This window comes from Oncorhynchus mykiss, chromosome 5, assembly GCF_057628025.1.
Source record: "Oncorhynchus mykiss isolate SJ-2025 chromosome 5, ASM5762802v1, whole genome shotgun sequence".
Lineage (NCBI taxonomy): Eukaryota > Metazoa > Chordata > Actinopteri > Salmoniformes > Salmonidae > Oncorhynchus > Oncorhynchus mykiss.
In genome coordinates this window covers 42,803,225-43,059,634 of record NC_143026.1, presented here as the reverse complement: position 1 = coordinate 43,059,634, position 256,410 = coordinate 42,803,225, and the positions used below count along the sequence as shown (strand labels likewise).

At 41.8% G+C, this 256,410-nt stretch overlaps 8 protein-coding genes and 1 long non-coding RNA gene across 17 annotated transcripts; 4 read left to right on the top strand and 5 right to left on the bottom strand.

Annotated features, from left to right (window-relative positions):
- Positions 1–975: 975 nt before the first annotated feature.
- On the bottom strand, positions 976–16,624 carry wdr36 (WD repeat domain 36). Of its 2 annotated transcripts, XM_090234922.1 has the most exons (24): positions 16,440–16,545; positions 16,237–16,352; positions 15,695–15,722; positions 15,257–15,357; positions 14,926–15,043; positions 14,593–14,725; positions 14,314–14,368; positions 12,212–12,344; positions 11,876–12,051; positions 11,177–11,297; positions 11,020–11,085; positions 10,805–10,888; positions 10,528–10,682; positions 10,260–10,374; positions 10,000–10,165; positions 9,754–9,862; positions 9,550–9,629; positions 9,203–9,310; positions 7,933–8,030; positions 7,485–7,627; positions 7,096–7,215; positions 3,012–3,093; positions 2,559–2,746; positions 976–1,306 (listed from the first exon to the last, which is right to left on the bottom strand). In XM_090234922.1, the coding sequence occupies exons 4-24, from the start codon at positions 15,311–15,313 to the stop codon at positions 1,157–1,159; spliced, it is 2,457 nt and encodes an 818-aa protein (XP_090091048.1). In that variant the 5' UTR covers positions 15,314–15,357; positions 15,695–15,722; positions 16,237–16,352; positions 16,440–16,545; the 3' UTR covers positions 976–1,156. The 2 variants fall into 2 exon arrangements, with proteins under 2 accessions (XP_090091048.1, XP_021458663.2); XM_021602988.3 differs by having other exon boundaries at positions 16,237–16,624.
- Positions 16,625–21,751: 5,127 nt separating this feature from the next.
- On the bottom strand, positions 21,752–27,531 carry LOC110523880 (mitochondrial outer membrane protein SLC25A46). Its single transcript, XM_021602987.3, has 8 exons — positions 27,023–27,531; positions 25,794–25,836; positions 25,549–25,606; positions 25,261–25,338; positions 25,001–25,101; positions 24,339–24,395; positions 24,025–24,082; positions 21,752–23,139 (listed from the first exon to the last, which is right to left on the bottom strand). Exons 1-8 carry the CDS (start codon positions 27,270–27,272, stop codon positions 22,564–22,566), a joined length of 1,221 nt encoding a protein of 406 aa, XP_021458662.2. The 5' UTR covers positions 27,273–27,531; the 3' UTR covers positions 21,752–22,563.
- On the top strand, positions 27,491–41,944 carry tmem232 (transmembrane protein 232). The gene is made up of 13 exons (XM_021602985.3): positions 27,491–27,849; positions 28,181–28,292; positions 28,864–28,969; positions 29,272–29,429; positions 29,591–29,690; positions 29,852–29,973; positions 37,101–37,249; positions 37,469–37,595; positions 37,833–38,010; positions 38,345–38,523; positions 39,142–39,461; positions 39,574–39,652; positions 41,686–41,944. The coding sequence occupies exons 1-13, from the start codon at positions 27,719–27,721 to the stop codon at positions 41,869–41,871; spliced, it is 1,947 nt and encodes a 648-aa protein (XP_021458660.3). The 5' UTR covers positions 27,491–27,718; the 3' UTR covers positions 41,872–41,944.
- Positions 41,945–42,003: 59 nt separating this feature from the next.
- On the bottom strand, positions 42,004–115,994 carry LOC110523878 (alpha-mannosidase 2). 2 transcript variants are annotated; one of them, XM_036977591.2, is made up of 22 exons: positions 114,805–115,994; positions 113,689–113,949; positions 103,311–103,455; positions 101,487–101,658; positions 98,847–98,974; positions 97,627–97,800; positions 91,713–91,899; positions 90,806–90,983; positions 88,157–88,356; positions 62,448–62,633; positions 62,084–62,198; positions 61,464–61,531; positions 61,064–61,229; positions 60,595–60,825; positions 55,181–55,303; positions 54,716–54,830; positions 51,200–51,333; positions 47,621–47,762; positions 47,182–47,315; positions 46,763–46,954; positions 45,348–45,461; positions 42,004–44,729 (listed from the first exon to the last, which is right to left on the bottom strand). In XM_036977591.2, the coding sequence occupies exons 1-22, from the start codon at positions 114,946–114,948 to the stop codon at positions 44,577–44,579; spliced, it is 3,462 nt and encodes a 1,153-aa protein (XP_036833486.2). In that variant the 5' UTR covers positions 114,949–115,994; the 3' UTR covers positions 42,004–44,576. The 2 variants fall into 2 exon arrangements, with proteins under 2 accessions (XP_036833486.2, XP_036833487.2); XM_036977592.2 differs by having other exon boundaries at positions 115,146–115,486.
- Positions 115,995–117,477: 1,483 nt separating this feature from the next.
- Positions 117,478–131,428, top strand: pja2 (praja ring finger ubiquitin ligase 2). The gene is made up of 9 exons (XM_021602982.3): positions 117,478–117,820; positions 120,682–120,876; positions 121,441–122,482; positions 122,941–123,102; positions 123,790–123,975; positions 126,803–126,914; positions 128,669–128,783; positions 130,713–130,828; positions 130,964–131,428. The coding sequence occupies exons 1-9, from the start codon at positions 117,763–117,765 to the stop codon at positions 131,087–131,089; spliced, it is 2,112 nt and encodes a 703-aa protein (XP_021458657.3). The 5' UTR covers positions 117,478–117,762; the 3' UTR covers positions 131,090–131,428.
- Positions 131,429–131,956: 528 nt separating this feature from the next.
- fer (fer tyrosine kinase) lies at positions 131,957–167,753 on the bottom strand. Of its 2 annotated transcripts, none has more exons than XM_021602980.3 (19): positions 167,459–167,753; positions 162,302–162,610; positions 161,605–161,778; positions 161,312–161,411; positions 160,658–160,841; positions 154,228–154,365; positions 152,392–152,511; positions 152,129–152,251; positions 148,465–148,654; positions 143,653–143,748; positions 143,163–143,369; positions 142,519–142,641; positions 140,707–140,763; positions 140,456–140,571; positions 140,166–140,260; positions 139,918–140,041; positions 136,963–137,117; positions 136,011–136,133; positions 131,957–135,440 (listed from the first exon to the last, which is right to left on the bottom strand). In XM_021602980.3, the coding sequence occupies exons 2-19, from the start codon at positions 162,509–162,511 to the stop codon at positions 135,304–135,306; spliced, it is 2,472 nt and encodes an 823-aa protein (XP_021458655.1). In that variant the 5' UTR covers positions 162,512–162,610; positions 167,459–167,753; the 3' UTR covers positions 131,957–135,303. The 2 variants fall into 2 exon arrangements, with proteins under 2 accessions (XP_021458655.1, XP_021458656.1); XM_021602981.3 differs by having other exon boundaries at positions 143,163–143,366.
- A 17,493-nt stretch (positions 167,754–185,246) lies between these two features.
- Positions 185,247–193,204, top strand: LOC149983287 (uncharacterized). The gene is made up of 2 exons (XR_016496060.1): positions 185,247–185,655; positions 190,954–193,204. It is a non-coding gene; the product is annotated as an uncharacterized LOC149983287 (long non-coding RNA).
- LOC149983286 (uncharacterized) lies at positions 186,042–201,656 on the bottom strand. Of its 4 annotated transcripts, none has more exons than XM_090234918.1 (4): positions 201,265–201,656; positions 189,265–189,538; positions 188,976–189,169; positions 186,042–187,831 (listed from the first exon to the last, which is right to left on the bottom strand). In XM_090234918.1, exons 2-4 carry the CDS (start codon positions 189,362–189,364, stop codon positions 187,571–187,573), a joined length of 555 nt encoding a protein of 184 aa, XP_090091044.1. In that variant the 5' UTR covers positions 189,365–189,538; positions 201,265–201,656; the 3' UTR covers positions 186,042–187,570. The 4 variants fall into 4 exon arrangements, 3 of the variants coding, with proteins under 3 accessions (XP_090091044.1, XP_090091046.1, XP_090091045.1); XM_090234920.1 differs by having other exon boundaries at positions 188,976–189,166; XM_090234919.1 differs by having other exon boundaries at positions 193,424–201,341.
- Positions 201,657–224,676: 23,020 nt separating this feature from the next.
- On the top strand, positions 224,677–230,363 carry LOC118964609 (beta-1,3-galactosyl-O-glycosyl-glycoprotein beta-1,6-N-acetylglucosaminyltransferase 4-like). 3 transcript variants are annotated; one of them, XM_036977587.2, is made up of 3 exons: positions 224,677–225,106; positions 227,579–227,645; positions 227,852–230,363. In XM_036977587.2, the coding sequence occupies exon 3, from the start codon at positions 227,853–227,855 to the stop codon at positions 229,203–229,205; it is 1,353 nt and encodes a 450-aa protein (XP_036833482.2). In that variant the 5' UTR covers positions 224,677–225,106; positions 227,579–227,645; position 227,852; the 3' UTR covers positions 229,206–230,363. The 3 variants fall into 3 exon arrangements, with proteins under 3 accessions (XP_036833482.2, XP_036833483.2, XP_036833484.2); XM_036977588.2 differs by having other exon boundaries at positions 224,701–225,090; XM_036977589.2 differs by having other exon boundaries at positions 224,705–225,061.
- Positions 230,364–256,410: the final 26,047 nt, after the last annotated feature.

Sequence of the window (256,410 nt, the reverse complement as noted above, 5' to 3'; positions counted from 1 at the left end):
CAGGCCTTTATGATAGTGGCCAGACGGAAGACACTGCTCAATAAAAGACACATGACAGCCAACATGTTAGCAAAAGGCACCGAAAGACTCAGACCATGAGAAAAAATATTCTCTGGTCTGATGAAACCAAGATTGAACTCTTTGGCCTGAATGCCAAGCGTCACGTCTGGAGGAAACCTGGCACCATCCCTACGGTGAAGCATGGTGGGGGCGGCATCATGCTGTGGGGATGTTTTTCAGCGGCAGGTACTGGGAAACTAGTCAGGATCGAGGGAAAGATGAACGGAGCAAAGTACAGAGAGATCCGTGATGAAAACCTGCTCCAGAGTGCTCAGGACCTCCAACTGGGGTGAAGGTTTACCTTTGAACAGGACAACAATCCTAAGCACACAGCCAAGACAACACAAAAGTGGCTTCGGGACAAGTCTCTGAAAGTCTTTAAGTGTCCGAGCCAGAGCCCGGACTTGAACCTGATCGAATATCTCTGGGGAAATCTGAAAATTGCCGTGCAGCAACGCTCCCAATCAAACCTGACAGAGCTTGAGAGGATCTGCTCTGAAGAGAAACTCCCCAAAAACAGGTGTGCCGAGCTTGTAGCATCATACCCAAGACTCGAGGCTGTAATCGCTGCCAAAGTTGCTTCAACAAAGTACTGAGTAAAGGGTCTGAATACTTATGTAAATGTTTTTCATTTATTATTATTTTTTTAATCTAAAAAACCTTTTGCTTTGTCATTATGGGGTATTATGTATAGATTGATGATGGGGAAACTCTAGTATAGACAAGTGTGTGCCTTTCCAAATCATGTCTAATCAATTGAATGTACCACAGGTGGACTCCAATCAAGATGTAGAAACGTCTCAAGAATGATCAATGGAAACAGGATGCACCTGAGCTTTATCCTCTTATCTATTGAGACCGCAGGGAACAAAGCAAACTAAAGCAGACCAAAGGAACAAACAAAGTGAACAAATACAATGATAACAATCCATGTTTATTTGAAACGGTTACATCAGGTTTTCAACCATTATGAGAGCACTTCATATAAAATGTGACCAATTTGTCTTGCATCAACTGTGATACTTGCGCCGAGAACACTGTATAGAGATTTATACGTCACTTTTATGGTGAAAAACAACACTGGGAGAGGTACGCTTCAAAGCAGTGCACTCTTGGTGTATGACAGCAAACACAGGCTCTGATTGAAAAGTGTCTGCATGGATGTCCACGTCTCCTCCAGTTTCTCTGATACTTTAGATGCCTCCTCCATCAGCCCTGGTTCCTGGGAGATCAGTCTAAGATGCAGCTAGAGAGAGAGACGAACCAGGGTTAGCGATGGATGTAAGTCTAGCCATACATGAACACACACTTGTTATTTGCCCTCAGAACATGCCTGTGGTGCTGTGAAGACAAACATCATTCTTCATGTTCTGTAGAGATGCAATTTGAATGAAGGTACTCAACTAAATATATTGTATTTTAAGAGGGAAACAATAGAACTGCGTATCAAGTCAAACATGTTTTCTTGTTACATTTTTTATTGGACTTCTTCTACAGGGAATCTGGGTATTAGTTTTGATCGAATAGGGCGTTGTGTATCAGAGAATTTGTACGTTTCTGTTTTTTTCTTTCCAATCATAATGTTCTGATGCCATCTGCTGGCTGCAGATGTAAGTGGATGACAGTCAATGCAACAGAAAACAACTTTCCCCTTCATCTAGTGGCATCTGTTGATACCATTAAGCTGCTCTTATACCTTTGTAACAACGATACAATTACTGTAGGAATAACATTGGACGAAAACGTAACAATAAAAACAACAAAATCAATCAAATGTAGATTAAATTAAAAAATAAACTGTTTTTACACAGGTATACAGTGGTTGCATTAACGCAGAACTCTGTATTTTTCACCCAGAAAAATAGATCAAACGCAAAAAGAAATATCTTGCTGTGTTTTGTAAACCAGATCTAAAATGCTCCTTATTGTAATTTCTGCTCGGCATCAGACTGATTTTGTGCTTCAGTTGCACTTCTCCACTCAGATGAGAATTCACGAATGGGAATTCTATCAGCAGACAGCGCTCTGACTGATGTGTAGCTATTTTCTCTGGTACTTTTCTCAGTTTCTCCTGTAAAATTAAGATTCACTTCAGGCAAAACATTAGGAAATGTAGCTGGCTACATTCTTTCTATGATAAATATGATGGCCATGTATAATTTTTTTGCAAAAAATACCTTTCTCATTTACGACTAGCCAAATAGCATTGCACTTCTGTAGTCATCTGATGAAAATGAAGCTATTTTCCACGGAATATGTCCCACTAATGTATTTTCTGTGATGGTAAACTATAATTGCACGGCCTTGATCACTATGTGAAGCAAAAAAAAAACAAACAAAAAAAAAAAAAACTTTCAATATTAAACACAGGCATTTAAAAAATTAAAATAAATGAAATACAGCATTTTGAAAATACAGTTGTGAACTAACGCGACCCCTGGTATAACAGCAGCTGATTAAACGTGCAGTGTTAGTGACTTTGATATTTATGTGGTTACCTTTAGGAAGAGAGCCAGGTAGGCCTGTGCCAGATCAAAGTCTCTCTTGGAGTCCAGCATGCTGGCCACCATCTTCAGGAAACCTTGTAAGACGGAGACATCTCCACCCATATCAGGGGCCAGGCCTCGGAGTTCAGCATCAATCCCAGACGGACCCATCTCTTTCAGCAACCCCACAGGGTCATTATCTGGAGGAAACGATGACGAGGAGGGGTTATTCATTGTATTGGCCTGAGGTACATGCCATTTTCAAATGGCAAAGTCTTGCCAAATAATACTTTAGTTAGTGCGCATGCTAATGCCTTGACTTCATAGCAGTAGGCCCAAGTATTGTGATTCCAAAAGATATTCTTGAGTTTTTATGGCCTCAGAATTGATTTGGGGTTAGAGGAATTGCTATGCTTGCAAAGAGGTGCGGTGAGTAATAGCTAGGTAAGTGAGATTCAGACTTACATTTGTTGCTGAGCATAGCAGATTCTAGCTGTTGGTAGAAATGGGACTTCTGTGCCAGGACTCCAAAATTCACAATCTTTGACTGTGAAAAAAGAAAACTCGACCACTTTTACTCCACACACAGAGAAGCATAGAGTACACCACATCAGTCACTGGCTTCATCAATAAGTGCATCGATGACATCGTCCCTTCAGTGACCGTAAGTACATACCCCAACCAGAAGCCATGGATTACAGACAACATCCGCATTGAGCTAAAGGGTAGAGCTGCCGCTTTCAAGGAGCGGGACTCTAACCCGGAAGCTTATAAGAAATCCTGCTATGCCCTCCAACGAACTATCAAACTGTAAAAGCATCAATAAAGGACTAAGATCGAATCATATTACATCGGCTCCGATGCTCGTCAGATGTGGCAGGGCTTGCAAACTATTAGACTACAAAGGGAAGCACAGCCGCGAGCTGCCCATTAACACGAGCTTACCAGACAAGCTAAATTACTTCTATGCTCGCTTCGAGGCAAGTAACACTGAAACATGCATGACAGCATCAGCTGTTCCGGACGGCTGTGTGATGACGCTCTCCGTAGCTGATGTGAGTAAGACCTTTAAACAGGTCAACATTCACAAGGCCGCAGGGCCAGACAGATTACCATTACGTGAACTCCGAGCATGCACTTACCAACAGGCAAGGGTCTTCACTGACAGTTTCAACCTCTCCCTGCCTGAGTCTGTAATACCCACATGTTTCAAGCAGACCACCATAGTCCCTGTGCCCAAGAACACGAAGGTAACCTGCCTAAATGACTACCGACCTATAGCACTCACATCTGTAGCCATGAAGTGCTTTGAAAGGCTGGTCATGGCTCACATCAACACCATTATCCCAGAAACCCTAGACCCACTCCAATTTGCATACCGCCCAAACAGATCCACAGATGATGCAATCTTTTTGCACTCCACACTGACCTTTCACACCTGGACAAAAGGAACACCTACGTGAGAATGCTATTTATTGACTACAGCTCAGCGTTCAACACCATAGTGCCCTCAAAGCCAATCACTAAGCTAAGGACCCTGGGAAGGTAACAACACATCCGCCACGCTGATCCTCAATACGGGGGCCCCTCAGTCCCCTCCTGTACTGCCTGTTCACTCATGACCGCATGGCAAGGCATAACTCCAACACCATCATTAAGTTTGCCGATGACACAACAGTGGTAGGCCTGATCACCGACAATGACAAGACAGCCTACAGGGAGGAGGTAAGCAACCTGGCCGTGTGGTGCCAGGACAACAACCTCTCCCTCAACATGATCAAGACAAACGAGATGATTGTGGACTACAGGAAAAGGAGGACCGAGCACGCCCACATTCTCATCGACGGGGGTTGTAGTGGAGCTTCAAGTTCCTTGTTGTCCACATCACCAACAAACTAACATGTTCCAAGCACACCAAGACAATCGTGAAGGGCAGGGCACGACAAAACACGAGACTGAAAAGATTTGGCATGGGTCCTCAGATCCTCAAAAGGTTCTACACCTGCACCAAAGAGCATGGTTGCATCACTGCCTAGTATGGCAACAGCTTGGCCTCCGACCGCAAGGCACTACAGAGGGTAGTGCGTATGGCCCTGTACATCCCTGGGGCCAAGCTTCCTGCCATCCAGGACCTCTACACCAGGCGGTGTCAGAGGAAGGCCCTAAAAATTATCAAAGACCCCAGCCACCCTAGTCATAGACTGTTCTCTCTGCTACCGCATGGGAAGCGGTACCGGAGCACCAAGTCTAGGTCCAAGAGGCATCTAAACAGCTTATACCCTCAAGCCATAAGACTCCTGAACAGAACTAATTAAATGGCTACCCGGACTATTTGCATTTTACCCCCACTTTACACTGCTGCTACTCTGTTTATTATCTATGCATATTAACTCTACCTACATGTACATTACCTCGACTAACCGGTGCCCTCGCACATAGACTCTGTACCAGTACCCCATGTATTTTTTCTTAAAACTGCATTGTTGGTTAAGGGCTTGTAAGTAAGCATTTCACTGTACGGTCTACACCTATTGCAGACCTGCCAAACCTGTCCAACTTTTTAGAGTACCAGACGCACGCGGCAAATTGGAAATTCAACTTGCGCTCGTAGCACTCCCCGAATTGGGGTTCCTTCCCCCGCACGTGTGCGCGCTGTTCGTGAGTCTGATCGCAATTATAGAGTTGTTCCAAAATCAAGTCGATAAAAAGGTTGGAATACTTTGACAGCATTCCAGTTACACATATGGTAAAAGTCACTAACAAAATGTAATTAGAAAAAACACAAAGGGCTTTTATTCTTGGAGTTAAAAAAAATAATTAAGCATATAATAACAAGTTATTTGTTTAAGTACAAAATGTACAAACGTCTTATCCATGGGAATACATTTTAAAAAAAAAACTCTGATAAGAACAACAAATGTTTGAAGCAGAGAATCAGTATGAAATAAACATGTAAAAGGAAAAGGCTATGATAGGAAGCAGTGAACAAATCTTCTGGAGAGCTTCAAAATGTTCAGGAAATCATTTCCTAGACAGATTTGCCTGGCAGCTAGCAGACTTAGCCTCACGCAGCAGGGCACCAGGATAGACTTCTCCGTGGCAAACAGTTCCTCTGGCAATCATTGAAACCTTGGTAACGAGGGCACTCAGCATGTCTGTACTGGGGGAGGCTCTGTACTGGGTTTTGTCCTTGGAAATGAGACTGAATATTTGTTTGCAGTCTGCATTGCAGTGGAATATGACCAATATGCACAGCATCACAGTCGAAAGGTGGGAATAGACCAGGCTGCCCCGCCTTTTCATTGTGCAGATTTCTCTCCAGGCCTGATCCGTGCGCATGTTGACCAGCCTCTGCTCAAAAGGTTGCTGCCTGAACTCATCTTCCACCAGATCAACAGAGGCTCCCTCAGAAATAATGCAGGGATAGCATGAAAAAGTTGAGGGATGGGATCTTGGCAGTCTTGGCAGTGTTTCAGCCTATGTGAAGGTTCCCATTGGATTTCTTTGCAGCACATACATCATTTCAGATTTTCGAAATGGATCAAATCTCAAATCTAGTGCAAAGACCTTTTAGAAGCATTGCCTCTATAGCTAATACAGGACACTCATTCATTCTTCATCGCGCCGTCTTCTAAACTCCCGACTCCCATTTAATGCCAAGATGTTTATATTTATTTGGGATTATACTTTTGTAAATGCTTTTTCTGACATGGATCATCATTTCAGTCACAGTCCATCAGGTTGCGTGATCCTCGTAATGTTACGTGGAAAATGCAACTAATGGGACGCAGAATTGAATGTCTATCACTCTCACAACAAATGCGACCAGTTCCTTTTCGCATTTGCATTTCATTTCTTTCGCAAGAAAATGCGAGTGAACTGCTGGCACTTTAGAGCCCACTGAATGTCCATCCTATGTTTGCTAATGTTAGCTTGAAACAATTAGTGTTTACCTTTCCACAACAACACAGAGTCGAAAAGGGACTTGCCCGTGTGTTTACGTACAGCTGACAGTCGGCAAACTCAGCATCCCATCAAACAGGAGGAGGGGCAGACACGGGGTAGCTACGTCCAATAATGATTTTATTCATCTCCGCGTCCGTTGACACAAACTCCGTAGACACCTGGGTGTTGCAGCTCAAGAATAGGTTAGATTTACTCAGCGGGTTTATTTGTTATTCAAATGTTGTTTTAAAAAAATCAATATATATATATATAATAATCAGTCCCTATTCATTTCTGCGTACTTTTAACTCGGATCTCGTACATGGACAGAGAATTGCGCAGCTGGTAAGCAAAATGCGTGCATGTTGGCAGGTCCTGCTATTGTATACGGCGCATGTGACAAATACAATTGGACTTGACTTTTGATTTCAACATCGCAAACAGACATGGCAGTTTCAACATTAAGGATTCCAGCTCCTGTAATTTACATTCATGTTTAAAAAAAGAAAATGTTTATAAAAATGGATTTTACAGTGTGGTTTCAGGGTCATTCATGGAGTTCTGTTTATTATCAGAACTTGAAGAAGTAGCTAACTTCTCTCACCTGTTCCCCCTGGTTGGAGCCTTCAGAGGGGGCGAACTGTGGTATTAGTCCTGGGATGGTGGGCATAAAGAAGGGGGCAGCCTTTGGAACCTTGGGGGGCTCCATGGGTTTGTTCCGTTTCTATATGTGAAAGGGGAAAACACCAATCTCATTTCAGTCCGACATAACGAAAGCAAAATATATGAGCACTGTGAAAGTCTGTCTTATGAAGCGATGATAATGATATTACCACACGTGTCGTCAGTCACTGCAAGTGTAAGGAGAAATGTGTTGCCTTGGGTTTAGCTCAGAGGGCTAAGACAGTCTTGAGTCGCACAGACAACCTGGGCTTGAGACCCTGTAGCTGACCCGTTTTCCCTCCGCAGACAACCACAGTGTGACATGCTCACCTTGATGATGTCGAGGTGCAGCAGGTTCTTCCAGCGAGAGTCGGCCAGCAGAGAGAGGGTGACCAGCTGCTCGTCCAGTTGCTCAGGAGACTCATATTCTATCATCTCAGTGTTGAGATCAGCATCTCCCTCTCCCTCTTCATCTACAGAAGAAAACTAATGTTTCTTTGGCAACGGATACCATCAACTACCATCTAATATTGCTTAAGCTCCAGAAAGGCTATTTCAAGCATTTGAATGTTTGAATGTACAGTACTCTGCCACACACATTACGGCACAGTATTGTTTTTCTCCACCAATATCTAGAAAATATTCAAAAGGACCGCTTGAATAATTGGCTGGTACCACTGTTACATGTGCCAGTCCAGATGGTGTGGGGGACTTTCGAGCTCCCCGTGCCCGGTACAGAGTAAGTGCTACATGGGTACAGTGGCTGTTCAGTAGGTACCTTGGCTGGAACAGGTTCCTGGCAGCATGATCCCGGTGGGCTCGTAATCTGCAGGCAGGGGGCGCAGCGACACCATACTGCACAGCGTGTTGTTGGACCTGGAAACACAACCATATGGAATTCACTCAACATGGGATGCTCACTCAACAATAACACTAATGTAGTAATGTTCAAAATCAGGAAGCCTGGTCATATATACGTCATCCAGTAAACAGAAGTCACTTTATTTCCTATCCTAGGGGCATAGTGGGAATGAATACAAAACTAATCAGCATCAGCATAGTGTCCCGTTTCTCCTCTTCCCTGTTAGCCATTAGTGGAATGTCAATCACCTCCTGACCGTAGAGCCTAGGACCACGGCACAATGATGCACATTCCTCACACGTGCCGTCTAACCTGTGGGCTCAATCTCGCACGTATCACCTTCCTCTCTCTCAACCAATGGGTGCAAATGTTGGGATGTATTTATATATGTCAACTTAATCCCGTTCGCTCACGTGCAGTTTTCAACAACCATCCGCCACCAATGGCTATTATAACCTTAAGGCCCGTCACGGGAACTCCTTTCCTCCAGCGGGAGAGGGCTTCGATGCCAGCAGCCCCGCATAGGGCAACCCGTCATCATGTCATCTAGCTCCGAGGATCTTCCCTCGGAGAAGAAACCATTCCCCCAAAACTATTTCAGAAAATGTCATATTGCTTTCGGTCTTTGTTGTTCATTCAGCTGGGCCTGTACTCAATTGAATTACTAATACTGAATACTACTATGATGTTGTGCTCTGTAGCTCTGTTGGTAGAGCATGGCGCTTGCAATGCCAGGATAGTGGGTTCAATTCCCGGGACCTGCCGTACGTAAAATGTATGCACACATGACTAAGTCACTTTGGGTAAAAGCGCCTGGTAAATGTCATACATTATTAATATTATTGCTGAATACTACGAGTTACTATCCTGAATAGTATTATACTGGATGTGATACTACTACTCAATATACATGCAACACACTGTGTCACAGAAAACTACTTGAATACAAGGAAATAACTAAAATCCTTCATAAATAACTATTCAATTGAATAGATGCTGTAACAATTGACCATGTTACTACTAAAGACTAAGCAAATCAAGATTGTTCCTTTATCATCTAATGCTTGGTTCACTGTTAGTGTGAACATTAACCAGCAGGTTAGGTTCCGTAATAATGACATAACCTCAGATAATCATTGACTCCACCCACCACACAGTCTTTCTTTGATGTGGTGGTGAGTCTTACCATAAGTAGATCCCCAAGTTGTCGACATGGGAGGAGGCTAGAAAGTCCCCTGTGGGTGACATGGTCAGACTGACTGCAGCAAAGTCGACCAAGAAGCAGTCCACCAGGCTAGGAAAGAAAGTTAACAGTGACAGAAAAAAAGAAAGAGAATAAATCAAGTCAATTACTGAAGGCTGAGAGGGAAATTCCCCTGCAGAGCACTTGAAGGAGATTCATTGATAAACTACATTTTTGATAAAGCCCCCCTTTTTTTTAAAGAATCTGAACAAAAGTAATCTTAACGATTTCAGGTTATGGCAAGAGGAAATGACGAGAAGCTGCTCCAGAAGAGGAAGGATTAGTCTTACCAGCCAGAGGGAAGGTCCCATGTCCTGATAGTACAGTCCATGGCTGCCGTTATCAACCAGCGACCATCTGGACTGAAAGCCTGAGGAGAAACGTCAGACGAGAAAAATAATCAGTACTCAAAAAGATATGAAGGAAAGAGGGGGTGAGATCAAAATCGAGAGTAAAAAAAACAGAAAGGGAGATCAAGAAAGATAACGACCCACCATGTCATTGACCTGTCCTCGATGGCCAGAGAACTTGCGGACAATCCTCTTGGTCTCCATGTCTAGAACATTGAGAGTGAAGTCGTCCAGCGCGATGGCAAACATCCCACTTTACCAGGGACAGAAAAGACTACAATCAGACACTTTCCTTCAGCTATGTTATAACCACGTGAAAACTAAAAATCAGTTGGAAGACGTGCAGTCGTGTCAGTGCTATTCCTCCCTGTGGTGTTATCTGTCCCGTACCTGTCCCGGTGCAAGTGTGTGGTGGCGGGCGAGGTGCCCAGGTCAATGGAGAGGACCAGCTTCCTAGATTTGAACTTCCAGATGTTGACCAGTTTGTCAGCTCCGGCACTCACGGTCAGCTGGTTGAGCCCATCCACCGACACACCGCGCACCGCCCCGCTGTGAGCTACAGGGTCAGAGATGGGACGAATGAAGCTGAATCTTTCACGGAAAGCACGAGCCAAATATACATCGGTAATTGTTTTTCTGGGGGTACTTACCTTCGTCCTCTCCATATTGACCTCTATGCATGCCAGACTGCATGTTGTAAACGTCAATATGTCCAGATGAGAGTCCTATCACCACGAAGTTACCACAAGATGTGATATCTACCGCCTGAGGCGAAAGTGCACATTTTAACAACATAAATAGCGCATACATTATGTTTGTTTCAAAATGTGTAATAAACTTTGTGTTATAAACTAACTCATCAAATAATTTGGGTTCATTTGACACTAAAAACAACACATTTTACACATATTTAGCTACCGTAGCATGGACGCTGAGAGCGCGGTTCTTGTTGAAGCGTTTCGGCTCCAGCTTGTGTGCTCCCATGCCGCCCTTCTGATAGTTCCAGGTGGTCGTCATGAGGTACCCTCGATGACACGCCACTATACTGTCCCAATCACTCTGGCGGGCACTTTCTACATCCCACATAGAATCCGAAAAAACAAACGTTTTAACAAATTAAATCCCATTCAATGATAAAAGTTCTACAGGAAAAACTGACTTGTTTAGAGTTTTTTGTTGTTGTTGCTAAACATACCTGAGGCGAAAGTGGTGATGGCAGGAAGCTTTAGTTTGTCATACCTCAAGCTTTTCTTTTTGGATTTCTTCTTGTTGATGGAACCTAGTTACCAATTGGTTTATTGTCATGAAGAATAGAGCAAACAAGGATTCATGCAGGTAAACAGTACTCAAATTGACAGCTCATAGTCCATAACAACAATTTTTCCTACAACAGAAAACATTTAATTGTACCATGTCCTAAACTCCTGTTGAACCTCTCATGAACAGTGGAGAACGACTGCAGAGTACCATCTTGACCTTAGAAAAAGAAAGAGTACAGCGGATTAGAGAGAAGAAAAAAACCCATAGATGCCTTATACAACTGCCTGATAAAGCAAGTCACACATACCAGCACTGAGAATGTGATGTCCGTTCAGGCCGTGGTGCCGGACCTTAGTGGGCGGGGCGCTGTGTCCCAGACGACTCCTGAGTAGACGGCCTCCTCCCCCCGCCGTGTCAAAGATCCACACCTGAGGAATATGACTGATCATTCAAAACTCTATGGTTGAAGACCAAATCTTGAGGGCTCCCGAGTAACGCAGCAGTCTAAGGCTCTGCATCTCAGTGAAAGAAGGCGTCACTACAGTCCCTGGATGGAATCCAGGACAATCACATCCGGCCGTGATTGGGAGTCCCATAGGGTGGCGCACAATTGGCCCAGCGTCGTCCGGGTTTGGCCGTCATTGTAAATAAGAATTGTTCTTAACTGACTTGCCTAGTTAAATATGTTGGTACGAGAATGTGTTAGCAGAGCTGAATTTGCAACTTGAGATTTGCAAATACAAGCTTTAAGACAGGGGTGTCAAACAAATTTTACCCGGGGGCCGCATTCGGTCTATAGCCGGGGGGCTATTAGCAAGCTGGACAGTCAAGAAATTAACGTAGACACAATAATTTCCACACAGTTTCAAGTGAAAATGTGGCAGTATGTTTGACACCCCTTCTTTAAGATGTGTAGTAAAAAATAAAACTTTTGTAAAAAAAATTTTTTTGCAGCAATTGTACAGTGCCGCCCTCTAGTGAATGACACAATTTAAGTAACACTAACCCGAATGCCGTTATCAGCCCCATTGGTGATGAGAAGAGGCTCGCCATGGAGGAATGTTAGTCCAGCGATAGCTGTGTTGTGGGCATCTCTCATCTGACAAACAAGCTTCTTCTCCTCCAGATCCCACAGCCCAATATGTCCAATAGGACTACCAGCCGCCATTACTGGATGGCCATCTAGAAGACAATCACATCCAAGTGTTAAGAGGTGAGTAAACATTTTATTTATTATATTGGACGCAAAGCAGTGACACACCAGACACAAAATGAAGCCACACAATGTTGTGTTTATCATTATAATCATAAAGACAACACCTCGTTCAATTGGGGATGTCACCTGTTCTGAAGGAAAGGGAAGTGACTGGGCCCCAGTCTTGCTGGAACTTCATCAGTGACTCATCAAACTTGATGTTGTGGATGATGATCTGACCCGATGATAGGCCAACTCCTACAACGTCCACAGCTGGGGTCTGAGGGGGGGGGGGGGGGTTAGAGGAAATGGGTGAGAGAGAGCTAAGCTCGACAGGAAACACATTGATTTTTTCATTTAAAAAAAACATTTACCCCTTTCCTCCCCAATTTTGTGGTATCCAATTGGTTGTTATAGTCTTGTCTCATCTCTGCAACTCCCGCAGACTCGGGAGAGGCGAAGGTCGAGAGCCGTGCGTCCTCCAAAACACAACCCAACCAAGCCGCACTGCTTCTTGACACAGTGCCCACTTAACCCGGAAGCCAACCGCACCAATGTGTTGGAGGAAACACCGTGCACCCGGCGACCGTGTCAGCGTGCACTGCGGCAGGCACGCCACCAGGAGTCGCTAGTGCGCGATGGGACAAGGATATCCCTGCAGGCCAAACCCTCCCCTAACGACGCTGGGCCAATTGTGCGCCGCCCCATGGGTCTCCTGGTCACGGCCGGCTGCGGCAGAGTCTTAGAACACTGCGAAACTCAGGAGGCCCACACATTGAATTTCTGATTGCACACTAGCCAACTTTTCTACACAGTAGATCCCAAACAGTGTATACCAGGGATCATCAACTAGATTCAGCCGCAGGCTGATCTTTTCTTGAGAGGATGGTTGGATGGGGGACAATTAAAAGTAATTTTAAGACTGCAAATTGACCGCAAGAAGTCAAAACCAATATAATATTTGACTGACACATAATAATTTCAAACCTTGCTTACATTGTATACAATCACTTCTTTCAATTATGCGTGGGAATACTTGGGAACAGATTTCCCAAATAAAAATCACCTGGAGCTGATTTTCTGGTGTTTTAAAATGTTATAAAAATGTTTTGCTCATTAAACTTAGGAGGCCAAATAAAGCCACCCGCGGAACAATGGTGTCACATCGCTCCCATACAGTTCCAGACAGATGTAGAATCTATGCCAAGGTGCATTGAAGCTGTACTGGCTCGTGGTGGCCGTTGGGGTTTCCTTTATTTTGGCAGTTACCTGTATGCGGGGGCTCAGGCACAGCACCCACTGGGGAGCCAGGCCCACCCAATCAGATAAATAATGTCTTTGAGCGAAATGCTCTGTCTTTAAACTTAAGCACAGTACTCGACTTAGTCAGGGGCTCACAGGAAATATATATCAGCACCTCAAATTTTCTTCTGCTTGAGTTCCTGCACCTTTTATAGAATATTATCTCAAAAGTACTGAGGAGTACCTGCACCGAAATATAATATAAATATATAGAAGAGGACGTTGGAGCATTTTCCAAGTCATTTGATATAAGTATTTTGCCTATAAGGGCCTCAAGTTCCCCTCTATATCAATCACATTGCATTGATCTAATCAAGGGCCTTAAAGACAGTTTGAGTACAATCAGAGACAATGATCAGCACTAAAATGCTGTTTTTATTCAACACTTTTAGAAATCATGAAACACCTCACTTCGCACTCTAACTCCGCTAAGACATTTTTTATTTATTTCTTTATTTAACTAGGCAAGTCAGTTAAGAACAATTTCTTATTTACAATGACGGCCTATGAACAGTGCCTTGTTCAGGGGCAGAAGGACAGATTTTTACTTGTCCGCTGTTCTAGTCTACGGCTGCCTATTGTGATTATTAACGCTACATAGGCCTACGGTTTATTATGTGTAGAGTCGCATGGTAAAATGCAAGAGTCGTGGATTTCCGTAGGTCTACAAGACTATTTGGTCTGTAATGTCGAAATCACATTAGATGGTTTGTTATGGGTGACTGAATACAGCAGGGTATAGCGTAGGCTATGCTTTATTGATAATTTAATTATGGTCAATAACCTACGCCTACACCTCTGCCTGCATGTCTTCCCGAGTCAGAATGTAGGCTACACAGTACCTTCATTCTATACAGTATTTGAAAGGAGTTGAATGTGTTTGCTTGACTGTTCCTCAACCTAAAAACTTTCAGCTTTGAGAAAAGTAAAATGGTATTTTAACCAACCTGCTGAAGCACTGTAACTCCTGATGGCCACCCAGTGAAGGTGTACAGAAGCTTGCTAAGACACAAAAGAAATGCACCTAATGAGCACAGAGAACATGGCAAACATTCCTACATTTAAGACCAAACTTTGACAAAGCACACTATAACAATTGCATTAATGCAGATCGTTGGTTGTTCTGTCCTTCATTCAGTTTTATGATTTCACAAACAAATTATAATTCAATTATCAACCAATACTTTTTAGTTCAAAATATTTTAAAACTACATTAATGACCATACTTGGATTTGACATTCCAGAGCTGGAGACCTCCTTGGCTACTCCCAAACAGGATCTTGTTCAGGTAAGTGCTTGGGTGCATTACAGCAGACACCTCAAATGACACTTTGTCAAATGTTATCTGCAGGTACTCCTCTGTGGGACAAACAAGCACAAGAGAACAAAACTATTTAATTGACTTCACAAAAACTGGTTTGACTGGAAAATGAAAAACTACTGATCTTCATTTCAAAACAATCAATTTACCAAAACATGTTCAACTCTAGGTTCATTGAAACAGATAAACTCAACAATGATCCTAATGATCAGTTCTGCATTATTTTTGCAACACAAACCCTCTGACTCCACGTCCCAAACAATGACAGTACTGTCTCGGTCTACAGAAATGATGTGATCCCCAAAAGGCAGCAGGAGGTGAACATCAGCTCCATGGCCTGTGTACATGTGAACGACCTGGATAGACGCAAGAATCTCACAGTCAGTTTACTATAAGCAATGGCATTCACTCTAAGTCAACGTAACATTTAAGCTAAAGCGAGTGTGTGCCCTCAGCTAGCCTCGTGTCATGACAAGTAGGTGGCCTAAATAGATTGATATCATTGTCTTAAAAAAAAAAAAAAATCATATAATATATTCATTATATAAGTGATGGAATGGATACTTCACCTCTTTGTTCCTGGCAAATGCTGATACTTTTCCCCCAATTGCAACATAAACCAGCATCCGATCAGCCGCTAGGCATGATATGTCCTCTGGAAGTGCATTACCTTGGGAAAATTCATACATTCCTTAATCTACAGTAAAATTGTTTGAAACTGTAACACCGGTGAATTAATAAGGGAGCTAGACTTAGTGATATGAGTGATCGTAATACACAGTCAGGAAACTCTTACAGACATCAACAGAATCCAATCTTCCCGATGTATGCCCTCCCTTGACACAAGCCCACATTAGGAAGAGCAAACAGTGGCTCTTTTGGCAGATATGCATTTGATTGCTGTTGATTTCTGTAGGGAGGATGTCCCACTGTGTAAGATGATGTCATCATATCTCAAAGACTACCTTTAAATTAAACTACATAAATATACATGGAGTCCTACTTACTGACAGCAACGATTCCAAGTTTCTTGACCTGTAACATTGCAAATGGTTACCAAACAAAACAATGGACAATGGAACGTGCAAAAAGGTGAACTGATGATAACTTGTCTTTTTAGTCACTGTTATGGCTACAGAACTAATGATGATCACCAATAGGACCACTGAATAACCACTCCGATTATAATATGAGAATTAGCGAGCTATCAAATAACTAAATGTACTCTTACAAAAACATCTAGCAGTTTTGAAACTACAGTAACTGTGCAGTAACTGAAGTCTACTGTGGTATTTTGGGCGCAGTATTTGCAGCATACTGTGCACTCTGACTGCAATCTTCTTTCGTAAGGGTAGATAACGTTATTTTAGAAAAGGCTGCCCTCAAAATCTGGCATTGCATTCGTGGCACATCCTTTAGCTATGTTGTTTCATCGATCTAGTTGACATCAGGAAATGGCAAAGACACTATCATCATATGTTTTAAATGATTGCTATGTGACAAGTAAATAGCTAACTTTATCGTTACATTTATCAACATAAGTACTTACATTGTACGTGTGGAAACAGTTTCCCACGGCTGTTACAATGTAGAATTCTCGATGTTTCTTATGATACCGTACCACGTGTGAGAGGTGATTCGAATACAGTCCCAATTTTCTGAAGCCTGAAAATATAACGCTTCCCTTTTTACTACCCACAGGCATGTTTTAGGTTGATGTATATCAAGTAATGCTTTATCAAATGTAGAGACCTTTTTCGTAATCTATTTAAAAACGGCAGGCAGAATAACGTTGTTCCTGTGGTTCTTCAATGTTTTCAAAGCGTGAACACATCTTGTGTAACACTGAAATGTGTCCGATAGACTGGATTTAAGAGAATTATAACTTCCGCGTGATAAATTCCCTGATATTCCCTCCATAAATATCTACCCCTCTCAATCTCTATTATATTGCAAATAAAAGTATCAACAAAATCTTGAAAACGGTCTGATAAATTATTAGTATAGTAAAGAATATATTGCCGTGTGTGTCTATTGAGAATAAAATAATGAATTAATCCACCACCCCATATTTTGTGTTGTAGCTAAATCAAAATACGGTATTACAGTGTTTATTATCAAACGTTTATTATTTATTGTTTAAATACAGAAATAAGACATCATTAAGCAAACCTGAAATAACCAAATAAAAAATACGTTGAAATGAAAAATGTAATATCTGAAAATAAGCAATCATATAGAACATAGGTAGATTTAACCAAAGAAGGTTGCATAAGTACTTTTACAGAAAATGCTTGATAAACAATTGATTGATATTTGATTTATTTTTTTTGCTGCTGGTTTTAAATGTGGCTATGATTAAAAAAAAATATCAATCAGGTTTGCAGATACAAAAATTTGCCAGCATTCCAAGAACTTGCATGGAACTTGTGCATGTTTACATGGCCGTTTCGGAATGAAGTTCAGATTCCCACACTCTTCACCCTGTGAAAATCAAACATACAATCAAAGACAATACTATTTGTACCTTTGATTTCAGAGAAACCCCATGTGATTACTGTCTGTCATAACAATAACAATGACAGACAAATATGGAAAATATGACAGATAAGAATGTTCAAAATACTCACCTTTGCAGAAGATGCCAAACTACATTGTATCATCCTCAATTCCTCCATATTCATCTGTGAGTAATTAACGCATTTTCCACTGGGCAGTGGGCAGTGAGACCATTTGAAAATGCAATTAGGCAGGATTGTCTGCAAAGTGAAATGAAATGTATAATATGATGGCTTTAAGTCATTGAAAAAAAACCATTTGGTCTAAGTCAAATCCAACCGATAGGATATTAAGAGTTTACCTTGTTATAATGCTTCGGTCTCCAACTTCCACAGTGCGTTTTCCACATTGCCTGCAAATGAAACCACGTAGGTGTTTCAAACCTCATGGAATCTCAGAATGTACAAACCTAATATCAACAAGATAATTAATACACTCAAAGAAACAAACTTTTAGAAATCTGACTTACATCCATGTTATATTTTGGTATGATATCATTTATAGCCTCATCCTGCATTTTTTGGAGACATCCCTTATGCATTGTTGAAATGCTGTCAGCAAGGTACACTGCAAAAGCCAGTGTGACATAACCTGCAAAAAATGAATTCGACACACAGACCAATACCACAATTACATCATGTCAGAAAGAAGCCAGGAAAGCTGTCAAAGTCAACATGTGTTCAATTGAATCAGTTACCAATCAATTGTCAAATTCAGTCATTTACCAATCAGTGCCTTGCTCATCTTTGTGTTAATTTGAGAACTGAACATTTCAGTGATCGGGCATCTTTTATACTCTCTCAAATCCCCTTAATTCAAATCCCCTTAATCACTCCATAAATGAAAAATGATCACGTGAACAAAATAAACTGTGACTCACAGTATGAATCATCTAGGCATGTACTTTAAACTAATGGTCAATTCATCTAACATTGAAGAAATCTCAACCCACTCACCACATTCCATAAAATCTCTGATCTCAGTTTGAATAACTCAGATTGTACTCAGATTGAAAAGGGTACACCTCTGATTGACAACACACCAAAGAGTTATCATACAAATTGATAAAATCAAATAGATAATTTCACTTTTCTCAAAAATGGAGTTCCCACAACTGTGGCCATTGCTGACATTTGAGCTGAGTCAGACCACTTTATCATAATGAAGACATTGGTCTGTGTGTGAGGGTATATTCTGCACTGGGCAGACTAACACATGCAGCCTGAAGCATACCTTACACTTGACCACCATACAGTCCCCTCATCTAGCCTCCCCTGGAGAGAGAGCAGCTCGTGTGGTCACCTGATATCTACAATGAACAAAAATATAAACGCAACATGTAAAGTGTTGGTCCCATGTTTTATGAGCTGAAATAAAAGACACTAGACATTTCCCATACGTAGAAAAATATTATTTCTCTAAAATGTTGTGCAAATGTTTTTTACATTCCTATTTGTGAGCATTTCTCCTTTGCAAAAATAATCTACCTGACAGGTGTGGCATATCAAGAAGCGGATTAAACAGCATGATCATTAAACAGGTGCACCTTGTGCTGGGGACAATAAAAGGCCACTCTAAAATGTGCCGTTTTGTCACACAACACATTGCCAAAGTCGTCTCAAGTTTTGTGGGAGTGTGCAATTGGCATGCTGACTGCTGGAATGTCCACCAGAGCTGTTGCCAGAGAACCGAATGTTAATTTCTCTACCATAAGCCCCATCCAACATAGTTTTAGACAATTTGGCAGTCCTTCCAACCCAGCCTCACAACCGTAGACCAGACCCCGTGTAACCACACCAGCCCTCCACATCCGGCTTCTTCACCTGTGGGATCGTCTGAGACCAGCCACTCGGGTAGCTGATGAAACTGTGAGTATTCACAACAGAGGAATTTCTGCACAAACTGTCAGAAACCGTCTCAGTGAAGCTCATCTGCGTGCTCGTCGTCCTCACCAGGGTCTTGACCTGACTGCAGTTTGTCAATGTAACCCACTTCAGTGGGCAAATGCTCAACTTTGATGGCGACTAACACACTGGAGGAGTTTGCTCTTCATGGATAAATCCCGGTTTCAACTGTACCGGGAAGATGGCAGCCATATTGCTGTATGGTATCATGTGGGTGAGAGGTTTGCTGATGTCAATTTGTGAACAGAGTTACGACGTAATCCTCCTGAGGCCCATTGTAGTGCCATTCATCCACCGCCATCACCTCATGTTTCAGCATAATGCATAGTCGCAAGGATCTGTACACAATTCCTGGAAGCTGAAAATGTCCCAGTTCTTCCGTGCCCTGCATACTCACCAGACATGTCACCTATTGAGCACATTTGGGATGTTCTGAATCTACGTGTACAACAGCGTATTCCAGTTCATGCCAGCGTGGGACATTATTCCACAGGCCACAATCAACAGCCTGATCAACTCTATGCGAAAGAGATGTGTAGTGCTGCATGAGGCAAATGGTGTTCACACACTAGTGCTCTGGCGGTCCTGACAATTTATCAGCTGGCTCTTGTCATGCAAGACTTTTGGTCTCATGGTAATTGACCAATAATTAACATAAACACATTTAGCGTCTCCAATAAATCCAATTTAATAATACATCAATTTAATATATAACAATCCATGATCTATTTTAGATCAGTGTGGCAGGGTAGCCTAGTGGTTAGAGCGTTGGACTAGTAACCGGAAGGTTGCAAGTTCAAATCCCTGAGCTGACAGTTAACCCACTGTTCCTAGGCTGTCATTGAAAATAAGAATTTGTTCTTAACTGACTTGCCTAGTAAAATAAAAAAACTATATTTCACATCAACAGAATATGAGTTGGGCTATTGTTGTATGTTATCTGGCTACATAGCGTAGGCTTGTTCATTTAGCAGAGAAGATATGCATATATTGCTATATGATTTTATAGTAAGAAGAATATAATTAAATTTAGCTGAATAAAAAAAATATATATTTTTTCCCATTCCTGAGTTACGCTAGATTTAGATTTATTTGGCAACTTTAGTTGTGTTGATTCAAACCTTAGAATGTCTTAGAAATCAATACATAAATAGGCTGCATGATGCGACTATAGGCTATTGATGACTTGAGAAAGTCACAAAAAAAAGCTTGCCCCCTGTTCCTTGCTTCAGGCTGCACACACTGTTCTCTCATAAAGTGATCATATTATCACCCATCAGACTATTCTCAATGTAATATTGTCTTTACTAATACTGTGTTAAATTCGTTTTGATGTCGAATGGCCCATTATCAAATAGCAAATGGAAGGCGCTTTCCCGCCTTTTGGGTAGAATACTCTTATTTCACTCCAAGCACCCACCACTGTTTGAGGAGCATGCGGCCTCTTGCTGCGAAAGGTGATACTGCAGTCATGACTCATGACTGCCAGTGGCGGTAACACGTCACCGCAATAGCCCCAGTCACACCTGAGACTGGTTTTCTGATCCACCCCTAACTTTATTATTATTGCATCTGTGACCAACAGATGCATATCTGTATTCCCAGTTGTGAAATCCATAGATTAGGGCCTAATGAACTTATTTTAACTGGCTGATATCCTTATATGAACTGTAACTCAGTAAAATCTTTGAAATTGTTGCATGTTGCGTTTATATTTTTGTTCAGTGTAACTGCCCCAGGTAAATCCCTTGGTACCTAGAGCAGAATTCTTCATACCTCCCTTATGATGGCTGATACAGTACTTTTGGCCTACCTATGATTTGCACTATAATTATTAGTTGAATTCCAAAAAGCTTTTTATTGGGAATATACAGGTGTGACCTGTGTGTAGAGCTGGCTGGTAGACGAGACTAGTGTGGGTGGATGGAACGTTGTATATAACAATTAACAGCCCTATACTGAGGTCCAGTACATGTAAATCAGAGACATATTTAAATATACATTGAGTGTACAACACCTTAGGAACACCTTCCCAATATTGAGTTGCACCTCCTTTTGCCCTCAGAACAGCCTCACTTCATCGGGGGGATGGGACTCTACAAGGTGTTGAAAGCGTTCCACAGGGATGCTGGCCCATGCTGACTCAAATTCTTCCCACAGTTGTGTCAAGGTGGCTGGATGTCCTTTGGGTGATGGACAATTCTTGATACACACGGGAAACTGTTGAGTGTGGAAAAACCCAGCAACGTTGCCATTCTTGACCCACTCAAACCGGTGTGCCTGGCACCTACTACCATACCCCGTTCAAAGGCACTCAAAACTGTGATCCTTTTAATGGAATGGAAGGTGATGCCAAAGAAAATCCTGGATGGATTTAACAGGCGAAATCAATAAGGAATAATAGCTTTCACCTGGTCAGTCTGTAATGGAAAGAGCAGGTGTTCCTAATGTTTTGAACAATTGGTGTATGTCTCCGAGGTAAACTATCTGAATGCTGGTTGGTATCCTACTGCATTTGGAGTCAATGATGTAGCTACTTTATCGCGGTCAGTCCTTGGCATTGGAGAACTCATTGTTCAAATTACACAAACGCACACCAAATATAAGTCAGCCATTTAATTTTAGCAAGGTTCTCAAGCGAGCTTATACATTTCCCTACTCTGAAAGTAAAGTCCTTAAACACTTAGAGGCAGTTCAATAATTTAAAATCCCTGAACTCAATCATCCATCTGCACAAATGATACATTATCTGCTCATGTTCCTAGTCTCGTACTAAATATCTTTAAATTGTTCCTAAATTTACAATGTACTGTACTCTGTGGATGCCAAAATGTGAACAACTTGATACATACCTACACACACAACATTATCACTCCTAAAGCAAAGAATAATTTAAAGACATTCTGTACATACAATTCTGGCACAATCCATCATCTGCTAGTGCTAACACAAACCCAAAACCAACAGATTGTCACATTCATACAAAGCAGAAAAGCGCAAAGAAAGCGTGCGTCAACATGATTTGCAGAAAAGACTACTGACTGATACTTCACATAAATGATGCCAGGATGAGTTTGTTTGACAGATAGAAGGAAATATACACTTAACTTCCATGACTATTTGGGGATATTTGTTGATGCCATACCTTATAGAACATATTAAGTGCTTTGTGACACAGTGGAAGTGGTGACAATTACATGAGGAACACCACTCTCGGCAAACACTTGAAATGTGCTTCTGGACAGAAAAAAACAAGTCATCTTTTGGTATTTTCCTTTTTTCCTCCATTTTTTTTTTAGGACAACATCCTCTGCAGTGAGCACAACCCTGACTCACGTGAGAAAAAAAACAGGTTTCAAAGGGGGGAACAACCGGCCCAAAAAACATTTAGGAATATATTCCATTGTTTAGCTTTAAGCGTTTTTCAGCAAGGTGGAATAGATCACCTTGGTGATCTGCAGCACGGCGGCGTGTAGCGAGTACTGCACCACGATGGAGCCAAAGCCTTTGTAGAATCCCAGGGCTCCCTCCTCTCGCCGGATCACATTCACACAGTCCCTGATACCCTCATACTGCGTGTTGATGGGCAGGACCTCAAAGCCCAGGTCCGTGTTGTCGATGATGGTGCGCGTGCCCTGGATGTGGAGCCTGTGCATCACCGTCTCCAGCGGATAGAGGAGGACGTCGGCACACAGACTGGCCACGAAACTGGCCATGAGTTCAGGGAAGTAGGCGTCCAGCATGGTCTGGACGGTCTCCGAGCCATCCACGGGCTGTTTGGCCGGGCTCCTCCGGCGCAGGAGGAAGAGCACTAGCTTCTGCACGGTGGAGCTCACCACATAGTGGAGGACCCCGTGGAGCACGGTGGGGAGCATGAGGCCCCACAGGGGCAGCAGGCGCTTGCTGTGGGGGATGCCCATGCCCATGACCCGGCCCACACCCTCCTTCACACAGTCCAGGATGCCAGGGTTGTCCCGGATGATCTCACTCTGGGGACACAACAAGGGACAGCATTGGTATGGTATGGCAGAATAGTTAAGAACGGCCTGAAATTACATTTGCTTGTGTGTTTGGATTGGAATGACCAGATCTGCGAAGGATTCGTAAAATGTACTGATTATTTGATACTGACAAAGGTGGAGTTTCCCAAAAACATAAAGATCATATTTATCTTTGGTAGACAATGGAAGAACGATGATCTTCACACAGTGGTAGGAAATTACCTAATTGTCATACTTGAGTAAGAGTATAGATACCTTAATAGAAAGTTACTCAAGTAAAAGTGAAAGTCACCCAGTAAAATACTACTTGAGTAAGTCTAAAAGTATTTGTTTTAAAATATACTTAAGTATCAAAAGTAAAAATCATTTCAAATTCCTTATATTAAGCTTTCTTGTTTTTAAAATGTACCGATATCCAGGGGCACACTCATACATAATTTACAAGCAAAGCATTTGTGTTTAGTGAGTCCGCCAGATCAGAGGCAATAGGGATGACCAGGGATGTTCTCTTGATAAGTGCATGAATTGGACCATTTTCCTGTCCTGCTATGCATTTTGGGTGTAAGGGAAAATGTATGGAGTAAAAAGTACATTATTTTCTTTAGTAAACGTAGAAGTAAAATTTGTCAAAAATATAAATAATAAAGTAAAGATACCACAAAAAAAACTACATAAGCAGTACTTTAAATTATTTTTTATTTAAGTACTTTACACCACTGTCTTCACGCTCACGATGATCTTTATGTTTTAGGGGAAAGTCAGTTAGAAAGTGGAGGGGAGTTATAGATGTGATACCGATGGACAAGATAAGGGTGGCCAAAATACAACCGACCTCAAACGGATCATCATTCATATAAGTATGGACTCACTGACCTGCACAGTTTCAATGAGACTAGCTGAGTAAAATGGCATGGCAACCACATAGGTCAAACTGTAAGAAAGAGAGATACACAATGACTGTTCAAGAGATCAAAGCATTCTACCGAAATAAAGATATTATCAACACCATCTGATACCAGCATTTACTAAGGGTAAAGTCCCTTCAATTACACTGCACCGTTTTGAGAAATATATCCATTGGCAATCAATACTTATGCAACTGAATCCCCACTTTCACCAAACATACTTTGTCACTACTTTTTACAGTATGAAAACCATTATAAAACAAAGCAAATAAATGTCATTACCCTTTCAGAACCAAATGCCCAATAACTTGCTTTGGGTTCCATTTGTGGGAGAGTTCCCTGAGGAAACAAACATAGTCAGACCTCTATCCGTGGTACCAGTTCATATTTGTTTATTGCATATGTTCAAATAAGGAGATTCAACAGGATTGTGATTTTTAAGAAGTTAAAAAGATTGGTTGAAACTAGTTTTTGTGTTGCTTGAACAGTTACTGTTGAAGTATGTGCTATAGTTTTGTATTATGTTGTTGTCGTTTCCCCCCCCCCTTAGTGGTCTTTGATTTTGGTACTGGGACGTCTTGCTCATCTCACTGGAAACCTTGGAAGCTGATATATATGGCCCCTCTGAGTAGAATCGGCCACTTCAGCATGTTCTGGTAGACGCTACATTACAACGTGAATGCAAGTTTGACACTTAACGGCATCTAAAATGACTCGCAGTAGATGTGCTCGATTTTTATCAACAGCATTAAAAAAAACATTTAAAAAATGTGCTCATTGAAGTCTTGTCAAAGCTAATCCATAAGGAATAGGATATGGTGGGCGATCAGGCGATGACTAAGGGCAATATTTGTTCAGACCCGTTAGCTAGGTTTCTTGCGACCTGTAAGCTAGGATTCTTGCGACCTGTTAGCTAGGTTTCTTCTCTAAAATATAATCCATACCGTGGTAGTGGAGTACATTCACTAATGATGCCTTCTGTGCCCAATGTGACTCCTTGTACCACAAAGGTGCTGCCCATTCCTTTCCATAAGGCCTTAGGACCCTGCGAGCAGAGAATTCACAAATATATACCGGCATAAAAACAAAATGCCAGCCCCGAATTCACATTTTCAATATCCTTTGAACGTTTTCTTGCGATACACTGTCTGTTAGGACTAATTGTGAATGTTGAGTTTTTGGGATCATGAAAAACATGTATTACCTGACTCTTGGTGACATTATACATCACACTAACAGCAGTCAATGGGGACAGATGGTAGCACCTGGCATGATAATTGACCTGGAAGCCACAAAAAAACAAAACAGAATTAGGAATCATGAACATTTAATATTACTACTTACTTCATTCATACTTACTTCAAGCGCACTGGAGCATTCTAATGGACAACTGCGATATACCCAGGAAGATTGATATATTGTATGGTAGAAAAGTCTACAGACTACACCTGAGGTGGAACACATACAGTATCTAACCTGACCGTATGCTTACCTGGCACTGACGACGGAACACAATGCAAGGGTGAGCCAGGACATTTTCAGTAAAGAGACTGGAAGAAGAAGTCATGGTGTGAATAAATGAATATTACACTTCTACTGTATATGGAATGTTCAATGACGTAAATATATTTTCGTAGAAACGTTTTTTCTCTTTCTTATGAATTCAATGTTGGATTATAGTCATCCTTTGACATTACTGGTGAACTACCGCCGTGGATAGGCCAAACACTGAATTACCTTGCAAGCCCGATACCAAATCCAGCAAATCTGTTCAACTGCTCTGAAAGAGAAAGAACAAATACATGTGAATATCAAACAGCAACATTTAAATCGCAAACCTATAGTCACTCAATAAGTAATAGTTTCTTATAACTATTTTGAGCGTCACAGATTGAGTAGCGTAGCAGCAGACTATTTTAATTGTGTTTGTTGTTTACAAACCGGGTATCTGGCACACGTATTAGTCAGATGTGGGCAATTCCACAGTATGGGAATTGCGCTGAGACTCCGAATTGTTCACTTGAAATCAATGCCAAACAAAAAGCATTTACACTGAACATTTTTCAAAAACACATTTACTGGAAGAACTGCGCAGATGCAAAATTTGGTAGCAGAATTTCGGTAAAATCTCCCTCAGTTTTCTCAACAACAAAAAATATAGACACTTAGCTTTCATCTGACATGCTCCTATGAACTTCATATGTTGTTGCTCATGGGCAGTTTTACATGGAAATGACCATTGTTAAAGACACCCACAATATACTCCCCCCTGAGCTGTGTCAACAATATGCCATTAGCTGTAGTGTAAGCCTAATTGACAATCAATCAATGTTCACAAATCCACAACTAACCTAAAAGGTACAAATAACCAGAAAAGTGACTTTATAATATATGAATGATAGGCATTTAGATTTCTGTTGCACTCTACCGATGTTCCAGTAGGCCATGTTGCCTACTTGAGAACTGCACCTTGGTCTACTCTAGCCTCCCTCTCTCTTGGTCTTATCTGACAACATAAATGGCTGTCAGCCATCTTTCTCTGGACTTGGTTGGACACTAACGGCCCAATTGTACATGCAATAAAGAACAATGCCTCAGCCATAAAACTGTTTTGTTTTGTGTGTGTATATATATATATATATATATAAATAAACGTTATAGGCCTAGTTTGTTCTCTGTACTTCAATTTTTTTGTACTTCAATGTCACTGAATCCCTATATTGCACACACATCAGCTGTGACTGATAAATTATTGTAAATATAGATTTCAAGGCGAAGAAGCAAAACGTCTTCTACTGACATGGACTCTGCTAACATTTAAAAGCTAACGTTAGCTAGCCAGCTGAAATGTGTGAATGCTTTCACTTTCGAAACACTCATGACCCAGGGATGATACTGTGTCGTTGTCGTTGCTGTTAATGAAAAGGGCCAGCATTGCTGGAATGATCATGATGTCGATCCCCTACCGGATGGAGGAGCCGTGGGCAGGGTATCTTGAGCACCAGGCGCTGCAGGGGCCGCCTCAAATGGGGGCGTGCGGTCATCAAAATGCAAATTTCGGCTACCTGGAATATCTGGCGGTGTTGTTACCCAATTCTGTAGGTCAACACTAGAGGAATTATTAAATGACCTTCCACTGTAACCCCCACTGAAAGCCGTATCCTCCCTACCCCTGTAACCTAAGCCATCGAAATTGTCCGGACGCCGAGAAGTCATGCTGCCTGAGAGCTAAATAGGAGTGACAGCTCCCTGGTATCACGATTGGTCAAATGTGTGTAACTATGTCGCTCTCAAAATCTACGAGGAACACATTAAATATAAAACTAAACCACTGTATAACATCAATTTCGCAAGCTAGCCACTCTAAATGACGTCGTTAGATAGCTAGCTATATAGCTAGCAAAACAACGCGAATGAACTGTCAACTGATCAACCGGAAGTGGTTTCGTTCTATTCCGCGTCCAAATTGCATTGTGGGATATGCATTTTTTGTGCACTTATTTGACATCGCTGTCATGCGTCCATGGAAACACAGCAAACAAACGAGACAGATGTACACGAGATGAGAGTGAAATTCCATAGACGTAGGCGAGGAAAACAGGTGTCTACAAAATGATGAAAGCTGCCAATGTTGTAATTTTGTATTTATAAAACTGTGCAAAATGCCTATAATTAAAGTTCCAGTTGTCCATAATTTGGGTATAATTTCCCAAACACACAAAGAGGATTTGCAAAAAAGACTTTTCAAAAAAGCTCAGGAAATAACAATCACAACCAATTCAAAGGCTACCAGGTAAGGACTGAGTTTACTGCACTGTCCCTTTTTGATCTTAATTAAGTAATGTAGCCTATATGTGTGTAAAGGTCTGGACCATATGGCACAGGTGGTGGTGCCCAAAACCTCAGAGTTGCTGGTTCAAGCTCTGTCTCTGCAAAATGAGCTAGATTGGGGGAGCTCAATTTAGGCGACTGCCAAAATTTTGTTTTACTGTTTCAATCTCGATATATTTTTCTAAAATGTATATACCCATACCCCTTCGTAAAAAAAAAATGCATAGCCTACTACTGTAAGTTTGTTGTCTTCACATATGCCTACTGTATGGCAAAATGTATCTATTTTACAGAAACCCATTTGAAATAACAGAGGAGTTTATCAGAAAGTACAACAATTCCCATGGCTCTGAGGAACAAGAAAAGTATAATGAGCTGGCACGACAACTACTTAGCCGAAGCAAGGTGTTTACCTGGACTTATCTAATAATACATGCTCATATTTTAATTTTCAAAATATCCAGGGGTGCGTTCAGTTCGTTTAAACGTTTGTTACATTACATAACGGCTTGTACTGAACAACACATTTCTCCAAAACGTTCTTCAAATGTCTTGAACAGACTTTGAAGGTACGTATTTAATAAAGGGCAGCGGCCATGCTGGCAGCGTTCCCCAACCCTCCCCCTTTCCCGTTTAATTGAACGTGCCATAATGTTTTTCGTACTGAACGCAGCCCAGGTGTCAATGTCCCGCATTAATTTCTCAACCATTTTCCGTGACAGTTCACAGAATTCCCAGCAGATGGTGACAAAATCAAATATGTGTGGTTATTTAACTGGACACTACGGTTGGGGCCAATTCCATTTAAATTACAGTCAATTCAGGAAGTACATTGAAATTCCAATTCTCTTTTTGCGTTTCAATTAGGAAAATTTGGCATAGGAATTTGGTTTACTTTCTGAATTTACTGGAATTTAAATGGAATTGACCCCAACCGTGCTGTACACCTCACGGTAATCATATTTTTCCTCAACAGCGCAGAGCTGGACTGAAATGCATGGGTGAGGGCTACCACGTTCAGCTTCCTCTGGCATGGGCAGAGATGCTGTTGCTTGGTTTGTGCCATGGTAAAATTCAAAATGGTAGGTTATTATTGAGAGACCTAATGTGCATAGAGTGCACTTTTCAATAACTGTACTGTAATGATTGGGCCGGGCCCTGATTTCTTTCCTGACCATTTGACCTGACCATTAAAAACCCAGGGCCCTATAGATTACTATAACTATGTAATTAGAGCCTAGAGGATTTCCTGGTCAAGTCACATGGTCAGGAAAGATTTAGGGCCTTGGTAATTATAATGATTATGAATAATATGTTAATGCCATAGCAGTTAACACATACTGTTTTTGTTTAAATCAAGACAAACATTGTGTTACCTCTTTAGATTCCCTGGATTCCCTTCTGATGTCACTGGACCATGCCCCAGTGCATGCAGAACAGATTCCCGCCCTCTTTTACCTGGGAGAGTCAGTCTTGTACTGGGTCTGTACTGATACGTCCCAGAAGCCCAATTTGTACACCTGCGAAGTGAAGATATTGAAGGTAGAGTGGACAGATCTAGGTTTCTTTTAAGTACGTGTCACTGTGTGGGAAAAAATACCTTATGTAACAAGTTTACAGAACAGCCATACTCCTAAAACAGGGTAAGAACTTGAATTGTATTATATTTAGTTCACCTTTGCAACTTTATTGTGCTCTTTTAGCTGGGATATTTGGTCTTCTTGAGACTATTTCTCTTTCACATCTCTGGAAACCTGAGTGGATACCAAAGAAGCAAATCCCATCTTCACGTTTTTTTAAAAGGTAGAGTACTAGATGGATAAATAGTGATTCATTCTACTTTTGCATAGCAATATCCTGTAATAGTGTAATTATTGTGTGTGTTCCCATGCAGGTTCTACTAATTGATGTGAACTGTGTTGTTGAAAAACACAACTAATGGCTGTAAACTGTTTCCCTTTTAGCTCTGTCTCAGTGTGAGCCATGCTACCAACCGTATCCAAACATCTTGCTCTCAGTGCACTTCATGTTACGTTCAGGGGAGATCATTTGTGGACTGGAACCTTTTGAAGATGATTCAGCATCAGTAAGAGTTACATACAAATTCTAACAAATCTCCTAAAATATTTATTTTGGTCCTGATGGAACAGTTATTAAGAGCGCTGCCCATAGTATATACCCTTAATCAAGTAAAAGTACTTTAAAGTACTACTTAGGTCGTTGTATCTGTACTTTATTTTACTATTTATATTTTTGGACAAGTTATACTTTTACTTCACGACATTCCGAAAGAAAATCATGCACTTTTTACTCCATACATTTTCCCTGACATCCAAAAGTACTCGTGACATTTTGAATGCTTAGCAGTACTGAAAAATGGTCCAATTCACACACTTCTCAAGAGAACATCCCTGGTCATCCCTACTGCCTATGATCTCACTAAACAGACGTGCTTCGTTTATAAATTATGTCTGAGTGTTTGAGTGTGCTCCTGGCTATTGGTAAATTTTAAATAAAAAACAAGAAAATGGTTCCATCTAGTTTGCTTAATATAAGGAATTTGAAATTAATTATACTTTACTTTTGATACTGAAGTACATTTTAGCAATTACATTTAAGATGATATACAGTGCCTTGCGAAAGTATTCGGCCCACTTGAACTTTGCGACCTTTTGCCACATTTCAGGCTTCAAACATAAAGATATTAAACTGTATTGTTTTGTGAAGAATCAACAACAAGTGGGACACAATCATGAAGTGGAACGACATTTATTGGATATTTCAATTTTTTTTAACAAATCAAAAACTGAAAAATTGGGCGTGCAAAATTATTCAGCCCCCTTAAGTTAATACTTTGTAGCGCCACCTTTTGCTGCGATTACAGCTGTAAGTCGCTTGGGGTATGTCTCTATCAGTTTTGCACATCGAGAGACTGAAATTTTTTCCCATTCCTCCTTGCAAAACAGCTCGAGCTCAGTGAGGTTGGATGGAGAGCATTTGTGAACAGCAGTTTTCAGTTCTTTCCACAGATTCTCGATTGGATTCAGGTCTGGACTTTGACTTGGCCATTCTAACACCTGGATATGTTTATTTTTGAACCATTCCATTGTAGATTTTGCTTTATGTTTTGGATCATTGTCTTGTTGGAAGACAAATCTCCGTCCCAGTCTCAGGTCTTTTGCAGACTCCATCAGGTTTTCTTCCAGAATGGTCCTGTCTTTGGCTCCATCCATCTTCCCATCAATTTTAACCATCTTCCCTGTCCCTGCTGAAGAAAAGCAGGCCCAAACCATGATGCTGCCACCACCATGTTTGACAGTGGGTATGGTGTGTTCAGGGTGATGAGCTGTGTTGCTTTTACGCCAAACATAACGTTTTGCATTGTTGCCAAAAAGTTCAATTTGGATTTCATCTGACCAGAGCACCTTCTTCCACATGTTTGGTGTGTCTCCCAGGTGGCTTGTGGCAAACTTTAAACGACACTTTTTATGGATATCTTTAAGAAATGGCTTTCTTCTTGCCACTCTTCCATAAAGGCCAGATTTGTGCAATATACGACTGATTGTTGTCCTATGGACAGAGTCTCCCACCTCAGCTGTAGATCTCTGCAGTCCATCCAGAGTGATCATGGGCCTCTTGGCTGCATCTCTGATCAGTCTTCTCCTTGTATGAGCTGAAAGTTTAGAGGGACGGCCAGGTCTTGGTAGATTTGCAGTGGTCTGATACTCCTTCCATTTCAATATTATCGCTTGCACAGTGCTACTTGGGATGTTTAAAGCTTGGGAAATCTTTTTGTATCCAAATCCGGCTTTAAACTTCTTCACAACAGTATCTCGGACCTGCCTGGTGTGTTCCTTGTTCTTCATGATGCTCTCTGCGCTTTTAACGGACCTCTGAGACTATCACAGTGCAGGTGCATTTATACGGAGACTTGATTACACACAGGTGGATTGTATTTATCATCATTAGTCATTTAGGTCAACATTGGATCATTCAGAGATCCTCACTGAACTTCTGGAGAGTTTGCTGCACTGAAAGTAAAGGGGCTGAATAATTTTGCACGCCCAATTTTTCAGTTTTTGATTTGTTAAAAAAGTTTAAAATATCCAATAAATGTTGTTCCACTTCATGATTGTGTCACACTTGTTGTTGATTCTTCACAAAAAAATACAGTTTTATATCTTTATGTTTGAAGCCTGAAATGTGGCAAAAGGTCGCAAAGTTCAAGGGGGCCGAATACTTTCGCAAGGCACTGTATCTTAACTTTTACTCAAGTATGACAATTGGGTACTTTTTCTACCAGTGCTGCTGGTAGAAAAAGTTGCTTTGGATAATACTCTTCTAAGTGGCATATATTCATTTAAATCCAGTCTATCCCAAAAATGAATTTGGTTTAAGATTAGTGTAAGATTAACATTGGAAAAGTGTATTCACGTTCACTCAAATGCATGTCAATATGTGTAATTCTGCACTGTGTCATAACACAACATGACTTATCTAGGTGACTAATTAAGCGATAATGCCCTCGAAACCGGTATTTGGAAGAAATATTGGCACGGGTTCAAGATTCTTGTGGACCTTTGGAAGAAGATAATACTTTTTAAAAACTCATTGTCTGAAATGTAGCCATTCTCCTTAGCTTCTGTGAGGATCCCTTTCAATTCAGCTTTGAGATCCTCTGTAGGGTTGGAGGTCGGTAGAATTCATCATTGTATAATTGACGGTAGGCTTCTGTCACATTTGTCTTCACTCCACACTACGGTAGCGCCACCTTTTGTCTGCTTTTTTAACCACAACCCGTCCTTTTTTGGACAATGATTCAACTGCATCCCCCTCTGTCTTAGAAAAGTTATGTCATGTTTGGTTAGAGTAAATTTGACCTTTTAGTGTGGTATTCTGGACAATGGGACAAAAGGTGAACTTGGGCTTGAAAGGTGTTTTTGAGGGCACAGAAACTGCCTGACCTGAAACACCGGTGTCTGTAGTTGGAGAAATGTTTTGCTCGTACCAGGCCTTCAGATGTAGAAACAAAATAGGTCAATCTTTGTATTGAATTCATTAGTTGAGTATGTGGCTGCAAAGGACAGTCCTTTAGACAAGACCCTTACACAACCAGCATAAAGGGGTTCTCCAGAAATGTTGATCACAGCCTTGTTCTGGTCCTGCTTTGTGTGGTTGGATAGTCTTGATTTCTTCCTCCGTGTTGGCCTCTTCCACGTCCTCTCCCTCTCTTGTTGGGGAACCTGCGTGGCTCCTCTTCCTGGTCTAAAAAATCTTGGGAGGAGCCAGCCTTTGAGCGTCTGGGGTGATCCTCATCATTGCTGCTTGTAAATTTGATCTAGGCTTCCTCCTCTGTGGTGTGATTCTGAATTCTTGCGGGTTGCGGATTCTCCAGGTCAATGGGATGGTATTCTTCGGCTTGCAAGCCTCCCCTTTTTCCTCCAAATATAATGATGGTCATTATGGCCAAACAGTTCTATTCAGACCAGAGGACATTTCTCCAAAAAGTACGATCTTTGTCCCCAGGTGCAGTTGCAAACCGTAGTCTGGCTTTTTTTATGGTGTGGTTGGAGCAGTGGCTTCTTCCTTGCTGAGCGGCCTTTCAGGTTATGTCGATATAGGACTCGTTTTACTGTGGATATAGATACTTTTGTACCTTTTTCCTTCACACGGTCCTTTGCTGTTGTTCTGGGATTGATTTGCACTTTTCGCACCAAAGTATGTTCATCTCTAGGAGGCAGAACACGTATCCTTCCTGATTGGTATGAAGGCTGCGTGGTACCATGGTATTTATACTTGCGTACTATTGTTTGTACAGAGGAACATGGTACCTTCAGGAATTTGGAAATTGCTCCCATGGATGAACCAGACTTGTGGAGGTCTAAAAAAAAGAATCTGAGGTCTTGGCTGATTTCTTTTGATTTTCCCATGATGTCAAGCAAAGAGTCACTGAGTGTGAAGGTAGGCCTTGAAATACATCCACAGGTACACCTCCAGTTGACTCAAATGATTCCAATTAGCCTATCAGAAGCTTCTAAAGCAATGACATTGTTTTCTGGAATTTTCCAAGGCACAGTCAACTTAGTGTACGTAAACTTCTGACCCACTGGAATTGTGATATGATGAATTTTAAGTGAAATAATCTGTCTGTAAAATTACTTGTCATGCACAAAGTAGATGTCCTAACCGACTTGCCAAAACTATAGTTTGTTAACAAGAAATTTGTGAAGTGGTTGAAAAACAAGTTTTAATGACTCCAATCTAATTGTATGTAAACTTCTGACTTCAAATGTAGGTGGTAAGGCCCTGCAATAGACTTGCGTCCTGTCCAGGGGGTGTACTTTACATCAAGATGCCTCACGCTACAGAAACAGGAGATCGGCTCCTGCCCAATGAGCCGTTCCGGCTCTCACAAGCCAAAGCTCTTACATTGCTACTTCCTTACTACTTATGCCTACTATATTGTTGAAGATCCTTTCCATCATCTTACTCTAAATAGACAAAATATGTGTTTATGAGTTGTGAGACCCCTACCATCTCTGCCTAGCTTGCGCACGTTACTAAAATATCAAAAATTATTTTGGATTCCTGGAGCATTTAATATCTAATGCTTATTTGTATGACTTATTCAAAACTGTCCCAAGAATGGCTGCAATAGTAATACAAATATCATACTTTTTCAGAGACACAAGTACGCATATCAGATATGTGATTACACTGGCAAAATTGGGAAGAAGTGGAATAATAGAATAAGTGTGGGGAGTAACGGTAGTGTTCTTGGTGACAAGCACAGTAACTACCCTCTATTTTAGCCCATTGTTAAGAATGAGAATTGTTCCACTGATCAGACTAAATAAAGTAAATAGATAATAATAACATGAACTGACATGTTGTCCACCTAATCAAAGGATCAGAGAATGAATCTAGTACTGAAAGCATGAGCTACAGCTAGCTAGCACTGCAGTGCATAAAATGTGGTGAGTAGTTGACTCCAAGAGAAAGACAATAGTTGAACAGTTTTCAACATATGAATTTATTCAAAAATGAAGGAGAAGCGAGAGAGGGCGTGACAGTGTCATTTTTTCCTCACTTTTAGTTTCACTTACTTAGCTAGCAAATGTAGCTGGCTTGTTTAGTTACTCAACACCTGGCTAAAACAGAGGAATGCTATGTTAGCTAGCTGGCTATGACTATCCAACACATCACTGGAACTCTTCCATGTCAAGGTACGCTTTTTGTTTAATTAATTTATTGCCACCGGCACCTGCCGGTGTAACTGCTTACTGACTGTACACTGTGATCTTACTGCATGATTGTAGTGAGTTCACTAATGTATTTGTTTTATTAGCTATGTTGACTAGAATGTTACTTTAGCTAATATAGGTACAACGATGTATGCTGTGTGTAGCGGTTATGACATAGTTTGGCTTGGAAAGGTTTTTTCGCCTGGTCACATAGAGCTGATGTGTTGTTTATTGAAGTCCACAAACAAAGGGAAAAGGTGAGAGGAGGAGAGTGCATAGAGGCGAGAAGGAATACAACGTGGCTGCTATGAAAGTGAACTGTGTTTATGCATGATCAGGTGGGTATTCATTCCACCGATTCTGTTTTAAAAAATGTCTTAAACGAAACAGGGAAAAATTACCAGAATTTGTCCAATAGAAACTCGTTTGCAACTGTTGGACGAATGATTACACCCTAGATAACGTAGGAGCAGGCAAGCATGTGCAAGGCGGTATTGAATGGGTCACTCTCTGTCCATGCGTCTGTCATCTCAAATTTTTCTCTCAACCTGTGTGCACCTACGTTGTAAACTTTCATTCAGGCTAGGTTGCAGCAACCACGTGATGGGTATAGGGAAAATTTGATCATGCAGTAGCCTAAACCTATCGATGTTACATTGAATTGGGTGAATGGAATTTGAATGACAGTCATCAAACATGCTGTAATAGAAAAAATAAAATCTTCACCCCTCATCATAAACGGCAGTGACCGCCACTGCTGTAAATCTGTCTTTGTCACAGCCTAAATGCCAAACGAGGGGACTAATGTGAGTGTGGATTAAATCGACTTTAGTACATGCTGTCAAAAGGCTGCATTCTGCAATAATAGGGACGGGAGTAACAGCAATTTTTGTTTTTACCGTGCTGCTCTTTTTACAGTTTTATAAACTCAGCGGATAACATTCTCGCTCTGCATTCAGCTACACTCTAATTTTGAGGGGCGTTTCTTTAAAACATGCATTCAATCCCCTTGATCCCTTACATAACTAGACCAATCATATGCTTCAATGTGCCGTTGTTCACTGTGCTGTTGCAAAACAGGACAGTGGTAGAGGTTCCGCTCGTAATGTTAAATTGCAGGCTCAGATGCTCCGATTTCAAAACGATTTGGAGCACAGTTGAAAAGTTAACGCGCTGACTATACAATTAACTAATTCGAAAAATAAAAACAGTACTTTTCAATGCGTGAGAAGAGGGTCAAATGTGTGTGTCCCTCTGCCAATGTGTGAGAGTTGGCAGATCTGCATCCACAACAATGAGCTTATGATGGGCGATTTCGCCTGGCATAGAAAATGTGCTCTCTCATCAGAACACTATTGTTCAGATGAGCTAGCCAACAACACAGCAAACACAATCACTTCAAACTGAAGCTGCAAACGAGCTGCATTTTGTTTCGTTCGACCTGTTTTCTATCGACCATTCTTTCCCTATAGCCATACAAATTATGCCAGCTGATTCATGATTTCGCCTGGCTGAGAAAAGCTGCCCGCCTGTCATTCTCATCCCGACCCTTACACCGTTTATTACTATGGGACAGCTAGAGGTCGAATTTCAATACTGAAACAATGTTGCAAATGTCAGTGAGACAGAGTAAGGTTTATACAAACATCCACTATTGAAAACCAGTTGCTAGTCTAAGAGAAACAGGAGATAATGTCAAGATGCTTTGTACAGCGGAGATCAAGTTGAACAATTCATATAAATTGCCTGGCTGGGTTGACGAGACAGTGGATTGCGCAGTGAGATGTAACAGAGTAAATAGGCATTTCAAAGTCATAGCTTTAGCCGGTGGTAATTTGTGGAATAGACACAGGCTGGAATACGGTTTCAACCAATAAACGTCCAAGATTAGACCCACCCACATATGCTGTTTGCATATCCCGTAGCTACGTCCTGATGCTTTCCATATGTGATCTGTTGTGTACTGTAGGCTCAGGCAGACTGTCAGGAGTATGACATGAACCAGGTGCTCTGGCATTGTCTTCTCAGTTGGTACTGCGTACAAAACAATGTCCGCCAGCTCTCCCAAGTGGCACAGCACCTCATCATGCTGAGAGAGGAGCTGCAGAAAGACAACTGGTTGGTTTGGGCTGGGTATTGTAATCTTGTTCTCTCCAACAGTCAAACGTTTTCATTAGTGCAACATTAGTTCCTACATTACTCCTGACGCATCATTCTTCATAAATATATGAATGTTTATTTTATACCAGTATCAAGTCATAAATACTTGTGTAATCATCCAAATCAAAGTGTTTTATTGTAAATGAATACATTTTATTTCATCTTTTTTAAATCCAGGGTGGACTGTGCTTTGGGATTAATGGTTCTGGGTGAGGCTGCAAAGTCCAGCTTGTTGTGCCTTCAGATGTTGATGAGTCTCCACATCAACCCAAAGACAGAGCAGGATGGGATTATAGAAGAAAACGTAAAGCTATTAACTGCCATACATATTATGGGCTGGTTACCCAGACCAAGATTAAGCCTAGTCCTGGACTAAAAGTTATTTTAAGTGGAGATTCTCCATTGAGCATGCTTTTTTTTAGCCCAGGTCTAGGCTAAATCTGGTTCTGGTAAAGCCGGCCCATAATCCACACACTAAATTAACTTCTCTCTCTTTTAATTTCTTTCATTCGTGCTAAAAGTATGTCATTCTCTTTTCCAGGAAGGTATGTCTCAGAGTGGTTGCTGGCCATGGCAGTTGGAACACATCTATACCACTGTGTTAGCAGACATATGCCAGCATAGCAGCAATGCAGAGATACAGAAAACAGCTCTGCTGGGCAGTCAAACCCCTCCAGGATATCACAATACTGATGGACTGCTTAAACTTCTGAACCACTGTAAGTCCAGGAAGTCGCATGACGGATGGAGATAGTGGAAAAACAAGCAAACAAACACTGAAGCATGAGCATTGTACAAAAATAGCCACATTTGTTTTGGTTTTGGTTTGTGGGAGTTATAGAGTTTTCATCATCTTCAGATTTTATGCCTATATGATTTATTAGCCTAAACTTCCATTGCATACATTACAGTTTAAAGCAAGAGTACGATCCAATGAAACAGCTTGCATTAACCATTATCTTTACACCAAAAGTCTAAAGCAGTAATTCCCTATCCTGGTCTCCAGTTTGTCAGGGTTTTCACTGAGTGTGGTGTCATCTGTTCATTCGCTAGCTGGCGCCGAGGCCTGGCAGCTGCGCTACAGTGCTGTTCAGGCTTTGGTGTGCGTATGCCGAGGGCTCAGCGGAGCTGTGTTGCAGGAGGGGCTGAGGAATGTGGCCTGGATCACTCTGCAGGAACACCTGTGCCAAGAGACTGACCAGAGAGTCGGAGATGCCGCCCGGGTTATAGAGGTGCCGAGTTGTTTTTGATATCTCTTAAGGTCCAGATCTTTTCCTAGTCAACTTACTCTCAAAGAAAAGAGATGTCTTTGACTTTTCATATACAACTGCTGTGTTGTCACAACTGCTTTTCCCTTTACAAAGTATTGTTTAAAGCACAAACATATCTGCTTACCAGGTTGGAGCTGAATAACATCATTAGGAAAATCCTGAAAGTCCTGAAATTTGTCACAGTCTATATATAGTATGGAAGATTCTGAAAACGAATATCAATTACCTGTAAACTGAGAGGATTCAGTCTTAAAATCCAAACAGAATCAGCAACTTGGCTTCTTATTCACACATTTATTGTTAGCTGAAATATAATTTGCATCAGAAAAAATGTAAAACTGGTTCTTACTTGTGATCGAAACGAAGGGAACAAAGGCAGTTTTTGGTGATTTATGGATCCAATTAAAGATTAGCATATTTTATCATTACTGTGGTTATTACCATGGCATTGTTTAATACTCTGTCCAAGTTTTTGCAAATGAAATGCATAACTACTAAATTACTTAACTTATTATTATTATTTTTTAAACATAAGTTAAGGCATTGCAATATATATGTGCTCTTTTATTTGTTTCCTAGGCTGAAATGAATGTTTCAGAGAGCAGTCTTCTCAGTGAGGGAGGGAAGCCATCATCATCTACCTCTGCTTCTAGCGTACCTGCTTGTCTACCTGGCCAACTGATCACTTGGAGGTTAGCATGTACCCTCTCTCAGCTCTACCTTCCCCCCACGCCTCTCCAGCTCACCCCCCACACCAAGGCCAAGAAGGAACCACCACCTCCCTCCAACAGGCCTAGGCTGGAAGCCTGTCCTCCACTGCCTAAAGAAACAGTCCCTGGCCCTGCCAGTAAGACGCAGCATCCAACCAGACATCCAGAGGAATATCACAGTGCCCCGGGGTACAGTAAACAGATTTTGGCTAAATTGTTCTACGTTTGACTACAATACTTGATGTAACTATGGAAAAGAAGTGACATGTAATTGAACATGATGTCATTACATTTATCCTAGAAAAAGTAAGAAACATCAAACCTACATGGACTTCAATGCACGTACAGATGTTGACTTGATGAGAGTTGTGGAGGACCAGGTGAGAGCATTACATTAAGACATACATAAAAAGTGATTCACGCAAGGTATTACAAACCTGATACACGCAGATTACAATTATGAATGTCAATTTTGTATTGATAATGTCCCTTGCATAAATAGAGATGTGCCAAAAACAAATCATAGAGTGTAATAAGAAATGAATGTCCTTTTCCAGTGTGTGTGATGTGTTCCTTATGGTGGCATTGTGCCTGGGGATATACTGTACCCTGATTGCTTTTTGAGGATGTTCTCTTGCTAAAAGTGTATTAGCCAACCCTTACTGTGCATGGTTTAGGACAGTGCCTTGCGAAAGTATTCGGCCACCTTGAACTTTGCGACCTTTTGCCACATTTCAGGCTTCAAACATAAAGATATAAAACTGTCTTTTTTTTGTGAAGAATCAACAACAAGTGGGACACAATCATGAAGTGGAACGACATTTATTGGATATTTCAAATTTTTTTAACAAATCAAAAACTGAAAAATTGGGCGTGCAAAATTATTCAGCCCCCTTAAGTTAATACTTTGTAGCGCCACCTTTTGCTGCGATTACAGCTGTAAGTCGCTTGGGGTATGTCTCTATCAGTTTTGCACATCGAGAGACTGAAATTTCTTCCCATTCCTCCTTGCAAAACAGCTCGAGCTCAGTGAGGTTGGATGGAGAGCATTTGTGAACAGCAGTTTTCAGTTCTTTCCACAGATTCTCGATTGGATTCAGGTCTGGACTTTGACTTGGCCATTCTAACACCTGGATATGTTTATTTTTGAACCATTCCATTGTAGATTTTGCTTTATGTTTTGGATCATTGTCTTGTTGGAAGACAAATCTCCGTCCCAGTCTCAGGTCTTTTGCAGACTCCATCAGGTTTTCTTCCAGAATGGTCCTGTATTTGGCTCCTTCTATCTTCCCATCAATTTTAACCATCTTCCCTGTCCCTGCTGAAGAAAAGCAGGCCCAAACCATGATGCTGCCACCACCATGTTTGACAGTGGGGATGGTGTGTTCAGCTGTGTTGCTTTTACGCCAAACATAACGTTTTGCATTGTTGCCAAAAAGTTCAATTTTGGTTTCATCTGACCAGAGCACCTTCTTCCACATGTTTGGTGTGTCTCCCAGGTGGCTTGTGGCAAACTTTAAACAACACTTTTTATGGATATCTTTAAGAAATGGCTTTCTTCTTGCCACTCTTCCATAAAGGCCAGATTTGTGCAATATACGACTGATTGTTGTCCTATGGACAGAGTCTCCCACCTCAGCTGTAGATCTCTGCAGTTCATCCAGAGTGATCATGGGCCTCTTGGCTGCATCTCTGATCAGTCTTCTCCTTGTATGAGCTGAAAGTAGTTTAGAGGGACGGCCAGGTCTTGGTAGATTTGCAGTGGTCTGATACTCCTTCCATTTCAATATTATCGCCTGCACAGTGCTCCTTGGGATGTTTAAAGCTTGGGAAATCTTTTTGTATCCAAATCCAGCTTTAAACTTCTTCACAACAGTATCGTGGACCTGCCTGGTGTGTTCCTTGTTCTTCATGATGCTCTCTGCGCTTTTAACGGACCTCTGAGACTATCACAGTGCAGGTGCATTTATACAGAGACTTGATTACACACAGGTGGATTGTATTTATCATCATTAGTCATTTAGGTCAACATTGGATCATTCAGAGATCCTCACTGAACTTCTGGAGAGAGTTTGCTGCACTGAAAGTAAAGGGGCTGAATAATTTTGCACGCCCAATTTTTCAGTTTTTGATTTGTTAAAAAAGTTTTAAATATCCAATAAATGTCATTCCACTTCATGATTGTGTCCCACTTGTTGTTGATTCTTCACAAAAAAATACAGTTTTATATCTTTATGTTTGAAGCCTGAAATGTGGCAAAAGGTCGCAAAGGTCAAGGGGGCGAATACTTTCGCAAGGCACTGTATATTAGCAGTGATAACTTAATCAAAGTCACTGTAATTTCTGATGATGGTTGAAAGTAACTATGGTTGGGACGGAAATTCAAGTCAAATGTATTTTCATTTCACTACAGTGGCAAAAAGAACTACAGATCAAAATGGCAGAGGAGGAAGATGCTGAACAAAATGAATTAGAGAAAGTACAAAAGGAAAAAGAGGAACAATTCAAAGAGATTATGAGGAGGCGGGTGGAGAAAGTCAAGAAGGACACCAAACCATATGAGCTGCCTGAATATCAACAAACGGGAGGTCAAATCTGAATCTGAAAGAGACATACATGACTTGTGCCATGCTCTTTGTTATAATACTGATCCAAAAACATTTTTACCATGGTGATTGCATCTAGCATTATTTTGGGAGGGAATAGTGTCTTGCATACAACAAGTGCAAAATTGTTTTATGCACTTTATTTCATTTAATTGGCCAACGTAACTTGGGTTTCATCCTTTTTTAATCTCACATTATATTTACAGAAAGATAGAAAAAAAATTGACAAAATGTGACTCTTAGCGAGCAACATTGGTAGAAATTTGTGTGAACATTCCAAGTGAACTCGCAGTGCAGTTTCCCTTTACCTGCAAGTGATTGAATGGAACAAAACATCCGACGTGTGTGCTCTACCAAGAGGAGCTTCACAAAACGACAGTAGAGGACGTTGCACATCTCTGTTGAAGCAGTAGATATACTGCACTGAGGTTATCATAAGATGTGATTTAAAAAATGAAAAAAATGTGATAGCTGTGTAAAGCAACAAAAAATGTTTTATCACTCACCACAGTACATATACAGTGGGGAGAACAAGTATTTGATACACTGCCGCCGATTTTGCAGGTTTTCCTACTTACAAAGCATGTAGAGGTCTGTAATTTTTATCATAGGTACACTTCAACTGTGAGAGAAGGAATCTAAAACAAAAATCCAGAAAATCACATTGTATGATTATTAAGTAAATAATTTGCATTTTATTGCATGACATAAGTATTTGATCACCTACCAACCAGTAAGAATTCCGGCTCTCACAAACCTGTTCGTTTTTCTTTAAGAAGCCCTCCTGTTCTGCACTCATTACCTGTATTAACTGCATCTGTTTGAACTCGTTACCTGTATAAAAGACACCTGTCCACACACTCAATCAAACAGACTCCAACCTCTCCACAGTGCCCAAGACCAGAGAGCTGTGTAAGGACATCAAGAATAAATTGTAGACCTGCACAAGGCTGGGATGGGCTACAGGACAATAGGCAAGCAGCTTGGTGAGAAGGCAACAACTGTTGCTGCAATTATTAGAAAATGGAAGAAGTTCAAGATGACAGTCAATCACCCTCGGTCTGGGGCTCCATGCAAGATCTCACCTCGTGGGGCATCAATGATCATGAGGAAGGTGAGGGATCAGCCCAGAACTACACAGCAGGACTTGGTCAATGAGCACGCAAGGTCCCCCTGCTCAAGCCAGTGCATGTCCAGGCCTGTCTGATGTTTGCCAATGACCATCTGGATGATCCAGAGGAGGAATGGGAGAAGGTCATGTGGTCTGATGAGACAAAAATAGAGCCTTTTGGTCTAAACTCCACTCACCGTGTTTGGAGGAAGAAAAAGGATGAGTACAACCCCAAGAACACCATCCCAACCGTGAAGCATGGAGGTGGAAACATCATTCTTTGGGGATGCTTTTCTGCAAAGGGCACAGGACGACTGCACCGTATTGAGGGGAGGATGGATGGGGCCATGTATCGCGAGATCTTGGCCAACAACCTCCTTCCCTCAGTAAGAGCATTGAATATGGGTTGTGGCTGGGTCTTCCAGCATGACAACGACCCGAAACACACAGCCAGGGCAACTAAGGAGTGGCTCTGTAAGAAGCATCTCAAGGTCCTGGAGTGGCCTAGCCAGTCTCCAGACCCGAACCCAATAGAAAATCTTTGGAGGGAGCTGAAAGTCTGTATTGCCCAGCGACAGCCCCGAAACCTGAAGGATCTGTATGGAGGAGTGGGCCAAAATCCCTGGTGCAGTGTTTGTAAACCTGGTTCAAGAACTACATGAAACGTATGATCTCTGTGATTTCAAACAAACGTTTCTGTACCAAATATTAAGTTCTGCTTTTCTGATGTTTCAAATACTTAAAAATTACAGACCTCTACATGCTTTGTAAGTAGGAAAAACTGCTAAATCGGCAGTGTATCAAATACTTGTTCTCCCCACTGTGTGAAGGTCACAATAACAGACCCATATCAATTAATGTAATACCACATGTCAATCTTGTGACATCAACTATGAAATGCATTCATTTTGCATCGATAGCAAATTGTAAGTGACAATTTTCTCCCAAGACCAACATACAAAGATATGTACATAAGGCTCATTATAAAACTGTGAAATAAGGCACATTTCTTGCTCTTTGGAACGAACAACAAAACAAGATCTCACTTGCAATTAACAATTTATCACATATAAATGTTGACCGCTAAAAAAATATTGAATTAATATTTAGAATCAGTTGGCCTTCAAATATTTTTTCAGGCACGCCAAGGACATGAAGCAATATTCACTATGATTGAAGCCATACCTCAGTATAAAGAAAACAAAGAATCACATTGTACAAAATCATATCTGTGGAAAAAGGAAATCTGAACATGTGGTCATCCCAATAGATGTGAAATTGCAACACAAACGTTCCCAACACATACAGAACCTGAGACTGCAGCATAACTAGGTATACTGGACTCAAACAATATAATATTGCACTTGTAGAATTAAGCTTAAGCAAGTTCCATTTACTTCTCCTCCTGCCTCTCTTTCCTTCTCGTCCTCCCTCTCTTCTTCCTCTTTCCCTCCTTCTGTCTCTTCCAAGGATGTCCTATGCATTTCAGGCTTCTGCATAGCCTCGCTGACTATGTTTTTTCGGCACAGGAACAGAGGCCGGATGTTGGGCATGTTCCGTGGCGATCACCGACTCTCTGGCCAGCGCTCATGTCAGCTGCACACGGTATGTGCTGATCTCCATTGGCTTAAGGCTGATTTCCTCTTGGTTCGACCCTTTATCAGGCGTGTGCATCAGAGTAAGAGACGCAGGGGTGATGCTCTGGAATTTCAGTTCAGAAAACAGCTTCTCCATGCGGATCTGTGAGAAAACCAATCCAAACATGAACAATGGCATTATACCCGCATGTTTGAATAGGAAAACCCATTATGAAAGGCGTTGATGGATAGGTTCAATAAAAAAAATTGACACCGATGATCACGATGAAATACCATTTCCTTTTAGAAGCTATTAATATAACTGGACACTTAACAGGCTTATTAAATATATTAAGATTAAGTGCCTGGGTCAACAGAGATTTCACCATCTACTCTGGCCATTTTCTAATGAACACACTCTTGGTCATAACAGCCTTGATTTTCCTCTTGGAGAGAGATAAGTATTCACTTAAACTGATTATGGTTGCATTGTTACAGTTGTCATGACATTGGAAAAGGAGGAAATGTAATGAAAGGAATTTCCTTCCTCACTGCACATTTTCTGTGGCAAGTGACTCTTGAGCTTTTTTTGCTGGAGGGGAAGTTCATTTCTGTAACACTACTAGCTGCTTGAATAAAGAGCATCGCGTGCAACCCTCAGGTTAAAATTCCCTTTAATCACTAATTAATAAAGTGTTTGATCACAACTTTCATTTGTGTGTGTATAACGTGTGTGTTCCTGTGTGTGCTAGTGTGCCGGCATGTGTGTGGCAGGCCTTACCTTCCCCTGCGTGGTGGCACACAGTAGCCCTGTGTTCCTATTCGAGAGGGCGCAGTCAAAGCCTTTTCTGTGCAGAATCAAAGCCGCCTCGTCCGACGGCCCACCCCCTTCCTCCTGTAGGACCAGTGAGAAACTTCAGTCCCCATAAAGACCCCTCCTGTTCTCCCCCCCCCCCCCCTTCAGTCTAAACACTGGATCAATTATAGATACCACCCTTTCACAGGTCAGCTGCATTTCCACAGCCATGTTCGAGGTGCTGCTTCTGCAACAGACCTGGGTTCAAATACTGTTCTACATAATTTCAAACACTTTATCAGTGCTTTATTGAGCTAGTCTGGATGAATGGACCAATAGAATAGTCTCAATACCGCAAACCCCACCCCACCTATCTGGAATACCAGGCAAGAAAGATCGAAAGATTTTAAATAGTATTTGAACCCAGGTTCGGACTCTGAAACAGGGTTACTGCAGTCAATTTCATCCCCCTTTCAGAAACAGTTTTTTTTTGTTTTTACATCCACAGTTCCTGGCTGAGTATATGGAGATGCCACAGTGCATACTAAGTGTGTTAGTAGTAGGTAGTAGCGGCAGTGGTGTCATCATGTGAGTATTTGTATAAATGAGTACAAAGCCCTCGTCGAACACACATTCAACGATTCTGCCCGTCTCCTCTTTTGATTTGTTCTCAGAGTCAAATTGGATGTCCGAGCGTGCCTGTACAATCGATAATCGAGCAAATTGGTCGGCAGATCCCCGGAACAATTAGCTCGATCTTTGACATGATAGACGGCGGTGTCATCAGAGTTGATGGGCCATGCAACAACAAAGAGGAGATCATAGAAGACTTACAACATACAGATGTAGTGTTTATTTACAGAGATTATATAAGGAAATGAATGGAGAGCCCCTTGGAGGAGTGCTGAGTGTGTGTTTTGTCCTAACAAGCAATTAAGCCAGTATTCCATACAGCCAGGGTAATCCATACAGTCAGGGATGCCCTTAATCATATTAAAGACAATGACTATGAGAACACAGCGGTGCACTCATCACTTTAGAAAACCTGGTGACTCTTTGTAAGGAGTTGCTCCTATGTAGTACCACTGTAAGTACTGTGGCAACAGCATTGTATTAACATGTTACATAGTAATTCATCGTTTGAATACAGTAGCAAATGACGCGAGCGTTTCTTTTTTGGGGGAATAAGGAACGGGTTCATTCGAAAAATGTCCCGAACGCCATGAATATGCAAGTACAACGCAACGATTAAATCACTAGGGAACAACCTGTTAACGCAAGGTAAATGAAAACATTACTACACAGGTAAAAGAGCAACGGGATGTACGGCTTGTTGTGGCCTTATGCTCCACAGAGAGAAAAGAGAAGAAAGTATTATGTAGCAATACGAAAACCTTCACCTTGGACTGGATGGTGCGTAGGTTGACCAAGTGGACGTCACAGGGCAGTGATGAGGCCAGAGGGCTTAAGGGGGATAGAGACCGGGACTCTGCCTCCGTGCTCACAGCCATGGGGATCAGAGGGTGGTTCAGGTACAGCGACGACACGTGACTCAGCAGAGACGGGTAGCTGAGGGTAGAGAGTTTCTCCCCCTGGAAATATCAAAGCAGGGACATGGACGGGTTAGGGCAATACTCTGGTGCAAAAGTAACTGGGAAAAGAGAGGATTGATCATAATGTACTATAATGACAATGTTTGAACCTTAATCGTCTTAATCAAGTCTCCATTGTCAGTGAACCTCAGTAAACCTACAATAGAACTACACTCTACAGTAACTACGAAAATGACAAAATTGCTTCAAATTCCTGGTATTAGTACCCCATCGGTCTTGGCCCTCTTCTCCAGTAGCAGGCGGAAGGAGCTGGCAGTAACTTTGTTGTCCAGGACGCCCTGTCCCATCCCGCGGTTATCATCCTGGTTCAGCCGACGGTCCATGATCACCTCCAATTGGCCTGGAGGGGAAAAGGTCAAAGTTGATCTATTTCAATATCACATTGCCTTCTGTTTACATAACATAAATGTGTATATACATGTATTGCTTGGCAAGAAACAGCACGATAGAAATTGCACTCATTTTAAATCAAGTCATATCTCTCCTTCTTTTCACATCCTGGTGCCAAAATAGCAGATGACACTATGTACTGTACAGATGGTAATCTTAGAACCGAGCAGGGATGTCATCTTTCCTGGACAATTAAAGTACTGATGCCCTCCTTCCAATAGACAACAGAAAACAAATCCCCAGGCCTGCACTCACCACTCTTGAGGCTGGCGGAGCCCAGGGACTGTGCGGTGAGGAGGGTCAGTCTGGTGCCGGGGTCCTGAAGGTAGGCCATACTGGTCATGGGGTAAAAGTTTGCCTGGAGGGGAAGTTTGGCCATGGTTTTTCTAGACTGGATCTGCAAGAAAATCACATCAAAGATGGTGGATAAATGAAGATGTCCCACTCATGCGCTGACCAGCTGGCAAGTATCTTCACTGACATTTTCAACCTCTCCCTGATCCAGTCGGTAATACCTACATGTTTCAAGCAGACCACCATAGTCCCTTTGCCCAAGAAAGCAAAGGTAACCTGCCTAAATTACTATCGCCCCGTAGTACCCACATCTTTATTCATGCAATGCTTTGAAAGGCTGGTCATGGCAGTCATCAGCACCATCATCCCAGACACCCTGGACCCACTCCGAATCACATAACGCCCCAACAAATCCACAGATTATGCAATCTTTATTGAGCTCCACACTGCCCTTTCCCACCTGGACAAAAGGAACACCTATGTGAGAATGCTGTTCATTGAAGACAGCTCAGCGTTCAATACCATAGTGCCCTCCAAGCTCATCCCTAAGCTCACAACCCTGGGACTGAACAACTTCCTCTGCAACTGGATCCTAGACTTCCTAACGGGCCGCCCCCAGTTGGTGAGGGTAGGCCACAACACATCCGCCACGCTGACCCTCAAGACGGGAGCCCCCAGGGGTGCATGCTTAGTCCCCTCCTGTACTCCCTGTTCACCCATGACTGCGCAGCCGCGCACGACTCCAACGCCATCATTAAGTTTCCTGACGACACGACAGTGCCTGATCACCGACGACAATGAGACAGCCTATAATGAGGATGTCAGTGTGTCAGTGACCTGGCAGTGTGGTGCCAGGACAATAACTTTTCCCTCAACGTCAGCAAGACAAAGGAGCTGATCGTGGACTACAGGAAACAGAGGGCTGAGAACGCCCCCATCCACATCGACTGGGCTATAGTGGAGCAGGTCCAGACCTTCAAATTCCTCGGTGTCAACATCACTAAAGAATTAACATGGTCCACACACACTAACACAGTCGTGAAGAAAGCACGACAATGCCTTTCCCCCTCAAAAGGCTGAAAAGATTTGGATCGGCCCTAAGATCTGGAAAAAGTTCTACAGCTGCACCATTGAAAGCATCTTGACTGGCTGCATTATCGCTTGGTATGTCAACTGCTTGGCATTCGACAGCAAGGCGCTACAGAGGGTAGTGTGTACAGCCCAGCACATCACTGGGGCCGAGCTCCCTGCCATTCAGGACGTCTATACCAGGCGGTGTTAGAGGAAGGCCCAAAAAATTGTCAAAGACTCCAGCCACCCAAGTCATAGACTGTTCTCTCTGCTACTGCACGGCAAACGGTACCGATGCACCAAGTTTGGAACCGAAAGGACCCTGAACAGCTTCTACCCCCAAGCCATAAGACTGCGAAATGGTTAGATAAATAGTTAACCAAATAGCTACCTGGACTATCTGCATTGACCCTTTTTGCACTAAGTCTTTTGACTCATTACATACGCTGTTGCTACTGTTTATTATCTGTCCCATTGCCTAGTCACTTTAACCCTACCTATATGTACATGTTTACCTCAATTAATTTGTACCCCTGCACATCGAATCGATACTGGTACTCTGTGTATATAGCCAAGTTTTCGTTACTCATTGTGTATTTATTTATTGTGTTATCATTTTTTCCCCTGTCATTTTTATTTTTTCTCTCTGCATTGTTGGGAAGGGTCTGTAAGTAAGCATTTCACTGTTAGTCTACACCTGTTGTTTACGAAGTATGTGACAAATAAAATTAGATTTGATGACTTTTACCATTGAAAAAAAAAAATGTCACAGTTCCGGTCTGCTTAAGGGGTGACTCTCCCATAGGCACCATTGCGATAGCAGCTGGGTCTGGTCTGCTTAGTTCATTGATTAACCAGAAAAAAAGCTGTCTCACTTCCTCTTCCGTCTCTGGTCACATATCAAGGTGATGTTGAGGAACCACGTGACCTGACTAGGAAAACCTTAAGGCCCTAGTTAGGGCTAGTCCATTTCCGCCTGAATGACGTGCCCAAAGTAAACTGCCTGTTGCTCAGGCCAGGATATGCATATAGTTAGTACCATTGGAAAGAAAACACTTTGAAGTTTGTAGAAATGTTAAAATAATGTAGGAGAATATAACACAATCGATATGGTAGGAGAAAATCTAAAGAAAAACCAACCAAAGGTCATATTGAAAATTAGCTCCCTGGATGCAATTCATATGGCTTCCACAGGGTGTCAGTAGTCTTTGTTCAATGTTTCAGACTTGTAACTTCAAAAACGAATAAGAAATATCAGTTGTCGTACAGGGACACAGTCTTGGAAATTCGTGTTTGCGCGCCCCATGAAGACAATACCCCACTGCTAAAATCGGTTTCCTATTGAACATACTTATTTCCGTAAGAAGTATTATAGTTTGATTACAATTTTAGGGTATCTGAGGAATAAATAGAAATGTATTTTGACTTGTTGAAACAAAGTTTAGAGGTAGATTTTCTCTGCACAGTGAATGACTAAACATACTTTTTGGGATGTAAAGTAGGTTGAGTGGGATCTTAAGCCGACCGTCTTTGTTTTGACTACAATGGGTATGGGAAGCTGTTCAGCTGGGTTGTCTGTTGTTTGTTTGCATGAAGCGTTGCATGTCGGAGAAAAATATATTTAATCTCTGATGGCAGTAAATCCCTCTTAATCACTGAAAGTAAGGTCCGACTGCCAAAACCATGCAAATTGAGATTTTGAGGGAAAACACTGCCTCTCACTAGAATTACACCAGAGTGTCTAATTGGCAAAGGAGCTCAGACACTGATCTGTCAAAAGATTCTCCCCTGAACAAAATGTAATCGTTTAAATCTGCATTTCTGACGTCGTTTTCAATTCAAAACTTTGTCATGACAAAATGGAAGATGTCCAAGAAGTCATTTATACGAATTTGGACATCTAATATACCCCCATTCAGCCAGTTCTATGTACATTTGATGTCAAGCTAATGCTACTAGCCATTTGTATCATAGTGAATTACTCTTGTCGTAACTGTTGACATGCTCAATGTCCATGCACAGTCTCGCATAGAAATCTCCAGTTCAGAAGCAAGAAAAGCAGTATTTGCTCTGGTATATGTGGCTCCGTTATATTGTGGAGTGCTTTCTCACAACTGGATAGCTAGGGACTGGGCTGTAATTATGCATTCCTACTAGAAATGAAAATGAAAATGTTCCACCGTGTATAACTTGTGTACGGTTGCTCTTTGTCCGTGTTTTCTTCACTCAATGCATGTGTCTGTGATATCTTAAATATCAGGGGTGACTGCAGGGCTACATTTCCTTTCAAAGTGGCCCTCGAAGAGCTGTGACCGTTTTCCCTGTACACGCATCCTTCAGTGTGTACAAAATACAATTCTCATTCACTCATTGAATGATCTGGGGGCAGTGCCTGAGTAGGGAGGGGAGGGGGTGAGAGGGCGAGTGAAAGGGAGAGAGAGAGAGAGCCAGGTCATACAGTAACAGTACCTGGAATCCGTTGAGGTCTGTGAAGAATCGATCCTTGCTGTCCACATCTGACGTTAACCTCATTGTAATTTCACGGTTGAACTCCCCCCTTATATCTACCGAGTTACAGATCTCCACTGCCTGGCCCTCCACACCTAGAGAGAGAGAGAGAGAGAGAGAGAGAGAGAGAAAGAAAGAGAACACTAACACAATCACAGAGCATATTCACAGCACATATTTATAAGCTTCCTTCCTCTTTTGGCTTGATTTTGATGTATTAATTATACTCCTAGTGAGTCTCCGAATACATACAGTACCAGTCAAAGGTTTGGACACACCTACTCATTCAAGGGTTTTTCTTTATTTGTACTACTTACTACATTGTAGAATGATAGTGAAAACATCAAAACTATGAATAAAACACATATGGAATCATGCACTACAGTCATGGCCAAAAGTTTTGAGAATGACACAAATATTAATTTCCACAAAGTTTGCTGCTTCAGTGTTTTTAGATATTTTTGTCAGATGTTACTATGGAATACTGAAGTATAATTACAAGCATTTCATACGTGTCAAAGGCTTTTATTGACAATTACATGAAGTTGATGCAAAGAGTCAATATTTGCAGTGTTGACCCTTCTTTTTCAAGACCTCTGCAATCCTCCCTGGCATGCTGTCAATTAACTTCTGGGCCACATCCTGACTGATGGCAGCCCATTCTTGCATAATCAATGCTTGAAGTTTGTCAGAATTTGTGGGGTTTTGTTTGTCCACCCGCCTCTTGAGGATTGAGCACAAGTTCTCAATGAGATTAAGGTCTGGGGAGTTTCCTGGCCATGGTCCCAAAATATTGATGTTTTGTTCCCCGAGCCATTTAGTTATCACTTTTGCCTTGTGGCAAGGTGCTCCATTATGCTGGAAAAGGCATTGTTCGTCACCAAACTGTTACTGGATGGTTGGGAGAAGTTGCTCTCGGAGGATGTGTGGGTACCATTCTTTATTCATGGCTGTGTTCTTAGGCAAAATTGTGAGTGAGCCCACTCCCTTGGCTGAGAAGCAACCCCACACATGAATGGTCTCAGGATGCTTTACTATTGGCATGGCACAGGACTGATGGTAGCGCTCACCTTGTCTTCTCCGGACAAGCTTTTTTCTGGATGCCTCAAACAATCGGAAAGGGGATTCATCAGAGAAAATGACTTTACCCCCATTCTTAGCAGTCCAATCCCTGTATCCTTTGCAGAATATCAGTCTGTCCCTGATGTTTTTCCTGGAGATAATTGGCTTCTTTGCTGCCCTTCTTGACACCAGGCCATCCTCCAAAAGTCTTCGACTCACTGTGTGTAACGGATGTGAAACGGCTAGCTTAGTTAGCGTGGGCGCTAAATAGCGTTTCAATCAGTGACGTCACTTGCTCTGAGACCTTGAAGTAGTAGTTCCCCTTGCTCTGCAAAGGCCGCGGCTTTTGTGGAGCGATGGGTAACGATGCTTCGAGGGTGACTGTTGATGTGTGCAGAAGGTCCCTGGTTCGCGCCCGGGTATGGGCGAGGGACGGTCTAAATTTGTACTGTTACATTGATGCTGTTGACCCGGATTACTGGTTGCTGCGGAAAAAGGAGGAAGGTCAAAAGGGGGGTGAGTGTAACGGATGTGAAACGGCTAGCTTAGTTAGCGTGGGCGCTAAATAGCGTTTCAATCAGTGACGTCACTTGCTCTGAGACCTTGAAGTAGTAGTTCCCCTTGCTCTGCAAAGGCCGCGGCTTTTGTGGAGCGATGGGTAACGATGCTTCGAGGGTGACTGTTGATGTGTGCAGAAGGTCCCTGGTTCGCGCCCGGGTATGGGCGAGGGACGGTCTAAATTTGTACTGTTACATGTGCGTGCAGATGCACTCACACCTGCCTGCTGCCATTCCTGAGAAAGCTCTGTACTGGTGGTGCCCCAATCCCGCAGCTGAATCAACTTTAGGAGATGGTCCTGGCGCTTGCTGGACTTTCTTGGGCGCCCTGAAACCTTCTTCACAACAATTGAACTGCCCTCCTTGAAGTTCTTGATGATCTGATAAATGGTTGATTAAGGTGCAATCTTACTGGCAGCAATATCCTTGCCTGTGAAGCCCTTTTTGTGCAAAGCAATGATGAAGGCACGTGTTTCCTTTCAGGTAACCATGGTTAACAGAGGAAGAAAAAAGATTCCAAGCACCACTCAGCATCAGCATGACAGAGTGATCTCCATCCTTGTCCTCGTCAACACTCACACCTGTGTTAACGAGAGAATCACTGACATGATTTCAGCTGGTCCTTTTGTGGCAGGGCTGAAATGCAGTGGAATTTTTGGGGGGGGATTCAGTTCATTTGCATGGCAAAGAGGGACTTTGCAATTAATTGCAATTCATCTGATCACTCTTCATAACATTCTGAAGTATATGCAAATTGCCATCATACAAATTGAGGCAGCAGACTTTGTGAAAATTAATATTTATGTCATTCTCAAAACTTTTGGCCACGACTGTACATGATTCCATATGTGTTATTTCATAGTTGTGATGTCTTCACTATTATTCTACAATGTAGAAAACAGTAAAAAATAAAAAAATAAACCTTGAATGAGTAGGTGTGTCCAAACTTTTGACTGGTACTGTACATTTTTTGGGAATACATCTTGCATTGTTTGATATCATTTTACATACCTAACTTAATTAATCCACCGAGAGGAGAAATAACAAAACAGTTGAAAAAAATGTTGCCCCAGTTCTTCAGATGAAAAAAATAAAATAAACATAACCCCAGAAATAATGCAAAACATGAATAAATATATCTAAGAAGAAAAAATCCACAGTTACAGTACATAGACTTTGGGTGAATGCAAAAGCAGTAAAAAGTAAATTGGGTCTCAACATTGAGCCATTAAATATCGTAAATACATTAATAGAGGACCAATGTCACAGTGAAAAATTCCAAATGGGTAAATTACAACTATAGTGATACGTCTCGCAACATGTAGACTGTATCTTTACATACTGTACCCTCAGGTCAAAATATGCAATGAAACCATTCTTCAGTAAGAAATCTGCATGCTGGGTCCAATTAAGGCCTGTTTGGCTGTGTGATGACATGCAGCCCTTCAGGGGCTCCCTGGGTAGCATGACTGCAGCTTCCTTTTTATCGACGAGCACGCAAACAAAACAACACACATTTTCTCTTCGAAAGCAAGCCATTCAAAAGGTTTTTGCACTGACTAAACCGTCTCCCTCCCTCTCTCTCGACTATCCTAGTAAGCTCACTGAGTGAGTCTTCGCAGGGCTCATCTACAGACAGAGTTTTGGATCTTCTCCCATTTCAAAGACAAAACATTACGTTTCAGGGTGTTTTTGATATTTCAACGTTCTGTTTTTCTGATTTTGATACATGCAGGCTACGAAGGTCGTATGCATGTTTGTACAACTGCTTTCAGTTGATCACTGATCAGGTGTAACAGTGTATGGAGTCAATTGTAGATTGGCCACACATGCGCACGCACACACATTCCATCATTACCTTGAACATGATAGAGGCGTAGAGTGTGCGTCACATGATCAAAGGTAGTGGTGATCTCAGAGAACACAGATCCCTTGGTAACCCTTATCACTGGAGGCCGAGCGGGAGAGTACATCTGGAGGAGCACAGAAAACCAATGGGGATCAAATCACTCATAACACCCTCTCCCATCCATCCTCTGCCAATATTACCTCCTACAGAGAGTGTGCCGGCAAGGGAGCACAAATAAGGGAGAAAGGAGAGGGAAACTGGGGTAACAGAACTACTCTCTGATTCAGTGGTTTGGTTAAATGCAGAAGACACATTTCGGGATGAATGCATTCCGTTGTGCAGCTGACTTGGTATCTCCTTTCCCTTTACTGTAAGAGCTGAAAGCACTCTCCTCTTTACAAGGTTTCAGTGCCGCTGTAATGCTACACGTTGACAAAGGAGAATCAATCACGTTTAATAAAGTTGCCGAGTTACCTTGGCTTCCCCGTCAGGCAGGAACAAGTAGGCTCCGCTTTTATCTCGGTTGCTGGTTGTGCCGTACCACGCAAACTCCACCTTGATCTGGTGTTCTGAGCCGTCCTCTTTCAGCTTCAATCTCTGCGGATGTCAGTCAGAAGAAGGTCGGATTCAACACTTGCATCATCACCATTACATTGGCAGCTTGACATGAATAAAGAGAGCTAACGGATATGCTGTAATACTACACAGACTGTATCCTGTGTTGTTGTAGTTGAGGTGGTTTGGTGAACAATGTGATGAGCTTGTGTGACGACTAATCTCGCCTGAAGACCTGAAGACTTGTTTTGTTTCCGAGAACTCATGCCTATGCTTTAGCTCAGAGGAATAATGTAGTCTTCTGTCACACAGACGACCCTGGTTTGATACCACGTCAGTACCATTAACAGTCTAGAAGTGTGATACATTCCTTGCGACCTTTCAGTGCAGGTCACAGTCACTAAACACTTCATGACTCTGGTTCAGTGCTAATATTAGAATAGGCTTGAATTATAGTCGTGCCGGTCACCACGACTATAGTATGGGATTGATTGAAGCTCAATGTAAATTAAAATCTCTCTAGCATCCTATCTAAGCCAATATGACACCAATGAATGAAAATTCTAAACCAATTTGATTGGAGGTACAACACACTCTCCCCGCCTCTCGTCATGACCCGTCCGGCCGTTACCTGAGAACCACTATACCGGATTTCTGACAGGGTTGTCAGACAATTTTTTCCCCAAACCTAGCTCAGTCTTTAGACGTCGATTAAAACGAGGCTACAGCGCCCATAAGGTGACCATTAGACTTAAATCCATTTGGATTGAATATGTTTGTAGGTGTAACAGTTTTTATTGAATTCACAATTTACCGCTCTCGCATGCACATTTTATTTTTATTTAACCTTTATTTAACTAGGCAAGTCAGTTACAAACAAATTATTATTTACAATGACATCCTACCAGGTACTAGTGGGTTAACTGCTTTGTTCAGGGGCTTAACGACATATTTTTACCTTGTCAGCTCGGGGATTCAAGCCAGGAACCTTTCGGTTACTGGCCCAACACTCTAACCACTAGGCTACCTGCCGATTCACATTTCGGCCCAATAAAAACCAATAATGTGCTACTTTTTTGTAGCGTTTCTGACAATGCTAACATCTTTTCAGCCAAATCTCAGAGATCTAAAACTAGGTTGAGCAACTCGGCTGCTGCGCAACAGTAATAGCTAACTAGTAGAAGGCTAGCAGCTGAAGCTAGCTTAGCTAACACCAGTTGGATGAAAAGCAAAAAGAGGGTGCTAGGTATATTTTGCTATGGAAGGTTTTTCATATTGACTGAAGTCATCTGTGTAAACTTCTGACCTGGACACTTGTGTGTAATCAGAGCACAAACAAATAAGCTAGCTAACAGGGATCGTAGTGTACAGGTTAGCGTCTCCGCCCTGATATTTGGACCATTCTCTTTCGTGTATAGTTTTTGACATTCCCCTCCCTTTCCCGACATACACACTAGTGCTAATTTTGATTTATTAGGGGTCTCTTAAAAATAAGATTTTGGGTTTGTTGGACATTTTTGAGTGGCAAGGGACAGGGAGTGTGACGTGTATGTAGTACTAGTGTGTGCATCATTGCTACTACGGTGGAGAGACCAGCTCTCAATCTCTCAAGGAGGACGTCGTTGCCCTCATCCGTCAGATGCATGCCATCCCTACGGTACATCCCAGGGACACACTGCTTAAATGGCAGACTTACCAGCTCTGCAGTTGAATTGTTAAACAAGCATTTGATTACCCCCTCTCCTGACGTGCACACAAGAGCAGTGGACCTCTACACCAATCTTCGTGCTGCAGGGAATGCCCCAGCCTGCTTAATGGCCAGGATAGATGCCATTTATAAATGTGGGGAATCTGTTCTCTTTTACTGGGGTTGGACTACTGTGTACAGCGTTACTAAGAACATTTGTAGCTAAAGGATTTCGACCGCCTATCCAACGTCAGATTTCTAAATATGTATTCTTTAAAAAATATTTTGTACAGGTGTGGTAGAACTGTGCTTGAACAAGAAAGCCTGCATAACCTTGTAGCTCTTCAAGAGCAATTGTGGCCATCCCTGAACTGTATGTACAACGTTGACTATATCTGATGAATGTACGTTTGATTGTAAATCTTACATCTTGCAATAACTCATTATTGTTTACAGGTAATGTAGTACTATGCACTTCTTCAGTAGTTGTCACCTTCCGGTGTAAAAACCATGGAAATTAAAAACAAAAAAAATGTGTTTTAGGTGAGAAGTCGGCATTGATCTGAAATTCACCTGAGCACCACAAAGCGTACTTCACCCATGCTCTACCAAGGTTTTGCAGCACACATCTTTGACCTACTACGGTGGCTAGGTTTGTCTATTTGACTTCCAGCAGTGTGTGGGCAGGTTACTCTGGATTCAGACCTTTGTCAAACAGCCTAATTCATACTATTCAGAGTGATAATGGACTTTGCAGTGTCCTGCTATTAAAATAATATATATATATATATATATCATCAGTATGTATGTATTTTTCAGATCCAGGCCTATTGTAAATGTGTATTATTGTAGCGTCATCATCTGTATTGCAAAAATAAATACAAATACACATATAACCTTAAGCTACATAGTCTTTTGACAAAGGCGATAAACTGCCCATTGATCACCACAGCAGTTGATAAAACAGGGCCATGTTTGAAATACAAGTGGTTCTGAGCTTATGTAAATACAACGCAGGTAAGCTAACGGTGACAGAAATCAGGAATGCAGACGTGCTCTATAGACCTCTATATCTATATGAGTGACTGAGTCGAACACACCACCACCTCCTGTTCTTATGTTGGGTACCTACTGACCCAAAAATAGGTATTTTTCAATGACATGTATTGTTAAAATAAAGGTTTAAGGAAATACAGGCAGGAACCACATTACTACAAGACAAAATAGCTCAATCAAGCCTGATGGTCTTGTAGGTATAAAAACAAAGCTTGCTTTCATATAATAAAACCTCCTCTAAGAGTATGAATTAGGCTGTTTGAGAAGGTTTGAAGTAACCTGCCGACACATTGTGGTAAGTACCATAAACCAACATAGCTACTGTAGTAGGTCAAAGCTGTGTGCTGGAAAACCTTGGTAGAGCATGGGTGAAGTACGCATTGTGGTGCTTGTGTGAATTTCCTTTCTTTTTCGGCTTCAGACCAATGCCTACTTCTCACTTAAAACGTAGTTTTTGGTTTTTAATTATATAACACTTTTTCAGGAGTTCTGCGTTGTGCCCTGCTGTGTTGTGAAGTGCTATGCTTTACTAAGCTATGCTTTACTAAGCTATGCTTTACTTTACTAAGCTATGCTATAAGCTATATTTTACTAAGCTATGCTTTACTTTACTAAGCTATGCTATAAGCTATGCTTTACCAAGCTATGCTTTACTTTACTAAGCTATGCTATAAGCTATGCTTTACTAAGCTATGCTTTACTTTACTAAGCTATGCTTTACTAAGCTACGCTATACTTTACTAAGCTATGCTATAAGCTATGCTTTACTAAGCTATGTTTTACTAAGCTATGCTATAAGCTATGCTTTACTAAGCTATGCTTTACTAAGCTATGCTTTACTTTACTAAGCTATGCTTTACTAAGCTACGCTATACTTTACTAAGCTATTCTTTACTAAGCTACGCTATACTTTACTAAGCTATTCTTTACTAAGCTATGCTTTACTTTACTAAGCTATGCTATAAGCTATGCTTTACTAAACTATGCTATACTTTACTAAGCTATTCTTTACTAAGCTATGCTTTACTTTACTAAGCTATGCTATAAGCTATGCTTTACTTTACTAAGCTATTCTTTACTAAGCTATGCTTTACTTTACTAAGCTATGCTATAAGCTATGCTTTACTAAACTATGCTTTACTAAACTATGCTATACTTTACTAAGCTATTCTTTACTAAGCTATGCTTTACTTTACTAAGCTATGCTATAAGCTATGCTTTACTAAACTATGCTTTACTTTACTAAGCTATGCTTTACTAAGCTATGCTTTACTAAACTATGCTTTACTAAACTATTCTTTACTTTACTAAACTATGCTTTACTAAACTATGCTTTACTTTACTAAGCTATGCTTTACTAAACTATGCTTTACTTTACTAAGCTATGCTATAAGCTATGCTTTACTAAGCTATGCTTTACTAAACTATGCTTTACTTTACTAAGCTATGCTTTACTAAACTATGCTTTACTTTGCTAAGCTATGCTATAAGCTATGCTTTACTAAGCTATGCTTTACTAATCTATGCTTTACTAAACTATGCTATACTAAACTATGCTTTACTAAGCTATGCTATACTTTACTAAGCTATTCTTTACTAAGCTATGCTTTACTAAGCTATGCTATAAGCTATGCTTTACTAAGCTATGCTTTACTAAGCTATGCTTTACTAAACTGTGCTTTACTAAACTATGCTTTACTAAACTATGCTATACTAAACTATGCTTTACTAAGCTATGCTATACTTTACTAAGCTATTCTTTACTAAGCTATGCTTTACTAAGCTATGCTATAAGCTATGCTTTACTAAACTATGCTTTACTAAACTATGCTTTACTAAACTATGCTATACTAAACTATGCTTTACTAAGCTATGCTATACTTTACTAAGCTATTCTTTACTAAACTAAGCTATGCTTTACTAAACGATGCTTTACTAAACTATGCTTTACTAAACTATGCTTTACTAAACTATGCTTTACTAAACTATGCTTTACTAAGCTATGCTATACTTTACTAAGCTATTCTTTACTATGCTATTCTTTACTAAACTATGCTTTACTAAGCTATGCTATACTTTACTAAGCTATTCTTTACTATGCTATTCTTTACTAAACTATGCTTTACTAAACTATGCTTTACTAAACTATGCTTTACTAAGCTATTCATTACTATGCTATACTTTACTAAGCTATTCATTACTATGCTATACTAAGCTATACTTTACTAAACTATTCTTTACTAAACTATGCTTTACTAAGCTATTCATTACTATGCTATACTTTACTAAACTATGCTTTACTAAGCTATGCTATACTTTACTAAGCTATTCTTTACTTTACTAAGCTATGCTTTACTAAACTATGCTTTACTAAACTATGCTTTACTAAACTATGCTTTACTAAGCTATTCATTACTATGCTATGCTTTACTAAACTATGCTTTACTAAACTATGCTTTACTAAACTATGCTTTACTAAACTATGCTTTACTAAGCTATTCATTACTTTGCTATGCTTTACTAAACTATGCCATGTTATACTTTACCGTGCAATGGTATGCTTTGTTATGCTATGCTGTGCATGTCTCACCTCCATCAGGCCGGTGATGGGGGAGCTCCAGACCTGGAGGTGGGGGTTGTGGATGCTGAGGGGGGTGGAGGCGTCCTGGGGGATGTTAACTGTGAAGTGCTTCACGTTGACGGAAAGCTCGCCGCTCTGCCTGAAGAAGACGTATTCTGCAGTCTCCGCTCTGCCGCTCGCAGCCTCACCTAACTGGTACACCCCAAGACCCAGCGCTGGCACCTGCGCTATGAATGACAACTGACCCCAAGAGAAAACACCATAACATGAGATAATGTGGTGGAAAGCATACATGAACATAAAAGATAAAATCACAATGAACTGGTAACACATTGGTAATCAATCTCCAGTTAATCTCCGTGGTAACCTCATAGTCCTACCTGATTCTGCCATTATAAAAAACGATCGATAAATAACATTCACATGGATAAATAAAGGCTAAATACAAACACAAACGACAAAAAATTGACAATTGTACCTGGAAGGCCTCTGTGGAGGCTGTGGTGGGTTCGTTCCACACCGCGCTGACTTGAGCGGGGACGGGACGACCGTGGTCTGTGACCACACGTACGTGGGGAGTGTTCACATACACAGTCACCACTGACGTGCGGTCCTGCTCCGTGGGGTTGTAGACGACCACAGACCTGTTGGAAAATAGACAGGTTGGTGCGAGTTGCTAACGCTTTGAAAAGTCTGAAAGGCAAATTGGTCATAAAGAAAAGATTCCACAGCTGTTGTCATCAGGTTTAACATTGTTCAACCTGACCAGACTATTACTTCCTGTATTTATTCTAAATCATGTTTGCAATGTGAAAGGGGTCATAATATCAGGCAGAATGTGTAAGGGAAAAGGGAGGAAGATTTGTACGGTGCCTTACCTAGGCTGTGAGCTGATTTTCAGAACTGTTTTTCGAGGCAGGGCATCTTGAGCAGGCTGAATATCATCCTGAGAGAAATGAGATTAGAGTTGATTTGCAAAAGAACACCAATCTGGTATAGCTACACCAACACACAGTCCACGGGCTATATCCAGTCCTTATAGACTAGTTTTCAAAAAAATATATTTAATTTGAGTTTTTCTGGTATTGGTAATGCTTTTCAAAACGGAAAAGCTATTTAAACATCTAAGGCTCATTCACTTGAACACAATTTTCATTAGGTTTGGGTGAGTGAGATGCATATTGAGCGTCTTTTCAGCTGCTGTAGCGAAACCAGGAAGTGGAAGAGGATACTTTACTCTGAAAATTGATGTTGACTTCCTGCCCGGGCAATTTGCATATTCAAATCCTGATGTTGTGCCTCCTTCAGGGATTTGGCCGAAAGTAGAGTCTGGTAAACACTTCAAATGTAGCTATGGCACACATTTCACTCCCTGCACCACCACCATAAACTGTCACCCTTTGAAAATCACTATACTAATCTGAAATGTTGCTATGTACAATCAACTACCTTGTGTTTCAACACTAAAATTAAAATGCCAACGTTTTTTTTTACTCACCATTTGAAGGAAGGCCTTTGAGGGATTGTAACTGTATGCACTTTTGTCCTTCAGCACCAGCCAGTGAGCGGAATTGACGATCACTTGTTTCAAATTCAAAATGGAATGAAACAATCTGAGAAGGGAGATTTGTTCTAATGAAATGCCCAGAGGAAAGCAGTCAAAGTTCTTAGTCAAATATATAGTGTTTCACTTTAATTTAACCAACGTCTACAGCACAATGCTGGTAATAATCACAAAACCATGTCAGTGCCAATCCATTAAATTATTGATTAATCCTCGTGTTCACGTTTGAACTGCATCTCTCCCCATCAATTAAGACAATGAAAACTAATAAAGAAAGCAATAAAAAAAAAAGTGATACCTGATACCGTAGTCGATCACTACCAATTCCTTGCCGGTGCCTGTGATGGCGTCATGGTGCTGGAACAGGCCCAGGTTCCTCCTGGCTTCAGTGAGCAGTCTGTAATTCTCCATTGCTGGAAAATCATTCCGCTTCCCAGACCTCCTAATATTGGCCAGGGTGAGGGAGTAGATGATTTCAGCAGCCCTGAAGGACAGACAGAGAGAAGAGTTATTTTCTTCAGTATGCCTTTCCATGACACGAAGATAAGACATGGGTCGTGTTCATTAGGGAGGAAACGTTTTGAACAGGGAGATGCTACAGTGCCTTCAGAAAGTATTCAGACCCCTTGAATTTTTCCACATTTTGTTACGTTACAGCCTTATTCTAAAATGTATTTATTTTTTAAATACTCAGCAATCAACAGCAATCCCCATAATTCCAAAGGTTTTTAGGAATGTTTGGAAATGTATTAAAAATAAAAAACAGAAATCCAATATTTACATAAGTATTCAGACCTTTTGCTATGAGACTCGAAATTGAGCTCAGGTACATCCTGTTTCCGTTGATCATCCTTGAGATGTGTATACAACTTGGAGTCCACCTGTGGTACATTCAATTGATTGGACATGATTTGAAAAGGCTGTTTATATAAGGTCCCCCAGTTGACAGTGCCTGTCAGAGCAAAAACCAAGCCATGAGGTTGAAGGAATTGTCCGTAGAGCTCCAAGACGGGATTGTGTCGAAGCACACATCTGGGAAATGGTACCGAATAATTTCTGCTGAATTGAAGGTCCCCAAGAACACAGTGGCAAACATCATGGAAGAAGTTGCACGCATGACAAAACTGAGCAATCGGGGTAGTAGGGCCTTGGTCAGGAAGGTGACCAAGAACCCGATGGTCACAATGACAGAGCTCTAGAGTTCCTCTGTGGAGATGGGAGAACCTTCCAGAAGGACAACCATCTCTGCAGCACTCCACCAATCAGGCCTTTATGGTAGAGTGACCTGATGGAATCCACCCATCAGTAAAAGGCCCATGACAGCCCGCATGGTGTTTGCTAAAAGGCACCTAAAGGACTCCAAGACCATTAGAAACAAGATTCTCTGGTCTAATGAAACGAAGATTGAACTCTTTGGCCTGAATGGCAAGCGTCACTTCTGGAGGGAACCTGGCACCATCCCTATGGTGAAGTATGGTGGTTTCAGCATCAGACTGTGGAGATGTTTTTCAGCGGCAGGGACTGGGGGACTAGTCAGGACCGAGGCAAAGATGAACGGAGTAAAGTACAGAGAGATCCTTAATGAAAACCTGCTCTAGAGTGCACAGGACCACAGATTGGGGTGAAGGTTCACCTTCTAACAGGACAACAACCCTAAGCACACAGCCAAGACAACGCAGGAGTGGCTTTGAGGCAAAGCATGGAGCATGGACATCTCTGGAGAGACCTGAAAATAGCTGTGTAGCAGCGCTCCAACCTGACAGAGCTTGAGAGGATCTGCCGAGAAGAATGGGAGACACTCCCCAAATACAGGTGTGCCAAGCTTGTAGCATCATACCCAAGAAGACTCGAGGCTGTAATTGCAGCCAAAGTTGCTTCAACAAAGTACTGAGTAAAGGGTCTGAATACTTATGTAAATGTGATATTTCAGTTTTACATTTTTTTTTATAAATGAGCAAAAATGTCTAAATCCTGTTTTTGCTATTTCATTATTGGATATTGTGGGCAGATTGATGAGATAAAAACAACAACAATTTAATCAATTTTAGAATAAGGCTGTAACCTAACAAAATGTGGAAAAAGTCAAGGGGTCGGACTACTTTCCAAAGGCACTGTATATGATTTGTCCAATAAGACTGCAGATTTTTGTTTTCCATTGCAAAAAGTTTTGCTTTGTTCACTCATGTCAGTGAAGTGAAAAATAGTTGTTGATATATGGGTCATCATGGGCCAAGAGCGTAAGAAAAGTACTCCAAATTGACCACAGTTGGAAATCTCCCGTATTTGATTGCAATCAGAGTCTCAGCTTGTGTTATGGAACCCATTTAACCCCCGAGCCACAACAATGAAAACTGAGCTGCTCTTCTCCCAAAATAGAGGTCTTTTCATTTTCCCTAGATAGGGCTGTGGCGGTAATGACATTTTGTCAATTGGTGATTATCAAGCAAATAACTGCCGTTCTCATGGTAATTGACCGTTAATGAACATAAACACATTTAGCATTTCCTGGCTTCCACGCATAGTGACATGACTGCCCTGTGAGGATCAGAATGGGTCAGATCAGCTCGGCGGTGGATGACAGTAGCCAGGCCCTCTCTCACCCACAGAAGGGGGGAGGGAGCTGCTGGGGGGTTGACAGTTCACACCCTCTTGTAAATTACTGGAGAAGAGGACTCTCTTTTGTCCCCTCCAATATTAACCAAAGGTGTCCCTTTGTTAACAGACAGTCTTCCCGCCGAAACTCTAACAGTTTCTAAAGCAAATACTGGAACAATATTTCTAACATAAGAACGTGGGGAATGGTCAGTGGGGAATAATCATTTCAAATGGATTGTTATTTTGTGGTGTCATTAAAAATGGTATAAAGGAAATACTGTAACTTGGAAAGTACAGTGCCTTGCGAAAGTATTCGGCCCCCTTGAACTTTGCGACCTTTTGCCATATTTCAGGCTTCAAACATAAAGATATAAAACTGTATTTTTTTGTGAAGAATCAACGACAAGTGGGACACAATCATGAAGTGGAACGACATTTATTGGATATTTCAAACTTTTTTAACAAATCAAAAACTGAAAAATTGGGCGTGCAAAATGATTCAGCCCCTTTACTTTCAGTGCAGCAAACTCTCTCCAGAAGTTCAGTGAGGATCTCTGAATGATCCAATGTTGACCTAAATGACTAATGATGATAAATACAATCCACCTGTGTGTAATTAAGTCTCCGTATAAATGCACCTGCACTGTGATAGTCTCAGAGGTCCGTTAAAAGCGCAGAGAGCATCATGAAGAACAAGGAACACACCAGGCAGGTCCGAGATACTGTTGTGAAGAAGTTTAAAGCCGGATTTGGATACAAAAAGATTTCCCAAGCTTTAAACATCCCAAGGAGCACTGTGCAAGCGATAATATTGAAATGGAAGGAGTATCAGACCACTGCAAATCTACCAAGACCTGGCCGTCCCTCTAAACTTTCAGCTCATACAAGGAGAAGACTGATCAGAGATGCAGCCAAGAGGCCCATGATCACTCTGGATGAACTGCAGAGATCTACAGCTGAGGTGGGAGACTCTGTCCATAGGACAACAATCAGTCGTATATTGCACAAATCTGGCCTTTATGGAAGAGTGGCAAGAAGAAAGCCATTTCTTAAAGATATACATAAAAAGTGTTGTTTAAAGTTTGCCACAAGCCACCTGGGAGACACACCAAACATGAGGAAGAAGGTGCTCTGGTCAGATGAATCCAAAATTGAACTTTTTGGCAACAATGCAAAACGTTATGTTTGGCGTAAAAGCAACACAGCTCATCACCCTGAACACACCATACCCACTGTCAAACATGGTGGTGGCAGCATCATGGTTTGGGCCTGCTTTTCTTCAGCAGGGACAGGGAAGATGGTTACAATTGTTGGGAAGATGGATGGAGCCAAATACAGGACCATTCTGGAAGAAAACCTGATGGAGTCTGCAAAAGACCTGAGACTGGGACGGAGATTTGTCTTCCAACAAGACAATGATCCAAAACATAAAGCAAAATCTACAATGGAATGGTTCAAAAATAAACATATCCAGGTGTTGGAATGGCCAAGTCAAAGTCCAGACCTGAATCCAATCGAGAATCTGTGGAAAGAACTGAAAACTGCTGTTCACAAATGCTCTCCATCCAACCTCACTGAGCTCGAGCAGTTTTGCAAGGAGGAATGGGAAAAAATGTCAGTCTCTCGATGTGCAAAACTGATAGAGACATACCCCAAGCGACTTACAGCTGTAATCGCAGCAAAAGGTGGCGCTACAAAGTATTAACTTAAGGGGGCTGAATAATTTTGCACGCCCCAATTTTTCAGTTTTTGATTTGTTAAAAAAGTTTGAAATATCCAATAAATGTCGTTCCACTTCATGATTGTGTCCCACTTGTTGTTGATTCTTCACAAAAAAATACAGTTTTATATCTTTATGTTTGAAGCCTGAAATGTGGCAAAAGGTCGCAAAGTTCAAGGGGGCCGAATACTTTCGCAAGGCACTGTATATCCCCTTTGTCTGTCAAGTTTCCATCAAATACATGTATATAATATGAAAAATGATGAAAGTATTAAGTAGGAATGTGATTTTAGGAGCCATAAGAGAATCTACCTCCTATAAACTGTGCATAAGTAGACACCCCCCGAGTGAGGTCAGAGAGCGTGTCAGTGTCACGTGTGCTCCCTCTCCAGTCTCTAGGTCACCAGGCTGCTTGTTATGGCGCACACCTGTCACCATCGTTACGCGCACCTGTGCTTCATCAGACTCACCTGGACTCCATCACCTCCTTAATTACCTGCCCTATTTATGTCACTCCATTTGGTTCCTTCTCCGAGCGTTATTGTAACGAAATGAACATTAGACCAGAAAAACGGTAGCCTACACGGTTGAAATGGTTGGAACTTTGAACCTCAACATGAGGTAAAGAAAAAATAAACTCACCTCCCAGACTAGACCAGAACATCGCCAGGCTGCAGCTGTGCATGTAAAGTGGTTGAAACTCTGACTATTAACACGAGGTGGAGAGAGGAGAAAACTCCCCTCTAGGACAATCACTGGTACGGCTGATTAGCTGTCCTAAGTCAAATATCTAGAAATGTTCATTTAAGTGGGACCATGCTATTACTCTTCAAATCATCCAACTGTACTATTCTCCTCAAACCATCGTATTACACTACTCTCATCACCCCACTAGGAACCATCGACACGGCTGGCTAGCCTATCTTCAAAGAAGCAGCTTCAGGAGCGAATGGAACAGAGTGAACTCTTTAGTTCTGTTCAGGACGGACAAAGACATTCACACATAAATACAATCATGATTTATTTTTTCAAAAGGGTGGTGGTTTGTGTGCAAAGTATATGATTACTGTGAGAATAGTTTTGTAAATGTATCAATGATAAGTGTCTTTTTCTCTCTCTCCCTCTCCATGTTGTTATGTAAAAAGCCACCATATTGTGTCAGTCCACTAGGGACCTTTAATTATGTATGAAGTGTGTATGTTTAATCTGTGTTATTATTTAGTTGGCTAGTAAATAAATAATGAAACCAATTTATGTAGTACTGAATCATAAGTAAGGCTGGAGGTTTTGCAGATTCAAGAAGGTTACGACTGTTCAGAATGACGATATGATAAAAGGTTATCATTAATGTGTTGACTGTTTTATGGATGTGATACGTAAAGATCCTTCAGAGTTTAATATGGGAGATGGTAACTCTTTAAACAGTTGTCCTTATGTTAGGCCCTGATCTGGCTATGGCTGTGGGCTACATATGGCTGTGGGCTACATTAGTTAATTTAGCAGAAAAGATTTGCTAAGAATTCCGTGGCACTATTTTATATGATTTTATAGAATGAAGAATACAATTGAACATTGATGAATAAAATAGAAAGGGTATTTTCTCCAAATGATTTGAGGGAGTGCTCACATGCAGCTATTCTGTGTTGAGGGGTTAACAAAGAAACAGGTCCTCCTATTTGCTTAATTTAGAGTTATTTAAGCAACTGTAGTTGTGATACAAACGTTGGGCTATATGTTTAGATGTTGTATACTCCATGATGCAACTCTAATGATGATTTGAAAAAAAAAGGCATGAGCTATGCTTTGTTTTTTGAGCAGTACACACACTTAATCAGTCTCTCATTCACAATTTGACAAGCACTTGATAATGCCTCAAACTTCTCGGCGGCATCCCCATTGTGTGGCAGTAATGCCCCCTAAAGAAATCCATGCCTTTTGCGGCCAGTGACTGTTGAGCCCTAGGGCCGAATATATTAAATATAATTCCATTCTCCTGGCTGTGGGCTCCGAAGCACCTTTCACTCACATGGCTCTCTCAGATAGCTCAATTCTTAGTAGCCAATGCCCGTCACGTGATCAGGTCTTTTTCACAGGCTACACGTGAAGACGGACACATCAGGGACGGAACGGCCCGTGTCCTTATCCAATTCCGAGGCGTATATTAACAATATTGAAAGAATTGTCCACATTTACTTTTCGTCAGCCAACAAGATGAGTAGGCCTAACGAATAGCAAAAGAACTAGCCTATGTCAATCTACTATCCAGCAAAAGAACTAGCCTATGTCAATTTACTATCCCAATAGTACAAAAGTTGACCTATTATATTCTGTGAGAGAAAGAAATATTCAAAACATAGTCTGAGACAGTTGTGGGATGCGATAGATCCCAAATTAATACAACCATTAGCATCCAAAAAACGTGTGAGGCTGACGCAACAGATCAGAACGTTTAGCTTAAATGTTGATCAACTATTAGGCTATTTCTTCACATCATAAGTGCAAATGTTCCAAAATGCAATCAATTAGCGGGGAAAGTGACCGCAAATGCTATTCTGCATGTAATGCTTTTATTATAAAGGTTAGCATTTTCATGGTGAAAATGATCTTCCCTAAACTTGATACTCACGCGCTGCGTATGTATGCCAGTTAGGCCTCCCGAGTGGGGCAGCGGTCTAAGGCAATGTTAGGGGAGGGTTTGGACAACTGGGATGTCCTTGTCACATCGCACTCTAGCGACTCCTTGTGGCGGCCTGGCGCATGCACGCTGACTTCAGTCGCTAGCTGTATGGTGTTTCATTTTAAGAAGTTATTTGGCCACTTTAGTCGTGATATAAACCTTACCATAACTACATGAGGTGTGTGATTATGATTTGAAAACGTTGCAAAAAAAACTTACTGAGCACAAGCTGGGCATCATTCACAAGTGATAATATATAATTCACAAGTGATAGGCTAATATTGTCACCCATTAAACTATTCTTGATTTAATCTTGTCTTTACATGTACAAAAACATACATGTGTGAAATTTGTTTTGATTTAGAATGGACCATTATCATGCACCTGTCTAGAAACGGGCAGGGGATAAAAAAATAAAAAAACTTAAATAGCGAAAGGAGGACGCTTTTCCTGTGGTTCATTTCATGACAGCCAGATAGGCTACACTCCTGTTGTAAAGAGAAGCAATGTGCTTAATATTAGTCAAGTTTAAAAATAAATATAGTAGGCCTAGCCTATAGAAAGCTGATAGGATCCTCCTCTTTTTAATTGAGACCATCAAAACTCAGTTTTCTCACGAAATTGCATACCCTACAGAAATGTTGCGCAACATGAACTCATGGGCTCTCATGAAGTGTTTGACTAGATTCTTGAATTTGCATTGATGTCAGAGTGATTAGAGGGACAATAGAGTGCTTGAGTACCAGGCAGTTAGCAAGTTTGGTAGGCTACTAATGACCATCAGCAGCATCAGAGCTTGGAGAAGCCTAATTATTGTGACAAAACCGTTCACATGGAATTTGACTGCCGTCATGACTCGTGTCCGCCGGTGCGGCGGTAATACGGAACACCCTAACAGCCCTAGATAGTATCAAGGAAAACAGCTGATGGAAGAGTGTTCTCTTTAACTGCTTAAGCCCTGTAAGTGCTGTCAGGGAATCAGACACTATCAGTGTTACAGTTCTAAAGGTTCAATGCAGCTGTTTTTATCTTAATATCAAATACTTTCTGGGTAACAATTCAGTACTTTACTATGATGGTTTTCAATGAAAATGGTCAAAAAGAAACATAGCTTCGTAGCAAGAGCAATTTCTCCAGCAAGATGTTTGCCAGGAATGTCTGGGAGTGGTCTGAGTGGGGAGGGGAAAACTGAAAACGAGTTGGTATTGGCAGAGAGGTTTGGAACTCTTTCTTATTGGACTAATAACTCATTTTACCGCATGGTGATGTCACCATGGAAGACTAAAACTCCAACCCACCAAAAACAGACAGACATTTCAGGCAGTCTTTTCAAACAGCTCTTACACTAAAAGGGCATTATTATTATTTTCACAATATTATTCCAAACTCATGGTGCGGAAATATACTGTATATATTAAAACCCAGGAACTGCACTGGGCCTTCAAAATCACAATTCTGAGTTTGTGTTTCAGCTAGGGCTGTTAATGGTGACTGTATTACCGCCGCACCTACGGTCACACAGTCAAATTCCACGTGACCGTTTAGTCATGGTAACTAGGCTTCTCCAAATCTGTGCTCTGATGCTGCTGAAGGTCATTAGCTAATGTGCTAACTGCCAGTGCTAATGTCCTAGTACTCATCAATCTATTGCCCCTCTAATCACTCTAAAATCAATGCAAATGCATTCAAAAATCGAATTAAACACTTAATGAGAGCCCATGAGCACGTCACACAACATTTCTGTAGGCTATGCAATTGCGTGAGAAAACTGAGTTTTTATGGCCTCTATTGAAAAGAGGAGGATCCCATCAGCTTTCTATAATATTCAAATCAAATCAAACGTTATTTGTCGCATGCGCCGAATACAACAGGTGTCGGTAGACCTTACTGTGGAATGCTTACTTACAAGCCCCTAACCAACAGTGCAGTTCAAGAAAGAGTTAAGAAAATAATGACCAAATAAACTAAAGTAAAAAATTATTAAAAAGTAACACAATAAAATAACAATAACGAGGCTATATACAGGAGGGTACCGGTACTGAGTCAATGGGGCGGCAGGGTAGCCTAGTGGTTAGAGCGTTGGACTAGTAACCGAAAGGTTGCAAGTTCAAAACCCCGAGCTGTCGTTCTGCCCCTGAACAGGCAGTTAACCCACAGTTCCTAGGCCGTCATTGAAAATAAGAATTTGTTCTTAACTGACTTGCCTAGTTGAATAAATAAAAAAAATGTGCGGGGGTACAGGTTAGTTGAGGTAATTTGTACATGTAGGTAGGGGTGAAGTGACTATGCATAGATAATGAACAGCGAGTAGCAGCAGAGTAAAAAAAAAACAAATAGAGTGGCGGGGGGTTGATGTAAATAGGTCTGGTGTCCATTTGATGAATTGTTCAGCAGTCTTATGGCTTGGGGGTAGAATCAGTTAAGGAGCTTGCTGTGCGGTAGCAGAGAGAACAGTCTGTGACTGGAGTTTGACAATCTTTGGGGGCTTCCTCTGACACCGCCTAGTATATAGATCCTGGAGCTTGTGATAGCCCCGCACTAGCCTCTATAGCCCCTTACGGTCAGATGCCGAGCAGTTGCTATACCAGGCGGTGATGCAACCGATCAGGATACTCTAGATGGTGCAGCAGAACTTTTTCAGGATCTGGGGACCAAACGTTGTTTGTCAGCGTTGTTTGTCAGTGTCAGCAGAGTACCCTGTAATTTGGCGTAATAAGAACGATTCTGCTAATGTCTCCAGTCATATAAAGAGTTGTACAATTGCATGAAATGTGTTTATAGAAGGCCATATTTTTCCCATGCAAAAAGGGAAGAAATTTATCTGATATCGCCTAGGAATATACTCGCTCAGCCATGCATTGAACTGCAGACATACGTCTGCAAATAGAATGATGCATGAAGTGCTTTATTATAAAGGTGCATTTTTATGGTGAAAATGACTTTGCCCAAACTTGAAGCTCACACACCACCTATGTGTGCCAGGTTGTAAAGTGGATTCATGTGCTTAAAGTTAAGAATTGAGCAATAAATATAGCAGCACGAGAAAGCTGGGATCCTTTCTTTAAATAGTTGCCAGTCAAATCTCTGTTGTCACATGCTTATAAGAACACGTGTTTTGCTAGGCTCTGTGGGCATGTGACAACAGAGTTTTTGACTGGCAACTATTTAAAGAAAGGATCCCAGCTTTCTCGTGCCAAATCTTTTCAGTCTGCTGAGGGGGAAAAGGAGTTGTTGTGCCCTCTTCACGACTGTCTTGGTAATATTAAGCCCATTGCGTTGCTTTACAGCAGGAGTATAGCCTACCTGGCTGGCATGAAAATGAACCACAGGAAAAGCGTCCTTCATTTGCTAATCAAGTGCAGAGATGACATGTATTTTATTCCCCTGCTACTGTTCCGACAGGTGCATAATAACGGTTACATTCTAAATGTAAATGATGCCCAGCATGTGCAGTAAGACAAGAAACACCACATGCCTTTTTTTTGTTGTGACTTTTTCTAATCATAGTCACACACATCATGTAGCCTAGCGCACGGGCTTATAATTTGATTGTATCACAACTAAAGTGACCAAATAACTCCATACGTATCCTATAGGCTTTAGGACCCCCTGGAACATGGTTGGAGAGCACAGAGCCCACAGAGCCTAGCAAAACACGTGTTCTTATAAGCATGTGGCAACAGAGATTTGACTGGCAACTATTTAAAGAAAGGATCCCAGCTTTCTCGTGCTGCTATATTTATTGCTCAATTCTTAACTTTAAGCACATAAATCCACTTTACAACCTGGCACACATGTGAGCTTCAAGTTTGGGCAAAGTCATTTTCGCCATAAAAATGCACCTTTATAATAAAGCACTTCATGCATCATTCTATTTGCAGACGTATGTAAGATAGTCTACTATTCCTAATGTGATGAGTAGATTGGATAGTCATCATTGAGGCTAATAATATAACTCAATCACTGTTCGCAAAAATAAATACAGTTCAATGCATGGCTGAGCGAGTATATTCCTAGGCGATATCAGATACATTTCTTCCCTCTTTGCATGGGAAAAAATATGGCCTTTTATAAACACATTTCATGCAATTGTACTACTCTTTATATGACTGGAGACATTAGCAGAATCGTTCTTAATACGCCAAATTACAGGGCACTACTCTGCTGACACTGGCAAACAACGTTGTCCATGTAATAGGTCTACAAGAAGGAGAGACACAAATTGAATATGCCGTCCATCAAAACTGGAGGAAATTATTGTCCAAAAAACAAACTTTTAAGTAACACGGACCCAATAATGATAAATAGTGAATATGCGCACCGGGGATATTGCCGATTCTCTCCACTGGTGCCAATAAGACAGGCTCTACTATTGTCCACTAAATTAAGTTGAGAATTTGAAATGATTAGTATTTTCATTGTCTTCTCTTTACAGCTATAAACATTTGCTTTCCAAACTATGTTTTCCTGTGATTGTATTTTGAAATATTGCGGTATGCCTGGCTTGGCCTCTCTACTCTTCACAGTCACAACACAACAATCATCTGCTCAAATTGCTTGCGCTACCTTTCCTTCTGACTGTAGGCAATACGATTTAAAGAAGGTAATGCTCCTCGGTGGCCAAATCATGCTTTAGTAGCCTATTATGAATAATTGTATTTATTTCTGTATAGATGGGAGTAGTTAGCCTATATCATTTGGGTAATTTAATTTAGGAATAGCTTCCCCTAGCCTTATGGATATGCTGCCTATGCTTGCATATTTAAAAACATAACCTGCCAAAATCTAAAAATATAGTATTTGTAATACAGCTAAAGTTGCATAAATATCTCAAAATGAAGCATATAGTAGGACCTCACTCCCTCAGAAATCGTTTGGAGAAAATATCCTTACTAATTTATTCAGCTATGTTCAATTGTATTCATGCTTTAAGATAATATAAAATAATGCCACAGAATTCTAAGCAAATCTTGTCTGCTAATGTCACGTTCGTCATAATGATCGGACCAAGGCGCAGAGTGGTAAGCGTACATTCTTATTTATTTAACGAATGAACACTGAACAAAATAACAATACGAACCGTGAAGCTAATATGAGTAGTGCAGACAGGCAACTAAACATAGAACAAGAACCCACAAACACAAAAGGTGAAATAGCTACCTAAATATGATCCCCAATCAGAGACAACGATAAACAGCTGCCTCTGATTGGGAACCATATCAGGCCACCATAGACATACATACTACCTAGACCTACAAAACCCCTACACATACAAAACCCATAGACAATACAAAAACTAGCATACCTACCCTAGTCACACCCTGAACTAACCAAAATAATAAAGAAAACAGAGATATCTCAGGTCAGGGCGTGACAGCTAAGCAAAGCCCACAGCCATATGGCATAGCCAGATCAGGGCCTAACCAGTGGAGGCTCCTCAGAGGAGGAAGGGGAGGACCATCCTCTTCAGGGAAATTTCATTTAAAAAAAAATAGTGAAACATTAACTTCTCTAGGGTAGGGGCAGCATTGGGGTTTTGGATGAAAAGCGTGCCCAAATTAAACTGCCTGCTACTCAGCCATAAAATAATATGCATATACTTAGTAGATTTGGATAGAAAACACTCTGAAGTTTCTAAAACAGCTTAAATGATGTCTGTGAGTATAACAGAAACCATATGGCAGGCAAAAACCTGATCCAACCAGGAAGTGGGAAATCTGAGGTTTGTAGTCTTTCAACTCATTGCCTATCGAATATACAGTGTCTATGGGGTCAAATGGCACTTCCTAAAGCTTCCACTAGATGTCACCAGTCTTTAGAACCTTATTTGAGGCTTCTACTGTGAAGTGGGGGCGAATGAGAGGGGAAGGAGTCAGAGGCCTGCCAGAGAGCCACGAGCTCAGTCTCGTGCGCTCACGTGAGAGCGAGCTCTGTTCCATTGCATTTCTACAGACAAAGGAATTCTCCGGTTGGAACATGTTACGGATACAAGTATCCTCTGTGTATCCTGTGAGTGTGTTTCTTTTCTCTCCTTCTCCCCTCACAGGTGAAAATCATCACTCCCCAATCAGTCACCAATCATCAATCAGAAGACACACCTCCTCCTGTTTCCTACCCAATCACCGTTCCTTTCCCTTTGTTTAAAAACCCTGTCAGTTGTTTGCTGTAGAGCTCAATCTCTCTGTAAATGCCATGTCTGTAGATCTCTCTGTTTCACTCTCTTTATGTATTGAGCTATCTTTTGTTTGAGCACCTCAATATCACTTTGTCCTCACCTGTGAGTATTGTTTTTGGTTATGGTGTTTGTGTTTGTTTGCTGGTGGGAAAAGGGGGAACCAAGACAAGTCGCCCATGAGCATACACTACCCGTAGGTAAACTTTGTTAAATACCCTAGTTAGAACTGGGCGGACCACCCACTGTATTTTTGGTTAGTTAGTTAGCTGTTGTTGAAATAGGCTAGTCTAGCTTAGGGGTGTTTTTGAATACTTATTATTTCTTTCCTTGGGTCCAGCTCAGCCCCTTTTCCTGCTCCCCCCATTACCGTGTGTTTTCCAATAAACCCTGAGTTTGATGGTAGATTTCAGTTGTCGTGGTTATTTCGTTCTCACTTTTACTTTGTCACTATTAGAATTTGTATGAGTTATGTTACGGGTCTCATTACCATCCCCCCTAGACTGTCGGGCCAAAAGGGATTCGTAACAGAACATTATTGAAGATTTATGTTAACATCGTAAAGATTGATTCTATACATCGTTTGACATGTTCCTACGAACTGTAATATGACTTTTCTTCTGACCTTTCGCCTGGACTTGCCCGCGCGTCGTGAGTTTGGATTTGTGAACTGAACGCGCTAACAAAAGGAGGTATTTGGACATAAAAGATGGACATTATCAAACAAAACAAACATTTATTGTGGAACTGGGATTCCTGGGAGTGCATTCTGATGAAGATCATCAAAGGTAAGTGAATATTTCTAATGTTATTTCTGACTTCTGTTAACTCCAACATGGCGGATATCTGTTTGACTTGATTTGTCTGAGCACCGTACTCAGATTATTGCATGGTGTGCTTTTTCCGTAAAGTTTAAAAAAAATCTGACATAGCGGTTGCATTAAGGAGAGGTAGATCTAAAATTCCATGCATAACAATTGTATCTTTAAGCAATGTTGATTATGAGTATTTCTGTAAATTGATGTGGCCCTCTGCAAAATCACTGGATGTTTTGGAACTACTGAACATAATGCGCCAATGTAAACTCAGATTTTTGGATATAAATATGAACTTTACAGAACAAAACATACACGTATTGTGTAACATGAAGTCCTTTGAGTGTCATCTGATGAAGATCATCAAAGGTTAGTGATTCATTTTATCTATATTTCTGCTTTTTGTGACTCCTCTCTTTGGCTGGAAAATGGCTGTGTTTTTCTGTGACTTGGCTCTGACCTAACATAATCGTTTGGTTTGCTTTTGTAGTAAAGCCTTTTTGAAATCGGATTTACAACAAGTGTATCTTTAAAATGGTGTAAAATACATGTATGTTTGAGGAATTTTAGTTATGGGATTTCTGTTTTGAATTTGGCGCCCTGCAGTTTCACTGGCTGTTGACGAGGTGGGACGCTACCGTCCCACGTACCCTAGAGAAATTAAAAAAGTTATCCTTTTTAGATTAAACTCTACTAAATATTCTCATATGTCACCAAATAATTGATTAAAATACACTGTTTTGCAATGAAGGTCTACAGTAACTTCAACAGCCCTGTCTGGGGTAGCACCATGGTATAACCGGAGGACAGCTAGCTTCCGTCTTCCTCTGGCTACATTGACTTCAATACAAAACCCAGGAGGCTCCTAGGACTTTCCCCCTTCCATTGACATACATGGTAATTATGACCACTCCCGGAGGATGTTCTCCAACCAATCAAAGCTTTTGCAGTATGAAATGACATGTTGTCCATCCAGAGAATTAACCTAGTGAGTTGTATTGGGATTGTGCCACAGAGCATTATGGGGGTTCTATGTGTTGAGAGGCTTGGTGACATTGTTGGATAGAGATTTTGGGGATATTATTCAATTCAAATTAGTTTTTTCAAATTACAAATTATTGTTTTCTTGGTTTTAGAACTTTATTTTTGTGCCCAGTTGGTTAAATTTGCCTTGCTAACTTCCATATCAGCACGAGTGTGCAGATTTCTCTGCCAGAATGAGTGAATGGCCAACGCTGACAAATGTTGTGGACTTTTTGTTGAAGAACCCCTTTCATTCTCTGGGGTACATGGGAAAGGTGTGAATTAAAAGCGAGGGTCGACCTCTGCCTGAGATTAGTTTCATGAATAAGGATGAAAAGATGAGGGCGTTCAGTACCACCTGACGTCAAAAGTATAGCTGGTTAACGGGGAGCTTTTCATCAAGCCGTCTGTATTGCTGGCCATGCCTGCTTTTGGAAAGTCTGAGCCTTGGTCGAAAGATGGGTACAGTGACCTGAAGAACATCGATTGTGTTCAGCTTAACGAAAAAACAAAAGCAGGGTATGCTCAGGTAGGCTTTCCACTTTCCTCCGGTATTTATTTAGCAAAGATGTTAACACATAATCACTCTGGACAGACACAAGCAAAAACTCCCGACAGAAATGTTGCCGCAGCCTAGGCTACACCTAAACACCTGACACGCTGTATTGGATAAAAACGAGACAATTTGAAAATTGCCCCACCGCTCTAAGACCAATGGTGTCACCAGTCTGCGTGCAGTTGTCAGTTATTGTCAGATATGTGGATGAAACAGGGTTTTATTCAGGAATGTTTCTTGGGATACTTTAAGAGGGCGAGGTGCGCAGTCTGTTTGACTTTATGAATTTTGAGATGTCTGAGTTTAACTTCATAGAGAAACTCGTTGTCCAAACCTACGATGGCGCAGCTGAAATGGAATGTATCTGCTATTTGTATTTACAGCTGTTTGTATTAAGTCCCCTCCTGTTCCCTGATTAAGAGGTGATGATCACACCACTTTACCTGCCATTGTCAACTCTCTCCTGACATGAACTGAAGCTACTCATCCACTGGCACAATGAACGCTTCCCCTCAAAGAACTGTGAGTACCCCTATCAATTTTCTCTCATTCCTGTATGTAGAGTCAATCACATACACAATCACATTATTACACATCAATGATTTTACTCCTTGCTTGGACTAACTCATTCTTAGCTCTTTTGTCTAACTGTGTAGTGTGTTGTGTTATTGTTTTTTGTCTTCCCTGTCAAATCCTATCCTGCACTGGTCAAGTCTCTGAACACCTCAACTCATGCCTCATACATACCCTCATTCAATCACTGCTGTGATCCCTTTCCAACACAGTTTAAGTAGCCCCCTCATTCCCTTCCCATAATAGTTTGCTATAAATGTCTTTATTAAATGCTTTAGGTTAACATAAATAGTCTTTGACGATTTTTGAAACACACTTTGTCGTCTATATTCATCCTCCTCAATTTTTCAGGTCACCAGCCGCCACTGGGCCTAACACAAGGACAACTAAGAATATACTATGTTGTTTTTCTGAAATAAGCTACATGTTTCTTTAGACCTGTCTAAAATAAATAGACCTGTCTAAAATAAATGCCGTAGGCTATATTAAATTGATTTATTAGACTTTTTAAAATGTAGATGTTCAAATGGTCTGCATCAGGGGCTTGTAGGTTAGGAGATCCTGAACGTGTTTATGGTAATATATCATGGTAATTAACGGTCAATTACCATGAGACTGGCAGTTATTTGCATGACAATCACGGGCTGACAAAATGTCATGACCACCACAGCCCTAGTTTCAGCCCAATGGCAGCCCTGCCACTTGGTTTGGTATAAAGCTGAGGGATGGAGAACTGGGAGAATATAAGCACTCTTAAAGTCATAGGATAGTTTTTTACTAATGTATAACTTGATTACTGCTTTTACTCTACCGTATCTCAATATTTTATTGCGCATCCTGATAATCTTGCTATGTTTTATGTCTTTCTGTGTCTTTCTAGATTGTTACAATGGTGGAGCAACACCTCTCGTTTGTGGTAGTATCTCTAAGGAAATCATTGGTTTTAATGCAATGACTGCATCTTGAGAGCTTCTAACATAATACAACACACCGAGGCAACTGACCCAAATGCACCGTGTAAAAAGCCAATAGCTCTACCTCCGTCCAAGGAGAAAAACACATGTACAGAACGAGACAATGACTTAAGGGAACATCTCTTTCAGATGAATGAGGATGAGAGCAGGCACACATACACCACATACTGTGCACAGTCTTGTTTGCAGCTTGAAAGGAGCCGCCGGTTGAGTGCCAAGACTAATTTAACGACTGTATTCTGATAAGCCATCTCCCGTCCTATATTTAGACACCATCAAATGCAAAACGGTCCTGTGTTTAATGAAAATCCACAAATCCATCCCTACTGTATTTGTTGGTGGACTGAATCTAACAAACTCCTTCCTGTTATGAAGTTGAACCATCCATGCATAACAATAGATGTGTACGCAGTCTTGAGACCTCAGCAGGACAGAAGAGGTTCGAAGTTCAAACGGATTCACACTCTCTGTGTGCTTAGTTCTTTCACTGACCACTTTGACGGCCTCACACAAGGGAGCCTGTAAGATTAGACCCTTATCTCAAAAGACAAAGCAAAGGAAATCAATATGTGCTGAGAACACAGTTTTAAACACTCTGAGTAAGGGTCTTTGTCCTGTTATCGGTAGAAAGTAGCCAAACTTTTGGTCAGAAGTTTGGGTACATGGTACTTTGAGGTGTATCTCAAGTGTATTCATAGAAGAAGCACTAGATTAGAAGGCCCGGATAATCAAGAGCTGCCGGGATTTCCCATGCATAGTCAGGAACAGAGAAGCTACTTCTGGAAAGTGTCTACAGTATTTGTCAATAACAGCTGGTGTGCGATGTCAAATAATAAAGAAGTCTTGAGGTATTGCTCGCCTGAGGTTGAGTACCTTACGATAAGCTGTAGACCACACTATCTACCAAGAGAGTTCTCATCTATATTATTCCTAGCCAACTATTTACCACGACAAACCGATGCTGTCACTAAGACCGCAACTCAACCACCTGTACAAGGCCATAAGAAAACAAGAAAATGCCTATCCAGAAGCTCCTAGTGGTCGAGGACTTTAATGCAGGCAAACTTAAATCCGTTACCTAATTTCTACCAGCATGTCTCATGTGCAACCAGATTAAAAAAACTCTATCAATACGGAAGTGGTCAGATGACACGGATGCTACGCTACAGGACTGTTCCTGCTAGCACAGACTGGAATATGTTCTGGGATTCATCTAATGGTATTTAAAAAAAAATAAAACAATTTCACTTTTATTTAACCAGGTAGGCCAGTTGAGAACAACAAGTTCTCATTTACAACTGCGACCTGGCCAAGATAAAGCACAGCAGTGCGACACAAACAACACAGAGTTAGTTACACATGGAATAAACAAACGTACAGTCAATAACACAATAGAAAAGTCTATATAAGAAATAGGCCATAGTGGCAAAATAATGACAATTTAGCAATTAATCACTGGAGTGATATATGTGCAGAATATGAATGTGCAAGTAGAGACACGGGTGCAAAGGAGCAAAAACACAGTTGGTTGGGCTATTTACAGATGGGCTATGTACTGATCTGTAAGCTGCTCTAACAGCTGATGCTTAAAGTTAGTGAGGGAGATATGAGTCCCCAGCTTCAGTGAATTTTGCAATTCGTTGCAGTCATTGGCAGCAGAGAACTGGAAGGAAAGGCGGCCAAAGGAGGAGTTGGCTTTGGGGGTGACCAGTGAAATATACCTGCTGGAGCGCGTGCTACGGGTGGGTGCTGCTATGGTGACGAGTGAGCTAAGATAAGGCGGGGCTTTACTTTGCAAAGACTTATAGATGACCTGGAGCCAGTGTGTTTGGCGACGAATCTGAAGCGAGGGCCAGCCAACGAGAGCATACAGGTCGCAGTGGTGGGAAGTATATGGGGCTTTGGTGACAAAACGGATGCACTGTGATAGACTGCATATAGTTTTCTGAGTAGAGCGTTGGAGGCTATTTTGTAAATGACATCGCCGAAGTCAAGGATCGGTAGGATAGTCAGTTTTACGAGGGTATGTTTGACAGCATGAGTGAAGGATGCTTTGTTGCGAAATAGGAAGCTGATTCTAGATTTAATTTTGGATTGGACATGCTTAACTTCTTGACGCTACCCATCCCTTAAGCGGGATAATTGTCATCAGCAACCGCTGAATAGCATAGCGCCTCAGTCAAATAATATTACTAAAAATATTCATATTCATGAAATCACAAGTGCAATATTGCAAAACACAGCTTAGCCTTTTGGTAATCCACCTGTCGTCTCAGATCTTGAAATTATGCTTTACAGCGAAAGCAATCCAAGCGTTTGTGTAAGTTTATCGATCGCATGACAAAACATTAAGTACACTTAGCATCAGGTAGCTTTGTCACAAATCAGAAAAGCAATCAAATTAATTGTTTACCTTTGATGATCTTCGGATGTTTTCACTCACGAGACTCACAGTTAACACAACAAATGTTCCTTTTGTTCCATAAAGATGATTTTTATAACCAAAATACCTCCGTTTGTTTGGCGCATTATGTTCAGAAATCCACAGGAAGGAGCAGTCACGACAACGCAGACAAATTCCAAATAATATCCGTAATGTCCACAGAAACATGTAAAATGTTTTTTATAATCAATCCGCAGGTTGTTTTTAAGATATATAATCAATAATATATCAACCGCAAATGTCTTTCACAGTAGGAGAGGGAAAAGCAATATCTATCCAAACTCTGTTGAGCAAGCAAAACTCATGTGACCACTTGACGCGATGCTATCGTTCTGGCTCATTTTTCAAAATAAAACCCTGAAACTATGTCTGAAGACTGACACCTTGACACCTCCCTTTAAATGGAGCAATGGGAGGCTATGGAACATGGAGTTTTCAAAATAGAAGCCACTTCCTGGTTGGATTTTTCTCTGGTGTCGCCTGCTGTTTTGGAAACTTTTGAGTGTTTTCTATTCTAATCTGTCAATGATATGCATATTCTAGCATCTGGTCCTGGGAAATAGGCCATTTACTTTGGGAACGTTATTTTTCCAACATAAAAATAGTGCTCCCTAGCTTCAAGAGGTTAATGTGAGTCTGAAAGGAGAGTTTACAGTCAAACCAACCTAGGTATTTGTAGTTGTCCACATAAGTCATAACCGTCCAGAGTAGTGATGCTAGATGGGCGGGCAGGTGCAGGCAGCGATCGGTTGAAGAGCATGCATTTAGTTTTACTTGCATTTAAGAGCAGTTGGAGGCCACGGAAGGAGAGTTGTATAGCATTGAAGCTCATCTGGAGGTTTGTTAACACAGTGTCCAAAGAAGGTCCAGAAGTATACAGAATGGTGTCTTCTGTGTAGAGGTGGATCAGAGAATCACCAGCAGCAAGAGCGACATCATTGAGGTATACAGAGAAAAGAGTCGGCCTGAGAATTGAACCCTGTGGCAACCCCATAGAGACAGCCAGTGGTCCGGACAACAGGCCCTCCGATTTGACACACTGAACTCTGTCTGAGAAGTAGTTGGTGAACCAGGCGAGGCAGTCATTTGAGAAACCAAGGCTGTTGGGGTCTGCGATAAGAATGCGGTGATTGACAGTCGAAAGCCTTGGCCAGGTCGACGAATACGGCTGCACAGTATTGTCTTTTATCGATGGCGGTTATGATATAGTTTAGGACCTTGAGTGTGGCCGAGGTGCACCCATGACCAGCTCGGAAACCAGATTGCATAGTGGAGAAGGTACGGTGGGATTCAAAATGGTCGGTGATCTGTTTGTTAACTTTGCTTTCAAAGACCTTGGAAAGGCAGGGTGGGATAGATATAGGTCTGAAACCGTTTGGGTCTAGAGTGTCTCCCCCTTTGAAGAGTGGGATGACTGCGGCAGATTTCCAATCTTTGGGGATCTCAGACGATACGAAAGAGAGGTTGAACAGGCTAGTAATAGGGGTTGAACAATTGCGGCAGATAATTCTAGAGAGGGTCCAGTTGAAAGGGGAAGGTGTAGCCAGGCGGAAAGCATGGCCAACCGGAGAAAAATGCTTATTGAAATTCTCAATTATCGTAGATTTATCAGTGGTGTTTCCACAGTGTTCCCTAGCCTCAGCTCAGTGGGCAGCTGGGAGGAGGTGCTCTTATTCTCCATGGACTTTACAGTGTCCCAGAACTTTTTGGAGTTTGTGCTACAGGATAAACATTTCTGTTTGAAAAAGCTAGCCTTTGCTTTCCTAACTGCCTGTGTATATTGGTGCCTAACTTCACTGAAAAGTTGCATATCGCGGGGGCTATTCGAGGCTAATGCAGAACGCCACAGGATGTTTTTTTGCTGGTCAAGGGTGTGAAACAAGGGCTATGCAGGCGAGCAGGGGACAGCGCATTCAGAAAAGCTAGTGGGCCGGGGCTAGTAGATGGTTCTTTGGCGATATCGTAACAGAATAGCCTGTTGAGACCACATCGGGCGATCACGTCGGCAGTACAGTCGTGATGGATCGGCGGGGCTCCGTGTCGACAATAAAGGGTCCAGGCCAATTGGCAAAGGAGGTATTGTAGCCCTAGAATTAGCTGGTATATGGACCTAGCTCGAGGCTAGCTCAAGGCTAGCTGGTGCTTGCTTCGGGACAGAGGCGTTAGCTAACAGTAGCCACTCGTTTGCAGCTAGCTAATTGCGATGATCCGGAACAATGATCCTGTGTAATGATCTAGAGCGGCAGGAATCCGGAATATACCACCTCAGTCATCGGCTTCATCAATAAGTGCAGCGCCGACGTCGTCCCCACAGTGGCCATACGTACACATCTCAACCAGAAATCATGGATTACAGGCAACATCCGCATCGAGTTAAAGGCTAGAGCTACCGTTTTCAAGGAGCAGGACACTAATCCGGACACTTATAAGAAATCCTGCTACGCCCTCAGACGAACCATAACAGGCAAAGCGTCAATACAGGATGAAGATTGAATCCTACTACACCGGCTCTGACACTCATCGGATGTGGCGGGGCTTGAAAACTATTACGGACTACAAAGGGAAACCTAGCCGCGACGCAATCTCAATCGCACTCCCTTCATTGCCCTTTCCCACCTGGACAAAATAAACAATTATTTGATGAATTGTTCAGCAGTCTTATGGCTTGAGGGTAGAAGCTGTTTAGGAACCTTTTGGTCCTAGACTTGGCGCTCCGGTACTGCTTGCCGTGCGGTAGCAGAAAGAAAAGTCTATTGTCTGACAATTTTTGGGGGTTTCCTCTTACACCACCTAGTGTATAGGTCCTGGATGTCAGGAAGCTTGGCCCCAGTGATGTACTGGGCCGTACGCACTTTCCCTCTGTAGATGCATATCAGTTGCCAGCGGTGATGCTTCCAGTCAGAATGCTCTTGATGGTGCATCTGTAGAACTTTTTAAATTTTTTTATATTTTTTTTACTACCCCCTTTTCTCCACAATTTCATGGTATCCAAGTGTTAGTAGTTACTATCTTGTCTCATCGCTACAACTCCCGTACGGGCGCGGGAGAGACGAAGGTCGAAAGCCATGCATCCTCCGAAACACAACCCAACCAAGCCGCACTGCTTCTTAACACAGCGCGCATCCAACCCGGAAGCCAGCTGCACCAATGTGTCAGAGGAAACACTGTGCACCTGGCGACCTGGTTAGCGTGCACTGCACCCGGCCCGCCACAGGAGTCGCTAGTGCGCGATGAAACAAGGATATCCCTACTGGCCAAGCCCTCCCTAACACGGACGACGCTAGGCCAATTGTGCGTCGCCCCATGGACCTCCCGGTCGCGACCAGCTGCGACAGAGCCTGGGCTCGATCCCAGAGTCTCTGGTGGCACAGCATCCGTGGTGGGTCAATGCAACTATTTAAATTGACCCACCCCCGCACATTGACTCGGAACTGGTACTGGTATTGTTATTTTATTGTTAATTTTTATATTTTTTTACTTGAGTTTATTTGGTAAATATTTTCTTAACTATTTCTTGAACTGCATTGTTGGTTAAAGAACCTCGTACGGATCTGCCACTTTTTTCAAATTTTCATCTAAAATGGCCTACCTAATTCTATCTGCCTGTAGCTCAGGCCCTGAAGCAAGGATATGCATATTCTTGGTACCATTTGAAAGGAAACACTTTGATGTTTGTGGAAATGTGAAAGGAATGTAGGAGAATTTAACACAATAGATCTGGTAAAAGATAATACGAAGAAAAAAACAACCGTTCTTTTGTATTTTTTTGTACCATCATCTTTGAAATGCAAGAGAAAGGCCATAATGTATTATTCCAGCCCAGGTGCAATTTAGATTTTGGCCACTAGATGGCAGTAGTGTATGTGCAGCATTTTAGACTGCTCCAATGAACCATTGTATTTATGTTCAAACTGTTGTATCAAGACTGCCCAAATGTGCCTAATTTGTTTATTTATAACTTTTCCTGTTCAAAATTTAGCACTCTCCTTAAACAATAGCATGGTATTCCTTCACTGTAATAGCTACTGTAAATTGGAAGTTGCAGTTAGATTAACAAGAATTTAAGCTTTCTGCCAATATCAGATATGTCTATGTCCTGGGAAATGTTCTTGTTACTTACAACCTCATGCTAATCGCATGAGCCTACGTTAGCTCAACCGTCCCGTGGAAGGGGCACCGACTCCCGAAACCAAATCTAAACAAGGCCAAATCAGAAAGTCGCCTTTTAAGCTTGCAGTGTACATGAGGAAATGCCAAGTTGGCTGTCAATTAGCCAAACAATAGACCAAACGACATTGATTATTTATCTAGTTGCTGGGGAACAGCCCAAACCACAAGGCTCACTTGTGTAGAAACTATAGTATACTAATGAATGAATTAACATTTCTGTAAATGTGAATTTACACCACAGTGTAAACAGTGAAGTAAATTCAGTGAAGTATATTAAAATCTGCTAAATGGTACTACATACAAGTAAAATCAACATCAACTGTCGGTTTCCTGCATGTCTTCATTTATGCCCTGGCGACCCTAAAGTTGTGGCTCTATGCCTAGAAGACGCAGGCAGAAAAATATCCCACAAGTGTTACAGACCCTTTCTATAATCATGACTAACCTTCCCAACACCACACTCAACACAGGCTCTAACTGACCGTGCTGATGATGGGAAGAGATTGTCCTTTGCACTAATTTGGGAGAGACTGTCCATTGTACTAATTAAGGGTAACTACTAATTAAGGCTATTAATTAGTCTACTGGACTGTCTCCTTGCCGGAGAGGGTGTCTACCCCCGGCAGGTCCAACCAAGCCAGACAGGTCGAAGGGTAGCAGGCGGACAAAGCACCACCTACAACAAAATCCCCCACCACCTAAAAAAAAATGACGTGTTACATGAACCTTTACTAAAGAAAGAAACAGACTGGATCAAAGGCCATCAAACGACCTGGTGGAGATCTTCTCAAGCCTGTGAATTAAGGTTAAAGTCTACAAGTACTAAATGCATTAAAGTCAAGTCTGTCTGGTCAGTGTTTAAGGTGATTAGATGGTGGACCATTAGATTGGCTTTCCATTCTTTCAACACTTTGGGAGTGAGAAGACTGAATTAGAATATTTGATTGGATTTATATTCATCAATATGCAAGAGGTTGGTAAAAAAAAAACGTCATTACGAATGCAACAAATAATATCAAACAAGCATATTATTTCAATCAAAAAGGCTTGTAATAATTGTAATAGGCTTAGTTTGAGATGTGGGTTATTATTCACAGTTTATTTTGGGGCTGTCTCAGAGCTTCAAATGTAAAAATAACAATTTCTCCAATCAATTATGTGTTTATAATACTGTGCATTTTTACATTGCACAGTGGATTAGTTTCACCATGTCTTTGATTGAGTTACAGAATTCTTTATTTGAATTGGATCTCCATAAGCTGACACCTTGGCAACCACTAGGCTTCCTGGTAAATCAAATCAAACTTTATTTGTCACACGCGCCGAATACAACAGGTGTAGTACTATCAAGCCCGTTTAAGAAATGCTAGCGGCCAAGACTGAATTCAAACACGAGTTGGTTTCGGTGTGTGGTTTGATGTGGGTGTCTCTTGTGGGTTCGCAGGTGGGGAGAGCTATCCAAATTATTTAGCCAATTAGCTTCAAGCTAGCTGGTGTGCGACTATGGCAAAATTATTTTCATGTTGCACACCTTTTAGTTTTCTCATTAAATGCTTTCAATATTTGTATATGAATTTCTACAATTTATAGTTGGTTTAAGGTTTTTAAGTAATTGAAATTTGGAGCACTTGGAATTTTTATATTGTCCCATGTACATTGTGTAATTTAACGATGGTCCCTAACTAGCCCCATAGAGATATTCAAATTCAACCCTAATTTACCACAGACATTACGATTAGGTCACGTGCAGCTGCACTCTGAATTGATAATTACTTGTGTGCTGCCAGCTGTGGGCAGAATTGAAACAAACCCAACCTTAATTTACGTTGAGGCAGTCACGACCAAAAGTCTCACAAAACTCTTGTTTTGGACGAGACTGACTTCATGACCAAAATGATCCTATTTACATTTAGTAGTACATTTTGACACTAGAATAAATGTTTCGGCATCATATTGATGCCACATAGGTTGTTTTCTAAATGCGAAGGTCATTTTTTTAGGGGCAGTTGCTCTTTAACCAGTCATCCAATACATGCACTTACAGTGATTCACTTTCTATGTTGAAATTGTACTGCTTGTAAAAAATAATCTATGTAATCTGTTTTGGTTGACGGATGACGATTTGAAATTTAGCAATATATATATACATTTTTTTTTAAATGTATATGACGTAGAAAAAGAAATTAGAATACGTTGTAAAAAAAAAAGAAACAGAGAAAAAAGAAACAGAGAAAAAAGAAACAGAGAAAGAGAAACAGGTTGCCACAAAATAACGGTCTGTGCTCCCACCTGAGGTGTGACTCCAGCACGCGGTCCAGGCGTTTGTAGAAGGGTCGGGAGGTGAAGTAGCCGCTCCAGTAGTGGTCATCTCTGTCTGCGTAAGTGAAGAAGTCTCCGCTGACCACAGGTAAAGAGGGAACAGTGTGACCGGGGTCTGTGGCCAATTTACGAAGAGCATTGAAGTAATCCGTGATGGTGCCGAACTGAGCCTAGAACAGAATACGCCAGTTAGAAGAGATCAACTTAAAATAGCTCTATCGTTAATGCTGCAGGGTAGTTTACTCTTCTGCTTTATTGAGAGCACTGTACCATTAAAATAGGTGGACACAAAAACAATATTTCAAGAAGGGTGGGAAGCCAACGAAACACACCATTTCACTATCGACCATCCGTCATTCCAATGAGGTGTTGCATCAAAACCTTAAACCCCACCATTTTCCACTATTGCAAACCTAATAGAGACAAAGTAGAATCTCAATTCAACGGCTCAGACACAAGAGGTATGTGGCAGGGTCTACAGTCAATCACGGATTACAAAAAGAAAACCAGCCCCGTCACGGACCAGGATGTCTTGCTCCCAGGCAGACTAAATAACTTTTTTGCCCGCTTTGAGGACAATACAGTGCCACTGACACGGCCTGCAACCAAAACATGCGGCCTCTCCTTCACTGCAGCCGAGGTGAGTAAAACATTTAAACGTGTTAACCCTCGCAAGGCTGCAGGCCCAGACGGCATCCCCAGCCGCGCCCTCAGAGCATGCGCAGACCAGCTGGCTGGTGTGTTTACGGACATATTCAATCAATCCCTATCCCAGTCTGCTGTTCCCACATGCTTCAAGAGGGCCACCATTGTTCCTGTTCCCAAGAAAGCTAAGGTAACTGAGCTAAACGACTACCGCCCCGTAGCACTGACTTCCATCATCATGAAGTGCTTTGAGAGACTATCAAGGACCATATCACCTCCACCCTACCTGACACCCTAGACCCACTCCAATTTGCTTACCGCCAAAATAGGTCCACAGACGATGCAATCTCAACCACACTGCACACTGCCCTAACCCATCTGGACAAGAGGAATACCTATGGGAGAATGCTGTTCATCGACTACAGCTCGGCATTTAACACCATAGTACCCTTCAAGCTCGTCCTCAAGCTCGAGACCCTGGGTCTCGACCCCGCCCTGTGCAACTGGGTACTGGACTTCCTGACGGGCCGCTCCCAAGTGGTGAGGGTAGGCAACAACATCTCCACCCTGCTGATCCTCAACACTGGGGCCCCACAAGGGTGCGTTCTGAGCCCTCTCCTGTACTCCCTGTTCACCCACGACTGTGTGGCCACGCACGCCTCCAACTCAATCATCAAGTTTGCGGACGACACAACAGTGGTAGGCTTGATTACCAACAACGACGAGACGGCCTACAGGGAGGAGGTGAGGGCCCTCGGAGTGTGGTGTCAGGAAAATAACCTCACACTCAACGTCAACAAAACTAAGGAGATGATTGTGGACTTCAGGAAACAGCAGAGGGAACACCCCCCTATCCACATCGATGGAACAGTAGTGGAGAGGGTAGCAAGTTTTAAGTTCCTCGGCATACACATCACAGACAAACTGAATTGGTCCACCCACACAGACAGCATCGTGAAGAAGGCGCAGCAGCGCCTCTTCAACCTCAGGAGGCTGAAGAAATTCGGCTTGTCACCAAAAGCCCTCACAAACTTCTACAGATGCACAATCGAGAGCATCCTGGCGGGCTGTATCACCGCCTGGTACGGCAACTGCTCCACCCACAACCGTAAGGCTCTCCAGAGGGTAGTGAGGTCTGCACAACGCATCACCGGGGGCAAACTACCTGCCCTCCAGGACACCTACACCACCCGATGTTACAGGAAGGCCATAAAGATCATCAAGGACAACAACCACCCGAGCCACTGCCTGTTCACCCCGCTATCATCCAGAAGGCGAGGTCAGTACAGGTGCATCAAAGCTGGGACCGAGAGACTGAAAAACAGCTTCTATCTCAAGGCCATCAGACTGTTAAACAGCCACCACTAACATTGAGTGGCTGCTGCCAACACACTGACTCAACTCCAGCCACTTTAATAATGGGAATTGATGGGAAATTATGTAAAATATATCACTAGCCACTTTAAACATTGCTACCTAATATAATGTTTACATACCCTACATTATTAATCTCATATGTATACGTATATACTGTACTCTATATCATCTACTGCATCTTTATGTAATACATGTATCACTAGCCACTTTAACTATGCCACTTTGTTTACATACTCATCTCATATGTATATACTGTACTCAATACCATCTACTGTATCTTGCCTATGCCGCTCTGTACCATTACTCATTCATTTATCTTTATGTACATATTCTTTATCCCCTTACACTTGTGTGTATAAGACAGTAGTTTTGGAATTGTTAGTTAGATTACTTGTTGGTTATTACTGCATTGTCGGAACTAGAAGCACAAGCATTTCGCTACACTCACATTAACATCTGCTAACCATGTGTATGTGACAAACAATTTGATTTGATTTGATTTAATAAACATGAAATAAACCTGGCTGATTGAAAAGGAAATAAAAAATAAAAAACTTCCTGCATATTCACGCAACATTCCAGCTCCCAAAGTCAGACCTTGACGTGTAGTTCTGGATGAGAGTTCATGTAGTCAAAGAGCTTCTGGTAGTTCTGGAACTGCTGGTCCCACTCCAAGGCCTCTGTGTAGCGGAAGTCGTCCCCCAGGGGGACCATCACCACCTTGGTTCGGAACAGCTTGGACTTCTTCCTGTACTGGTCCAGCAGCATCTGAACCCTAGGGATCATGGGAAAAAGAGTTCACTATACTACAACGGATTCACAGTTTTCATGACATATTAAGCTGTAATCGTGCTTCTACACCTGCATTACTTGCTGTTTGGGGGTTTTAGGCTGGGTTTCTGTACAGCACTTTGTGACATCAGCTGATGTAAGACGGGCTTTATAAATACATTTGATTGATTGATTGATAATTGTCAATGAATTATCTGTGTGTGTGTGTTCGTGCATTCACGTGTGTGGTCAATTCTCTAGTCTCTAATGGATTTGCTACTGTGTCAGAAAGTCTATCCAGAGACTATCTTGTGTTAGAAAAACAAAGGCCATCTGAAATTCCTATTACCACAAAATATTATCGTACAGTAGCTTCGATGTCTCATCTTATTCATACGAAGTGTTTGACCCTTGTCCATAACATTAGCAAACGGTGGAGAGAATGTGGACTGTCTGTCTACCCCATAAACCAGTGTTTCTAATACTTGTCTGTACTAGGGAGAGGAAAGCTACAGGACAGACCACCGATTAAGAAACACTTTACACAGAGGACCCAAAGCCTTTGTGACCAGCTTTGCTTTTGTCGTGTTTGAATGTCAAGTGTTGTTAGTAACTGTGAGCCTCAAGCCAAAGACAATTTCCTGTTTCATGTAAATTCGATAGAACAATAAAGATTGGTTTCTTATAGAGACACAGTATATCCCTCTCATTCCATTTCTATGTGATTGGTCACCTCTGTTGTACATTTCCATCCGTGATTGGCTGAGGGGGGACCCTCCAGGGACAGCTGACCCGCCCACCAGGAAGTCTCTTGAAGTCAAACTGGCAGCAGATCTTGGGGTCGGGGCCACACGTGTGGGGAACATCGTAACTGTAGAAGGGCATCATGTGACATAGAATGTCCGTGCTGGAGGCTGGGTCTGCACACAGATAGAATAGAACATGAAATAGAATAGAGAATTAGAATAGAACATAGAAAATTCTTAGGCATTCTTATTCTTATGACAACATTTCAGAATGTGGACTGTAAACATATAGCTAGCATGCAATGTCTAAAAACTGTTTGAAAGAAAAACTGTTTACATTTCTATCTGAAAGAGACTGGCCGCTGTGTGCACGCAGTATTCAAAAGTACGGTACTAACATTTATCCCTTATTAGAAATAACAACTAATTCCTGGTCGCTTGTATGATGATATAAAATGATATAAGACAAAATTGGATGATATAATCTGATCTGGCACTGAACCGATGACTAATTTGCTACGACCAAGCAGTTGTGGGTAAAATCACTGGGGAAGCCCCCCCCAAAAAAATAATGATGCTTGTAACCTGTTAATTCATATGCCGTGCCAATATAAAGGCCTAAAGGTTGATACAATAAGAAGACACAGCAGCATAATAAATTAAACCACACCTTTGTTTTATCACAAAACCAGATGGCAACCTCTGTCCAGTGAAGTCCACAAAGCATATTGCATGTAACAAACAGTTGCATGGTCAAGCAAGTTAATGTTTCTGACATTTAAAGACCACTAAAAAACTTTGAACCACAGAGAGTTACCGCAAGTCGCAAAGAAAACAAGAGCTGCCTCTACTATTCCAGAACCATTTGAACATCAAATCACCTATGCTTTTCCAATACAGTGACAACTAACAGATACCAAAAACTATTTAGTCCAATCAACGTAAGCTGAATATGATGTGGCTGTCCATGGTTCTGATTTGTGTGTGTGTGTGCGTGCGTACGCATTTCTTGCAAGTAGAAAAACACGTTGACCTACTTTTAGAGAAACGCCAATGCCATTCTCCTCTCTTTCATGTTGACAAAACGGTCTACCACTCATATAGTAGACACTTATTTTTTGTTGTCCTAGGCTACTTGGCTAAAATGCTTGCTCGCGAGCCTAACTTCCATTCATGGGTAACGTTAGCTAGTTAGCATTAGCCTTCTACATCTAGCTACATGTTGAACTTCCATCCTCTCAGGCCAGGGGCACAACAATGTATGAATTAATGGTTGGTTCACAATTGCCGTTATAATCATTTGCCAGTATGACGAATTAAGTAAAACCACAAGTTCAAATCCCTTTGTCCATCCATGGCTAAATTTAGTTTTAGCTAGCTAACAACAGGAAGGACAACAACACGAGATGCAACAATTAAAGTTTTTCTGTCAATAACATATGCTCTCAATGGGATTTGATAGGAGTGATTCCAAAATCCAAGGTGGCTTCCCTTAACACATTGTTTTGGTGTGCCAGGACCATTCACAGATGAGCTTTCTCAGTTACTCGCAACTCTGATTGGCAAATTTTTTATACTTTTTTTTTTATCAAGGGAGGCCAAATGCTCGCTGGCTTCCTTTGCCTTCAATGCTACGGGTGGCAACAGTGTCATACTCGTTTGGACCAGACAGCATCAGATAGATGGCATTCACATTGAGAGACAGAGGGGCGCTGTTTTGCTCGCTTATATGCTTTCTCCTGGGAGATACTCTTGTGAATTGAAGGAAAATTATGAAACACAGAGAGACGAAAGATAAATAATTTATGTTTTTAAATGTTAATTGGTAAAATTTTTGGGGAAGCCTGGTTTCCCTTGGCATCTATGAATACACACCACTGCGGCCAAGTGAGATTAAATCCTATTTGTCCTGCAGTGGAAGTGGCCTGCTTCCTGAGCTGGAGCACGCTGTCACCTCCCATATGGATCTGCCAGTGTGACATTGCACATTTCAAACCATGCACTCTATTATGCCACAGGATGTCTGTCTCTCAAAACAATAGCAGAGTGATGTTTCCAAACCCTACATCAGTGTTGGTTTTCCATGACATGTATTTGACCCCGCGTTTGTTATTGAGTAGAGGGAACAGTGTCACGTGTGCTCCCTCTCCAGCCTCTAGGTCACCAGGCTGCTCAGTATGGCGCACACCTGTCACCATCGTTACGCGCACCTGCGTGTCATCAGACTCACCTGGACTCCATCACCTCCTTAATTACCTGCCCTATTTATGTCACTCCCTTTGGTTCCTTCCCTGGGCGTTATTGTTTCTGTTCCAGTGTATTGTCTGTGCGTCGTTTGTGGTTCTTATGTTGTATTGTGTTGTGTTTATTAAAACACTCACTCCCCGAACCTGCTTCCCGACTCTCAGCGCACATGGTTACACATACAGAGAAGGTAAGCAGCATACACACTAGCTTTAGAAAGCTTAATAATATACTGTATTCTACTGTTATTTGACCAGTAAGTTGCAGGTAAAACAACATTCTCAGACCAACCGACTGTCATTCGACTATTCATTCGACATTCATTTCATTCAAGTCTTCAAGGCTAAAAAACACGACTTAAAAAAAAATCTCATGTATATAATGTAGGTCCACTTTTATTTGTATGTTTCAAAACATTGTCCAGAGACTAAGCTATATAATTAGGGAGTGTGTCCCCTGGCAGAATGGCACCACATAGCCAAACAAACTAATCTACTCAAATCAAATTGTATTTATCACATGCGCCAAATACAACTGGTATAAACTTTACAGTGAAATTCTGGCTTACGAACCTTTCATAACGATGCAGTTGAAAAAAATTAAACACTAGCTGACAAAAATGAATATAATAAAGTACACAAGAATGAAGCTATATACTGGTAGTACCAGTATCAGATCAATGTGCAGAGGTACGAGGTACTTGAGGTATATACAGTGCCTTGCGAAAGTATTCGGCCCCCTTGAACTTTGCGACCTTTTGCCACATTTCAGGCTTCAAACATAAAGATATAAAACTGTATTTTTTTGTGAAGAATCAACAACAAGTGGGACACAATCATGAAGTGGAACGACATTTATTGGATATTTCAAACTTTTTTAACAAATCAAAAACTGAAAAATTGGGCGTGCAAAATTATTCAGCCCCTTTACTTTCAGTGCAGCAAACTCTCTCCAGAAGTTCAGTGAGGATCTCTGAATGATCCAATGTTGACCTAAATGACTAATGATGATAAATACAATCCACCTGTGTGTAATCAAGTCTCCGTATAAATGCACCTGCACTGTGATAGTCTCAGAGGTCCGTTAAAAGCGCAGAGAGCATCATGAAGAACAAGGAACACACCAGGCAGGTCCGAGATACTGTTGTGAAGAAGTTTAAAGCCGGATTTGGATACAAAAAGATTTCCCAAGCTTTAAACATCCCAAGGAGCACTGTGCAAGCGATAATATTGAAATGGAAGGAGTATCAGACCACTGCAAATCTACCAAGACCTGGCCGTCCCTCTAAACTTTCAGCTCATACAAGGAGAAGACTGATCAGAGATGCAGCCAAGAGGCCCATGAGCAAAATCTACAATGGAATGGTTCAAAAATAAACATATCCAGGTGTTAGAATGGCCAAGTCAAAGTCCAGACCTGAATCCAATCGAGAATCTGTGGAAAGAACTGAAAACTGCTGTTCACAAATGCTCTCCATCCAACCTCACTGAGCTCGAGCTGTTTTGCAAGGAGGAATGGGAAAACATTTCAGTCTCTCGATGTGCAAAACTGATAGAGACATACCCCAAGTGACTTACAGCTGTAATCGCAGCAAAAGGTGGCTCTACAAAGTATTAACTTAAGGGGGCTGAATAATTTTGCACGCCCAATTTTTCAGTTTTTGATTTGTTAAAAAAGTTTGAAATATCCAATAAATGTCGTTCCACTTCATGATTGTGTCACACTTGTTGTTGATTCTTCACAAAAAAATACAGTTTTATATCTTTATGTTTGAAGCCTGAAATGTGGCAAAAGGTCGCAAAGTTCAAGGGGGCCGAATACTTTCGCAAGGCACTGTATGAACACGAAGGCAGGGTAAAGTGACTAGGCATCAGGCTAGATAATAATAAAAACAGAGTAGCAGCAGCAAATGATGAGTGTAAAAGTATGTGTGTTTGTGTGAGTGTACGTGTGCATATGTATGTTTGTGTTGTGTCGGTATGAGTGTGTGTGTACTATGTATTTGAATATGTGAGGGATTTGCGTGGGAGAGACAATGTAGGGTGTGTGAGTGAGTATTTAAAGTCTAGTGAGTGTGCAAGGTCAATGCACGGTAGAGTCAGTGTAGATAGTTTGGGTACCATTGGTTGACTATTGGTTGACTACTAGTCTTTGGCCATTTTTGGGGTCTTCCTCTGACACCGCCTGATATAGAGGTCCTGTGGCAGGGAGCTCAGCCCCAGTGATGTATTGGGCTGTTCACACCACCCTTTGTAGCGCTTTACGGTCAAGGGCGGTGCTATCGCCATACCAAGCGGTGATGCAGCCAGTCAAGATGCTCTCGATGGTGCAGCTGTCAAACTTTATAAGGATTTGAGGGCCCATGCCAAATCTTTTCAGCCTCCCGAGGGGCATCAACAAGTATTCAATTCTAACATAAAACACTTCGATAAAAGTGAACCATAAGAACAGAGCAGAAACTGATCTGCTCTTTCATCATTGTCTACTATTAAATAACCATAACAGTATTTGATCATTCTCATGACGTAAATAAAAAAATTGTACAGACAGATGCTCTGGCATTGCAGACGATTTCAGCATCTGTCTACCCAGTGAGAATCATTAATGAGTACTGTATCATTTGGCTTAGGGGTTTGAGTAATCACCCGTTTTTGGACAGAGCGTCTGGGGGACGGTTGGTTCCAACATGGCTGCATGGACCCACTAACTAACAACGCCCGTTCTGTTACCAACTGATCGCTGTCACATGCGCGCGCAGGCACACACAGACACACAAAGCAGATGGTTCACGGCAAATGTGAAACCACTTATGTTGGTCATGAGGATGTGGTCTCCATTGTTCTTATCAATCAGCGTGCTCATCATCAGACCTGGGTTCAAATAGTACTTATCTTCTTTCAAATGCTTCAGCTGTACTCGATTGAGCTTGCCTGGTGCAATGGAACCAACGTAATTGTTTCAAAAGTGAAAACCCTGCCCATCTGGCACTACGTTCAAGCTCAAACACAAATTGAAAGAAATCAAATACTATTTGAACCGAGATCTGTTCATCGCATAAAAGGCCTGCCAGACATTTTTAAGCCAGGCCTCAGGCCATACAAGGAGACAATCCCCTATACCACAGATGCTATAAGATGACGCCAAACAAAATCGGAGCCTTGAGAGACAAGCATGCTCTTGCATGTGATACGCATGAGAAATCCCTCTGCGCTGGTCTGAGCGAGTCAATACCGTCCACAGCAGATGCTACTGTCGCCTATCCTAGCGCTTTTAGTTACACAAGCTGATTGTCCAGAGTTCAACACTGGGCATCAAACCATCCACAGCATCTGCCACAGCAAATATGTAAAGGAAATGGAAGTAGCTGGAAGCATGCGTTTTCTACCGAGTATAAAGTAGTCACTCTGAGGTCATGTTCTTTTGTTTCTGCCGATATAATTAAAACTAGGACTTTGAATATGCTAAATTCAATGGGTGAGCTAGCGCCTGAAACACCGAACGACTGAGAATAGAGGCATGAGGAGCAGATCTCTAAGGCAGAGGTCCGAAAGAGGGCCTTAGCGCCCCGCCTAGAAAACAATCTAGCTAGGGGAAACACTGGCTCTGGGAAAGCACCCTGAGAGAGCCACAGGGGACACAGTCAGTCTGCATACTTGCCCCAGTTCTGTCTCCAGAAGAACTCCAGGGTCTTCTGACTGGCAAAGTGTTTCTTGATGGAGTAGTGCACCCTCTGGATAAGCATGTTGGCCAGGCCAGCCTGTTTCAGCAGGTACGCGTTGGTAGGGGAGTAGCCAAACGGGTCCACAGCCCAGCCCGTCTCGGGTTTCACGCCTAACAGGGAAAACCAGAAGGAAGATTCAGGTTCATGCAAACAACTCTCCTCAAAATGTTGAGGAAAAATGGATAAACAATAGAAAACAATGAAACATCACCTAAAAATCTTTTGCGATAAACTTATGTTACACAGGTCATCCCGTTCAATCAACCCGTCTTCATTTATCATCCTCCCTAACTTTTTAACTCACCAGCTGCCACTGGGTTAATGTGTTCATGTGTAAACAGTAAACAAAAGTATGCCAATCATTTTGTGTCAATCATGCAAAATAACATATGTTGAGCAGAATACACTGAGAGTACAAAACATTATGAGAGCGTTTATTCAAGACAAATCACTGGCATGTAGCTATCATTTGTGACTGGATGCGTGTGTAAACACACCTCTCTCTCCAGCACAGGGAAACAAACAGCTTCACAGTGAGTGTACAAAATAATATGAACACCTGCTCTTTCCATGGCATAGCCTGACCAGGTGAAACCAGCTGAAAGCTATGATCCCTTATTGATGTCACTTGTTAAATCCAATTCAATCACTGTAGATGAAGGGGTGGAGACCTGTTAAATACAGATTTTTAAGCCTCAAAGCAATTGAGACCTGGATTGTGTATGCGTGCCAATCAGAGGGTGAATGGTCAAGACAAAATATTTAAGTGCCTTTGAACGGGGTTTGGTGGTAGGTGCCAGGCGCACCGGTTTGTGTCAAGAACTGCAACACTGCTGGGTTTTTAACGCTCAACAGTTTCCAGTGTGTATCAAGAACGATCCACCAGCCAAAGGACATCCAGCCAAATTGACACAACTGTGGGAAACATTGGAGTCAACATGGGCCAGCATCCCTGTGGAACACTTTCGACACCTTGTAGAGTCCCACCCCCCTGAAGAATTGAGGTTGTTCTGAGGGGAAAAAGGGGGAGCAACAAAATATTAGGAAGATGTTCCAAATGTTTTGTACACTCAGTGTATGTTGTTTGCCAACAACATTTATTTTTTACGATCTCTTTCCAGATAACAAATGCCTGATATATTTATTATGTACTCACCCAAATTTCTCTCCAACCACTGGTGTCCCTCCAATAGCTGGTCAATTAATGCAAAGTAGTGCGAGTTGGCTTCATCAGGCATCACCCAGCCTCCAGTTGTAATCTCCAACTGGCCTCGCTCAACCAGACTAAACAACACCGAGCAAAAGGATCCGGATTTCAGATTGTCAACTCACTCAATTACCGTCTCATAGCTCACAAAACAAAATATAAACAAACAAATCGTGAAGCGATCCAAAAACCCTGCAGCTTCATGAATTTGAGCTTATTTTTTTCCGTTCAACAGACAGGTATAATGTTTATTACTTGTTTAAAAAGAAAAAAAATGTTTAAAAAAAACTGGATTAAAAAGAGACGCTTTCGGTCACAAACATTATGACATGGATAATATGACAATCTGAGGGTGTCAAACATGCATCTTAGTTGCAGGAGAAATCAAGGCCTCTACATATTGCAATAATCAGATCCATCTCCTCCTCCGTTGCTGTTTAATTATCTTACTCCTATGTCCTAAGAGTGAAACCAACCACTTTAGTAGATACTCCCCCCCCCCCCCCCTTACTAGAAACCTCTTGCATTGACTTTGAGTCAGCATCGTTCCCCTGTTCGCAGAGCATATTTCAACTGCAGACCTCTTTAACGTGTCCCTGGCAAGTCCCTATAATATGTTGCTGCATGGAGCAGCAACACAAAGTACGACGACTCAGCCCTTTTTGGAATAGGAATAGCTCTTTATTTTCTCTCCTTGGAAACCGGATTTTCCTCTGGGATCATTCAATCACCGGTGGGTTTCTTTCACTGTTCTATGATTGGACGGGCGGGAGCGGGGTGTAGTGTAGGTCTGTCCGGGCGTTGAAGAGTTGGAGTGAGGAAAGCAGGTGCCATCTTCACTGAGCCGATAGCAACACTGCATTCTAACGAGGACGGATGGATGTGGCTGTCCTACAAATCCCAAACATGCTGCTCAAAAACAAGTTCCTCTCAAATCCTAAAGGTGTTTTCCCGAAGAAATAATGAAGTTGTTTGTTTGAATTTCTTGAGCGATAGTTCTCCGTGTACTGTAACGGGGGACATTTTATCATTAAGCGCCAGACCTTGAATTTGCTGACATCAAATGAAAACCTGCAAAGAAAATAAGTTATTAAATGAGCAACACCACCCTTCAAAAAAAGAGCAAACACGGAATATTCTCCAACAAAAAAAAAGGAATGGATCTGGTTCGCTTTGAACTCCCTGCGCATCAAATCAATAGTGAATAAATATTAGTGTTGGATTTTTCATCTTCCTCCATCCTTCACCTTAAGGCTGTTTTTGCTTGTGCTCCTAATTGGAATTCTAACCTGCAGCTGAAATGTTTATTGCATTTCATACACCGTTTTGTAATCTCCCAAGGCTTAGTGCTGAAACCTTACCCGCCAGTAGCTCATCGTGAGCATGGCCAATGCACACAGCATTTGTGATACCCTCTTTGCCTTTGGGGCTGTTTTCTGAAGCGGAAAACCCTATCCCCCCCTCTCCATGTCGTTCGCAGAGAACCCCCTGACTCCTGACAACTGTTACATCCTCAAGGGGACATTAGCAACAGCAAAGAGACTGAGGCAGAGAGAGAGAGCATGTGTGAGCCCATGTGCCTCTCACAAGCACAATTGATTTTATGACCTCACGACCATTTGGAGTCAGTTTGGCTTGTTAAGGCAATTCAAACCAATGAACTCCTGCTACCAGGTAAAGAATAGTTGTACTGTAAACTGGGACGCGGCCATTGATTTACCTGTACATACTGTATAATGACAATCTCAGGCTGTGAGGTTGAGTTAATTTATCTACAACTTCTTCACTTCTAATGTCATTGCATTTTTAATAAACCCTATAAAACCGCTAGCCCTAAGCAAGGTATAACCTTGCTTTAATTAAAATGGGAATAACAGGAGCATCGGAATGTTATTGCAAATCCACTAAGGAATTAGCTTCCATGTTTACAGCAGCCAAGCTAAATCAAGAATACACTAACAGAATCCATAAGTGAATTGCAGTGGTGTACAGTACTTAAGTAAAAAATACTTAAGTACTAATTAAGTTGTTTTATTCCTGTACTTTACTTTACTATTCATATTTTTGGAAACTTTTACTTTTACTTGACTACATTCCAAAAGAAAAGTATGTACTTTTTACTCCATACATTTTCCTTGACACCCAAAATAACTTGTTACATTTTGAATGCTAAGCAGGACAGGAAAATGGTCTAATTCACACACTTATCAAGAGAACATTCCTGGACGTCCCTACTGCGTCTGATCTGGCGGACTCACTAAACACATGCTTTGTTTGTAAATGATGTCTGATTGTTGGAGCGTGCCCCTGGCTATCCGTAAAGAAATGATAAAATGATGCTGTCTGGTTTGCTTTATATAAGGATTTTTTTTACTTTTCATACTTAAGTATATTTAAATACATTTAGACTTTTACTCAAGTAGGATTTTACTGGCCGATTTTCACTTTTACTTGACTCATTTTCTTTTAAGTTATCTTTACTTTTACTCAAGTATGACAACTGGGAACTTTTTTCACCACTGGTTATTTGCTGCTCGTATTGATTTCAGTCTCAACTTGAAGCTAGAATGACACAGACAGAACTCCTACCTCTTGACAGCGTCTCTCTTCTGGCCGTCGATGTTGTCCCACCACTTGGAGAAGTAGGAGATCTCGGACCAGATCATTTTCCTGCGGCTGTCCTCGTGGAGTTTCACCACCATGTTGTTCAGGATGTGCTGGGTCTGGTCCCGGTAGTAGTCGTCAAACGTCTTCAGCCATCCTGAAAATGAACAAATGGACAACTATGACAAAGTGGTTGAGCATACATTACGACTGTAGAGTGATGTGTAAAGGAACAATCTATGTATGCTCAGTTCTACATAAAATGCTATGTGATCTATCTGTCTGCCATAGATTAAATTAACGGATTCAATAAAGCCATCATTATCATCATCAGGTGAATGAGCAGAACATGTGGTTCAATCAATTTGCCACATCCATTGATTTCACATGTTATCATATTTCCAATGAAAATCAATGCATTAAAAAAAAAAAAACGGAAAATTGCATTGTTCTTTCCACTGCAAGACAAAATAGGGTAAATCATCCAGTGAACGGCAAACAGGCCTGAGTGCTTTTAATCTATGCAAGGGTGTGAATAGTCATGAGCTACAGTATACAGCTGTAAGGGGAAGACCAACCCAGTTAAATCAGAAAGACAGATCAGGTTACTAACGAGTTAACCAATCTCAGGAACAAAGAATAGACTGGACCTGGCTGTTACTGAGCTGCAGATGCTGCTACTGAGCATACACAAGATGTGACAAGCGCCCGGAACTACCAGCACTCTTATTGCCTGCACTGACGCCTTAGTCTCTAGAATGCTTGTGGGGGACTACGCCTTCACACTGGAATACATAGTTCAAATGTTCTGTTTCTGTGGAAAATGTAACAGTGAGGAAATGTATAGAAAACAGGCTTCTTATACGTCTGATCAATTGTTTTTGTTTTCTGATCAATTGTTTTAGTGGTAACAGGACAAGACTTTCATCAATTGCTCTACAACCTTTATGTTGTATAATTAAGCAATAAGGCCCGATGGGGTGTGGTATAAAGCCATTATACCGCGGCTAAAGACCGTTCTTAAGCACGACACACCGCGGAGTGCCTGGATACAGCCCTTAGCCGTGGTATTATGGCCATATACCACAAGCCCCTGAGGTGCCTTATTGCTATTATAAACTAGTTACCAATGTAATTAGAGCAGTAAAAATACATGTTTTGTCATACCTGTAGTATATGGTCTGATATACAACGACTGTCAGAATTTAGGGTTCGAACCACCCAGTTTATAATGTGGTATAATGTAGTCTTTACGTTGTATGCTGTGGTATAATGCTTGTCTTTAGGTTGTATACTACGTTATAACGCTTGTCTTTACGTTGTATACTGTGGTATAATGCTTGTCTTTAGGTTGGATACTACATTATAATGCTTGTCTTTAGGTTGTATACTGTGGTATAACGCTTGTCTTTACGTTGTATACTGTGGTATAATGCTTGTCTTTACAATGTATACTGTGGTATAATGCTTGCTCCCTTGGCAGACCATGAAACACAATTAACCTAGAAATATGATTCCTGACTGCTGAGGAGCTGCCTACGCCTTGCTTCCTGTCTACACGAGGTGTGACTGTATTAAGTAGAGAAAACAAAGCGGTGAAGAAGTCACAGAGGAAAGTACAGTGTTTCTAGGTTAGCTTCTAAGGGACAATATACTCCAAAATGAAATGTGAGCGGATGTTTTTTAAACCTCAAAGGTAGTCTTATGTCAAGACAAATCCATGTCCCACGCCATCGGCTGTGAAGAACCACAACTTGGTTTTGGAGTGTGGTGTCCCTTTAATGCTCTCTGAAGTAGTGCACTGCTTACCAGGATCATTGTGTGAGTGGGGCACAACAAAGACTTGCAGTGGCTCGCTGTCCCATTCATTCTCCCGGTAGGTGATGTCAAATCCTTGTTTCCACACTCCCCCATCAGGATTGTCAAAGGTCAGAAGGTCATAAACATCCAGCAACTGAAAAAGACACACAAAAAACAAACACTCCAACCCCTGTTTCTGTTTTCTCCCCTGAGAAAAATAGTGGGATATTCTTTGAGGTAAACGACTACCGTGAAGAAGGTATGTTTCACCTGTTTATTGTCAACAATGTATGATTAGTAGTATTGAAAGTATTGAACAATATGGCCACAAATAGTCTTGTGTCACTGGTTTGCAGCAAAGCGTCACTTTATTAGGCAATGTTGCCTACTCTAGAATGTGTTCTAAGGAAGTTTAATGTATTTGCTTCAGCTTCAGTTTTGTGTTCACTTTATGTGAACAGCAGTCAAATTAAGTGCCCTACTCCACCACAGTGGAAAGAAAGAAAAGAAAACAACGCATCTGTCCCTGGAAATCGGTGTATGATAACATTCACATCTGTGATATCGGCAGGTCAGAAGAATGCAAACGAGAGATGGAACTTCTAATGCAACAGAGGCTGCTTGGGGTTTCTCTGGGACTCGCGCCAACTTAAATATCTGTCTTTGTTTTACGGCCAAATAAAATAACTGAATAATTGGAATGTGATACCGAGAGGACAAGATGATAAAATGTGTTGTCTGTCATGGGTTTATATGTCCAGTATGGAATGGTACAAGAACCCTTACTAAAGCCATGGTTTTAATAACAGGAACATGAAACGCAGGAAATAGCTTGTTATCATGATTGGTGTCAAGAAGAAACATGATGACACACAGTGCATTCGGAAAGTATGCAGACCCCTTGACTTTTTCCACATTTTGTTATGTTACAGCCTGATTCTAAAAATATATATATATTGAATAATCGTCAACAATCTACACACAATACCCCATAACGACAAAAGTGGAAAAGGGTTTGTAGACGTTTTTGCACAATTATTAAAAATGAAAAACATAACCTACGTTATTTATATAAGCATTCAGACCCTTTGCTATGAGACTCGAAATTGACCTCAGGTGCATCCTGTTTCCATTGATCATCCTTGAAATGTTTCTACAACTTGATTGGAGTTCACCTGTGGTAAATTTAATTGATTGGACATGATTTGGAAAGGCACACACCTGTCTATATAAGGTCCCACAATTGACAGTGCATGTCAGAGCAAAAACCAAGCCATAATGTCGAAGGAAATGTCCGTAGAGCTCTGAGACAGGATTGTGTTGAGGCACAGATCTGGGGAAGGGTACCAAAACATTTATGCAGCATTGAAGGTCCCCAAGAACACAGTGGCCTCCATCATTCTTAAATTGAATAACTTTGGAACTACCAAGACTCTTCCTAGAGCTGGCCACCCGGCCAAACTGAGCAATCGGGGGAGAAGGGCCTTGGTCAGGGAGGAGACCAAGAACCCGATGGTCACTCTGACAGAGCTCCAGAGTTCATCTGTGGAGATGGGAGAATCTTCCAGAAGGACAATCATCTCTGCAGCACTCCACTAATCAGGCCTTTATGGTAAAGTGATCAGACGGAAGCCACTCCTCAGTAAAAGGCACATGACAGCCCACTTGGAGTCTGCCAAAAGGCACCAAAATGACTCAGACCATGAGAAACAATATTCTCTGGTCTGATGAAACCAAGATTGAACTCTTTGGCCTGAATGCCAAGCAGCACATCTGGAGGAAACCTGGCACCATCCCTATGTGAAGCATGTTGGTGGCAGCATCATGCTGTTGGGATGTCTTTCAGCGGCATGGACTGGGAGACTAGTCAGGACCGAGGGAAAGATGAACGGAGCAAAGTGCAGAGAGATCCTTGATGAAACCTGCTCCAGAGTGCTCAGTTCGCCATCCAACAGGACAACAACCCATAAGCACACAGTCAAGACAATGCAGGAGTGCCTTCGGGACAAGTCTCTGAATGTCCTCGAGCGGCCCCGCCAGAGCCTGGACTTGAACCCGATCAAACATCTCTGGAGAGACCTGAAACAATCTGTGCAGCGACGCTCCCCATACAACCTGACAGAGCTTTAGAGGATCTGCAGAGAAGAATGGGAGAAACTCCACAACTACAAGTGTGCCAAGTTTGTATCGTCATACCCAAGAAGACTCGAGGCTGTTATCGCTGTCAATGGTGCATCAACAAAGTACTGAGTAAAGGGTCTGAATTCTTAGAATTGAAGTCGGAAGTTTACATACACCTTAGCCAAATACATTTAAACTCAGTTTTTCACAATTCCTGACAATTAAAAAAAATCCCTGTCTTAGGTCACTTAGGATCACCACTTTATTTTAAGAATGTGAAATGTCAGAATAACAGTAGAAAGAATTATTTATTTCAGCTTTTATTTCTTTCATCACATTCCAAGTGGGTCAGAAGTTTATGTACACTCAATTTGTATTTGGTAGCATTGCCTTTAAATTGTTTAACTTGGGTCAAATGTTTTGGGTAGCCTTCCACAAGCGTCCCACAATAAGTTGGGTGAATTTTGGCCCATTCCTCCTGACAGAGCTGGGTTAACAGAGTCAGGTTTGTAGGCCTCCTTGCTCGAAACGATTTTTCAGTTCTGCCCACAAATTTTCTATAGGCTTGAGGTCAGGGCTTTGTGATGGCCACTCCAATACCTTGACTTTGTTATCTTTAAGACATTTTGCCACAACTTTAGAAGTATGCCTGGGGTCATTATTCACTTGGAGGACCCATTTGCGATCAAGCTTCCTGACTGACGGATGTTTCCTGACTGATGTCTTGAGATGATGCTTCAATATATCCACATAATTTTCCTCCCTCATGATGTCATCTATTTTGTGAAGTGCACCAGTCCCTCCTGCAGCAAAGCACCCCCACAACATGATGCTGCCACCCCTGTGCTTTACGGTTGGGATGGTGTTCTTCGGCTTGCAAGTATCCCCATTTTTCCTCCAAACATAATGATGGTCATTATGGCCAAACAGTTCTATTTTTGTTTAATCAGACCAGAGGACATTTCTCCAAAAAGTACGATCTTTGTCCCCATGTGCAGTTGCAAACCGTAGTCTGGCTTTTTTATGGCGTTATTGGAGCAGTGGCTTCTTCCTTGCTGAACGGCCTTTCAGGTTATGTCGATATAGGACTCGTTTTATTGTGGATATAGATACCCATTTCCTCCAGCATCTTCATAAGGTCCTTTGCTGTTGTTCTGGGATTGATTTGCACTTTTTGCACCAAAGTACGTTCATCTCTAGGTGACAGAACGTGTCTCCTTCCTGAGCGGTATGATGGCTGCGTGGTCCCATGGTGTTTATACTTGCGTACTATTGTTTGTACAGATGAACGTGGTACCTTCAGGCGTTTGGAAATTGCTCTCAGGGGTGAATCAGACTTGTGGAGGTCTACCATTTTTTTTCTGAGGTCTTGGCTGATTTCTTTTGATTTTCCCATGATGTCAAGCAAAGAGGCACTGAGTTTGAAGGTAGGTCTTGAAATACATCGGGGTGGCAGGGTAGCCTAGTGGTTAGAGTGTTGGACTAGTAACCAGAAGGTTGCAAGTTCAAACCCCTGAGCTGACAAAGTACAAAGCTGACGTTCTGCCCCTGAATAGGCAGTTAGCCTAGGAACAGAGAGTTGTCATTGAAAATAAGAATTTGTTCTTAACTGACTTGCCTAGTTAAATAAAGGTAAAATAAGTAAACATCCACTGTTACACCTCAAATGATGTCAATTAGCCTATCAGAAGCTTCAAATGACATAATTTTCTGGAATTTTCCAAGCTGTTTAAAGGCACAGTCAGCTTAGAGTATGTAAACTTCTGACCCATTGGAATTGTGATATAATGATTTATAAGTGAAATAATCTGTCCGTAAACAATTTTTGGAAAAATTACTTGTGTTGTGCACAAAGTAGATGTCCTGACCGACTTGCCAAAACTATAGTTTGTTAACAAGAAATTTGTGAAGTGGTTGAAAAAAGTTTTAATGACTCCAACCTAAGTGTATGTATACTTCCGACTTCAACTGTATGTAAATGTGATACTTCAGTTTGAATTTTTAATAAACGTACAAAAATGTCTAAAAACCTGTTTTGGCTTTGTCATTATGGGGTATTGTGTGTAGATGGATGAGGGGGGGAAATAACTATTTAATATATTTTAGAATAAGGCTGTAAAGTAACAAAATGTGGAAAAAGTCAAGAGGTCTGAATACTTTCCGAATGCTCCTTCTCTGGTTCAGGCTGTTGAAGAGCTCCAGACTGCTTTTCAGTCATTGCAGGCCTCCCTTTATGGTCTCAAACTGGTCTTGAATATACAAAAAACTAAATTCATGACCTTTACCAGAGCTAGAACTCTGCCAGAGAACGTTAGCATTGTCACATCAGGTGGCTAATTCATAGAAAAAGTGTCATCCTACAAATACCTAGGTTTTTGGTTGGATAACAAGTTGTCCTTTAAAGTTCATGTGAATAATCTTGAGACAAAGCTTAAATTGAAATTGGGTTTTTATTTTCGTAATAAGGCTTGCTTCCAGCTTACGGCTAGAAAAAAAGCTTGTTCAGGCCACTTTTCTCTCTGTAATTGATTATGGTGACTTGTTAAATACGCATGCAACCTCCTCCGTCTTACAGAGACTGGACTCTGTTATCATGCATCCATTCGCTTTATTACAAATGCCAAGTCACTCACCCACCATTGCACCGTGTACCAAATGGAAGGTTGGACCTCACTTTATATCCGCAGAAAGATACATTTGTATGTGTTCATCTACAAAACCCTTTTGGGTAAACTCCCTCTTTACCTGTGTAGTCTGGTCTGCTTTTATTTTTATTTTATTTTATTTTGCCTTTAATTAACCAGGTAGGCCAGTTGAGAACATGTTCTCATATACAACTGCCAAGATAAAGCAAAGCAGTGCGACAAAAAACAACAACACAGAGTTACACATGGGATAAACAAACGTACCGTCAATAACACAATAGAAATATCTGTATACAGTGTGAACAAATGAAGTAAGGAGGTAAGGCAATAAATATGCCAATAGTGGCAAAGTAATTACAGTGCCTTGCGAAAGTATTCGGCCCCCTTGAACTTTGCGACCTTTTGCCACATTTCAGGCTTCAAACATAAAGATATAAAACTGTATTTTTTTGTGAAGAATCAACAACAAGTGGGACACAATCATGAAGTGGAACGACATTTATTGAATATTTCAAACTTTTTTAACAAATCAAAAACTGAAAAATTGGGCGTGCAAAATTATTCAGCCCCTTTACTTTCAGTGCAGCAAACTCTCTCCAGAAGTTCAGTGAGGATCTCTGAATGATCCAATGTTGACCTAAATGACTAATGATGATAAATACAATCCACCTGTGTGTAATCAAGTCTCCGTATAAATGCACCTGCACTGTGATAGTCTCAGAGGTCCGTTAAAAGCACAGAGAGCATCATAAAGAACAAGGAACACACCAGGCAGGTCCGAGATACTGTTGTGAAGAAGTTTAAAGCCGGCTTTGGATACAAAAAGATTTCCCAAGCTTTAAACATCCCAAGGAGCACTGTGCAAGCGATAATATTGAAATGGAAGGAGTATCAGACCACTGCAAATCTACCAAGACCTGGCCGTCCCTCTAAACTTTTAGCTCATACAAGGAGAAGACTGATCAGAGATGCAGCCAAGAGGCCCATGATCACTCTGGATGAACTGCAGAGATCTACAGCTGAGGTGGGAGACTCTGTCCATAGAGACACACCAAACATGTGGAAGAAGGTGCTCTGGTCAGATGAAACCAAAATTGAACTTTTTGGCAACAATGCAAAACGTTATGTTTGGCGTAAAAGCAACACAGCTGAACACACCATCCCCACTGTCAAACATGGTGGTGGCAGCATCATGGTTTGGGCCTGCTTTTCTTCAGCAGGGACAGGGAAGATGGTTAAAATTGATGGGAAGATGGATGGAGCCAAATACAGGACCATTCTGGAAGAAAACCTGATGGAGTCTGCAAAAGACCTGAGACTGGGACGGAGATTTGTCTTCCAACAAGACAATGATCCAAAACATAAAGCAAAATCTACAATGGAATGGTTCAAAAATAAACATATCCAGGTGTTAGAATGGCCAAGTCAAAGTCCAGACCTGAATCCAATCGAGAATCTGTGGAAAGAACTGAAAACTGCTGTTCACAAATGCTCTCCATCCAACCTCACTGAGCTCTAGCTGTTTTGCAAGGAGGAATGGGAAAAAATGTCAGTCTCTCGATGTGCAAAACTGATAGAGACATACCCCAAGCGACTTACAGCTGTAATCGCAGCAAAAGGTGGCGCTACAAAGTATTAACTTAAGGGGGCTGAATAATTTTGCACGCCCAATTTTTCAGTTTTTGATTTGTTAAAAAAGTTTGAAATATCCAATAATTGTCGTTCCACTTCATGATTGTGTCCCACTTGTTGTTGATTCTTCACAAAAAAATACAGTTTTATATCTTTATGTTTGAAGCCTGAAATGTGGCAAAAGGTCGCAAAGTTCAAGGGGGCCGAATACTTTCGCAAGGCACTGTACAATTTAGCAATTTACACTGGAGTGATGTATGTGCAGGTGAGGATGTGCAAGTAGAAATACTGGTGTGCAAAAGAGCAGAAAAACAAAAACAAATATGGGGATGAGGTAGGTAGTTGGTTGGGTGGGCTATTTACAGATGGGCTGTGTACAGCTGCAGCGATCGGTAAGCTGCTCAGACAGCTGATGCTTAAAGTTAGTGAGGGAGATATAAGTCTCCAACTTCAGTGAATTTTGCAATTCGTTCCAGTCATTGGCAGCAGAGAACTGGAAGGAAAGGCGGCCAAAGGGAGTGTTGGCATTGGGGATGACCAGTGAGATATACCTGCTGGATCACGTGCTACGGGTGGGTGTTGCTATGGTGACCAGTGAGCTGAGATAAGGAGGAGCTTTACCTAGCAAAGACTTATAGATGACTTGGAGCCAGTGGGTTTGGTGACATATGTAGCGAGAACCAGCCAACGAGAGCATACAGGTCGCAGTGGTGGGAAGTATATGGGGCTTTGGTGACAAAATGGATGGCACTGTGATAGACTGCATCCAATTTGCTGAGTAGAGTGTTGGAGGCTATTTTGTAAATGACATCGCCAAAGTCAAGGATCGGTAGGATAGTCAGTTTTACGAGGGTATGTTTGGCAGCATGAGTGAAGTAGGCTTTGTTGCGAAATAGGAAGCTGATTCTAGATTTAACTTTGGATTGGAGATGCTTAATGTGAGTCTGGAAGGAGAGTTTACAGTCTAGCCAGACACCTAGGTATTTATAGTTGTCCACAGATTCTAAGTCATAACCGTCCAGAGTAGTGATGCTAGACGGCCGGGCAGGTGCGGGCAGCGATCGGTTAAAGAGCATGCAATTCGTTTTACTTGCATTTTAAGAGCAGTTGGAGGCCACGGAAGGAGTGTTGTATGGCGTTGAAGCTCGTTTTGAGGTTTGTTAACACAGTGTCCAAAGATGGACCAGATGTATTCAGAATGGAGTCGTCTGCGTAGAGGTGGATCAAAGAGTCACCACCAGCAGTTACCGTACCCGGTCTGCTAGGTGGTTGCTACTTAAAGTCCCCAGGACATTCACAGTATTAGGCAAGACTGCCTTCTCTTCTTGTGCACCAGACGCATGGAATCATCTACAATCCATGCTTCATCTAGATATGTTAGTGCCCCTGAATGAATTTAATATATTGATGGGAGACTCTGTTACGAAGGAGTGTAAATGCTTTTTTTTAGGCTGGATCATGTTGTGTTGTATTGTTGTATGTTTTAATTATGAAATGTATTGATTGTTGCTGCCTTCTTGGCCAGGTCTCCCTTGAAAAAGAGACTCTGGGTCTCAATGGGCTTTTCTTAGTTAAATAAAGGTCAAATCGGGGCGTTGGACTAGTAACTGAAAGGTTGCAAGTTCGAATCCCCGAGCTGACAAGGTACAAATCTGTCGTTCTGCCCCTGAACAGGCAGTTAACCCACTGTTCCTAGGCCGTCATTGAAAAGAAGAATTTGTTCTTAACTGACTTGCCTAGTAAAATAAAGGTAAAATAAAAAAAAATAATAAAACATGTAAAATATACACACACGGTGGCTATATACACTCATTCTGTCTATTTAAGCACAGGGGTGGCAGGTTTCTTTTTAATCCGTAACATTCTTGAGTATTGACTGACATAATTGTACCTAAAGGTACAATTATTCCATTCTCTACTGAAAGAAACCTGTATTTCAAGTTAAACTGCAGTCTCCTCCTCAACACTAGCTGCCCTCTTACATGTTACATGCATTTTTTTTGTGTATCCTATTTGTGAGATGTTTTACTAGGGTTGGGATGTATCCAGATGTCACAGCATTTCTGTACAATACCAATGTGTACTGTATTACCAGAAGTGCACACTGCTATCCAGAGCAAATTATAGTATCAATTAGGGTTAAGTGCCTTGCTCAAGGGCACATCCACAGATTATTCACCTAGACGGCTCAGGGATTTGAACCATTGACCTTTCGGTTACTGGCCCAACGCTCTTAACCGCTAGACTACCTGACACACAAAACAATTTTAGGTAACAGGGATCTTGATCCAGGAGGGGATTGAATGTCTCTGCTGTAACCAAGAAGCTTGATCTTGACATCTAGCCACTTACCTAGCAAGTTAGCAAACCAAATGCATAGCTGGCTAGAGCCCTGAGCTGGATATAATAGATTTTACACAGCTTAGATTTCTGATAGTTATACTTAAAGACACACTATGCATAAATTGTTCCGCCATTTCCTGGTTGCTAAAATTGAAATAGTTCCCCAAATTTCAGTTTGTGACAAAACAAGCAGTCATTGTACCATCTAAACCACTGTCAAATATCTTTTCCATAACTAAAAATATTGTATTTTCAGCTGTTTGAAGGTGGTGTACAAAACCAACAGCAAAAGACACAAAAGCAAAACTTAAGAACAGGAAGCATAGAACAGATCTACCACTTCTTAGACTTGCTTTCAATGAGACTGAAATATCTATGACTCACATTTCTATGTGAATTTGGTCGGGCCATTCAAAACATGACATATCGTAGCTTTAACTCATAGTTAGTTATAGGCAGTGGCATAGCACGCACCCCACATGCTCATGATATAGGTGCTGAGCAATTAAACAACATTTTGGTAATTATTTCGTTTTTAAGCAACTAATTGACCAATGTTGGTTCCATTATTTTAATTCCATTTAATGTTTTATTTTATTTTGCTCAAATACATAGTTTCTCTAGAGGTAAATCAGATCAAGCCCAAACTATGTGAGGTAGTAGGGAGTTTTAGTTTCCAAGAGGCCAATCTTCTACATGGTTTATCGCAGAAAACATGGCAATTAACTACAATGACCATAATCCATTGCGTGCCTACTTGTCTGGTGTGTTTCTTTTACGCCTGCTGCAATAGGTTAGTGTGGGGCAGACATGGCGTGGGAGACAAAATAATACACGATCGAGAGGGATAGAGAGCAGTTGCAGTTCCTGAAAATACATGAGCTAAGTGATTGATAGTTGGTGTTCAGCAGTCATAAAAGTAAACATTATTTACTTTGAAGAACTACTAAAATTGTGATTTTGTCAGACAGCATAGGCAGCAGCTCTACAGAGATGAGATGATGACTTGCACAACAACTGAAATATTTTAAAGTAAAGTCATGTGAATAAATGATGGTTAATAAGTGATAAGCAGTAATGGACAGTCACTACCATCATGGGACTTTTATTCATTGTTTTATTCTGTGTTGTTAAAGCATTCAACCCACGTATTGTATTTAATATTTATAAAATAATAAAAACCGAAAAAGTTTATATTTTTTTTAGAATCGGACCGAAACCAAACCAACCTCAAAAAGCACTAATCACTCAGCACTATCATGTTATTAATTATGAAAAATATTCATGACACATAGTGTAATGGTTTTTACATTTGTCCTTCATTTTAACACCATAGTCACGTCACACTGTAACAAGGATTTTCCCCATGGCTATTGCAAGGCTTCATATTTCACACTGATGGTAGGAGCAATTCAGCGTGGTAATGAGACCACGATGATGTCTCTCCGTATAACAAATTAATCTTATCAAATTAGGTTAGAGTTCAGTAAAAATAACACTGGCAGTTATAACGCTGTCCATTGAAGTTTTGTCCACTTCAAACGTTCACTGGAGGATGCTTTACAGCTCAAATTGATGTTCAAGCCTACAACAGCATTGCATCTACAAATACCTGAGCTGTTTCTGATTTTCTATAAAAGTCTTACCTGCACCCCCCCATCTGCTGGCTCAGAGAACTCCCTTGCTGCAAACTGACAGTCTTGGGAGTCAATAGGGAGGACCAGTGGAGGTGAAGCCAGCAGTTCTGGGTAGGGTCCTTGGCTCATGTTCCCTCCACCAGGAACCCCATCCTTGACCGACTCCTTCAGGTTGATCACAGAGTCCCTGATGTTGGTTATGATCTCGTTGTTCTCTGCCAGTAGTCTTTCCAAGCGGTCAATCTTGCCCTGCAGGATTGACAACTGGCCCTGGTCAAGGAAAATAAGGGATGGAGGAAAACAAGTTCACTGGCTTTATACAATACAGTATGCATCTAATTATTATGCAATAACCGTTGATAAATGAGTTATGACAGTCAATTGACAGTCAATAAACTAATTATAAACCCTTAATAAAAGTAACCTTATTATACTGTTACCAAAACGAGGACCTATGGGTATGTCCTCCATGGTGACAAATATAGCATACTATATTACACACAAATCCAAAGTGTCAACGCATATATAGGGTTAATTGTTAACCCCTCAATGAAAGGAAGTGGAAATGACGAATAAAGAGATAACAAGAGGTCAGTCACCTTCTTGTTGCACAAACATGTCCACTTTTACCAGTTTCACTTAGTCTCGATATCCCATACCTTGGGCAATAGCACTAGGCGCAAAATAGGTGTATAATAAGAGGGTGTAGGTTATGCTGGAACATTGTTATTGTGGGAGGCAACCCGATTGCCTAGAAATACACAACCCCACGATATCAAAATCTCAAAATGAAAATGGCCCTAGGATTTCCAAGAAAAGTCATACACTTGTGTTTATTGGAACCATTTCTGTTTCAAGACGATAACTATATCATGGCTACAGTTGCAAATGTGTTTCCTGTCGGGAAGCGAAAACTGTTAAACATTGTCTACATTGTTGGTACATTGTAACAATGAAAAAACTACTAGTTGGCCTACTAACCGTGACCATGCCTACAGCAGCCAATCAACACCAGTTATCTACACAGTAGCAGTTGATACGATTTTGAGGAAATAGGCTACTTTACAAATTCATTAATATTTGTGCAACTATGTAAAAACAAGGTTCATCATAAGTCAGACTTACATTTTGCAATCTATCCCCACCGTTGTTTGGACTTTTGGTATTGTCTAATTGCAGGTGATCCAGCATCAGGTACAATGAGAAGACCACTACACAAAATATGGCACTGCCAAAAACAGTGACTTGCCGATTGAGCCTTATCATCATTTACAATCGATACTGCCAGATGAATCGAAGTTGATCGCATTGAGTGACAGCAATAACCTATAGTCATGTAAATGCCCCTCTGCGAATGGTCGATGTCTTGACTCCGCGGCGAGGATCGGAAAATGTCTATGCTATTCCTAAAACTCTTTTATAAAATAGTAATACATTCTGCTTTAATGTGTTACGACGGAACTTACATAATTGTTGACATTCCCTCCTATGTACAATAAACTTTAAAAAGCTGGATCTGTCACCCAAAGGTAGCTTGAACCACAGACTGCGTCGTCAGTCGCAAAGTTTTAGTGTGAAAGATTAGTGTGATTCAGCAGATCGACCCCGTCTCCTTCCTGTATTTGTTTTCTGTTCAAATTAAGCGAGGAAGTGAAAAGCATATGGTATGAACGTGCGCCGCCTACCGACTCACAACTTTAATTTGTGGCGCACAGGTAAACTCGTGCGTTACTGCGTTTTTAGTCTAGCGCACAATGCGTAAACGTTTCCATCTCCATCGTTTTGCGATCATTGCCCTTATCCCACTGTAGTATCTTCCAGAAAACACGCCTCCAATGATTCATTTGTGATGCCACAACTTGGTCATTAACTCCAGAAAACACCAGAGACCTCATGAAAACAGCTGCATGGGCATGTTCAGCGCGCGCCACTGATGATTCCAGGCTGTCCAAATGCCAGCTTCTACTTGATCGCGTTTATATTTTCAACATTTGGAATAGAAAAAGAGAGAAAGATGTGACGCTATTTCATTGCAAATGTCAACAGCATCTGCGGAAATAGACAAGCCACCGACAAAAAAAAAAAATTCTTACTCCATTCTGATTGTAAGATTGAGATAAGCAAATAAAATTGAAAACGCCACACATTTCACTCAGCATTAATCGATTGAGTAAAGCGAGAGGAACGTGCAATTCTTTGCGTTACAAGTTTCCTTTGTGAATGTAATCTCACAGCTGAGAAACGTCTCCCTTCTCTCTCTCCGGGCCATAGTAGTAGCCCAGTAGGGCACAGGAGAACCGAAACTTGCATACGCCTCCTCTGACATCATTTGGTGACGAAAAATATAATTTGGATCAAATTTAACAGGTACAAAAAGATATGGATAGATTAATGGGGTAATTCGGAGTGTAAATTATCAACTATTTATATTAGGCTAATACTACTACTAATACTATTATTAATACAACTACTAGTATTAATAATAATATACATACTTGTTTTTTAAAGAAATGTAATTATATCATCAAGATCAAATCATCTAGATTTGTCAGTCAATCATTTATTCGTTTAAATAACTTAATGAATTTTGCTGCAATGTCAGATTACATTCACAAAGGAAACTTGTAACGCAAAGAATTGCACGTTCCTCTCGCTTTACTCAATCGATTAACGCTGCAATGTCGGATTTTTTTGTAAAGCGAGCTTCTAGGATCCCCATCCCTTGTTTGGCTTGGAACTCAAGCTGAGTTGGGAACAGATTTCTATGCAACCTCTTTAGCCTTCATTCATCCACCTTGGCCCCCACACCGGCCCATTTTTTCCCCCTTGAGGCTCCCATTATTAGCCAGCTCATTCCCACCCCCATAAAAAAAGTTGACACTATCTAAACATTTTGAGATAAGTAAGTCCAAATTTCGAGATAGTATATCAGAATGTTTGGATAGTATGTAAAAAAAATAAAAAAATGTTGTATCAAATTGTATCAATTTTCTTTAGATACTATCTAAAAAATGTTATTGAGCATTCGGAATTGTACATAACTGCCTGTTCAGGGATAGAACAACAGATTTGTAGCTTGTCAGCTCGGGGGTTTGAACTTACAACCTTCCGGTTACTAGTCCAACGCTCTAACCACTAGGCTACCCTGCCGCCCCGATGTATTTCAGTTTTGTTGTTGTCTGGAAAATATTGTATATCTAATAAGTATCACGCAAACTCATTCATAGATTCTACCCTGTAAAGACCTTTATTATACATAGATTTAAAATAGCTATTGATAACAAATGTGTATTTTGTGGTTGTGACCCAGAAACTCTTGACCATTTATTTTGGGACTGTTCTTATGTCAGAAGATTTTGGAGTGAGTTAGAAGATTTGATTTGAAAAGAAACAACTATTAATGGTAATCTGAGAGACTCTGATATTATGCTTTATTTTTATCCAAATGATATGGACCCTGACTTAACTTTCATGGTTAATTTGTTTATCTTTCATGGAAGATTCTTTATCCATAAAATGAAGTGGGCAGAGAACAAACCCCTTTTCACATTATTTAAGATAAAATGTAAATATTATTTTGAAATGATCAGTAAATGTAAAAACAAAAAAGCAATACGCACCCACCATAAAAGTATTTAACAAATTGAAAATGAATCTTGATATGTAATACCCCTCCTGTCTGTTAGGTTTATGTACTCTTGTTTGTATATTTCAGTTTTTTGTATTTATTGTGTTCATAATAAAAATAATATATATTTAAAAAAACATGGAAAACGAGCTCCGGACTGGATATACTTCTGGGCGCACATGCGCACTAGGCAAATTCAGGAAATGCCCTGATATCAGGAGCTGTTATATAAAAGTTATATTAAGCAATTCAGAGACTGAAACGAATACACCGGATGACAAATATTTAAGGATCGAATCGATATACATTCCCGGAATCAGCTGTAAATGTAAATAGTAAAACAAAGCTTAAAACGATGTTTGAAAAGGCGTACTCCTACTCCTCACTACTGATGTTGCAAATGCAGTCTCGGACATTCTGATTGGAGAGAGCCAGTCAGATGACACTCTTTGCGGATGACGTTGGCTTATAGGTTTGTTCGCAGTTTCGGACGGAGAGGAAGTGTCGGGACAGGTAATACGACCATTATTTTGTATTTGATATTGGTTAAAATAAGCAAGCTAGTTGAAAATAAGGTGATCGATAATGTTTGATTGATAACATCTGAAATGTTTTGTCCCTTGCCGTTTGAAAATTGCTACAGTAGCCAACTAGTTTACTGCATGCCTTGTTGACAACCAGAAGAGGGAAGCTTTTTTTTTTTGTTGACAAGCTAACGTTAGCTAGCTTAACACAACACAGTTAGTTAGCCAACGTTAGGCCAGGGCCAAGCGTTTTTCCAAGTTCCATCTACAAATAAAAATGTTATCTTGTGAAAATACACGCACTAATAATCAGCTATATTGACTAACGTTACTGTTATCGTATCGGGACCAATCGTTTCTACCTTCAGACCATCACATCAGGCTGCTGAATAGCCACCACTAACGTTAGTCAGCTAAGTTAGCTAACGCGTTACCTGCTCTCCCCTGCTATTCCCCCACAACGGATTTTTACTCTGCCCGTACCCAAACGACATTCATCAATGTTGCAGTTATTAATATGTGTATTATTGATATTTATTTATTTTTATTTATTTTTTTCACTTGGCCCTTACAAGTACAACCCCTCAAGGGTCACTCTGCCCCCCCCCCCCCCCCTATTATCAGCAATTTCCACCTCATCAAGTCTTTACTCTGCCTCCATCCCCAATGGACATGCTTATTTATTCGTCACTGCCACAGTTATGATGTGTGTAGTTATATTTCTCTCTTTACCGTTTTCATGATTTGATTTCACTTGTTGGAGCGCTACCCTGCAATCACACCTGGAACCCTGTACATGTGACTATTAAACAACGAATCTGAATCGTAAGTTAGCTAAATTTTTGCTTGGGTGCAATTAGCTAGCAAGCTAATGACGTCATGAAAATAACTTTGTAACCAAGCAAGACAACATTGGGAAGCCGGTTGCAGTAATTATTCAGCTTGCTAGCTAACAAGCAACAGTATTGCTTATTCCGTTTCAATCAGGGCCGTCTAGTTAGCGCCATAATCTAGCTAAATGTTTGTTTACCATTAGCTGGCTATTAAATCATGTTGCACCTTAACGCAAGTAATGTTGCTGGTTACCTCCACAAGGCATGCATGATGATGATGATAATAATAATGCATGTTCTGTTATGCAACGATATGTTAACAAACTTAACCACTGGAAGGCCCAGAAAATTGTCAGCCAAGTCATAGACTGTTCTCTCTGCTACTGCACGGCAAGCAGTATCGGAGTGCCAAGTCTAGGTGAAAGGCTCCTTAAACGCTTCTACCCCCCCCCCCCCCCCCCCCCCCCAAGCCATAAGACTGCAGAACAATTAATCAAATGGCCACCTGGACTATTTACATTGAACCCCCTCTCCCTATTTACACTGCTGCTACTTGCTGTTTACTATCTATTTACCCCTACCTGCATGCAGTGGTGTAAAGAATACTTTAAAGTACTACTTAAGTCGTTTTTTTTTGTTATCTGTACTTTTAAGTTACTGTTTTTTGACTACTTTTACTTCACTTATTTCCTAAAGAAAATAATGTACTTATTACTCCATACATTTTCTGACATCCAAAAGTACTTGTTACATTTTTAATGCTTAGCAGGACAGGAAAGTGATCCAATTCACACACCTATCAAGAGAACATCCCTGGTAATCCCTACTGGCTCTGAAGTGGAGGACTCAATAAACACATACTTCATTTGTAAATTATGTCTGCGTGTTGTAGTCTACCACTGGCTATTTTGTAAATAATACAAATAAAAAAAGAAAATTGTCCCGTCTGATCTTAAGCAATTTGAAATGATTTATACTTTTGATACTTAAGTATATTTAAAACCAAATACTTTTAGATGTTTACTCAAGTAGTATTTTACTGGGTGACTTTCACTTGTCATTTTCTATGAATGTATCTTTACTTTTACACAAGTATGACATTTGGGTACTTTTTCCACCACTGCCTACATGTACATGGGGCGGCAGGGTAGCCTAGTGGTTAGAGCGTTGGACTAGTAACCAAGTTCAAATCTCCGAGCTGACAAGGTACAAATCTGTCTTTCTGACCCTGAACAGACAGTTAACCCACTGTTCCTAGGCTGTCATTGAAAATAAGAATTTGTTCTTGACTGACTTGCCTAGTTAAATAAAGGTAAAATAAATGTACAAATTACCTTGACTAACCTGTACCCCCCCCGCACATTGACTCGGTACCGGTACCCCCTGTATAGAGCCTCGGTATCACTTATTTTATTTTTGTACTTTATTTAAAAACATTTTGTTACCCCTTTTCTTGAACTGCATTGTTGGTTAAGGGCTTGTAAGTAAGCATTTCACAGGAAGGTACCTGTTGTATTCGGCACATGTGACAAAACATTTTATTTGAACCCAGCCAGAGATATATCATAATTTCTTTGGATAATTTCGTAGCACTGCTGGTAGTACTGAATTTTATGGTGTATATACATTTATTATATTATATACCTTTTCCATTTATCTCCAATTTTGGTCACATTTGTAGATGAACAAGAATTTTAGCAAGACCATGACGGTTTACTTTTCTTTCATGCCATGTTAATCATATTTGAGTGTTTTCGCTTTCCTTTGACAACATTTCCAGACAGATTTTAAGTGTAAAGAAGCCCACCACAACCGTAATGGCTTGCAGCAATGTTTCTTGTATCTTTACTGTGCTGTATTTTGTATGGATCAAAGCTCAAAGTTGCAGTTACTCACCCTCCCCTCTTTTCACACAATTTGTCTACTTTCAGGTTTCGATTAAACCATCAGTCACTCTGTTTGCAGCTTTTAGTTTTGAAGCTGTGTATTTCAATGTTGTTATTTCCTCTCTCTCTAGTGATGGGTCAGGAAGCTGGCAAGCCAGCCTGGCCCAAACCGGCTGTTGGATATCACACAATAACAGGAAGGAGATACGGCAGGAGGCATGCATACGTTAGCTTCCGTCCAACCTCTGCCAAGCACAGGAACCCAGCCAGTGTGGAGGATTGGCCAGCTACGGAAATGGACGGTGTTCACAGAGCGCATTCCATACGTACGTTCACGGTGCAAATACATCTATTATGCTCCATCTCAAGTCCCATTTGCAGTGCATTGATTAGCCAAGGGACAAGATGTAGGCTATTTGAGTCTGAAGAGCATATTTTTCTCTTTCAAGCAATGATACAGGTCTATATTTCTGCATGTTAGCAATGATAACAAGGTCGGCAAATCAATGAAAGTTGTGTTTATTGTTTTTGTGACATCATCCATGGCAGACCATTAAGCCGATTGTGTAGGGTATTCGGCAGCATGTGAGTGAGTACTGCATAGCTTGAGGTTTGGATTGATTTATCCTGTGACATGGAATGCAGTGTGAGCAAGCAGCTAAGCCTATGAATCCCTTATTCTGCTTTTTAATAAAATATGTCTGCTTGGAGCTGCTGCACGCTATATCTGTATTCAGAAAACAAGGACTGCTCTTTTCTGTCTTTGCTCTATTGTTTCTCTCTTCCTTTCTCTTTCAACAAGTGTAATCATTGTGTATTGACAAGTCATGGTAGATGTTTTGGTTGTGTTTTATTTAGCTGTGACTAAATGCCTCCCTCTCCTCCTCTAGCTTCAAAAGGGAACATGTCCTCGACGCTTCACACCAGCTTTCCTGTGTCATCGAGTTCGGTTCGCCCAGAAGTAAAAGCTAAATCTGGCAAAGATCCTCCCCACAAGAAACAGTTAACTTCTAGGAAGCCATCGGAAGCCCTCTCCGTCCATTACAAGAAACTAAAGAGTGACCAACCTGTAGCCTGTGACCAGGACCAAAATGTCTTGAAGAAAAGTGCTGAGGCCAGTGCGTGGCCTATCTCCGAGGACAGTAACCCATCTAATTCTAGCGTATTGAGCTTTGTAAATATTGATGCTTATGAGCCGGACAGTAGTGGAGGCGAGGAGGAGGGGCAGAGCTCCGACCTGTCTCATGGTCTCCAGAAAAGACTGGATGACATGATCTTCGAGCTGGGCAAGGAGTTTGACTATCTCAGCGGTTTGCACTCGTATTTGTATACAAAATCGTGTGAAGGGACGGACTGTTCCCTCAGAGACTCTGAGTCAGTGAAAGATTCTAGAACGGATCCTAAATCCGACTCAAACACAGAGGAACCCCCTCCTGATAGGAATATATTGGAACACAACGCAACAGATCACATGGAAAACGGCACTGAGGACCACCATATACCAGATGACCTAGCAGCCGGTGGCTCTCCCATCGGTCCCAAAGGTCCTGCTGAGCCGGGGAACGACAACCAGAGAGGGACACAGTCGGAGATGGTGGTGAGGCCCAAAATTCGTAAGCAAACGAGTGAAACACACCTGGAGAAGAGGAAGAGTTCTCACCGCGAGGAGGTAGACTCTGGCTTAGCCAAGCAGGCCAGCAAGACCAAGTGTGTGTCTGCACCTCCTTTCTTTCTGACGCAAACAGAAAGGCCAAACCAGGAGATGCTCTTTGATTTTCCTCAGACTGAGTCGAATGGGTTTAGCCCTATAGAGAGGTGGCGTGAACATGGAGATGCTGGTAGCAAAATTCATTCAGATGAGGAAGATGAGATCTGGGAAGATCTGGAGGATTTCAATGAGACGTGTGCTCCTTTCATGAAGGCTGAGGAAAGGTATTGTAATACACATTTTGTTTTACGTAGTACATTTTTGTTATTGGTCTTGGAGCCTAGTAAAATATGACAAAACTCACAGTGAGTGTGTGTGTATACGGTCAGTGAAATCTAATCATAAGGATTGGATTGCGGTGATGGGGAAACGTCAGTTAAACATTAGCAGTATAGATTGTCTGCACTTGGGAGTTATTCATAAAAGTAGACCGGTCATTTTCGAGATCTCTGAGCCATGACATTGCAACTCGCAATATTATTAAGCCTTTCTGGGAAAGTGTGTGAATACGAAGCTCTCTGTTGTCCTGATAAAGTATTAACTGGAGATTGAGGAAGCAAAGGTTGCTCGCGAAGGTCTTGTGTTTACTGCTAAGACCTCTGCTAGCGGATTGGTTGGTGTTTACTAGGAGGAAGTGTGTGTGCGTGCGTGTTTACACATCCGTGCGCGTGTGTATCTGCAGCTCGGAGTGCAGCGAGGGGGAGTGGGCAGCCTCGTGGACGTCGGACTCTGGCCTGGAGACGGAGCGTCAGAAAAGCTGGGAGACTCTGCCCGGCCTGGACGAGCTGCACATCAGCAACAGCAGCAGTCTGGAGGACGTACCCGAGCTCAGCCTGCCCCCTGCGTAAGCGCCATAACACATGCCTTATATACAGTTTACTCCTGATAAATACACCATGATGATACAGGCCTTGTACACAGTTCACTCCTGATAAATCCTGATAAATCAATTGCTTGAGACTGGTCTAAATGCATATGCACTAACCTGGAGCAAGGCAGACATGAGTAATTATCTGGAGTAGTTAAATAGAAACTATTCAAATTGAGACTGGGGACCACTGCACTTAGACTTTGCATTCATCAGTCAACTGTATGTATATAGAATTTCATTGGTAAGCACCGCCAGCCCTCAGATGCACATCTCCATGTGTGACTGCTGTGATGTTGAACCAGGGTGTGGACTGGAATGACGATTAAGCTAAGTGCCACAGCAGCACACTGTGTCCAAGCAAGGTCTTACATTAAATCCGTTGAGGCAGGCTGAATCATTCCCGTGGATATTGATTTTGATGAGTTAAGTAGCTAAGATGTACAGTAGCTCTGGCTTGTTTGCATATGTGTGTAGCTTGATAAATAGCGAGTTGCATAGCCTATGTTTTCTAGTACATACACTTTTTATTATTTTCAGTTGCAAGGTGAAAACTTGGTTTGCCACAATGAAAATCAGTGTTCCTTATTGGACAAGTTCCTCCCCGTTTCAGCCCCTTCTCTTCTGTCTGGCGCCCAATGAACATAGCCCTTATGTGTGCAGGGAGCCTCCACCTTTGGAGGAGGGGGAGATTCCTTGGTTGATGTACAACGGAGAGGCGGGCAGCAGTAGTGACGAAGACCCCGATGGCATGAGTCACTTTGTCCACCCGGGCCTCTTCATCCTTGACGGCAACAACAACCTGGAGGATGACTCCAGCATGAGCGAGGACCTGGACGCTGAGTGGAGGTGGGGGGAAACATGAAGCTTTCTACTCCAAATTGTGAGAGTTGCACTGTGTGTCCAAAACATTAGGAGCACCTTCCATGACAGACTTTCCAGGGGGTATGGTAAGTGCCAGGCGCACCGGTTAGAGTGGGTCAAGAACTGTAACACTGCTGGGTTTTGTCACGCTCAACAGTTTCCCGTGTGTATCAAGAATGGTCCCCCACCCAAAGGACATCCAGCCTGTTTGACACAACTGTGGGAAACATGGGACTCAACCATGACTCTTTCGACACCCTGTAGAGTTCATGCCCCGGCGAATTGAGGCTGTTCTGAGGTCAATATTAGGAAGGTGTTCCTAATGTTTTCTACACGGCGTGTATAATTTAAGGCTCTTTTGTAGTTCGAGGCTATTCTCATTGACAAATATTTTAAGGGGAGGCAGCTTGACAGGTTTCTAATTTACATACTTTGGAACACTTTTCAATTTCCAGTACATCCTTGCCTAACCTTTGGTTGTGGCTGGCAGTAAGCTTGCAAACTATTCAACGAATGTGAGCAACTTTTCCTCAAAAACATATTGGGTTCACATTAATAATGCTACCAAACCATATTACAGCCTTGAATAATGTGCAGACAATGACAGTTTATATTTTCTTGTTCGTACAAGCGTTAGCTAAATGTAGCTTGCAAGACAATAACACTGCTAGCTAGCAATGTTAGCATTACCCCTCTCACATGAATATACATGTACGGTTTCAGCGTATTAAAGTTACCCGAGAACAAACCCAGCTTTATTTAATCAATATCGTGGAAGTTATTGTATGAGGTAAATGCAAAATTGTGACTGAGAATGTTGATGATTCCCCTGGAGTTCTTGCCTGGGCAGTGGGTCAGAGCAGCCAGTGGGGGAACACTGTTGAGCGTCCCTTAGGGATACGGTGGCAATTTCAGAATGTAATTCAATAAAACAAGCAGTGGCAATTTTTTTTTTTAGCATGTAAATCTTGGTGGGGAAAACTCCCCATTATTATTTAGTTTTTTTAGATGGGTGCTATTTGTTCAGCACTTTTTGAAATCCACAGCGACAGAATTTAGAACATGGGCTGTTCTGAATTCTGGGGGCTCCTGAATGGCGCTGCGGTCTAAGGCCCTGCATCTCAGTGCTAGAGGTGTCATTACAGACCCTGGTTCGATTCCAGGCTGTATCACAGCCAGCCGTGATTGGGAGACCCATAGGGCGGCACACAATTAACCCAGCGCCGTCCGGGTTTGGCCGGAGTAGGCGGTCATTGTAAATAATAATTTATTTTCAACTGACTTACCTAGTTAAATAAATACAAAAAATGCCAGAAAAGCCATAACACAACACTAAACAATACATTCATTGCACAATAACGGTGACAAACGGTGCCCACCAAACTGTTAGGACCTACATAAAGCTGTCCCAACAGAGGAGCTTTATTTTCAGCACCATGGAGTGAATCCTTACCACTACTACATCAGTGGAGCCTTGTCTGGCAGCAGAACCGTTCATTCAGCCTCATTAAAATGTGGTTTCTCCTGACAATTGATCTGTACCAACTATGTCATAAGGGGACACCGAGCGGATAAGAGGCAATCCAGAATTTCGATTAAGACATTAATGAGCGAAGTACAGTACACATTTCCCTGGCACATTACATTTATGCAGTAGCATATAAGTCATTTTTGGACTCGCCTTACTGTGCTCACTTGAACAGTAAGGTGGTGCGGCGGTCCTTCTTGTGGGCAAATCGTGTCATCAAAGTCTGGCATTCTCTGGATTCATGTTGCGTTCAAGACAACTGGGAAATCGGAAAAAAACAAGGTTGAATCATGACGCCGGGGATCTTCAGGTCGAAGCTCTAGAAAGTGGCCCGAGTTCCCAACTTGGAATTCCAAGTTGGTTGACCGTTTTTAAGCGTCCCCCCCCCCCCCCTTTTTTTTACATATTTTTTTATTTCCCAGTTGTTTTAAACTCATTGAAGTCTAAGACTTACAAGTTTCCAGGAGTTTTGAACGCGGCAGAAGTCATGCTGGATTGACAACATGGTATTCAATGTATTCAACCTTTTCTGGCCCATGGTGTCGACTGTTTTTATACTTTTTAAGCTTTGAAAAGAGACACTTAAACCAAGACTTGGACCACAAGCGCTATGCACCGAATAGCAGGCTAGTGATTGCTTTGCCACGCTTGTAGTTAGCTACTGATTCCTTCCAAACTACTCATTGTTGAATATTCGACTTCTAACTTGTAATGTTTATGTCCAATGGCCGACGAGCACCGATACATTTTATCTCTAATTTCTCTGCCCCACCTGCCCTGAATGATGGGTTGCCACTGGAAACCAGTCTCAAATATAGTGATAATGTCTATATTACATTTCAGCTGTTTCAAAAACATTGCTATGCTATTAGTATTTCTACTGTATGAATTTTGGACTCAGCTAGACAATTCTGTTTCTACTGCCCTGCTTAGAGGGGGGCAAATGTCCAGCGAGTGTCTTGCGCATCCCTCCAGAGGCAGTGTTCAAGACCTGAGAATTTCTCAAGTTTGAATTATAGCCATGTCTGTCGAGAAGCAATGCATCTCGAATTTCTTGAAATTCTCATCATAGAAAATGGATGCTTTGTTTCCCGGAGGTGGGAATATTTGCCTGTACTCTGTTGACTTTCACAACATGGTAGTTTCACTTCCTAAATGTAAGCTGTATGTAAAGCCAGGAGTTTTCTCTGACCCTGTGAACTGACCAGGAAGAATTGACATGGTATGCTATTGTTATGAGAGAAATCAGCACAATTCAATGCATTTTGTTTGGCTTCATCTTAGGTTGCTAGATGACTTTGGAGAGGGCTTTGGGATGGCTCAGGCTATTTCCTATGTGGATCCTCAGCTCCTCACATACATGGCTCTTGAAGAGCGCCTTGCCCAAGCTATGGAGGTAAGGCCCAAGTCCTAGACTCTTCAAGGGACAGCGACTGCACTGCTGCGTAGTCACAATGGGATCTCATTCTAGAGCACCTGGTTAAATTCTGCATGATATATATATATATACATATTTTTTAAATGATGATCGTCTCTAAATGGTGAAACTAGTGAAAATACAGTGTGGTTACTGTAACATTTTTGCAAGTTTGTTTCACTTACGGTCATCCTAAAATGAAATATGGAATTATTTTTTCCATTTGTATGTTCTGCTACTGTCCTTGATTTGGACAATATGTGTTACTACATTAGACAAGCTCACGTTTTGAACACATTGAATTGGGGGGAATTACACATTATTTTTGTTAGTATAAAAGTTTAATAATCATGATGTATTGCTTAAAACAGATCAATGTCTTTGATTTTGTACCTTTTTTATTTAATTTGTCATTTTCTAATTTAAAAGGACAGACTAGAGAACAATTCTGGGCGGCCTCTATAAAAGTGACACACCAATACACGGATTTGACAAACTATCACTGAGATAGCAGCCAACCGTTGTCACTGTTGATATCCTGTTGCGGGTTGTGATTCATTGAGTGGTTTGTTCCATTTTCTGTGATGGCAGCCTCCCAAAATGTACGTCTGCCATTCCAAAATATAGATGGAACCCTTTTGTATAATGCATGTTTAAACAGCACATACAACCCAAACGTTTTGCCCCCCGCTCTATTGGTTTTCATGTGTAATTGATATGAGTGATTTAACAAAAGTATTGCGTTGGCATCAGTTCAGCTGGCTGTTTTCTACCAGTGAATTATACATTTTTCAAACCGTGTGTTTTTTGTTGTTGAGCTGTGCTAGTTTTTATAGGACGTGCAACCGGATTTTCCCCTCTCCACTCGCTCTATTGATTTCAATGTGATATCGATACGAGTAATCGACAAAAGTATTTCCCTTCATTTATTTGCAACACCCTTATCAAAATCTAACACTTTAAAATGTAGCCGACAGTCTTCTGCAGGTTGTTCTCTAACCAGTGATGTAAAAAAATATCTCCAGTTTCCATTTTTTTGGGGAGGGGGGGTTAGTTTCAACTTTGCATACAATCTGATTTCCCCCCTAATCGACATTTGATTTTATTGCCACATCAATTTTTTTCATTTTTTGCATATGCAGTTTATGGGGCTAGTTTTAATAAAATATGAGTAATCTGATTACTGTTGTGGCACATGTATGGGTAGGTTGTACGTTTTTATGTTTAGGTTTTCAATATATCACAAACTGTTTCTGTGTATTGACTATTGATTTGGACACTTCAAAACAGTGTTTTGACTTTGGGCTATTTATCAAAAGTTCTTGTCAACAGGAAGCAGAACGGGTTAATTTTCACCTTGTTTCAGAAATATGAATGGAACTTTCACCATTCATTTCCAATGGGATTCTACCTAATCAGGTAAAAACTGCTGAATGAGTCGATGTGCTGTGATTTTTATTTATTTTGATCATTGGGAAATCATGATAACTGGTTTGCTTTGCCTACAATGACCCGAGTCACTTAAGTGCAGACGGAAGCATCTTAGGACCATATCTGTTAAACACCATTCCATCTCTCAAAAGGTTTGCGTCAAATGTGCATTTCAAGATGGTGCCACCCTACGTTGACAGACCGTGTTGCGGTCTTGTACAACATCGAGACACATTCCTAAAAAAATGTGTAACTACCGCGTAGGGACGTTGGCACCTAATGTTCTTCTGTTTGGTTCACAGGCGGCTTTAGCCCACCTTGAGTCTCTGTCCATCGACGTGGAGCAGGCTCACCCTCCTGCTACAGAACAGATCATCGAGTGTCTGCCTCAGATCACCATATTGGAGGACCACAGTGGTAAGTTCACAGTGGTAGGGCCACATCTTGTCCTAACAGACTAGCCCTTCCCTTCGCTCCTTTTTGAATTGGCTGTATTGTTAATGCGTGCAATTGCCCACTTTGCATTGGGGGGGGGGGGGGGGATGGAGATTGTCACTCTTTCTGGGTGTAAAGTAGCTAAATACGGCTGAAGGTGCAATACTGTAAAGAATTCCATTCATTGGTCAATGTTGAAATTCCGAATGACCTTTGAAAATGCTCAAGCAAAGCCATATTTTCAGTGGTGGAACGAGTAAGATTAGTTGTTTTAATTTGGCATGCACTAATTACTGTAATAGGCCTAGGTAATGCTGTGCTTAATACCAACACGATGAGTGCCTTTTGTATCAGAATAAAAATAAAACATGTAGCCTAATTAGTGGGACTATCCACTCTGTAAATCCCCAACCTCTGTCTTTAGTCAGTTTTACCATTAGCCAACCAGCAGTCCAGTCCAGACTAACTGTCTGAAAGTCAGAAATTAGCTACTAATATATTATATATACAAAGTATGTGGACACCTTCAAATTAGTGGATTCTGCTATTTTAGCCACACCCGTTGCTATAGGTGTATAAAATCGAGCATACAGCCATGCAATCTCATTGGGAGCTTCATGAAATGGGTTTCCATGGTCGAGCAGCCTAAGATCACCATGTGCAATGCCTAGTGTCGGCTGGAGTTGTGTAAAGCTCGCCGCCATTGGACTCTGGAGCATTGGAAACACGGTCTCTGGAGTGATAACGCTCCACCATCTAGCAGATTGATGGAGGAATCTGGGTTTGACGAATGCCAGTAGAACACTACCTGCCCCAATGCATAGTGCCAGTTTGGGGAGGAGGAATAATGGTCTGGGGCTGTTTTTCATGGTTCGGTCTAGGCCCCTTAGTTCCAGTGTAGGGAAATCATAACGCTAGAGCATACAATGACATTCTAGACGATTCTGTGCTTCCAACTTTGTGGCAACCGTTTGGGGTAGGCCCTTCCTATTTCAACATGACAGTGGCCCTGTGAACAAAGCACAGAAATGGTTTGTCGATCATTGTGAAGAACTTGACTGGCCTGTACAGAGCCCTGATCTCAACCCCATCGAACACCTTTGGGATGAATTGGAACGCCGACTGCGAGTCAGGCCTAATCTCCCAACATCAGTGTCCGACCTTACTAATGCAAGTCCCTGCAGCAATGTTCCAACATCTAGTGGAAAGCCTTCCCAGAAGAGTGGAGGCTGTTATAGCAGCATAGGGGGGAGCAACTCTATATTAATCCCCATGATTTTGGAATGAGATCTTTGAGGAGCAGGTATCCACATACTCTTGGCCACGTAGTGGTATAAAGACTTTAAGCTCTGTTTATTAGTCTGTGAACTCTGCCAGAAAATGGATCATAAAAAAAGGTGTCACAATCTCTCAACACATCAACGCGTTCCCCATGGCAGTATCCCGCTGCTACAGAGCCGATGTGGTGCCACGACAGGAAGTAACTGTAAAGCAATGCATAATGAAACTGGGAGAGGGGGAAAGAACATTTTCATGCACTGGCGCCGCGTCAAGTTTATGACACGCCAGGCGTCCTCGGGAATAAATCACGGAATGCAGGCGTTGAGGGAAGATGGCCGCCATTCGTCATGCCATGTGTCGGAGCGTACAATTCCATCTGTGTGCACGTGGATCTAGCGATTCGAACGTGAATGCTTGGGGCTGTGAATACAAAACAGTGTGGTTGAGGCTGGGGATGTAGAACATGAAGTGATCGATGACGCGGCGCCGTTCTCTGACACTGACAATTAGTACTTCCTGTGTGTCTCCGTGTCAGTATGACTGGGCCTTTCTCGGCGTCTCTTTTTATAGCCTTTGTCCTTTCGCTATGCATCCCTCAATCTTTATCCTTGCCTTTCTCTCTCCCTCTAGGGCAGGAACAGTGCTGTGCCATCTGCTGTTGTGAGTACGTCAAAGATGAGATTGCAACCCAGTTGCCGTGCCACCACATGTTCCACAAGATCTGCGTGACTCTCTGGCTCCAGAAGGTGTGTGTGTGTGGATAATTACTTATTTTGAAGTCTTAAAAAAAAAAAAGTAAACTAACCTTGCATGTAATTTAAATGATGGTGGCAGTCTAGCACCTGGTCTGTGATTTGACTTATGGTATCTTCTCTCTCTAGTCTGGGACTTGCCCTGTCTGTCGTCACGTCCTGTTGCCTGTTGTCGCTGAGACCCCTGCACCCACCTCGTTTGTGTCGGATCAGTACACCCCTCCGTCCAATCACAGCGCAGCCGGAACACGGTGAATCCACAGCCATAAGAGGCCTCTAACGCTTAAATTAAAATTATTACTTTTTCTGTCACTGCCTCTCTGCAATTTAGCACTTCATGAGGTTTATTTAGTTCTGCACATGTTAACAAGTTCCATGTCTGAGAGTGACAGTTCAGGCTTATTTTCTGAGAAAATATTATGTGTAATCAAGTTGTTTTAATGAAGGATAGGAAATTGCAATTTGTTTAGCCCAGATTTTTGTTAATGCATTTTACATGCACTTTTTTTTTATACAGATGAAAGCACTGCTTATTATGCACCTTATTGTACTCATTTTGTTTCCCGTGTTCAATAAAGGCTGTAGTGTGGGCAAGGCTTTGTCTTCAAGAAGTCTATCAAAATAATAACTTCCTTACTCAGTTTGTATAAAAGCCATTTATACGAGGGAAAGATTAGGCACCACACCATCTCTCATACAATTTACCCACTTGTAAGCCTCAGGTTGCCTGTTGAATGAAAAAATCAGGATCAAATATTTGTATTCTGAAAATGGACTTAAAAGATTATGGTTTGTTGAAATTCATCTCTGCACCTCCCCAAACAGAACACTTCAGAGATTGAATTCAAAGAGCCAAGAGAGATTTATTGCAAGTACACAGTATTAAAAAAAAAACAGGACATGAGATTTGATTATTAACAAGGGGAAAACAGTTAAGCACATTTTTCAATTCTTACTCTGAAGTGGGGTAACCGTGTAACATTAATTTGAGAATTACTTAAATCCAGTGCATTGTCCACTTTTTTTTATATATATATATATATATATATATATATATATATATATATATATATATATATATATATATATATATATATATATATATATATATATATATATATATTTTAAACTTTAGTGTCTTTATTAAAAGGGAAGCATGTTGAGCTAAACAATGAACACAACAGGTACTAGTGTGCCTTTTCTGATAGTGTCTTTAACATGGCCAAAGGTGCAATCAAAATATATAAAAGGTCTCTATTGTGGCAATAAATATCCCAGCCCTTTAAATTAGTCTGACACAGACTCAAATATTAGCAATATACTTTAGGAAAAGCGCTCAATAACGCACATACTTTGGAATGCTGTAAAGTTGGCCTTGGAGTAAATAAACGATGATACAGCACGAGGCATTCACATTGAATTGTGAAGCAGAATTACAGTCACTAAAAAAAACATGAGTAACAAAAGAAATTACAATTCCATTCAACACCGATGTAATAATGGTTTGCATATCATGCATTGGCCAGTAGTGTAGAGGTGAATCTCCAACTACGCATGGGAAAATCTAGACTTGGTCACTTTGCATGAGAATAATACAAATAGAAAACAAATTCTATAAAAACAAAACACTGGAAAATATCTTAATACACTAACGAGATACAAAATGCTGAGGATACTATTTTAGTGTCTCAAATAAATAAAAGGGTTACTAAAAAGGTGTATGCCTTAAATTTGTTGAAACAGAAATATATTGAGCTCAACCAGTAGTTATGATGTAAGCACCCATTTCATTCTACAACTTTTTTGTTATTAAAGACCATGTTAATATAAAAAATAAACGTACAAATCAATGTTTTTTTGGGGGGGTTTACAACTAAAGCTGTAACGCAAGAAAACCAATCTGGAGGTAATTTGACTGGAGAAACCACTGAATAACTGTTACTCCAGTCTACAAACGGCAACTTTGTGCACTACATGGTAAATAGGATGTCATTGGAGAGACAACAGACGAGGTCATGACAGTTTGACATTGAAACGGGAGGATCTTTCCAAATATCTTTTATACATACTAAAAATGTACAAATGAATCATGCAGACGCAAAACAGACAACGTTTTCTTTATCAAAATAAACCATTGGAAGAAACAATCCTAAAGAGTGACCTACATTTGCATGATTGCATTTTTTTCTCAGATTAGTATTTTAAAAAAACTATGTAGAAAAAGGTTATAGCATCTACAAGTATTTACAAAATACAGGAAGAGGAATGTTTGTAAAATTCGAAAGACAAGAAGTGAGATGGATGGATGTGATGTTTAATTCACAGAAGATGCTTTTAAAAAGACACACACCTGGACTGTCAGCACAAAATGGCAAGGAGCTTGGCTACATGAAGTCAAGATGGCAGCCTTAGAGGAATGACCGAATACAGAAGCGACTGGAATAGCTAATTCACTAAAGAGCCAGGAAAAACTGGAGCCCATAGTTATTGACTAGGCCTAGGGGCTGAATTCAATCTGTGTTGCGGTAAAGCATGTTTTAAATTTAAAAGGCAACATTCCTGGTAAACGCTGCATATGTCGGCTCAATTAAAAATGATCTTTACATTTCAATCACGCCATACCGCCGATCTTCTGCGAATCAGATTGATTCGAGCCCTAGGTCCCAGAGTTTTATCTTGTCATGATGCATGGTCAGATAAAACTGGCCCTAAGTATACTTAATAAACTAGTTCACTGTACATTACTGAATGCAATGTCTTTCAACGATTTACAATTGTGTTTCACCAAAAATAATTGTCTGTTTGAAGTAGAAAATACCACAAATGAATGCATGGAGTTCCTTAACTGTCATGGCTAATGTAACAGCGGACTGTTTTTGACACAAAATGCGAAACGTCAGATAGTACAGTTACGACACATTCTAATTTTCAGATCATACAAAACTATTGAGGTTGTAACAACTGACCGAGACCAATACTTAGAAATGAGGCAGCAATCTGGAGGGTCTTTAAATTAAATAATTAAAAGTAAAATTGTATTAATTACAAAACTTAGACATTCATTCACTTTATAATTAAGGCAGTATTATTGCAATATTTCTGCATTATATAGCCTGAATAATTATAGGAAAGTGGTGTAACAAATTGCACTCATCCTTATGTTAAACTGAAAAGGTTTCTGAGATTGAATGGTGTGAGTGAAGAGAATACTTGCTCTTTGGAAAGACATTGTAGCTGATCTCAAAATCATCACAAACAAGACTTTCAGCTAGAAGTATTTCTCTTCCTGGAAAGTCGAAAAGTCAAGCTTGAGACATACAATAATAACCCCCTAGGTATGATCTGCTGGTAAAGAGAACAACAGAACACTCATATGCAATCTGTCTAAAGACTGAAATGAGCTACAGAGTGCATCTACCTTTTCTGTCTGTTTTGGAGGTTGCACAGCTACACGGAACCTTGCTACCTTAACAGGACCAAACTCAGGGCCCTAAAAAAAAACACAAAAAAAACATTTGGAAAACGTTCATTATTGTGGCTATGAATGAATGATGAGCAACAGCAGAAGTCATACAGTAAACTCAAAGTATTGGGACAGTGACACATTTGTTGTTGTTTTGGCTCTGTACTCCTGCACTTTGGGTTTTAAATGATACAATGACTGAGGTTAAAGTGCAGACTGTCAGCTTTAATTTGAGGGTATTTTTTTTAATCCAAATTGAGAGAATCGAAAATACAGTACTTTTTGTACATAGTCGCCCCATTTTAGGGCACCAAAAGAATTAAGACAGTAAAAAGTTAAGTATTTTGTCCCATATTCATAGCACACAATGTCTACATCAAGTTTGTGGACGCATTTGCTGTTTAATGTGGTTGTTTCAGATTATTTTGGGCCCAATAGAAATGAATGGTAAATAATGTATTGCGCCATTTTGGAGTCACTTTTATTGTAAATATGAATATAATTTGCTTCTCAACACTTCTGTATTAATGTGGATGGTACCACGATTACAGATAATCCTGAAGGCACAAATATAATTTGTATCATTTGTCACTGTCCCAGTACGGTTGGAGCTCACTGTACGCGCAACGGAGCATGATCGTGTTATGTATTTTACACATAATCTTTCCAAGTTTGCATGGTTTTGCTCCAAAATACCTGAAGTTTACTGTGGTTCAGTAAGCGGTGAAAGAAAGGAACAGGAATAAAAGAACACCAGGTTTAAAAAGAAATACGGTCGTATTTTGACAATGATCCAAGCGAAGCAGAGACCTCTCTCCTCGATAATGGCTCAAAACAGTTGCATAGGCAAATAACACAGTGATTTTGTGACAAAGTATAAACCGTAAATACAATCAAGACAAGTAGCATCAAGGACGTAACGTTCTGTGGTGTTTACTTGGGGTTGTAAGGGGATGATTCCCTGGAGGTGATGCATGACTTGGTCCCCCCTTCCCCTACCTGGGTGCTATTTTTTCTTGACCGAGGCCAGTTCTTTCTGAAGGTCGGCAAACTTTGGCCGGATTTCAGGCTTGTACTCCCAGCACTTCTGCATGACTTTGTAAACCTCATCAGGGCACTTTTGTGGACAGGACATTCTGTAGCCTAAGATGGGTGTGAAAGACAGACAGACACACTTTCAGTGAACTTCCTAGGATGGATCGAGGCAGGATAATCAGGGGTATAAGGTTGGAAAACAAATTACCAACCAATGCGGTTCTCTTCACGACTGGCCAAATCCAATGCATGAGGACTCACTCGATGGTCAATGCATAATTATGGTGGCGTAGTCTTTTGAATTCCCTCATTACCTTCAGTTTTATACCTAATTAGTACACCGTTCATTCATTCTTAAAGACTGTTACCAGTCAGAAATGCCTTCATCAGACCACTAATGGTCATATGTGGTGTCCGATATCATTAGCAAATCTCTAGAAACAGGCAAAATCATAAGATACAATCGGTTAAACGATCTTGTCGAGATAAAAAATAAATAAAAAGAGGCTCCAACAAAATACTGGAGCACATACTCCTCTGGCCACTGGCCTAAAAAAATCAACAACAGAGGAGTTGGCTAAAGCACAAACGGATCCGGCTACCAAGCTAACACAGATATTCTGTCAGACAAGGAAATCAAGACGACACTCTGAACCTTTCGGAGGGACGTCTCCTTACCTTTCTCCACTTGCTCTCTGGCCTGCTGGTTGGTCATCCCAGGGTAAGGACACACTCCGAGACTAAACGTTTCCCATAAGAGGATCCCATAGCTCCACACGTCACTCTCCGAGCTGTATCTCCCTGGAACAACAACAACACTCTCAGCCACCATGTATTGGAGAAGAAATGTGGTGACATGTTGGGGATGTTGTGTCATCAAAAAGCTATGCTACCTTCTGCAGACTTCAAATCATATACTCCAAAAAAACACAACAGCTGTTTTTGTCCCTAAATACCAACTACTGTAGTTGCATTTAGCTGGGTTAGGCCAGTGTAATGGGGTTAGGCCAGTGTAATGGGGTTAGGCCAGTGTAATGGGGCTAGGCCAGTGTTATGGGGCTAGGCCAGTGTTATGGGGTTAGGCCAGTGTTATGGGGTTAGGCCAGTGTTATGGGGCTAGGCCAGTGTTATGGGGCTAGGCCAGTGTTATGGGGCTAGGCCAGTGTTATGGGGCTAGGCCAGTGTTATGGGGTTATGGCCAGTGTTATGGGGTTATGGCCAGTGTTATGGGGCTAGGCCAGTGTTATGGGGCTAGGCCAGTGTTATGGGGCTAGGCCAGTGTTATGGGGCTAGGCCAGTGTTATGGGGCTAGGCCAGTGTTATGGGGCTAGGCCAGTGTTATGGGGCTAGGCCAGTGTTATGGGGCTAGGCCAGTGTTATGGGGTTATGGCCAGTGTTATGGGGTTATGGCCAGTGTTATGGGGTTAGGCCAGTGTTATGGGGTTAGGCCAGTGTTATGGGGTTAGGCCAGTGTTATGGGGTTAGGCCAGTGTTATGGGGTTAGGCCAGTGTTATGCGGTTAGGCCAGTGTTATGCGGTTAGGCCAGTGTTGCAGTTAAGCACATAATGACAAATCTATTTGGAGGTTTGATAACGAAATTGGTGAAAAAGTAAAGCCACGCAGTTTTACCATAATTTAATGCCTCTGGAGCCGTCCACTTGATGGGGATCTGTTTGAGGCCGGACGACGAGTATATCCCATCATCCTCTTGTCTCGACATCCCAAAGTCGCTGATCTTCAGCAGGTTGCTCTCTCCCACCAGACAGTTCCTGGCAGCCAGATCCCTGTGGGAGACAGACGGAGCTACAATATCACTTTACGTGAACGAACAGTCACTCATGACCACAACATTTAACAGGCATTTCAACGGAAACCATTGCTCTCAGAGAAGTATTAGTCAATAGTTTCTATACCATGACAAGACTGGCAACATAGCGTTCAGCTAGATAGCCGTTCTCGCCGTTATTTGCTGCCCGCCTCAACATCTCCATCAAACAAGCAATTTATGCGCACGCACAGACACCGTACAGACACCGCACAGACACACTGGGTGCAGTAGCTAGATCAGAATATTTACAGAACAAAGTGAATGGATGTAGTGGTAGAGCCTGCTGATAGTGACAGATGCTAGCCATATGAATAACCATTTTAATGTACATATTAACAATGGGCCATTCAATAAATGACTTAAATAGTAGGCAAATCAGGACACCTAAAAACACATGTACATGAGTCGGGACAGACGGGGATCTCAACTACTACGGTACATGTAGGTTAAAGGTCACCATACTGTCTGTAAATCAGATGATGTGAACATTTATAATCTACAAAGAGAAAACTCATCCAACAGATAGTTTGGGCCCTGCTGCAGGTGGATGGGATGGCCCTGTACCATCTCTGTGTGTGTGTGTATACACAAATCACAGGTTTGTGTGTAAGTATGCGCAAGAGTGTGTGCATGCGGCATGTTCAAATTGAGCCCTGTATCCCCCCCGTTTCAATTGCACAGCCCCTCTGTGAGGAGGACTACAGATACTCAATATAAACTCAGCAAAAAAAGAAAAATCCCTTTTGTAGGACCCTGTCTTCCAAAGATCATTCGTAAAAATCCAAATAACTTCACAGATCTTCATGGTAAAAGGGTTTAAACACGGTTTCCCATTCTTGTGGAACGGTCGTTAAGACACTAACAGCTTACAGACGGTAGGCAATTAAGGTCACAGTTATGAAAACTTAGGACACTAAAGAGGCCTTCCTACCGACTCTGAAAAACACCAAAAGAAAGATGCCCAGGGTCCCTGCTCATCTGCGTGAACGTGCCTTAGGCATGCTGCAAGGAGGCATGAGGACTGGAGATGTGGCCAGGGCAATATCTTGCAATGTCTGTGCTGTGAGACGTCTAAGACAGTGTACAGAGAGACAGGACGGACAGCTGTGGCAGACAACGTGTAACAACACCTGCACAGGATCGGTACATCCGAACATCACACCTGCGGGACAGGTACAGGATGGCAACAACAACTGCTCGAATTACACCAGGAACGCACAATCCCTCCATCAGTGCTCAGACTGTCCGCAATAGGCTGAGAGAGGCTGGACTGAGGGCTTGTAGGCCTGTTGTAAGGCAGGTCCTCACCAGACATCACAGGCAACAACGTTGCCTATGGGCACAAACCCACCGTCGCTGGACCAGACAGGACTGGCAAAAAGTGCTCTTCACTGACGAGACGTGGTTTTGTCTCACCAGGGGTGATGGTCGGATTCGCGTTTATCCTCGAAGGAATGAGCGTTACACCGAGGCCTGTACTCTGGAGCGGGATCGATTTGGAGGTGGAGAGTCCGTCATGGTCTGGGGCATCATCGAACTGAGCTTGTTGCAATTTCCATGCTGTGCGTTACAGGGAAGACATCCTCCTCCCTCGTGTGGTACCCTTCCTGCAGGCTCATCCTGACATGACCCTCCAGCATGACAATGCCACCAGCCATACTGCTCATTCTGTGCATGATTTCCTGCAAGACAGGAATGTCAGTGTTCTGTCATAGCCAGCGAAGAGCCCGGATCTCAAACCCATTGAGCATGTCTGGGACCTGTTGGATAGGAGGGTGAGGGCTAGGGCCATTCCCCCCCCGAAATGTCCGGGAACATGCAGGTGCCTTGGTAGAAGAGTGGGGTAACATCTCACAGCAAGAACTGGCAAATCTGGTGTAGTCCATGAGGAGGAGATGCACTGCAGTACTTAATGCAGCTGGTGGCCACACCAGATACTGACTGTTACTTTTGATTTTGACCCCCCTTTGTTCAGAGACACATTATTTCATTTCTGTTAGTCACATGTCTGTGGTACTTATTCAGTTTATGTCTCAGTTGTTGAATCTTGTTATGTTCATACAAATATTTACACATGTTAAGTTTGCTGAATATAAACGCAGTTGACAGTGAGAGGACGTTTCTTTTTTTGCTGAGTTTATTTTTCAAAGAACTTCTCCTGGCGTTTCTGCTGACTGCCAGCACTAAGCCGCGGAGTTGGGCCAAATTAGGCTGTCACTCAGGGGCACTGGTCCCGGTGAGATAAGTAAGAGCAATGCACCGGAGATGATTTGATAGACCCGCTGTGCTAAGAGAAATGTAAGACTGATTGCAGCAGCAGCAGCAGCACCTCACTTTCTCTTGCTATCACTATCTGGCTTGGTGGAAATAGTTTTCACCTGAAAACACAATCTCAAATTAGCCAGCATAGAGAAATGGCTCAGAGCTCAAGGTGTTACTATCAAAGCTGATAGTGTTGTAAACCATGTTAAGCAGCGAGAGATCCATGTTGTCCTCTCACATATCTTACTTCGGGGGGAGGGGGGGGATCATGGAATTGTAGTTAGGTTTGAAAATGGAGTGGGCTTGCTGCTAGGGCAAGAGGTTTCATGTATAAAATGTTGTACCATTAACAGGACCCATGAGTAAAAATAAGAACAGCTGAACTGAAATTCTGTTCAACGCATGGACAATCTCTTGAACGTTAGACAGATAGGTCTATTTGGTTGGAATACTCGATGCAGAATAATGAACATACAGCACACGTAAACCAATACCTGTGGATGCAGTTTTTGAGCTCGAGGTAAGCCATTCCTGCAGCAGCATCTAAAGAAAACTTCACCAGCTGTTTGGTCTTCAGGTCTTCCTTCTTCTTCCGGAGGAACGACAAGAAGTCCCCTCCTTCCAATAAGATATCAAAATCTATGTTCAGAATTGTAACATTCGGGGGGGGGGGGACATCAACGGAGTTATGTCCCAAAAAAGTTTGTTTCTGTATGGCAGTACTGTACGCTACTGGACTTACCTGACACGAGCTCCATCACAATGTAAATAGGCTGCCGTTGTGTGCAGACGCCTATCAGCTTCACAATGTTGGCGTGGTCATACTGCTTCAGGATCCTGTAGCAGCAACATTTGACAGTACGAGACAGTTACACATTTGTCAGAACTCTAAAACACCAGACTAAAAGTTTGTTCAGGTAAATAAATGTCAAATATGAGTGAACAGATGTTTCTAGGCACTTAAAAAAGGGACCTGCGACTGATGGCGGACATTTCCCTCCACTATATTGCAGGATATATTGCTCCTCTCACCTGGCTTCTGATAGGAACTTAATCTTCAGCTCCTGTGGAAGATCCTCTTTACATGTCTTGACTGCAACAGGAGTCTTGTCCCGCAATGTTCCTTTGAATACCTCACCAAAGTTGCCCTAAGAACAAAGAAAAAAAAACAGAGATACAGTAACAAAAGTTTGTTTAGTATATATTAATTTAACAACCAAAAAACAACCACCTCTGTCCTACAGGTGTGGGGAACACAAAGAGGATATCCAAAACCCACTAACTTTGCCAAGGAGCTCTCCAAGAAGAACATCCTCATGGTTGAGTATCCATTTTTTATCCTACGAAAGATGGAACAAAACACAGGCAATGTAAACACCAAATACAAAACATCCACACACACACACACACACACACACACACACACACACACACACACACACACACACACACACACACACGCTACTGTGTAACAAAGCATCGACTGACTATTGTATGATCAAAATTCCTATAAAACCGAGAAACAATTACTTCAGCCACAAAAACCTTGATGCCTCAAAAACATTTTCACGGAGCAAGAAAATAATGGCCCAGCTAAACATAACACATTCCAATGGCCAGTCTCATTGAATAAAAATAATGATCCAATCTTCCAAGTGCGATGTGGTGCCTAATGGGAAAATGTCACCGCTTTGCCATGAAGTGCTCACAAAAAGACTATTTAAAAACACTTAGTGTTCGGCGGCTTCAGCAGACCCAATACAGTAGTAATGACAACAACCATTAACCCTGTGTTCGTAATGGCTGGGGCAATTAAAACACCATTATGTTCAACACCAACCGGGTAGCTTAGGAGGACTCTAACACTTCTTTATGATTAAACCTGGCTATTGAAAGTGTTGACTTATTTCCCTCTATCGAGAAAACGCCAGGCATATTGGATCCAGTTGCAGCACATAGCGGATATTAAAATACATTTGCACTACGAGCCTATACATGAGAAATGTGCCGTGAAAGATGTCATACAGGTCAGGAAACCAGAGGTTAACAGCGTCCATGGCTAAAATAGCCAAGGAATCTTTTGGAGCACATTATGATCACTGTCATTTAATACAGAGGACTGAAAAGCCCGATTGGAGTATGTTTCATTAAATTGTGGCAAGTGTAGTTAGAACTTAACCTCCAGAAAGATGTTCAACTGTGATCACAGCACAGTACTTATTAAAACTGAAATATTTACTTGATGTCAGATTCTCACTATATTTCAGGATATGGCCATAACCTGCGGAACAAAACATCAAATAACGCTGAGATGATGCGGTATGTCAGAACGTCGGAAAATCAATCAATTAAAAGTTGCGAGTACCAGCGGTAGATAGTGGATGTGTACATAATGAGTCTCAGTGAGAGAGCCTGTAAAAAAGTAATGCATCTCAAATGAAGGACTTGGTGAAAACTGACTGAAATGAGAGCCGAGTACAAAAGCACCACGGCAGTCATACAAACCGATGTATGTTTATTCCGTGACTCAGTTTGGTAGAGCGTGGCGCTCGCAACGCCAGGGTTGTGGGTCTGATTCCCACGAGGGACCAGTATGAAAATGCATGCATGCACTCACTACCGTTAGTCGCTCTGGATAAGAGCATCTGCTAAATGACAAAAACTTTATGAAAATGTAAATAAGAACTTCAGAACCTTTAATATCATGATTTAGGGCCAAGAGTCGGGGCCCTATTCGTAAGGTACAACTAGGACTAATAGTTATAGAGCCTAGACCACTGATGTCGCTGAAAACGACTTGAGACGTGGGTGTTGCTTGCTATCCTTTTCCTGTTTTGGAAGCATCAAATGTAAATGTGAATGCTCATTTTGAAATTGACGGGGCTTATTTCTGAACGTCTATTAGTCTAACACCAGACGCTTCTGGACAACCTGAGCATATTAACGAGTTTTACAGTGTGCCATTAAAAGGCCTCCAAGACAGCTTGATGGTTGTTGTAATAATTACATTTCCCATCCCTGTTGGGACAACTCCCACTGACTTCTGATCTACATCACATGGTGAATGAACATGGATATGAGAGAAAATGTTTTACCTTGACGACTGGGTTTAAAAGCACCACCCCTGACTTCTTGGTAATGACTTGCTTTGTGGTGTAATGGTGTTCAATTAACTGAGGAATGGTCGGGAAGCCAGTGCCTTCAAAACGATACTGGTTCTGCGGACAAAGAGCAGAAAGTAGGTAAAAAAAAAGAAAGACTTGTGCAAAGCCAGAACAGCTCATTGGCCTTACCTCCAATCCATCTCCGTAATGCTGAGTACCATTTTGGTACGACTCGGCTGGGGATTAAACTCCCAATCTTCCAATCTCAGGGAAGACTAACTGCAAGGCTACTGACTTAGTCATTAATGCATTCAAAATATTTGCTAATCATCATCTTTCGTTTTTACGGAAATCTTATAACTTCACAAGCAATTACTAACAGCATTACTTGTGACTGCCATCGGAATCAATGAACCGTAGAATTCCTTGTCAAATAGTTTCAGTTCGTACCAAGTTGCCTGTGAACTTGTATCTCTGTATATGTAACAGACACAAAGTAATCATTGGCTGACGCACATCATCGCATCAAATATACCCGAAGACATCCTTTTTTTTTGTCTCTTATACTGCCGAAACCCAATTGCTCTGCAGGGAGACAAACAGCTTTTATTCACAACTGAACGCGTAGAACTCACGTCTGCAAACTGGATGATGAAGTGTCTCCGTTGTCCGTCGGAGAAGACAGACAGGACATACTCGCCAGGCTTGCCATGGCTCTCCCGGACCAGGAAGTCGCCTTGCTGTTTGAGCAGCTCCTGGGCCTCGGTCCTGGGGATGGCCCCGTGGTACCACTCCTGGTCCCCCAGGGGCTTCTCACTGGTCGGGATCACGTCAAAAAACTGCTGGACACGTACGACGGAATGAAATATGATATTATGATGATATGATAATGACAGTTAGGGATCAATTGTGAATTACTCTTCAATTGTCAGTCAAGACAGCTGGAGGATCTGTGTCACTCCACTCAGAAAAGGACATGTTGTTGACGAGACGTGATAAAACAGATCATTCACAATTGGAATGCAATGTGTACGATACACAACATATTTTCCACACTCACTACACAAGGCAACACAAACAATGGTTTTAAAAACAATTTTTGAAATAACAGACTTCAGAACCTACAGATGATGAGCCAAGGACAGATTTCGGAGAGCGGATGATACCGGCGATGGAATGACGCAAGGTGTCAAACTTTGATATCTTGTCTTTGCCTTTGTCCTAAAAATGACAGAGAAATATGTTAGACTGATAAGCAGTCAAGCATTAACAATTGAACAAGCCCAATATAGAAAACCTGACTGTACTGTATGTTCGGGAGGGTTAGAGTGATCCCTATGTGCTCACACTGCCCTCCTCTGTTCACCCAGCTATCTGCAGAGAGAGCTGAAGCCCAAAAGGAGGCTCAACAGCACTAAATCATCTCACATACCAGTCAACACAAGGCTTTGTATGTCGCGCTCATACGTTGCCCCATTCAAAGTCAAACATCTCAATGTCAATGAAATATGTTTCCCATTTCACTAAAAGGACTAAGTCAATGGAAAACTAGTACGCAACATCATTCTGAACTGGTTTTCTATGACACCATCGTCTTTTAAACAGAAACCTGATTGACACACAGACACACTGTCACATTTCATCTCCCCAGATGGGCAGGCACAGCATTGTCCTTAAGAAAAAAACAAAAAAACATTTCAGTAGTCTGAATGAATATGTCCTTGGAGACAGCAGAAGACAAAAAAAAAAAAAAAACATACTGACCTACACAATACAATGAAAATGTACAGGACCATGCACAGAATGAATAGAACGGTCATAGAAGCTCTAACCCTGACAATTTGACTGCTAAACTCATAAGTACACTCGCAATGGCTGCCGAGTATTGTGATGTAATCATTTTCATGGTCATTTGGAATGTTCTATCAACTGATACGATATTCACGTGATAAGGACGAATTCCCCTCGACCACAACTTGGGGAAACCAACAAAAAAATCACCATTGAAACAGAGCAAACTCACTTAAACAGAAATAACAAAACATGCCAAAAAGCTACGTTGTTCAATGTACATTTAACCAGGTCAAAAATCCCGACCTACGATTCGCAATGCTCTCCCGTAGGGAAATATGAGCCTGCGATAAGTCCTGTGGCTTAGGCTATTTGTGGGAGAATGGGAAAAGTGGGGATCCGTTGTCCAAGTAGGCTACACATACAGTGCCTTCAGAAAGTATTCATACACTTTGACTTATTCCACATTTGTTGTGTTACAGCCTGATACATTTTTTCTCTCTCACCCATCTTCACACAATACCTGATAATGACAAAGTGAAAACATGTTTTTCGAAATGCTTACAAATTGATTGAAAATGAAATACAGAAATGTCTCATTTACATAAGTATTCAATACATGTTAGCATCACCCTTGGCAGCAATTATGGCTATGCGTCTTCATGGGTAACCATTTAAGTCTTGCCATAGATTTTCAAGCAGATTTAAGTCAAAACTAACTTGGCCACTCACTGTCTTCTTGGTAAGCAATTCCAGTGTAGATTTGGTCTTGTGTTTTAGTTTATTGTCCTGCTGAAATGTGAATTCATCTCCTAGTGTCTGGTGGAAAGCAGTCTGAACCAGAGTTTCCTCTACGATTTTGCCTGTGCTCAGCTCCATTCCGTTTATTTTTTATTATGGAAAAACTCCCCAGTCCTAAACGATTACAAGCATACCCATAACATGATGCAGCCACCACTATGCTTGAAAATCTGGAGTGTGGTACTCAGTAATGTGTTGTACTGGATTTGCCCCAAACTTAGCACTTTGTATTTAGGACAAAAAGTCAATTGCTCTGCCACATTTTTTGCATTATTACTTTAGTGCCTTGTTGCAAAAAGGATGAATATTTTAGAATATTTTTATTCTGTACAGGTGTCCTTTTCACTCTGTCAACTAGGTTAGTATTGAGCGGTTTCCTTCCTCTCCAGGAGCTGAGTTAGGAAGGACGCCTGTATCTAGTGACTGGGTGTATTGATACACCATCCAAAGTGCAATTAGTAATTTCGCCATGCTCAAAGGAATATTCCTTATCCTTTTTTTTAATGTTTATATACCCATCTATCAATAGGTGCCCTTCTTTGTGAGGAATTGGATTACCTCCCTGGTTTTTGTGCTTGAACTTCACTGCTTGACTGATACAGATAATTGTATGTGTGGGGTACAGAGATGAGGTACTCATTCAAAAATCATGTTAAACACTATATTGCACACAGAGTGAGTCAATGCAGCTTATTATGAGACTTGTTAAGCACACACATGCAACAATTTGAACAATTTTACCAAGTTACAGTTCATACAAGGAAATCAATTCATTAGGCCCTAATCTATGGATTTCACATCTAGGCATAGGCCCACCCACTGGGGAGGCATAGGCCTACCTACTGGGGAGGCATAGGCCCACCCACTGGGGAGCCAGGCCCAGCCAATCAGAATGAGTTTTCCCCCACAAAAAGGCGTTATTACAGACAGAAATGTTCCTAAATTTCATCAGCTGTTCGGGTGGCTGGTCTCAGACGCTCAGATCCCGCAGGTAATGAAGCCGGATGTGAAGGTCCTGGGCTGGCGTGGTTACACGTCATCTACGATTGTGAGGCCGGTTGGATGTACTGCCAAATTCTCTAAAACGACATTGGAGGCAGCTTATGGTAGAGAAATTAACATTAAATGATCTGGAAACAGCTCTTGTGGACATTCCTGCAGTCAGCATGCCAATCGCACGCTCCTTCAATACTTGAGACATCTGTGGCATTGTGTTGTGTGACAAAACTGCACATTTTAGAGTGTCCTTTTATTGTCCCCAGCACAAGGCGCACCTATGTAATGTTTATGCTGTTTAATGCGCTTCTTGATATGCCACACCTGCCAGGTGGATGGATTATCTTGGCAAAGGATAAATGCTCAAACAGGGATGTAAACAAATTTGTGCACAAAATTTGAGTGAATGTATACATTTCGAAAAACATAATTCCACTTCGACATTATGGGGTATTGTGTGTAGGCCAGTGATATTTTTTTTAATCTGTTTTTCAATTTTAAATTCAGGCTGTAACATAATGTGGAAAAAGTCAAGGGGTGTGAATACTTTCTGAAGGCACTGTAGCTAGCTATGTGTGTGGAAAACATTTAATCAGAGGTTTAGACATTTAACTTGTTTGGTAGTCTAACTGTAGCTGGCAAATGTCCCATCGCTGGAGAATAAACTGGACGAGCTCCGTTTGAGACTATCCTATCAACGGGACATTAAGAACTGTAATATACTATGCTTCTCGGGAGTCGTGGCTAAACAAAGACCTGGATAATATACATCTAGCTTGCTTTTCTATGCATCGGCAGGACAGAACGGCAGAGTCCCGTAAGATCAGGGTTGGTGGTTTTGTCTCTCTTTATTATGTGTACATTGTCCCTTATAAATAAATAAAAATGAACAACCGCTGGTGCGCGATGAGTTAGAATACCCAATTATTAAATGTAGACCATACAATTTAGAAAGAGTTTTCACCTGTATTTTTCGTAGCTGTCTAGTTACCATTACAAACCGATGCTGGCACGAAGACCACACTCAATGAGCTGTATAGGGCTATAAGCAAACAAGAAAATGCTCATCCAGATGCGGCGCTCCCAGTGGCCGTGATTATAATGCAGGGACACTGAAATCTGTTTTACAGGAAATGGAGGGCTGAACATGACCCCATTCAAATCGACGGGGTTGTAGTAGAGCGGGTTGAGAGCTTCAAGTTTCTTGGTGTCCACATCACTAAGGACCTATCATGGTCCAAACACACCAACACAGGCGTTAAGATTTGGCATGGGCCCTCAGATCTTCAAGAAGTTCTACAGCTGCGCCACTGAGAACATCTTGACTGGCTGCATCACCGCTTGGTATGCAAACTGCTCGGCATCCGACCACAAGGCGCTCCAGAGGGTAGTGCATACGGCCCAGTACATCACTGGGGCCGAACTCCCTGCCATCCAGGACCTCTATAACAGGCGGTATCAGAGGAAGGCCCTAAAAACTGTCGAAGACTCCAGCCACCCAAGTCATAGGCTGTTCTCTCTGCAAGTGCTACCGGAGCACCGAATCTGTGACCGAAATGCAGCTGAACAGCTTCCACCCCCAAGCCATAAGACTACTGAACAGTTAATCAAATTTACATTGACCCCCTCTATTATTTATGTATCTTAATTGTTTTTCACTGACTCCCTTGCACACTCACTAAACTCTACGCACACACACACACACACACACTACATACACACATGCATATTGACGCCATACACACACCGACACACTTACACATATGCTGCCGATACTCTGTTTATTATATATCCTGATTGCCTAGTCACTTCAACCCCTACCCACATGTACATACTGTGTTACCTCAATTACCTCGTACCCCTGCACATTGACTCGGTACTGGTACTCCTTGTATACAGCCTTGTTATTGTGTTACTATTTCCTTTTTAATTTCGTTAATATTTGTTTTACTTTTTAACTCTGCACTGTTGAGAATGGGCTCGTGAGTAAGCATTTGTCTGTAAAGTCGACACCTTTTTATTTGACCTAATCAATAGATGCCTTCAGAACGATATACAGCATCTCTCTGGGGAATGCATTTAAATAACACGGCAAAGACGACCGTTTGGCTCGACACAAAACGGTCTAAGACAGGACAGAAGTTCATACCGTGGGTCAGTCCGAGTGGAAAGTGCTGCATTCCTTCTTATTACAAAGCTGTGTCTGAGTGACAAGTAATAGCCTGAAATGCACACTGATAGGCTCTGTTTCACCATGGTTCACCATCGATATATCAGCTTGGATTCCAGGCTAGACAAGTAAGTTCTTCCCAATTAAAAACCAACAACAAATCAACAACACTGACGCACCATGGAGTTGACTGAGCGCGCGTCGTCCTCGTAGTTGACCATGGGGGGCAGCTCCTTGCCCTCATTCTCCTGCATCTTGTGGTCGAGCAGGTCCTTCTGGGCGCCCAGCTTGGCCACGGTGCAGCGCAGCAACTGGACAGTCTGCCTCAGATCCTCCAGAGACTGCTTCTGACTGAGCAGCAGAACCGCACTGATGGGGAGAGGGAGAATGAGTTAGGGAGTGAATGAGTGTGTTGTGAGAGAAACAAAGAGAGAGGGGCAGTGAGATGGAGAGAGAAAATGGGAGTATGTGTATGTGAGAGTGAAAAGATAGGGATAGATATGAGGAGGGGGAGGGGGGGGTCACACTCTGGCGCTTCTCTGAATTCAAACAGAATTACGGCTTAATCTGCCTCTCGGAACGAGGAAAATTATTTTGGGGTTTGCTTTCTCCCAGAGTGATATATAGCCTACAGTGCAACAGCTCCAACTGCTAAGCTTTATCTGTGCTCTGATTAATGGGTGTGAAGACCAATGTTCCCGGCACTGAGCAAATTTTACTGTGAACACTGAGGCAATACCTGCTTTAAGTTACAGTTTTAACAGCGGCCGTGTAGCCTAGTGTGACTATTTGACTACAAGAGTGGCCTACCATCAAAAACAATGGAGAAAATGCATCCCAAAACATTTTAACATGGAACTAGCTGTTCTATCATTCAGCCTACAGTAACAGCCTTTTGAAGAAAAAAAAACATGCAGGGCTTAACATTAAACTAAAATAACACATCCTAGATCTGAATGAATTAAATATTCTTATTAAATACTTTTTTCTTTACATAGTTGAATGTGCTGACAACAAAATCATACAAAAATGATCAATGGAAATCAAATTTATCAACCCATGGAGGTCTGGATTTGGAGTGACACTCAAAATTAAAGTGGAAAACCACACTACAGGCTGATACAACTTTGATGTAATGTCCTTAAAACAAGTCAAAATGAGGCTCAGTAGTGTGTGTGGCCTCCACGTGCCTGTATGATCTCCCTACAAGCCTGGGCATGCTCCTGATGAGGTGGCGGATGGTCTCCTGAAGGATCTCCTCCCAGACCTGGACTAAAGCATCCGCCAACTCCTGGACAGTCTGTGGTGCAACGTGGCATGGTGGATGGAGCGAGACATGATGCCCCAAATGTGCTCAATTGGATTCAGGTCTGGGGAACGGGCAGGCCAGTCCATAGCATCAATGCCTTCCTCTTGCAGGAACTGCTGACACACTCCAGCCACATGAGGTCTAGCATTGTCTTGCATTAGGAGGAACCCAGGGCCAACCGCACCAGCATATGGTCTCAGAAGGGGTCTGAGGATCTCATCTCGGTACCTAATGGCAGTCAGGCTACCTCTGGCGAGCACATGGAGGGCTGTGCGGCCCCCCAAAGAAATGCCACCCCACACCATGACTGATGACATGACCATGACTCCACGGCTTCTCCAGACTCTGTCACGTCTGTCACGTGCTCAGTGTGAACCTGCTTTCATCTGTGAAGAGCACAGGGCGCCAGAGGTGAATTTGCCAATCTTGGTGTTCTCTGGCAAATGCCAAACGTCCCGCACGATGTTGGGCTGTAAGCACAACCCCAACCTGTGGACGTCGGGCCCTCGTACCACCCTCATGGAGTCTGTTTCTGACCGTTTGAGCAGACACATGCACATTTGTGGCCTGCTGGAGGTCATTTTGCAGGGCTCTGGCAGTGCTCCTCCTGCTCCTCTTTGCACAAAGGCGGAGGTAGCGGTCCTGCTGCTGGGTTGTTGCCCTCCTACGGCCTCCTCCACGGCTCCTGATGTACTGGCCTGTCTCATGGTAGCGCCTCCATGCTCTGGACACTACCCTGACAGACACAGCAAACCTTCTTGCCACAGCTCGCATTGATGTGCCATCCTGGATGAGCTGCACTACCTGAGCCACTTATGTGGGTTGTAGACTCCGTCTCATGCTATTCAAAAGTGACCAAAACATCAGCCAGGAAGCATAGGAACTGAGAAGTGGTCTGTTGTTACCACATGCAGAACCACTCCTTTATTGGGGGTGTCTTGCTAATTGCCTATAATTTACACCTGTTGTCTATAGGTACACTTCAACTCTGACAGACAAAATGAGAGAAAAAATCCAGAAATTTTTTAATGAATTTCTTTGCAAATTATGGTGTAAAATAAGTATTTGGTCACCTACAAACAAGCAAGATTTCTGGCTTTCACAGACCTGTAACTTCTTCTTTAAGAGGCTCCTCTGTCCTCCACTCGTTACCTGTATTAATGGCACCTGTTTGAACTTGTTATCAGTATAAAAGACACCTGTCCACAACCTCAAACAGTCACACTCCAAACTCCACTATGGCCAAGACCAAAGAGCTGTCAAAGGACACCAGAAACAAAATTGCAGACCTGCACCAGGCTGGGAAGACTGAATCTGCAATAGGTAAGCAGCTTGGTTTGAAGAAATCGACTGTGGGAGCAATTATTAGGAAATGGAAAACATACAAGACCACTGATAATCTCCCTCGATCTGGGGCTCCACCCCAAGATCTCACCCCGTGGGGTCAAAATGATCACAAGAACGGTGAGCAAAAATCCCAGAACCACACGGGGGGACCTAGTGAATGACCTGCAGAGAGCTGGGACCAAAGTAACAAAGCCTACCATCAGTAACTCACTACGCCGCAAGGGACTCATATCCTGCAGTGCCAGGTGTGTCCCCCTGCTTAAGCCAGTACATGTCCAGGCCCGTCTGAAGTTTGCTAGAGAGCATTTGGATGATCCAGAAGAAGATTGGGAGAATGTCATATGGTCAGATGAAACCAAAATATAACTTTTTGGTAAAAACTCAACTCGTCGTGTTTGGAGGACAAAGAATGCTGAGTTGCATCCAAAGAACACCATACCTACTGTGAAGCATGGGGGTGGAAACATCATGCTTTGGGGCTGTTTTTCTGCAAAGGGACCAGGACGACTGATCTGTGTAAAGGAAAGAATGAATGGGGCCATGTATCGTGAGATTTTGAGTGAAAACCTCCTTCCATCAGCAAGGGCATGGAAGATGAAACGTGGCTGGGTCTTTCAGCATGACAATGATCCCAAACACACCGCCCGGGCAACGAAGGAGTGGCTTCGTAAGAAGCATTTCAAGGTCCTGGAGTGGCCTAGCCAGTCTCCAGATCTCAACCCCATAGAACATCTTTGGAGGGAGTTGAAAGTCCGTGTTGCCCAGCGACAGCCCCAAAACATCACTGCTCTAGAGGAGATCTGCATGGAGGAATGGGCCAAAATACCAGCAACACTGTGTGAAAACCTTGTGAAGACTTACAGAAAATGTTTGACCTCTGTCATTGCCAACAAAGGGTATATAACAAAGTATTGAGAAACTTTTGTTATTGACCAAATACTTATTTTCCACCATAATTTTAAAATAAATTCATTAAAAATCCTACAATGTGATTTTCAGGATTTTTTTTCTCATTTTGTTTGTCATAGTTGAAGTGTACCTATGATGAAAATTACAGGCCTCTCTCATCTTTTTAAGTGGGAGAACTTACATAATTGGTGGCTGACTAAATACTTTTTTGCCCCACTGTATATACAACAATTAATTGTGTATTATAGCCTGATTAATCAGACAAGGTAGCAACGTACTCAGATTTCCTTTCACATGTTCTGGTGGACTCCTCGATCTTGTTCTCCAGGTCCTGCATAAGATCCTCCTTGCTGCGTAGGCTCTGCTGAGTGAGGACCAGCTCATCTGATGTGGATTTTAGCCTGTGGAAGAAGATGGATGGATCTCAAAAGTCCTTCCTTGATTCCTCACAACATCCTCCCACCTTCTTTTCAAAACATCAGCGCGAGACAGGGTCAATGACCGCAATTACTCTCCTCCCTTCATAAATTGTTTTACTCACATCGCTTGTAAACTGTCTGCAGTCAAATTGTTCCATAGGATCTCGTTTGCTTGAAGATTCTCTGTTTCCTCCAACAGTGAAATGTCAAATTCTACATTCGGTTCTTTGGTTTCTGGAGACCTGGAAGATGACATCTCATGTTAACCAAAATCATTTAAAATGGGGACAAAAATACTGTTACTTCAAGGAAAACACCCCAAAACTATTTTGGGGCATTTGTTTTATTAGTCCATTGATGATATAGTCCCAAAATGTTTTGCATGTCAGCAATCAAGTTTTCAAAATATTTAACTTAAAAAATACAGCAAGCTGTCCCATATGATGCAAAAATAAGCATCATATGATGGATGCTAAGTGCATCATACAGGCCAGATTTGGGTATTTTGAAAGTTATGCATCTTGAAAACATGATTGCCGACATGCAAAACATTGAGACTATATCAACAATGGAATAATGAAACAAGTACCAAAAGATCATTTTGGGGTGGAATTTTCCTTTAAAGATGGGCTGAACTGACTGATTTAGCCTCTAGGTCAATCCTCCTCATTAGGAAATGTAACTGAGAAAGAGATTTGGGTCTTGGAGGCATGCTTTGATGTGGTTGTCTCGTGTGTGTGTGTGTGTGTGTGTGTGTGTGTGTGTGTGTGTGTGTGTGTGTGTGTGTGTTCGCACGTGGGAAGCGTTTGTACACACTGCCAAAACAGTACACAATTAGTCACTCACCCTTCTAGATAACTTGAAACAGTCTAATCAGGTCGAGTCTGGAAGTAGCTTCCTTCGCCAATTAGCTTCAGCCGGCTGGTGTGTGACCGTGGCAAAGTTGGTTTGACTTTGGATAGCCTATCTGTGGGGCTAGTTAGGGACCGCCAATTAATTACACAATGTAAATGGGACAATATTTTCATGTTGAACACCTTTTAGTTGTATCATTAAATGCTTTCAATATTTGTATATGAATTTCTACAATATATAGTGGTTTTGAGGTTTATAATTAATTGAAACTTGGAGCTATTGAAATGTTAAAATATTGTCCCAATATTGAGTGTACAAAACATTAGGAATACCTTCGTAATTTTGAGCCCCCCCCCCCTGCTCTCAGAACAACCTCAAGTTGACTGGATGTCCTTTGGGTGTACACAAAGGAAACTTTTGAGTGTGAAAAACCCAGCAGCGTTGCAGTTCTTGACACAAACCGGTGCGCCTGGCACCTATCATACCCCGTTCAAAGGCACTTACATCTTTTGTCTTGCCCATTCACCCTCTGAATGGCACACATACACACTCCATGTCTCAATTGTCTCAAGGCTTAAAAATCCTTCTTTAACCCGTCTCATCCCCTTCATCTACACTGAATAAAGTGGTTTTAACAAGTGACATCAATAAGGGATCATAGCTTTCACCTGGTCAGTCTATGTCATGGAAAGAGCAGGTGTTCATAATGTTTGGTACACTCATTGTACATTGTGTAATTTACTGTTAGTCCTTCACTAGCACCATAGGGATATCCAAAGTCAAACCAAATTGACCATGTGCATTACGATTGGGTCTTGATGATTACTTGGGTGCTGCCAAATGTGGGCAGGATTGAAATAACCCCAACCCAAAGAAAACGGTGGCGTTCCCTTAATTCTGTGACATTTTTCCCCCTAATCATCTCACAAATCTCCGATTTTGGACGAGACTGACTTTATGACCAAATTTGATCCTATTTACCCTTTGTAGTAAATTTTGACACTAGAATAAATGTTTATGACTCATCAATGCCACATGGCTGTTTTCAACCAGAGAAGTTGTTTTTTCAGTTCAGTCTCTAAGGCAAAATCACTAAAACCTACCTGTAGACCTCAATGAAGTGTTCATATTCTGACACAGGGTCAATTTGGTCGATGGACGTGTGTATTTCTTTGTGGACCTTCACTATTTCATCAGTTAAGAGACTGGTAATTTCACTGTATTCCTCCAAAATCCCCTTCCTGAAAATGACAAAACAGTTGGAAAATCATAAAACACAGTTAGAATACGCTCAATTTATCTATTAGTATAAATCTCTATGAAATATATTATCCAATAACTAAAAATATTGAATACATATTTCTTTGAAGTTGGTGGACCAAACTGAAAGCCAAAGACTCAAGTGCAACTCTCCACCGTGGTGCGGGAAATGGAATGCAGGGGAGGGGGATAGTTGTTTCGAATACAGCCTAAGTGTCGTTGCAATTTGCCAAACTTTCACAAGGGGGAACGTTAGAAATAGTTGCTTAAAGTAAAACAGCACCCCAAAACCACCTTTTGTTATTCGGTAAATTAGCCCATTGCTGATATAGTTACAAATTCTTTGCATGTCAGCAATCAAGTTTAAGATACATAGGTTTTCAAATACATAAATACAGCTGGTATGATGCATTCAGCATCATATGTTGCCGGCTGTAAACAAATACCAAAAGATAGCTTTTGGGTGCAATTTTATTCAGTGTTGTAGTACTCGAGTCCGGTCTCGAGTACTACAAAAATCTAAAAGTACTACAAGTACTCAAGTACTACAAAAATTCCCATTTTATGCTAGCTAGCTGCTAGTAGGATGTCATGTTATGCCATTGGAGTGGGTGAGTGACTGACGTTTGTTTATATTGTTTCTCAGAGTCTATACACAGCTAGAGATGCAGGTGTGATTTGGTAAGCTGGCAAGAACTTGAACCCCTGTCATCCAGTTAGCACATATCTTGCGTTTGCAAATTCCCTCTGGCGATCTACTCCGATATCAGAGCACTCTCATCTGAGTGTGCCAGAGCACAGAACTGATACATTTATGAACACACAACACCCGCTGAATATGACAGGTGTCAGTAAACGTAGGCAGTGGTGGAAAAAGTACTTGAGCAAAAGTTAAGATGCCTCAATAGAAAATGACTCAAGTAAAAGTAACCCAGTAAAATTCTGCTTGAGTAAAAGTATAAAAGTATTTGGTTTAAAATATACTTAAGTATCAAAAGTATAAATAATTTCAAATTCCTTATATTAAGCAAACCAGATGGCACCATTTTCTAGTTTTTTAATCCAACATTCAGATATAATTTACTAACAAAGCATTTGTGTTTAGTGTGTCCGCCAGATCAGAGGCAGTAGGGATGACCAGGGATGTTCAGTTGATAAGTGCATGAATTTGACTATTTTCCTGTCCTGCTAAGCATTCAAAATGTAACGAGTACTTTTGGGTGTCAAGGAAAATGTATGGAGTAAAAAGTACTATATTTTCTTAAGGAATGTAGTCAAGTAAAAGTAAAAGTAGTCAAAAATATAAATAGTAGACCTCCCGAGTGGCGCAGTGGTCTAAGGAACCACATCGCAGTGCTAGCTGTGCCACTAGAGATTCTGGGTTCGAGTTCAGGCTCTGTCGTTCTTTCATTAGATTAGATTTTAGCTCATCTTGCTCTGGCTAGCATTACTTGTTGATGTGCATAACTGAGGGAGAGAGAGCCTACCTTGTCATGGTTGTTTGATCAATAGGACTGTAAAGTTCTCAAATGTAAGAGGACTCCCGTGGTGTTTACATAATTGCAGAAATCCATTCAGGTGTATTTTGTGGCTTTTGGCAAATGCGTTCTAATGATCTAAAAGTCACGCTGTTGCAACTGCCTGTAAACACACAGTCCAGTTCAAAGTGAATAATGGCAGGCCCTTGTGGCAAATGGCTTGTTTGTATAAAGGCCTACTGTAGCTCTGATTGGCTATGGCACATCGGTCTGTGTAGACTCCGGTCCTAGACAAAACAGATGTTTTTATTCGGGTTTTATTAATTGCAGTGTCTATTAATTGTCCAAACGCACAGCCTCTTTCCCGGTGTATATTACTATAGAATTTTCACAAATGCCTTAGTATACCTAATTACCAAACATTCTAAGTGGTCGCTTGCCAGATTTTGTATTTTTTTTTTTTTTTGTACCATTTTTTATTTTTTTAAGTGTCATTCCTCCTGTGGGTGTATATGAACAGATTTTAATAAGATTTCATGGTCGGTAAAATGCTCTCAGTTCCACTTTAAATGCAACAATGTTTCACGCACATAAGTTATTTTCAAAGATATGGCTAACAGCAAGCGTGCTGCAATAAAAAATAAAAAACACAGTTCCAATCACCAGATGATGATCATTTAAAACTTAACTTCTTGTTGAAAGTTATTCTTGATAAGGGAGAAGCTAACAAATTAGCAACAACATCCTCTTTGATAACACCTGCTGCAGCCGCTACAAACTAGACGACAACAAACGCTAGCTAAGCTAGACCGTGGGGAAACTACTGCTTGCTATTGCGCGATGACCTGTTGCCTTCAAGGCAGAAGTTTCCATACATTTTTGCAAAAACGGTCTCACCCATTAAATCAAAATGTGATTGGTCACTCCAAAACGCTGCCCTAATACAGTTGAATGGCAGATGCCTTTATCTAGCGTCTGATGGCCTAACCAAGGGCTGACTAAACTAGCTAGATTTATCTCTTCAGAAACAAGCAAAAAAAATCCTGATTGGATCTTTTTTCCCCCTTCAGTGTTAACCCTTTCCAACAAAAACTGAAGAGATGAAATCAGATCATCATTGAAAATAATAATTATCATTACAATCATTATTTTATAAATCCTTCGCCCTTCTCTGAAGGCGTAGTCGGCCCTCATTGTTCCCCACTGTGTTTGGGTTAGTAATAATTTGTAGTGTGGCTCTATTTTCACTATTCTGAATGTCTAAAGAATCCATATGTTGTCCTGAAATATGAACACAGAAATACTGGACATTTTGGACTCTTATTATGGTGGTGATTTGACAAAATTAAAATCATGGTCTTGAACTGGACTCGCATTTTTCATTTAACCCTGTCTCGGTCTTGACTCGGTCTCACCCCCCCCCCCCCCCCCCAGTCTTGGTCTTGACTCGGACTTGATTTTCTTCTGTCTTGGTCTTGAATCGGTCTCACTTTAGGTGGTCTCGAAAACTGGTTTTACATTAAAGCAACTATTTCTAACTTACTCCTTGTGGATTGCTGACATGCAAAACATTTTGGGACTATGTCAATAATGGACTAATATAATTTTCCTTTAACCTGTTTAGTGTAGGGGTCAGTATTTTGATGTATGGATGAAAAACGTACCCAAATGATACTGCCTATTTCTCAGGCCCAGAATCTAGAATATGCATATAGTTGTCAGATTAGGATAGAAAACACTCTAAAGTTCCCAAAACTGTGACAATATTGTCTGTGAGTATATCAGAACTGATATTGCAGGCGAAAACCTGAGGAAAATCCATTGCCTGCCTTCGCTCCATTTAAAGGGATATCAACCAGATTCATTTTCATATGGCTTCCCCATGGTGTGAACAGTCTTTAGACATAGTTTCAGGCTTTTACTTTGAAAAATCAGCGAGAAAGATCACATCGCGTCATTGTATGGCTGGGTGCCAGCAGCGTTTTGCATACGCAACAGCTTGGAGCAGACATTTTATCTCTCTCTCCTATTGAAGATGCTACTGTCCCGGATGAAATATTTTGATTATATATTGTAAAAACAACCTGAGGATTGATTATAAAAACGTTTGACATGTTTCTACGAACTTTACGGATACTATTTGGAATTTTCGTCTGCCTGGTCGTGACCGCTCGAGCCTGTGGATTTCTGAACATAACTCGCCAAACAAATGGAGGTATTTTGGATATAAAAATAATCTTTATGGAACAAAAGGAACATTTATTGTGTAACTGGGAGTCTTGTGAGTGCAAACATTCAAAGATCATTCATTTTTATTGCTTTTCTGACTTTCGTGACCAATCCACTTGGCTGCTAGCTGTTTGTAATGTTTTGTCTGCTGAGAGAGATGTCCTTACATAAACTATTCATTGACCTGGCCAAGGCTTTCGACTCTGTCAATCACCACATCCTCATCGGCAGACTCGATAGCCTTGGTTTCTCAAATGATTGCCTCGCCTGGTTCACCAACTATTTCTCTGATAGAGTTCAGTGTGTCAAATCGGAGGGCCTGTTGTCCGGGCCTCTGGCAGTCTCTATTGGGGGTGCCACAGGGTTCAATTCTTGGACCGACTCTCTTCTCTGTATACATCAATGATGTCGCTCTTGCTGCTGGTGAGTCTCTGATCCATCTCTATGCAGACGACACCATTCTGTATACTTCTGGCCCTTCTTTGGACACTGTGTTAACAACCCTCCAGACGAGCTTCAATGCCATACAACACTCCTTCCGTGGCCTCCAATTGCTCTTAATTACAAGTAAAACTAAATGCATGCTCTTCAACCGATCGCTGCCTGCACCTGCCTGCCCGTCCAACATCACTACTCTGGACGGGTCTGTCTTTGAATATGTGGACAACTACAATACCTAGGTGTCTGGTTAGACTGTAAACTCTCCTTCCAGACTCACAACAAACATCTCCAATCCAAAGTTAAATCTAGAATTGGCTTCCTATTTCGCAACAAAGCATCCTTCACTCATGCTGCCAAACATACCCTTGTAAAACTGACCATCCTACCGATCCTCGACTTCGGCGACGTCATTTACAAAATAGCCTCCAATATCCTACTCAATAAATTGGATGCAGTCTATCACAGTGCCATCCGTTTTGTCACCAAAGCCCCACATACTACCCACCACTGCGACCTGTACGCTCTCGTTGGCTGGCCCTCGCTTCATACTCGTCGCCAAACCCACTGGCTCCAGGTCATCTACAAGACCCTGCTAGGTAAAGCCCCAACCTTATCTCACCTCGCTGGTCACCTTAGCAGCACCCACCTGTAGCACGTGCTCCAGCAGGTATATCTCTCTGGTCACCCCCAAAACCAATTCTTACTTTGGCCGCCTCGCCTTCCAGTTCTCTGTTGCCAATGACTGGAACGAACTGCAAAAATCTCTGAAACTAGAAACACTTATCCCCCTCACTAGCTTTAAGCACCAGCTGTCAGAGAAGCTCACAGATTACTGCACCTGTACATAGCCCATCTATAATTTAACCCAAAACAACTACCTCTCCCCCTACTGTATTTATTTTGCTCCTTTGCACCCCCATTATTTATATCTCTACTTTGCACATTTTTCCATTGCAAATCTACCATTCCAGTGTTTATTTTTTATATATATATTTTTTTTTTACTTGCTATATTGTATTTACTTCGCCACCATGGCCTTTTTTGCCTTTACCTCCTTATCTCACCTCATTTGCTCACATTGTATATAGACTCATTTTTCTACTGTATTATTGACTGTATGTTTGTTTTACTCCATGTGTAACTCTGTGTTGTTGTACGTGTCGAACTGCTTTGCTTTATCTTGGCCAGGTCGCAATTGTAAATGAGAACTTGTTCTCAACTTGCCTACCTGGTTAAATAAAGGTGAAATAAATAAATAAATGCTTGGTATGCTTTCGCCGAAAAGCTTTTTTGAAATCTGACACGCCAGGTGGATTAACAACAAGCTAAACTGTGTTTTGCTATATTGCACTTGTGATTTCATGAAAATTAAATAATTGTAGTAATTTAATTTGAATTTGGCGCTCTGCAGTTCAGCGGATGTTGACAAAAATGATCCTGCTAATGGGATGGGTGCATCAAGAAGTTAAACAGGACATCTGAAAATGCCTCTGCCTCCTAGTAATCCCTTGACAGCTATGAAATTATGTGATTAAGCCTCATCTGGGATTGTCCCACATGAAAACAATAACTCCTAACTCGCTATACTAAACTTATTCTGGATTTACGTAATTCCGAAGAACGTTTAAATTGCCTGACATGTTAGGGTGTTACAGATATGGTAATCTGCAGTGTGCTGCTGGACGTCTAGGTTGGACATTGCAGAAAAGGAGCACTTTGCACACAGTGACATATGCACCCAAGTGTGTTAACCAACAACATTTCAGCCCATAGACCTTCATCAGTTGTTAACCTAAGAGTCGGGACCAGTGGTGTAGTGGAGGGTAAACACCTTTGTGGGAAAAATGCAAAGTATAAGGACTTTTAATTTACTCACTGCGAACAGCGTTGTTTACCTACCTTATTTTTCAATACTACATCACTGGTAACAAGACGTAACAAAGTAGCATGACTTAAAGTAACACATCATATAGAATTTAAACAAAGTAACCTAACATAAAGTAACCTAACATAAACACACTTGGAGCATACATCGCAGTACATTGACCTCCAGCATCTTTTCAAAGCCATTCGATATCATGAGTATGTTGTAATCCCTTCCCGAATCTCCACTTGACACACTCACAGTGCACTGATCATCTCCTCCTGCATCTTCTGCAGGGAGTCGAGGAGGAGGGGCAGCGTGGTGTCGTGGTAGTGCTCCTGGTGGAGCTGGGCGCTCCGCACCGCCAGCACGTACTGGTTGTGGAGGTTGTGCAACTTCATAGTGGTCTTATCGTAGCGCTCCCTCGCCTTCTCTGGCTCCTTGCCTGAAATCAAAACAAGAAGACATTATTAATTTGTTTTATTTAACCTTTAACCAGGCAAGTCAGTTAAGAACAAATCCTTATTTACAATGACGGCCTAGTGGGTTAACTGCCTTGTTTGGGGGCAGAAGGACAGATTTTTACCTTGTCAGCTCGGGGATTCGATCCAGCAACCTCTCGGTTACTGGCCCAACGCTCTAACCACTAGTCTGCCGCCCCAAAGAAATGCTGTGCTGCTGGTTTGTACGGAGGTTTAATTTGGGTGTGCCTCATCATTCGAGGGACATCATTGGGTGTGCCTCATCATTCGCCTCCCATGTCAGTCATACGATCTGCCTCCAAAGGTTTGGTGCGGTAGGTATTGATGCACTTCAGATGGTTTCTACTAAGACTTCATGCATTTCTAAGGAAAACTCCACTACGAAAACATATTCAACTTGAGTTTTTTGTCAATGTTCAGTAGAAATGTTTACCTTTCACCATTGCTTCTCTGTATTTTTCTTTGGCACTGTGGGCATCCTTTGTCAATTGTCTATAGGTGCCCTTTAACTTTTCTAGGTCACTTGTCGTCACCTAGAAGAGATAATGTCAGAAACATCACATTGTCAACAAAAGCATCTTTGACATAAAGTTCACCTCATTTATACTCAGACTACACGTGAAACACCCTGTCAACAAACGCCCCATAACCGTAAATAAGGTAATGCACAGGGAGGATAGTGTATGAAGAAACGGTAAATGTGTGTAAGGTGAGTGCATACAATACCTTGTTCATCTCGAACTCGATCTGTGTGTGGATGCTCTGGTAGCTCTTCTTGACCTGCTGCTTGTCTTTGATCATCATGGTGAGTCTGTGCAGAGGGCCCGAGTTCAGCTCCTCCGCGTGACACTTCATGATCTTACTCAGCTGTTCCGTCTGCTGGACCATGTGGGCCCAAGACTGGAGAGATGGAGGTGGAAGAAGATAGATGAGAGGGAGAAGAAGAGGGATATAGGAGATCGCAATGTCACGCCTGATTTCAGTATATAGGAAAATCAACTGGAACTTTAAGGCATGATGTATTGTGCAAATGTTTTCTTCTTCGAAGCAAAAGCATTTAACGCCTCCTGTAGAAAACTTTCTACACAACGCTGTGACTGATATCCCACTATAACCAACCCAGTTCCACACTCCCCTTCCAACATCCTGCTCAACAGCAGAAAAACAACCCACATTCATCAGTGTGGGATCCCCACTGGTAAAAACATCAGATAAAAAGGGAGATATGGTCTTAAATGAATCTACATGTTCACTGGTGTGTGGTGTCTGTAATAATATAGCATATCATTTTGGCTTCGGCGGTCAACAAACCACCATCTTATCATCTCCTATCTTGCCTTAGGTTGCTGTAGTCGGTGTTCACTGTTGGGTCTGTATTGTACCGGTCTTTACTGTGTATTGATATGTTTGAATAGGTTGATACCTTGGAGACGTTGCTGATGTAGTCCATCTGGGAGGAGTTGTCGTGCTTTTCCACCTGCTGGCTGATATTGAGGAGAAGTGATGCGTACTCCTTGTCGCTCTTCACCCGTAGCGTCATGAAGCGCTTTACCGTCTCCAGCAGCTTCAGCTCCCAGTCCTGCAGCTTCAACAGCCCGTCGTGGGAGTTCCGCAGGTCCCGTCCGAACCCCATCGTCCCTCTTCCCTTCAGTCTTCCTCAAGGCACGCTGTTTAGTCTCACACTTCGCTGGGCCGAGAGGACGGGGAAATCACCCTCAGGTCTGCATCTTTCCTGGAAGGAGGATTGAGAGGGACAGAAAACTAAGCATTGATATTTGCACATACAGAAGCTATAGTACATGGGTGAAACCTATTTTTCTACAAAGTACAGCAAACAGTTTGTGGATGGTTTTCTATGACATAGCCTAAATAAAAAGGCACTCCTTTCATTAGCCAAACCCTTTATAGACTGCAACAGCCTGTTAATGGAAGAGGCAGAGTTCCCTGAAATAATGAATAAGGAGGGGAGGACGACCAGCTTAGCTCAGGAAGTGGGTGTGAGAACAGTGAACAGCACAAAACTGAAGCGTAACAAGAGACGCAACACATAGACTAGCCCTAGCCGCATCACACCACAGCTCATCAGCTCTCAGGTAGGTAGCCTGTTAAACCACATGGAGACATTAAAACAAAGTTGATAGAGAGGCCAGAAACCATTGTTTGATATACTGTATCTACAACAACAGGATGTAGGCTAGTGAGTTCTCTAACATGAGACATAAGGGTCAACCTTTATAGATAGGGCAGCTTATACACATACAGACATGTGTATTCACTCTACCTCTGCTACTACTAGATATTTAATCTGTCTTTAAACCTCAGGGGGGGAAAGGGCATTATCTCCGAGCCTTCTGTTCTGTTCCATTGTCTCACAAGGGAGTACTAAAAAAAATAAGGTACCAAGAACATATCTTGAACTATCAGTTTTGGAAGATAAAAAGTTTGGCAAATACAATTTGTCAAAGATATACCAAGCATCCCAGAGGGTAGAAAAATGTGGTTTACTTTTTGGGAATGTGCTTGTGTGTGTCCCAGTAAGATCACACGTGCCACCCACTGTAGACTAATTGGAAAGGAACGTCTTCAAATAGTGTGCCTTAGTCTAATATTTGAAAACGTGCAATCTCCCTTATGAGAATGGAGCGGCTGAAATTCAGAGATGTAGAAACTTAACAAGAACCGCCTCATTCGTCAAGCAGACTTGTCTAACCTGTGTCATCAATGGGTCATAGCATAAATACCAGGACAAGCACAACAAGAGGCTACTAAGCAAACACAAAATGTCCTCCACATTCAGGAAACCTTTTTTAGTCTTGAATTGTAACAATTTAATGATACAGAAGATCATGTGAATTGTATTTAGGCTGTCCATGCAAAATCAAGTGGACGGAGTGGAGTTTCAGGTTTTCGGTCACGGATCCCAGTGAAATATTCAGGCTTGTTGCACATTCTTGGCATGATGATGTGAGCACTGCCTGAAATGAATTCAAAAGGCGTAATTTTACCACCCACAAGTCACAGGCTAACAAGGATGAGGTACATGACTCCACTCTACAGCGCGAGTACTGAAACTATACAGTTTATAGCTAATGTCTCTGGTTTACTTAAAAACAAGCTTTAAAATACCATTACAGAAGCTGGATCAGAAGCAAATCTTTCACAGCAGAAGACAAAAGCATAACCGAACCTCAAAATGATAACATAGGCCTTTTATCATTGAGGAAACCCCATAAACTGACATACACTAGGCTACTAAAAGTTAACTAGCTAAACAGGGACTTTGCCATTCTAGAAAAGCTTCTGTATTAGCCTAGGCCTAACAACCATGCATTTTTGTGAAACTTGATCTACTGGCTACCACTTGCCCCTTACATTACTGTGAACAGTTAACATCCCCTTTACAAGGTGGCTTTGATCACTTACCTGTAGCCACAGGCAACACCACACGTTTGACCTCAACAAAGACCATTTTCTAGAACACCTACCTTTAGTCAGATAAGATCAAGGGAGCATCTTCAGGAACACAGACTACAGTGCATGTTCAAGTCATCAGTCGCCTACCAAATGTAAAAGCCACCAGCAAGCATCCAGAGAAAAAGTATGAAAGAAAACCACAAAGTGGTTATAATGCAATTGATGTAGGCCGTGGGACACCAACAAGAGAACGCAAGGGGGGCCGCAACTCCCTATTCTCAAACATCGTAGGCTATATGACAAAAAAAAAATGATTGTTTTGTATGTTTCAATGTGAGTTTTATCAAACTATAGGCCTAACTATGACCAGACTGATTTATCCCACTAAACTAAAGCCACAAAATGTCAGTGTCTGACTGATAGGGAGACAAAAGTGGTTAAGGCAAACACCAACTAGGGATGGGGTAAGATCGATACAGTAGAGTATACTGTGACTACAAGTATCGATAAAAATGATAAAATAGATAGGTAGTTATGTTAGCTAGCACTATACAGTTGTACCTGTGCCGAAACTCCAGTATCTCATCCTATAGTCATTTTTACATGTTTTAAAATGGTGTGCCAACATCTTTGAGTACTTTTTTCTTCCTAAACTCGTTTTCTAATGGCTCTCTCTTGTTCCTCTGCAGCAGACATAGTGAGCAATATGTTTGGAACATCAAATTGAATAAAATCGCAGAATCTAAATCGCAAAAGCCAAACATAAAGAATTGAGATAAATATAGAATCGCAAAACGTATCACATCATATTGTTGGATGTCCCTGGCAATTCCCAGCACTACCACAAACTTACAAAAACAATGGAGTTGACTGCGAGAACACGTTTCAGCATTTGACATCCTGATAAACAAAGACCATTGAATAGGTCTGTGTTAGTAGACATTTAACACCTTTCAAGGCGTTTTTTCTCTCCATGCTTCCTAATGCAAGAGAGCCGCAAAGCTGCGGACTTGGAGCTTCAGTAACAGGAAGCTGTAAACTGTGGTACACCTTCACCTTTTTCCCCTGACACAAAATGGCTGTTGGTTCCTCCATCATCAGGCTGGCAACATCTCAATACTTAGCCTTTAGGGTCTATAAAGACAACATTGAAAATCAAGCTTGCATAACATACTGAGTCATCCACAATACAGAAATAGCCTCTGACTGGCCATCTAGTGAAAGTACAAGAGGGAGTTTGTTGTGTCACTTACGAGACAGATCACTTTGACCTGACAGTGTATCGTGACAACAACAAACCCTGGGTACAAAAAAGGAAATTCAACCAAAGCCAGCACATTTCATGAGCACATTTCATAAGCCCAGATGTGAAAAACTTGTCAAACAATAAGTTAATGATAAAGATGAACAGCTCTCAATTTCAAACGACTCTTTGTAGTAAAAGATATAGGCTCTTTCCGTCCGAGCTTCATCAAGAGCTAATAAAGTTTCTATTGAGAGTTTCAGGACAAAGCTAGTCCCCTGTATATAGCCTTGTTATTGTCATTTTATTGTGTTACTTTTCATTATTTGTTACTTTAGTTTATTTGTATACATATTTTCTTAACTCTTTCTTGAACTGCATTGTTGGTTAAGGGCTTGTAAGTAAGATTTTCACAGTAACACCGCTTGTATTAGGCACATATGACAACTAAAGTTTGATTTGACCTAAATGAGGGACAACGAGCAAGGTGCAATGCCCAGACTATTTTCATGATTTACTGTAGCTGTTCCAGGCTGCATTAAATGGGTGTCAAATGGGCCACAATGTTGTTGTTGTTTTTTTTTGTCACATTTGGGTTATTTTCCTCCCTAATGTGTGCAACAAATGACAAGTCAAACAGTGTGGTTGTACACTTGCACACAGGAGTATGACAGTGAAATGTCTTCATGTGATGTTGTTACAATCCTCTCTCACCAGCAATAACACAATTAGAGTGGGTGGTGGTGGGCTGCTGAAGGAGATCATCAGTGGGAGTTAGCTAAGCTCAACAAGGATTTGCTGTGTGCTACAGAACAGAGTCTGTAGGGAGGGTACTGCTACTTGAATACCCCATCTGAGCGAGCAGTCTAGTAAAGGAATGTCCTCATTCTTCTCACTGGTGTGGCATGAAAAGGTCATGGAACTCAAGGCTGACAGACAAACAGTGTCCCTGACATGAAACAACTGATGATGATATATTGTTTTCTGGATTTGCATTTCTAACCTGTGTTTATTAATGTAGGTGTATGCAAACACTGTTGCTAGCTAATATATTTCATTTGGCCAACGAGTAGCCTATCTATGATGGGAGAGAATATTGGACACAGCTGGTTGAGTGTGACAAAAGGTTTTGTCAAGTCCTATTGGACCAGTTGGCTGTGATAAGGTTTGCTGTAACTGCATCCGTTCCCTCCGCCCATTTTGTAGCAATTCATAATACAGTACTTCACAGCAGCATTGAACTTTTACCCAATAATACTGGTTATACTGCAAACAAGTTGTCATATGTCAAAACCAGTTCTGCTAAAACAATAACAATCATGATTAACTATTTGAAAGCTGACATAATTTGAACCGTTTCACCTAAAATGGCTATTTGACGTTACATGTTTCCCATCCCGAGGAAAGTTTTTGTTAACAATTATGCAGCAAAGCAAAGGCATTCGCTAGCTAGCAAGCTAGAACAACACAACAGCCAAATCTCCTTACAGTGTGGCGGTGCCTCTTCTTACCAAGTACAGTCCAGTAGTTAATTAGCAAGAGTAGGCTAACTAGCTAAATCTAAACATAATCTGATTCACATTGGCTAACTAGCAAACTATTTTAGCGGTAGCGTGCTAGGTAACGTTACCCACAGTGACTATTTCACGGGCGATAAACAGCTATGTATTATAAAAGATCGCTATAATAATATCATGGCTAATTAAGTTATCCGTATTTTGATTAGCTTGCTAGCTAGCCCGCTAGGTAAACTTAGCTATTCCTGCTATTAATGTCGGGTGCCTGGCTGGACGTTTTTTTTTTCTGTAGGAAAAAAAACTCCTAAACCATTTCTCGAGTGTTCGTTCTCTAGCAAATATCACATCTACATGTCGATTCCGTTCAAATAGACAGTTGATACAATCAATGGCAGATTGCACTCACTTTATACTGATAGTTTCTTTTCTCTTCTACTATTTCTCAGTGTTTCCTGATTCCTTGGAATTCTTCTTTTCTTTTGCTCCGCTGCCCGAGTTGGGATTCGGGAGGGGTTTCCGCTTCGAGCTCTGTACTGGTACCATAGGATTATGACGTGTGTGTAAAATATTGTGTTTTAGAAAGAAAGATAAAATTTTAAATTACACAGCTCTGATCCTGATATACAGTGCCTTCAGAAAGTATTCATACCCCTTGACTTATTCCACATTTTGCTGTGTTACAGCCTGAATTCAAAATGGATGAAATGTATGTTTTTCTCTCACCCATCTATACATAATACCCCATATTGACCAAGTGAAAACGTGTTTTTAGAAATGTTAGCAAATTTATTGAAAGTGAAATACAGAAATATCTCATTTACGTAAGTATTCACACCCCTGAGTGAATACACGTTAGAATCACTGTTGGCAGCAATTACAGCTGTGAGTGTTTCTGGGTAAGTCTCTAAGAGTTTTGCACACCTGAATTGTACAATATTTGGATGAACCAGGTTTTCCTCTGTGATTTTGCCTGTGCTATTCTGTTTGTTTTTATCCTAAAAACTCCCTTTTCCTTGCTGATGGCAAGCATACCCATAACATGATGTAGCCACCACCATGCTTGAAAATATGAAGAGTGGTACTCAGTGATGTGTTGTGTTTGCCCCAAAACATAACACTTTGTATTCAGGACATAAAGTTAATTTCTTTGCCACATGTTTTGCAGTTTCACTTTAGTGCCTTATGGCAAACAGGATGCATGTTTTGGAATGGTTAAAAACAATTCTGTACAGACTTCCTTCTTTTTACTCTGTCAATTAGGTTAATATTGTGGAGTAACTACAATGTTGTTGATCCATGCTCAGTTTTCTCCCATTACAGCCATTAAACTCTGTAACTGTTTTAAAGTCACCCTGGACCTCATGGTGAAATCCCTGGGCAGTTTCCTTCCTCTCCAGCAACTGAGTTACAGTAGGAAGGACGCCTGTATCTTTGTAGTGACTGGGTGTATTGGTAAACCATCCAAAGTGTAATTAATAACTTCACCATGCTCAAAGGGATATTTAATGTCTTTATTTATTTAATTTATTTGTTATTTTACCAGGTAAGTTGACTGAGAACACGTTCTCATTTGCAGCAACGATTTGCAGCAACGAACAATTGTAAACTGTTGTCTGTTTTTTTTTTAATTAAAACCTTCTTATGGATCAAATCCCGTTAGCGGGATCGATTAGGCAACAGCCGGTGAAATGGCAGAGCGCCAAATTCAAATTAAATTATTAGAAATATTTAACTTTCATAATATCAAAAGTGCAATACACCAAAATAAAGCTTAACTTCTTGTTAATCCAGCCACCGTGTCAGATTTCAAAAAGGCTTTAAGGCGAAAGCAAACCATGCTATTATCTGAGGACAGCACCCCATCAAACAAACACATGACAATCATATTTCAACCCGCCAGGCGCAACACAAAACTTAGAAATAACGATATAATTCATGCCTTACCTTTGAAGATCTTCTTCTGTTGGCACTCCAATATGTCCCATAAACATCACAAATAGTCATTTTGTTCGATTAATTCCATCGTTATATCCCCAAAATGTCCATTTATTTGGTGCGTTTGATTCAGAAAAACACTGGTTCCAACTCGCCCAACATGACTACTAAGTATCTAATAAGTTACCTGTAATCTTGGTCCAAACATTTCAAACAACTTTCCTAATCCAACTTTAGGTATTTTAAAACATAAATAATCAATACAATTTAAGACGGGATAAACTGTGTTCAATAGTGGATAAAATGAAAGTGGAGCGAGCTCCAGGTCACGTGCACCAAACAAAACAGTCCACTTGGCTGTACACCCAGAAAGGAAAGGGCTACTTCTTCATTACTCAAAGAAAAACATCAACCAATTTCTAAAGACTGTTGACATCTAGTGGATGCCATAGGAACTGCAAGCATATTTCTATTAAAACGGGCTTGCCATAGAAAACTAATGGAAAACAGATTGACCCCAAAAAAAGTTTTATTTGGATGGATTGTGCCTGGGGTTTTGCCTGCCAAATCAGTTCTGTTATACTCACAGACATTATTCAAACAGTTTAAGAAATTCAGTGTGTTTTCTATCCAAATCTACTAATAATATGCATATCCTAGCTTCTGGGCCTGAGTAGCAGGCAGTTTACTTTGGGAACACTTTTCATCCGGATGTGAAAATACTGACTCCTATCCCAGAGAGGTTTTAATTAACTAATCTACCAGTAAGTGTCCTTCTTTGCAAGGTATTGGAAAACGTCCCTGGTCTTTGTGCTTGAATCTGTGTTTGAAATTCACTGCTCGACTTAGATACCTTACAGATAATAATTGTATGTGTGGGATACAGAGATGACGTAGTCATTCAAAAATCATGTTAAACATTATTATTGCACACAGTGGTCAATCATCTCCACTGATTGAAGTGTGTTTAACAAGTGAAGTCAATAAGGTTGTGTCCATGCAACTTATTATGTGACTTGTTAAGCAAATATTTACTCCTGAACTTATTTAGGCTTGCCATAACAAAGGGGTTGAAAACTTATCGACTCAAGACATTTCAGGTTTTCCTTTTTAATTCATCTGTAAACAATTCTAAAAACATAATTCCACTTTGACATTGTGGGGTATTACAGTGCCTTGCGAAAGTATTCGGCCCCCTTGAACTTTGCGACCTTTTGCCACATTTCAGGCTTCAAACATAAAGATATAAAACTGTATTTTTTTGTGAAGAATCAACAACAAGTGGGACACAATCGTGAAGTGGAACGACATTTATTGGATATTTCAAACTTTTTTAACAAATCAAAAACTGAAAAATTGGGCGTGCAAAATTATTCAGCCCCCTTAAGTTAATACTTTGTAGCGCCACCTTCTGCTGCGATTACAGCTGTAAGTCGCTTGGGGTATGTCTCTACCAGTTTTGCACATCCTTGGGATGTTTAAAGCTTGGGAAATCTTTTTGTATCCAAATCCGGCTTTAAACTTCTTCACAACAGTGTCTCGGACCTGCCTGGTGTGTTCCTTGTTCTTCATGATGCTCTCTGCGCTTTTAACGGACCTCTGAGACTATCACAGTGCAGGTGCATTTATACGGAGACTTGATTACACACAGGTGGATTGTATTTATCATCATTAGTCATTTAGGTCAACATTGGATCATTCAGAGATCCTCACTGAACTTCTGGAGAGAGTTTGCTGCACTGAAAGTAAAGGGGCTGAATAATTTTGCACGCCCAATTTTTCAGTTTTTGATTTGTTAAAAAAGTTTGAAATATCCAATAAATGTCGTTCCACTTCATGATTGTGTCCCACTTGTTGTTGATTCTTCACAAAAAAATACAGTTTTATATCTTTATGTTTGAAGCCTGAAATGTGGCAAAAGGTCGCAAAGTTCAAGGGGGCCGAATACTTTCGCAAGGCACTGTATGTGTAGGCCAGTGATACAACATCTCAATTTAATCCATTATAAATTCCGGCTGTAACACAACACAATGTGGAATAAGTCGAGGGGTGTGAATACTTTCTGCAAGCCCCAATGTTCATCAAATCTTACTACTTGCAAGGTGTATGACAATATTCTAAGGAGGCATTTGTAAAGTAGGCAGGCGCACTGTAAGGATTTCCTATTAATTATAATTGACAAGGAACAAACTGATAACTCTCTTGGCCTTTTGCTTGGTGTGAGAGTGTTATCAGCTACATGTTTCTTATCAATTATAATATTATATTATATTTTTACACTATCAGTTGAAAGAGACTACAATAGTAATGTTGCCTACTACATACTCCATAAGTTCCCAGGGGTGGGACTGGGACCATGTACACTACATGACCAAAAATATGTGGACACCTGCTCTTCGAACATCTCATTCCAAAAATCACGGGCATTAATATGGGGTTGGTTCCTCCCTTTGCTGCTATAACAGCCTCCACTCTTCTGGGAAGGCTTTCCACTAGATGTTGAAACATTGCTGCGGGGACTTGCTTCCATTCAGCCACAAGAAAATGAGTGAGGTCGGGCACTGATGTTGGGCGATTAGGCCTGGCTCACAGTCGGCGTTCCAATTCATCCCAAAGGTATTAGATGAGGTTGAGGTCAGGGCTCTGTGCAGGCCAGTCAAGTTCTTTCACACCAATCTCAACAAATCATTTCTGTATGTACTTCACTTTGTGCATGGGGGCATTGTCATGCTGAAACATGAAAGGGCCTACCCCAAACTGTTGCCACAAAGTTGGAAGCACAGAATCGTCTAGAATGTTATTGTATGCTGTAGCGTTAAGACTGCCCTTCACTGGAATTAAGGGGCCAAGACCGAACCATGAAAAACAGCCCCAGACCATTATTCCTCCTCCACAAAACTTTACAGTTGGCACTATGCATTCGGGCAGGAAGCATTCTCCTGGCATCCGACAAACCCAGATTCTTCCATTGGATTGCCAGATGGTGAAGAGTGATACATCACTCCAGAGAACACGTTTCCATTGCTCCAGAGTTTAATGCGGCGAGCTTTACACCACTCTAGCTGACTCTTGGCATTGTGCATGGTGACCTTAGGCTTGTGTGTGGCTGATCAGCCATGCAAACTCGTTTCATGAAGCTCCCGAGGGACAGTTATTTTGCTGACATTGCTTCCAGAGGCAGTTTGGAACTCGGTAGTGAGTGTTGCAACAGAGGACAGATGATTTTTATGAGCTACGTGCTTCAGCACTCGGCGGTCCTGTTCTGTGAGTTTGTGTGGCCTACCACTTCGCGGGTGAGCAGTTGTTGCTCCCAGATGTTTCCCCTTCACAATAACAGCACTTACAGTTGACTGAGATCTTCAACTGTAAGTGATGTTATTGTGAAGGCTGGGCAGTTGTTGCTCCCAGATGTTTCCCCTTCACAATAACAGCACTTACAGTTGACTGAGATCTTCAACTGTAAGTGCTGTTATTGTGAAGGGGAAACATCTGGGAGCAACAACTGCTCAGCCGCGAAGTGGTAGGCCACACAAACTCACAGAACAGGACCGCCGAGTGCTGAAGCACGTAGCTCGTAAAAACCCTCTGTCCTCTGTTGCAACACTCACTACCGAGTTCCAAACTGCTCTAGCAGGGCAGAAATTTGACCAACTCACTTGTTGGAAAGGCAGCATCCTATAACGGTGCCACATTGAAAGTCACTGAGATCTTCAGTAAGGCCATCCTACTGTCAATGTTTTCCAATAGAGATGGCATGGCTGTGTGCTCGATTTTATACACCTGTCAGCTACAGGTGTGGCTGAAATAGCAAACTCCAATAAGTTGAATTGGTGTCCACATACTTTTGTAGATACTGTATGGTGTAAATATTAACTGGTTATAGCTCTAATCTCAACTTTGAACAATCATTTCTTATGTTGAGCAGATCATCCACAAAATGATTTAACAACTCATATTATACATTTAAAGCCCCCATGCAGTCTTTCTAATTGTATGTTTAATAAATCACTGTCAGACTGATTTGTAATAGATTGTCATAACCCCAATTCAAAAATTAAACATTGACCTTTGATTAAATGACTTGTTTTACATGGTGGGGTCCTGGTACATTTTTAAAATCAAAATCGGGTCACGGTCTCCAAAAAGTTTGAGAACCCCTGCTCTAAAGCCTACCCCACTTAATAGTATGAGGATAAAAAGATGACTGGTCATTAACTAGTCTCGAAAACCTAGGCAACACATGCCGCATTCAATACAACTGGGCACTCCGAACTCGGAAAACTCTGACTTCTGACTTTAGTGTGTTCAAGACAACTGCAAACTCTGTAGAAAAAAATTGCACTGACTGGGAAAAATTGTTTTGAACGGTCATCCAACTTTGAAATCCATCGCGGGAACTCTGGCCTCTTTCTAGAGTTCTGACTTTCCGGCCATGAAGACCCCTGACATCATGATTTGACCTCTTTTTTTTTTTTAGTTCCCAGTTGTTTTGAACACGACAACAGTGACACGAAGAACAACTTCATTGCCTACGTCACTACTTTATCTGCTTGAATAAAATACTAAATAGTAGCTAGCAAGATGGAGATCACGGAGGTTGTTTTTAATCAGTGCAAGTGTCTATTCTGCATTAACTACCTTAAACTAAAATGACTGCAAAGGTTTTGCCTGCAAACCTTGGTTTTGAATTGCGACGTTCTGTCATGTCTACCTCCTGATTTGTTGGTAGAGTCCTCAGATTTGTTTTCCCCTTATCGACGTGACATAGTTCCTCTATGCCAACAGAGTAGAGCCCTGCACTATATACTATGGAACGCCGTTTGGGTCTTTGCTGTCAAGAAGATACACGTCAAATAACACTATTTTATGCGTCAAATAAGTTTATTGACCAATCAGGACCTGAATATGACTTCAAGTCACATAATAATTGAACACGTTCATATTTTTTTTTTTACATAGTTATTACACGTTGATTACACTCTCACTCGTATTTCATATGTATGGATACACAAGCATGAATTTTAAGCCTTTTGAATTTTAAGCCGTTTTTAGTATAAGGCCTACTCAGACCCAATTGCTTCTGAGAAATGAAAGGCCCAAAACCCGAAATCAGAAATAACTTCCTCCATTAGTAAATCCATTAGCTCATCCTCTCTTGTTTGTTATGGCTCTGCTCATGGTGCTCTGAGTCCGTCAATAAAGCAACTGCTCCGCTTGTGCTGCCTCTGCTCAATTAAGAGACACGAGAGAGCTGTTAGCTACTTTTTGTCACTCTAAACTAAGACAAAACCATTCAGGGACCATTATTATTTTCTGTGAAACAATAACCCCTGTCTTATATTTGACATGGTTGAAGCACTTCTAACACTATGTTATGACCTTAGTCAGATACTGCTGTACTGCGCAGCAGAGCATGCGCAAATGGCTCAGCTTCAATGTGTTAGTGATCAATTGAGTTATATCTGAGCCCTGCCCGTACTCTAGTTATTGATGAAAATAGAGGCCCTATCCCGTCCTAACCTGATGCATAATGTCGGTGCTATCAAGTCGGGCCCGTCGGGCTCAGGTCAGGTAGCAGAGCTCAACAAAAGAGTCCATCATCGAACCAGACCCTAGTCACTGTGTTGCCTAGGGTCCGGTTTTCAAGACTAGTCATTGCTCAGAATAATCAGGTCAGATTGTAATGTCATGGTGTTGGCCAACAACTACATCCCAACTGAACAGGCTGAAATTCACTTACACTAAAAGGGTATTATCATCATTTTCACAATTTCAGAGTGTTATTTCGACCTCATAGTGTGGAAATATAATTAAAGAAAACTTGAAATCACGTTTGTGACTGCACTGCGCCTTTAAAGCACTGCACATTGATTAACACATATTCCTGCATGAAGGTAATAGCACCCTCTAGTGGCTTACAATATCATGTATCATTTCCTAGTTCAGTCAAGCAAAACCTGTGCCTAGTCTTTGTTTTACTACTTTTTTCCAATAAATACTAATTCAGAGTTTGTGACTATTACCCATGCAAAATAATTTGGCATTGATCATTTTCATGTTTTCTGGCAAGGTGATCATCAGAGCCTTTGACACTGACAAAGTCCCTGAGGTGTGAAGTTTTGTAAACCTTACTCTTTTTGGAAACATTACTTTTTTAAAATGTTAAATCACTTGATGCCTGTTGAAACTCTATTTGCTCTTAGTATTAAGATATAGGTCAAATAATATGTAAAATGCTTGAAAGTATTTGAGATGGCTTGACTGACATTGGAGTTTGCACTTTTCGGACGTGGTTCCATTATACATGGCACAGCTAAATCAAGTGCAGCTCAAATTATTGCTATTGATACCATGGCACTGTTGAATAGTTGTTTCTGATTGGATTGAAGGGCATTCAAAATCGTGCATTATTTTCCTATAATGCATGCTATAAACTGGGTGGTTCGAGCACTGAATGCTGATTGGCTGACAGCCGTGGTATATTAGACAAATATACCACGGGTATGAGAAAACATTTATTTTTACTGCTCTAATTATAGTGGTAACCAGTTTATAATAGTAATAAGGCACCTCAGAGGTTTGTGGTATATAGCCAATATACCACGGCTAAGGTCTGTATCCAGGCACTCTGCGTTGCGTCGTGTGGTATATTGGCCATATACCACACCCCCTCAGGCCTTATTGCTTAATTATGGCTTAGATCCCGCTAACGGGATCGATATGACAACAGCCAGTGAAAGTGCAGGGCGCCAAATTCAAAACAACACAAATCTCAAAATTAAAATTCCTCAAACATTGAAGTATTTTACACCATTTTAAAGATAAACTTGTTGTTAATCCCACCACAGTGTCCGATTTCAAAAAGGCTTTACGACGAAAGCATACCAAACGATTATGTTAGGTCTGCACCTAGTCACAGAAAAACACAGCCATTTTTCCAGCCAAAGAGAGGAGTCACAAAAAGCAGAAAGAGATACAATTAATCACTAATCTTTGATGATCTTCATCAGATGACACTTATAGGACTTCATGTTACACAATACATGTACGTTTTGTTCGATAAAGTTCATATTTATATCCAAAGATCTGAGTTTACGTTGGCGCGTTATGTTCAGTAGTTCCAAAACATCTGGTGATTTTGCAGAGCCACATCAATTTACAGAAATACTCATCATAAATGTTGATGAAAATACAAGTGTTATGGATGGAACTTTAGATAAACTTCTCCTTAATGCAACAGCTGTGTCAGATTTCAAAAAAGCTTTACAGAAAAAGCACACCATGCAATAATCTGAGTACAGCGCTCAGACAACAAAACAAGCCATACAGATATCCGCCATGTTGTGGAGTGAACAGAAGTCAGAAATAGCATTATAAATATTCACTTACCGTTGATGATCTTCATCAGAATGCACTCCCAGTTCCACAATAAATGTTTGATTTGTTCGATAAAGTCCATAATTTATGTCCAAATACCTTCTTTTTGTTTGTGTGTTTAGTACACAATCCAAACTCACGACGCACGGGCAAGTCCAGGCGAAAGTTCAGACAAAAAGTCATAAACATGTCAAACGAAGTATAGAATCAATCTTTAGGATGTTTTTATCATAAATCTTCAATATTGTTTCAACCGGAGAATTCCTTTCTGTAGAAATGCAAGAAATGCAAACTAACTCTCACGTGAGCGCGTGTGATAAGCTCATGCCACTCTGGCAGACCTCTGACTCATTCAGCGCCCATTCCCCCCTCCTTCACAGTAGAAGCATCAAACAAGGTTCTAAAGACTGTTGACATCTAGTGGAAGCCTTAGGAAGTGCAATATGACCCCATAGACACTGTATATTCGATAGGCAATGGGTTGAAAAACTACAAACCTCAGAATTCTCACTTCCTGGTTGGATTTTTTCTCAGGTTTTTGCCTGCCATATGAGTTCTGTTATACTCACAGACATCATTCAAACAGTTTTAGAAACGTCAGAGTGTTTTCTATCCAAATCTACTGATAACATGCAGTAGATGGCAGTTTACTCTGGGCACCTTATTCATCCAAGCTACTATTAGGGCATGAGCATTTCACTGTACCCTGCAAGCAATTACATCTGCAACCCTGTGCATATGACTAATAAACAAATCTAATATTTTATAATTCACAGGGTTGGGTAGGTTACATTCTAAATGTAATCTGTTACAGTTACTAGTTACTTGTCCAAAATTGTAATCAGTAACGTAACTTTTTGTCACGCCCGGACCTTAGAGAGCCTTTTTTTATTCTCTATTTGGTTATGTCAGGGTGTGACTTGGGTCGGCAAATCTATGTTTCTATTTCTTTGTTGGCCTAGTATGGTTCCCAATCAGAGGCAGCTGTTTATCGTTGTCTCTGATTGGGGATCATACTTAGGCAGACCTTATTCCCACCTTAGATTGTGGGATCTTGTTTTTGTGTAGCTGCCTGTGAGCAGCCAAGAACGTCACTTTTCGTTTGTGCTTGTTTGTTTGTGTTTGGTGAGTTTTGATTTATTAAAATATGTGGAACTCTATGCACGCTGCGCCTTGGTCTACTCACTCCAACAACGAACCTGACACTTTTGGATTACCTAAACTCAGTAACGTAATCTGATTAAAGTTACTTTTAGATGACTTTCCCCTTAAGAGGCATTAGAAGAAGACAAAAATGTATGTTACCAATTGAACGACATCTATTGCAGGATAAATCAATGTTCAAGTTTACATAGCTGGCCATATATGGGATGTTAAATTTTACTTTATGGGTTGGTTGTGTATGCTTCTTCTTCTAACCCATCACTTTCTACTACATATAATAATATGATTCAATTATATCTTTACATTAATATATATATAATTTATAAGTCCAAAAATGGATGTAACAACTACAGATTGCCCCTTTAAGACTATCAAAAGTGTGCGAGTTTGAGCACGTATCCATTAGGCCTCTGGATAATTATTTTTATCAGCATGAATTAGATTGAGCAATAAAAGCCACACTTTTATTCCATAGGCCGGGATCCACACTATGCAGCTGTTGCAAGAGTGCCTTTTTCACTAGCTATCCACTGGTTTCAAATGTTTTTTGATAGGCAGCTTAAACTTCCTGAATTCAACCATTAATTGTTTATGGTTCATTGAACACGCATGGGAAACCGTTTTTAAACCCTTTACAATGAAGATCTGTGAAGTTAATTGGATTTTTACAAATGACCTTTGAAAGACAGGGTCCTGAAAAAGGAACTATTCTTTTTTTGCTGAGTTTATTACAATGCTGTAACTGTAATCAATTATGTTCCAAGCAAAACATATTGTAATCAGATTACAGATACTGAAAACTAGATGATTACTTCTTGGAATACTTTTAAATTCAGAAATTATGTTTGTGGAAAAAATACATTATGAAACATTACGGATTTCTCAACAACATTCAATTCAGCAAAAAAAAAAGGCAAAGTTGAAGTTTGTTCCACCTGAACTAGTCTGACCACAAATCAGAGACCACTATCATGACACACCAAATGCATTTGATGGATCCTTTTTGTCTTCTTCGAATGCTGCTTTAAGGGGAAAGTAATCAGATTACATAACTGGGTTTGGGTAATCCAAAAGTTACAATTTTGGACAGGTAACAAGTAACTGTAACGGATTACATTAGAAAGAGTTACCTACCCAACCCTGACTAGTCTGCTTTTTCAGGCTGCAATAAATTATGCATCCTCCAGATGAGGCTGTTTAATATCATTTTTTTTAATCACCTTGGCACATTTTTCAGATGTAAGTGGTATATTAAAAACATTCTAAGTACCAAACTCTAAACTGATAACACTTGTAATGCCCCCTATTTTTTGTTCAGAACTTTGTGTATTCATTGAGGTTTCACAAAGAGAACATTTTGTTTCGTTACCAGAAATGGTAGGCTCATGATTTAGTCATTTTAACTACTCTTTAATCCAATAGAAAAAAATACAAGACACACATTTCAAAACTCTTCTTTTTGAAGTGCTGAATAGAAAGATGGTAATAATAATAGATGGTAAGTATAAGTTTCCATACAGTCTTTGACTACATCTTCCCTATATCTCATAAAGAGACAGGCGATACTGTATCAGTTGACAAGTCATGCAGGAAAGGTGATCTTGTACAATGTTGCATGAGGCCTCCCACTCTTTCTATTCTGGTTAGAGCCACTTTGCGCTGTTCTGTGAAGGGAGTAGTACACAGCATTGTACGAGAACTTCAGTTTCTTGGCAATTTCTCACATGGAATAACCTTCATTTTTCAGAACAAGAATATACTGCCGAGTTTCAGAAGAAAGGTCTTTCTTTCTGGCCATTTTGCGCCTGTAATTGAACCCACAAACGCTGATGCTCCAGATACTCAACTAGTCTAAAAAAGGCCAGTTTTATTGCTTCTTTAATCAGAACAACAGTTTTCAGCTGTTCTAACATAATTGCAAAAGGGTTTTCTAATGATCAATTAGCCTCTTAAAATGATAAACTTGGATTAGCTAACACAACAATGGGCCGCTGTACGCCTATGTAGATATTCCATTAAAAAAAATAATCAGCCGTTTCCAGCTACAATAGTTATTTACAACATTAACAATGTCTACACTGTATTTCTGATTCATATTATGTTATTTTAATGGACAGAAAATGTGCTTTTCTTTCAAAAACAAGGAAATTTCTAAGTGACCCCAAACATTTGAACGGTAGTGTGTATATATATATATATGTGTGTGTGTGTGTGTATGTATATATATATATATACAGTGCCTTGCGAAAGTATTCGGCCCCCTTGAACTTTACGACCTTTTGCCACATTTCAGGCTTCAAACATAAAGATATAAAACTGTATTTTTTTGTGAAGAATCAACAACAAGTGGGACACAATCATGAAGTGGAACGACATTTATTGGATATTTCTAACTTTTTTAACAAATCAAAAACTGAAAAATTGGGCGTGCAAAATTATTCAGCCCCCTTAAGTTAATACTTTGTAGCGCCACCTTTTGCTGCGATTACAGCTGTAAGTCGCTTGGGGTATGTCTCTATCAGTTTTGCACATCGAGAGACTGAAATTTTTTCCCATTCCTCCTTGCAAAACAGCTAGAGCTCAGTGAGGTTGGATGGAGAGCATTTGTGAACAGCAGTTTTCAGTTCTTTCCACAGATTCTCGATTGGATTCAGGTCTGGACTTTGACTTGGCCATTCTAACACCTGGATATGTTTATTTTTGAACCATTCCATTGTAGATTTTGCTTTATGTTTTGGATAATTGTCTTGTTGGAAGACAAATCTCCGTCCCAGTCTCAGGTCTTTTGCAGACTCCATCAGGTTTTCTTCCAGAATGGTCCTGTATTTGGCTCCATCCATCTTCCCATCAATTTTAACCATCTTCCCTGTCCCTGCTGAAGAAAAGCAGGCCCAAACCATGATGCTGCCACCACCATGTTTGACAGTGGGGATGGTGTGTTCAGCTGTGTTGCTTTTACGCCAAACATAACGTTTTGCATTGTTGCCAAAAAGTTCAATTTTGGTTTCATCTGACCAGAGCACCTTCTTCCACATGTTTGGTGTGTCTCCCAGGTGGCTTGTGGCAAACTTTAAACAACACTTTTTATGGATATCTTTAAGAAATGGCTTTCTTCCATAAAGGCCAGATTTGTGCAATATACGACTGATTGTTGTCCTATGGACAGAGTCTCCCACCTCAGCTGTAGATCTCTGCAGTCCATCCAGAGTGATCATGGGCCTCTTGGCTGCATCTCTGATCAGTCTTCTCCTTGTATGAGCTGAAAGTTTAGAGGGACGGCCAGGTCTTGGTAGATTTGCAGTGGTCTGATACTCCTTCCATTTCAATATTATCGCTTGCACAGTGCTCCTTGGGATGTTTAAAGCTTGGGAAATCTTTTTGTATCCAAATCCGGCTTTAAACTTCTTCACAACAGTATCTCGGACCTGCCTGGTGTGTTCCTTGTTCTTCATGATGCTCTCTGCGCTTTTAACGGACCTCTGAGACTATCACAGTGCAGGTGCATTTATACGGAGACTTGATTACACACAGGTGGATTGTATTTATCATCATTAGTCATTTAGGTCAACATTGGATCATTCAGAGATCCTCACTGAACTTCTGGAGAGAGTTTGCTGCACTGAAAGTAAAGGGGCTGAATAATTTTGCACGGCCAATTTTTCAGTTTTTGATTTGTTAAAAAAGTTTGAAATATGAATTCCACTTCATAATCATCATAAAATAATGAATTCCACTTCATGATTGTGTCCCACTTGTTGTTGATTCTTCACAAAAAAATACAGTTTTATATCTTTATGTTTGAAGCCTGAAATGTGGCAAAAGGTCGTAAAGTTCAAGGGGGCCGAATACTTTCGCAAGGCACTGTATATATATATATATATATATATATATATATATATACACAAGAAACAAAAGTGTGTTTTATCTCAAATGTAATTGTTGACAGCCAGTAGACACCATGTTTATACTTGACAAGGTGGCACATTTAAGTTGGTTATGTTGTGCAATGGAAGTTGTTTTCTGTTGGTGGTGAGCAAACATGTCCAACAAAAATATACAATATGACACCGATTGGTGTCACCGCCTTAGTCAGTATGTGTTACACCTGTGCTGGTTGCCATCTTGTTAGTGGGAAGGGGTTTCACCTGGTGCTGGCCCAGGTGCTATTTAAGAGTGGCTGGCCTAATACTTCAGCTGTCTTGAAAGGAGTTTAGTGTGACTTTTTATTTTGTTTGCCTCTTTTTGGACACATTTAGTAGGTATCTGTTTGTTGTTGCTTGACAACTTTTAGTGAACATCCTCATGAATATCTTTCAGAACCCCTCATAAAACACCACCTGTTTTGTTTTGGTTGTTCAGTGACTTTGATAATTCCCCTTCTGTTTGAGTGACATTTTTGGTGTTCTTGCTGAGGACCGTAACAATTCACACCCCTGAGTCAATGCATGTTGGACTCAAATTTGGCAGAAATTCCAGTTCTGAGTCTTTCTTAATAGGTCTCTAAGAACTTTGCTCACCTGGATTGTACAATATTTTCACATTTTGAATACTGTCGAGCTCTGTTGGTTGTTGTTCATTGCTAGTCAGCCATTTAAGTCTGCCATACATTTTCAAGATGTTTCAAGTCAATACTGTAACTAGGCCACTCGGGAACAGTCAATGTTTTCTTGGTAATCAACTTGTGTAATTTGGCTGTGATTGAGGTTACTGTCTTGCTGAAAGGTGAATTTGTCTCCCCGTGTCTGGTTAAAAGCAGATAAGCACAGGCAAAATCCTAGAGGAAAAGCTGGTTAACTCATTCAGCTTTTTTTTATCCTGAAAGACTCCAGTCCTTAACGATTACAAGCATGCCCATAACATGATGAAACCACCAGTATGTTTGAAAATGGAGTGGTACTCAGTAATGTATTAGATTTGCCCCAAACATAACACTTTGTATTCAGGACAAAAAGTGAATTGCCTTGACACATTTGTTGCAGTATTGCTTTAGTCCCTTGTTGCACTGTCTATTAGGTTAATATTGTGGCAAAACGACAACATTGTGGATACATCCTCAGTTTTCTCCTATCACAGCCACTAACTGTTTTAAAGTCACCATTGGCCTCCTGATGAAATCCCTGAGCGGTTTACTTTTTCTCCGGCAACTGAGTTAGGAAAGATGCCTGTATCTTTAATGAATGGTGTATTGATACACCATCCAATTAAGTGATAATTCCCTCAAAGTCGGTGTTTTGAGGATATATTGGCACGGGTGTTAGGTCCGAAACAGTGCCAATATATCCTCCTAACACCAGCTTCGAGAACATTATCACTTTTATACAACGGGGTACCAACGATTGACATATTTTCATGACGTTATTTTGATGAATGCATTCATACTATTTCATTCTTCCACAAGATATAGTCCTCACACAAATCTAGGGTTACTACCCAAGCCGACGGGTTGTTCGTTCTATCGTTTCGGTTGCTACAGACGCGACCCAGTCAAAGTATTTTTGTTCAGTATCTATGGACGTGACCCAGTCGTTTGTTCTAAATGTTCCATTGCCGTACTCGCTGATTACATTCATATCCCTTGCTTGCTAACTTACAGTCACGTGTGACGACCCTCCCACTCTGTCTGCCGAATTCTTTCTCTTTGGTCTTGTTTTCCTTAATAGGATGTCGATGGGTGGAGCTGGGAGGGTTGTCAAGGAAATGGGACACATCTGGGCTCTGGTGTGTCCCGGGAATAAATGCACCTTTCCCCCCCATACATTGAAGAGACTCTCTCCACACATGCACACTGTTTTTGGTTGTGGCATTTTGGGTCTTTGTGTGCATTTTGTTTTGACCTCTCATTATCAGCATCTATGCGTGCATCCACTGAACACTACTGACTACACACACACACACCATTGTTATTGAAAATGAGACAGTCGAATGTGCAGTCAGATGGAACAAAGAAATATACATTTTAACATCATAGATTTAGCCGGAGGTAACTTGTGGAATAGACACCGGCTGGAAAGTGGTTTAAACCATTCAGGATTAGACCCACCCGTTGTAAAAAAAAAAATTAAAAAGTGTAACTTCACCATGCTCAAAGAGATATTTTACCCATCGACCACTAGGTGCCCTCTATGAGCCACTGGAAAACATCCCTGGTCTTGGTGGTTGAATCTGAAATTCACTGCTTGACTGAAGGACCTTACAGCGATGAGGTAGTCATTCAAAAATCATGTTAAACACTATTGAACACAGTGAGTCCATGCAACTTATTACGTCACTTTTTAAGCAAAGTTTTACTCCTGAATTTATTTAGGCTTGCCTTAACAAAGTTGAATACTTATTTACTCGAGATTTCAGCTTTTCATTTTTAAATTTGTGAACAGTTCTAAAAACAACTCCACTTTGATATTGCTGTATTGTGTGTCGGCCAGTGTCAAATCTCAATTGAATCCATTTTAAATTCCGCCTATAATGCAAAATGTGGAAAAAGTCCAGGGGTGTGAATACTCTCTGAAGGAACTGTACATGCAAGCGCCAATGTCCAACAAATCACACACATCTTACATCCACTGTGCTCCATAAATACCCCTCTTTCTTCCTTGTGTTTGGTGAGAAAGCAAACATCAATAGGCTACAGTGTATGACAACATTGACTATATTTATTGAACAAAAATATGAAGTACAGGTACACCTTGTGCTGGGGACAACAAAAGGCCACTAAAATGTGCAGTTTTGTGTCACAATGCCACAGATGTCTGAAGTTTTGACATAGCGTGCAATTGGCATGGTGAATGCAGGAATGTACACCAGAGCTGTTGACAGAGAATTGAATGTTAATTTTAATACCATAAGTTGCATCCAAAGTCGTTTTAGAGAATTTGGCAGTACATCCAACTGGCCTCACAACCGCAGACCACGTGTAACTACGCCAGATCCGGCTTCTCCAAATCCGGCTTCTTCACCTGTGGGATTGTCTGAGACCAGCCACCTGGAGAGCTGATGAAACAGGAGTACTCTATTTCTGTCTGTAATGAAGCCCTTTTGTGGGGGAAAACTCATTCTGATTGGCTGGGCCTAGAGCCTGAGTGGGTGGGCCTATTTCACATGACTGGACAGGGGCGCAGCCATGGGTGGGCCTGGGCCTATGCCTATGCCCTCCTAGGCCCACCCATGGCTGCGCCCCTGTTCAGTCATGTGAAATTCAGATTAAGGTCTTATGAATGATTTCCTTTTATGAACTGTAAGTCAGTAAAATTGTTGATTGTTGCATGTTGGGTTTATATTTTTGAATTCGTAAAGTATTCACACCCCTTGATTTTTTATATCCACATTTTATTTTACAGCCTTATTCTACAATTGATTCAACTGACCCCCCGCCTCATTCTACACACAATACCCCATAATGACAAAGCAAAAACAGTTTTTTTAGATCTTTTTTGAAAAAAAGTGTTCAGACCCTTTAGTCAGTACTTTATTGAAGCACCCTTTGTAGTGATTATTTAATGCAGCTGACAGTGAGAGGACATTTCTTTTTTTGCTGAGTTTACATATTGGGAACAGCCGCTCGTGAAAGAATGCTCTCGATGGTAACTCATACTGATTGTTCATTTCCAGCAATAATTATTTAAACGATTGCTTTTCAAATGTATGAAAAGGAACCACTTCCCTTACCAAGTAGTGAGTCATAAAGTCAGTTATTCTCTGCCATCTGTTGTGGTCTCTTTTGTATTTCTACACCCAGGAGAACGCCTAAGCAACAACTCAGCTGTCCCTTGCCCCGTGTTTTGCTGCCACCTGTTGAATCTGTTGTGGCAGAGGTTCCTCTGAGTTCAGCTAATTTTGCACGGTGGTTCATTCGAAGGTGGCTTCTCAGATTCGAGGTGTTTGCGAGTTTAACAAATATTTTCCTCTCACATATTCGGCAAATGGCTTCATCCAGGTTTATTAGCTGACCTTTCACAGTTGACTTGAATTCAAAATGTGCCCAAATGGCTGCAGTTGTGTTTGGTTTTGAAACAATATCCATGACAGTTTTTTAGAATCAGTTTCCACCTGTTATTGACAAACTGGGCCTGATGGGACTGCTCAGATCTTCTGCTCTTTTCTGTCCATATGGGAAGCCATGGTTAAATCAAGGTAAGTCAATACACCAGATTTTTCAAATATGTTTGTTTCTGCTATTGCTATCTCTGCAGATTATTCAAATTCAATCATGAAGTGTTTGATTTTCGACTGCATTTACATTGACCTCAGATTGATTAGAAGGACAATAGAGCCCTGAGTACCAGGCCATTAGTGACTTGATGGCTGTTAAGCCTAGTTACGGTGAATTTGGATCACGTGGAATTTTACAGCAGTCATGATTTACTGCTGGTATGGCATTAATCTGGCGTTAACAGCCCTAACCACAACTGGCACAGCTTCTTTCATGTGTCCAATGTTGGTCTTTGATTTAGCCCACAGTTCTTCAGGTACATCTTTTAGCCAATCAATGTGTGAATTATCTTGTAATACTACAGGCATGGTTTCAATTGTTTATTTTCATGGTATTGTCATTGCAGTAGCCCAGTATGGGGGATAGAAAGTTGCTGTTGGAAGTTGACCACTTTCCCTCTCCCTTCCAGGCCACCCAATCAATCAATCAAATGCATTGATAAAGTCCTTTTTACATCAGCAGATGTCACAAAGTGCTATAAAGAAACCTGTCTAAAACCCCAAACAGCATGGTGGCTAGGAAAAACTCCCTAGAAAGGCAGGAACCTAGGAAGAAACCTAGAAAGGAACCAGGCTTTGAGGGGTGGCCATCTCTCTTCTGGCTGTGATGGGTGGAGATTATAAGAGTGCATGGAAATTAAGGCCAGATTGTTTTTCAAGATGTTTAAACGTTCGTAGAGGACCAGCAGGATTAAATAATAATCACAGTGGTTGTAGATGTTGCAACAGTTCAGTCCCTCGGGAGTAAATGTCAGTTACTTCCATTACTTTCTTCATCCAAACACCCACATCTTTCCATTGAGTGTCAGGAGCTTTTGATAAACTACAATGGGGAACAGAGCCAGGGGCTTCAAACAGACTCGTCTCAGTCAGCAGCACTCCAGCTGCTACGAAGTCTTCTCCTCTGTATATCCCATTCATGGTCATCTCAACTTTCTCTTTTTGTTTTGACCATCTCTGTTGGGTCCTCTTCGCATGAGGGAACAGCAGCAGTACAATGCAGGTGTTCAGACACTTCTCAGTTAGCATGCAACGGGGAAGAGAGGGACTGCTCCCTCAGCTCTCCCTCAACATGTTGATCATTCCGGTGGCAAACATAGTAACAGTTCATCAGGCACGGAAATTTTCAATTTTCTCTCGATCCTAATGACAATCCTTCAGGGAATTCCATATGCTCATACTGTGTGCATTGTTTTCTTTGAGGGAGGGGGGGCAGACAGGGCAGATATTTTCAACACTGAAACCGCGGCCCCAGTGCCAACCAAAAATGGAATTCTATGTTTACCAACTAAAATGTCAATAAGGGGGTTTTGGGGTTTGACAGGTTTCTCCTGGTTCTTAATTTTCTTCTGTTACCGCCTCATCCTATATTTAGTAGTCCCTTCGTCCACCTCTTTCAAATGGGTTATCCACATGCATGCCAACAGGTGGGAGACGGCCACTCTCCTTTGCCTTCTCCAGCTCTAGGACAGTGTCTAGAGAAATGCCCAAACTGCCCACAGTTGTAGCAGCTCCAGTCTCCCCCTCTGTCAGTTCCAGAAGGGGCCCCTCATCCTCTACCTCTTCATCTGCCTCTTTTTATATGGTTCTTGTCTTGGCTGGTTGCTTTCTGTCTTCAGCTCCAGCTCCTTCTGCAGCTCCTCCAACAGTTCCTGATCCCACGGTTCCTCCACCGGGCACAGGCCCACCCCCAAGTGGGTTATGAGGGGGTGGAAGGCCACCATCTCCATCTGCTGGTGGAGGATTTGGCAGTGGCGGATATAAAGGGGGGCCCTATGAAAGGGTTCCCCTCAGAGAAAGGCCAGCCAGGCTTCCTCTTTTTCTTGAATCTTTCTCTTCAAGTTGGCCTCTTACAGATACCAGTTTTTCTGTGCTCAGTGTCCCATCCGCAGGGAAATTTCCATCCGTCTATCTTGTCCAGTCTTCTGTTTGGCAAAATAAATTCACTACACGGCCCTTTTGGTTCCCAGCACGGATCCTCCATCCTATTCTTACAATTTCCCTTTCCTATACTAAATCCGTTGTTGAACTGTTTATGTTTCCCTTCAGACTCTGGTGTTCGTGGCTGTACTTCCTCCCTCATATGGGCCTCAGTCACCTGGGGCACAGAGAGGGGAGAAGTCAGGCTTGTCTATCACATGTCCCTGTTGCTGTGCAGAATATCAGAAAGAGAATAGAGCAAATGAGGTCAGAAGGGAACATTGTTTCCATATGTGACTGTGACTCACCACCTGGATTCTGTGTAGCAATTTTTTTTTTTTTTTACATTGGTAAAAAGTAAAATGGTATATCATACACTACATTTTGAGGAACAATGGGAAAGTCATTCTGCTTTGAAAGTTGATAAACTTGTAAACTTACTTTTGAGAAAAGGGCCTTGAATGTTTTGGTACCTACTGGAGAGATCTCCTTTACACCCATTCAGCATTTTTCACACCCTCTTAAGCCAGCCCCACCCATCTCTTTAAGGATTCACAGGTGAGGTCTAACAGTGAGTAGTGTAGTAAAGATAGACTAAAAGTGGTAGTAGTCTAGAATAAGGAAAAATTCCAGGTAAATAGAAAATAAAATACATTTATAAAAATATTTTATAAATATTAGATGGCACTTACCCAGACACACTTGTCTAAATTGATGGGTCATATGAAAGAAATGCTATAACCCCCAGCCACATCCAGTGGTGGAAAAAGTACAACAATTGTCATAGAGTAAAAGTAACTTAATAGAAAATGACTCAAGTAAAAGTAGGCCAGTAAAATACTACTTGAGTTAAAGTATTTGGTTTTAAATATACTTAAGTGTAAACAGTAAATGGAATTGCTAAAATGTGCTTAAGTATCAAAAGTAAAAGTATAAATCATTTCAAATTCCTTGTATTAAACCAGACGGCCCAACTGTACTATATTTTTATTGACGGATAGCCAGGGGCACACTCCAGCACTCAGACATAATTTACAAACGAAGCATGTGTTTAGTGAGTCCGCCAGATCAAGTGCAGTAGGGATTACCTGGGATGTTCTCTTGATAAGTGTGTGAATTGGAGAATTCTCCTGTCAAAATGGGTGTCAGGGAAAATGTATGGAGTAAAAAGTCCATTATTTTATTTTGGGAATGTCGTGAAGTAAAAGTTGCCAAAAATATAAATATATAGATATATAAAAATATATATTTTGGTGTATGCTCTATCAATCTATCTATCCGCGTATGTCCGTAATCAGTATAAAGGATGAAATGTTGCTTACTTGTTGAGCAAAATCAAAGCTGTAATGCATCCTAATGTCTTTGCTTGTTGGTTTAGTAGGGGTCCCCAGAGACAGCTGCAGGTCTTGACAGGTGGTCTTACAGTCAGCAACCATCTTCTCATAGAAAGACTGCTCACTCTGAACAAGCAGGAGATGCTGCTCTTGCTTCTTCAGCTTGGCTGACTTAACAGCTTCTGGAAAATACAGCAATAATGTGAGATCAATACAAGTAGGGCCAATCATGTTGGAGGTCAATTAAATAATCAAAATGTGTTTATGCTTTACATACCAATTGTTGTCATCGATTCCTTGTAGAGACACCACACTGCTGTTTTGTCACTTGGGATGGCAGCAGCAATCCACCAGAGTGTTTGTGGCCTGGGTGGCATTCTGGTAATACAATATCCTCTGAGTAGTTGTTGACTTAGTTCACTACTCGCTGCAAGTCTTCATACTTCAGGTTAAACCTGTGTTTGCTTTTGCCAGCTCTCTTTTTGATGGGAGGCATTAGACCATTATCCTTGTATGACTGGTGGAGGAGAGTCAGGCATGTTCTACTGATTCTAAAAGACAAATTTCAGAAACAAATATTTTAGCATTATTATACAATAGATGTGAAATGGCATTCTGAGATATCACTACACACAGTTAATCTTAACGTCAGCTAGCTATCTAACAGCAAGCTTTAACTTGGTATTTTGTTTAGACATGTAGCTAGCTAGCTAGCTAGCTAAACAATTAACCATCATTCCAAACCATAGAGTGCTAGCAATACAAATCGAATGTCACAGCTAGCTAAAGTTAACAATATAGGGTCAATGTTAGCTAGCTAACATTAGGCTGTAACTAGCAATGCGAAATGGCTTTCTGAGAAAATAGCATTATGGTCACGTTACACAAAGTCCATACACGTAAATGAATGTTAGCTAGCTAACAGCAAGCTTTAACTTGGGGTCTTTTGTTTAGACATGTAACGTTAATGTTAGCTCGCTAAACAATTAACTATAATCCCAAACCATAGCGTACTAGCAATACAAAAAAAATTGTCGTAGCTAGCTAAAGTTAACCAAATATAGTAGGTTCAATGTTAGCTAGCAATCCAGCCATCCATCAAACATCAGCTATTTAACAGCAAGCTTGAACTTGCAATGAAAACTACTTTATGACAAAAGTAGAAATGTATAATATCAAACTGTAACTAGACTATTTATTACCCCTTGTGACAAACCTCTTCAAGATTAGGAGAGTTTGTCACAAATTAAGCGGGAAACTGTCCCCAAAATCACCCCAGAATGAGAGTTCTTTCAAACAGGATAGTGTAAGGAAGTGCTATTTCTTATGCAGGTGACCAGCCTACTGCTATTACATTGCTATAACTGAGACAACGTATTTTCACAGTAAAACATGTTAGGTCCCATACAGGATAGCTCCCACACCCACACACACAGCACACACACATTACACACACTAACTGCCGAGGACACACAGATAAGACATACACCCACACATTGGGAGGAAGAGACAGCCTTGACTTGCAGAAACCAGCGCACACACCTAATCTCCTTTCTAGCCGAACATTGTGTGACTGAGGACAGCGCACACACCTAATCTCCTTTCTAGCCGAACATTGTGTGACAAAGAACGGGACTCAGAGGGATGACGGACGGCCCAACAGGGCCAATCCAAGAAGACTACACCTCAGCCTGAACCAACCCGAAGACCCGATCTTCTAGAATCAACCTACTTTCTGTTCTGTATATGAGACATGTGCAAACTGTTAGCGGGGCTTCTTTTCTGCTGGTTCCTTAAGAACCGAATGAAATGGGCCCGTATACGTTGTACCAGATATCTTTACTCATAATTAAACTGTCACTTGTCATACAATAGACCACCTTGTCTGAATCGATCCTTGACCGGCTCACCCTCCTACATATCCCATTATCAACAATAGTACCTGTGTGTTTGTTTCTCCATCCAGGTCCACCCAGGCCTCAGGCGAGGTCAAGGATAGCAGGGTTCGGTACACAAACTGGGTTCTCGGTAGGTCCAGGTCCAAACGCCAACAGGTAAGTCCAAACAGTCCAGCTCATACACGGTAAATCCAGACGATATATACTGTCTCTTTTTCTATGGTTTACAGATCCTTTCAGCCCCTCCTCTCTCTCTTCCTGGTTTGTCTTGACCCCTTATTTGTGGGTCGGCCCCACCTTCTGAGCGTTCCCCTTGCTTCTGGGAATGGTAGTTTTGGTGGTCAGCCATTTTGTGATCTGTAGTTCTGATCGGGGTGGCCATTTTAGTGAGAGGGCAGAGCCAGTTTATTAGTTCTGCTCTCACATATCTACCATTTATCACTCGACCCCCTTCTTTGCCACACATCTCCCACCCTAGATACGACCAAGTCAAAGTGAAACTGTTGGAGACTCAAAAACCACCACATCACCCGAGCGTTTTTCTCTTTTGCCCTCTGCATCCAAGTGAGTGGGGCATGGTCACTGATGAGGGTGAAGTGGCACCCTAGCAAGTAGTATTTCAGGTTTTCTAGATCCCACTTTACTGCCAGCGCCTCTTTCTCAACGACTGAGTAGTTGCCTCCCGTGGTTCCAGAATCCTGCTTAAAAACAGGATGGGGTGTTCCACTCCTTCTACCTCTTGGGATAGCATGGCTCTGAGCTCTGAGCTCTGAGGCATCTGTCTGAACCACGAACTCTCACTCAAAGTCTGGTACCACCAGCACCGGATTATAGCAGAGAGCCTCCTGTAATGTTCTAAATGCTTTGGTGGCCCTTTTCATCCCATTTTACCATGTTTGGCCCTCTGGCTCTAGTCATGTCGGTGAGTGGGGCGGCCACTGTGGCATAACTTGGGATGAACTTCCGGTAGTCAACTCTAGGAAGGCTCGAACCTGCTTCTTATTTACTGGTTTCGGCCATCCTCCAATGGCCTCCACAATCTTACGTTGGGGTTTGATTAACCCTCATCCCACGGTGTATCCCAGATACTCTGTTTCCTCTAACCCCACGTAACACTTGGCAGGGTTCACCGTGATGGCATGACGGTGTATTGAAACAAACCGTCAGGGGTGGCAAAGGCTGTCTTTTCTCTGGCTCTGGGGGTCAGAGGAATTTGCCAGTAACCTTTGGTTACATCTCCTAACTTCTTCTATTCTCTCCAGTACTTCATATGGTTCTTTCCATGTGGCTAGTAGTTTGCACTAACACCTTATCTCCTGGTTGAAATTCCCTCAGGGTAGCCTGCTGGTGCTCTTGTGGTTGTCTCATGTGCTCTCTGACGATGGGCATGACTGTGGCTATCCTGTCTTGCATTGCTGTGACGTGCTCTATAGCACTAGTATACGGGGTGGATTGGTGTTCCCGGGCGATGTCTAAGATTCCCCGGGGGTGCCTCCCATATACCAGCTCAAAGGGGGAAAACACCAGCGAGGCTTGGGGAACCTCTCTAATGGCAAACATCAGATACGGCAACATGCAATGCCAGTTTTTCCCATTCTTATCGATTACCTTCCTGGGTATTGACTTCAGGGTGCGATTGAATCTCTCAACCAGCCCGTCCGTCTGAGGATGGTAAACCAATGTCCTCAACTGTTTCACCTGCTACAATTTACAAAGTTCTGCCATAGGGCTGGACATAAAGGGGGTCCCTGGTCAGTAAGGATCTCCTTTGGAACCCCTACCCTGGTGAACCGCAGCATTAATTCCTTGGCAATAATTTTGGGAATGGCTTCTTGGTAGAGAGTGGCATAATCTACGTAGAATGACCAGAATGTATTGGTGCCCTCTGGCGGATTTGGGTAGTGAGGCCACTATATCCATCGCTATCCTCTCAAATGCCGTTTTGATTATGGGGAGTGGCACTAACATACTTCTAACAGCTGGTCGGGGAGCTGTTACCTGGCACTTGGGGCACTCTCCACAATGCCGAGCCACTTCAACCTGAATTCCTGGCCAGTAAAACCTCCTTACAATCCGGTCTCGGGTTTTATCGATACCAAGGTGTCATCCCAGAATGTGCCCATGAGCTAGATCCAGTACTGTCCTCCAGTACCGGGTTGGGACCAACAACTGTTCCACCACATCAACCCCTATTTTTGAGACTCTGTACACCAAACCCTTTTTCATGATTAACCTCTCTGATCTCCCAAACCCGGATCCGGTATCGTGACTACAGCCTCAAGCTCATTACCATAACGCAACGTTAACTATTCATGAAAATCGCAAATGAAATGAAATAAATATGCCATCTCGCAAGCTTAGCCTTTTGTAAACAACACTGTCATCTCAGATTTTCAAAATATGCTTCTCAACCATAGGAAAACAATAATTTGTGTAAAAGTAGCTAGCTAGCAAAGCATTTAGCGTTAGCATTAGCGTTAGCATCCAGCACGCAACATTTCAACAAAAACATAAAAGCCTTCAAATAAAATAATTTACCTTTGAAGAACTTCTGTTTTCAATGAGGATACTCTCAGTTAGATAGCAGATGCTCAGTTTTTCCAAAAAGATTCTTTGTGTATTAGAAATAGCTCCGTTTTATACATCACATTTGGCTACCAAAAAAAAAACGAAAATTCAGTCCTCAAAACGCGAACTTTTTTCCAAATTAACTCCATAATATCGACTGAAAACATGGCAAACGTTGTTTAGAATCAATCATCAAGGTGTTTTTTACATATCTCTTCATTGATACATCGTTCTTGGACACATGGTTTCTCCCCTGAATCAAATGGTAAAGTACAAGCAGCTGGCAATTGCGCACCGAATTCCACGCAGGACACCAGGCGGACACTTGGAAAATGTAGTCTCTTATGGTCAATCTTCCAATGATATGCCTACAAATACGTCACAATGCTGCTAAGACCTTGGGCGAACGACAGAAAGTGTAGGCTCATTCCTTGCGCAATCACAGCCATATAAGGAGACAATGGAAAACAGAGCTTCAGAAATTCTGCTAATTCCTGGGTGATGCATCATCTTGGTTTCGCCTGTAGAATGAGTTCTGGGGCACTTACAGACAAAATCTTTGCAGATTCTGAAACTTCAGAGTGTTTTCTTTCCAAAACTGTCAAGAATATGCATAGTCGAGCATCTACAAAATATTGCGCTTAAAACGGGAACGTTTTTTATCCAAAAATGAAATAGCGCCCCTAGAGATCTAACAGGTTAAGTGGGGAAAGCTATTAGGCATCGTCCCATCATTTATGGGAGTACCATCTACGACCTGCACTTCTGCTCGGGCTCGCTACAGGGTTGGATCCTGGTTTAGGGCTGTCCCGAAAATAGTCAGGGATCCTGCCAGGTCTGTTGGTTCTAGATAGTTGTCTTCTGGATCCAGATTGACCCGGCCCCACTAGTACCAGGCTGCTTGTTATGGACGAGGTCTGCCACTTCTTCCTCATCCTCCCCTACTAGCACCTGTGAGGTTGGCCCCTGGGAGACCTTCTCTTTTCTTGGCTTTGGTTGAAGGCTACATGCTACTTCCTGCTTGGTCAGGGTTGTTGGCTTCTCAAATATGCCGTTCTTTTGGCATAAATTCACAAAGTTAGGAAAGTATCTACCCAGCATTACATCATATAACATCTTTGGGACCACGCTGACCTCATAATCCAGCAGCCCGTCCTCGGTTTGTATGCTACTAAGGCTTTGGGGTACGGGTGGGTATCCCCATGAATGCATGTAACACTGATATCCTGACTTGTATCCAGTTTATGAGTCGGCACTAGGTTTGCAACGACCATACTTCCAGAATCAAGCAGGGCTTCAACCTTTTTCCCTTCAACCTTTACCATACACATGTGTTTGTTTCTTGATCTTTCAAGTACAGTGGTTACCACAGGACATGCATACAATATATCAGCTTCTTCTTTTTCCACAGAGGTTACATTGCATTGGCTCTTCTTTAATAGGGCAGTATGCTGCAATATGTCCCGGTCGATTACAATTGTAACAGATAATAGGGTTTCGAGGGGGGGACCTCGAAACCCTACTAAACCAGCAAGCAAACCGGTCCCGGTTTCCGTTTTTTTCCTGTAGTGTCTTGGCCCCATTCTGATTCTTTCCACACTGCCCCACGCTGCTCTCTTCCCTTTTCAAATGTTGGAACAGTCTTACCCTGTCCGCTGATTTGCCCAGGCCTGGGGAATGGGGGTCTTTCCTCCTGTGCCTGCTCAGCTGTTCCTGCCGTACAATACCATTCAACCAGGCCCACGAGATGGTCAGCGGGAAAGTACCTTGTTCTGGCCAACCCATCGTCAAACTTCTTGGGGTAGACCTTGCTGAAACTGGTCGACGATCTTAGCGGATGAACGGGTCTCCGGGCGCAACCATTTGCGTGCCAGATGAATCAAGTCGGACATCTGTGTTTGGGGGGGGGGGGGGGGGGGGGGTTGTCCAGGTCGGTAGGACCACTGGTGGAAGCAATGTGCCCTCACGGTATCGGTCACTCCCAGTCTAGTCAGAATCACTCCCTTTAGTTTATCGTAATCCAGTGCATCTTTCAACTCCAGGTCGAAATACGCTTTTTGAGCATCCCCTACCAGGTATGGTGCCAGAAGCCCTGCCCATTCTTCTTTCGGCCACTTCTCCCTCTCTGCCGTCCTTTTGAAGGTGGTGAGATATGCTTCCACATCATCCTGCTGTGTCATTTTTTGAAGAAAAGGATTGGCCCGACTCTGGGTATTTGCAGCTGGTCCGCTAGCCCCTTTAGGCCTTTTCTTAACTCCCGGGTGTTTCTCTCTTGCTCCTCTCTGAGCAGCTGGTTGGTGCTGTGCTGGACCTGTAACGTATCCTGATACATTCGCATTGAATCCTGATGAGCTATTTGTTAAGCTCTAGTTGCCTCTTGTTGGGCGGCTGTCTCTTGTAACAGGGCCTGTATGGCTCCCTCCATACCCATTTTCCCAGAGCAAATTGTCATAACCAAACAAAGCCACAAAAAAACGTGACTGACCTTTGGAGTGCTAACTGAACATGATTTTTTTCTCTTTCTGCTACTTCCTACACATATAAAATAACACCTTGTGCTCAATAGCACCTTGTGCTATTATCAGTGGTTCTCAGACCATGAGGACACTTCTCATAAATGCTTACAGACAATTGTCAGTGGGGCTTTTACGGCCCTCACTCTAGACTTCTCCTGAGATTAGTTATAGCCTTCTCCTAAGAATATGGTACGCTCATTTTTCTGTTTAGTTTTATTGGTTTTTAAGCAAATTCATTTAAATTGATTTACTGAAATCAGTTGAGTTGTCCTTATACTGTAGGTCTTGTAGATATTGTGTTCCTCCCAGATGCATCCCACAGTGAAAGTCTGTTGGGCGTGTCCTTATCCTTTTTTTGGTGAGATGGGAATTTCCCTTAATGCCTTCCCAAGAAAGCGCCATCAGTGTTCCCTCTCAGACATTCACTGATGGATCATGTTGAGAAGATTAAACCTTTGTATTCGTGAGGCCAAAATTGTTGTGGAAATTCACCACTATGGACTTAAACTCAATGTAAATGAATCAATTTTCATTATCACGGCCGGAGAGGTTCACAAACTCAATCAAAGCTTGATGAAAACTATGAAAAGGGCGTTCCCATTCAGTTCTTAGATAACGCTATACAAACAAGTAATTTAAGCATGATCTACATTAATCATTATTAATGTTGGTTCCTGCATGTGACTGACCGATACCTCACAAGGCTTCTTCTCTCAAAGCTGAGACCTTGAAACTGAGATACTCCTTTTGGTTTCCAGAGTAATGTTCTGGACATACTGCCAAATTTCTTATATAGTGATAGTGATGATTTATCCCATGTGCAATCAATCATTGTGTACAATCAATCAGTCACTCGAATGAACACAACAGAGTTGGTTATTAGAAAAGCAGCATTTTTGCTAAACATACGATCTGTGTATTATCTGATACACACAAACATAACATTTTCCCTCCGTGTAAGGAAGCATGTGTGTAACTGTATGAAGCAAAATTCTTAAGTTAAACCACTCTACTGCAATGATTTTAGGAGTGTAAAGGCTATGAAATAAGGATTAGTTACTAGTCAGATTGTAAAACCCAGAATGAAGGGTTTGAAAGTGTCTGTGGTTTTATGTGTTGATTTTGCTTACTTTTAATATAATTATTTTTGATAGAACCTCCGTTGATAGTTTAAGCTATAATATAATGATTACCTTAAAATGTAACATTCATTATTACAGAACTGAGTGTAAGGGAAATTGTAATTGTCTGAAGAGAGAGCCTTGAGTTGTACACAGTATGCATCTCCTCTCACTCTATCTTGGATTGTGCAGGTGACTGTGACCTCCTCCTCAGACCAATTGGCAGAAGGCCCAGCATCTGTTCTGGGAGTTAAGATAGAAGTTTTTTGGGAAACAGCCAGTCATGCACAGGAACCAACCCTATGAACCCATGCCTATGTAGCTTTTTTTGTAGAGCAGTAAATAAGAGGACTGAAGGGATTCATTTAATATTGACTTAATATTGAATTTCTTCCACACTAGCTTTACCAACAGCCATATGAAAACCTTTTAAAAACAGAATAACACAATACAAAATTAACAAGGGCAACATCTAAGCAGGCAAAGGTGTTTGAGTGTAATCATGTTAGCCATATTGAGATTCAGAATAAAGTAGATTTACACCAAAACATTAATTTTTAGTTTTTTTTTTTAAGAATATGGGGGTGGGGGGGGCCTAGAGATGCAAAATCCTTCAAGGAACCTTGGACCCCAAATTGTTTTATTTTGATGTCAGATCCCACTTGTTTTCCTTAAAGCTCCAGAGCAGTTGACAACATAATTTTACACATTATGAGATACTGTGAAAATTATGATAATTCCCTTTTAGTGCAAGAACTGTTTAAAAAGCTATGTCAGCTTGTTTTGGTGGGGTGGAGTTTTGTCCTTCCATGAAGAAAATTGCTCCACCATAGATGGTCAAGTCAGACAGAGTACTGCGGACTGCAGCTTTCCTTCTCGTTCACTGACTTGTAACCAAAGAAAATGTTTGATTTGGCTAGCTGTGTGACGTGACACAAACCCATCTAGCAAACTTCGGTCAACTTGCACCGGAGACTGAATGTGTTTTGCGTATAATCTGCTTTTTACTCAAGCCTCCGATCTATCCTGTTGCCAATTTAACATGAATAGCCCATAGCCTACAGAATATTGTCTTGTCCAGTCATGGGAAAAGTACACAATTCTCACACCCTGATCTGTTTAACCTGCCTTGTGCTTGTCTCCACCCCCCACCAGGTGTCTCCCATTTGTCCCCATTATCCCCTGTGTATTTATACCAGTGTTTTCTATTTGTCTGTTGCCAGTTCATCTTGCCCCGTCAAGTCTTACCAGCGTGTTTTCCCGTTTGAGTCTTTCTAGTTTCTGTTTTCTAGTCTTCCCGGTTCCAACCATTCTGCCTGCCCTGACCCTGAGCCTGCCTGCCGTTCTGTAACTCATTGACTCTGCCCTGGATTACTGACCTCTGCCTGCTCTCAACCTGCCCCGGCTTGTCCCCTCGTATAATAAATATTATGAGAACTGTACGATCCGCCTCCTGTGTCTGCATCTGGGTCATATCCTGAGTTGTGACAGTACGAACTGGCTATGACTGACCCAGCAGACTCGGATCAGCTCTGCGACACTGTCTCCTTACAAGGAGCCACCATTAGAAGACACAAGGACTTGCTACGGAACCTTATAGAAAGATTCCACACTGTGGCAGAACGCCATGACCAAACCTTCGATAACTTACTGGAGCAATTCTTCGGGCTATCTAATAGGCAGCAAGCCACAACGGTACCTGCCCAGACTCTCAGTAACCCCGCCTCTAGCGGTGCTTCTCCCCTTCCCACCCCGGCTCTCCAAGAACCCCACTTACCACCTCCAGAGCGCTATGCTGGGGATCCTGAAATATGCCGGGTGTTTCTCTCCCAGTTGTCCCTCATCTTCGAGCTGTAGCCCTCTTCATTTCCTTCGGATTGCTCGAAGATAGCGTACCTTATAACGCTGATGTCTGGGAGGGTGCTCGTCTTTGCTACGGTGATGTGGGAGCAACAAACCGCCGTGTGCCATAATCTGGAGGAGTTCGTGGCAGAAGTAAGGAAGGTGTTTGATTCTCCGATGTCCGGGAGAAAGGCGACTCAGAAGCTTCTGCAACTGCGTCAGGATTCCCGTAGTGTGGCTGACTACGCTGTAGATTTTCGTACGTTGGCTGCCGAGAGTGCCTGGAATCCAGAGTCCCTATTCAACACCTTCCTTCATGGATTATCGGAGAGGGTCAAAGATGACCTCGCAGCCTGGGAGCTACCCATGGACCTCAATTTCCTCATAGCCCTGACTATAGGGATTGCTGGGCAGCTATGGGAACACAGGAGGGAGAGGAAGTCTGTTCCCGACCACTCATTTCTCCCTCGCCTCCGAAGAATCCCAGAAGTCCCAGACGCCTACACTTCCAAGAGAATCCGAAGTTACCGGAGTTCCCTTGGGAATCATCGAGGACTGTCGACTTGTCTTTTCCGGCATCCATGCAACTGGGCATGGCTAGATTATCCCCTGAGGAATGTTCACGCAGACTAAGCTCTAAAAGCTGTCGGTATTTTATATATCCACCTGTCCAATAAAAAGCCCAGGCCCATCAGAAGGTAGGAGTACGCTGGTGGGCCATGAGTCTTTACTCATACTCCTCTCCATGCTATCCTGTTGTAGGGGGGGGGGTCCCGGTCCCGGTCTTAGAGTGGGCTCATTCCTATAAGCTAATCTGGCTCCTGCCGAACCCTGGCTTTCCTCCGAACCCTGGCCTTCCTCTATCACATGACCTACAGAATGGTCAAGCAAGTTCATGCTAACGACATTTTCGGATCACTAAACAACTTAATTTAGAACCACGGAAAGTTACTGCAAGTCGCAAAGAAAACAGGAGCTGCCTCAACTATTACAGCACCATTTCAACTTCAACATCAAATCACCTATGGTTAGTCGAATACAGTGACAACAAAAATATATCAAAAACAATTTAGTCTAATCAATGTAAGCTAAATATGATGTCCATGGTTCTGATTTCTTTGTGTGCCTGCATTCGTGCAAGTAGAAAAACATGTTGACCCTCCCTACTTGTAGAGAAAAGCCAATGCCATCCTCCTCTCTTTCATGTTGACAAAACGGTCTATCATTCTGTCACACAGTAGACACTTGATTTTTGGCTATAATCATTAGCCAGTACGGAGATTTAAGTAAAACGACAATCCAAATCCCTATCTTCATCCATGGCAAGGCTAATTTAGGAAAGGAACCATTTTAGCTAGCTAGCTAGTTAGCCACCGGAGGACAACAACACAACGAGATGCAACAATTCAAGTTGTTTCTGTCAATGATGTATGGTCTCAATGTGATTTGACAGGGGAGACGCCAAACCCAAGCTGGCCGTGACACATTTTGTTTTGGTGTGTCGGGACCATTCACAGTTGAGCTCACTCAGTTTAGCTCAACGCTGATTGGCTATAATTTTATACTTTATCAAGGGAGGCCAAATTCTCACTGGCTTCCCTTGCATTCAATGCTACAGGCGGCAACATTGTCATACTCGTTTGGATCAGATAGATGGCCCTAACAGAGACAGAGGGCCGCTGTTTCGCTCACTCAGATGCTTTCTCCTGTGTGATACATTAAGCCTCTTGCGAATTGAAGGGAAATTATGAAACACAGAGAGAGGAAAGATACATTACTTTGTATGTTCGTTTCTTTTTTCCTTGGTCAATTTGAGGAAGCCTGTCTTCCCTTGGCATCCATGAATACATGCCACTGGATCTGAAACGGGTGGAGCCTTTGCTTACTTCACCACAGGTCCTGTGGTAAAGAAGACAAAGGCTTCACCTCTCAGTGATCACCTAGGTGACTCAGTGATCTCTGTCGCAAGGGGCCAAAGAGAAACCTACATCTACCTCAAGACGAGACAAAACATTCCTATGAGGTAAGTTTTAACGTCAAAGTTTTTAACTCCTTATACCATTATACTGTTAAAACAAAACAAAAATATATTCTGAAATAATGGAAAGATAAGTGTGTATGGGTTAGTATCTACATAAATGACAACTTAGAGCTCAAGTCAAGTGTATCAGTTGTCTATACTTGTTCAGGAACATTTCGATAAATGAGTTGTTGAACAGGTTATGTATTCCCCAGATTGTTATTAACAATGACAAAAATATACATTAATTTACCCTCTGTGCCAGTTCCACCCCTTTGTTTCAATTTGTTCTCTAAGACAAGGCACACTCACCTCTTGAAGGGAGGTGCAGGTTGTCAGGGTTAGTTTCGGTCCAGAGGAAAAATGCAGGTAGCTGGTTTCTGGTGTTGCTGCAGCGAAACATCACATTGTAATGTTATGTTGTAGGCAGACACTAACACCAGTATTGCAGATTTCATCAAGCAAATGGTGTTGGGCGAAACCCCAGTGAAAGGGGATACAAAGGTTGAGGTTCATGTGATTTGCTGTTTTCACAGAGCGATCCACAGGCCAACTTGCACACACACCATTGCCAGGTCCTCACATACCCGCAGGTAGATGCAGAGGGCTGTGGCTGACATCTTCTCTGGCCCATCTGTATGCCTCTTCATCTCCTCCCAACTGATGCTGCACGTCATTTTTTTTTTACCCCATCACTTGAATGCCTTCAAAACAGAAGTAAACATGTTTAAATCCACAGTAACTGTCCTGCTTTTCTGACTTGTAACCTACAGTATTAGCCTATACGATTAGTAAGGGATAAACGCAGAACCTCTGTACATGATCTGGAAATAATGGACAACATAGCAGGGACGACACACCATATGTTTTAGGTATCCAAGGCCCTGCAACAGACTAACGTCCTGTCCAGGGGTTGTACTTGTACATCAAGCTGCCTCACACTACCGAAACAGGAGATGCACTTTTTTTTAAATCGAGTTAATTGATTGGGTAGAGACATCTACATACCTGCACTCCTCATTGCATTCTCTGCCAGCTGAATCATCTACTGCTCCTCGGGGCTTATGTTCTTTACAATGATGTGTTTGAGCTAATCTACTGAGTAGCTTTATCCTTAGTTTACAATCCATTTTTACGTTAATATCTATTAAAAAGTGTACTTACCATCGCTAATAAATGTAGGAAATTGATATAGTTATATGTATGCAATGGCGAAATTAGCTAGCTAGCTATTTACCAGCAAAGGCTCCACATTTATGTTGTGCAGCATAACATTTTGCACCTGATTGGTCTGACGCTAAAAATGATGCTTCGCAGTGATTGGCTTGAATGTCCAACGTGTAGTTTAAAACGCCATCTACCACGGAGACGGTAAATTAGTTAATCCTTTAGACCCAAATATAATTCTAGAAGACTGCTGTAGATTACTGAGAATTTTCAAGATGAGGCACATTTTCTCACACATACATAGAGACACAAACAGACATAGCTCAAAAACAACGAATAAATCACAATTACAAGTTAACTTAGTTTTAGAGAGCACACACTGGCACACACTCAATCATTTGCTCACTCGCACATAATATGCACATACATTTGTACCGACTCTTCCCACCCGCACACCCACTCACAATACAAGCTGCTTCTACTCTGTTAATCGTATACCCTGTTGCCCTTACCTGTATACAGTACATATCTGCCTCCATCACTCCTGTATCCCTGCACATGTAAATATGGTACTGAGACTGACTTTTTAAATCATTCCTGAATATAATATGCCTACTTTCTTACTTACTTACTTATTGTGTATTCAATATTTGCTATTATTATTTATTGTGTGTTTATTTTCTAGTGATAAGTTGTTATTGGGTTTTGAGTTTTGAGTTTGGAAGAACGACATTTCACTGTACTTGTGCATGTGACATTAAAAACTTGAAACACAACCTCTTCTTTCATTTGATGCTACATTCATGTCAATAAGAATAAGACTCATTTTGTCTTCCATTGTGTAAAGACACCCACTATAAAAACAAGATTAACACTCAACACAAGAAAAAAACTCTAGAATATTTCAATTGTAGTACATTTGACCGAATTACTCAATCAAAATGTACAAAGTATAATACAGTATATTAATAAAAACGATTGGCAGGTATGCCCTCACCCGTCTGAGCAGTCGACTGTGAATGCCCTCACCTTCTAGTGCAATTATGCTGACTGTGATTTGGGTTCACAGAATGTCCTATATGAACAATGCTGATGCTCCTCTGGGTTCTGACCTTGCACAGGATGACAGGATGTCTGGTAACAACAATGCTTCTTTTTTCAGGGTTTTTATTTCATTTTCATTTTCACCGACACCACACACACACACAGTTTTGGTAATATAACATGAATCTTGACTGGGAGTGAATCTGGGTGGAATAGTACTTGTGTTTCTCTGAATGAACATGACAACATATGGCACCCTCTCTCTCCGGCCTTCCATGCTGATGTGTGATCTGATTTGCCCCAGCACCACAGGGTAGTAAATTACTCTGCGCATGCAGAGATCCATCTGGGTGGGTTCCTTGGCAGTGCAACAACCACTTTAAGGATTGCTGATATCATGGCCTTGTAGTTTCAATGGAGTGGTGTATATAAAAAAGTACATGGTATTGCGCAGAGGTGGAGCGCATGAGGTCCTCGCTTATCCAAGGAGTTTTGTGTCAAATTCACATTTTTACGTAACTACTACTTTCGATATTCCAAGCAGAAAATAGTGGCATGGTGGTCAAGTGGAAGGTGTCCGTTTTGTTAACCAAATCATGGATTCAATCCCCGTCCGTGCCATAATGGAAGATGACTGACATCATGGTATTGGAGTTGTATATGAAACAGCACACTGTAATGATATGGCATTATGTCTACCAAAGGGGATGAGGTGCAACACAATTGTGAGGTCCTCGGTTTTGATCCCCAGCTTCTCCATGGAGTTATTTGTTGTCAAATTCAAGTTTGACAACAAATAAGAGCAGTGGTTGATTAGCCTCAACCCATGTCCAGAGTGTAGCTCCAATGTTTTCTGGGATTTGCACATTTATACCACCGCTTCATTCAGGACTACAGCACCCTCTCTCCCAAGGTTCTGTTCACATGGTCCCCAGCTGCTGACCGGGCGTCTTCATATCTGAAGTATCGGTTCATCACAGCCCCTATCCTCATGCATCTGGACCTGTTCCAACTATTCGTGGTAGAGGTCTATGCTTCTGATGTTGGAGTGAGGGCCGTCCTGTCCCAGCGGTCTGCCCGGGACCAAAAGCTGCATCCCTGTGCCTTCCTGTCCCATTGTCTCAATCCCCCTGAGAGGAACTATGACGTGGGAGGCTCGGTCCCCGGTCCTGGAGTGGGCTCATTCCTCTAAGCTAACCTGCCACCTGGCTCCCGCCGAACCCTGGCCGTCCTCCGTCAATGCTTTTGGTGGCCCACTAGTTTCTGACTTCTCCGCATTTGTCGCAGCATGCATGGTGTGTGCTCAGACTCCGTGGCAAGCTCCGGCTGGCCTCCTTCAACCACTCCCTGTTCCTCATCACCCCTGGTCCCATATATCCCTGGACTTTGGCACTGGTCTCCCTCCGTATGATGGCAACACCACCATCCCTACAGTGGTGGATAGGTTTTCTAAAGCCACCCATTTCCTCCCCCTCCCCAAGTTACCTTCAGCCAAGGAGATGGCCCAGCTCATCGTGCAGCATGGACTTCCTGTCGACATAGTCTCCGATCGCCTCCTGTGTCTGCATCTGGGTCATATCCTTAGTCGTGATACCAATTGTCATACATGATTAAAGTATAGATACCTTAATAGAAAGTTACTCAAGTAAAAGTCACCCAGTAAAATAATAAAAGTATTTGGTTCTAAATTTTGTGGCAGACCAGGGGGTTTGGTCAAGACGTTTACACAGATCAGACTCGGACAGAATTGTATTAGCTCAGTTTCAAGGGTGTTTATTAAATAACAAACAAAGAGAAAATAATAGGTCTCCTCCAGGTCTCCTCCCTCTCAGGTGTGCTCTCCCTCTTCCTCTTCCTCCTCCTCTCCCTCTGCTACTTTCTTTCCCTCCTCCTCTTCCTCCTCCTCTCCCTCTTCCTCTCCATGTTCCTCTCCCTCCACTCTCCCTCCTCTTCACTCTTCTCTCTCCCTCCACTCTCATCTCCTTCCCTCTCCTCTTCCTCTCTCCCTCGTCTTCCTCTCTCCCTCCACTCTCCTCTTGTGCCACTCCTCCCTCCTCACTCCACATCTCTATCCCTCCAATCATTTCTAACTCCTCTTCCTCCTTGCCTTTTGCTGCTGAGCTCACATCACTCCCTTCCCTTTCATTGATCTAGTGGAACAGAGTAACCGAAGGAGGGGAACAAATAGAATGCCATAGTGGTCAGGAACATAACCTCTCTCTCTTCCTCTCACACACGTCTCTCTCTTCCTTCCTCTTCCTTCCTCTCTTTCTCAACCATACACAAACCATTTTCCTAAGAATGGGTTTTCCATAATTCATTGTGTGATATAGTTACAAGCCTCCCATTCGATACATGCACTTTCTCTCTCTCTTTCTCTCTCTCTCTCTCTCTCTCGACTCCAATCAACTATTGCTTTGTTGCCTGACAGACGAACTACATAGTTTGCCAATGTTAGCTGATTAGTTACAAAGCTGGGTCAGTTTCCAAATTAATTGCATCTATAGAAACAGGATACAACAAGCAACTTGTTAGCTGGCTATGTAAACATATATCCAACTCATCATATAAGCTCCATTGCACGGGCATCTACACTGCCCTAACACAACAGCTAAGCTGTCAAATAATAGGAAAACGAGGCAATGTATAGCCTATGAATGTCTGCACCTAGCAAACATGACAAACCATAAACTAAGGCCAACAGATAAACACAAATTAGTCAATCCATTTCAGCGGCTAGTTAGCTGGTTGTCTGTATGGCTAGCTAGTGAAAGTGACAGCTGAGGTTGACGCTACAAGAGCGCAGCCCAAATTGTATTTTCTTGCCTGAGAGACTAACTAGCGTGCTAACTATAGCAAGCAGCTTGGGCCGTTTCCATTTGAATTACATTGGTAGAAACAAGACAAACAACCAATTACACTGACCAAAAACAAATAAATGGAATATGTAAAGTGTTGGTCCCATGTTTCAAGAGCTAAAATAAAAGATGCCAGAAATGTTCCATACAAGGTCATTGACCACAGATAAAATGACATCAAATCACATAATATCTACCGTAGCTTTGATTTGATTGATACTTTCAAAATCTTAGCTAGCAAGCTAGCAGTCATTGTCATGAATCAAGTCGACAATCAACTGGCAAATCCTTATCAATCCTTGTCATATGAAGAGAAATTATGAAGAGAAATTATAGATAAAACGTATCGGTGCTGATCGGCCGTTGGAGTTAAACATTATACAACAAGTTTGAAATTGCAAATTCAACAATGAGTTTGGAAGGAATCAGTGGCTAAGCATTGCAAAGCAATCACTAGCCTGGTATTCAGTGGAGTGGGTGTGTGGTCCAAGTCTGAGTTTAAGGGTCTCTTTTCCTGGCAAATTTAAAAGAATAAACATTTAACATTGGCCATGCTGTCAAGCAGGCATGACTTTTGTCGCATTCAAAACAACTGGAAACTCGGAACTGGAAAATCTCAGAAAAAACAAGCTCCAAATTGGAAAATAAGTTTTGAACGATCATCCATAGCCTGTTTTAGCAAAATGTAATCATTGAACATAGTCAAAGCTTTCATTGTCTGCTTATATGCCCCCTTTATTTATCCTATGGTTCTGACTTGGTGTACAGGGAGAATGCTGTAAGAACGGCCCATGTTCTGAATTCTATCGCTGTACATTTCAAAGTGCTAAACAAATAGTTATATTGACTACGTCCGTCCTAGATCGCTCATTAATGTCTTAATCGAAATTATGGATTGCCTCTTATCCGCTCGTCGTCCCCTTATGCCATAGTTTGTACCTCTCAATTGTCAGTAGAAACCACATTTGTTAAAGCATATTTTTTTCAAAGGCAGTAAATGAGGCTGAATGAACTGGTTCGCTGCCAGACAAGTCTCCGCTGATAGCCAGGTGTAGCAGTGGTAAGGTGTTGGGACTGCAGCTGGAAAAGCTTTATGTAGGCCCAGTTTGTGGGCACTGTTTGTCACCGTTATAGTGCAATTAATGTACAGTATTGTTTAGTGTTGTGTAGTGGTTTTGCTGGCATGCATCCCACAATTTTGGGGGGGAGTTTGCCCCACCAAGATTTACATGCTAAAATTGCCACTGGGAATACTTCTTCAAGACGTTTCCACTTCACAATAACAGCACTTACAGTTGACTGGGGCAGCTCTAGCAGGGCAGAAATTTGACGAACTTGTTGGAAAGGTGGTATCCTATGACGGTGCCACGTTGAAAGTCACTGAGCTATTCAGTATGGGCCATTCTACTGCCAATGGCGATTGTATGGCTGTGTGATTCATTTTATAAACCTGTCAGCAATGGGTGTGGCTGAAATAGCCAAATACGGTTATTTGTCCTTATACATTTGTGTATATATAGTCTATATTACACTGAACAAAAACATAAACGCAACATGTAAAGTGTTGGTCCCATGTTTCATGAGCTGAAATAAAATAACCCAGATATGTTCCATTCCCACAAAAAGCTTATTTCTCTCAAGTTTGGTGCACAAATTTGTTAACATCCCTGTTAGTGAGCATTTGTTATTTGCCAAGATAATCTATCCACCTGACAGGTGTGGCATATCAAGTAGCGGATTAAACAGCAAGATAATTACACAAGTGCGCCTTGTGCTGGGGACAATAAAAGGCCACTCAAAAATGTGCTGTTTTGTCACTCAAGACAATGCCACAGATGTCTCAAGTTTTGAGGGAGCGTGCAATTGTCATGCTGACTGCAGGAATGTCCACCAGCGCTGTTGCCAGAGAATTTAATGTTAATTTCTCTACATAAAGCCGCCTCCAACGTACATCCAACCAGCCTCAAATCAAATCAAAGTTTATTTGTCACGTGCGCCGAATATAACAGCCTTACAGTGAAATGCTCACAACCGCAGCCCATGTGTATGGCGTCATGTGGGTGAGCGGTTTGCTGATGTCAACATTGTGAATAAAGCTGGTTTATGGCACGGGCAGGCATAAGCTACAGACAACGAACACAATTGCATTTTATCAATGGCTACTTGAATGCCCCAAAATACCATGACGAGCTCCTGAAGGCCATTGTGAGGACTATTTTCTTGAAGATATCTCTTACCAACAGATGCATATCTGTATTCCCGGTGATGTGAAATCCATGGATTAGGGCCTAATGAATTTATTTAAATCTTTGGAATTGTTGCATGTTCCATGTTTATATTTTTGTTCAGTATATTTTCTACAAATAAATTGCTCAGAGAAAGAGATTTTGTTTAAAGGGTTGCTTCGGGATTTTGGCAATGAAGCCCTTTATCTTCTTCCCCAGAATCAGAAGAATCTGGGGAAGTAGATAAAGGGCCCCATTGGCAAAATCTCAAAGTATGCTTTTAACAAGTCATTTTTTTTAAATGGAGAAAAGAATCGAGGTTCAAATTATTGTCTATGTAATTAGGTACTTTTCTGCATATGCTTCTGTTTTTTAAGTAAACCTCACCACTGGTGTGCGTGGCCAAAGAGCTTGTTTGTCAAACTCCAGGTTGTACTATGGTCAGATGACATGAAAAAGAGCTCTTTGGCCACCCTAACTCGAACTTCATGGGAATCTTAGCAACTGTTATGGGAATGTTCCTAGTTTGCTGGGATGATGAAACAATTGTTGTTTTTTGGAAATTTTTTCTTTGGGACCATCAGACGACGTCCTGATAACTGATATACAGGAACATTCTTACAACGTTCCCATGAAACGTGTCTAGAACATTAACATTTTATATTCTCAGAACATGGCAACCATGTTCTATGTATGTTTTGGTGGGACGTTGATGGAATATTGTCCTAACCCTCAGAACACAGGAGACTAATGTTCTTGCAACGTTCCCATGAATCATGTTTAGAATATCTTATATTCTGAGAACATGGCAAGCATGTTTTGTATACATTTGGTGGGATGTTGATGGAATATTCTCCTAACATGAATGTTCTTACAACATTCTCATTTAACATGTCAAAAAACGTAATATCTTATACTCTGAGAACATGATAACCAGGTTTTGGGTAAGTTCTATTTGACATCAAGGAATGGACTCTTGGAAACATTCTTAGCACGTCTATAAAGTTGTGAGAAAGTTTGTTGTTCGCTGGGTTATAGTTACATGTCATTTGCTGCATGCATGATCACTTTTTGCAACCTATCATTTCACTTACCCAGTGAGAACCACGAGCCCAGGCTGACATGGATTTCCTGTACCGCATCCAAAGTCTGCCAGCAGCCTACCAAAGGTTGCACCTTGTGCAATAGTTATCCATATTTCTGGAACTTCATATTATTCACTCTAACTATTTCTATGGTGGATTTGCGGCCTTAATTCTGGAAGATGCCAAAACTTTGGAGAACTCAATTCTTGACATAGATTTTCAAGCATATTTAAATCAAATCTGTAACTCAGCCACTCAGGAATAGGGGAAGACACATCTTGGTAAGCAACTCCAGTGTAGATTTGGTATTGTGTTTTGGGTTATTGTCCTGCTGAAAGGTGAATTAATCTCCTATTGTTTAGTGGAAAGCAGACTGAACCTATCATGGCACAAGGCGAGACCCAAATGCAGACACAGGAGGCAGATGGTTGGAGTCCTACAAAGTTTATTAATCCAAAGGGGTAGGCAAGAGAATGATCGTGAACAAGCAAAAAAGGTCAAAACAAGATCAGAGTACAGGAGGTACAGAGTGGCAGACAGGCTCATAGTCAAGGCAGGCAGAATGGTCAGGGAGGCGGGTACAAAGTACAGAAACAGGCAGGGGTCAAAACCGGGAGGACTAGAAAAAGTAGAATGCAAAAAGCAGGAGAATGGGAAAACCGCTGGTTGACTTGGAAACATACAAGACGAACTGGCACAGAGAGACAGGAAAACAAGCGACACCTGGAGGGGGTGGAGACAATAATGAGGACAGGTGAAACTGATCATGGTGTGACAGAACCAGGTTTTCTTCTAGGATTTTGCCTGTGCTTCGCATTAATTTGTTTCTTTTTTATCCTGAAAACTCCCAGTAATTAACGATTACAAGCATACCCATAACACGATGCAGCCATTACTATGCTTGAAAATATGGACAGTGGTACTGTAATGGAACATTTTAATTGTCACGTCCTGACCTTAGTTCCTTTTTTATGTCTACATTTTAGTTTGGTCAGGGCGTGAGTTGGGGTGGGCATTCTATGTTTTGTTCTATGTGTTATATGTCTAGGTGTTTGGCCTGGTATGGTTCCCAATCAGAGGCAGCTGTCAATCGTTGTCTCTGATTGAGAACCATACTTAGGCAGCCTGTTTTCCCACTATGGGTTGTGGGTAGCTGTTTTCTGTTTTGTGTTGCTGCACCTTACAGGACTGTTTTGTTTTCCTCCCTTTGTTATTTTGTTTAGTGTTTCTGTTCTAAGAAAAGTAACAGGAACACTTACCACGCTGCGCATTGGTCCGATCTTTCATACTCTTCATCCGAAGACGAGAATCGTTACAGAACTACCCACCACAAACGGACCAAGCAGCATGGTAACAGGGAGCCGAAGGTTCAGGACGCCTGGACTTGGGAGGAGATGTTTGGCGGCAAGGGACCCTGGGCACAGGCTGGGAAATATCGCCGCCCCAAAGAAGAACTGGAGGCAGCGAAAGCTGAGAGGCAGCGATATGAGGTAAGGCAGCGCAACAGGCATGAGAGGCAGCCCCCAAATAATTTTTGGGGCGGGCACACGGGGAGATTGGCGGAGTCAGGCGATAGACCTGAGCCAACTCCCCGTGTTTACCAGAAGAAGTGCAGTACTGGTCAGGCACCGTGTTATGTGTCGCCAGTCCGCGCTCATAGCCGGTGCGCTATAGGCCAGCCCCCCGCAAGTGCCACGCGAGAGTGGGCATCCAGCCAGGGCGTATTGTGCTGGCTCAGCGTGTTTGGTCTCCGGTACGCCGTTTCGGCCCAGGGTATCTTGCGCCGGCTCTGCGTGCTGTGTCTCCGAGGTGCTGGGAGGGTGCAGTGCGCCCTATGCCTGTGCTCCGCCCGTGCCGGGCGAATGTGGGCATGGAGCCTAAGGGAGAGGTGCGAGTGGTATGCACCAGATCTCCAGTGCTCACCCACAGCCCTGTTAAACCTGTGCCTGCACTCTGGAGGGGCCGGGCTAAAGTGGTCATCCCGCCTGTCCGGCCGCTGCCAGAGTCTCCCGCCTGTCCGGCCGCTGCCAGAGTCTCCCGCCTGTCCGGCCGCTGCCAGAGTCTCCCGCCTGTCCGGCCGCTGCCAGAGTCTCCCGCCTGTCCGGCCGCTGCCAGAGTCTCCCGCCTGTCCGGCCGCTGCCAGAGTCTCCCGCCTGTCCGGCCGCTGCCAGAGTCTCCCGCCTGTCCGGCGCCTCTCGCCTGTCCGGTGCTGCCGGACTGTCCTATCATTATCTCCTGTTCTTGGGAGTATCATCATGTGTTGCAAACCAGCCACACCTGTTTCCTTGTGTAGATAAAAACAGGAACTGAGAATTCCGGCCAAGAACAGAAACTATAAAGATATGTGCTTTTCACCAAGTGCTTCGGAATTCAGACTGTCAACACACTCTGCTATTCTCCTGAGTTCATCAAAATAAAGAATCTTAGTTTGACTTGGACTCCAGCAAATCCTTATTTTATAATATCCAACCCAGCCAACTGTATATTAACCATGTCGTCGTTCACAAGATATTACAGTTTTTAATGTCCTGTTGGTAGGATAGTCTCGAACGGAGATCATTCAGTTGTTGTTGTGTTGTGGTTTGTTGAGCAAGTATTTCTAATGATTGTGTGCTTTGGTGGGAGTTTGTGTTGATAACAGAGTCCACTTTGCTGGATTAAGTTGGGTGAGACGGGCTGAATCTGCATGGAGAGCTCTCAGCTGTTTTGTAAGCAGTGCGCTCATGATTTCTGCTCTTCTCTATTCAGTTGTGGGGGCTTGGAGTCGGACACACGCAGCATATCTACCTAAAACATATTTAGCTACCCTTACGAAAAAAGATTATGGGCAGAGTGCAGTATAACTGCAGTAGTTTTGCAGTGTAAATGCAGTTAGAGTTCAGTATAATTGCAATACACTGCAGTTACTCTGCATTCACTGCATCTAAAATACCACAGTAGACTGCAGCTACTGTACTTTTACTGCAGTTTTAAAACTGCAATCTTTTTTTGTAAAGGTAGACAGCAAATAAACTTTGAGGCCATTTTCTCAGTTTTACAGTTTGCATAGTTACTTTGACTTTGTATGTCAGAGCAGGTAACTGCAGTCACAACACAGTGGAACAAAGCCATAGTGCAGTAACTTCACTTGCTGTTTGCCTTGGTTTTTTACTTGGATTTTGTAGTTGCTGCAAATTTCACACTCCACTTTCTCTGAAACGGAACACAACTGAATACTTTGTCACAAGATAAAACAGATACTACAAAGACTGATTTCAATCTTAACTCTTTTTTTTTTGCCAAAAGTGTAGTTACTGCATTTATCCTTTGTAGGGCAGTGTAGTACAGTCTACTGTAATATTTACTGTAGTGCTTTTGCAGACATTTCTGTAGTATTTACTATAGTGTTTTTGTTTAATTATCTTTGACATAGAAGTGAAGGCTCTGCTTGAGGAAACATTGAAATTGTCTATAATCTGTAGTTGGGTACAATAAGACAGGGCTCTGAACAGACAGGGTCTAGCTTCTACTCTTTCCTGTAACCTGTAGAAAACACAATATATGATATATATTTGCCATGTACATTAGGTTTCTCACTTATGGGTGGCACAAATTGGGATATGGGGGAGTGGAATGGGCAGGGTGTATGCAAATTAAATACTGTAGTATTTACTATAGTTTAAAAGTGTTGTGTTTTTGGGGACATTAGTTTTTACTACAGTCTTTTTTCCCCCAGATAATACTGTCATCTTGTCATCTCTTTTTCCCCAATACTATCATATTGGGGCGACGAGGAGAGCAGGGTTGCAAAATGCAATCATATCTGTGACGCCCCCTCCCTGCTCTGTCTCCTGGGTTTTGCTGTGCTTACTTCCTGCAGGAGATTGGTGGGCGGAGCTGGGAGGGTCGTCAGTGCTGATGCTGACCTGTGAAAGCACAGCTGTGGCATAAAGTCCCTGTTTCCCCATTAGCAAGAGATTCCTCTCACCATGCATACTTTTGGTTGTTTTGTTGTGGTTTTGGCAGTTGAAACCTAATTTACTGACATTCATGCCTCATCTGATTATTGTTGTGATTTTTTTACTTTACTTATGGAATAAATTAGTTTTGTTATTCCTTTACTCAGTGTGTGTTTCCTCATTGTTTGTTACAATCTTGAGCAAGGTTGTAACATATCATGCAAATATAGGCCTACCATTTATAAAATGATACATTTTTTTGGACTACAGACTAGCTGAAAAATAATTGAAAATTGACAAATGATGTACATTTTCTGGTAAAAAAGTGGAGGTACAACATTTTGCACCCAAAAAGCTGTTTCAGCCCAGTCGTGACTCACGAAGAGAAAGGACTTTGCAAGTGTTTCTGATTAACCCATAAGCCTCGTCTAAGCCAGGGGAGGGGATTTCAACTAGGCTAAATATTATTGTTTTAAGGTCATACTAAGGATAATATTTCTATTTGCTTTTGACCACTTGAAGTATCTCAAAAATATTTGTACTTAGCCCATACAAACATATTGAATAACAGATTCACTACATGGAACAAAATATAGTCGTCGTCGCCCCCCCCCACCCAAAAAAATAAATCTAAAGGAAGTTTGTTCTGAAGTATATAAACTCAGCAAAAAAAAGAAATGTCCCTTTTTCAGGACCCTGTCTTTCAAAGACAGGACGGACAGCTGATCGTCCTCACAGTGGCAGACCACGTGTAACAACACCTGCACAGGATCGGTACATCCAAACACACCTGTGGGACAGGTACAGGATGGCAACAACAACTGCCCGAGTTACACCAGGAACGCACAATCCCTCCATCAGTGCTCAGACTGTCCGCAATAGGCTGAGAGAGGCTGGACTGAGGGCTTGTTGTAAGGCAGGTCCTCACCAGACATCACTGACAACAACGTTGCCTATGGGCACAAACCCACCATCGCTGGACGAGACAAGACTGGCAAAAAGTGCTCTTCACTGACAAGTCGCGGTTTTGTGTCACCAGTGGTGATGGTCGAATTTGCGTTTATCGTCGAAGGAATGAGCAGTACACCGAGGCCTGTACTCTGGAGCGGGATCAATTTGGAGGTGGAGGGTCCGTCATGGTCTGGGGCGGTGTGTCACAGCATCATTGGACTGAGCTTGTTGTCATTGCAGGCAATCTCAACGCTGTGCGTTACAGGGAAGCTATCCTCCTCCCTCATGTGGTACCCTTCCTGCAGGCTCATCCTGACATGACCCTCCAGCATGACAATACCACCAGCCATACTGTTCATTCTGTGCGTGATTTTCTGCAAGACCGGAATGTCAGTGTTCTTCCATGGCCAGCGACGAGCCCAGATCTCAATCCCATTGAGCATGTCTGGGACCTGTTGGATCAGAGGGTGAGGGCTAAGGCCACCCCCCCCCCCCCCCCCCCCCCCTGAAATGTCCGGGAACTTGCAGATGCCTTGTTGGACGAGTGGGGTAACATCTCACAGCAAGAACTGGCAAATCTGGTGCAGTCCATGAGGAGGAGATGCACTGCAATACTTAATGCAGCTGGTGGCCACACCAGATACTGACTGTTAGTTTTGATTTTGAACCCCCCTTTGTTCAGGTACACATTGTTCCATTTATGTTAGTCACATGTCTGTGGAACTTGTTCAGTTTGTCTCAGTTGTTGAATGTTATGTCCATAGAAATATTTACACATGTTAAGTTTGTGGAAAATAAACGCAGTTGAAAGTGAGAGGACGTTTATTTATTTTTTGCTGAGTTGATAAGAGATATAAGAAAGATCTCTTTTGTTGTTGTTGTATTTAACCCCATATTTTTGTCCCTTAACAGTCTACGCCCTGTCTAAGCCAGTTGGTTCTACTAATAATTGAGCTATTTTATTATGAATTTTAAGACCCCTTGAAGTATAAAATATATATATTTTTGTATATATATATTTTTACATGTATTCAACCCCTTTTTTGGTCACTAAACATTCTCCATACAACATACCATACTTCGATTCATACATTTTTTTCAACTGGTACAGGGGGACCTTCAGACAAGTCTTGTGAGGCCTGTGGGTGTCCTAGAGCAGAACAATGTTTGTGAGAGTCTCATCTTTCCACAGTTTACACCTCAGTGTGTCGCCCAAACAGTTTGGATGCCACAGAAGTTGGCAGATCGGCTGTACCGACTTCAGATGAGTCCCAAGATGCTTGTGTGGATCGTAGAGTAAAACGGAGAACATCATCGTGTTCGCGAGTCTCTCATCTTTGGAGTGGTCGGCCAAACCGTTTGTAGGCCAAATCGTTCGGACGCTACAGACGATTATGTGAGAAGACCGATTTTCAGGATGTCTCATTTGTCTGACAAACTCTGTTACCTTTCACCGCAAACGTCGCACACTAGTTTAAACTGACAGATTATTACGTGGACTTGTTTATTTATGCTAATTTGATTTCAGCAGGGCGTGGACATGGACTCCAGGGAGTTTTAGTAAACAAAGCCATGCTGGTTGGTGGTAATATTCAAAAACACAGAAAAAGTCCCCACTTTGGATTTCCCACTTCAAGCCCAAATATACCACACTTTGACTAAAACGATGACTTATTGACTTAAATCGTTGTGGAACATCGTGGGTAAGCTCTGTGGGGGATACTTCTATTAAAGCTAGATCTACTCAGGGATTTCGAAAACTAGTCAGCTTCAGTTAGCTTCTCATTCCAGCTCAGGCTTCTTCCGTACTACGATGGTGGATATTGCTCGTCCGCCTGTTGCTAACTCTAGCAGGCTTGTAAGAGCACGTGCATGTGGCTAGGTGAACACCAAACTCTTCATTAAGACAATGCTGAAACATCAAGCCATGGGCGAGTCAGTGCCACCTTTTAACTGGTGCATAGATCAAAATGAAATGAAAGTTATTTTTAGAAATTCAGCAGGCTATGGTGTGAAATAGGCTTGTTGAAGTGCCGTCTCTAAATCAAATCGTATTGTTGGTCAAGTACACATATTTTGCAGATGCCATCGCAAGTGCAGGGAAATGCTTATGTTTCTAGCTCAACCAGTGCAGTAATACCTAACAATACACACACAAATCCCCCCCCCCCCCCAAAAAAAAAAATATATATAAAGAAATTAAGAAATATCTGAATGAGAAATATATACAAATGTATATACTGGTGTGTATAGACAGTATAGACATAGAAAATGTGTGTACAGCAGAAGTTGTGTACAGCAATAGTTACAGGGCCTTCAGAAAGTATTTATACCCCTTGACTTATTCCACTTTTTGTTGTTACAGCCTGCATAAATAAATACTAATCTCATCCGTCTACACACAATGCCCCATACTGACAAAGACAAAACATGTTTTTAGAAATGTTTGCTAATTTATTGAAAATGAAATACGGAAATAACTCATTTACATAACTATTCACACCCCTGAGTCAATGCACTGTAGAAGCAGCGGTTACAGCTTTGAGTCGCCTTGGGTTTGTCTGGATCAGCATTTCACATCTGGATTTGGGGATTTTCTCAGATTCTCCCTTGCAAATTTTCCTCCAGCTCTAGTAAACTTGATGGGGAGCAGCAGTGAACAACAATCTTCATCTTTCCACAGATTTTCAATGGGGATCCAAGTCTGGGCTTTGGCTGAGCCAATCAAGGTCCTTCACATTCTTGTTCTGAAGCCATTCCAGCGTTGTTTTGGCTGTATGCTTGGAGTCATTGTTCTGTTAGAACATAAATCTTAAGCCCAGTCTGAGAAAGTTTGCACTCTGAAGCAGGTTCTCATCAAGGATTTGCCTGTATTTGGCTCCAGTCATTGTTCCCTCTATACTCTTTTCTACATTGTAGAATAATAGTGAAGACATCAAAACGATGTAATAACACATATGGAATCATGTAGTAAGCAAATCAAAATATAATTTGATTCTTGAAAGTGGCCACCCTTTGCCTTGATGACGGCTTTGCACACTCCTGGCATTCTCTCAACCAGCTTCAACTGGAATGCTATTACAACCGCTTTGAAGGAGTTCCCACATTTGCTGAGCACTTGTTGGCTGCTTTTCCTTCACTCTGTGGTCCAACACATCCCAAACCATCTCAATTGGGTTGAGGTCAGGTGATATGATGCAGGCCAGCACTCCATCACTCTCCTCCCTGGTCAAATAGCCCTTACACAGCCTGGAGGTGTGTTTTGGGTCATTGTCCTGTTGAAAAACAAATGATAGTCAAACTAAGCGCAAACCAGATGGCATGGCGTTTCGCTACAGAATGCATTGGCAGCCTTGCTGGTTAAGAGTGTCTTGAATTCTAAATAAATCACAGAAAGTGTCACCAGCAATGCAGCCCCTACAATCACACCTCCTCCTCCATGCTTCACAGTGAGAACCACACATGCAGAGATCATCCGTTCACTTACTCTACGTCTCACAAAGACATGACGGTTGGAACCAAAAATCTCGAATTTGGACTCCTCAGACCAAAGAACAGCTTTCCACCAGTCTAATGTCTGTTGCTGGTGTTTCTTGGTCCAAGAAAGTCATCTTATTATTGTTGGTATCCTTCTTTGTAGCAATTCGACCATGAAGGCCTTATTCACACAGTCTCCTCTGAACAGTTGAGATGTGTCTGTACTTGAACTACATGAAGCATGTATTTGGGCTGCAATCTGAGGTGCAGTTAACTCTAATGAACTTATCCTCTGCAGCAGAGGTAACTCTGGGTTTTCCTTTCTGGTGGCGGTCCTCATGAGAGCCAGTTTCATCATAGCACATGATGGTTTTTGCGACTGACATTCTTGACAAGTTATTGACATTTTCTGTATTGACTGACCTTCATGTCTTAAAGTAGTGATGGACTTTTGTTTCTATTTGCTTATTTTAAGCTGTTTTTGCCATAATATGGACTTTTACCAAATATGGCTATATTCTGTATACCACCCCAACCTTGTCACAACACAACTGATTGACTCAAAAGCATTAAGAAGGAAAGAAATTCCACAAATGAACTTTTAACAAGGCACACCTGTTAATTGAAATGCATTCCAGGTGACTACCTCATGAAGCTGGTTGAGCGAATGCCAAGTGTGTGCAAAGTTGTCGTCAAGGCAAAGGGTGGCTACTTTGAAGAATCTCAAACAGAAAATGTATTTTGATTTGTTCAACACATTTTTGGTTACTACATGATTCCATGTGTTATTTCATAGTTTTGATGTCTTCACTGTTATTCTACAATGTAGAACATCGTAAAAATAAATAAAGAAAAAACAAACTTTTGACTGGTACTGTATATCCATACAAACTATCAATAACGACATTTAAATCAACTAAATCAGCCTGCTTTTCTAACAACATTCTAATCAGGTCCCTACACAGACTCAGAAGGATCCTGTGAGGGCGATGCATTTTCTGGTGACAGTAGTCCTTGCAGTGCTCCTGCCATCAAGTCTTGGATGCCCAAAAACTTAACTGTGGCTATAAAGTCTACAAAATCCACCTTCACAGTAAGTGTATCCAGATTACTTGATTGATTTATAACATTTGCAACTGGTTGTGGTGTATTCCCCACCATATCTCCTTCAGCACTGTGGCCTCTGACCCCTTCACATAGGATATTTGCTGTATAGCCCCGATCCTTGACACCTCAACCTCTTTCACCCTATTGAACCTTTATTTAACTATCCCAGCTTTAGGTTGGTAGATACACTTAATCAAACATCAATAATATAGATCAACTTTGCACCTTTTTTACCATTCTAGACTTAACACAAATATAAACGCAACATGCAACAATTTCAAAGATTTCACTGAGTTACAGTTCATATAAGGAAATCTGTCAATTGAAATACATTCATTAGGCCCTAACCTATGGATTTCACATGACTGGGAATACAGATGTGCATCTGTTGGCCACAGATGCCTTAAACAAAAGTAGGAATGTGGATCAGAAAACCAGCCAGTATCTGGTGTGACGACCATTTGCCTCATGCAGCGTGACACATCTCCTTTACATAGAGTTGAACAGGCTGTTGATTGTGGCCAGTGGAATGTTGTCCCACTCCTCTTCAATGGCTGTGTGAAGTTGCTGGATATTGGCGGGAACTGGAACACGCTGTTGTACACGTCGATCCAGAGCATCCCAAACGTGCTCAATGGGTGACATGTCTGGTGAGTATACAGGCCATGAAAGAACTGGGACATTTTCAGCTTCCAGGAATTGTCTACAGATTCTTGCGACATGGGGCTATGCATTATCATTCTGAAACATGAGATGATGGTGGTGGATGAAGGGCACGACAATGGGCCTCAGGATCTCGTCACGGTTTCTCTGTGCATTCAAATTGCCATTGATAAAATGCAATTTTGTTCGTTGTCTGTAGCTTATGCCTGCCCATACCATAACCCCACCGCCACCATGGGACACTCTGTTCACAACGTTGACATCAGCAACCCGCTCGCAAACACAACGTCATACACGCTGTCTGCCATCTTCTCAGGACAGTTGAAAGCGGGATTCAGCCGTAAAGAGCACACAAGTGTTTCCCTGAGATGGTGTCTGACAGTTTGTGCAGAAATTCTTCAGTTGTGCAAACCCACAGTTTCATCAGCTGTCCGGGTGGCTGGTATGGGATGACCCTGCAGGTGATGAATCCGGATGTGGAGGTCCTGGGCTGGTGTAGTTACACGTGGTCTGTGGTTGTGAGGCCCATTGGATGTACTGCCAAATTCTCTAAATTCTCAAAGCCTCGGCTTATGGTAGAGAAATAAACATTAAATTATCTGGCGACAGCTCTGGTGGACATTCCTGCAGTCAGCATGCCAATTTAACACCCTCAACTTAGATATATGTGGCATTGTGTTGGGGGACAAAACTGCACATTTTAGAGTGGCCTTTTATTGTCCCCAGCACAAGGTTCACCTGTGTAATGATCACGCTGTTTAATCAGCTTCTTGATATGTCACACGGCCAGTTGGATGGATTATCTTGGCAAAGGAGAAATGCTCACTAACAGACGTAATCAAATTTGTGCACAAAATTTGAGCGAAATAAGCTTTTGTGTGTATGGAACATTTCTGGGATCTTTTATTTCAGCTCTTGAAACATGGGACCAACACTTGATATATTGTGTTCATATGTGTAGATACAGGCCAAGCGACGTGCATATGAACTACATCCTGGAATGTTTGGCCTAAGATATTGATTATCAATGTCCAATGGGACTCCAGAGAGAACACTTTTAACCGGTTTCCCTGCTCTGAGAATCAAAGCAGTCCACGTCATGCTTTTTATCAACACCAATCCACTCCTGGTTACTTTGACTGCATTAACTTTAACCAGCGCCTTCTTCACCATCCTAGTGATTTGAAAAGGGTTTCCTAAATGAGCATCCGTATCCAAAAAACATACTCAAACAACCAACGGTTCTTCACTCATTTTCCACAACAATTTTAGCTCTTTTTGTTCCCTTCTTGGACTTTACTGTTATCCACTTTATCACTAACACGCTTTGTTTCAAACAACACTTCCGGTATCTCAACCATCTCCCCTTCTTCCAACAATCACATAACTTCTTCCTCTACTTCTTCTGAAATGCACTGTCAAATGTGGGATCTTTATATAGACAGGTGTGTTTCTTTTGAAATCATATCCAAACAATTGAATTGGTCACAGGTGGACTCCAAGTTGTAGAGACATCTCAAGGATGATCAAAGGTAATTGGATGCACCTGAGCTCAAATTGGAGTGTCATAGCAAAGGGGTGTGAATACTTATGTAAATGAGATGTTTCTGTAATTAATTTTCAATACATTTGCAAACATTTCTAAAAACATGTTTTAACTTTGTCATTATGGGGTATTGTGTGTAGATGGGTGAGAAAAAAACGATTTAATCCATTTTTAATACAGGCTGTAACCTGACAAAATGTGGAGTAAGTCAAGGGGTATGAATACTTTCTGAAGCCTGAGTTTTGAATAGAATCCTGTTTATACACTATCTTTCAAAAGTTTGGGGTCACTTAAATGTCCTTGTTTTTGAAAGAAAAGCATTTTTTTTTGTCCAATAAAATGTATCAGAAATACAATGTAGACATTGTTAATGTTGTAAATGACTTTTGTAGCTGGAAACTGACTATTTAAAAAAAAAAAAAAAGAATATCTACGTAGGCGTACAGAGGCAACCATCACTCCTGTGTTCCAATGGCATGTTGTTTAACTAATCCAAGTTTATCATTTTATAAGGCTAATTGATCATTAGAAAACACTTTTGCAATTACGTTAGCACAGCTGAAAACTGTTGTCCTGATTAAAGAAGCAATAAACTTGCCTTATTTAGACTAGTTGAGTATCTGGAGCATCAGTATTTGTGGGATGCTGGCATTTCTAGACAGAGTTGCAAAGAAAAAGCCATATCTCAGACTGGCCAATAAAAAGAAAAAATTAAGATGGGGAAAAAGACCACAGACACTGGACAGAGGAACTCTGCCTAGAGGGCCAGCATACAGGAGTCACCTCTTCACTGTTGACATTGAGACTGGTGTTTTGCGGGAACGATTTAATGAAGCTGCCAGTTGAGGACTTGTGAGGCGTCTGTTTCTCAAATTAGACACTCTAATGTACCTGTCCTCTTGCTTAGTTGTGCACCTGGGCCTCCCACTGCTCTTAATATTCCGGTTAGAGACAGTTTGAGCTCTTCTGTAACAGAAGTAGTACACAGCGTTGTACGAGATCTTCAGTTTCTTGGCAATTTCTCGCATGGAACAGCCTTCATTTCAGAAGAAAGTCTTTGTTTCTGGCCATTTTTTCAGTCTCAACCGCTTCCCCTTCTTCCAACAATTACATAACTTTCTTCTTCTGAAATGCAATGTCAACTGTGGAACCTTATAAAAAGACAGGTGTGTTTCTTTCAAAATCATGTCCAAACAATTGAATTGGTCACAGGTCGCATCTCAAGGATGCCCAAAGGAAACGGGATGCACCTAACTTTTAAAATACAGAAATCATCCCTGTATGATGCATATCGCATCGTATGACGCACATTGCAGCTTAATGTGATGCAAAATGTGTCATACTGGAATAATTTATGTATTTTGAAAGTTACATATCTCGAAAACTTGATTGCTGACAAGCAAAACATTTTGGGACTATGTCAACAATGGAGTAATGAAAGAAATACCAAAATATACTTTTTGTGTGTAGTTTTCCTTTATGTACTTCACACCACTGCTTCTGAGGTATTTGCCCATGCCTGATGGGCATAGCAGTGCAGGTCTGCTCCAGGCCCCGCAACACTAATACAGCTCTATATCACAGAGGGAGGGAGAGAGAGAAATACTGTCACCATACAGTCATGGAAGCCAACATTAAATACACAGTTGAACAAAGCCAATCAAAGATCCTGATTCACTGCTAATTCACATAGGACATGTGCCAGCACGGCACTGACTGGGGCCCATTGGCACAGTGGAAAGGGGCATATACTTACAACATACAAGACACACAGCACTGATTACATGATCAATGGTAGTTGGGTGAATTCTAGGACAGATAGTATTTTGACAATTGACCAGATCAAATGTTACCAACCCGATTCAAGTGTCCTCCATTACTCTGAAGTGGGACTGGTGTCTGGCCACTGCCTCAGCCTTCTGGAACAGCTCCTGATATGGTTGAGGGGTTCCCACAACGCTGCGCTGAACCACAAATCCACCAGGTTTGGATATACAGTATCACTCAATAAACATATAGTGAAATAACTTTCTCTAATTTGGAAGTAATTTATATGCTAGTAGAGGGACTGTAACTACAGAATAGATTCAGGCCGGTGACACTGACACCGTTACTATGCACCTAGCTGTGTACGTTGCTGAATGCTGGCTGACACGTTTTGTTATTTGCTATTTGTAGTAGACAAGTGCCATCCTTGATTTATTTTTGCCCTAGAAAATATGCTATAAACTTATGAGAACATGCATGTTGTTTTGGGTTAGCAGGCGAAGCCCCGAATGCTAGCTACCCACTAGGCACACACTGGTTGAATTAACGTTGTTTCAAACATGAACAAACATGGAATAGATGTTGAGTGGATGTCTGTGCCCAGTGGGTAGTCAGCCACCTAACTTGCAAATCCGTGTTAGCTATCCATATCTTTGTCCGAGTTTAAATTAGTTGGCTATCTAGCCAGTTCGAGTTGAAACATTGTTGAAAGGAAGCTGGCTACATCCTATGATTAGTTGGCAAGCTGGTATCCAATGCCTGCCCTGTATTGACCCTAAATGCAAATAGGCTACAGTTAGCAACGTGAGATATGTGCATCTTCATCTTTTTATTTTCTTTGTACTTTTAACCCCTTTTCTCCCCAATTTGTAGATACAGTCTTATCCCATCGCTGCAACTATGAACTTGGGAGAGACGAAGGTCGAGAGCCATGCGTCCTCCGAAACACAACCCTACCAAGCCGCACAGCTTTTTGATTCACTGCTCGCTTAACCCGGAAGCCAGCTGCACCAATGTGTCGGAGGAAACACCGTCCGACAAGGAAATCATGGCCCGGCCAAACCCTCTCCTAGGCCAATTGTATGCCTCTTTATGGGTCTCCCAGGCACGGGCGGCTGTGACACAGCCTGGGACCGAACGTGGGTCTGTAGTGACACCTCAAGCTGCAGTGTCTTAGACCGCTGCGCCACTCGGTAGGCCCGCACATCTTCATCTGACATGCTACATCACATTACGCGTTAGCTTCATGTATTTAGCTAGCTACAGTATCATTCCACTTTCATCTGTGATTTCATTGCTAGCCTGGCTCACTAGCATGCTCCAAAAAAAATTATATAACCAAAAGTAGTTACTAGCTAGCTAGTACCAGCTATCTAATTAGCTAACGCACTCACAGAAGTAAACGCATCGGATGTAATACATTCCTGGCCATCTGGCAATATTGTTGAAATGGAAGTTTACACCAACTTTATGGAAGCCCATTTTCACTCCTATTTGCTGTGCCAAATGTGCGTGCATTGCACCCATATGCAGACTTGACAACATTGTCCACATAGCAGTTGGCGGCGGACCACAAAGTGTTGTTTCTGGGAAATTGTGCATCACTGGCAAAAGTGTGCATATTGTTAACCCCATGCCCAATCCTCCGGTAAATTGGGATGTACTCACTTAAAAACTCTGTTTTGGACAAGACTGACTTCATGACAAAAAATTATCATACTTTGTAGTACATTTTGACACTATAATTCATGTTTCTGACTCATATCGATGCCACGGGCCATTTAAAAACAGAGAAGTTGGTTCTAAGGGGAAGTTGATCTTTCTGTCATGCAGGTTTTACTGTGCATGGAGTTTCCAATAAATGGCATTACTAAATGTGTGACGTGATAGGTATTTAAACATGACAAAACATTTTAACACACACAAAACAAACATTTGATTAATAAAATATTTAGTCTTCCTCAAAAGGGGACGCTATCTCACTGGGTCTCAACTCGTTTGGTACTTCAACACCTCTCTCTCTCTCTCTCTTCATTGCTGCAGTGAATAGGAAAAGTCACCCCGTGCGCGCTGTCAGAGTCCAAGCATAACGATAGCGGATCATTTGAACATGATGGGATTTAACCGAAGACATACGGAGCTCTGCAATTAACAACGGATTGGTGGGATATCAAAGGAGTTTACCATGCAGCGAACAACAATCTGTTTGTGGAATAACACTTTCGAGAGATTGACGAAAAGTTTACAAATCTGAATGGGATTGTAGAAGCAACATGCTAAAGTACGGAGGCAAATATGTCAATTATACCGGTATGCAAAGAGAAAAGTAAGAAGGAAAAAAAATGGAATCTTGTCATTCACAATGATATGACTTTATAGTTGTTGTTTTTTTAATCAGAACTTGAAATGTAGAGCACATTGGGTGATCATTCTTCTTCAGAACAGAACATTCAACACGATAAATATTTTATTTCTGAAAATTCGAGTCATTGCTAGGAAGTCACAGTCAACTGAACACTGTTGTCTTCACATGTTAGTTCTCAATTAAACTCAATTCAATAAACTGTATTTATCATCAAGGAATGGGCGTTAATATGGACAGTGATGGAAAAAGTACCCAATCGTAATACTTGCGTAAAGATACCTTATTAATAGAAAATGACTAAAAGTGAAAGTAACCTACGAAAAATTCTAAAATACTTGTTTTGAAATATACTTAAAAATCAATAGTAAAATGGAATTGCTCAAATATACTTAAGTATCAAAAGTGAAAGTACAAATCATTTGAAATTCCTCCTGTTAATCTAACAAGATGGCGCCATTTGTTAAAGATATATTTTTATTTACGGAAAGCAAGGGGCACACCAACACTCAGACATAATTTACTAACGAAGCATGTGTGTTTAGTGAGTCTGCCAGATCCCTTGACCCTTTTCCTGTCCTGCTAAGCCTTCAAAATGTAACGAGTACTTTTGGGTGTCAGGGAAAATGTATGGAGTAAAAAGTGAATGACTTTCTTTAGGAATGTAGTGAAGTAAAAGTAGTCAAAAATATAAATAGTAAAGTACAGAAACCCCCAAAACCTAATTAAGTACTTTAAAGTATTTTTACTTAAGTAATTTACACCACTGAATGTGGAGTTGGTCCCCCCCTTTGCTGCCACTCATCTGGGTAGGCTTTCCACTAGATGTTGGAACATTGCTGCGGGGACTTGCATCCATTCATCCACAAGAGGATTGGTGAGGTCGGGCACTGATATTGGGCGATTAGGCCTGGCTCAGTTAGTGTTCCAATTCATCCCAAAGGGGTTCGGTGGGGTTGAGGTCAGGTCTCTGTGCCGGCCAGTCAAGTTCTTCCACACCGATCTCGACAAACCATTTCTGTATGGACCTCGCTTTGTGCACTGGGGCATTGTCATGTTGAAACAGGAAACAGCCCTCCCAAACTGTTGCCACAAAGTTGGAAGCACAGAATGTCTAGAATATCATTGTATGCTGTAGCGTTCCCTTCACTGGAACTAAGGGGCCTAGCCCGAACCATGAAAAACAGCCCCAGACCATTATTCCTCCCCCACCAAACTTTACAGTTCCTCATTCCAGAGAACGTGTTTCCACTGCTCCAGAATCCAATGGTGGCCAGCTTTACACCACTCCAGCCGACTCTTGGCATTGCACATGGTGATTTCAGGCTTGTGTGCGGCTGATCAGCCATGGAAACCCATTTCATGAAACTCCCAACACACAGTTATTGTGCTGAAATTGCTTCCAGAGGCAATTTGGAACTTGTTAGTGAGTGTTGCAACCGAGGACAAACTATTGTTAGGCGTTACGTTTCCGCTTCACAATAACAGCACTTACAGTAGACCGGGTCAGCAGGGCAGAAATTGTATGAACTGACTTGTTGGAAAGGTGGCATCCTATGATGGTGCCACGTTGAAAGTCACTAAGCTCTTCAGTAAAGCCATTCTTCTGCCAATGTTTGTCTATGAAGATTGCATGGCTGTGTGCTCCATTTTATACACCTGTAGGCAATGGGTGTGGCTGAAATAGCAGAATCCACTAATTTGAAGGGTGGTCCACATACTTTTGTATATATAGTGTATTGTAGTGATTCAGGAGTAATATTACATCAGAATAATATGCCCCACCAACATTAGGCAACTATTCTGAAAACCCAAACTCAAATAGCTGAAATAAGTCAATTTAAATCAATGATTTTCAGTAGGTATGAGGTACCTCTTGTGGCCATTGAATGTCCCAAGGATAACCTCCTTTCAGAATCAAATAATAGGAATATTTTCTGAACGTTCCCTAAAGCACATCAAATATCTTATTATAACGTTATACTGCGACCAAACCAGGACCTGTACTAAACTTCCTCTTATGGTCCCGAGTTATCGTCATGTTTTATTGTTCCTAGAATGTTCTGAGAATGCCAGTGGGATAATGTCTCGCCGAAACCCTTAAAGGGACCTAAATGGAAACATTGTCCTTAGGATTTCCCTGTTTGCTGGGAAGATCCCTTTCAATGTGCCATCCAATCTCATAAAACGTTTCAGAAAAAGTCTGTCTTGTTACCCTTTAAAGAGGAGGGTGCTGGAGTATTGAAAACAGGGATGCCAGTAATCTTTACATCTCTTTGAGATTTTTTATTGTACGACTTGTTAATCAAAATCAATTTGTTTGCATACAATATGGCTCCGTATTTGTATTATTGATATCGTTTATACAGTCTTTTTTTCTCATCTTTATCAATGTGCCAATAATTTCTGACCTTACTGTACATTTGAACTCTTCAGGCTCGGGTTTTAGAGCAAGTCATCTTTTCTGGGCGTTACGAGACCTCCACACCATTTCCTGAGCGAGGTGATTTTTTTTTATTTTACAGGATTATATATTTAGCCCAACATTTAAGTCGTCTAAGCAATAGAGCAAATAACCAGCTGAGCACGGTTATCAAACATATTGTAAAAAATGGATTCAGTTAAATCCTAACAACTTTTTTGCATGATTGCATGCGTGAACTGACTTGTTTCTTTTTTTCTGATTATTGTTCTTTTGTGTCACCACAGAATGAAAATAAGATTTGCCTTTCCAAGCAGACTGCGGAAGAAGAATTTCATTTCTTCTTTATCATTGCTGCTGGTGATCTGTGCCTTCTTGCTGCTCTTCCTAAAGTTCACTGTTAAATACAGCATTACCATTGAAACCTATGGGTCTACCGCAGGCTACAATGACTTTGAGCTCCTCCATCGCTACAACATTGACTGCAATGCCATCTATGAAATGGAGCCGGCCGAGTTGGGGAAGTCGCTGGTCATCAGAAAACAGGTTGTGGTGGAAGAGCAGGACAAGAGCTTGGTCAACCTGATCTCCAATTGCCCGCGATACCTCCGCTCCCGGGGCTATGGGGATGTCCAAGTGTCTGAGGAGGAGCAGGCCTTCCCCCTGGCCTACTCACTGGTGGTCCACAAGTCTGCCTCCATGGTGGAGAAGATCCTCAGGGCTGTCTACACCCCTAACAACATCTACTGTATCCACTATGACCTGAAGTCATCAGAACTGTTCAGAGAGTCCATGGAGGGTCTGGCACGCTGTCTACCCAATGTCTTCATCGCCTCTAAGCTGGAGGCAGTGACGTACGCCAGCATCAGCCGCCTCAATGCTGACCTCAACTGCCTGTCTGACCTTATAGGATCAAAGGTCAAGTGGAGGTATGTCATCAACCTGTGCGGTCAGGACTTTCCCCTGCGCTCCAACATAGAGTTGGTGGCTGACCTGAAGAAGCTCCGGGGGGGTAACATGATGGAGACAAGTCGCCCCAGCGAATACAAGAAGCAACGTTTCTCCTTCCACCACGAGCTGCAGAACGCGTCATTCGAGTACCACCGGCTGCCGGTGAAAACCAACAAGGCCAAGGGTCCTCCGCCGCACGGCATACAGATGTTCATCGGCAGCGCGTACTTCGTACTCTCGCTGGAGTTCGTCACTTATATGAACAAGTCTGCGCTGGCCAGGGACTTCCTGATGTGGTCAAATGACACCTACTCCCCAGACGAACACTTCTGGGCCACGCTGACACGGGTGCCGGGCGTGCCAGGTGAGGTGCCACGGGCCCAGGCCGACATCACAGACCTGATGAGCAAGACCAGACTGGTGAAGTGGAACTACCTGGAGGGACCGCTTTACCCATCATGCACAGGGAAACACGTCCGCAGTGTGTGTATCTATGGGGCGGGGGAGCTGCGCTGGCTACTGAACTACGGCAGCTGGTTCGCTAATAAGGTGGACGCCAAAGTTGACCCGGTCCTTATCCAATGTCTTGAGGATACATTACAGGAGAAACAGAGACTCTTGGTCAAGGCTATGAAGTCACAACAAAAGATTCCCTCCTCTGTGTTAGCAGTTGATGTTATTCTTCAATAATACAAACTCCAAAGCAAATAAGGGGGAGAAAATTTGATTTATTTGAGAAAGACAAATCATAGATGTTATGCTGGGAGGTAGATGTTCAGTCTCCCCGGTCCTCAGCTTTTCTCAACAGAACAAAGGACAGGATGCCATTGATAACCCCCCACCCTAGCCTGGGATTGACCAATAACAAGGATACTTGTTATTGGGCCAATGGCCAAATAACAAGTATCCTGCTCCAGACTCAATGTACAGACCAATGAAAACGTGGCACACATAGAGTCCAGGACTGACATTCCACAGATTCTAAACAGCTGTTGAACTGAAGACCTACTATTTACATTGACAATTTCTATTGATCGTTAATTCTAGTACTCTCGTCCTCTTATCCTCTGCGCTGTGTATTTATTTTCAAAATATTCTTATACCTGGAAAAGGTTAAATAAATGGATGATTGATTATTAATGGGTTAATTCATGTGGGAATATGGAACCTTTGTAATGCTGTTTTTGACAGCACCATTTTGGTATTTTTTTAAAGACTTTTGTCTTTGAGTTGATCATGTCCGAAACTCAATTGATGTGACAGTGCTTTATGGTATATATGACAGTGGAATACTGGATGAGATAGTGGAATGCTGGATGAGATAGTGGAATGCTGGATGAGCTAGTAGAATGCTGGATGAGATAGACTTGGCTATCTATGTTAGGGTTATTCTCTCGTTTTGCAACTTGAGACTTGAAGTGGGGAATGTTTGTGATAGTCTGACCTTTATGTAATATGGATTAGGTTAACCAGGGCCTTGGCTCCCCGGGTGAAAGCATGTGAAAACCAGCGTATGATGACTAGAGTATGTATACTGACTTCAGAAAGTATTCACATCCCTTGACATTTTTCAGAACTTGTTGTGTTACATCCTGAATTTAAAATAGATTGCATTGAGATTTTGTGTCACTGGCCTATACACAATACCCCATAATATCAATTCATGTTTTTATAAATATTAATTTACATAAGTATTCACACCCCTGAGTCATACATGTAAGGATCACCTTTGACAGCAATTATAGCCGTTACTCTTTCTAGGTAAGTCTCTAAGAGCTTTGCACACCTTGATTGTACACTATTTGTAAAAAAATATATATAAAAAAAAATTCTTCAAGCTCTGTCAAATTGTTTGTTGATCATTGATAGACAACCATTTTCAAGTCTTGCCATAGACTTTCAAGTAGATTTATAAGTCAAAACTGTAAATCGGCCACTCAGGAACATTCACTATCTTCTTGGTAAGCAACTCCAGTGTAGATATGGCCTTTTGTTTTGGGTTATTGTCCTGCTGAAAGGTGATTTCATCTCCCAGTGTCTGGTAGAAAGCAGACTGAGAAAGTTTTTCCTGTAGGATTTTGCCTGTGCTTAGCTCCATTCTGTTTATTTTTTATCCTGAAAAACTCCCCAGTCCTTAACGATTACAAGCATAGCCATAACATGATGCTGCCACAACAATGCTTGAAAATATGGAGAGTCGTACTCAGTTATGTGTTTTGCGCCAAACATAACACTTTTTTATTAAGGACAAAAAGTGAATTACTTTGCCACATGTTTTCAGTATTACTTTAGTGCCTTGTTGCAAACAGGATGCATGTCTTGGAATAGGTTTATTCTGTACAGGCTTCCTTCATTTCACTCTGTCAATTAGGTAAGTGGTGTGGAGTAGCTACAATGTTGTTGATCCAGCCTCAGTTTTCTCTTATCAAAGCTATTAAACTCTGTAACTGTTTTAAAGTCACCATTTACCTCATGGTGAAATCCCTGAGCGGTTTCCTTCCTCTCCGGCAACTGAATAAGTAAGGAAGCCTGCATCTTTTTACTGACTGGGTGTACTGATACACCATCCAAAGTGTAATTAATAACTTCACCATACTCGAATGAATATTCAATGTCAGCTCTTTTTTATTTTGACCCATCCACCAATAGGTACCCTTCTTTGCGAGGTATTGGAAAACCTTGCTGGTCTTTGTGGCTGAATCTGTGTTTTAAATGCACTGCTCGACTGAGGGATGTTACAGATAATCGTATTTGTGGGGTACAGAGATGAGGTAGTCATTCATAAATCATGGGAAACACTATTATTGCACACAGAGTGGGTCCATTCAACTTATTATGTGACTTGTGAAGCACATTTTTACTCCTGAACCTATGTAAGCTTGACATAACAAAGGGGTTGAACACTCATTTAAGACATTTCAGTTTTTTTAAATTAGAAAGTGAGAGTTGTATGAATCAGTTCATTAGTCCAGACATGAAGGGCTTTCAGACTTTATGGCATTCCCAGAAAGCATGCATTATTGAGGCATTATTTATTTTACACTTAAGACATGATTCTGCCGTTGTGCTGTAGAATTTGTGAATTTTGAAACCTGTAAAATGATTGTATACGTTAGTTTATACTGGATTAAGCGTATAGTTTTGTTAACTGTCATTTTGTTAGCTATGCTACGACTTTCCCTCCATCAGTTCTTTCTAAGTCTTGGTTCCAATAGTAAAAACAATTTTCTAAGAGAGTTCTCAATTGGATATGCTCTCTGCAGTGTTTTGTATGTGAACATCATTTTCTGACTCAAATAAGATTCCCTTAAGGTTGCTCTGATCTCCAAAATATGCATGTATCATGGAAATAAACGTATTTCCTCTTACCAAGTCATTTACGATTTCTATGTCTTAGTGTTCCACGTGGACCAATTTATCAGTGAATTCTGAATAGCTCTCCAAGGATTGTTCCATAAGGTTGTGTCCTTAGGGAGAGATATTGAACATAGACACATATAAGGTTTCTGGGGATGAGCATGCTATCTTCAATATGTAGTTATCGTTCCTCTTTAGTGCAATATGTCACAAGTAAAAGCCTTGGATAGTGAGTTTCCAGATCTGGAAGGTTTAAAGGATGTATTTTGCGGGGTAATAAAACCATGCCATTCTAATAAGTTTTATTCTACCTGTAATATTTAACCAAAGATTATTCCATTTAATTAGATATGCTTTCATGTTGAGTAATGGGAAAATAAGTTATCTTTAGCAATTTGTTTGTAGTCACTTATTAAGAATCCTAAGTGTTTAATATAAGCGTTGTTCTTTATCTTAATTTCCTCTCTCACATGTTCAAACTGTCAAGACGGTTCTCCCGAGTGGCGCATTCGATCTAAGGCACTGCATTTCAATGCTAGAGGCAACACGACAGACCCTGATTCCAGGCTGTATCACAACCGGCCGTGATTGGGAGTCCCATAGGACGGCGCACAATCGGCCCAGCGCCGTCCAGGTAGTCAATGTAAATAAGAAATTGTCCTTAACTGACTTGCGTACTTAAATAAATAAAATCTGGACCTAAATAAGTGAACCCCTTGCTTATCAGTTGCCTGTTGATTGCATTAATACAAGTAAGGGCCCACAAGGGAGTAAAATGAGTGTGTATTTAATGGTGAATTAGAAGGTAAACAGGGGAAATGTAATCTCTGGAACAATAGTTTCAACCCCCTTACCAGCTGGCTAAAGTTGCCTTGACAAACATAGTAAAGACACTAACGATCACACATGATCACCTCCTATTAGTAGTGAAACAACCTCTTTTACTAGGTTTTCCAATCTCTGTCCATGGCAGCAGAGTTTCAGAAATGATTAGAAACAATCAATCAACTCACACATGGCAAAATTATTATATTAAGCATCTAATGACCAGTGAATGTCACGATCGTCGTATTGAGGAGACCAAAGCGCAGCGTGGTGTGAATACATACTTTTAATTATAGACGAAAAAAACACGAAGTACACTAAACAAACAAAACAAACTAACCAGATGAACGTGACCGCTATAGAAACTGAGTGCTAACATGCAACATCACATAGACAATAACCCACGAACCACAATACAAAACAGGCTACTTAAATATGGTTCCCAATCAGAGACAACGACAAACACCTGCCACTGATTGAGAACCATATCAGGCCAAAACGCATAGAAACAGACTAACTAGACATGCAACATAGAATGCCCACTCATATCACACCCTGACCAAACAAAACATAGAAACAAACGACGCAAATAATGGTCAGAGTGTGACAGTACCCCCCCCCCCCCTAAGGTGCGGACTCCGGCCGCAAAACCTAAACCTATAGGGGAGGGTCTGGTTGCCTTCTGGCCTCGGTGGCGGCTCTGGCGCGGGACGTGGACCCCACTCCACCATAGTAATTTCCCTCTTCAAGGGCCTCTTTAGAGTGGCGACCCTCGCCTCCGACCTTGGGTCTAAGACCCTAATTAAAGGCCCCGCTGAACTGAGGAGCGCCTCTGGACTGAGGGGCAGCTCCGGATTGGCTGACGGCTCTGGCGGCTCCTGACTGGCTGACGACTCTGGCGGGTCCTGACTGGCTGACGACTCTGGCGGGTCCTGGCTGGCTGACGGCTCTGGCGGGTCCTGGCTGCCTGGCGGCTCTGGCGGGTCCTGGCTGGCTGGCGGCTCTGGCGGCTCAGGACAGACGGGAGACTCTGGCGGCTCAGGACAGACGGGAGACTCTGGCGGCTCAGGACAGACGGGAGACTCTGGCGGCTCAGGACAGACGGGAGACTCTGGCGGCTTTAGGCAGGAGGAAGGCTCTAGCGGCGCTGGGCAGGCGGGAGCACCTGTAGGGATGAGACGGAGAGACAGCCTGGTGCGGATGGCTGCCACCGGAGGGCTGGTGCGTGGAGGTGGCACCGGATAGACCGGACCGTAAAGGCGCACTGGAGATCTTGAGCACCGAGCCTGCCCAACCTTACCTGGTTGAATGCTCCCCGTAGCCAGGCCAGTGCGGCGAGGTGGAATAGCCCACACTGCGCTGTGCTGGCAAACCGGGGACACCATGCGTAAGGCTGGTGCCATGTATGCCGGCCTGAGGAGACGCACTGGAGACCAGATGCGTAGAGCTGGCTTCATGGCACCTGGCTCGATGCCCACTCTAGCCCGGCCGATACGAGGAGCTGGAATGTACCGAACCGGGCTATGCACACGCACCGGGGACACAGTGCGCTCCACCGCATAACACGGTGCCTGCCCGGTTCCTCTCTTTCTCCGGTAAGCACAGGAAGTTGGCGCAGGTCTCCTACCTGGCTTCGCCACACTCCCTGTGTGCCCCCCCCCCCCCCCCCATACATTTTTGGGGCTGCCTCTTGGGCTTCCAGCCACGCTGCCGTGCTGCCTCCTCATACCGGCGCCTCTCTGCTTTCGCTGCCTCCAGCTCTGCTTTGGGGCGGCGATAGTCCCCTGGCTGTGCCCAGGGTCCTTCGCCGTCCAGAATCTCCTCCCAAGTCCATGAGTCCTGCGTTCTTTGCCGCTACTGCTGCTGGCCGTTACCACGCTGCTTGGTCCATTGTTGGTGGGTTATTCTGTCATGATCGTCGTATTGAGGAGACCAAAGCGCAGCGCGGTGTGAATAAATACTTTTAATTATAGACGAAAAAACACAAAGTATACTAAACAAACAAAACAAACTAACCAGACGAACGTGACCGCTATAGAAACTGAGTGCTAACATGCAACATCACATAGACAATAACCCACGAACCACAATACAAAACAGGCTACCTAAATATGGGTCCCAATCAGAGACAACGACAAACACTTGCCACTGATTGAGAACCATATCAGGCCAAAACACATAGAAACAGACTAACTAGACATGCAACATAGAATGCCCACTCATATCACACCCTGACCAAACAAAACATAGAAACAAACAACGCAAATAATGGTCAGAGTGTGACAGTGAAGGTAGCAGACATTTTGTCTCCTTAGTTTTATTTCACTCGTCTTTGAATAGAAGTCTGATTTTAACTGGTTGTATGTTCAAAAACCTGCAGGTCAAAATGAGACTGTTGATTTTTGTTTCCTACCAGTGATAGTATACAATATACAGTACAGTATAGTGTCATCACAGTTTCATATTTTCCCGGTATTTTACCAATGTTTCATCCCTAGAAGAAATCACTTTTTTAATTTGGTATTGTCATTCTAAAGCGTTTGAGCTTTAATCAGCATGGACATTCAAGTCAAAGCGTTTGAGCCAAAGCTCAAAAAAAGCCCACATGATTGTGCTGTTATCCAATACATATAATCATTTGTAGGCTGATGAATAGCTAGCTATAAGTATAAGAAAGTCAAGAACCCAGTAGCACAGGGAGTGCTTCAGACCCAGGGCCCCCAAGCTTAGTGATAAGTTTAGAGGGCACTATGGTGAGCTGTAGTCATTGAACAGCAATCTCACGTAGACGTTCCTCTTGTCCAGGTGTGATAGGGCAGTGTGCGGTGCAACAGCAATTGCGTCGTCCGTGAATCTGTTGGGGCGGTAGGCAAATTGTAGTGGGTCTAAGTTGTCAGGCAAGGTGGAGGTTATAGTCTTTGACTAGCCTTTCAAAGCACTTCATCATGACAGAGGTGAGTGCAATGGGGCGATCGTCATTTAGTTCAGTTACCTTAGCTTGCTTGGGTACAGGCACTATGGTGGACATCTTGAAGCAAGACTGGAATGGGGAGAGGTTGAATATATATAGTCCCTGCCACATATCTTGTATCTGAGCCATTGACTTGCCACTCCTTTTTTGTCCCTGTAATGTATTTTTGCCTCTTTGATTGACTTAGAGGTTGTAGCTGGTTTGTTTGTTCTCATTCATGTTCCTGGTCACCTTACAGTCGCCTCACAGTTACCTGTATTTATCCCGGGAAATAGGAGAGGGTTTGGGCTGGAAATCTCAGTAAATCTTGGTAACCTGGTTCCCGCTATTCTCATAGGATACCTTATAGTCCTCTGGGAGGCATGGGAACTTGGGAACAGCCCCTGATATAGCCGTTTCTGTTACTGTAAAGACTTTAAAGATCAGGGTGAGTTTATCAGGGGCTGTTAAAGATCAGGGTGAGTTTATCAGGGGCTGTTAAAGATCAGGGTGAGCCTGGGCCTTCCAACAACGGGAACAAGTTGTTCCAATGTATGCCTGTGTTTGTGTGTGTGTGTGTGTGTGTGTGTGTGTGTGTGTTGCTTTTCATTGTTAGGGAGTGAGTTCTGCATTCTTAACCCTTTGCCAATTTAGCATTTCCATACAATGCTAATTATTTACGTTATCAGGATGTGCCCCACATTGTTTGACTTTTGGGTGAGAGGTACATGACCTATGCTAGGTTGGCATTGCCTGACGTCTCACCCTGAATTGAATTCCCGCACTCTATCGATCGGTCCATACATCAGTCTGAACCTGCCATCCTAGAAGTTGTTTGTGCTGAAGTCAAAATGGCATCGGTTTCTGGGACCATTCCGAATGGTCAGAATGTGTTTGTATTCTAAAAGAGTATGGAAGGAAAGCAAATCCAGACTCATCATGGAAAATAAACATTAGTGGGCACAGCATTTGGCTGGAGTGAAGTTTATGGGTAGCCAGGCAATTGATGGCATACAGTTTACATAAGTATTTGTTGTAGCTTACAGGCAAAACGATGGTAAATATTTACCTTACCTTAAACAAACTTGTGTACATTGCACACAGTAGTACATAATGTACAAAGATTAACAGTTGGGTGTGACGATCGTCTAATGAATTTACGGACCAAGGCGCAGCGTACGTAGAGTTCCACATGTTTATTAAATGAAACACACAAAAACAATATAGAGCAACGAAACGTGACGTTCTGTAGAGCTCACAGGCATCAACACAAAAACAAGATCCCACAAAAACCCAGTGGGAAAAGGCTGCCTAAATATTATCCCCAAACAGAGACAACGATAGACAGCTGCATCTGATTGGGAACCATACCAGGTCAACATAGAAATAGAAAACTAGAATACTCACCCTAGTCACACCCCGACCTCACCAAATTAGAGAATAAAAGGCTCTCTAAGGTCAGGGCGTGACATTGGGTCAATATCACTAAAAGTGCTATTTTTTGACCTCAAGATAAGTCATTCAAAATTGTATTAAAACTTCCTTGGCGGGAAAACAACTGTTATCCATGAACACGTAGACATGGACATGCACTAAACAGGGTCGAAAAGTGGATATCTTGCTGTAATGTGTTGCAAAATATATGTTTTTGTTCATGAATTGTATTACGTAATTACAGCATGCATAGTATTTTAAGACAAAATAAATATCAATCGCACCTCCTCTTAGTGCAGCTGAAAGACAGCGGAAATACAGAGAACGACGTAATGCTGACCCAGAGAGAAGGAGAGAGTATCTAGAGAAAGAGAGGGAGGAAAGATAAAGAGACAGGGAAGAAGAAGGCAATAGCTGAACTCAGTGACGGAGCGCAGACAGGAAGGAATGGAGAGATTCCAAAAGGATACGCAGAGCCAGGGTCAAGGCTAGTGCGTTGCTTCAGTCCCAAACACCCAACCTCAACTCCTGAAAATCAGACTGGGCCTTCAAGGTTAGGAATGCTTAAGATAAGGCATTTAAGATTATTAGTTGCTAAACTTTCTACTAACTCTAACCGTAATGCCTAACCATAACCCATTAACCCATATCCCGATCTACTAACCGTTATCCTTAACTTTATCTCTGACTCTACCCCTTGAATCCTAACCATGCGTTTAATGTGTTTTCAGCAACGCCAGCAAGGGGAACGCATTAGGGGGAAAAAAACACACACAGAAGACTCCAAAAAGAGAGAGAGCATTTACAATCAGAAGTGGCAAAGGAGATGGGGGGGGGGGAGGAAAATACAGGAAGAGGTATGCAAGGATTAAGGGAGAACAGGCATCTGTATCGGCTCGTTTGACAGTCAAAGCATTGCTGAGACGTCAGGATGTGACATCACCGATTAAGAGGGCTCTTCGCTTTTGCACATCTCTCATTAAAGATGTCAAAATAAAATACAGAAATGCAAGGAAACAGAAGAACAAGCAAATCATTGCAAACGTGACCTCTGTGAATATACTGAAGAAGTATTCCCAGACGGTGTCGGGCTTTTCAAATAAGAGAGCGAAGTTGGAAGGGGGACCTTTGCTCTTTTGAGACGAGGAAGGGAAGCAGAACAGAAACCGAAATCAAAAGGAAAGTGAAGGATGTCTTTCCCCATGATGGTGATGATGTAAGACTGGCCGCAAACAAACCATCACAAGACTAAAGAACAAAAGGCAGAAGAGGTTTCTGACTGACACAAGGAATGTATTTTTGTGTTGTTTTTCACAATGAATATGTAACTAAAGAGCAGTTCCAATGTTGTTACTACATGTATTACTATCTAGATGTCTATTCAGTGTTCAGTATGCAGTGTTCAAGGTTTCATATATGTTCTGTCCCATTGCAGCTGTCCACCCTGTTATACCTTGGTCCCTGTTATACCTTGGTCCCTGTTATACCTTGGTTCACCCTGTTATAGTTGTGGTATGGTAAACAAAACACGGTTACAACACACATGTGGACAAACCCTAACCCGCAGGAAAACAAGACTCCTGTCTCGTCCTCCATTCATTCAAGACCCAGACATCTTTATCCTGTCAGCTGGGGGACTCTTTTCCTTGTCGGGTCACGTGGTTCTCCTGGCCAGATAAAACATGTGTGAATCATAACGAAGCTACGACGGTAGTTCTCTATTGAAGAACATTTTCAGCCTAAACTGCCTTCATCTTCAGTGTAAGAAAAATTTGTTGAAAATGGATCATTACATATAAAAAATGATTCAGGGGACAAACACGAGCCGAGAGTAGCTTAGAGGAGGAAGAGAGGTAGAGAGATGGAGCAAGGAAGGGGAGAGGGTACCCTGGAAAGTCAGATGCTTGTCATACATTCCATGGATGTTTGAGCTGGTCCAGGGGAGGCATAAAGGCAGGCTGGCAGTAAAAACACATGTCCTCTCCACCCTGCATTGATCCATTGTGGGTGTATGTGTATGTTGATGTTACAAATTATTCATTTGCATATTTCTTTGTAAAAAATGGAGAGCGAGGCAGATGTATAGCGAATGGCAACGCAATATGATTGTTTATCTCTCTGAAATGAAACCATCTAGTGATAGATTTCAAACAAATACATATCTGTCATTGAACAACCCCAGGATTAAAAACCTTTTCGATGTAAAGTCCCGTTGTCACGCCCTGATCTGTTTCACCTGTCCTTGTTATTGTCTCCACCCCCCCAGGTGTCGCTTGTTTTCCCCAGTGTATTTATCCCCGTGTTTCCTGTCTCTCTGTGCCAGTGTATTGATCCCTGTGTTTCCTGTCTCTCTGTACCAGTGTATTTATCCCTGTGTTTCCTGTCTCTCTGTGCCAGTTCGTCTTGTCTGTTTCAAGTCAACCAGTGTGTTTTTCCCGTGCTCCTGCTTTTGCTATTCTCTCTTTTTCTAGTCCTCCCGGTTTTGACCCTTGCCTGTTTTTGGGACTCTGTTACCAGCCTGCCTGGCCATTCTGCCTGCCTTGGCCTCGAACCTGTCTGCCACTCTGTACCTCCTGGACTCTGGTCTGGTTTTGACCTTTTGCCTGTCCACGACCATTCTCTTGCCTACTCCTTTTGGTACTAATAAATATCAAACACTCAAACCATCTGCCTCCCGTGTCTGCAACTGGGTCTGGCCCTGAGCCCTTATACCCCTGTTTAGGGGACCTGCATAGTTTCGCTTTTAAATCTGTGGCCACCGTAGAACTGGCTTGCATTGAGTGATAGCTCTGGTTCCCACAGACACAGTAGTATATTTTCTGAGTGTGATGTAGAATGTGAAAATCTGAAACCACTTGAAGTTGGGAAGTCCCTCCTACCCTTTCATTCGCTCTTCCGATTGTCCATCAACTCCTGGCTGAACCCCACGTCACAGCCACTGAAACAGTATGTGCCTACAATCCTGATAATAGCAGCACAGCAGCAGAGAGTGGTTTGATCACTGTAGCACATTCCGAGATCGATTTACATCCATTCATCTAAAATAACGAACAGATTTAAAAACAACAACAAAAAGTCTCTGTTTGTCATAGATTGACAAGATTAATATGAGATGAAAGGTGAGTTCCGAACAGGATCAGGAAGCAAGCGAGAGCTCTGAGATGTTCGCAGCGATTGCAGCAGATGTTTTGATCAAGAGAGACCTTTCGAAAATAGGAACATTTTCTCGAACACTAAACATACAAATATGTATTTTATAATTTGATGATACTATATTTATAAGGCATATAAGTCATTTCAAGCCTCATTCATACGGTTTTGTTGAATGGTAAATACACAATGTGAATTACCTTCATCGTATTTGTACTGTGTACTTGAGCTTGTGTCCTCAAAGGTGACGACACTGTCGCGATTTATGACAGTTTTGACATGAAAGGTGAGATTTGAACCTTGGAGTATGCAGCATTCTTGGTTACTGTGTATGGCCCTCGTCATAAATAATTACTTTTGGGGATCACTTGTTCGATTGCATTTAGTTTAAATGGGGGGAAAAAAACTCATCTTTTTTTATAAGTTCATTAAACCAAAAAAGCTAATTTGCCAACATTTCTGAAAATGGATATACTATATAGAGTTTTGGAATTTAACTGTTCATATGTCATGTATAGGCTACAATCAGAAAAGACAAAAAGTAACTGTCAGAGAGTATTATCTATATCATTAGGTGGTAGGTAGCCTAGCAGTTAGAGTGTTGGGCCAGTAACCGGTAATGGCTTCAGGGTTGCTGTTGATAATGTCTGACCCTGGGCATGACCCCACTCTCTGAGGGTGTCTCAGGGGGAGTTGGGATATGCAAAAAAACATACCCATACACACACATGTATATGTGTGAAACAGTACAAATATAAGCACCCACCAAATTACTATTATAATATCCACTGCCTCGACTCTACATGGATGAACCTACTTGTCCACACTCTTACCTGGACAAGCTACAGTACATATTCTGGGGTAGAAACAAACGGGTCTACAGTACATACTCTGGGGTAGAAACAAACAGGTCTACAGTACATACTCTGGGGTAGAAACAAACAGGTCTACAGTACATACTCTGGGGTAGAAACAAACAGGTCTACAGTACATACTCTGGGGTAGAAACAAACAGGTCTACAGTACATACTCTGGGGTAGAAACAAACAGGTCTACAGTACATACTCTGAGGTAGAAACAAACAGGTCTACAGTACATACTCTGGGGTAGAAACAAACAGGTCTACAGTACATACTCTGGGGTAGAAACAAACAGGTCTACAGTACATACTCTGGGGTAGAAACAAACAGGTCTACAGTACATACTCTGGGGTAGAAACAAACATTTCACAGGATATAACTAGGCCATAACAAACAGGTCACAGGATATAACTAGGCCATAACAAACAGGTCTACAGGATATAACTAGACCATAACAAACAGGTCTACAGGATATAACTAGACCATAATAAACAGGTCTACAGGCTATAACTAGGCCATAACAAACAGGTCTACAGGATATAACTAGGCCATAACAAACAGGTCTACAGGATATAACTAGACCATAACAAACAGGTCTACAGGATATAACTAGGCCATAACAAACAGGTCACAGGATATAACTAGGCCATGACAAACAGGTCTACAGGATATAACTAGGCCATAACAAACAGGTCTACAGGATATAACTAGACCATAATAAACAGGTCTACAGGCTATAACTAGGCCATAACAAACAGGTCTACAGGATATAACTAGACCATAACAAACAGGTCTACAGGATATAACTAGGCCATAACAAACAGGTCTACAGGATATAACTAGGCCATAACAAACAGGTCTACAGGATATAACTAGGCCATAACAAACAGGTCTACAGGATATAACTAGGCCATAACAAACAGGTCTACAGGATATAACTAGGCCATAACAAACAGGTCTACAGGATATAACTAGGCCATAACAAACAGGTCTACAGGATATAACTAGGCCATAACAAACAGGTCTACAGGATATAACTAGGCCATAACGAACAGGTCTACAGGATATAACTAGGCCATAACAAACAGGTCTACAGGATATAACTAGGCCATAACAAACAGGTCTACAGGATATAATTAGGCCATAACAAACAGGTCTACAGGATATAACTAGACCATAACAATGCGAGACAGCTAACTGTTAATGTGAGAGACAAAGCCATGCTATTGCTCAATATATGTAACCTAGAGCAAGTTCAACCAATATGGCTTTGGTAAATAAAGAGGTGTATAAATCCATAACCTGGTCCTTGAGTACCATTTGGTCTGGCAGGCTAGACAAATATGTAAATGATTGTTTTGTTCCTGTGTCCATGTTCCATTCTCATCTGATACGCTATAGATGACACCTGTTCCAGCAGAGGGAAACAGATTCTATCTGACCAGGGTTCTCCTGCATTAAACTTCAACCGGGGACTTTATCTTATGACACATGTTGCATTCGTATCTTTATAGACAGTAATTATACACCCAGGCAGGCAAGCAGGCAGGCACAGACATACGTACATGCTCTCTTTCACACACGCACGCACACACACACACACACACACACACACACACACACACACACACACACACACACACACACACACACACACACACACACAGGCATGAGTTCCATTCCACAAGGGAAAATATGACAAATAGCATGTCCAGCAATCATTGGATCAACTGGTGTGTGTGTGTGTGTGTGTGTGTGTGTGTGTGTGTGTGTGTGTGTGTGTGTGTGTGTGTGTGTGAGAGAGAGAGAGAGATAAATATATAGAGAGTCAGTGTGGTTATAATATGCATCTCTCAGATAGAAGCCCACTTAGATGCCACAGCTAGGAAACAAGCACTCACTAAGATCAGGTATGGCCAATTAGTAGGCCAACATACATGAACACACTTGATAGAGAACAGAATATATGTTTCTAAATCATTTTCTTGGAACCTTCTATTTTGTGTGTTTTTTTATGGATAGTTTTCTTAATGTTCTCGGAACAATTCGAGAACATGACTTGAAGTAGAACCATGATGAAATCTGTAGGAAATGTTATTCTGAAATACTGACATTCCCACAGAAGAATGTTGTTTCTTAACTTTCTCTGAACTATTAGAGAACATTCCCAATGTCAAAGCAATTGCAGAACTTTCCTAAAACATTACCAAAATTGAAATGAAATGTCACCATGTTTGAACGTTTAGGAAACCTTCTGTTAAAGTAATGAAATAATGTTTTTTTTTGTTAAGTTCCTTAAATGTGCTGAGAATGTTCCAAAGCCAATTAACTCCCCTGCATCATTCCCAGAAAGTTGACAAAGAAAGGTTGTATGCAAAATAACCATAGGACAACCACACTCTCACCAACCTCTAAGAAACATATGGTTCTCAGAATGTTATGTGCTACTGTAGCTGGGACGTGGTTCTTCAACACAGTTTTTAAGAAGGTGGTTGTTTACAGACACTGTGATGGTTCAGCAAGAGAGTGTTTGATCAACAAACAAAAAACATGATTTTGGGGGATTTTCACAAAATCTAATCCATAGAATGGTCCTTTGGAAGAAGGATTGTCGACATACACTGTATATAATATTTGACTAAAACAATCATTTCAAACCTTGCTTTGTATGCGGTCACATATATCAATCAATCAAATGTATTCATAAAGCCCTTTTACATCAGCAGATGTCACAAAGTGTTTATACAGAAACCCAGCCTAAAACCCCAAACAGCAAGCAAGGCAGATGTAGAAGCACGGTGGCTAGGAAAAACTCCCTAGAAAGGCAGGAACCTATGAAGAAACCTAGAGAGGAACCAGGCTCTGAGGGGTGGCCAGTCCTCTTCTGGCTGTGCCGGGTGGAGAGGAACCAGACTCTGAGGGGTGGCCAGTCCTCTTCTGGCTGTGCCGGGTGGAGAGGAACCAGACTCTGAGGGGTGGCCAGTCCTCTTCTGGCTGTGCCGGGTGGAGAGGAACCAGGCTCTGAGGGGTGGCCAGTACTCTTCTGGCTGTGCCGGGTGGAGAGGAACCAGACTCTGAAGGGTGGCCAGTCCTCTTCTGGCTGTGCCGGGTGGAGAGGAACCAGACTCTGAGGGGTGGCCAGTCCTCTTCTGGCTGTGCCGGGTGGAGAGGAACCAGGCTCTGAGGGGTGGCCAGTCCTCTTCTGGCTGTGCCGGGTGGAGAGGAACCAGGCTCTGAGGGGTGGCCAGTCCTCTTCTGGCTGTGCCGGGTGGAGAGGAACCAGACTCTGAGGGGTGGCCAGTACTCTTCTGGCTGTGCCGGGTGGAGAGGAACCAGACTCTGAGGGGTGGCCAGTACTCTTCTGGCTGTGCCGGGTGGAGAGGAACCAAACTCTGAGGGGTGGCCAGTCCTCTTCTGGCTGTGCCGGGTGGAGAGGAACCAGACTCTGAGGGGTGGCCAGTCCTCTTCTGGCTGTGCCGGGTGGAGAGGAACCAGACTCTGAGGGGTGGCCAGTCCTCTTCTGGCTGTGCCGGGTGGAGAGTACATGGCCATTAAATTGGGAAAAAAACTCATCTTTTTTTACAAGTTTTTTAATAAACCAAAAAAGCTCATTTGCCAACTTTTCTGAAAATGGATATACCATATAACGTTTTGGAATTAAACTGTTCATATGTCATGTATAGGCTACAATCAGAAAAGACAGAAAGTAACTAACTGTCAGAGAGTATTATCTATATCATTAGGTGGTAGGTAGCCTAGCAGTTAGAGTGTTGGGCCAGTAACCGGTAATGGCTTCAGGGTTGCTGTTGATAATGTCTGACCCTGGGCATGACCCCACTCTCTGAGGGTGTCTCAGGGGGAGTTGGGATATGCAAAAAAACATACCCATACACACACACGTGTATATGTGTGAAACAGTACAAATATAGGCACCCACCAAATTACTATTATAATATCCACTGCCTCGACTCTACATGGATGAACCTACTTGTCCATACTCTTACCTGGACAAGCTACAGTACATACTCTGAGGTAGAAACAAACAGGTCTACAGTACATACTCTGGGGTAGAAACAAACAGGTCTACAGTACATACATATCTCGGCCATAACAAACAGGACACAGGCTATATATATCTAGGCCATAACAAACAGGACACAGGCTATATATATCTCGGCCATTACAAACAGGACACAGGCTATATATATCTAGGCCATAACAAACAGGTCACAGGCTATACATATCTAGGCCTTAACAAACAGGCCACAGGCTATATATATCTAGGCCATAACAAACAGGTCACAGGCTATATATAACTAGGCCATAACAAATAGGTCACAGGCTATATATAACTAGGACATAACAAACAGGTCACAGGCTATATATAATTAGGCCATAACAAACAGGACTACATGATATAACTAGGCCATAACAAACAGGTCACAGGATATAACTAGGCCATAACAAACAGGTCTACAGGATATAACTAGGCCATAACAAACAGGTCTACAGGATATAACTAGGCCATAACAAACAGGTCTACAGGATATAACTAGGCCATAACAAACAGGTCTACAGGATATAACTAGACCATAACAAACAGGTCTACAGGATATAACTAGGCCATAACAAACAGGTCTACAGGATATAACTAGGCCATAACAAACAGGTCTACAGGATATAACTAGGCCATAACAAACAGGTCTACAGGATATAACTAGGCCATAACGAACAGGTCTACAGGATATAACTAGGCCATAACAAACAGGTCTACAGGATATAACTAGGCCATAACAAACAGGTCTACAGGATATAACTAGGCCATAACAAACAGGTCTACAGGATATAACTAGGCCATAACGAACAGGTCTACAGGATATAACTAGGCCATAACAAACAGGTCTACAGGATATAACTAGACCATAACAATGCGAGACAGCTAACTGTTAATGTGAGAGACAAAGCCATGCTATTGCTCAATATATGTAACCTAGAGCAAGTTCAACCAATATGGCTTTGGTAAATAAAGAGGTGTATAAATCCATAACCTGGTCCTTGAGTACCATTTGGTCTGGCAGGCTAGACAAATATGTAAATGATTGTTTTGTTCCTGTGTCCATGTTCCATTCTCATCTGATACGCTATAGATGACACCTGTTCCAGCAGAGGGAAACAGATTCTATCTGACCAGGGTTCTCCTGCATTAAACTTCAATCTGGGCCTTTATCTTATGACACATGTTGCATTCGTATCTTCATAGACAGTAATTATACACACAGGCACAGACATACGCACATGCTCTCTTTCACACACACACACACACACACACACAGACATGAGTTTCATGCCACAAGGGAAAATATGACAAATAGCATGCCTAGCAATGTTGGATCAACTGGTGTGTGTGTGTGTGTGTGTGAGAGAGAGAGAGAGAGAGAGAGAGAGAGAGAGAGAGAGAGAGAGAGAGCGAGAGAGAGAGAGAGAGAGCGAGAGAGAGAGATATAGAGAGTCAGTGTGGTTATAATATGCATCTCTCAGATAGAAACCCACTTAGACACCACAGCTAGGAAACAAGCACTCACTAAGATCAGGTATGGCCAATTAGTAGGCCAACATACATGAACACACTTGATAGAGAACAGAATATATGTTTCTAAATAACATTCTTGGAACGTTCTATTTTGTGTTTTTTATGGATAGTTTTCTTAATTTGAGAACATGACTTGAAGTAGAACCATGATGAAATCTGTAGGAAATGTTATGCTGTAATACTGACATTCCCACAGAATAATATTGTTTCTTAACTTTCTCTGAACTATTAGAGAACATTCCCAATGTCAAAGCAGTTGCAGAACATTGTCACGACTTCTGCCGAAATCCGTCCCTCTCCTTGTTCGGGCGGCGTTCGGCGGTCAACGTCACCGGTCTTCTAGCCATCGCCGCTCCACCTTTAATTTTCCATTTGTTTTGTCTTGTTTTCCTGCACACCTGGTTTATGTCTCCTCATAATTACTATATGTATTTAGCCCTCTGTTTCCTCCATGTCTGTGTGGGATATTGTTTATTGTTGAGGTTGGCACCCTTCAGGCTGGTTCACGCCGGGGTTTATGTGTACCCGTGTTTTGTGGCAACCAATGCTTTGTACTTTGTTTGTGGTACTTTGTGCTACCTTTCTTGTTTTGGGCATTTGTATAGGCTACAATCAGAAAAGACAGAAAGTAACTAACTGTCAGAGAGTATTATCTACAGTTTAAGTCGGAAGTTTTACATACACCTTAGCCAAATACATTTAATCTCTGTTTTTCACAACTCCTGTCATTTAATCCTAGTAAAAATTCCCTGTCTTAGGTCAGTTAGGATCACCACTTTATTTTAAGAATGTGAAATGTTAGAATAATAGTAGAGAGAATAATTTTTTTCAGCTTTAATTTCTTTCATCACTTTCCCAGTAGGTCAGAAGTTTACATACACTCAATTAGTATTTGGTAGCATTGCCTTTAAATTGTTTAACTTGGGTCAAACGTTTCGGGTAGCCTTCCACAAGCTTCCCAAAAGTTGGGTGAATTTTGGCCCATTCCGCTGACAGAGCTGGTGTAACTGAGTCAGGTTTGTAGGCCTCCTTGCTCACGCACGCTTTTTCAGGGCTTTTGTGATGGCCACTCCAATACCTTGACTTTGTGGTCCTTAAGCCATTTTGCAACAACTTTGGTAGTATGCTTAGGGTCATTGTTCATTTGGAAGACCCAAGGACGTCCAAAAACGCCCCCATTCACATCGACAGGGCTGAAGTGGAGCGGGGCGAGCGTTTCAAGTTCCTTGGTGTCCACATCACAAACAAACTATCATGGTCCAAACACACCCCCGCAGGAAACTGAAAAGATTTGGCATGTGTCTCCAGATCCTCAAAAAGTTCAACAGCTGCATCATCGAGAGCATCCTGACCGGTTGCATCACCCCCTGGTTTGGCAACTGCTAGGTATCCGACCGTAAGGCGCTATAGAGGGTAGTGTGTACTGCCCAGTACATCACTGCAGCCAATCTTCCTGACATCCAGGACCTACTGTATATACTAGGCGGTGTCAGAGGAAGGCCCAAAAAATTGTCAACAGATAGACTGTTGTCTCTGCTACTGCATGGCAAGCTGTACCGGAGCGCCAAGTCTAGGTCCAAAAGGCTCCTTAACAGTTTCTACCCCCAAGCCATAAGACTGCCGAACAATTAATAAAATGGCCAACGAGACTATTTATAGTGGGGCAAAAAAGTATTTAGTCAGCCATCAATTGTGCAAGTTCTCCCACTTAAAAGGATGAGAGAGGCCTGCAATTTTCATCATATGTACACTTCAACTATGACAGACAAAATGAGAAAAAAAAATCCAGAAAATCACATTGAAGGATTTTTAATTTATTTATTTGCAAATTATGGTGGAAAATAAGTATTTGGTCACCTACAAACAAGCAAGATTTCTGGCTCTCACAGACCTGTAACTTCTTCTTTAAGAGGCTCCTCTGTCCTCCACTTGTTACCTGTGTTAATGGCACCTGTTTGAACTTGTTTTCAGTATAAAAGACACCTGTCTACAACCTCAAACAGTCACACTCCAAACTCCACTATGGCCAAGACCAAAGAGCTGTCAAAGGACACCAGAAACAAAATTGTAGACCTGCACCAGGCTGGGAAGACTAAATCTGCAATAGGCAAGCAGCTTGGTTTGAAGAAATCAACTGTGGGAGCAATTATTAGGAAATGGAAGACATACAAGACCACTGATAATCTCCCTTGATCTGGGGCTCCACGCAAGATCTCAAAATGATCACAAGAACGGTGAGCAAAAATCCCAGAACCACACGGGGGGACCTAGTGAATGACCTGCAGAGAGCTGGGACCAAAGTAACAAAGCCTACCATCAGTAACACACTACTCCACCAGGGACTCAAATCCTGCAGTGCCAGACGTGTCCCCCTGCTTAAGCCAGTACATGTCCAGGCCCGTTTGAAGTTTGCTAGAGAGAATTTGGATGATCCAGAAGAAGATTGGGAGAATGTCATATTGTCAGATGAAACCAAAATATAACTTTTTGGTAAAAACTGAACTCGTCGTGTTTGGAGGACAACGAATGCTGAGTTGCATCCAAAGACACACCATACCAACTGTGAAGCATGGGGGTGGAAACATCATGCTTTGGGGCTGTTTTTCTGCAAAGGGACCAGGACGACTGATCCGTGTAAAGGAAAGAATGAATGGGGCCATGTATCGTGAGATTTTGAGTGAAAACCTCCTTCCATCAGCAAGGGCATTGAAGATGAAACGTGGCTGGGTTTTTCAGCATGACAATGATCCCAAACACACTGCCCGGGCAACGAAGGAGTGGCTTCGTAAGAAGCATTTCAAGGTCCTGGAGTGGCCTAGCCAGTCTCCAGATCTCAACCCCATAGAAAATCTTTGGAGGGAGTTGAAAGTCCGTGTTGCCCAGCAACAGCCCCAAAACATCACTGCTCTAGAGGAGATCTGCATGGAGGAATGGGACAAAATACCAGCAACAGTGTGTGAAAACCTTGTGAAGATTTACAGAAAATGTTTGACCTCTGTCATTGCCAACAAAGGGTATATAACAAAGTATTGAGATAAACTTTTGTTATTGACCAAATACTTATTTTCCACCATAATTTGCAAATAAATTCATAAAAAATCCTACAATGTGATTTTCTGGATTTTATTTTCTCATTTTGTCTGTCATAGTTGAAGTGTACCTATGATGAAAATGTCCAGGCCATGTACAGGCCTCTCTCATCTTTTTAAGTAGGAGAACTTGCACAATTGGTGGCTGACTAAATACTTTTTTGCCCCACTGTATATTGTTTTTACACTGATGCTACTCGCTGTTTATCTATGCATATTCACTTCACCCCTAACTAACCTGTACACCCGCACATTGACTCGGTACCAGTACCCCCTGTATATAGTCTAATTATGTCAAGCCTGTATCTGTTTCATCTGACATTGTGCTTGCCTCCACCCCCCTCCAGGTGTCGCTTATCATCCCCGGTGTATTTATCCCTGTGTTTTCTGTCTCTCTGTGCCAGTTTGTCTTGTTTTTCCAAGTCAACCAGCATTTTTTCCCAGCTCCTTTTTCCAGTCTCTGTTTTTTCCTAGCCCTCCTGGTTTTGACTCTTGCCTGTCCTGACACCGAACCCGCCTGGCTGACCACTCTGCCTGTTCTGACCTCGAGCCTGCCTCTCCCCTTGTGCTGTTTGGACTCTGACCTGATTACTAAATCCCTGCCTATCCTGACCTCTCACCAGCCTATCGCCTGGTACTGTTTGGACTCTGACCTGATTACTGAATCCCTGCCTATCCTGACTTCGAGCCTGCCTATCGCCTGGTACTGTTTGGACTCTGACCTGATTATTGAATCCCTGCCTATCCTGACTTCGAGCCTGCCTATCGCCAGGTACTGTTTGGACTCTGACCTGATTACTGAATCCCTGCCTATCCTGACTTCGAGCCTGCCTATCGCCTGGTACTGTTTGGACTCTGACCTGATTACTGAATCCCTGCCTATCGCCTGGTACTGTTTGGACTCTGACCTGATTACTGAATCCCTGCCTATCCTGACTTCGAGCCTGCCTATCGCCTGGTACTGTTTGGACTCTGACCTGATTACTGAATCCCTGCCTATCCTGACTTCGAGCCTACCTATCCCCTGGTACTGTTTGGACTCTGACCTGGTTTATGAACTCTCGCCTGTCCCCGACCTGCCTTTTGCCTACACCCTTTTGGTACAATAAATATCGGAGCTCAACCATCTGCCTCCTGTGTCTGCGTTTGGGTCTCGCCTTGTGCCCTTATAAATTATTGTTAATTTATTGTCACTTTTTTCTTTCTTTTTTTACTTTCTTTTTTTTAGTAAATATTTTCTTAACTCTATTTTCTTAAAACTGCATTGCTGGTTAAGGGCTTGTAAGCAAGCATTTCAATACAACTTGTTGTATTCGGCGCATGTGACAAATAAAAATAGATTTGAAAGGACGTAAGAAACAAACTTTCAAAAGAAAGAAAAGAAAGAAAAAACACATTTGAATAAATGTGGGCTTTGACACTCTTTAGGTGTCATAACCAGCCATAAAATAACGCAATACATGTCACAACAGGTGTACATTTATGGGTCATGGCAGTGTTATCACCACATTATGCCATGGTTATGACCATGTCATAACGTGTTATGACACTGGGTGTCAAGTAAAGTGTCACCATTAAGTGTTGTCAACATGCAAGGACATACTTTTTCCACACGTCACAAATGGCTTTCTCGTACTGGTTATCTGTGCACTAATAATTACTGAGAACTAAACCCACAACAAGCCTCTGACCCAGTGTATTTAGGATGGGTCACACTGCATCTGTTTTACTTAACTTGGCTTTTTACATCTTCTCCAGAATTCACGGTCATGGTACAGGCAACATGATGCTTTACATCTTTGACTACTTTGTGGATTGTTACATTTTTGTCAACAGTGGACGACGACACATCTTAGATAAATAAATGAACAAACTCTGAAATACACAAATTAGGTATTTGACACTATAAACCACAGGTGGGTCATTCCACCAATTGAGTGCCTTCTGGGTAGTGTAATTTGGTTAAAAGAAACTTAGAATTTGGCTAACTTCCCATAGTCCCTGTGCCCAAGAACACCAAGGTAACCTGTCAAAATGACTATCGCCACATACGCACTCACATCTGCAGCCACTCTACCTCCACGTCAGCAAGACAAAGGAATTGATCGTAGATTACTGGAAACGGAGGGCCGAGACACGCCCCATTCACATCGATGGGGCTGTAGTGGAGCAGGTCGAGGGCTTCAAGTTCCTCTGTGTCAACATCACTAAGGATCTATCATGTTCCAAACACACCAACACAGTCGTGAAGAGGGCACGACAATTCCTCTTCCCCGCCAGGAGGCTGAAAAGATTTGGCATAGGCCCTCAGATCCTCAAACCGTTCTATAGTAGCACCATTGAAGGCATCTTGACTGGCAGTATCACCGCTTGGTATGGCAACTGTGTGTCATCCGACCGAAAGGCGCTGTGGAGGGTAGTGCTTACGGCCCATGACATCACTGGGGCCGAGATCCCTGCCATCCAGGACCTCTATACTAGACAGTGTCAGAGGAAGGCCCCCAAAATGGTCAACTACTCCATCCACCCAAGTCATAGACTGTTCTCTATGCTACTGCATGGCAAGCATTACCAATTCTGGAACCAACAAGACCCTGAACACCTTCTACCCCAAAGCCATAAGACTGCTAAATAGTTATTAAATAGTTATCCAAATAGCTACCTGGACTTTCTGCATTGACCCTTGCATTGACCCTGCACATCCACTCGGTACTGGTACCCCGTGTATATAGCCAAGTTATCATTACTCATTTGTGTATCTATTATTACTTTTCTGTTATTTATCTATTTTCTTTCTACCTGCATTGTTGGGAAGGGTCTGTTAGCAAGCATTTCACTGTTAGTCCACGCCTGTCTTTTATTTTATTTGACAAAATATTTTCATTCTGTCATTAAGGGCACATTCTTTTCAACTCCATTAAAAAAAACCTGTTTTCCCATCTCAAGAGGTTAAATGACAAAAAAAGGAATATATTGGCAATTTAAGTGGCAATTAAAGTGGGGCGGCAGGGTAGCCTAGTGGTTAGAGTGTTGGACTAGTAAGTGGAAGGTTGCAAGTTCAAGCACACAAGATACAAGTCTGTTGTTCTGCCCCTGAACAGGCAGTTAACCCATTGTTCCTAGGCTGTCATTGAAAATAAGAATTTGTTCTTAACTGGCTTGCCTAGTTAGATAAAGGTTAAAAAAAGTAACATGGTTAAGATGATCTTAAATCAGCCATTACTCTTAACCAATTGTGTTATGTTGTGATTTTTTTTTACATTGTTTGTAACTTCTTTTTTACTTGGCCTCCGCGACCGGGAGACCCATGAGATGGCGCAGCGTTGTCCGGGTTTGGGGAAGGTTTGGCTGGTTGGGATGTCCTTGTCCCATTGTGCTCTAGCGACTCCTTGTGGCAGCCGGGCGCATGCACCCTGACTTCAGTCACCAGTTGTATGGTGTTTTCTCGGCTGGTTAAATGAGCAGTGTTTCAAGAAGCAGTGTAGCTTGGTGGGGTTGTGTTTCGGAGGACGTATGGCTCTCCACCTCTACCGAGTCCACACAGGAGTTGCAGCGATGGGACAAGACTGTAACAACCAATTGGATATCATGAAAAAGTGGTAAAAAAAACGTATTTTGTATATAATGTTGATGCTGCCGTCTCTTATGACCGAAAATAGCTTCTGGATATCAGAACAGCGTTTACTCACCTCGAACTGGATGAAGATTTTTTCTTTAATGAGTCTGACCCGAAAGACATAATGTTGCTCCCAGACAAGGCCCAAATCCCTGTCTTTCGCATGATGAAAATAAGGAAATATAATGGGCGGAGATCAGGGTGCCTTGTGGGAATTCGTCAGCCTTGTGAGAATCCCGCATCTACCATCCGTTCTATTGACCAATGTGCAATCATTGGAAAATAAATTGGATGAGCTCCGTTCAAGACTATCCTACCAACGGCTGTAACATCTTATGTTTCACCGAGTTGAGGTCTGATGATTGTGGAGGCCAGGTCATCTGATGCAGCACTCCATCACTCTCCTTCTTGGTCAAATAGCCCTTACACAGCCTGGAGGTGTGTTGGGTCATTGTCCTTTTTAAAAACAAATGAAAGTCCCAGTAAGCACAAAACAGAAGGTATTTTTTGCAGAATGCTGTGGTAGCCATGCTGGTTAAATGTGCCTTGAATTCTAAATAAATCAAAGACAGTGTCACCAACCATGCACCCCCACACCATCACACCTCCTCCTCCATGCTTCACGGTGGGAACCACAAATGCAGAGATAATCTACTCACCTACTCTGCGTCTCACAAAAACACCGCGGTTGGAAACAAAAATCTCAAATTTGGACTCATCAGACCAAAAGACAGATTTCCACCAGTCTAATGTCCGTGTTTCTTGGCCCAAGCAAGTCTCTTTTTATTATTGGTGTTCTTTAGAAAACGGTTTCTTTGCAGCAATTTTACCACGAAGGCCTGATTCACGCCGTCTCCTCTGAACAGTTGATGTTGAGATGTGTCTGTTACTTGAACTCTGTGAAGCATTTATTTGGGCTGCAATTTCTGAGGCTGGCAACTCTAATGAACTTATCCTCTGCGGCAGAGGTAACTCTGGGTCTTCCTTTCCTGTTGCGATCCTCATGAGAGCCAGTTTCATCATGGTTTTTGTGACTGCACTTGAAGAAACTTTGAAAGTTCATGAACTATTCCGAATTGACTGAACTTCGTGTCTCAAAGTAATGATGGACTGTCATTTCTCTTTGCATATTTGAGCTGTTCTTGTCATAATATGGACTTGGTCTTTTATCAAATAGGGCTATATTCTGTATACTACTCTACCTTGTCAAAACACAACGCATAGGCTCAAACGCATTAAGAAGGTAAGAAATTCCACATATTAAATTAACAGGGGACACATACACGTACGTGCTTAGCAGATGTTATTGCGGGTGTAGCGAAATGCTTATGATGTAGAATGTACAATGTCAAACATAAATGGTTAAATGTAATGGTTAAATGGTTAATTGACTCAGAAACCTCCCTTATGATGAAGACAGGTTGAGCGTCATTCACTAGCACTGAGCCCAAGAATCCAGTGGAGGGGTTCTGTGTCAGTACCCTGACAGAGTCAATAAAGTAGGAATTGAAGGCTATTGCTATTTCGACTGCATCCTATGTTAGATTGTTATTCACCATGATTTCTTGTCTTTTTGCAGTGTTACTATGGTCTTTCCCTGTTAACTTTTTTAGATTCTCCCAAATCAATTTAGAATTTCCCTTTGCTTCACCAATTATGTTAATAAAAAGTTTGCCTTGGCCTGTCTGATTTCTTTCATCACCTTATTTCTCAACATGTTAAACCTACGTCTGTCATGCTCCAATTTGGATCTTAGGGCTATTTTTAGAGCATCATCTAGTTCTTTCATCAATTTCCAGATTTCTCCATTTAGCCAAGGAAGAGGGCTCTTTTGGCCAGGTTTGGATTTGATTTTCTTTCGGAAACCATTTATTGTAGTCTGGATTGTGGATAGAAAACCCTGACTATCAGCTTCCACGCCTGTATAGGACAAGATATCATTCCAGTTAATTCCCTTAATTGCGTTTTCAAAATTGTTTAATTCTCAAAGAACACAGTGGCCTCCATCATTATTAAATGGAAGAAGTTTGGAACCACCAACATTCTTACTAGAGCTGGCTGCCCAGCCAAACTGAGAAATCGGGGGAGAAGGGCCTTGGTCAGGGAGGTGACCAAGAACCCAATGGGTGTTGGTCACCTTCCTGAGTTTGCCAGAAGGCACCTAAAGGACTCTCAGACCATGAGAAACAAGAGTCTCTGGTCTGACGAAACCAAGGTTGAACTCTTTGGCCTGAATACCAAGCGTCACATCTGGAGGATGCATTTTGCTGCAGGGATGTTTTTCAGCTGCAAGGACTGGGAGACTAGTTAGGATCGAGGGAAAGATGAAGAGAGATCATTGATGAAAACCTGCTCCAGAGCGCTCAGGACATCAGACTGGGGCAAAGGTTCACCTTCCAACAGGACAACGACCCTAAGCACACAGCCAAGACAATGCAGGACTGGCATTGGGACAATGTCCTTGAGTGGTCCAACCAGAGCCCGGACTTGAACCCGATCAAACATCTCTGGAGAGACCTGAAAATAGCTGTGCAGTGATGCTCCCCATCCAACCTGACAGAGTTTGAGAGGATCTGCAGAGAAGAATTGAAGAATCTCCCCAAATACAGGTGTACCAAACTTTTAGCGTCATACCCAAGAAGACTCGAGACTGTAATCATTGCCAAAGGTGCTTCAAGTGAGTAAAGGGTCTGAATACTTATGTAAATGTGATATTGTTATTTTTTATACATTTACGAAATAATTAAAACAAATATTTGTTGCTTTGTAATTATGGGTTAGTGTGTTAAGATTGATGAGAGTAAAAAATATTTAATATATTTTAGAATAAGGCTGTAACGTAATTTTTTTGGGGAAAAAGTCATGTGATCTGAATACTTTCCGAAAGCCCTGTGCATGTTGATATTGGACTCCCTTAGGTATTGTACAATGTAAAAAATAGTACAAATGAAGAAAAACCATTGAAGGCGTGCCCAAACTTTTGACTGGTACTGTATATAAAAAAGGTCAACCTTATTTACATAA

Excerpts from the sequence above, each read along its gene's own strand:
- wdr36 (XM_021602988.3), bottom strand. The coding sequence starts at position 16,392 with ATGCCTGTGGGTAGTAAAAAGGGAAGCGTTATATTTTCAGGCTTCAGA. Across the intron at positions 9,311-9,549 it reads TGGGACCTTCCCTCTGGCTG|CCTGGTGGACTGCTTCTTGG; the intron begins GTAAGACTAATC and ends TTTCTTTCCTAG. Across the intron at positions 8,031-9,202 it reads AACTTGGGGATCTACTTATG|GTCCAACAACACGCTGTGCA; the intron begins GTAAGACTCACC and ends TTGTGTTTCCAG.
- LOC110523880 (XM_021602987.3), bottom strand. The coding sequence starts at position 27,272 with ATGACTTCTCGGCGTCCGGACAATTTCGATGGCTTAGGTTACAGGGGT. Across the intron at positions 25,837-27,022 it reads GCCCACGGCTCCTCCATCCG|AGCAGTTGAACAGATTTGCT; the intron begins GTAGGGGATCGA and ends TTTCTCTTTCAG. Across the intron at positions 23,140-24,024 it reads GTCTCATTGAAACTGTGCAG|AGTGAGATCATCCGGGACAA; the intron begins GTCAGTGAGTCC and ends TTGTGTCCCCAG.
- tmem232 (XM_021602985.3), top strand. The coding sequence starts at position 27,719 with ATGCCTATAATTAAAGTTCCAGTTGTCCATAATTTGGGTATAATTTCC. Across the intron at positions 37,250-37,468 it reads GAGCTGCAGAAAGACAACTG|GGTGGACTGTGCTTTGGGAT; the intron begins GTTGGTTTGGGC and ends TTTTAAATCCAG. Across the intron at positions 38,011-38,344 it reads GCTTAAACTTCTGAACCACT|CTGGCGCCGAGGCCTGGCAG; the intron begins GTAAGTCCAGGA and ends TTCATTCGCTAG.
- LOC110523878 (XM_036977591.2), bottom strand. The coding sequence starts at position 114,948 with ATGATGATAAGGCTCAATCGGCAAGTCACTGTTTTTGGCAGTGCCATA. Across the intron at positions 51,334-54,715 it reads ACGCCTCTATCATGTTCAAG|GTGTGGAGGGCCAGGCAGTG; the intron begins GTAATGATGGAA and ends CTCTCTCTCTAG. Across the intron at positions 47,316-47,620 it reads CTCCGCCAGCCTCAAGAGTG|GCCAATTGGAGGTGATCATG; the intron begins GTGAGTGCAGGC and ends TTTCCCCTCCAG.
- pja2 (XM_021602982.3), top strand. The coding sequence starts at position 117,763 with ATGACGTTGGCTTATAGGTTTGTTCGCAGTTTCGGACGGAGAGGAAGT. Across the intron at positions 122,483-122,940 it reads TTCATGAAGGCTGAGGAAAG|CTCGGAGTGCAGCGAGGGGG; the intron begins GTATTGTAATAC and ends GTGTATCTGCAG. Across the intron at positions 130,829-130,963 it reads TGACTCTCTGGCTCCAGAAG|TCTGGGACTTGCCCTGTCTG; the intron begins GTGTGTGTGTGT and ends TTCTCTCTCTAG.
- fer (XM_021602980.3), bottom strand. The coding sequence starts at position 162,511 with ATGGGGTTCGGACGGGACCTGCGGAACTCCCACGACGGGCTGTTGAAG. Across the intron at positions 161,412-161,604 it reads TCGAGTTCGAGATGAACAAG|GTGACGACAAGTGACCTAGA; the intron begins GTATTGTATGCA and ends TATCTCTTCTAG. Across the intron at positions 154,366-160,657 it reads GAGGAGATGATCAGTGCACT|GAAGGGGATTTTGGAGGAAT; the intron begins GTGAGTGTGTCA and ends TGTCATTTTCAG.
- LOC149983286 (XM_090234918.1), bottom strand. The coding sequence starts at position 189,364 with ATGCCACCCAGGCCACAAACACTCTGGTGGATTGCTGCTGCCATCCCA. Across the intron at positions 189,170-189,264 it reads GGAATCGATGACAACAATTG|AAGCTGTTAAGTCAGCCAAG; the intron begins GTATGTAAAGCA and ends TGTATTTTCCAG. Across the intron at positions 187,832-188,975 it reads GCTTTGATTTTGCTCAACAA|GTGACTGAGGCCCATATGAG; the intron begins GTAAGCAACATT and ends TCTGTGCCCCAG.
- LOC118964609 (XM_036977587.2), top strand. The coding sequence starts at position 227,853 with ATGAAAATAAGATTTGCCTTTCCAAGCAGACTGCGGAAGAAGAATTTC.